Source organism: Amblyomma mixtum, chromosome 2 (assembly GCF_055824585.1).
Source record: "Amblyomma mixtum isolate Tamu chromosome 2, ASM5582458v1, whole genome shotgun sequence".
Lineage (NCBI taxonomy): Eukaryota > Metazoa > Arthropoda > Arachnida > Ixodida > Ixodidae > Amblyomma > Amblyomma mixtum.
The window spans coordinates 1,676,584-1,963,882 of NC_143013.1; the positions used below are offsets into that span (position 1 = coordinate 1,676,584).

A 287,299-nucleotide genomic window follows, 5' to 3' on the forward strand; every position below is an offset into this window, starting at 1 on the left:
TTTGACCAGGGGGGGGGGGGGGGGGGGGGGGGAGCAGCATGCAATCGGCATTGAGCCAAGAGCGCATTTTGTTGTGATTTGCGCGGACGGAGACAGGAAAGTCGTGACGTTATTCTGCAGCGAAACTATCGCCAAGCGCTCTGCCAACATGTGCTATGCAAACACGAGCTGACGAGCTCAGCGTTAGCGCATTTGGCGCAACGCTATACAACGAACGTCAGATAGTGTTTCCTTTCAATTACGCGGCGATTACGTGCTAGCCAGTGCGCATAATCGGCTTGTCTCAGAAAACATATATATACTGGCTTGGAACAATAGCTGTCGCACGTTTCACAGTTGAAAAACACAACAAAAAGTTTTCTCTTAAAACAATAAATTTCTTGCCGTATTTTCGGCCATGAACTTGTAGTAACAACACACATTTTTGTAGTAGCATGCGTAATTCTCTGTCCCGTGTAGCGACACAACTGCAAAAAATACTAGAGAAAAATACTACAGTACTATTTGTTGTGTCCCCTTATTGCTTTTGTGTGTGTGCGCCCCCTCCTAACGACCACTCGCATTCCCCTCCTAACGACAGTTCGCATCCTCCTCCTAACGACCACTCAATCCTCCTCCTAACGACCACTCGCATCCCCTCCTAACGACCGCTTGCCCCTCGTCGCACGCTGTCGCCGGATGCCCCCCCACGGTGCGCCCCCGCACCCTCCTCCTGTTCTGGGAAGCCACTCCCTCCCGTGGACGCTTCTCCACTCCCTCCTTTCTTCGGGCGGCCAGTTCGGCTCCTGCCTCGGTCGACGCTGGTCGCACCCTCATCGGCTTTAAATAAACGAAGTCTTAAAGTACCGTGTGCGTCTTTCGCTGCATTCAACACAGCGACCGGACACGACAGTGGCGACGAGAAAGTGGATTCGACCCGCGCTACGCAACGCTATTGACAAGCCATGGCTACGCGAGGGTTTCCCAATCAGATACCAGAATTCAACGGCTCATCGTGGTCATCGTGGGTTGGACGCCTTCAGTTCTACTTTGAAGCTAACAACATCACAGACCCAGCCTTGAAGAGGGCCAACCTGCTGACGCTGTGCGGGGAGCAGACCTACGATACTGTCTGCGCCCTTATTCAGCCAAGCACACCAGCGGCAGTGTCTTACGACGACATCGTAAAAGCGCTGCAAAAGCACTACGACCCAAGGCCATCCGAGGTCTACAGCCGGGCTCGCTTCCAACGACGAGATCAACTGGGAGGAGAAACTGTGAGCGCCTACGTAGCCGCGCTCAAGAAGCTCGCTGCCGACTGCAATTTTGGAACGCTGTCGACAACAGCTACCGGGCAGGAGGGAGACGCAGCTTCTTCTGCTAACACCACCATGCTTCCCTTGGACGTGATGTTACGCGACAGATTTGTGTGCGGACTGAGTGACGAGTCACTGCAGCAGCGCCTGTTCGCTGAGAAGGACCTCACATTCAGCAAAGCTTACGACATCGCCGTTCGAGCGGAGAGCGCCGGTCACCAGCAGAGAGGGATTCGCCGGAACACCGAGCCGGTACACCAGACAAGCAACCAGGTGCGCAAGCCTTCTGTTGTTGTAAAATCGGTCAAAAAGGCACAACGCTGCTGGCGGTGTGACGACCAACACAACCCCCAGGGATGTCGATTCCAGTCAGCCACGTGTAATTTTTGCCACAAGCGAGGGCATATCGAAAGAGCATGCATTACGAAACGGAGACTTGCCAAGATAAAGTCACCTTCCCAGCCTAATCACAGCGTCAACGCCTCAGAGAATACGCCGCCATCTGATCTCCATGGAACAACATCAGCAACACCATCTGTGTTGTACGACCTGAACACCATGAATCTCGGCACGCGACCGAAGATTTTTACAGAAGTAAGCGTACATCACCAGCTGATTAAGTTCGAGGTGGACTCCGGCGCAGCCTGTACTCTGATCAGTGAGGACACGTTCCGAACTTCATGGCCATCTGACGCACCCGCCCTGCAACAAGACGACACGCACCTGCGAACGTGGTCAGGACAGAATCTGCCACTATTGGGCTCTGCCAACGTGCAGGTTAACTACAACGGCCAGACCCATACGCTACCTCTGCTTGTTGTGAAGGGCACAGGATCAAGCCTTCTAGGGAGAAACTGGTTTTCTCCACTAGGCGTGATGATATGCGGCATACACCAGACGCCGAGCCAGAACATGGTTGGTAAACATCAAAACGCCGATGCGCTAAGCCGTCTGCCACTAGACGCAACTGTTGACGAACCATTTCCACCAGGAGACGTTCTGATGTTCGAAGCACTGCCAGAACCTCCGCTTACAGCAGGCACAGTTGCAGCATCTACGCAGAAGTGCGCAGCTCTACGGCTAGTTTACACAGCTGTTCAACAAGGCAACGTGCATAAACTCAAAGGGGACAACTTCGACGCTTACCGCAGGCGAGCTACAGAGTTGAGCACCCATCGCGGCAGCATCATATTTGGGTCCCGAGTTGTGATGCCGAGAGAACTACGCGCACAAGCTATGTCTCTCATCCACGCCGGACATCGGGGCATCGTTGCAATGAAAAAGTGTGCCAGAAGCTACATGTGGTGGCCTGGCATTGACAACGACATCGAAACAGTGGTGCGAGAATGCAAGCCTTGCCAGAGCAGCCGGAGCGCCCCGCCGAAAGCTCCTGTCCCAGAATGGGAAAAGCCAGACACACCATGGCACACACTGCACATTGATTTTGCAGGACCAATTGAGGGCTGCACTTTCCTTGTGGTCGTAGATGCCTACACAAAGTGGCTTGAGATAAGGCAAATGGGACAGACGACTTCGGCAGCAGTCATTGACAACCTCCGATCACTATTTGCAACGTTCGGCCTGCCGCGCAAGGTAGTGTCGGACAACGGAACACCGTTTGTGTCTGCGGAGATCCTCAAGTTTTATCGCGACAACGGGATCTCATCAGTTACATCGGCCCCCTACCACCCAGCGACAAACGGACAAGCCGAGCGCTACGTAGCCGAGCTAAAACGCGCCCTTGAAAGAGATCAGACAGGCTCGCTGCAGCGCCGCCTTGCGCGCTTTCTCTTCAAGCAGCACACGACGGTTCAGAGCACAACAGGCGAGACCCCCTCGAAAATGATGTTCGAGCGTGAAATGCGAACCCAGCTCACAGCCATCCTCCCCGAGCCAAAGGCAGAGACGTTCCGGGAAGAAAAAGCAATTCCGCGCTGCGGCACGCTTAATGAGGGGCAGCGCGTCCTCGCCCGACAGTTTCTGAAAAAGCCACGCTGGGAGGAAGCTACAATTGTCAGACGCATAGGCCTGCGCTCTTGGCTCGTCAACATACATGGCACAGTAGCACGCCGACATCTCAACCAGCTGCGTAGATTTACGACGCCGTCTGAGAGCTGTCCGCCAGCGGAGAGAACACGTGCACCATTTTCCCACATAGCCTGGCACCTCTTCCCGGAAGAAGAGACTTCGCCCAGGACAGACCTAGGAGACACAGCGAACAACAGCCAGCCTACAAGTGTTTCTCCCCCGAGCGCACAAAGCCAGCGCGCCTCCACGCGTGAGCGCCGACCCCCTGCACGATACCAGGCAACTTTCTAAGGGGGAAGGAAGTGTTGTGTCCCCTTATTGCTTTTGTGTGTGTGCGCCCCCTCCTAACGACCACTCGCATTCCCCTCCTAACGACAGTTCGCATCCTCCTCCTAACGACCACTCAATCCTCCTCCTAACGACCACTCGCATCCTCCTCCTAACGACCGCTTGCCCCTCGTCGCACGCTGTCGCCGGATGCCCCCCCACGGTGCGCCCCCGCACCCTCCTCCTGTTCTGGGAAGCCACTCCCTCCCGTGGACGCTTCTCCACTCCCTCCTTTCTTCGGGCGGCCAGTTCGGCTCCTGCCTCGGTCGACGCTGGTCGCACCCTCATCGGCTTTAAATAAACGAAGTCTTAAAGTACCGTGTGCGTCTTTCGCTGCATTCAACACAGCGACCGGACACGACACTATTGAAAAATACTAGAACACTATAGAAAATCTGGCGTTACGACAAAACATTTTGTCGTATTTTGGACACGATTTTATCGTTCTTTTCGACTGGGTTGGCTCAGCGTCACAGGACTTTGCGATGCGCACTTTCATGAAACAACAGAAAGATAAGCAAGAGCACTGCGAAGATTAGAGGGACAGAGGAAGAGGGAATGCGGGACGGAGTTAAAGCAAAACTGAAGACAACACCGAAGCGAATAACCATTAAATGCAATGTTGTTTGGGGGAATCTTCCAGGGTGGAATAAGGGGGAGTATGGCTGCGCCTGGGTGGTGCTAATGAGTAATTACTTCCTTATTACAACCAGTAAATAAATCGAGGGGTCCGCGGTAGTTCTGTCACATATCGCATCATGTTGCTCTATCAGTTTGCTGTGAAAGCTTTCATTTTATCAGCATCTTCTAATCCCACGAATAAGTAGGCTGTGGTTCAGCTCTATTATATTTTCTTTATACTCTTGCTATTATGTGATCATTCTCACTAGATAAGCAGTACCAATCATCTCAGGTAATGTTGAAACACTGTACATATGGCTTGGTGGTGCTGACAATTGGTGCACCTGGATCTCGACTACTTTTTAAGATTCTTCAACGTGGCGCCGCAGCCTATTTCTCCTGAAAGCATTCGAATAGAATCATAGCAACCTGAGATAAAAGAAAAAGACTCCAAAACAGCCTGCATGATTTCATCACCAATAAAAAAATCTGCAATAAGCAGCACTGAAACTGTCGGAAGCATCTGAGCGCAGGGGTGGAAGTCAGTCAAAAGTAAGCCCACTGACTTGTTTGCCTGTACGCTGCACGTCTATAATAACGACGCAGTAACCTGTGACAAAGTCGTGACTTCTAACCGAAAATCGTGATTTGCCGGCAGTCACCAAAATGTCGCTTCATCTCGCTTAAATATGCAATACCAGCAACATTTACCTTTCTTGCTATCTCTCTCCCTTCTTTTCCCTCTTCCTGTCCTTGTATTCCGGCTAGCCGCCGCTCAGGTGCTTCAGGTTTCGATGGCCGATGCCGCGGCTAGCAACATGTTTTTCTTTAATTGTTATTTTTATTAATTAATAGCCACTAACAACAACAACATTTCGAAGCTGGCTAATCAAAACATGCAGTAAGTTTCCTGTCGACTACGTAACACCGCATCGAAAAGCCTGGGACCAAGAGGAAGGAATCTTGGAGGACGTGCGTCTCTTTGTTTCTTCCCTCCACAGAACGAAAACAATAAAAGAAAATTCATTGAAAGAAAAGCAAGGAAGAGCAACTTGAAATGGAAGAAACCGAACATGAAAAAAAGAGAAAGAAACAAGGGACAAGTGAAAGGAAAAACACGCATAGCGAAAGAAAGATAAGGAAAAGCGAACGAGCAAGGGATAGAAAGAAGAACAAAGTAAGAAAGAAGGAGGGAAAGAAAGAAAGAAATGAAGAAAGAATGAAAGGAAGAAGGAAAGAAAGACAGAAGAATAGGAAGGAAGGAAGATGAGAAGAAAGAAGGAAGGAAGGAAGGAAGGAAAGAAGGAAGGACGGAAGGAAGGAAAGAAAGAAAGAAAGAGAGAAAGAAAGGAAGAAAGAAAAAAGAAAGAAGGAAGGAAAAAGAGAGAGAGAGAAAGAAAGAAAGAAAGAAAGAAAGAAAGAAAGAAAGAAAGAAAGAAAGAAAGAAAGAAGGAATGAAGCAAAGAAACAAAGAAGCAACGAAACAAAGATAGAAAGAAAGAAAGAAAGAAAGAAAGAAGGGAAGAAGGAAAGAAAGAAAGAAAGCAGAAAGAAAAAGAAAGAAAGAAAGAAAGAAAGAAAGAAAGAAAGAAAGAAAGAAAGAAAGAAAGAAAGAAAGAAAGAAAAAGAAAGAAAGAAAGAAAGAAAGAAAGAAAGAAAGAAAGGAAGAAAGGAAGGAAGGAAGGAAGGAAGAAAGAAAGAAAGAAAGAAAGAAAGAAGGAAAGAAAGAAAGAAAGAAAGAAAGAGAAAGAAAGAAAGAAAGAAAGAAAGAAAGAAAGAAGGAAAGAAAGAAAGAAAGAAAGAAAGAAAGAAAGAAGGAAAGAAAGAAAGAAAGAAAGGAAGAAAGAAAGAAAGGTCCCTCCGAAAATGGACAAGAAAGGGGACACCCGACCCGCGGTATACGAGCAGGGCAGCGCGCAATGTCACGATGGCGTGCCGGGCGGCCGTCACCGCGACGCAGAAACCAATACGCGAGTGGGCAGAGGAAGGGGGTGGGGGGAAGCAGGGAAGGGGAGGAACGGCGGACATTACTCGGCTGAGTGAAAATGAAGACGCTCTGGAAGAGAAGAACGGCATCCTCTGCGCCCCCCTCTTCCCTGCTCCACTTCTTGATTTATTCATTTATTCTCCGGCCAGCGGGCCGCTAACGGGCTCGCCTGTCGTCATCCTTCCTTCCTCTCCGCAGCCACCGGTAATTTTGCGCCCGACTGGCTCCATACAAGCAGGCAGCTTCGCGCAGCAAGAGGACCACGCCTCTCTCGCGAGGGCGGTGCACACGTGAAATATTCACTCTATAGTCGCTGGCCGCCGCTCGCTCGAGCACGCCACTCCAGTAGGGCTGCGGGAGAGCCTGCGAACGAGCTCAAGGCCTCGGCGGGGGCGCAGCGTAAGTGAAAAAAAAAATGAAACTGACAAGGTATTGGAGGATGTATTATGAAGTATTACTTTAGTTCGCGCATCTTCATGTAATTCTGGACCTTCCTATAGGACTGCAATAAGGGGTCGTTTTCTGCTTTGTTAAGCGTCATTATAGATGCATGCTGCATTGCTATCACCTGTACAATATCAGGGGGTGACATTTTAGAACCCCCCACCCATAAAAAAAACAAAAAGATAAACTCACCATAGGAACCCATTTACGGGCTCAGACAGCTGCGCAACATTTTTGACGCTGCAGGAGTAAAGCCAAGCATCGCGCGATTTCACGAACATCTAGCTGGAACGTAGTGATACATTGTAAGACATAAATAAAGTCATAAGAAGGGTGGAAGGGGGGGGGGGGGGGAATTTTTTTTCTTAAAACGTTAGCAGCTAATGCAATTCCTTTCCTATTCGTTACGGTTTGGCAAATTCTTGCTAGAACTGAACTGTTTTCATCTCCAAGTTGCCTGTATACAATTAAAAATATATGAGGCTAGGCTATCAAGGAGTCAAAGTGTCGATATGAAATGCAGAATTCAAAAACCAATGAACCAAGCAGCACGCGAATAAGACGAGTCCAGTGGCTTGGACTTCCCTGATGAAGAACTCGCACTTTTCATGGCCGTTAGACCGTCCGTCCCAACAAATCAGTCATGCCGGTTGGATACTTTTGATATAAAAAGAAAAACATCGACAAACATCTTGCCAGAGTCCTGTGACCAGCAACCATGGCAGCATCTAAAGCAGCACATCCATAAGAAGTGGATTGGTCTGGCGGCCGCGCTATTCGCAGCACCGGGCACCTTCCCCGTTAAGGCGATTAGGCTCGCTTGAACTACGTCAGCAAATGGGAAGTCGGCGGTGCCAATTACGCAATTGCTCCCCGTTCAGACAGCCCCTACCCCCGTCTCTTCTTCCCTCTCCCTCCTCCTGTTCTCTTGCCTCCCCTCAGCATTGAGCGGGAACAGCGAGGAGGAAATTGAGTGGGCATTTCATTTCTCTTCCTCGGTGACCCTATGCCTCGCAACAGGCTCTCGGGGACGCAAGCCGGCGTAGCCGCTGGCTTCTTTTGCTTCGCCGTTCCGATCGACCCCATTCATTCCGGAAACGGCTGCGAGGCGTGGGAGGAAATGCGTGCGCCAGGACCGGAAGCAGGCACCAAACTACGTGATTGGTAAGGAAGCAGTAACGTGCCGTGAATGTAGCTGCTGAATGTAAAGAACCCTGCGCACAAATGCAGACAACAAGAACGGCACGAGTGGAGCTGGATGCTACAAATGTTGCAGAACGACGCAAGGCAGATAGATGACGTGTTACTTAGCCTGCCGATTCAGATGACCCTGGTCCTTAAAGGGAAGCTGAAGTGGTGTTTTGAGAATTCGAAGTTATTCAAAAATTCGAATCAAGATAAAGCATGCAAAGTGTTTTTGCACTAGCATTTAAAATGGTGACATAATCGTCGATTAAAACCTCGACGATGTTCAGGCTTCTCCTCACTACTTGGAGGAGTGCGCGGAAACTCGGTAGTTATGTCATTGTTGCCGAAATTTCAGATGTCCGCTGCTTACGCCTGCATGCAGCTGTGCGTCGTCAGATGGTGCCAAACAATGCATCGAGAGCTTCACCTTCGATGGCATCGGTTTTCTTCCACGGAATAACCGTTTCTTTGCTGCAAACGTAGTGCCGTCATACGTGACGTCATTATCGGGGCCTCTGCCCGTCGCTGTGCGCTTCAGAGAAGCTGAACGCCGACGACGACTTTATTCGGCGATTACGCCCCCAATTCAAATGCTAGCGCAAAACGATTTCGCGGGCTTTACCTGCACATTTTGCACATTCGGCAACCTTAAACTCATCGAATTCTAAAACAGTTTCAGTTGCCCTTTAATGCGCAGCTGTAGCAATGGTTTTTGTTCATGGTACTGTTGTTCTGCTCTATGTCGACTTAATGCTATTCTGGTACTGTGCATGGGTAAAGGTTCAGTTTCACGAGGAATTAGGCATGAGCGCAGAAAGAAGAGATTGCGGCAAGACAAGGATATTAACAAGAAGTTCCAGTTGGCTGGCCTGCACGCGGTGAATGGAAAGTGGAAAGAGAGAAAATAAGAAAGGGAAGAGGATTTTTCACGTGATAACTTCACGGACTGCGAAAAGAGCTGCTGTGGACAACATCTAATTAAGCATGAACAACAGTTACTAAGCCTTTGTATGTGGATGCACACTAACAGGTCACGGGAAGAAACGAGAAATAAGTACTTCTAACCATTTTATAAGGGGAAAAGGAAAACGTACCGATTCTGTTCTAGATTTCATGAAGAACAAAGAGCGAGAAGTATTTAACCCCTCTTTTGACTCATAATAACCTTGGTTGCGAATGTCCCAATAACAGAGTGGAACCACCTTCCCGAAGATCTTGTGTCTATTACTGATGTTACATTGTTCAAAAATGCCTTAAAAGCTCATTTTGGTGTTCCTGATTAATCGTTACGCACTGCTTATTTATTTTTTACCCCCGTATTATTACTTGTATTGTGTTCTACAGTTATATTTTGGTGTTCCTTACTTGTAGTACTTGTATTGAATTCTTGGATGTTTATTGTTGCCTTCTGGTGTTCCTTACTATTTTTGCACTGTTTTTGACACCCCTATATATATGTGTATATATATGTATATATATATATATATATATATATATGTGCCTGTGCTTTTATCTTAATTATGTTGAGTATTCCACTCCCCTCTGTAACGCCCGACCCGGGCCCTGAGGGTATTCGAAATAAATAAATAAATAAATAAATAAATAAAACACATCAAACTAACACTAACAAGTAAGCCAGGATGCGATGACTCCACATCCTCAACTTGGATTATCGTAATTGCGCACTGCACCCACAGCATCGGAAGAAACGAGCAGCAGCTATAGGCTCAAACCAGGGAAAACCCTCTTATAAACGTCTACAGATTGTAGATGCACTTGAGGCAGATTAGATAGAACGGTTGAAATCCTTTTGCGAACCTCCCCCGCTGTGACTTCCGACAAAAGTTCGGGGTATGTGCTGATTGCCAATCTGAACAGGAGTAAGTGTCAGCGCCACGAACCATAAACACGTCAGCAAACTGCCATTCTCCCCTTGCGGACTATAGGGCGTCCCGTAAAGCCAGTCTTCCGGAGGAAGCCTTCCTTCTCGGAACGGCCGTCCTCTTGCAGCTGCCAGCGTGCTTGCAAGAGTCAGAGTGATGCGGCGAATGACACGGAAATGATCTAATAAAAAGAAAACTGCTCAAAAAAGAAGTAAACCAACCGGCACAGTTTCGGAAGCGCGTGGCGTCGGATGCGGCACCTCACTACGGGAGTAGCAGTGTGAATTAAAGGGGCACTTTGGCCGAAAACGGGCCGAAAAGGAGGCGGGAAGCCGTTGAGAAGATTGAAAAGCTCGCGAATATCGCGTCGCACGGCGCGACACGTCCCCTTCTCGCCGAAAATAGCCCCGGCTTGCCATAGCATCACCGCGCAGAAGGTCCAGGCCTATAGGGGCGTGGTGTTAAGGGGGGGACGGGTGGGGGACGGAATTGCCGCCAGGCGGCGCCACAGGACTTCGGAAGAGGATTTTCGGAAGAGGAATTTTCGGAGAAAATTCTGGAACCATATAAGCTGGTTGGGAAAAACAAATCAAAGAAAGCAGGAACAGATTATAGATGCTGAGGGAAAATGTTTGGAGGGAGACGATGCTGTGGACTACATTACGTCATTTATAGCTGCGTCTTTTAGCGACGCCAATGGGGTAATCTCCCCAAGTGAGGCGGCAACAGAGGACAGCACAAAAGAGAACAGCTTAGAACTGACTAGTCTTAACTGGGAAAAGGCGGAAGCGAATATTCCTAAAACCACATCCGCAGGGATAGACGAAATTCCAATTAAGCTGATTAATGAACTTGGCCCAAGAAGCAAGGACGCGCTGATAAAAGCATTGGAGGCAGTCATAACAAATCAGCAAATTCCGCACAGCTGGAGACAGAGTAAAATGAATTTGATTTATAAAGGGAAAGGAGATAAGATGAACATAAAATCCTTCCGTCCGATTACGATAACATCTGTTATGTACAGGCTGGCAATGCAGGCGGTGAAATTAAAAATGCAGTCATGGGTAGAAGGGAATAGGATACTCGGAGAACTTCAGAATGGGTTCAGAAGGGGTAGGCGGTTAGATGATAGCCTGTTCGTGCTTACCCAATGCATAGAAATAGCTAAGGCGGAAAATAGACCTCTGTTTATAGCCTTTCTAGACATAAGCGGTGCATACGATAACGTGAACAGGGAACTCCTGTGGAGCATATTGAAAGATTTAGGTATTGGTGATGAGGTAATTGATTTTCTACAGGAAATCTACCGAGATAATGAAGTTGAAATTACATGGGAAGGGAAAAAAAGTACCACAACTGTAGGGGTGCACAAAGGATTAAGGCAAGGTTGCCCTCTATCACCGCTGCTGTTCATGCTTTACGTGATAAATATGGAAAGAAGGCTAGAAGAAAGTAATCTGGGTTATAATCTATCGTACAGATTAGGCGGAAATGTAGTTGAGCAGCGACTCCCGGGTTTAATGTATGCGGACGATATTGTACTGTTAGCAGATAGCCAGGAAGATTTACAAACTTTGGTAAATTGCTGTGGAGACGAAGGAGACGCTCTAGGATTCAGTTTTAGCGCAACTAAATCAGGTGTGATGATTTTTAACGATACAACTGATCAGGCGCTTACAATACAAGGCCACGAAATACCCAAAGTGGCCGAATATAAATACCTCGGGATATGGCTAAACGAAGGGCAGATATACACGGAAAAGCATGAACAGGCTCTTAGGGCAAAAGGACGAAGAGACGCCGGGATGATGAAACATAGGGCATTATGGGGGTACAACAAATATGAAGTACTAAGAGGTATTTGGAAAGGAATAATGGTGCCGGGACTTACTTTCGGCAATGCGGTTCTGTGCTTAAGGGCAGAAGTTCAGTCGAGATTAGACGTAAATCAGAGAGCTGTTGGAAGATTAGCACTAGGTGCCCACGGCAAAACCACAAACGAGGCAGTACAAGGGGATATGGGCTGGGCATCGTTCGAGGCACGGGAAGCTAAGAGTAAAATACTATATGAAGAACGCCTGAGGAAATTGGACGATAACAGATGGGCAGCTAAGGTATTTAAATATTTATACAGAAAGAACGTTGACTCACAGTGGCGGAAAAGAACTAGAAAACTAACCAGTAAGTATGCCGGTCATGAGGACGGAGAAAGAAAAAGCATTAAACGACAGGTTAAAAACGCGGAAGTTAAAAATTGGATGAATTCAATGGAAAAGAAACATAGTGTAGAACTATATCGATTCTGGAAAAGGCAGATCAGGAAAGAATTTTTCTATGATAACTCAAGAGGCAGTGCCCTACTTTTTGAAGCTAGATCAGGGTGTCTTAGAACGCGCAGCTACAAAAAGAAATTTAACGAAGAAGATGACACATGTGCAGTGTGTGGTAGATCTGTGGAAACAATTGAACACCTCATAATCAAATGTGATGGTATCCATCCGGATGTCGATGCAGGCACAGTCACTCTTTCTGAGGCCCTAGGGTTTAAAGATAACAATGGTCATGTAAATAAGTCTGCAGTGGAAGTCAGCAAAAAGCGATTGGAGGATTGGTGGCTGAAAAGCAGAGATGTGGCATAAGGTTAGAATAGTAGGAAACCGTAGGCAAAGTTGATGGAGAATATTAATGAGAATTGCCAACACAGTAAACAAAAAAAAAATAATAAATAAAGAAAAGCTGAGCATGGTGGCAATTGCCACCACCCCGTTTCAAAGGGGGCGCTCCTATCCATCCATCCATCCATCCAGAGGCCGACAGGCCTCGCAAGTCTTGTGTTCGCCGCCGGCTGGGTTTGAAACCCCGCCGCAACACCGTCATGCGGGGCCGTCGACTCCCGCGAGGCTTAGCTTGGCTCGGCTCGATGTGGGAGGGGAGGAGGGGGCGGCAAACTTTTCGCCTTTCCTTTCCTCTTTTCCTTTTTTAGGCCTCTGCGGCGAGTTTTTCTTTCTGGTTCACTGATAACCTCGCCCGGGGATTCTCGGAAGTGGCGTCGAGATGACTGACGAGGCCGGAAGTCGTTGTTTAATCAGGCGTCACGAGGACCGGGCGGTTTTTTAATGACCTGACCACCCTGAATTTTTGGAGCACACGACTAGCTATACCTTCTGTCAGTAAGGGCGTGAGGCTTTGTGAAAGCCGCAGCTGGAGTCAGGTAATCAGGGACCTAATTAACAAAGTCTGTTTCTCTTCGTCATCGTCTTTGAATAAAAGATCGATGTATATTAAACAGTAGTTATTCTTTTTGTACTTTGAAAGCAGAACTGTTTTTACAAGATTCTTAACAATCTGTCACATGCAGTAAACTAGCACCAATAGTTAATTTGCGAATGAACTGACTTTTATTTTTTGCAAGGTGATGACACTCGCAAATGTTTTTTTTTTTGTTTTCTGGCACAATTTGGCGTATTATTTTGTACGGCGCACTACGTGATAGGTAAGCAAGTATTTTTTTGTGTTGTAGCGTATTGTTTTCATATGTAAGCTTAGTTCATCACTGACCGGCACACGTCTAGTAACGAATTAAGATAGCCGATAATTTAATGGCCAGTTATGAAACATTCGTAACATGTGAGCAGACTTGTGATATAATGCTTTGGTTTACCTCATGATTCTTCCAACTTTCTCTCAGCTGCGCGTTATCTAAGATATTGCCACTGCTTTAATTTGTAGATAACCAAAATCACATTATCATATGCTATATGAATGTCTGCCTTTTTCTTTGTCTTTGGCGATGATTAGTATGTAGGAAGTTACGATAGTCGAGGGCTGGGCTCACTCTTTAAGACCCAGTGTCGCGAATTCATGACGTACCGTTTGCACACCGTGTACGCATTATTGCAAGGAGCTTGCACACCCCGTTTAGTGTCAACATGTTATAAGTTGCCATCGCACTCCAATAAAAATGTTTGGCGCCACTGCGGAGAAGCTGTGTAAAGAAAAAATTGCTGCGAATGTGCAACTTGCAGTCTGCGTTTAGCAACTCCTCGTCTCTCATTTTCTAATAACTTTTCCAGGAAAATATGAAGAAATTTCTTGCTCATTTTTCTAATAACTACTGCAGAGAAATGTAAAGAAATTTCTTGGTTAAAAAATTGTATAATGTTACTAGGCCTTCGAGTTCGTTCGAGGATTTCGAGTTGGTATTTCACGCAACTCAGACTAGCTGCATAAAATGAACTGAATGCCCATTGTTTCGGATTCACGACTTGCCGGTTTCTCGAATTTTAGCAGCACTAGCATATTTTTTGCATTAGTTTTTGGAATTTGGGTTCATTAATTTGCATAATGCAGAGGTATTAATTTGTTTCTTTTGCAATTTGTGTACGAAGGGATTAACCCAATTTCTTGCGAAACTGCGGTTCGAAATTCGGCCAACTTTGGGTGCTCAGCAGACGGAGGCGCCACCTGCCGTGTTACGCATCAACTGTTGGTGGCATTAACTCATGCCTTGAGCGACTCGAGCAGTCCACTTGAGTGCCGCAGTGGCGTGACAATCAGCTGATGTCTAGATTTTACACGTCTCCTTCCAACCAACGAGATTATAGGGGGGGTATCGCAGTGATGGCCTCGCGGCTTATGCAGTTCGTCTTTGAACGCACAAGAGAACATGTCTAAGTGTAGCGAAAAAAAAAAACATCCGGGTATCAGTTCTCTTTAGGGATTTTTGCAGACTGTTAGTCAAACACGAAAGTAAGAGCTTACCACGCGAAACACGTTCATTACACGATGCGTTTCTCCAAGGGCGTCCGCAGAACTTTTTCCAGGGGGGGAAGGGCACCCGATGTCCGGGAAAGGGGGAGGCGGTAGGTTTGTAGTTGTTTTCTACTGGGGCATAAATAATATCCGTAATTCCAGGGGGGGGGGGGGGGGGGGCAACCGCCCCCCCCCCTTGCACCCCCTTCGGGACGCCCATGCGTCTCTCAACTAGTTTGTGGCGCCCTCCAGGGCTAACCATCGCTTCGGTTATAGTAAAAAGAGGAAAGAAAAACCGGAAACAATGGTGACATAAAAAAAAACGGTGCCGTCGGTGTTTTAGCACTTGAAATTCCATTAGCGTCAGGATATATTAACCGAAACATCCAGCAGTTTATATTGCCTTTTAGAACATCGTAGTCAAAACCCGCTTCGCTCATATGTCGTGTGCACCAAGTTTAGCGTACTCCAGGCACATGCCTATTGTATGCTTCATCATCTAAGTTTTCGTCTTATACTTTCCCCAAAAAGGTTTATAAAATGACTGCAGGTGTCGTTTTAGAGGGTGTAGTAATAACTTCTGCTCTTTGGTATTAAGCGCTCTTAAAACCTTCCGCCTGCGTTGAGTCGCGGGAACCTTTAGTTAAACAGGATGGGTTTTGTTGATCCCCATAGGAAACGACCGAACACGATATGCAAAACAAGGTGCCATTTCATACGCAACGTCAACAGTGGCAGAAAACGTCCTGAAAAATCAGAATTTACTCAGTCGGTTGTTCCAGGCGAATCTCATTACACGGAAACTTTTGCACGATCCGTCGCTGCTCAGACCGAGCCACACACAGTTGGGACTAAAACTACGAACTTCGGAACGGCGTAGCAGCGCGCTGCTTTATCTACCTTGCTTTAAACAGGCTATTAAGATGCGCAGCTTGGTCTGTACACTGACAACGCGAACAAACGTCTACGGCGGTGTTTTGTGTCATTTCATTCCAGCCTAAATTTGAACTGGACATTCGGACTTTGGGCTAGTAATAAGTTTCCTGGCTAGGACATTCATTCATTCATTCATTGATGGTCCTACAACAAGCTGAGCATCAAACCATGTCAAAATTTTCGGTTTTATTTAAAACAACACATCAGCTAGCGCACGTGTAAAGTTTAAGCTTTACTATGTACTATGTGATCTTGCATATCGAAGGTTACTTGACGTCCAAAAGCAAGTATAACGACCTTGGCTATTTTCAAACTCCACAGCCGTTCGGTGCCATGAGACTTGCAGCGCATCAAGCTGCGACTTTTAGTACGAGCGCTGCTCTCCAATTAATCAACATCGGCGAAAATGCGCTGTGATGGTGATAAAAGTTGATAACGCTGCCGGTAGGGGGGGGGGGGGGGGTAGCAGGGACGCAATAAAATGATTGCATGCACTTTCCTGCTCATTTTATGACACACGTTGACTGTTACCAGTATAATTAAAATGATTACAGCGATACGACAACGGTGGTGGGAGTGCTGCGGCTAAATCTCAAAATCAGCGTGACTGATGAGTGACGACAGTGACTAGTGTGGAGGCGGTAATGTTGTTGATGGCGACGATTATCCTTGCTGCGGTGACGATTGTGACGGCGATTCAGATTTAAAAGCGCTAGCTTATTCTGGAGAAAGAGCGGATGTCTTAAGTTAACCTTACTTCTACGAGCAATCACGAAGCCTCAGATTTGCAATATCTTGGTTTGGTTAATGGGATTTAACGTCCCAAAGCGACTCAGGCTATGAGAGACGCCGTATTGAAGGGCTCCGGAAATTTCGACCACCTGGGGTTTTTTAACGTGCACTGACATTGCACAGTACACGGGCCTCTAGAATTTCGCCTCCATCGAAATTCGAGCGCCGCGGCCCAGATCGAACCCGTGTCTTTCGGGTCAGCAGCCGAACACCATAACCACTGAGCCACCGCGGCAGACTCAGATTTGCAATGAGGCGCAACAACAAGGATATAGTCTACTATAATGTAGACTATATCTGTACAGCTATCTGTACAGCTATCAAATCTTCCAAGGCTCACAAAAGCCCGCTAGCTTTTGAACACAAAAATCGCAAATAAGAAGCAAACTGAATGCGAGTTATGATGCAAGCTCGAAGCGAAGCGGGGCGACGAAGGTTTTATTTACATGCAGGCTTCTGCGAGTGAGAATGACGGACGATTCCGGAGCTTTTCGGGTGACTCAGATGTCACCTCGGCGAAGCCTAGTACATCCGTTTCCAGCTGGCATGCGCCGCAACGCGACGTTCCAGGGGGCGACAAGTGTTCTACTGCAAGACGAAAGACAGCACATGTCGTACGGCACATTTGCAGACACCGCGTAGGGATGTTACTCCTACTACGTGCGAGTGCTTCGAGAAAGATTGATAGAAGTACGGTCGGATTTCTTTCCTCGTTATGTCTGGTCGCGAATGAATGAGTGACGTCACTCATAGAAACGGACAAGACGTCAGTTTTCTTTTCTTTCTTTCGTTTTTCGCCTCCGCCACACACTCGCTGGATGCCTGGCGAAGCTCTTTGGGCCTTGCTGCTCGCAGAACGAAGGCACGGAAGAGGAATGGCGGTTGCGAAAATTCTTGCTGAAGGTTGGCGAACTTCTGGCGTCCTTGAATGCATAAACAATACAAATCTAAGAATTTTTTTTTTTTTTTTTGCGTGGAATCACGCGTGTTTGATGAAGCAGGGATCGAAAATATGGCAAAAAGCATATGCGCGTTTAGCGTAAGATTATTTATTTATTTGCAGTAACTTCAGAAAAAAAAAAAGATGCAATAGAAAGGAGAAGGGCAAGAAGTAATACTGGGAGAAACAGGACAGAAATCACGATAGAAAATAACGGCGATTCCACGGTTTCCGGCCCGACACAACACGATGTGTGCCGGGGAGAAAAACCATTTATCATTGTGTGACACCTGAGCGATTGCTATCGACTTCACGAGCTTCCTAAAAAAAAAAAAAAAAAGAAACATCAGTAGTGACGCGAAATTGCCCTCAGTGCTTTTGTGATGAAACTATGAGTGATCATTCTATTGTTGATCTACGTGGGAGGCCTATTTTACTCTAATATCTCGCTACACACGTTTTGCTTCTTCTACTTATTTCCTTTTTGCATCAGCTCTGTTAGGCAATAGCTCTTAGGCATTTACAAAACACAGGCAGTGGCACTGCAACAGCTTTCGCTGAGTTTAGCGCGTTATGCAAATCAACCATAGCTGAAGTTACCCCTATCTTTTTCCTTTCCGTGGCTCGCTGCGCTGTCCCCGATCTCACCTCATCTCATCTTCGAGCTCATCTTCGCCTCTATCTCGATAAGTTTAATCACCCAACTGCGGTAGTCGCCCTGCAGGAATCTGGGGTGGCAGTGAAGCTGTCGGGATATAATACGTACCAGCGTGACCCCTCCACCTGTCTGCTTGTCCACAAAAGCTACACAGCGCAAGAGGTCGATCTCGAATTAAATCTGCCCTACTCGTATGTAATGGTCTCCGTCCTCCCCCTGAAAAGGACTGACCCCCTCGTACACATTCTTAATATTTACTGTCCCCCTAAACGTAAGAACATAATTTTTTCCGACATCTTCAGTAAGGCACTGAAGGTGGCAGGATGCGATCCCCTTCTGATTGTGGGTGATTTCAACGCCCCCAGTCGGATGTGGGGTTATCGCAAGGAGGAAACGCGTGGCAGAAAGCTGACGGAGCTTATTTCCACGCTGGGCATCACCCTCCAAACCGACCCTGCAGTCCCAACCAGAGTGGGTAACTCCGTCAATCGGGACACGTACCCTTATCTTACCCTCACTCGGAACATTCAACACGCAAAATGGATCAACACCGAGGACACCCTCGGCAGCGACCACTGCCTCATCAACATCATTCTCTACACCCGTCCCCTCAAGCGACCCCTAAACCAGGCACGACTCGCAGACTGGACGGCTTTCCGGCAGTCCGTGCCTCGTACAGTCTGGTACAAAACGGCTATTCCTCTTGGGCCCACACCCTTATACAAAATATTCGCAAACACGACAAGCAAGTTCAGCTTACAGATAGGGTGACGGATGTGGATAACCATCTCCTTCATCTCTGGGAGGCGCGTCGCAGTCTCACAAAGAGATGGCGTCGCCAGAAACACAATCGGAAGCTCCAACTTCGAATTCTCGATATCACCCAGCAGGCGGCGGACTACGCTGCCCAGCTTGCCGGCTCCAACTGGGTGGATCGCTGCAATTTGGCCGCTAGGCAAATGTCTAGTCGAAATACATGGAGACGTTTCCGTAGTCTGATCGATCCCACCCAAACACGCACCGAAACCCAAAATTACCTTCAAAGAGCTATTCACAACTTTAAGGGCAATAAGGACCAGCTGGCACATACATTGCGGGATCGATATCTGTGCCAGACACAAGACCCCCGGGGGTCGGAGCATCTCTATGCAGGCAGAGAAAATCCTGATCTCGATCGGCGATTTCAACTCCATGACCTACGGGCGGCTCTTGCCAAAATGAAACGAGGCACGGCTCCGGGTCGGGACAAGGTAACGGTCAAACTTTTTGGCCAACCTACCGGATCCAGCGTACGAAGCACTCTTAGAATACATAAATGCCGTCTGGGAAGGGTACCATCCTCTACCTATAGAGTGGAAAACTGCGCTAGTCAGTTCATCCCGAATGCCGGCAAACCAATCAATACAGACAACCTCCGACCCATTTCCTTAACATCTTGTGTGGGCAAACTCATGGAAACTATGGTTCGAGATCGACTCTCAGAATACTTAGAAAATCGCAACGCCTTCGCGGATACCATGTTCGGTTTTAGGCCGCATAGATCATCTCAAGACATACTCCTCCAACTAAAACATGAAGCGCTTACTCCTGTCTAGTGCCCCCATAACGACAAGATAGTCCTGGCCTTGGACCTGAAAGGAGCATTTGATAATGTTAAGCACTGCGTCATTCTCGCCCACCTCAGCGAGACTGACTGCGGCACTAACACCTTAAATTATATTAAACACTTTCTCACGGATCGGCAGGCCTTCGTCCGCATCCAGGACGAAGAGCACGCCCGTACAGTATGGGCAGCAGGGGTACACCACAAGGCGCTGTACTGTCATCTCTGCTCTTTAACTTAGCAATGCATGCTTCACCTACCCTCTAAATTGGCCGATGTCGAAGGCATGCAGCATGCGCTGTTTGGGCCACCCAAGGTAATGTGGGTCACATGGAGGAACTCCTGCAAGCAGCCGCTGACATAGTAGACAATTATGCGGCGCACTGCGGCCTCCAGTGCTCCCCACATAAATCAGAATTCGTGCATATTCGGCCATCGCCGAAGTGTGCAATCCCCATTTCCCTCTCCCTCGCCAGCGGCCCCATCCGTGAGGCATCGGAGATCAGAGTTCTCGGACTCTTTATTAGTAGAACACGTCGCGCAGACAAAACACTGGCCAAGCTGCGTAAGGTTGGAGACCAGGTGGGCCGCATGGTCCGTCGGGTCTCCAACAAACGCGGAGGTCTACGAAGCACACATGCGTTGCGACTCGCACATGCTTTCGTTACGAGTCGAATACTCTATTCGACCCTCTACCTTCACTTACGCAAACAGGACGAAGATGTCTTGGAGGTTACCCTCCGTAAGATCATCAAAAGGGCGCTCGACCTTCCGATCTCCACCTCCAACGCGAGGCTCCTCGCGCTGGGAGTGGTGAACACCTATCGGGAGCTGCAAGAAGCGCACCTCACCAACCAATACACGCGTCTTGCCTAGACCGTGTCCGGTCGTCGCCTTTTGGACCGACTACACATTCAACACAACCATCACACAGAGGAAAGGGTACGAGTGCCCGAAATGTGGAGATGAGCCATCCACGTTCGACCCCTTCCTACGAAAATGTCCAAAGAAGACCATAATGGCCGGCGGCAGGCGAGGGCGGATGCCCTCCACCGCCATTATGGCAACAAATACGGTGTATTTTATACGGACGTGGCCGGCCCGCACCGCTCTAGGGGGGGATGGTACACGGCCGCGGTCATACACCAACAAATACAGGTGGACGGACTCACTTTCAAAGCTCCCAGCGCAACTCACGCTGAGGAGGTAGCCATCGCCCTGGCGGCCTCTCACCCTCAGGCGCAATATATCCTCTCAGACTCGCAAGGAGCTCGTCGAAATTACGAGCTGGGTTGGGTCTCCCTCACAGCTTATAGAATACTTCGGAACGCGGCACGGGACCGAGATCCTACGCTCCGCTACTTAGTCTGGACTCCGGGCCACCAAGGCCTACCAGGTAACGACGCTGCAGACGCAGCCGCCCGCGCACTCACTTCCCGGGCACCTGGCGATGACCTTACCGATTCGGATCCGGACAACGAACCCCTTTTAAAATTTAAAGATATAGTCAATCACTATCAAGACTCTCACCGCAAGTACCCGACCCCCCTCAAGGGGCTGGGAAAAGCAGGTGAGCGTCTTCTGATAAGACTTTTTACAAATACATTGCTGTGCCCGGCAGTCATGAAACACTTCGACCACTCCTTTTCTGGCCTCTGCCCATACTGTACGGAGGTGGCTGACACCTACCATATGGTGTGGGCATGCCAGAAAAATCCTTCCCTCACCCCCCACCCCAACCCAACCCGAGAGGACTGGGAGGCGGCCCTGCTCGGCTGCCACGACCTTCCGGCCTAACAGGTCATGGTCCGGCGTGCTTGAGCGGCGGTAGAGTCAAATGAGGTCCCGGAATAGGGAACCCACCTAGTATTGTGAGGGGGGTGGCTCACTAGGGGCCACCTCCCAAACTACCTCTCTGTGTAACCTGAAATAAATGCTTTTCACCACCACCACCCCGATTCAATTTCGTGCCCACATGTTATATAACATCGAAAACACAAACTCTGAACAGATCTATGTAGACAGCAGTTGGCTGATGTTATTTTGTTTCTACCATGGCACATTATAAGTTTATCCGGCTGTAATACATACTGCTCAACTGCTTCAATTCGCAATGCCAGCTTAACGTTATTTTTCATGCACTGCAGTGCATTTTCGTGACGCTGCATTAGTTAGTTTGTTTTTTTTCGCTTATATAATCTGCTTCCCTATTTATTTTTATCCCGTGAACTCAAAGAGCACGCCGGAATACAGTTATTACCTTGTGCCCATCCTCAAAACTCATCTCAGCATGCCCCGTTATGTTCAATGTGTCCTTTGCGCAAACCGACCCGCTTCGTCCTTTCATGCGGGCTCGCTATGTAATCAGGCGAACAAAATATTCTCGGCATCCGCATTCTTTATCTAACGCATGCGAACTTGAGAAGACGCAGGAGATCCGCGCTCGGGTCAAATATAAATTCTCGTTCCTCTCCGTTATTCCCTCTTTTATCTTTCTCCATTCTTCTTTCTTCTATTTACCGTGGTCGCCGCGTGCTCTCAGATAATCTCGAGCTTCATTTTCTTCCTCCACCCCCGGACTCTGGGTCGCATCATCTTTTTTTTCTCTATCTCTTTCTTGAGCAGACGGCAGCCAGCCCTGCGACGGCCTTCTTCCTCCGGCTCTCTTCCTCTCCTTTTCTCCGCTCTTCGTTCTATCCCTCTCCCGCTCGGCGCCGCTAGCTGCTGCTTATCGGAGCGTGAGCGATAGTTTGGACAGTGAACTGAGACGTGAACTAATCAAATCGTTGCTGCTCGCTCCTCTTGCATCGCGGCTCCCCTTGCTCTGCGGCTTGCTTACTCGCTCGCTGTTTGCTCCCTCCGGCGGGCCTCTACAGCACCCACCTCCTCACCTTCTCACTTGCCGTTTCTCTGCTGTCTCCCCCAGTTGTTCTTCGTCTCCACTTTTTCTTTCCGACGTTGGTTGGCAGTGCTGTGGCTGAGCTCCCTTCTTGCTTACTCTTTCTCATCCTTACGAACTCCCTTCGTCTCTCTCCCTCTCCCCTTTCAGAGGACCCTCCTTGCCCTCGACAGCAGAGACGGCGCGTCGATCAATTCCAGGCTGTGGACCCTCCGTTGACGTTTTCACTCTAGCGCGAGGCGGCTCGCGTTGTTCGAACTAACCGACAGCGTCGCCGTTGAGTCTGTCTGTGGGAACGGCTGGCGCCTTCACGCAGTCAGAGGTCCATTTCGCGCCCGCCGACGGAGGGAAATAAAATATCGAGTGGCGAAGAAGTTGTGGAGCGGGAGTTTACTGCGAGCTCTTTTTCGCTGTGGGAAGCGAAAGGGAAAACGTTCGTCCTGCAAGTCGGGCGGTTTCTCCGTTCTGAAATTTTGGTAAACCTGATAACGCCACTTGATGTTGTCAGCAAAACGCAGAAGAAAGTGTGAATGTCCCCTTCCACCACTCACCTCACCCTGTCGCTTTTTTACGACCCCCTTTCCATTTCAGCAAGATTCGTGGTTTTGCTGAGTCGGAGCATTTTTTGTCAAAGCCAGTTCTATTCGGCTGAAAAGAAGTACAGAGGGAGACACGCATGTCACGTACCGACGTCCCCGTGTGGGCCTCTTTCTGTTTGCGTTCTTCTTAGGCTGCACGTGCATTGCACGATCCAAGATCGGGATCTATTATGCCTGCGTATGACATGTCGAGCATTTCAACCTCAGAGACAGGCACTTTCCTGTCTTAAAGTTAATTAAGAACCCAGGCGCGTTTCGCGACGTCAATCTTCATTCCTAACTCTTCTCGAGGTTGGCTTTTTCAGACATCTGCGCTAGCTAAGACAGCCCTTGAAAGATAAGCCTTCGTCTAGCTGCACTAATACTCACTTTTTCGTTCCAACCGATCTGACTTGCTGCACTATCTTCCTTGTAGTTGATGAAGTCATCGGCACCCTCGAAGTTGCAGTAGGGGCAAAAAGTAATAGTAATTATTTCGCTCTGAATAAACGTCAATCACTCTTCCCGAAATTAGATATCGACCTAGAAGTCGGCGATGCAACAGAGGAGATTTCAATGGCTGTAGTTTTCAAAGGGTCTTGGACAGGGAATTTTGTTCGTGAGCGTTTTTCTGTAACGTGTAATCTTGGACGAGTTCACAAGACACCTAGAAAAACCTTGCTGAATTTATCGCAGTATGAAGAGAAATTATAAATCCGGATGAGCTAAGTCTCAACAGCGTGAACGTTTACCACTGTTCGCAGAGCTCAGTGCGAAGGCATTCTCGATAACATCGACTGGAGAGAACTAAGAGACTGATTACGCACAGAAAAGAAGTAAAAGAAAAGAACAAAACAGTAATGATATAAAAACATACTCGCTTTGCTTCCTAATGCTAGAAGGGCGAATTCACTTAAGAGGTGAACATATACTATATCTCATACCTGACAATGATACTACTGAAAGCAGCACGCTTATATCATCGTTTGTGGGGATGTGTTTCTGAAATTCTACGCACGTCACGAGAGAAGGTTTATTACTAGAGCTAAGCGGTAGGCAGATTTGTTATCCTGCTTAATTAAGTTTAATCAGCGCTCACGCAACATGATAACCACCGGAGAGGCAGTGCGCTCCGTGTTTGACACGAATGTGCTGAGAGTGTATATGTCCCTTGCTAATTAATGAGACGTCCAAACGCAGTTTTCGTGGACGCCACTTTTAATATCGGGTTAACCGTGGTATATTATAAGATACTGTTATGAAAATATTGACGCGAAACGTGCAACTTTTCGACGCGTGGCGAAATCTTGCTTTTAAAGCTTTTCCTGCGCTCGCATCGAATAGTTAGTACTGCCATAGATAACCAATGTAGAGGGTTTTTGACAATAAATAGCGGAAAACTACCAGCGTCCGAAGGAGGGATCTGCGGGGATATTGATTGTGGTGATGCATTCTTAAGATATGGAAAAAATAATTGCATTCATGAACTTCCCTTTGAAGTTGTTAAAATAGTGACGTAATCGATGATTGAATGCTGCGCTTCTCCTCAAAGCACCAGAGGAGTGCGAGGAAGTTAAATGTGACGTCACGCAAGGTATGATTTCAAATTACGGCTTCCGTCAGCCGCACCCTGCCGTGCCTCATTGGATGCTGCCAAACAACGTTCGGCGGGCTTTGCCTTCGGTGGCGTTGATTTTTCTCCTTGAAAGCAGACGTTTGTGCATTGGAAATGTAGCGATACCCTCGATGACGTCATCATGCATCCTCCAATTGGCGTTGTGCGCCGCGGAGAAGCTTGACGGCCGTCGTGATTTTAATCGGCCGTTACGTCTCCATTCGAAATGCTAGCCCAACAGGACTTGGCACGTTTTGCCTTCAAGTTTCACACATTCAACCCTTTTAAGCTCATTGATTTCTAGAACCTATGCAGTTGAACACTTTAACCTCTACTCTCCTGAAAAGTGATTTCTACCTTAGTTTCCCTTTCTTTTATTTTTGTATACCGAAAAGGATTAATCATGAAGGTGACAGAAATGTCCCGAGGGTGTGACGAGAGCGTTACATTTAAATGCCCCGGCCTCAGTTCGAAAGGCATGCGCGATGCATCATAAGAGCGATGATGAGCTCTAGAAGAAGTGCTTTACACGCAAAAAGGAAAAAAAAACTTCAGGGAAAGCTTTAAAGAGAAAAACAAAGAAGAAAGACATATCATCACACCCGGAAGCCGAAAGAGGAGGTGCTGGTAAAAAAAAAAGGTCAAAAAAAAAAGAAAGGAACATGAAGTATAATCGCATAGGAGCGCGCGGCATCCGAGCAGGCGTTATCAGCTTGCAGGGCAGACCAACTTCCTTGCTTTCTGTCGTCTTTTGTTTGTTTCTTTTTTCTTTTCTCTGGGTCTAGCTCTGGGGCCGACATGCCGCGCGCCGAGCGGCACAGAAGCCGTTAATGACGCTGAACCCGCGGCACATCTGCAGCGATGGGGCGCAGTAAAAAGACCCGGGAGCCCATAACGTCGTCGCGAGCCGGCGAAGCTCCGTCTTGCCTCTCGCAGAGGAGGCCCGGGCGAGGCTCGCGAAAAACGAGTCGCTCGGGATCCGGGGGCGAGCTCGCGAGACCCGTTTGCTGCCAAGACTTACACTAGAGAGACGGCGAGCGCTGTGAGCCTTCTTCCTTTAACTGCACAATCGTAGAAAGACGTTACAGACAAAAAAAGTAATCGAATTATACTGTTTGTTGCAGTCGTTTTTGTCCGCTGCTAGAAGCGAGGCTTCGCAGTATGGCCGTAACTTCTGGAAGTAGTGACGTCAACAAGCGTGATGGCCAATGGGGGCTCATAAGCCGGCGTTAGTAGCATCACCTAAGTAGAATGCGTCCGTTTCTAGTGTAATGTGAGCGGTGCCTTTTGCTCAGGCCGCCTGAGAGTAATGCTCAAGAAAAAGATGATATTGTGGTTGTTGTCTTGCGCTGCGGTCGTATAACTTCTCAACAAAGTGACGTCAGCATACTAGATGGTGCCCATTGGCGACTCGCTATTTAACGTTAGCTGTGTCTCTTCATTCCTCTAAGTTTTATATAATCCTAAGGTTGAAAGGGATGTCTTGGTAACACCACCTGCTTGTGAATACGTAGATTGCATGCAAGCCGTTGTACGGTCCAGAACAAAAGTACTTTATACCACGCGAGCCTCGAGTAGGTTGTATCCTACCGCCACGCCACGGCCGCACTTGGAACCTTAATAGCCAAAGTGCAGTCCCTTTTTATCTACACGTATGTAAGTTTCCCTGCTTCAACCCCCGACGCTCCTGCTTACCAAAACGGCTCAAACTTGGAGCTGCGATGCAGTATAATTGAAGCTCGCCGTAGCTCCTGGAAGTTTATATGTGCTGCATTAAAAATTATATTAACTCTATGATTAAACCAAACAGTGTTGTTTTGTATTGGCTTGACTTCGCCTTGTGTTCGCCCTTCGTCTTAATTTGCTTGCGCACTGCGACATCGATTCCCGGATTAGCAATTAGCCCAAACCCTTATGCTCCCAAGTGTTGCGGAAGCTATAGAGCCGGCGTCCGCCAATTCAAAGGAGCAATGTGGAAAGTTGTTTCACAGGTACAAAAACGCTTCGAGATTGGCCGAAGTTTGCGTATTGGTCGATTAGGATAGCAAGAACTATGCGCACCGCACAGACCAAGCTGCCATTCAGTCAGTAACCGCTCTATGTGGGTACGGCCTAGCAAATTCCACCCCCCCCCCCCCCCCCCTCGCACCCTATTGGCTTACGTTGTGTGGCTTGTACGGGTTTTAAATGGTTTCAGCGAGATGAAATACAAATTAGGCTACAAATGTGCCTAAATTAGAGCAACAATTCAACTTTAGGATCATATAGAACTCAGTGGAACGCAAAGCGGGTAGCTCCTTTCTTCTTTTTTTTTGGCATGTCGATACCAAAAGGCAGAAATATTTGCTGACAGTGAACCGGTGCTGTTGCAAGCAGCCAATACGGTGACTAAAAAGAGCTTTCGTAGAAAAAAAAAGAACACTCACACAAAACAATCACTGAGGTACGCCGAGGGTCATTTGAAAACAGCACTCCCGGCGACAGCGCGACAAGCTATAGCTGAAAAAATCAAATGAAATATCCATCAGGCAAGACGGCGCCGCAGACAGAGTCATCAGGGTATCGAAACGACGGACCACCGGCCAATATTTCGAAAACGTCTGAGCAATCAAGGCTCTAGCGAGTTGAAAAATGTTAAAACTGTTTGAAAAAGACAACCTTTATTGTATAGTACCGGCTAGAAACTGACGTCCTGGAGTACTTTATGCAAGGCAGGCACTATGGAAACTTACTTCCAGACCAGTCCAGCCATACAGCTGCGAAAAGAAAGAAGCTAAACTTCTGTCTGAAATCTAGCCCATGAAACTCAGAGGTTGCATCGAATACAAGTTGATACCAGACCCCGGCTATAACCCGCTATAACCACGTCGCCCCAGCAGCAGCCGCTGCACCGCTCGAGCTAACCAGCTAACTAGGATGGCTAGCTGACTGCAGGCCGCGTGGCTGCGTTTCGCTTCGGAGGATTTCCCAAAGCAGGTTTAGTCGGTGCATTCCAACATAAACATGAGCCTCTTCTATCACCCGTTTCGTAAGTCAAGTTGCTTTTCTTGATCATCATCAGTCGCGATGAATCCATCGGGGGAACAAAGCCTTCTTTCATTTCAGCAAATTTCCCAAGGTTGTTACTCCACCTGGTTTTCGGCCGCCCGCGATTATAACTTCATACCCTGAAAATCTCCTCCGACAATCTGACAGACCACAGGCTTTCAGTTCAGTGCATTACGACTTACCATTGTCCATTTCTTCTTCTTGGTTTCAAATAACTTCAATTTGCGTCTGCTCTGTCATCCCGGTTTCTTTCTTCGTGTCTTTTCATCTTACACGTATCGTTTTCCATTCCATCGCTCACTGCACTCTTCTTGCGGTCTTATCTCTAGCCTCTTTAGTTGCGCCAGGGAAGTTTCGCCACGCTACACTTCTTTTATTAGATTTGCTCAGCTACATACACTAAACCCACACAATTCCAAACCGTTCAGTCTTCTCAAATGAGGGCTATGAAGAGGCCAGACGACGTATAAGACATGTACAGCTTTTGCTAAAAGTAAACGATCAACGGGTTTTGCTTCTTAGCCGTATAACGGGGCACCAATGGCAGCCCCTGAGCTCCGAATCTGCGTAAGCTAAAGAGAACAGTTTCTCTAACCTTTCGGTTCCTTTTAGTTCGTAGGAGTGCCGTTAGGGATCCACAATATGGCTGAGAAGCAAACCCCATTGCTTGGTTACGTTTGGCAAACGGGGTACGTATATTCTGCGTGACCGCCGCCCGCGAAGAGCCTTTCCTCCTTTTTTTTTTTTCTCCTGTTCTTGTCAAGCAGGGATAAGACCGTATTTTCCAACTTCCAAAAAAAAAATGCGAAGTGGGAATGTGGGCTCAGGTTTATATATATAATTTTTAATGACAGGACCCGCTTGTTACCGATCGCAAGGAAAAAATTTCAGCAGCTTTTCGCCTAACCAACCTGATCTCATGGATAAGTGCGTTTATAATTCGAAGAAGTAAAAAACAAGACAAAAAATATGCGTAGCATAACGAAATAGCTGACGAAGGCCAGATAAAACCGAAGCGGGTGCAGGATTGAAGTTTGTTGCGAAGCCACTGCTTTCAGCACCCCTCCCATCGTATAATTTAATGAGTCCATGAGAATAGAATCAAAACGGTAAAAAGAAGCCAGCATGCGCACGCCCTTTACTCCATGACAGAGCAGGAACTGAGTGTATTTTTTATAACGTAACCTTAGCTTCCACATGCCTGATTTTTGGTGATCACCATATGAAGCGCAATCTCTATGCACCTACGCAGTTCGCCTGCCTTTCACTAAACGCTTTTTATGCGCTAATGTACGTTTTTATTCTTTTATTATCATATATACCACATAAGGGTTTTCTAACACAGCTGGTTTGATTTCGCTCTGTCTCCGGATCAAGACCATATAATTAAAAGCTTTGAATGAACTAAATCATTTATCTTTCTTCCGCTATACTTTTTTTTTTGTATTCTTTCCGGGTGACAGCAGCTGAAAGGCGCTACACCATACTTGCCTAACTGCACCTAACTTGCCTGATCAGTTGCGCTTCCAGTTCCGCGCCGCATTATCCTAAGTTTTATTTCATTTATTTCATTTATTGTTCCCTTAAAGGCCCGAAGGCATTACATAAGGGGGGGGGGGGGCATATTGGTTTACAACGGCGATGATGGGAACATGCATAACAATAAAAAGAACAAACATACAAACAAACATAAAAGGGGTTGTGTCACATCAGGGTTCCCCAGCAGGTGATACATCATTCATTAAAGATATATCAAGCAATACTCGCTACAAAGAGCGCAGAAGTGATCAAGATATATGTGAGGTGGATTTTTATTTTTTCGCGGAATGTTTTGTGATCAGTGCATGCAGCGATGTCGTTAGGCAGTGAATTCCAGAGTGCTATTGCGTTGGGAAAAAATGAGTGGTTGTAAGCAGACGTGTGGCCACTGATGCGTGCTATCGGGTTACCGTGACTGAGCCGGGAGGACGTTCGTAGTGGGGTGGTTAATAGAGCGTGCCGTGATCTTGTGTTATGATAAAATGTATGGAGTAAGCATAGGCGGGAAACGACGCGGCGTGATTCTAGTGTTGAGAGACGGAGGGACTGCTTGAGGGCGGTGACACTGGCTTCTCTTGAGTAACATGAAGTGATGAACCGAGCTGTACGATTTTGGATCGATTCCAATTCGATGGTGAGATACGATTGTCATGGGTACCAGATGGATGATGCATACTCTAATTTTGGCCGCACAAATGTTTCATACAAATGTTTCTTCAGAAAATATTCAACCGATAAATTTCTTTTGTACCTTGATAACGTGGTTTCCCGCCTGTCGCCGCTGCCGGCACCAGGCGTGGGGGTTACTTTCAGTGAACACAACAAATGCCATGGCATATAGACGTATAAAACCGAACGAAAAGCCCTCGTCAAGGAACATACGTGAGCATCTGTTGTTCTTAATAAAAACATATAGATTTGCCTTCCTTTGACGCAATAGAGGCAGAAATGCTTGAGACGTTGTACTCTCAACTCCCGCCCTTGACTCTGCGTGTAAAGCAGCGACCGCTACGAAAGGATGTTACACCTACTTCATCGCCGCCCTGAACGAGGCAGGGGCAGGCAGCGACCACGCCAAAGCATATACCCAACACGCCCAGCGCTGTGTTTCCTTAGCAGAAAGAAGCCGACAAGGGTGGGTGCACGTCAGCTGTCAAGATCCCGACGCCGTACCTCACTGCTAACAATTCCGGTATCGCCCAGCTGCGCATTTACAAATCGTAGCTGGTTTGACTTGTGACTCTCTGTTTTCCATGTTCCGTGCATGGGAGCTGCCATAAGGGGTATTAATCAATCTGAAATGGCAGATAAGTGCGCATGCGTCCTTCTTTTTCTTTTGTTGCCGTCGTTACGCCACCGTCCTCTAGCAACATGCTCAAGACACTGTTATTATCAAGTTTCGGACCATAATTCTTTGAATTCAAAATATATAAAATATACGGCACCAGAAAGCGAAAAACATTTCAGTGCTGCAAGTTCGGAGCCTTTATCTGAAATCAAAATTCAGAAAGTTGTAAAAAAACTGCGCCTCCTCATCTGTGTATTTTTTATAACGTAATACATCTCCAGCGTCAGCAGTGAAAAAGATTTATTCGAAATCATTCGCCTCTTGCGGAGATTGTTGCAGTGTGTCGCGTCCCTATGCGTGCAGTTCTAAATCTCTCATCAATGCGTCAGCACCGTCCATGACCGCCAGAGCCAAAATCCTAGCGGCATAGCAGCTACCCGCGACTCGACGGCATTGCGGTCTCATTCGCAACGTACAGGCCTGCCGAGATGGCCTCTAACACCACCGCACAGCTATCGAGTTTTTATGCCCTGGACCAGCGGAAGCAAAGAGTGCTGTGAGAAATGGGGGGAAGGGCAGACACATCGAGAAGCCTGTGAGCGATCGCCGTTGGCTTTCCTCCGAGAAATCCCACCCGCGCGGCGCCTGACGGCGTAATGACTAGGCTCTAATGTGGCCTGCGCTCTTCCGTTTCGCCGGGCGACTCATGCTATACAGGGCGTGGTATCTGTTTCTGTTGGGGGAGTGCCTCTTTGCCGGCGCTGGCTGCTTCTCTCGTTTTGATGTGTCCGCACCTTTTTTTTTTTCGCCTTCGCCCCAAGGTCGAAGGGTCAGAGCGCACGCGTCACGCAACTCTGAAGTCGACCAGGCCACTCCCGTGGCCGGACGAGCCACGGAGATTCCGTCTGCCTCGACCGCCGTTGCTGCTGTAGCATGCACCCGACATATGTCTCGGAGACGTTTCGGCTCCTCGGGTCGTCGACTGTGACGCCGCGTGTCGCGTTTCCACCCGACGCTCCCTGCATACGCTCGGTGTGTTGAGGACGCCGGGGCGCCTCAAGGACCTTCCGTTGCTCGACGAGGTGTGGAAGCACCAAAAACAGAATGGCACAGCAGAGAAGTGGACGGGACGAGTGCTAGCTTTCACGGAACGAGTAGGGTTAACACAGACGAACACAGGAACAGGTGCCTGTCCGTGTCACTTTCTTGTGTTCGTCTGCGGTGGCGTTTTTATTCGTTCCGTATCATGCACCAACTAGCCCAGCAAAAGGTTCTGCTTGAAATTCCGTTCTTCAGCCAGATAAGCAGCCATCCGCAGAGAACATTCTTTTAACGCGGCAGCGTTAAGGGCCCCGTGTCGCAGAAAAGCCGGTGTCGTCGCCGTCGGCGTTGGCGGTGTTGTTGTAGTGGTAGTTGTATACACTGGCTTTCTTCGGGATAAAAAACACAGTCGTTCTGGAAAACTGCCTGCTTAAGTGGACCCTGTAGGATAGTGGGAACAATGTGGAGCTGGTAGAACATGTGTTTTTGAAAACCGGCCCTTTCATGGGGAGGGAGGTGGGGCATGACGCAGCTACTCTGACACTTCCTTATTCGGTTTCGCGTTCAAGTAGTAGTTCTCATATGTTATAGCGCACATATAATAGTGACCGCAGCAGTGGTCTAGTCGTTTGAGCATCTCCCTCGCACGCGGGAGGTGCGGGGTTCGAGCCCCAGTGCCGTCAGGTACCCACCGGTGGTACAATGGGTGCAAGCTTTCCCCTGCCTGGTGCTTGGTCTCTTTAAGGGTGAAATGCTTGGGAAATGGGTCTTCGACCCCACCTTGTGCAATGAAAACTACCTCGTGGCATGGTGCTCTTTGGCCACAGATGCCCTTGCGCCATAAAAATTCATCATCATCATCATCAGAACATACAATAGTTGCTAATCATTAACGAACTTCGTACTGGAATACTGTTCAATCCTGACCGCTAAGTAATGGGCTTGTATGACGGCAAGAGAAAAGCGATCTGCTTTTTCACCAGTCAACAAGAAGAAAACAAAAAAAAAGAACTCGATATCTTCGTCTCTGTGTAGTTCCTTTTCGTCAGGGCCAAGTGAGCCTTATTCATACAATATGATCAGATCACGGCGTGAAATCCCCGAAAAAGCATGCGATCATCACGAAATGTAATTATGGTATTAAAGAGACACTGGATACAGGAGTAGGGCCGTATCGATAGGGTACCGCATTCTTATTACAAGAAGACCACTCTCCCCAAAAACGGGGACTTTATAAGCTAGAAAAGACCTAACAATAAAATAGCGGTGTCGCCATACCCGGAAAATTTCGCAACTGAAACGTGTTCGTCCCCGCCAGTTATTTCGCGCGGATCCTTTTTTACTCTCGTGGGCATATTGGTGTCTAGAGCTTTGTAGGAATTTGTTTACGAAAGCCCGAGATATCTATTCAAGGTATACGGTTTAGGGTAGCTGCCAACTCATCTGGTCTCGAAGCAGTTCTAAACCTGCCCAATTCCTGATACGCCTGAGTGTTTTGCTGAAAAAAATTTACCGCGGACGTTGGAAACATCGCGGAATGGGCAGCAAAAAAATTAACCTACTTGGAGTTTGGGCAAAGACGAAAAAAAAAAATGAAATTTAGCAAGGCAGAAACAACGATCTGGTGGGAGTCGATTTCAAAATTGATCTTTACCAAAATTTTTCTAGTTACGTACGCGAGCATTCCGGTCAAGAGAATACTTTCGTCGAAATCATCACTCAAATGCGCTTTAGCACTTGGCAAACGAAAACTTAGGATTATTCCAGCTGAGTTCCCAACACCCAGAAAATGACCGCCTTTAGCGCCGGTGCTCAAGTTTAACCAATTTATCAAAGATAAAGCTAAGCCGACCTGCGTTCAGCTGGCGTCAGAGCTCAGGTTTGCTCAATTTATCAGATACAAGCAAAGCCGACCTTTACACAACGGCAATAACATTGAAATGTTTTAAGTTGTTTTTCTCAAAATTTAATATTCATCCTGGAATGACATATGTTGCAGGAGGAATTCAAAATAAATTATAACCGCTAGTCTATTGCGCAAGCGAAATTGGATGAAATTAATCATACTTCTGCACATCTCCCGCGTTGCCTATAGACCAGTTCGTTTCTTTCGCTCAGTGTACGTGAAAAGTTCGAACTCATAACGAACGCACAGCGGCTCATAGAAGTACTTCGAATAAAGTGCTTTTCTTGGGAGCACCTCGACTCCCTTCAGCATTTATCTCCAATTTTTTTCTTTTTCCAGTTCCTCACGACTTCAAAGGGGAGAAGGTGTGAGAAGTTTTCCGTGTTTTCACATTGCAAACGAAAATGCATGGATCATTCCTTCTTTTTCCGCACGCGGACTGATCTTTCAAATAAAACGAACAAACGAGACCTAATCCGTAATATCCGCTCCCAATGTAGTTTTTCATTTATCAGAAAGAAAGTCGTACGGAACTCTGCAGCGACTAACAAAAAGATATACTGTGAACCTTCCCAACCTTAAGAAGGAAGTGGTGTAATTAAATTAATTTTCGGGGCGGCACAAGGGAGTACTTTCAAATTCATTTACGGCCGGTTGCGGCGACTCAAGACTGTCGCTCAGTTACGCAACTGAACATTGCTAAGTATTTATTTTCATTAATATGACATATCATTCGTGGCTTTCGCAGTCGGGCCTAAGGAGCCTGTCATGTTTTACTTCAAAACAGCTTCCTTCAAAGGTATCGAGTCCTGCTTGGACGCACCAACAAGAGATTCTACTAGAGAACATTTTGGTGTAACTAAAAAGCTTAGCTTGTTCAGACACCAATTATATCTGGTGTGCCTGGCCTGCATACCACATAAAACTAAAGCTAAATAAATGAAGCTTTCGCCTCTCTACTGTTACAAGGCGCCATTTTCTGTTCACAGCGCACAGTGACGTTTACCGAGTCTTGAGCGACATGTTTTTTAGAGTGAATCAGGATAAGAAACTCAAAGTGACTACAATCGCTGCACTAGGGGCAGCAGTCAAGTTTCTTGTTTTTCACCTTACAAGAAAACGAAAGTTTCTTGACAGCTTTAAACGCGACTGCTGGGAGACTGAAAAAATAAATACTGGCGGTTTAGCACTGCTAACCGCGAAATATTGTGCCAAAGATGGTTTTTGCAGGTGTGACACTAACGCCACTTGTCTAACAGCGCGATTGAATGCGCGTTTCCTTTCCTTTCGTGACATGCGCGCAGATGGAAGTTGGTGACGACAACGACGCACAATGCACAGCGCGAGAGTGTGCTACAGTTTAACACGAGGCGTGACCGGCTGCGGCGATAGCATAGTGCTCTCGTGCAGTGGCCAACGAAGCTGATCTGTTGGCGCTATCGCGGGTTCGAAACCCAGTCGCGGTAATATTTACTTTATATCCTCCAGGTTGACCAAGGCCATCCTCATTCAGTCTCGTTTACTTCTCGAAATTTCCCACATCACGTGACTAACTTCAGCAGCTTCACCACACACTGGATTTTCCAGGTTTATAAGACCACTAGTGCTTTCGCAATAAAACAAGGCAACGTTGATCGGCACATTACTCTACATCTGCCCTAGAGATTTAACAAGCATTTCCTTCAAAGACAAATACACCAACTAGTTTCGTTCAAAACCAATGCGCTTCACTCCATCGGCTGACGCATCTGTTGAAGTCAAGAGCTCGCTGCAAACCACGCATCCGAAAGCCCGTCGTTCACTAACAGCAGGGCACAGCACAAACCAGGGGCCTGAAAGCTTACGCGCCGCCGTCTCGCCGCGCCCGTTTCCTTCTGTCTTCTTCATTTCTTTCTTTTTTTTTTCCTTCGCTCCCTCTTCCATCGGCCCGCTCTCCCTGGTCTCGAAACCAAGCTCGGGAAAGGAGAGAGGGAGAGAAAGAGAGAGGGCGAGAGGGGCGAAGGGTCGTCCTCCTCCGCTCGGCGCCCGGCTCCGCAGTCGGAGCGGCACCCAGAGGAGCAGCAGTCAACCGCGGGTAGGACGCCGTGGCGGATGCTCCGCGTTTACGCGCCTCGCGAGTACCCTCGCTACTCCGCCACGCTGCTTCTTAGCCTCCTCCGGTGCTTCGGGGTCGCCGGGGCGCGCTCCCCCGAGTCTGTGTGTCATGTCCTCCCGCGAAACGGGACCACAGTGCGAACTGCGGACATGGAATACGACGACCATGGCTCGCAGCGTGCGTTGTCCGGGTGACGGTGTTGTGGATGGATGCTGCTTGTTCCGGGACTAGCGACGCTGCGACCCGCTTTCCCTGAAGGACAAGACTGCTTGCGCACCGAGGTGGGAGTGTGTGTGTACTTGGTTCTCGCGAGTCCTGCCCAATGTATTGCCTTCGCCCCCGTTGATTCGAATGGCTAGACAAAAGCGATTGCGGAGGGGGGTAAAAGAAGACAGAGCCAGGAAAACAACATGGGATTGGCCCTTACACAGTCTATAGACTTTATAGACAATTCCTACAGTTTAGTCTAGACAATCTATAGATTTATGGCCGTACGCTTTTAGTATACTATTATCTGTGGAGAGTCTACAGACTATGAATAGACAAGAGGAAATATATAGGAAGGCAATAGAGTCTACAAGAAGGCTGCAGACCTTTTTGTAAAAGGGTGGGGGAGATTCTTGCGGGACAAACGAGAGAGAGAAGCTCGAAGCTTATAACTAGAGCTGCATTTTGCCGCTGTCCAGACCACCCCGGGTGAAAAGGCGAAGGTTGGAGGAGGTAGAAGACACAGCCCGACTCGTACAGTGGATAGCACAATACCAAGACGCCGTTTCGTGCACAGTTGATGAGTTTTGGCGTCATAGAGAAGGTGGCTTTTGGCTCATGACAGCAACGTCCTTGACGGTGTGTATCCAGGACACTCTAGTTGTGACGGAGGAAAGATAAACAAAGGAAGAATGTGAAAGTGAATAGGATATTGAACTGTCTACTCCAAATACACTGACTGGTGGTACTAGAGGCGTAATTGCCTTGAAAGAACAACGTGCTGGTCGAATCAAAATAATATTGCCAGTTTCTCTGCTCTGAAAGAGAACACGAGCGGGAAGAAAAAAAAAACAGAAGAGACAAAGGGTGATACTGAGAAAAAGTGGAGGTATCGGTACCTGAAAGCTTCGCTAAAACCGCATCTTTGTACTGATGGTTCCGTCTGCGACATTCCGCTATAGCAGTGGGATAGCAAAAGAACGGAGAAGCGCATTGGTGGGGCCGGAGCACCGTCGGTAGAAAAAACCGACGTTGTTTTTTTTTGTTTTGTTTTCTGAGTGAACGTGCCAGCATCCATTTATCACCGGCAGTCCATTCAAGGGTTCGCGGCGCTCACTTCTGTTTGAAAGGATTTCAGAACAGGCTCGATACCCTACCCCGCCCGCATTAAAAAAACGCGAAATCGTTTTCTGAAGTACCATTGTACAATTTTCTAATCAGATTTTGGCAAGAATGCAGATTAAATCAAGCAACCTACCACCGAGCTGTGCAATATCCGAAATGGCATGCTTTGAAGCCGCTATTCTATTTTACTCGTCTCTTCTGTATAAGTGTGAGACATCAATGGCTACGGGTAGTTTTATGCTTACCAGACCGAAAAAGGGTCTACCGAGGCTGCTGGGAGCTCAATGGTCTACACTGTCAGGAACATTTGGTTCGCTCTAAAGTCTTCTAAAGAATAGCAAGCATTCAGTTTCGTCTCTTTCAGACATAAAACTCATTCTATTGGTCTTGTGCGCTTTTAGCTCCATGTGATTATTAGCTTGCAAACTTCTCTCATGTCATGTTCGTCATGTCAAGCCTCATACGTTATGTTCCTGCAGCGCGTTTATGTTGCACCTCGACACTGCCAACACGTTGTATTGGGTGCATTTTCTCATTCTCGCCGCCGTGGCTCAATGGTTAGGCGCTCGGCTGTTGAGCCCGAGGACGTGCGTTCGATGCCGTCCGCGTTTCGATGGAGGCGAAACGCAAGATGCGACGTCAGGCCACATTAAAGATACCCAGGTTCTAGAAAATAGTCCGGAGCCCTCCACTGCGGTGGGCATCATAGTTTGTCTCTCTCTGGGACGTTAAACCTCCATATATAATATATACACATGAACATCGTTATAATGAAGTCAAAGGTACCCGGCGATTACTTCGTTATAGCCGTAGCTTCGTTGTAGCCCGTGTTTACCGAGCTTCCAAGGGGAACCATCGTTCATTCCTTATGTCCAATATTTCGTTCTAACGAGGTTCGACTGCATAAATATGTATGTATTCTCTCTATGCCCTTCTTCCTGGGCTCTTGGGAAATGTGACTTCGCGATATTGTGTCTGAAATCTATCGACGTCTAGAGCCCGAAAAAGTAACTCACTTTACCGGTGGTTTAGAAGGTCAAAATATATATAAGATATTTCAAAAAAGTTATGTTTCGAAGTCGTAGCAGCTATTCAGCAGATTAGGTGTAAAGGATGGCGTGTTTTTTTTTCGCTTGATGGTGAATTGCTGGGTTTTGTTGCTAGCGTTTGCTTAACTTTCGAAGATCTGACCAGCGGTTTTCACTCCAGCAAAGGTCGTGAACGACGACTATGCTGATAAGAACAATTTCAGCAATCGAGGGCCTCCGCAGCAAGGCTCGTCCTTATTCCGACACTTTCGGTTCTGTGATCATTCAATCCTAATTTCTTGTATCCAATTCGTTCTGGATCTTGGCAAAAGAAAATCATCTTCTACGCATGCTTGAAGAAAGAGATAAGAGTTCAGTAAATAATGCTCCACATTGGTTATTTTCAGAGTCATTTTTGCTCAACAACAAGTATCTTATATGGTATCGAATTCTTTAGATGCCCTGTGCCGTAGCATGTAATTTTTTTTTGCCCATCGCTGGTCCCAATGTACCAATATTCCACGATAACACCTGTGGGTGACATCTAGCGCGAATCAAGAGGTACACCCCCCCCCCCCCCCCCACCCCCCTTTTCTTCTTTCGCAGGACACTAACCTCTACCGATATCCACATACAGTTAAAACGACCGCAAAAAGATGGCATCGGGCAGAAATACAGCGCTTATAGGTAATTATAGGTAAAAATGAGCCGGCATCTTTCGGAGCAAAGCGGTATGGCTGTTAGCAGCTTCCCTGGCAACCCCGCCTTACTATGACGCCTGCAATGATAAGGCCCGCCAAAATTCTTTCTCTAGACTAGCCAACAACTTAACAAGCTTATTTTTCACCCGGTAATTCCAGCACACAGGCGCTAAGAGGCCCGTATGCCCCAATACAAAAGAAAAGTGTTAGCCGGGTAGCCATGCGATACAAATTACAGATGAATTTGCAAGGTGACACAGCGATTCTTCAGCGGTGCTGACTCGCAGGTTGTATAAGGGCATAAATTGAGAGCGTACTATGACTTTTTCACGCCGATTCTCTTAGTGGACTTTCAATACAAGTGAGTGTATGCTTCGTAGCTGTCCTCTTCGTCTACTGCCTTTCCTCCCATCCCTGTTCTTCCAAGCTCACCCAGGTATCATGGATTTATGTGGCCATGCATGCGGTGTACACTGTTCGTGTTCATGCATACAACGTAACTAATTATGGTTATACAGGTCTGCAATTTGCTGTTATGCAAGCCCATCCACGGACGGACAGAAATGTGCGGGCGTGTAAAAGTTCGAACGTAACCGCATAATGCATGAAAAAAGAAACGAATCAACATTTGGCGGGAAAAAAATTTTTCGCAAATGCAGTGTTTAAAAAAATTGATGATGAGGGTCACGCTTTAAAAGGCTATCAACGGTGGTTTGTAAGGCAGTGTCTGTGCTTTTCAGTCGACGCGCCCGCCTGGTTTCCCATTCTGGATGACAATGTTCGCGCTTATGCATGAAAGAATGAGAAGAATGTGCTGTTTTTTAATACGTCAGTCCGATATCGTTGACATGATATGTCAAAGGTTCAGAGTTAGTCACTTAAAACTCCACCTGCAGCTCAGAAACACCTTCAGTTACTGTGATACACTTTCGTAGAATTGCTCCAAAATTTCCCATTTCATGGCCTGTCAAAGCGACCTTTTGGCAAATTAAGAAAATTTCTTAGAATTTTTCAATAAGGACAGATGAAAGCATGCATGAATTTAGCCGACGCGCTGACTCTATTACCATGGAGTTCAGCTACTTACTGGGCACACGATCACAAGTTCCAACAAGTCCGGCACCTGCACTTCGATCTGGGGAAAATGCAGAAATCTCGCGAACTATGATTTCGATAGTAGTAATATGCCCTTCTCACTGTCAATTTTTGGATAAATGAACAAAACAAGAAAATAAATAAATGCAAAATTTCAGGTTCTGGAAGACAATCCTGTGTTCTCCACTACAGCTTCCCTTATAGCCCACGTTCCAACATCGGCTGGAAAAACTCGCCGTAAACGCAGCGCGCAAGAACTAACAAAAACAATAAATATAAAGAGAAAGGCAATGTAACCGCTTCAGGCCAGCGTATTGTGAACATATTGTCATTTAGTCTTTCTGCGCACCCAGATCGTGCGCCGGCCCGCCCGCTCAAAGCGGGAACAAGAAGTTGGGACCAACGAGACGAAGGCCGCGAGCTAGTTATTTTCCCTGGCACTAAGCACCGTGTTGAACGCGCCTCATGAATATTCATGAAGCGACACACAAAAAAAGGGGGGGTCCCACCCAGGTCCTTCTGTTCCGACTGGGAGGAGGAGGCGGAGAGAAAGAGGACTAACACCCCTCCCCCTTTGTTTTCTGTCGTCGGATCGCTTGTTGTTGGGCACACGGGCGCAACGCTAGAGTCGCGCACTCGAGAGCCTCGTCAACAGATCGATGCAAGAACAGAGCCGGCGGCACTCCATCAGGGGGGACCCTTTGCTCGCTATAGTGGGGCGTCGTCGCGACTTGCATCCGCTTCACGTGAGCCTCGAGCATGACCGCCTTCGATGCAATTCCGTCCCCGCTGAGGCAGGACACGGTCCGGTCGGCCGCCGCCGACGAGATCCGTTAAGTGGATCACGGGGGAGAGGAAATCTTCAGCACAAGGAAGGGCGGAGAGAGGTCGATTTGAAGAACATGCCTCTGGTCAGCGTGCTCTCCACTGTGGGGAGGGAAAGAAGTTTGGCAGGGAGAGGGAGTTGATAAGGATGAGAGGTATCCGTGCGTTATCACAGTCATGATTATAGGCGGGCATCATAAGTCATCATAGTAATGGTCATAGGAGTGCATCCTCATAACCATCATAATCATCATCGTAGTCATGATCAAAGTCATAAACATTAATCAATTTGAGTTCACTGCAGAACAAGGTCCCCCCCCCCCAGTGGACCTCCAATTACTTGTGTTTGACACCAACTGCGAAAGAAGCTGTACCACGATATGAAGCTAATCGCGTTCTTTTCGGCTGAAAAGAAGTAACTAAGTTTTCCTAGTGTGATGGTCACTTAATCTCCAATAAAAATGAAGGTAGGCGATAGAGAAATCAAACGATGACATAAACTCACGTATTTCATTCAGCCTTCTTGCAAAACTGCGTTAGAGTCCTTAAATCAGAGTAGGCTAAGCCTAAAGTTGTTATTTTAAAAGCGTGTCAGAAACGCACAGGAATAGACAAGCGTACGCTTGCCCAGAGGAGACAGCTCGAGTTTTTACCGACTAGTCGTTTTGATGAAAGTACGCTGCAGTGACAAGGAAAATACTACTATTGATACGGGGGAGCTGGCCCACACACCACATAATAGTGCGCTGTGTACGCAAGACAAGCATGAGTAAGGGGCGGCCTCCTTTTAGGCAGTCGCTCAACAGGCTCAGTTCAGAGAGCGAGCAGGGCCATCTGGATCTGCAAAGTAATATTTACAGCAGGGTTTGCTTTTTTTCACGTCCGCTTCAGCTGGCGCGCTGCCCACACACCGAGAATGACACTGCTAAGGGCCCCGAGTGCAAGCAGAGCCCTGTATATAGGGTGCCGGTTCTATGCCATGCTCTCACTTACTCGTTGCTAAGTAGCGACTGCCTATAGCCGGATACAACTCAGGAAAGAAGCTGCTTTTGCCCATCGAAGGACCCCCTTCCAGCCAACAGTGTCGGCCGATTCTCATGAACCTGCTAACGTGACAATGCAAGGAAGTCACTAACCCCTACCATGGAAGGAAGGACTATCGCCTAGCTTCATCGGCCACTCCCTGCATATTCACGCTAACAGGCTCATGGAAGTCAGCCAACGCCATTGGCTGGAGGGAGGGGGTCCTTTGTCGGAAAAAAGCCGCCTAGTTCTTGAGGTGTATCCGACCATAGCAAGCCGAAGCGAAGTCGAACGAAGCTGAAGGCGAGCTCGGTCTCCCTATAGACGTGTCGATCCATGTGTGTGGCTACACCATTCTGTGGATATCAGCGCAAATTTGAGACTTCCTACTCACAAATTACCCCGGAAAGAAACAGCGTGACATCTTGAACAGGTAGAGGGTGTAGTACAGCAACAACGTAGAAGCAGCGAGCTGTTCTTGCGTCATTGAGAGGATTTCATCTTGTATTACTCAGCGCATTTAGCGAGCCCATTGGACATGTGGGGAATTATGAATCATTCCAGACGAGGAACGCTTCCTCGTGCGAAGCGATCGTGGTAGTATTGAGCTTCAAACCAATCAGCTTCAAATTTTTTTCACGGTTACGAGCTCCATCAGTAATGCTGCCGGCGCATATAAAAAAGTTTCAACCTCCCACCATGGCTATGGCTCCAAACACTTGAGCATTTTTTCGGACGTTGTATGCATAAGAAAGAAAGAAAGAGAGAAAGAAAGAAAGGAAGGAAGAAAGAGCGAAAGAAAGAAAGGAAGGAAGAAAGAAGGAAAGAAAGAAAGAAAGAAAGAAAGAGAGAAAGAAAGAAAGAAAGAAAGAAAGAAAGAAAGAAAGAAAGAAAGAAAGAAAGAAAGAAAGAAAGAAAGAAAAGAAGGAAGGAAGGAAGGAAGGAAGGAAGGAAGGAAGGAAGGAAGGAAGGAAGGAAGGAAGGAAGGAAGGAAGGAAGGAAGGAAGGAAGGAAGGATAGTCGCCACCAGCTCTTCGCGGCAGACACAGCCCTTTAATTTTCTCCTTTTGAAGCTTTTTCATATGAGCGGTACGCCGCAGTAATGCATGGTCGCTATAGCTCTGGCCAGAAGCTACTCGACGCGTTGCACTTTATGTCAAGAATCATTCCTAAAGACGCGTTACAAAGGCGGCGCCGATTCGGAGCGATACTGCACTCACCATCCATTCACCCATCAATGGGTCCTATAGCCGTTACACCTATGCCCAGATAAAAAAAAAAGTAGATGCAGCGGCTGGTATGTGCGGTTTAACATCCCCCAAGCTGTAAACGGGCTATGAGAGGCACGGTAGTGGAGCGCTCGGAGCGCTCAGGATTAATTTTAACCAGTTGCGGCTCTTTAACGTGCACGACATCGCAGAGCACAAGGCCATTCTTCGGTTTCATTTCGCTCCCATCGAAATTCGACCGTATCACTTGTTATTCGATCCGACGTCCTATAGTTCAGCAGCCGAGCTCCAAAGCCAGTTAGCTGGATCAGCTAGTGTGAAAGAATGCACTAGTGCTTGAAAGTCACGTTGCTTATGCTCAAGGTTATCAAAATGTCGCTGCGCGCACTGTGGAACGCTGTCAAGTTTTTGAAGCAAGCTTTCACATACGCACACAATAAAAATTGAGGGGCGCCGGAAGACAGAACTTGGCAGTAAAATTCTGTTTACTGACTTAAAAGATCTTGGTCATCACGATGGGGCAGAAAATATGGAACACGCGTCATGTGCGTATGCGCGGAATACCCTTTCCTTTGAAGAACTTCTGAGTTTTTCTTTTTTTTTCTGAAATCGTAAGCCATAAAACATAACAAATGTGAAACGTGGAGGAGTAAAAAGGGGAGTAAAAGTGCACTCCCTTTTATAGAAGAGAGTGTACTAGAGTGCAGTTTAATCCCTATTTATTCCGATATAGGCGTATTCGTGTTTAAAGTGACATGCCTTACGCGCGCGTCAGTGGACATCGAAACGGCAAGGTACTCCTGAAACCTGTGAACCCGGCAGAATAAACACGCACCTTTAATTTTCAATTCTTTCTTACGCTGAAGATAGCAGAAAATTTCCCATCAAGGACCTGTCCGGCATTCGAGTAAACCCCAAATCGAGTGTACTTCGAGTACTGTATATCCCAAAGTAGTGTTGAGGCTTCAAGTGCGAGGTCCGACGGCCGACCCCTTTAGAAGACCATCAGAAGGGTTCTACCCCTCGCTCCCTGGCCTTGTCGCTTATTGATCGAAACCACTTTTCGCAACAGAGTCATTCATCTTCGAGCGATTGTCGCTTCCAGCCATAACCTTTCTTTACTTTTCTATCTTCGCGCGCCTCTTTCCTTTCTTTTCCTTTTTCGATGCGTGCCCTGCTTTCGTGTGTTTCATTCCCCCATTTCGGCCTTGCACGAGGAGAGTCGCGATCATTCTTCATCGCGATCAGTTAGCGCAGTCTGCGTTAATGGTGTTCCCTCTCTGGCAGCTTAAGCAGACTTCGCTTTGTATCAGACACCGGAAGCCCTGGAAATGCGCGCTTATGAGGAAAACGTTCGCCGCAACCTAGTCAGTAATCATTTGACTTCACGGCGAATATTTTTTTTTTTTTGTAATAGCGGTGCTCTCAATAGTGTCAGAGTTACCATGTGGTGCGCATGTGGTGTCCCCTCTCTTGTTGTGTTCTTCTTGTTGCGCCGCCGTTCATTTCATCATGCACCAACTTGCCCCTCAGGCCATTCTTCTGGAGTTACCATAAGTGCACTCATGGATGTTTTCGAAGCACGAGGTTCTTCAGATAAAAGACTTGGTATTTGAAAAGTCCAGTAGTCAGTCAGCCAGCCAGTCAGCGACTCGTTCAATCAATCAATCAATCAATCAATCAATCAATCAATCAATCAATCAATCAATCAATCAATCAATCAATCAATCAATCAATCAATCAATCAATCAATATCCTGAAATCGCATCTCGCTGTAAGCAGCGAGAGGCAATCATTAAACAGGGTCACGGCAGCAGGCAAACTAAGGTTGCTTGCCTGCTTAGGTAAGCGCTAGTTAGTGGTAGTTACTACTAACACAGAAGCGCGCGAGGCGACTGAAAAGCAAAGGCCAGAAAGGCGCAAAGCAAAATAAAAACGGAACAGGGTAGCGAGTTTTACGGGCCCAAACCGGGGTGCCCGAAGGGCAGGACATCAATATTCCACGACTCGCTTCTCTCTTGTCGGGACATGGGGGAAGTATAGAGGGCGAGGGGAAGTGTGGAGGAGGGGAGAACAACGGAGGGGAGGAGAGGAGGACGGGACGCAATGGGCTGTCGCCTCTGTAAGCCGCCGCCGCAGCAGCAGCGCTCATAACGCGACGCCCAAAAAGCGCGCGAATGGCAGGAAGGATGTTGCCAGCGTCGTTCCATTTGCATTCCCCCGACCGCGGCCCGCTCGTCTTTCTCTTCCGTCCGGCGGGAGGGGAAATGCGCGCAAGGAAAAAACGACGCTGACGAGGCGCTGTAGTTTTTAAAGCGCGTACGACGCCGGTCGTCTTGCCCTTTTGGCCGCGGCAGTAATAATCCGGGCCTCTGCTTCCGGTTGCGAGCGAGCACCAACGTGTCGCAGCCGGGCCACGCTTTTTGCTGCTCCGCGTATTGATCGGGACAAGAAATGTAAAAAGGAGAAGTTTCAGCCGAGTCAGCATCCGAAAGCTCGTGCTGTCGGGGTCCGCAACTTTTAATCGGGATCAGCGAAAACGCTGATCCCGCTGAACGCTGACTTCTCGAAAAGATAATAGCAATAACAGGAGGAGTAGGAGGAAAACTTTTGCGAAGAATTGGCGCAGGCTGGGGCAATCTTCGAAAGGTGCATGGGAGACAAAAAAAAAGAAAAAAAAAGTAATGACAGTTGTAAGGAAACAAGCATTAGCAGGATTTTTTGTTGCAATGTTTGTATTTCTCAAGGCACGGTCAAAAGGAAATAAGTCGTTGCAGTGAAGTCTTGCTTTACTCTTTTCTTTCCCGGCTTCGGTTTTACTTCCCTCCTTTCTCACATCGTCGTTACCTTTTGCGCACCTAGGCACTGTGAGTGCAAATCGGCGAACGTGCAAGTCATAGCAAAAAAGAAATCCCACAGTTTTAGCTTTTCCACCACCCCAAGGCGCCGACGCCGGATAGAGTTCTATCCGCAGTTATTGCTCTACAACAAAATCCTCTTTTAGCGAAGATTCTGTGTACTAATTTCGACCACCTGGGGTTCTTTAACGTGCGCTCACATCGCACAGCACAAGGGTCTATTATTATTATTGTTATTTTTTGCACTTTGCCTCCATCTAATTGCGGCCTCCATGGTTGAATTCGGAGAAGCTTTAGTGTGGGCGTTTTGAATGTGTAGCGCACTGGTTGTGGCCGAAGCGAAGGCAATATCCTGCTCGAAAGAAAAGGATTTTCTGTGCCAAAAGTGTTTGTTTAGTGAAGCTATATAACTATTATCACGAAGCAGATGTTCTCTGCCATGTTCAAAGAGCCATCAGTAGAGACAAAAAAAAAAAGAAAAAGGCCGTCGTAGTATTTATATTGTCTTTACGGTGACATACATATGTTCTTGCACTGCAACGGTAGCCTAGTGGTTTGAGCGCCCGCCTTGTATGCGGGAGGCTCCGGGTTCGACCCCAGTGTCACTACATACTTTACATTGAGTGCAGAAAATGACCAAATCAACGGTGAAGCTCAGCCACAGCTGCTGCCGCGAGGCGAGCAGTGTCCTCCTCGTGTTTACGGGTCTGTCAGCAGAAGGACAACCGCTCGTTTCAAGTGACGCTAGAAAATGCAGACATTCTTCCGTGAGCAAGTGCTCTGCCTGCTATAGTGCTGCTCGTAGTCGCGGCCATATTTCACTTGTACATGTGCCCGTGTTTCGCTTGTACTCATACTGATGCTTATGGTAGTGTTACATTGCTGCGCTTTTTTTACTTTGCTGATTGTCTCAAGAAGCCCGCGTAATATTGTGAGGGTCGCCATTAAGTCGAAGGCCGAATTCGCCAAGCTGCGCGGTTGCCCGAATGAACGTGTGACGACTGCCAGTCGCCTCGGTCACCATCGTTAACCTCCTCACTGTCGCCAGCTTAGACAAGGGCCACTAACATAAGCAAAGATCTCCGCGAACATCCAACCCTTGATTAGCTGATTCCAGTTGCTATAGCTCGCGTAGCCCTGAAAGAAGCTAGGCGGTGTTTTTTTTTTGTTTTTTTTAAGGTGCTCATTAAGCGGGAAATGAACCCAAGTCCCGTTTTTCCTGACAAAGCGCTGAATGGGTCCTGCTCGTGGTTTGACCCGAGAATAGCGAACACATGAAACGTTACAAGGTACGCCTGAGTATTATGGCTGTAGTGTGAGGATGGATTTTGTAGGGTGGTGCTGGTGGTGGTGGTGAAAACTTTTATTTCACGAAATAGAGTTTGGGAGCCACAGAGTGGCCCCGCTGCATGGTCGGCGTCCCTAGTCCGGGACACCGCATGACAATGCCCCGTGAGTGAGTGTACAGAGGCGCGGTTGAAGCATGTACAGTACCCCACGTATGAGCGAAAGAAAATGGCGATTATTTTCTGCGAATTTATCGAATTTAGCGTGAATGCCTAATAAATGCTCCACTCGTGTTATGGAAACAACGTAGAGACAGGCAAGAGACTGACTCTACACGCATTTCCTTCCTTCTGTCTCCGCTTTGTTTTTTGATCAGCACGACTTCGCAGCAACTAGGCTGCAAACTACACAGCACTTAGAATGCAAACAGTTGTCAAGACGGGGTCATGATAGCGGCCTGCTTATTACCAATGACACGAGGTCAGATACCTTAAAGAATGGCTGACGAAGAGAGAGATAATAAGGGAGTAATTACTCATTGGCATCCACCTGAGCGCAGCCATACGGCTACATTAAGCAGCCATACGGCTACAGTAATTACTCCCTTATTACAAATTTACTCCACCTTGGGGGATTCCTTTAAGCATTTGACCAGAAGAGAGAGATAGAGCGAGGGTGTGGCGAAGGGTGGAATCAGGAAAGGACTCGCGTTGGCTACCCTGGACTGGAGGATGGAAAAGAGGGGATGTAAAGGAGAAAGAAGAAAGATAATGATGAATTTAGGGTGGCGTACGCATAGAGACGGACGCGAAGAGATTTATCAAACATCAGGACGAGCTCGGAATACGACGTAACCAGCTCACCGTGTAAGTGAGAAAGGCAACGGCGATGACCAGGAAAATGATAAAAGCAGAAATCACCGGCGAACAAGTGAAACGGTAAAACTCAACGCTAGCCGTTCGGCAAAAAAATTGAGCGTACAAAATAGCATCACCCTCTGGCTAAGACGGCACATGACATTTCAGCGAAAGCTGGCCAAGTAGGGGGCTTTTGAGAAAGATTACGATGCAAAGCAGCGAGGACAAGGCGAACAAACCGAACATTGCGCTCGCCTTGCACTACTTTCATGCCTACGTCTTTCTTCATTGTATATGTAACGTCACATTACCAAGGCTTCAAAATGAATTCCATGCAATTAATTGTACACATGAATTCCATTTGTGAATTTAGCTAATTAATTTCTCGGATGAATTTCATACTAGGCGTGCAGCATAACAGCGATAGTACGCTATACAACCTTCGACCCGTTTCGGAAAGGAACGTCAACTATACCGTTTCTTTCCGAGCATTTCCCTTATTTGCTTTTCACCTTGGCTTTCCGCTGACTTGCACCCTCCCCCAGAAAATCTCCGCAGCCCCCACAAGAATTCGATAAAGTGAAACTCACACACGAATTCCACAGTGGTCGTATAGAAGAACAGCGTCACAGATACGCCACACGAGTTTCGACATGTTTCAGAAAAGAGCCCCCAAGTATTTCGTATATTCTTTCCCAGCTGGTCTCCTCCGCCCGCTCCTCACCTCTCCTCTGACTTACGCCTTCCTCCAGAGGGTCGAACCCAGGGAGGGGGCGCATTATAAATTCCATGCGCGCCGTGTTACCGGCGGGGCTCCTATGGCGCGGTCCCCCAGCTCCGGCCACAATCACGCGGAGCTACGCTCACACGCCAGGCAGCTCCGAGAGAGCGTGCCCCGAATGCAAGCCCGCCTCACTGGCATCGACCGCGATGCCGGCCGCCGCGGTGGCGGCTTCACGCTTTCAGGGCGTCGAGATGTGTCGCTCTCGCCCTACCAGCTAAGCGAGCCTGGCCCGCATTACACACAGTGGCGGAGCTGTGTGGGCGAGAGCTGGCAAGTGGGACTTTCGATTGGGCCTGATTGGATTTGCTTAACTCGCCTCGTTTGGCGCCGACAAGCTGCCACTTTTCTCCCCCTTTTTTGCGCGGCTATAGGAGGGAGAAGAGGTAGGATGTGTTGGCACCGTTTCCGTTCGAGCGTCGCGCTTTCCTTCTCGTATACCCGTCGACTAGCTCAGCTGCGCTTGACGACTCGAGAATGGCTGGTTGTGGAGTGGAGTGCGGGCAGTTTGATGACAGAGAGTTGTATATTTAACGAGACCTCTGTCTTGCCGCGTTCGCACACCCACAGCTTAATTCACTTCTGAATTAGCGCCACAACGAATGAAAGTGTGACATCGTTTAGTTTTGTTTGTTTCTTTGTTTCTTTTTCAACGCCGCAGTGTTCTGAATGATTTCAGAAGCGTGGAATATTGGATAAGTTCAAGTCGCGCTCAAAAAGGATGGTTAACGCGCATGTTTGGAAACACCAAGCGGGTGAACAGTAGTGAACAAAGCCACTGCATCTCGTCTTGTCTGCATGCTGCTATGCTTAGAATGGCATTAATACCGTGCTCTGAATAGACAACCACGTGCTGTAAATGCAGTACTACCACGGTCCCTGTTTCGGTAAAAAAAAAAAAACAATTTTCCAAGGCAAAGTAGACACTGTAGACGGATTCCCCTATATACATACGAGTACGCCGTTCATGCTTCGAGTTGATCATTTCATCCCCGCCCTTTCAACAGCTAGTCTGGTTTGATCTCCGGGTAAGAAAGAACTTAACTTCAACTGCGAAGTTTCCGAAAAGGCTGTATAGATTTCCTTTGTAGGGCTGTGAGAACGGCAATTTTTCCTAACAGAATCGGATACGAATAGTGAGAGGACCGAATGGAAAACAAATCGAATAATTTGGCGAATATTCGCTACTTGCGCGATTATTCAACGAGCAATCGCGCGAAACAGCGAAGAGCTAGCGGCGGCGCCGCGGTACAGCGCTATTACTCACGCAATTAAAACCGTAGCTGTTAAAAGACGCAACGCTGGTCTTCACTGGGCGTCGCAAAACGAAGTCGGTGCATTGACTACATTACCGTCAAGTTATACCCATAAGAAACGTACATCTTGCAGTTCATGACAGAAGACAATCAACAAGCGCCACATCTCAGTACATGGCACTGGCGAAAGTTATGTATAAGTCATGGCCTTTCCGCGCTGTCCTGAAGTCAATGAAGTTGCGAAGAATGACGAGCGATTGGTAGAAACGCAAAAGTAGACTGAAAAGAGCGTTCCGATGACCGCTTGCGTTAAGGGTGTAGTGGCCGCCTAAAAAAAAAATGTCCAGTACGGCCAACTGCATGAACTACGAGTTACAACCAAGAACAGAGTACACCGATTCATTCGAAGTTTATTTTTTCTCTTTGCGCGCCAACACAATATGGAAGTCTCAGACTGCACTCTAAAACAAAGAGGAGTAAAAAGGAAGTAAACTGTCCTCTAGCGCACTACCTTTTGTAAAATGGGTGTAATATTGACAGCTTATTCCCTTTTTACTCGCGTATAGGCGTATGCGTGTTTAGAGTGGAGCGCGACTGTCATGGCATGAGTAACAGATTAAAAAAAAAGAAAGAAGCAGACGATATAAAAAGAGGAACTGAGGAAGAATGATGAAAATTGCGAGCCGCGAACCGTTCCGACGCTCCAGACAGGGCCGAGCGCCGCCGCCAAACTTCACAAGAACATGTGTTTCGCAGATGTCGTGTTTAAAAAGTGACTGAAGATGTAACAGCTTGCGCGGAAGGCTTTCATGGTCAGCTGCCGCCGCCGCACTTGGCTCCGGCTTCGCTCTCTGCGTTCCCACAGCCTCGAAGCCGAGCAGGAAAGAACCAAGGCGTGCCTGCCGTCTTCAAGGCTTTTCATTCATTCCCTTTCTCTTACTACCTCTTTTTTGTTTCCCTTTAAAGATCTTTTAACTGTCGTTTCGTGAAAGAAAAGAGGCGCGAAGGAGGCGCACTTCAGTTTTACATTATCAGCAGCAAAAAAAAAAAAAAGGAACAAACTATAGGAGCTGTCACAACGCTGCCATTAATATAGAAAGGAAAGAGCGTGAAATATCCTTGACGCCATCTGCGACCGTTGCTGGTGGTGTTTATGAACGCCCTCTTGTTTAATAACCCAAATACTTGTCGCGTATATCGGAACGCTCCGCGTCGCTTAGATCAGTCGGAGATTTCGGTTTTTCGTAAAGTAGTAAGCCATGCCGGCTTTCAGCGGTGGTTGGACTTTTCGGTTTTTTGCGCCGTGGTTTAAACACAAAAAGAAACGATAAAAGTACGCCGAATTCAAATTTCGAAATTCGGTTTCAACCAAAAAATGGCAGTATTCTTGGCGTGGAAGGCATAGCTAGCTGGCTCTTGAGTACTAGTTACAATCAAAGTACTGGTTACACTCAGTAAAAGTTGAAAATTAATTAAGCAGGGAAGTCAGCGGCTTGACGCGACGGTGGCTTTGTTCGGGAAGCAGCGCAGTTGTGCGATTTGAGGTATTGCTTCGCTAGATTACACCTCTGCAGACCGAAAAGCACCAACTCCTCGCCGCCTGCTAGCTAAGCACTGTTTCTTCACTAACATGACGCGCTTAAAGTAGTTTGTGGCTTAAGTAGAATTATAAACCACATGTAGGACATTGACACGAAGCCATGCATGGGCGTCAGGAATAATTATCAAGTTTTGGCTACAGCGATGATTGAGAGGCAATTTCATCGCTGCCACCAACAAGCAGACCACGTGATACCCCGCCCTCTCGCTCAACCCAACTAAACTCAAAAAAAAAACATGTCAACCTAGACCTTAGAAGTAAACTTCTACTTGCGTTTTTGTCGGCCGGCATTCTCATTTAACTTGCGCCAGTTTATAAATGGCGATAGTAATTCCTTCTACAATAACAGTACTGCCATCTGCGCGTTAATTACTGGTAAATAAACTGTCCATGCTGAGACAAACGCCAAGAAAGGCTCTAAGTAACCTTTAGCCACTCAGGATTGTCACATTAAATCAACAAAAAAAGGCAGTAATTCATTCGTAAAATAATTTTCGCCCCCCAAAAAAACGAAAGTTCTCGAGCACGTGTCAAAATCTCAGCACGCGACCGTTTTTACATTTCTCGCCGATCTAAATGCGACCAATGCACCGTCCGTTAAAAAAAAAAAAATCACGGGGCACTTTGACTATCTAAAGTGGGTAGAGGCGGAAGCGTTTTCCGCACCACCTTCGCTGTTTCTGTGGCACTGGTGGCGTCACATGTAATTGAGTACTAATTACTAAGTGATGGCAAATCACTAATTAATTGTTAATTGCTGATTAATGCCTAAATACTAATTAACTGCTAATTAATGACGCTTAAGCTTCGCCTTTAGGAGTGGAACGCGACAGCGCGTTGTAGCGCTGCCAGGGAGTCCACGGAACGCCACCACCCGTTCGGTGCGATGCCTTGCCCTTTGAACGCAACGCTTTTTGAGGAAAGGAAATGGCGCAGTAATTCTCTGTCATCTCGGTGGACACCTGAACCGCACCGTAGAGGAAGGGAGGTGGGAGTGAAAGAAGATAGATAAAGAGGAGCCGTAATGAAGAAAATGAAAATTGTATTTGAGGAAAGGAAATTACGCAGTAACTGTCTCACATATCTCGGTGGACGCCCGTCAAAACTCAGGGGGGCACTTTTTTGACCTAAAGTGTGGTCACTGATGTGTGGTTAAGATGTGAAGCTTCGCCCCTAAGAGTGGAACGCGACAGCGTTTTGCAACGCTGCCAAGGAGTCCATAGAATGTTATCGCCCATTCGGTTCTACGCCTCGCTCGTCGGTAAATTGGTTTTTGAGGAAAGGAAATGTATCTGTCTCTCATTTGTCAGTGGACACCTAAACCTCGCCGGAAGGAAATGGAGGAGGATGAGAGTGAGTGAAGACACCGTATTCACTAGACGCGCCTTTGTTCATTCCAAACTATCGAGCTGGCATGGCGGAGTGGATAGCGTGCTCGTCTCTCACGCCGAAGACCGGGGTTCGATTCCTGAGCTCGACCAATTTCTTAATCGCTTTTATTTATTTATATGGCGTGACTAGTAAAGCTAATTAAGCTAATTGGGTAATTAAGCAATTAACTAAGCTCAGTCCCACTTACTTGGAGCATCACTATACGATCCCTTCAATTGGTTGTATGGTTACTAGCCAAAGTGCAATTGGCCCCATTTGAAATTCGCGCACTGTGACGTCACGACCGTTTCCACCAATTGAAAAGCGTGACATTTTCTGTCGACAATTGCAGCTTACAACGATGAGACATTAAAGGCTTCCGCCTTAAAAAAGAGGGTTTATAGACTTCTTAAACTACATTGCCTTCCTGGAAATGTGTCCTTTTTGTCTATTCATAGTCTACAGACAGTCTATACACAAAAATCTACTACAAGTATATGGTTATAAATCTACAGATTGTCTATACACTGCCGATGAAATTTGTAATGTCGATAGACAATCTATGAATTTCTTGACGAAAGTCTATGGTCGACTGTCCATAGACTGTCTAAAGAACAGGAATGAAGCTAAACTCGCGATCAGAACACCACGGGAGCTAACCCTGAAGAATTTCACAGAAGGGATCTTGAGATAAGATAGAGAGAGAAAAAGAAAGCGAAGATTTTGGCTTTTGATCTCATGTGCCGAAGGACGACGGTTCCTTCGCTTTAAACATCACGAATCGGGGAAGAACCACTGATCCCGATCGGCCCCCACATGCTCTCCTCTCCTCCCATAGGCTGCCGCGTGTCATTCTAATGGAAAAATCGATCTTCGGTGCTGCCAGCCAGCTCTGCTCTTAAAGCACGCCGGCGGCACCGATGACGCCGCCAGCGCGGCATTTTCTCCGCCTCCTCTTAATCTCGGCCGATGTCTTCCCTAATTAAAGTTCAGCGCTTCGCAACACCTCCTCCACTCGCCCCCTTTCCCGTTCAATCTCGGTTCTTTCCACATTCCCTTCGTCGCCTGTGGAGACAGCGAGTCGACTTCATTTCAGCGGGGACTAGGAGTATTCCACCAGAAGCCAGGGGACGCACAGTTCAAGCAGTGTTTTCGGCAATTAAACATTATTCGTGATGCAGGACTGAAGTCACTGCATTCGCCGCAAGAACAAACATTCACTATTATTCAGAACCTTCAGTTATGTAACAGCAGTCGTGAAGAGAGAGTATACTGGCAAAGAAAAGTGCACAGCTCGGCTTGAGCAACTACCCTCTGTTCTGTTCCTTCTCATTAGGCAGAGAGATACAAGAGAAGAAAGAGGGTTGTTGCGGTGGCCCCGGGTTCGAACCCCGGACAAGGACGAATTTTTCTTTAACTACGAAGTTTTTGAGAAAGCTGTATAGCTTTCCTTTGTAGCCGTATGGCTGCGCTTGGGTGGATGCCAATGAGTAATTACTCCCTTATAAGAAAGAGGGTTACGATGGCTGACAAGGCAGGCTGGGTTGGAGCTGAAAGTATACACAATTACACGACCGCGATGGTTGTGATCACAGCCGCTTGTTAGCTGGTTAAGAACTAAGCTGAGTTAAAATCTGGGCAGGGTGGCCAGGAAAGCGTTGCAAGCATGGGGGACAGGACACAGAATAAGGTCTTCCGTCAGTGGCGTTTTATGAGTGACGTAGCTTAGATTCGTACCTGTATAAGCAGCCATCATCTGCAACCTTTTATACCGATAGCTGTTTGGGGGGACATTGTTCAGGATAAAGGAAGTTGGCTTAGTATGTCGTAATCGGAAACTCACGCGTTTCACAAATGGTCGAAAAGCGTTATCCGCTTGGGCCATAAATGGCAGAACTTTTTGCTGGGCTAGTTGGTCCATTCTGACATTAGTGAAAACAGCGCGAAAGAAGAAGCCCGAAGGCGAAACGAGGAAGTGACAGGAAAGAGCACTGATTATTTTGATTGAAACACGCGTAGTCAAGAATAAAAATTTTAGCAATATTGTTCCAAAATGGCAAGTTCACTCCCGTACAAAGATTTAGACGCGTCACTGACACATTCCAAGCCCTTTCTTTTTATAAACAAAGCTTCCTTCAACTCCCGGGCTACGCTGTCTCTACTCCTATCAAGAACAACAGTTTCGCGTAAACGAGGCATTCATTTACACTCTTTGCAATGAAGCGCTAGATTAGAGCCAGTGCCTTTTTCAGCGCTCTTTCCTGTCACTTCCTCGTTTCGCCTTCGGGCTTCTTCTTTCGCGCTGTTTTCACTAATGTCCATAAATGGCATATGGGCTGATAAGAGAGCCATGCAGTTCAGGTAGTATTCCAGTTAGGCAGGCTTAAGTTGGGCCTTAGTCGGGCCTAGGTTGGGCCTTGTTGTGGCCTGTGTTGGGCCTAGGTTAGGTTACCTGATAGCGAAGGAGGGAGGCGGATGTTCGACATAACTATCGTTGCCACCTCCTTGCACCAGAGAGAACGTTACTTTCGGGTCTTTTGTGCATCGTTTGTAGCACGTCGCTACGCACTTGCGAACATTTCAAACGTTTCTTTGGGAAGTGAACAAGCAGAATTTCCCATTCAGTTGTAACCTCTCAATTTGTCTAGAGTAGCATTAGGGATTCTGTATTAGGTAAGTAAGAACCAGACGCGGCCACCAGCGAGCTTTTTTTGGCCATACTAAAGTTATTCGTATTTCTACCACTGCTGGCCGAATAACGTTCACGACCAAAGGTTCGCAGTCGGGAAAAACCATTTTAAAAAGAGGTAAAGTAAGTCACGCTAATTTAACTCAGACACAGAATACACGAAACGTCATTTTTAAGGCACAGAATAGATGCCACGCCATTGGCAGAGTCACGCAGGGCCGCGTTACATTACTTGGAAGACTAAAAAAATCCTGCCATTTCATTCGCAAGCCTGCTAATGCATAATACCTATGAGCGTCTGTGCGTGCAAGAGAACGCCAATTTCCAGTGAAAGTAATCAAGTATCGCAGTGAACTGAATCAGACTTTTTTTTCTCTCTCTCTTCCAGGTGCAGTCCGGGAAATGGAGGTCCCTGTGCTTTCTAAAGAGGGACACAAAGGTGAGGAATGATTTCGGTGTCGCCTTCACCGCGTTTACTGCTCTAAGGTCTACAAAGTTTATTTCTGTATTAGAGGATAACTACAGGCGAACCGTTACGCAGCGTATGACAAATGACATTTATGACTTAAAGCGAGCAAACTAGCGTGACAAGCACAGCTATATGCAGACAGGCCAACACAAAAGTTTAGTCCTCTGTTTAGCATTCTCTGGCACTTTGTTCAGTGTCCGTTGCACTACACCGCCGTGCCCAGGAACGAACCGACTGGAGTTCATTATCAATCACCTTGTGGAGAAGTATGGTCAATTGCCTTGTCGTAGGTCCGCGAACTTAAGAACCCGCGACCATATTCACGTCTCCCTCTTTCTGCCCCGCTCCTTATGGGAAATTACTTCAGAAGAGAAAGGCTTTGAATACTGGAACATTAAATAACCATGCAATTTCACATCAAATAAATAAATAGATCTATCAATCAGTTCATCAATCAATCGATCAAGCTATATCAATAAACAAATCAATCAGTCAATTATGCTGTTTGGCACTACAAATTTTAACTTAAGGCCTGAAGTAACAATTTTACGAAGACACTGCACGTACTGCAAAATGCATAACTGAAAAAAAAAATTGAAAAGAAGAGTTCAAGCAAAAAAGTATTTGAAATGCTCTTAAAGGGCTACTGAGGCGGTTTTCGAATCAGCCAATCTTTTAGGGTTTTGAAGTAATGTCATCGCTGATCCCGCCAGTGAAATTATTTTTTCGATTTTGGCTAAAACAGTGCCGCAATCACCAATTGAAAGCGCGATGTTTAAATCTCCCGCGCACCGCGGGAGATTTGGACGTGGAATATCCTACGCCACCTGTTAGACCCAACTCAATCGAAAACTCAAACGAACATTAAGCTAAAGAAAACTAGACATACCGGGGAAGACAAGGAATTCATGAAGGAAATAGAACAGACCTATATAGGAAATATAACTTGCTCTGACTTGCTGGCTTATAAAGGTGTAGTAAGAGAGGAGCTCGACGCACCCATAACGGAGGCGGAGGTTAGAGCGGAGTTAATCAGACTTAAAACAAAGTCCGCCCCAGGGCCGGATAGTATAACAAATAAGATACTTAGAAATTTAGATGATGAGTCCATCATTGCTCTCACAAAATACATGCAACAAGTATGGGAAAAAGGAAAGCTACCCAAACAATGGAAAGAGGCCAGCATAATTTTAATCCCCAAGCCGGGAAAGCCACCCAAGCTGGAGAACCTCAGACCAATATCCCTGACCTCATGCGTAGGAAAGCTGATGGAACATGTAGTTCAAACGAGATTAACTCGCTACATGGAGGATAACAGCTTATGGCCTGATGAGATGGTCGGATTCAGACCAAAGCTAAGCACTCAGGATGCAATGTTACGACTGAATCATGACATCATAGATTCCAATTCTAGGGATGCAAAAGTAATTCTTGGGCTGGACCTCAAAAAAGCTTTCGACAATGTAAAGCACGAGGCCATCCTAGAGGAACTCCAAGAAATAGGAGCAGGTCAAAAAACCTATGACTATATAAAGGACTTTCTGACAAATAGAACAGCGAAAATAAGATATCAAGACATAGAATCGGGGGTAATTACGCTAGGGAGTAGGGGCACCCCGCAAGGATCGGTCTTATCCCCGCTTCTATTTAACCTTGCTATGAGAGGTCTCCCGGAAAAGCTCAAAAAGATTGGCAACATACACTTTAGTACGTATGCTGATGACGTAAATATCTGGGTCAATCAGGGCAGCGATACCGAAATAGAGCATAAACTCCAGGAGGCAGCGGACGTAGCGGTAAACTACGCAGCGAATAGAGGGCTAGCGTGCTCACCAGAGAAATCCGAGCTTCTGGTGTATAACCCTAAGCACTTGAGACTCAAACCGAGTAACAACTTCAACATCACGGTCGGAGGAAACCCCGTGCCGATGGTGGATAGGATTAGAATATTAGGACTGCATATTCAGAGCGACGGATACAACGGAGAAACCCTGAAGAAGCTCGAGAGATATGCGGCGCAAGCCATAGGGATATTTAGAATAATAGCACTCAAAGGACGAGGGCTAAGAGAGAAAAGCTTGATAAAGTTGGTGCAAGCATACGTTATCAGCCGGATAAGCTATGCTACACCCTACTTGAAGATCCGCGCCTCAGAACGGGATAAACTAGACACGATCATAAGGGGATGCTACAAACGGGCTCTAGGCCTGCCCATAAGCACCTCCACTGAAAGACTCCTAGACATGGGTATTCACAATACATGGAGAGAGATTGCTGAAGCCACGAGAACGGCGCAGCGAGACAGATTAAGCCAATCAAACACAGGAAGGGCGATTCTAAGCATGGTAGGACTCCAGACGGAAAAGGGTATTCTAGTAAAGCGGGACATCCCGAGGGACATCAGAGAAAAGATCAGGGTAGACCCTTTACCCAGACACATGCACCCTACATTTCACAAAGAAAGGAGGGGAAAGAGAGCTGAGGCGCTCACCAAACGCTTCGGCGAAATGAATGAGAAAGCAGTGGCCTACACGGATGCGGCTAGCGGGAAACTGGGAGCAGCGCAGGCAACGGTCGTTAGTGGCCGGGGTACAGCTGTCTCTTCCGCAACCATACGCAGTCGAAATCCAGAGTCGGCTGAAGAAGTTGCAATAGCGCTCGCTTGCGTGGGAACGGAGGCACAATACATGATTAGCGATAGCAAGGCTGCTATCCAAAATTATGCCCGAGGCAGAATAACACAGGAAGCACTGCGAATCCTAGAGGGACGCAGAATAAATAGAAATATTAGTCTCGTTTGGACACCAGCTCACGAGGCAGTTCTAGGAAACGAGGCGGCAAACGCCCTGGCTCGAGACCTCTACTTCCGAGCCGCGACAGGACCGCCCGATAACAAGGAACTGGACGAGAGACTGATAAATTACACAGAAATAGTGGAAAATTACAAACTAAACAGGAGACTCTTTCCTCCCCCGGACAAAGAGCTCGCTAACACATAGGCTACGGCTTGGAGGAGACTACAGGCTAAAAATTTCATACACCCAGTGTGGGCATCGCATGTCTTAAAAGATGAGGATATTGATGATAAGTGTAGGAAGTGCGGGGAGAGGGGGACCCTCGACCATGTGATTTGGGAATGTGCGGATTCTCCAGGGTTCCGAGAGAAAATAGACAGTAGAGAGGCCTGGGAAACCCTTCTGCAAAGCACGGACCCCGTCGTGCAGAAGAAAGCGGTCCATCTGGCGATAGCTGCCGCGAGAAGCCAGAAGCTCCTTGCCTGTCTCTAGTCGCGGAGGTCCCGGCCCCTGCCCCTCTGCCTGCGTGCCGGAGGTAGGGAGTAGGGGGCCTCCATTCTGATGGAAAATAAAGGTTTATCAACAACAACAACAACGGGGATACTTCGGCGCACCCAAGCGAGCTTCAGCGCGCGTTGTTTCTCGTGCTGCATGCGTTATTCCTCGTACTCCGTGCATTGTGACGTACAAAGCGTGTCAGCCGACCTTGAAAATCAGATTCAACACGAGGTACTACTCTGCGTTCGTGTCCGCGAACAACTACGGCCGCGACTGTGTCGTCTTCCACTGTTTTCCGCCATACGCTCGCAGCGCAAGCGCTCGCTGCTGTGACGAAGAATTCAAGCCGACCAAAGCAAGCGTACTCTGCTCAGCCTTGTGCAGCAGCCTTGTGCGCAGCAGCATCCTTGTGCGCGTATTTGGCTTGGTTTCGAGCGCACAATGATTGCGTCACTATCCTGTGGTCGCATGCCTCGCACTGCTTGGCCACTGTGCTTCGCTCATTTTGACATCAACTTTGCGCTACTTCAGCGTTTCCTTGAAATACTTTCTTGCCCCCACCTACAACGCCGGGTACTGAGAACAGGATTTTTCGAGCTCTTTCGGGCGAGCCGGGAGGCGTCCGGGGGTGGTAATTGACTTGAGTATTGCTCGCACCCCTTCCTTTCCGAGAATACGAGCCGAGGTTGTACTGGAACCTTTTATCCATGGTCTGCATACGCGTCTTTCACGCTGGTGTATGTTTGTGCTAGGCGTAGAACTTTTTGCTTGTGTCTTTTTTGGTTTCAGGTGGTACGTGGAATGAACAAACTGTAGTATATTTTTCTTTGGAGGTCAGTAAAGAAATAGTCGCCATATTCGCTTTTACAACACCAGGGAAAGCTGCGATCTGCACTGAACGCAGCGCCGGATCCGCATCGGCAGCTTCTCCAGCCCTCAAAGCGTCGTCACGACCTCTCTTGACCAATCACGGGCGGCGGCGCGCCGCACGGTGTGCCCCGCGGCACAGGCCGCATATTTCTGCTAAAAAAGGCAATATGCGCTTGTTTTTGCCTTATTTGGATGCGATATTCTAGTATACAGCATGAAAAACTATAGGATGCCGCTGCCAGCCTGGTTTTCAAAAAAAGTGCTTCACTCTCCCTTCAAGTTTTTCGCGCGATCCAAATGCAGTAGGCTATTCTTTTATAAAGCAGGACATTCTCTCTGCGCTTCAGTTAACGGAGATCCCATAGAGGCCTCCGCGTTTTTTGAGGATCTCATCTACGGTCGCAAGTACCTGGATGCTCCTAAGTGGTCCAGGGGGATTAGATCTGTATTTGTCGGATGGGCTTCCACTGAGGCCCGTGTATTGCTGCCGCTCTAGCTGTGGAAAAAAACTTCGGTCCGTTTCATGACGTTCAGCTTTTTCACAGATGCACAAGTGCGCCTGCGCGCAAATGCACTGTTCATGAGTACACATGAGCACAATTGCCATTGGTCGCTATCGCGCCTGGTCACAGGGTATACGCACAGGTGCGAGCAATGATAGAATGACCTGTGCACATGTGCACCAGTACGGAAGAGTATAAAAACCGGCGGACATGGGAGATCGCACACTGTAAATCGAACTGTAACCGCCTAAAGCAGTTTCTGAACGACCGCAAACAATAAAACTGCGAGTACATACTAGGACATACAAAATACGAAGAATTCAAATCTTTCCATCATAGGCTGAAATAACATAACGTCCGTTGAAGTTTTAGATTGATCTGCAGGGTGCGTTAGCTGTTTCAATGAGAGCTCTTTTATGGCATGAATTTTGTATCTCCTACAGCTGACACTTCGACTTTGCTAGGCGAAATATTTGCAAACATTGATTTATCGAGACAACTTTAAAAGTTTTTTGCGTGCAAGAATAAAAGTTACGGACTTTAGTGTATGATCTGTATTATTAGTCTCACGCATCGGACCACAGCCTCACACGGTTAGGCCACGAATAAGTGAAACGTTTTCGTACGTGCCGTCACACAGTTCCAGATAAACCAGAAACCTCTCGCTTGAATTATGTTTAATTTGCTGACGACTGTTCATGACACGCTGAGCAAAGAAATAAAGGTGCACACTCCTGTCCACCAAATTTGCAGCTGCCTCTTCTCCTGTATTAATATCGCTGCTTCTCTCGTTCGCTATATTCTTTAAAGAAAACGTTACCACTAGAGGCAATATTTCTCGACCTTGCAACACAGCTGTTGGAATAGTGGCTTGCGAAACGCGACAGCTGTATCGACAGTTAGAGAGGCCAGGGTCGTCCTGCGTGACCCTTCACCGCATACAGCGTGAGGTCACAGCGTCCGAGAAGGCTAATTTCATTTAACCTGTTCCCACCGAATCGAACCGAACGTTGTTCTAGGTTACCAACCTTACGCAAGGTTTGCTAACTCGCAAGACCCCTGCCCCATCGAACGGGCATTCACTTTCGTTTTCCTACCTGCACCGGCTTAATTAACGGCGCCCTTGATTAGGTACCCATGTTATCTTTATAATTTCTTACAGTCAGTTTCAAAAGTTTACAGCCCAATGTTTTTTGTTTCTGGGACATGCTGTGTGGCTGGGCATCCATCGAAAGCGTTCCAAGTCTCTCAGAGGTAAAAGTAACTCCCTTTTTCTTCGTCTTTCCGAAAGGTAGAACTTTTACACAGAACTTCCACACAGAACTACGTACTACAGAACTACAGAACACAGAACTACGTAGAACTTCCGAAAAAGCCTCTATAATGCTTATAAGCAAACCCATTGCGCTCTTGATTAATTTATCATAGTACCTACATATCCTCCTGGTGGGTACTGCAGTAAGGGGGGGGGGGGGGAGGGGGGGGGGGAGAGCTAGGCGTGGTAAAATAAACACTTGCGACAACGGCTTCACTTATACAAACACTTGCGACGATGGCTTCACGTATACAGGTCACAACGCAACGAAGTCAGGATGACATCCAAAGTGAAGTCGAGACTTGAACGAACACTGCGAATACAGCGTCTCTGACTGCGCGAAACGTCAGTCACTCCAAAAAAAACTTGGACGACGCTTAACCTACGCTTAAGAGTACAGTGGATACCGCTACAGATCCCTCCTGCGTAAATTCTCCTTCTCTTTGATTGGTTAATAGATAGCGGGGACTCTTCATAACACTACTGTCGCAGTGGTTTAAGCGGTGCGCCATTGCCCCGCCTGGTGGCTGTTTCAAAAACATCCTCTGGTGGGACTTGTGAGACGTAGGTTGCTCTTCCCAATCTCTCGTAAGGCTCAATTTGGAGGGTGTCTATCTCTCGGCCAATGAGCTGATGCGCAGTGCCACGTTGGGTAGGTGGCGATTGCAATTAATTTATACGAATTAATTTCATTGCCATCTGCCCACCGTGACCTGCTTTTCCGTGATTCGGACGAACGGCCGGGCACCGGTTTTTCTCGAGAACGAGACCTCAAATGCCATCACATTAAAATAGAAGGAACTCACTGTATCGTAAGCGGCTCTACCGAATAAAATATTGCAAGCTCTCCATACACTTGCTCCTTCGTTCCATGCCGCGGGTTCAGCGTTGGACAGAGTGTCCGGGGTGGAACAAGTTAACGCTGCAACTCAGCAGACGCGTGGCGGGGAGAAAGGTAGGGTAGGGAAGGAAAAGGAGGCATTATATACCGTAGCAGCGTCAGCGGCGGCAGCGGTGGGCTTTCAAATATTCACGAACACGACGCGAGCCCAGCGTTCCTGACGTAGTGTTTCTCCTTCTTGCTCGCCTGACCGGCAGAGAAGAAGACCACGCTGCCTGGAGGGAAGGGAACCAGAGTGGCTGGCTGGCTGGCCGGCCGGCTGCCCGCGGAATCGATCGCGCTCCATCGGAAGCTCCCCCCTCGTTCTTCTGCCGGGCCGCTCATGAATAACTCCAGGGGCTCAGGGCTTGCGTCAGGCTGTGGCGAGAGCGCGCGCGCGCGCGAACACACAGACACAGAGGCGCGCGAGCGCGGCCGCACGCTCTGTGATTAAACCCTCTCTTCCTTGCGACCTCCTCTCCCCCTCCAAGCAGAGAAAGAGTGAAAGCGCGGGAAAGCACGCGTTGGCGCGCTTTTGTGTTCGCGCTCGCGCGAAAGGAAAACCTCGATCTCTTCTCGCTCCCGCCCTGCGGCGGGAGAAAAGGAACCGGTCCGCTTGGCCGGTTTAAATTATTTATGGATCATTCAACCGGTAGCCGGGTGTCGGAGCGCGTATACGGGCAGGCTTGCGTATGGTCTTTCGGGAGAGCGGAGGAGGAACAACCGAATGCGAATAAGAAGGAATCGGTGCAACTCTTCGGCGTCGGTGATGTGCGCAGAAGAGACGTGTCGTACGTAGACGGGCTCAGTTTATGCGAAGAGGCAAGGCGCCGTTGAAAGTGTTTCGGAACGGCAGCGGCTCTGGGATGTCTCTTTCAATTGTCTCTACTTCCCTTTCAGTTTTAAAAAAGGTTTCGTCCGTTTAATCCAGCCGATTAGGAATTATTTGTATGGAACTGCCTGGTTTAAGGCTGGAAAAAAAGCGACGCCGTGTTCGAAAACATTTGAACTTGCTGTTTGCCTTAAAACTGAATGAGACGTCACTCCTTTGCTCCAGATTTTTCTTTTGATGCGATAGCACTAGATGACCCATGGGTCAAAAATGTGTCGCCGCTCATAAAATTCGCCTTTTGGTTAGAGGGCAATGACGTCATCAGACCGGAGCATTCCCATTGGCTAAGGGGAAGTGACGTCACTTCCAGTAGAGGCATCAACCGCTGCTAATGCTGCCGCACTGCTAACACATAATAGAATTAGGTCTACCTGCGAATTCTTTTTTTTTTTTTTAGAGATGAAGCAGGCAGCGCACTAGAGCTTGGCGTTTCGTTGAAGGATGTCGTTCGACTGTACACTCTAAACAGAAGGCAGTAAAACGGGATCAAGCTGTCCTCTATAGCACTCCTTTTTATAAATGGATGTGCACTAGAGGCCAACTTCCTCCCTTTTTACCCCCATGTAGGCGGATTCGTGTTTATAGTGTACGAAAGTTTTTCCAGAGACCGGGTGCCTTTTGCGAGAATACAACAACACAGACCCTATAGTTTGCTGCGTATGCCCACTGCAAGTAAAAAGGAAAAATACGCATTATGAGGCCCTCTGGTTATAGTACAGCCAATGCCCTAACGTAACTCAACGTCACTGTTTCGACCTCCCCTTGCTTGCCTTCGCTTGTCAAATCGGGGAGTGTGCGGCTGCTTATAACAGGGTCTGGAATGCAAACTTTGTGCCGCTGTTGTTTTACTCCCACGACTAGTGGTCGACTTGTTATTTTGTTCAGGCCGTTGCAGCCTTGGGTGGAATTGTGATCCGATGCAGACATCCAAGTGCTCTCGATCGGAAAAAGCGGACTTCGCGAGAGAACAGGCAGCAGAAAAAGAACTATTTACGATAATATTGTTCTACGACCTAACCAGCACAAAACCTTACGACAGCGCATTTTTTTTTTGTTAACTTTGCATGGATCCCACGAAAGAGGCCGAGCCAGCCTAATCTTATTTAGTGGCCTTGCAACTACACAGGGAGTAGACAACTACGAATTTTGTTTTTGAGAGTGCGCAGGAGTTAACGGCGAATATGTGTACCCACGGCATTAGGATAATATCTTTCGAGACAACTGGCATTATACCGTGAAACAAGAATATATCTACAGGGTTGACGAAGGCTTGCGATGGTCTGTACTTCTCTTGCAGCTTAAGACAAGAACAGATGTATTTGCGAAAGCGTAACAAAACCACTCGCGCGCTTTTATATCTGCATCCGCTGGTGACAGTTTGTACCCCATATGAACAAAGGCACATATAGGATACCAACTTACCTTTCCGAAATGCAGACAAATTCTGTTGACGAGTTAGCGCTTGAGAAAATAGTTGGGACCGTGCTGACTTATCTGGTCAATAGCAATGTGAAGGTGGTCTAGAAAGAAAGATTATCAGTTATTTTTGTTTACATAAAACACAGCTTTCATAACGAATCCCAAATTCTTCCTTTACTTGCTCACTTTCACTTCGTCTGGTTTTGCCCGGCGGCCTTTTTCTGCTGGGCAGTGCAGTATACTAAAATATTAGCGTCTTAAATTGCCGTGTTCTCCTTGTATACATTGCCTACTTAGCGTTCGCTTTATGGGAGGCTACGGTAACGAACGTCGCTGTTTATCTCCTTTAATGATCGGCTCATCCTTTGGATTGTTTCACAATTTCTACCGCACTACACAATTTTGCCTCGTTAATACGACCCCCGGTATTTATTTATTTATTTATTTATTTATTTATTTATTTATTTATTTATTTATTTATTTATTTATTTATTTATTTATTTATTTATTTATTTATTTATTTATTTGCAAATACTGTTGGGCGTGGGGCCGTTACAGTGGTGGGGCGTGACACTTGAAAGTAACATGTTCGTTGATTATATAAAAATACAAAGTTCATCTTCATCTATACAATCATATTTCTTGCAGCGTAATGTTTCACTTTTTATACAGAAGCATTGTTAATAAATATTCACTTTAAAAACAGTTATTTCACACAGAAAAGGAAAAATAACAAAAACATTTCTACATTCCCGGCCTTCACCTTAGGCGAGTTGATTAGGCGTATGACACTGAAAAAAAAAACTTTTTAGTGCGAAATGTAGATAGCTTTTTCGAAAGTTGTTAACGTACTGGACTGTAAGAGAGATGCTGGTAAATTATTCCATTGTGCTATCGTCCTCGGAAAATAAGAATTAGCATGTACATTAATGCGTGGGTTCAGGGTTTGGTAACAGTATTCATTGCTTGCTCTGAGATGTGTAAGTTGTTTTCGGACCAAGCAATGGGAATTATTGATATTGAAGAAATTTCTTGAGAGCTGAAATAAAAATTTTAGTCTGGTCACTCGGCGACGTTCGGCTAAAGGTGGCAAATTGAGAAGACGCAGCATCTCTGTTACAGAATCAGTACGCGCATATCTGGACATTATGAATCGAGCTGTTCTTCTTTGCACACTTTCAAGTTTTTTTATTAAGCCACTTTCTACAGGATCCCATATAATGCAGGCATATTTTAATGTTGGTCGTACATAAGTTAAATAGGCAGCTAGCTTGGCAGACTGTGAGGCCAGTTTCAATCTTCGGCGCAAAAACCAGAGTTTCTTTTCAGCGGCAGAACAGATTTTTAGTTCATGATTTTTCCAGCTTAGATCTCTAGAAATGAGGACTCCGAAGTACTTAAGTGATTCTACTGTGGTAAGTGCGGTAGATCCTAGCATATAACATTACTATGGACATGTTTGGTCCTGTTCGTGACGCGCAAAACTACTGTTTTCTCTCCATTGATTTTCATTTTCCAGCATTGGCACCATTTTTCGACAGCTACGAGAGCATCATTAAGCGCTTTTTGATTATCTGTATTATTTATACCACAGTAGAGCAGGCAGTCGTCAGCGAAAAGTCTGACTGTAACATCTTTATCAATATGGGAAGCAATGCCGTTAATATAGATTAAAAATAAAGCGGGACCCAAGACGGACCCCTGAGGTACACCGGAAGACTCATGATGGAAGACTCGAATTATTTAGAATTTTTATGGAGACAAACTTTTTCGATATAGTTACGCATCGTTAAGGTGAAAATGCACAGAACACATCGGGACCCATGCATGTTTGCCGCGTTGATACCGCCGGCAATGAGAGCAAAAGCTCGAGTTCACAAACAGTACGTACGCTTCCTTCCCTGTATTTGGAGTGCAGGAGACCAGCTAAATGCAGTGAGGAAGTGCAAATGTCTGGTCGACGCGCCTTACCATTTGATGCATCGAATGAATGGCCGTGATAAATCCTCTCTGCGGCTTGTGGTACAGTCGTACACAGACCTGTCTAGAGCGCTGAACTCCATGCCGTCTGCGCTCCGCAGCGCGCACAGTGACGTCTAGCGGCGGCGCCTGGTTCGAGATAGCGCATGTCTGATGCTCAGACGACACTCAAAAATATTCAATCTCGAACCAAACGCTGCCGCTAGACGTCGCTGTGCGCGCTGCGGAGCGCAGACGGCATGGAGTTCAAGCGTTTCAAGGCTGTTTGACATGGTGCGATTGTTGCCGCAGCGCAGTGCGATTTCTGCCGGTGTGCGACAGAAATGCGCGTCGTTCTCGTCGCAGGGCCACTGCGACAGAGTTTCAACAATTCGGTCGCGCTGCCGCAGCGTCGGTGCGATCGCAGCGATGGTCACAGTAGTCAACCAATAGCAGCTCAGCGACATGACAGGAAATGACGGAAGGGAAACCGTCGAAATTTGGCGTCGGCATTGTTTTGACTACTTTGCGCTACTGACAGGTCCATAGCGAGAGAAACGGAGGCTAGAACGGTCCCTCTAGGGCGCCACGGTTGAATACTCGGTGTCAAAGATCACGCGCCGGAGGCCGACCCGCGCGCAACACTTTGCTGACTTTGCGGCGAGATGCGCAAGTTGCGTACCTGGTAGCAAAGGCAAAAAAAAAAATAGATCGAAAACGCTTTACTGAACATTATAATACATCACGGCTCAATATAATTACCCATGATTACGAAATCGACGCCTGCCATGACGTTTCACATTTATTGCTGCCAAAGAATTTTTGGCCACTGAAAGGCCGCACCGCCGGTAGGGTGCCGACGGCACCGACTGAAATCGTTGGCATGTGAAACGGAGGCTGCGATTACCGTCGCAACGACAGTGCGACCGGGCCGTATTTTTTCATTCGCGTCGCACCATGTGAAACAGCCTTCATACAGGTTTATGGGCGACTTTAAGCAGAAACGTGGAAAAAGCTGCATCATTAGCTGCCAGCCGACTGAGCACAGATATGTCAAAGCGGGCTGTGGGATGTGAACAGTCCAGTAGGAGTTAGGTCATCGAGCTTACGACATGACATCACGAGTCTCATAGGCTATTAAATGCTTCAAGCTGCACCACAGTAATTCATGCTTAATGGCGACCAGGATAATCAACTGAAAGCCCGAACATTAAGTCTACTTTCAGCTTCGCTGACCATTAATATGCACGGAAGCAGACCTTGATCATAGCGTGTTTTTTTTTCTCAGTATTTTTTTTTTCATCGCGATTCGTTATTGCAGACGACTCGCTTTATGGTCAGTTTTGCTTGGGAACCAACAGTGACGATATTAACGAGGCATGACCATGAACTGTTTCAGTCGGCAAATCAGTGTTATTCTGCGCTACCCTCATGACCTTTAAACACATAATCCATCACGCCGTGGAGCCATTGTCCGAGTACGTTGACCTAACATTTGCCAGTAACATTGCAAAGATATTTGATTCACATTCACGACATGGGTTTATTACGTATTGTTGCTAGAAGGCAAGCCTTGCGTACCATCTCGCCTTTACTTTTGCCTTTATGTCGCACCCTTGCCTTATGCATCTAGATACCTTAAAGCGACTATGCAACTAATTAAAAGTCGCTTGTTAATGTTTTCAATGCATAGAAATGATGCTAAGAAGCTTTCTCACCAAGTATGAGTCTTCGGAATTGAGCCGGCAATTTATTATTATTAATTTTTAAAAACCATGTTTCTTAAAATTCGCGGGCCGATTGGTGTCTTCGTAGTGACCAATTTTGAAACTAAAATCGTGAAAATAGACGTCACCAGTGCCGTGACGTCGGCAGGCCACCACACGCTGTCATTCGCTGGAGTCACGACAGCCACGACGTTACGGGCACACTTCCGGTAGCCATGAAAATCGTCTGCTTGTGCCGCCGCGCGAACCCCTCGGCCAATCGCGAGCCAAGGCACTGCCTTCATGCATATCGTTTCAATTTACCTCTGCCGCCTCTTTTTGTCGGGAGCCCCGGAGCCACTCGCAGTGTCTTTTTCGCAGTGACAAGCATAGAAATTTTATGCGCGCCGCAATCCAAGAAGGCGAAGGGAGACCGGAGAGACGCTGCCGACGCTGCTGCTGGGGTGCTGGGTGCGACAACCGGAAGTCGCAAACCGAACGTCAGCGAATGACGCATTCATGGGCGGAGCCCAGTCCCAGAGCTGTTTTCTTTATTTTTTTCTGGTGCCTCGCGTGTACGAGTTGAGGGGGGAGAGGAGGAGTGTAATTTTTAATCGTCTATATCTTCGTTGTTGTTGACGCTAGCTCAAACATTCTTGCACTAGGGTGACGAATGATGGAATGCCTATCTCTCGTCTATTTCCCGTAATCTCAGTTAATTTATCGCATAGTCCCTTTAAGCACTTTAAGCCTTACACTTACCCTGCCCTAAGCCTCAGGCATCTTAAGCGTTTAATTCACCAACCATAAAGACAAATCAAGCGTTGCGTTTACCACCAGCAGCTTGTTTGACGTTAACGGACAGCCATTTATAAAAATGGAAGAAAACTACCCGGTTATCCTCTTAAATAACAAACAAGCGTACTACAGTGTGCAGGCAGCATTGGAGAAAAATGCTAGGGTAAACAACAGGCTTTCATATCATCAGGTGTACGGGTTTAAATAACGTAATGTAACGGGAAACTAACTACTTCTTGGACCTTCAGTAAACCTTTTGTACACAGTCCAGACTTCAAAAGTGCGAAATGTGAATTCTTAATACTCCTAAAAAACACCGTTCTTTCCCGTTCCGTTATTCCGAAGTGCCTCATCGAAACACAGCTTACACTTTCTAATATCTTTCGGCCATGCTGCATGGAAGACTGCGACGCAAAATCCAGCACGAATATAAAACACACATAGAAAATGTCCTAGGGAGTACGACAAACACAGAGCGCACTACCACGCTGCATTCCGAGCTGTCTTCCGCGTGGTCTCACTTAAAAACTGTTCATTTCCATCTCTATCAGTCGAAAGACACGCTCTCGGAGTTATGTTATTCTTTTTTACCGACACGTCTCGTTCGAGAAAAACGAATGCTTTATGTACCACAACAAAAGTCCAACCGCCAGCATTTTACCACGTACTATATAAAGAACGCCCTTCCGGGCATGTATACTTCGCTGCTACGATCGCACAAGAAGAGAGCTTACGGGCGCCGACTTTGCCGAAACGCGGCTCTGGTACTCGCACGCGCGGGGCTCTTTCATATATTAATATTTCGCTATGTATGCTTATGCAGCCCCTTCGGCGCTGTTCGGCTATGCCGCCGCCAGCACATTTGCGCGCGGGATCAAAACAAAAAGAAAAAAAGAAAATACGGAGGCGGGCTAGATGGAAGGGTTTTGCGTTCAACGGAACCTGCTCTAAGCCCAATCCTCTTCTTCCGACGCCACGTTGCTCGGCTATTCCAGGGCCTCTAAAGTGCTCCCCCAGAAAAGTAGCCTCCTCCAGCGGGTTTGTTTCCAAACTGTCGCAGTGGGCGTCGCCTGAAGGGGGGAGGTACTATATATACGAAAGGAGCGGCTGCCGTCGGTAAATAAGGGTTTTTGTGTCTACTCTCTCTATCTCCGCGGGCAGGCGCGGCGGCGCGCTGTCCAAATATTTGCGCAAGTCTCAGCGGAGGGCGCGCACAAACTTGCCCCATCCGATCCCAGCTCCGACGTCCCTCTATCGGTGCCTCGCAGATTGCGCCTTCGAGCAACATCGCCGTCAGGCGGCGCGGCTTGATGGTCGCGAAGTGGACATCCAGGGGCGGCGCGGTCGTGTATGGGCCAGAATGTATGTGTATACGTGCCCGATGGAAAAAGAAACGAGCGCCCAACAGCCATATAGCCCCGCTGATATGTGGCCCGAGTACGCGATTGCCATTTGTTTATACCGGTGTCACTTTTGCGGAGGTGTTTATTTTATTTTGCCTTTTTTTTTCGGCGTCGCTTTAGCCCGGGCGAGAACGCGGAAACAGTTCGAGGGCGATGTGTAGTACTTAGGTGTTTTCGATGCTGTTCTGAATGTCCCCCCTGTTGCAGTGAATGTATGCGCTTTGCTGTCGACGCCATATATATACACGTCTTAGTCAGCCTGCCACATATAAATATACGGGCGATATATCAATATTTGGTATGTATGGCTCGCAGAGTACACGTTGTCGGATAGCGTTCAAATAGACAAACTTGGGATTTATTTACAACCCTCCTTCGCCATTTTTTTCCCAACAGGCCAGTTTATTGACGATTTAAAAAAAAAAGGCAGAATGCTCAAGGATTACATATATTGGTAAAAATAGACCGCATGCCTTGTTAAATTCCGTCATTTCCGGGTAAGTCTCAGCGTACGTAATAACAAAAAATAAAACTCCGATTGTAAGAGGAAATTCGAGGTGACCGAGCATCACATTTTTTTTTTTTTCATGAGTGAGTTTTCGATTAGTGCCCTCGCTGGGTGTAATATATGTTCCGCCATCATGATTATGGCGGTCAAGGATTATGAATCAACGTATCAGAAATAATCTGCTCAAACATTTTTTGTGCATTTGGCTTTGTTCCGTATTCGCTGCTCTGACTTGCTTTCTGTTTCCAGTTAAATATCCGTCTTCAGAATCCTGCTCTTGTAGTTACTGCCTTTTCCGTCCCCTCGAATGTAATCAAACAGCGACACGTACGCCTACACAGGAGCTATCGTGAACAAACGAATCGCGAGCGAGAAATTACACACGCGGACGAGAACACGGAGGAGTCATCGGTCACAGGGCATTTAAATCAACACCGCCTCATAGTTCCTGCCTATATGGATAGCGGTCGTCACAAGTAGTAATTCAAAAGTCGACCGCGGCAGTATTTGACCTTCATCAGCCAAAGCCTTCTTTCGTTTGCACTCTTGATTTTGAAATAAGTACTTGAATGCTTCCGTTGGCTCTTTTCTTTGCTCTTTTTGTTGCTATTTGTGGTTTTGTTCGCGGGGCTCTTCTCTTTGTTTGCTCTTTTTGTTGCTGACTGTTGGTTTTGTCCGTGAGTCATCTGTCGTATAGAGCGCGAACACGGTAGCCCAAAAGAATGCAGAAAAAGGGCGACGGCGCTAAGAATTAATTCTCGATTCTGACGTGTACCGGCATAAATACGGGGAACAACTCAGAAAGATCAAGAAGAGAAGAATAACGAAGCAAAGATGATTACAAAACACGCGTCGCCCGTTTCGAGAAGAGGGACATCGGAATAATCAGTGCTGTGTATAGTCGTTTTCCAGCCTTCTTGTCGACGCCTATGTGCGCCCTGTGAGTCCTGGAGAAGCTAACTTGAAATTACGCAGCGGCGACCAGAAACCGTCGGTGGTGCCCTGCAGCTAGGAGGACGAGAATCGGTAACGATATTAGCACCGGCATGAGGGGGCAGAGAGACGCGCCTGGATCGGGGTTTTCGATGCAGGCGAGGCGAGGAGTGCGCCTTAATTAAGCCTTAATTTGTTCCGCCTTCCACCTAGTTTCGCAAATGTCCCTTCGCAAGCTTTATCACAGCGGAGTCATTCCCCTCGAAATGAGATATATGTAGCACTCGCGTGCTGATGCTTATCTCGATTTTAATTGATGCACTTGTATGTAACGAAGCCGCCTACGAAGTAGCTTTTTCTTTAATTCGATAGCACTATAAGGCTGTGAGGTCACAATGCGTCATCGGTCATAAAATTCGCCCTCTGGCTGGAGACAGGATGACATCACCCGGCCGGAGCATTCCAATTGGTTAGGCGGAAGTGATGTCACCAGTCCGGAGCATTCCCATTGGCTGGAGGGAAGTGACGTAACTAGACCGTAAGTGGCATCACTTCTGGTAAAGGCATCGACAGCTGCGAATGTTGCCAACACATAATTAGGTGCCCTGTGATTTTTTTTTTGTTTATTGGGGTTTAACGTCCCAAAGCAACTCAGGCTATGAGAAACGCCGTAGTGAAGGGCTCCGGAAATTTCGACCACCTGGGGTTCTTTAACGTGCACTGACATAGCACAGTACACGGGCCTCTAGAATTTCGCCTTCATCGAAATTCGGCCGCCGCGGCCCGGATCGAACCCGCGTCTTTCGGGTCAGCAGCCGAACGCCGTAACTACTGAGCCAAGCCGGCGGGTTTAGGTGCCCTGTGAATTTTTTGTCGTCACTCCGTCATTTAGGTTAGGTTTCCTATGAAGGAACATGCCAGTTATGCTTATTTTTTCTATTTATGTATACGACTCCTAGCTTCCGTCACCAAAAGTCACGTGGTGCGCACACCTCCTTAGGCTGGCTTCCTCGTACGAGATAAGAGGAGGAGAGCGTGTTCGCGTGCAGCAGTGTAGACGTGCAGTTGACGCCCGAGCAGTGGATGTTGCATTCGACCTACCACTTTAAAAATCACCAACATTGGATCGAAAATGTGAAAAACGAATAGCTAGTACCATCGATGAAGAACGTCACTCTATGCAGTCTTTGAAAGAAAGCGTGAAAACGTTAACTTGTAGTTTCGAACGCTTAAGATTAGGTAAATTGGTAAAAATTGGTAAATTGGTTTTTGAGGAAACGAAATGGCGCAGTATCTGTCTCACATATCTCGGTGGACACCTTAACCGCCCCGTAAGGGAAGGGGTAAAGGAGGGACTTAAAGAACAAAGAAAGGAAGAGGTGTCGTAGTGGAGGGCTCCGGAATAATTTTGACCACCTGGGGATCTTTAATGTGCATTGACATCGCACAGCACACGGGCGCCTTTTGCGTTTCGCCTCCGTCGAAACGCTGCCGCCGCGGTCGGGTTCGAACCCGGGTACTCTGGATCAGTAGCCGAGCGCCCTAACCACTGAGCCACCGCGGCGGGTTAGAAATAACTGACTGCTAAGAAATTTTTGAAGGTGAAAAAAAAATTGCCGACGATTACGTTACTTCCTAATGCAAAATTTGAGGGCAGCTCATCAGCTGTTTCACCTCTTCGATAGATTGAGGCAAAGAATTCGAGCAAGACATGAATGTACAATTACAGACAACTTGCTATTTTTCACACATTTTCCTTCTTCAAGAAACACTCCACTAACAGTTCTTGATTATCATGGAGGAAGCTTTGCGGTCCGGTCGGAGAAATAGATGGATATATACTCGACTTGCTGCACCAATGCCTGGTTCTCAAAGACGAGGTCTGCGCATATTTCGCGAGGTTGTCACAGTTGTGGGAGCCGTTACGAGCGAGAGGAACGGGATGTTTTCCCGCATAAGTGGTAAGAAATTCTTGCTTATCTTTATATCCGCACTCATGTCCCCACCCAGCCTGCCACCCCGGCAGGCGGCAGTTAATGTTTGATCGCGAGAGTTCGCGCACCGTTGTCAGCGCTACGTGCAGCCCACATAGAGAGAGAGAGAGAAAACTTTATTTCAACAGGAATTCGGGGCACGCCCCAGGGTCCCCGCACGACCCCCCTGCACTCAAGTGTTTATGTTCCTGAGGTCCATAACACTGGCAGCACGGCCGGTGGCGATGGTCTGCACGGCCGGGTCCTCCGAGCGCAGCAGGGTCTCCCAGTTCTCCCAGGTTCTCTTGAGGTTCTCTAGGTCCCGCGGGGGAGGGTCCGCCGGGCAGAGGGAAAGGATGTGGAGGGAAGAAGCGAAGGGTTCTGGGCACAGGGCGCATGCGGAAGTGGGAAAGGATGGATGATAGTGGGCTTGGTTAAAGGGATACTGAGGCGGTTTTCGAATCAGCTAACCTTCTAGGGTTTTGAAGTAGTGTCATTGCTGATGACGTCTGTGCAATTAGTTTTTCGATTTTGGCTAAAACAGTGGCGCAATCACCAATTAAAAACGCGATGTTTAAATTTCCCGCGCCCCGCGCGAGCGCAGGAGAGGGGAACAGCGGAGAGGGAAACCTCGTCCATGTCGGCCAGCGTGACGTCATGTTGAGGAGCCGGGGATGCTTCGGCGCACCCGAGCGCGCTTTCAGCGCGCGTTGTTTCTCGTGCTGCATGCGTTGTTCCTCGTACTGCGTGCGTTGTGACGTACAAAGCGTGTCAGCCGACCTTGAGAATCAGATTCAACAGGTACTACTCTGCGTTCGTGTCCACGAACAACTACGGCCGCGACTGTGTCGTCTTCCACTGTTTTCCGCAAGATCACAAGCTCGCAGCGCAACCTCTCGCTGCTGTGACGAAGAATTCAAGCCGACTAAAGCAAGCTTACTCTGCTCGAAACACTTTCGTAACAGCGGCTACAGGCAGAGCTTGTCCTAGTGTGATCTCTGGAGATTTCTGTCGAAAAGGCGCGGCTGAACCATGACACAGTTTCATCGATTTCCTCGCGCATAAGAGGCGTGTCCCCATTCCGACCATTCCGAAGAAGCGCCTCTTTTAAAAGTAGAAACATGCTCACTTAGCCCCTGAAGAAACCTTATAGAGGCTTAAGCATGTATCGCTCTCCTCAGCTTAGGTGCGGCCAGACCACCTGAGACGTGCTCAGCAAGGCTCGGTTAGTGATTTTATACACATTTCGACGTGTCCAAGCAAGCAAGCAAGCAAGCAAGCAAGCAAGCAAGCAAGCAAGCAAGCAAGCAAGCAAGCAAGCAAGCAAGCAGGCAAGCAGAGCAAAGCACAATAAAGCAAAGCAAGCAAGCATCGAAGCTCTTCATATGCGGCATCTCGTTTAATCCTAGCTAAGCAATTAAAATGAAAGCGTTCGACGTTGATTTCATATGCAAATTTATGAGAGAAATGAATGCCAACCGAGTTTTTGCAAAAAAACACCGCAACCTTACTCGGTTTCTTCATCAAGTTGTGGCAGCAGGCGAGTTGCAGCTAGCTTGGCTTTTAAACACACATATAGTAGGCAACTACTTCTCTGAACCTAAACTGCAAATCTAGGAAGGGCGAACGTTTCCGAGGCAGCGATTAATATTTTCTGGCATCTGCTGAACGCGCCAGGAGTGAAGCGTATTTGTGCGCCTATTTGGCTTGGTTTCCAGCGCACCATGATTGCGTCACTATCTTGTGGTCACATGTCTCGCAGTGCTTGGCCAATGCACTGCGCTTCGCTAATTTTGACACCAACTTTGTGCTCCTTCATCGTTTCCTTGAAATACTTTCTTGCCCCAACCTGCAACGCCGGGTACTGAGAACAGGATTTTTTGTACACAGTGCTTTGGGCCTTTTCTTTAGGATGACGCTCCTCCGGGCGAGCCAAGAGGCGTCCGGTGGTGGTAATTGACTTGAGTATTGTTCGCACCCCTTCCTTTCCGAGAGTATGAGCCGAGGTTGTGCTGGCACCTTTTACGCATGGTCTGCATCGCGTCTTTGATGCTGGCGTATGCTTGTGCTAGGCATAGAATTTTTTCTTGTGTCTTTTTTGGTTTCAGGCGATACGTGGAATGAGCAAACTGTAGTATCCTTTTCTTCGGTGGTCAGTAAAAAAAAATAGTCGCCGTATTCGCTTTTACAACGACACGGAAAGCTGCGATCTGCCCTCAACGCAGCGCCGGATCCGCATCGGCAGCTTCTCCAGTCCTCAAAGTGACGTCACTACCTCTCTTGACCAATCACGGGCGGCGGCGCGCCGCGCGGCGTGGCCCGCGGCACAGGCCGGCGTGGCCCGCGGCACAGGCCGCATATTTCGGCAAAAAAAGGCAATTCGCGCTTGTTTTTGCCTTATTTGGATGCGATATTCCAGTATACAGCATGAAGAACTATAGGATGCCGCTGCCAGCCCGATTTTCAGAAAAAGTGCTTCAGTCTCCCTTTAAGGGGTGAGGGGAGAGAGTGTGTCTGTAGTCTGCGCCAGAGTGTTGCGTGTTTGTTATCTAGGGAGGGGTGGGGCGGGGGGTAGAGCTGGCGTGAGGCTCTGTATGCCTGGCAGGGCTGGGCAAGATACTTCAAAATAGTATCTTCGATACGATACTCGATACCTTTGAAAATTGTATCTCCGATACAGATACAGAACCGAAATCAATTTTCGATACAGATACTCGATACTGTATCTTCGATACTTCGATACATCACTAAAATATCAAATATAATACAGGTTATATTACGACTAACAAAGTTTACATAACTGAAATCACTGTCTAATAATTCCGGTAATATAATTGGAGAACTTAGGAAATGTACGCGTGGTTTCTGTAACCTTTAGTGTATTTCTATGGAGCACTTTTCCAGAAAGGACTTATAAATGAATCCGACGGCATGGATCTGTTGAAGCTCCGCTGTCTGCGCACTTAGCCTTGTTAGAACTTTAATTTGGACTAAAGCCATATACCAGGTGTCCCAGCTAGATGTAACCAAGCTTTTAAAAAACACGGGGTGTCCTAGCCGTCTGAAACCAAATGAGGGTTGTTTAGAGTCGCGTGACCTAGTCCGCAGTATTTTTTCATTCTTCAAGGTTGACTAATTAGTTAAGCTTAATTAGCTAACTTTTTATTTATTGACTTCAGGAACAAAATGTCAATGGAAAAGTTGTAGGAACAAAGTGTCAATGGAAAAGTTGTAGATCGCTTCGAGAAACAGCTTACTGAGACATTTGGAGCTAAGTAATATTTACGTAAAGTAGTTTTTTTACCGCCCTTTAACCAGTTAATATCATTAAATAGATTCGTCATGCTTTCCAGAGACCAGAGCAAAAAGAATTATTGAAATCGGAGCATGCAAACGAAAGTTATTCCACTCTGAAAATTCGAAATGAAAAGCTCAGACGAAAACGCACTTCACTCGCCCATTTCACTCACCCAGTACCGAGATTGGGCGCTACCAATCAGAACCGCACCTAGCGCAGACGCAGCGGAAGCGTGCATGCAGTTGTTGCTTTGTCGGGGCTGTAGACAGCCGCTCATTTTGACGGCGTCTTTCCCCCGTGTACGCGACGCCGTAGTCAGGGCAGGGGTGACTAACCACAAAGGAAGCTCCCCGAAGTTTCTTTTTTAGTCGGACTGGAAGGCTGTAGGCAGTAGCCCCCCCCCCCCCCCAAAATCGACTCCCGTCTCCTGTCCGGCCTTTCTCTTCCCAATTCTGGGCAAGGTGTGTCGACTGGCTTTTTTTTTCGCTCCCGTCTTGGTATGGTTATCTCGACGCGCGCGCTTTCTGTTTTGAGCCAACGTTTTTTGAACAGCGCTGGCCGTCACCAAGGTTTGAAGCGGAATGGAAAGTGTCGCCCCTAGCTGTATTCTTGTTAGTTTTCGTTCGCTTTCCCTGCTTCTTTCCAAATTTTGTGGCATGCGAAAAAACCTTCAGTTTTCACAGACATAATATTTTGGATTCATTTCGCAAGTATAAAGGAACAATATGCAAACTGGACGTCCAACTAATGAGAAAGGCAGCGCCCTATCTGGATGCCACCTCATTTCCGCTGCCGCAAATGGCCGCCGCGTTGCGACACCATCGGCTCGAAACAAACATTTCTAGCGAAGATTAAAATATCAAATATTATGATTTCGGTGATCTCATTGCGCGTTCCGGACTCACAATGTCCCTTACTCTGCATACAAAGAATAAAGACCCCATGCTTTATCTACGTCGCAGGGCACCTTGAAGTCCTCACCTCGATGAGACTTTGGGTGCACATTGGGGCAGAGAAGTGAGCGAGCAGCTGGTCACGTGACACTTTTCTTTCAAGGCCAATAAATGAAGCTACGTAAATCGTAACTTGACGGAAACAGCACTACTAGCGGTTTTTCGAGGTGATCTAAAACTTTTGCATTGACACTTTCTTCCTGAAGTTAATAATTAAAAATTAGCTAATTATACTTAACTAATTAATTAACTTTAAAGAGCGAAAAAATACTCACGATTAGGCCACGCGACTATGAACAACCCTGAGTTGATTTCACTGCATGACTAGGACACTTCGCCTTTTTTAAAAGTTTGGTTACATTTAGCTGGGACACCTGGTATATGTTGAAGTGATCGCTTCCGTAAGCAGCTTAGCGAAAAATCATTTAACCCAAAGTTCCTCATACGAACCAGTCTGTGAGCACTTGGCTATATGAATAAACCTGAAACGCTTTCTGTTTTCGGTTCGATACTATAGAGTACTTACCCGATGGCCTGTGCCTTGGATCAAACTAAATGATGCAAGCTCCGTGCGCTTGGGAACCGAACAGTTAGTTTGCCAGTACTGCGATAACAAACTTCTGAAGCTGAAACTATTCTTGAAAAGCTGGAATTAAAACAACAAGTAAAATGGCTGAACGTTTTTATTAGGCTAAATGTATTCGTTACGTTTACTTGAAGGTCTTAAGTAACAACATTTGCTCGAACCGCCGGTCCGAAAGAGCCCCGCGATGTGGGCGCGCTATAAGGGAGGCAAATGAAAAAAGCCTCTCTACAGGAGCAGACGAGCACGTCGCAGTATTATAGTTGACGAAGGCGCCTCTTATCAGTGGATAAGAATGAAGCATAGCCACATCAACTCGAGGATCTTGTAAATAATTGAGAAACTGAAGCTTCACTAACGCCTTCTGAGAGCTACGGCTGGTTATACCGCTTGTCTCTTCAAATGAAAAGAATGCGTCAGCTGACGCATTTGATGCTGCTGGCGCCGATGATCCCACTGCCTCGCGTGCGGAAGAATGCCCGGCTTGTGTTGTGCTGACATAGTCGACAACAGCTTCTGTAAGCTTCTGAGCATGACGGCGGAAGTCTTCCATTTCTGCTGGCAACCACCGCAACTTGAAAAAGGGGTGTAGAACAGCAGCAACGGTTGCCTCTTCTGCACTCGGATTCATCTTCAAAAGATGGTCAAACCTGCGGGTGAATCCATTCCTAACTCCGAGAAACGCTGATCCAGAAGTGGTAGCTTGGGAGTTGGCTAAAAAGCAGCGAAGGTGCTGCCGCCCGTCTTGTACTACCGCCTGAGCGAGCGCTTTTACAGGTTTTTTTTTTGTATCGAGTATCGTAAAATACACGATACACTAAAAATGTATTTTCGATACCGATACTCCGATACTCTAGATTTCAGCACGCGATACCTAATACCGATACACAAAATGTATCGAAAGATAGTATCGAAGATACATGTATCTTCCATACTGCCCATGACTGATGCCTGGGTCAGCTCACTGAATGTGTGCATGCGCTCCTTCGTGAATCCCCGATCCGAGGCCACCTGAGCCCGGTTTAAAGAACCTCGGGCTAAAAGGTTGGCAGCCTCGTTTCCGGGATTCCCGGAGTGCGCAGGCACCCATATCAGCTCCATATGGCGGGGCGGGGGTGCATAGGGCGAGTCCAGTATGCCAAAAGCAGGGACATGAACTCGGCCTCGAGCAAAATTTAAGATCGCAGTTTTAGAGTCACTTAATATATACCGGGCTTCCGTGCGAGTGATAGCAAGTGCAATGGCGGCTTCCTCTGCAGCCTCTGGGGACGTGTCTGGAGGGCGAGGTAGTGTGAGTTGGGTGGATGAAGAGTCCACCACAGCTGCTATCGCTTCAACACCCGTGCAAGCAGCGTCCACCCGTACGGCGTCCGGCTCGGGGCCGTACGCTCGATGGAGTGCCTTCGCACGGGCTCTGCGGCGCTGCTCATGGTGGGACGGGTGCATATTCCTCGGGAGCGGCCTAATGAGAAGTTCCCGGTGAAGGGGTCGTGTGATGGCGAGAAGGGTTGGGTCGTTGGTCGGTATTCTGATGCCGAGTGAGTCCAGGATATACCGACCTGTGGAAGTTTGTGTGAGCCTGATGTATTGGACCTGTCGGTGGGCCTCCACCAGTTCCACATCTCTCTCTCATCACCCCACGTACCTATAAGCGCAATTCAGGCGTCCACTGACCCAGGGAGCCAGTTATGCGCACTTCCTTTCCGTAAAAAGATCGGAGTGTAAGACGTTGTGACCGTCAACGCCAATAACACAATGAACGCCGACGGCCTATGGCTTCAGCGCCGCGTTTCTGCTACAGCGTTGTCAATGCCAACGCATGCAGCGCACATCTGTCACTACCGCCGCGTAGCTTGTCCACTGTCCCAGTGGGCCAGTTACGCACCTTTCCTTCCCTTTGCTTTTTCTGAAGGTCAAAAGAAACCTCCAGACACTGTGACCATGACTTTACCCAGCGTAGTGAAGCTTTCGCTTCAGAAATTGTTTCACTTGCCGGTATGATGCTCAAGAATGCGTGCCTAAGATGCAGAATCGATAAAATGTTTCTTAGTAATGGCCCAACGATTCTAGACAGCTGTACGAACTCGACATTAAAGCTGAAATCTCCGGTAGACCTCTACAATTAAAGGTCCATGACTTAGCGACTGTTGACGTGTTGTCATTAAAGTGAACCACATATAGCCTACACACAGCCTGGAAATTTTTTAAAACTTCCAAAGGGCTCAGCTGGATCCTGCACTGTTTTTTGGTACACAGTAAATTTTTCTTTGGATGTCAAGCTCCGCATCCGTATGCAAATAAGTGCACTCATTTCCGTTCGCATAACGGTGAACAATCGCTGATGCCCACTTAGTCAGAGCTTATGGATCGGCACTGGCCAGGGCTAATCGCAATAAACCCCTCAACACCACACCTTGTAAAGCTGGAATTTCAGCATTTCTGACAAGAGAAAGTAATTCGTCAGTGTTTTTTTCTTCTTTGCGTTTTATATAGTGTGCGCACAGTCTCCATATAGGAACCTCCGTCAGTACGCACGGAGTTAACGTAGACTGGACGACTCGGGTCCACTTTTATTTGTTTTTCTATCCTCACAAAGCGGCCGCCTTTCATCCGCGGCACCCAAGAAGTGCGCGCAAAGTGAACCACGTTTTGGAGGCACTTTCGCGCCCACAGAGAGGCGGTCTCGAAACAGCCGCACCATTTCCGAACTGTTTTTCCTCCTTTCATTCCCAGCGTCTCCGCGTCGCTTCCATCGCCGGTTAGAGCAGCCCTTTCGCACGCTGTGGCAAGCATGAACCACGTCGCGCACCCACGCCTCGCTTATTATTTTTACTAACTCCCCGTTTTATTTATTTACTTCCTCTCTTTCCCGGTCCATGACGGACCCGCATTCGAGGGACAAGGGAGCCGAATCCGAGCGTCGTCGCAGTACGAAGAAGCCATAAGGGCTATAAGGACTCATCACCTCCAGATGCCGCCACCCACGCACACTCACACTGCGCAAACGCACAAGCACCACACAAACACACACGAACCTTTCCCTTCCCGCCGGAGACCGGTAGCAGGGATAAAAAGAAAACAATAATGATGGAGAAACGAAATTACCGCCGGGCCACCAACAGCTGCGAAGCTTCGCCGCTCAGCAGGCTTCAGCGTAACGCCTGTGGGTGGGAAAGAGGTGGAAAGAGAGGGAAGGGGATAGAGTGAAGGGTAAAAGAAGAAGTCAAGTAAGGAGAAAGGGGTGGTGGTAGAGCGCCTATAAGGAACGGGACAAGTAAATGCTAGGAAAAGGACCGTGGCAACGTCTGCCATTCCGGGCAGGCGACAGCATCCCAGCTAGAGAGCTTCGGGGGAAACGAGAGGGACGGGGCAGCTAAATACAATGAGAAAAAGAAAAAAGGGACCGCGATACAAGTCGAACGCACCGGAGAAGAGGAGACCGAGAAGCCTCAGGACAGGATAATAACGACGTTAAGGATCCTTCTGTCGGCCACATCGGGAAGACAAGCAAAACGGAACGGACGAAACACAGCTGGGGCCCCACGGTGAAGGGGTAGTTGGATGCTTGTATCCGATGGCGGGGGAAAAAAGAAAGAAAGTAAAAGCCGAAATAGAAACGGGCATTGTGCAATGGCGGCTAAGAGCCTAGAACAGACATCAAGGTGCGAGCGGGTTGGCTGAGAGTAACGGAGGAACGGCATATGGCTAACCGCGTAGACATCGAATGCAAGGCTAGTTTTTTTTTTTTTTTTTTTACATGCTGCTTAGGAAATGTAGCTAAGTCCGCTATCTTTGTTCCGTATTTTATTTCTTATTCAGAGCAGAAGGACGGGGCTAAAGAGCCTGGAGGCAAAATAATGAGCAGAGAGTAATTTTCACTTGATGCATGTTTCTTTGTGTTTGTTTTTCTTATCTTGCGACGAAGAATGAAGACAAGAGCTAAGATAGCGATACTAGAGACACAAGTCTTTCTTTGGGCCCGTTGTTCTTGAACATTAATTGATCTGAGAGGAAGGAAATGCTCAGTCGTTAACGAATTAATGTAGCTGAAGCATGTTTCCAACAGAGCAAAGTACAAAGAACGATCGAAGACGGAAGATAACGCGGCGTTGACTTTCGGCTGTATTATTTATAAAGAAAAATCCGAATCTGTGAAAAGTAACTAAAAGAACAAAAAGGGCGAAAAAGAATCCCAGGAAAACACTTATATTATGCTGTTCAGTCTGTGCTGGCATCTCATTATTTATAGATACCGGGACAGCAAATGATATATGCTTGCGTTTCCTTTGGTCTTACTTGCTTGCGCAGAGAGGGGGGGGGGGGGGGGGGGGGGGGGGTACTTTTGGTTGATGTTTTTCTTTGTACTTTTGTTGCTTTTAATGCCTTCCCATATACGCGCAGTTAATGTATAAATTATTCACTTGGTAGCGTCGTGTTGTCTTCCCTCTTCAATCGTCCGTCGTATTCGATGTTGTTGCAATAGTGTTAAATTTCAGACAGTTCGGCCAACTTTCCGTCGTTCAAAATTGACGTAAAAGCGTAAATGTAGTATGCAATCATTTATTCTGAATACACGACCTCCAAAGTTAGAACACCTAAAACCGTGTGCGAGAAAATGAAGACAATTTCGCTCAAGAAATCAAGCGTACAGGAGTTGCCTGCCTGCGAAGTGAATATGCCTCTAACGCTTATCATACTCAGTTGTAAATAGAACGTAGAAGAGGGGAAAAAAAGAAGCTTAGCTGAATGCAACGAACCACCACCAAGTTGGCAAAAAGTGAAGGTAACATCCAGCGTTTCCAACGGTAACCGAAGCTAAAGCGTACAAGTGGCCTGACTGTTTTCTTTTTTATTTGATTATTTTCTTCGATGTCGCGAACATTTATCACACATTCGTGTTACAAAGTGGTATTTTGATAATGGGCTTGATGCGCAATGGAAATGCGCAGAGCAGTGCACTTTTCAAAGCGGAAATATATGACGATTGATTAATACAATGCGGTCTAAAAATACCATTGCCTTATTTTTTAATTTTTACTCGAAGGTTTGCCACATGATACGTGTTAGGACTACCAATAAATACGCTATAGATAGCCATGGTGGCTATTATCATGCAATAACGTTATCAAGTTCCGTCTTTAATGTTCTCTGTTATGCGACTGATCCCCTCCTTTAGTTTTTCCACGGCCCCCGTTCTCTTGAACACATGGAGGAATGGTGCCAAAAGAACTGGATGTTGGAAGAACAAAACACAAGCGCGCACTAACAACCGAATGTTCACGCATGCCGACACGGGCACCTTATGAAGGATGCGAGGTGACATCACGGAAAACAAAAACGATGAAAAGTAGAGGAAATGATTTCCTTCGTTGATTTCCTTTCCTTTTCCTTTCCTTTTCTTCCCACCACATTATAGTCAATCTCCTAGATTAAAGCTGCGATGAACATCTTCTACAGCCATTATACAAGCTGATGGCCAATCAACATAGTACAGTCAATCAGCAAATGAAAAATGCACAATCAAAAAGATACAACAAGGGTACATATTTCCTGCACAGAATGTTAGCATCCACACCAGAAGAATATGAGAGGAGAAAAAATAGGTGCACGACTTTTAAATACAAGCAGAAATCAATAAATATTAACCGTTTAATGTTTCATAACATTTAGATGTTTACACGAAGCGTAGTTTTTGATGAGGTACTGAAAAATCTTGCGCAACTGTGCTAGTGTGTCACCAGAATCGGTGGATATGGAGTGGATGCAAGAGAGACCTCTTGCTGTTCCTTTTAGAGCTGGCCTTTTTCTCTACGGCAAAGAGAGGTTGGTCAGATGGTTCTGACAATCACACAGTGAACAAGGGAGGGGAGGGAAAGCCTCAGGGTGTTTGCCGACGTTTCGACAAGATGACTCGTCTTCGTCCGGGCAAAGCGTTCATCAGTGGCGGGGAGGGCGGGGGGAGTTGAATACAGAAGAGGCGAATGACAAGACTTCCTTGCGCGAGAAGATTCCCTGCAGCGTTAAGCTGAGAACTGTTCCAGTGTGAAAAATGGCGTCACTGTGCTGCATTCAAGTGTAAACAAGCACAGTGAGAAGCTATTACGTATGCACACTACGCCAATAAGTTCGACGCATTGTGTACAATGTGCTTCGATTCGTTCAGGGGGGAACGAGCACATTGTGACCTCACATCACGTGGGGCGTCTCTCTCTCCCCGCAGTGCTGAGCAGCGAGTTCTGCTACGGGTACACGGACAAGTTCGGCAAGTGGAACAACGGTTTCCCGTGCCCGGCGCAGAGCAACGGCGAGCCCGTCTACTGCTGCGGCACGGCCACCGAGCCCTACTGCTGCCGGAAGAAGGAGGACGAACCGCCGGCGCAGACACACGAGTACGTACCCCTCCTCTTTCCCATAGAGTCCCCGATTGCATCAGTGTGGCTCGCTGCAGCAGTCTACGCAGCCGGTAGTATACGTACCAGCAATGAGGATAGATACGCCAGTAAAACGAGCGCTTGGGCAAGCTCGTCGCATTCTTGAGACATAACTGTAACGCAAGCAGAACATTGACAGTAGGAATGTATTTCTAATGCGGCTAAGTTATTGATGTAAGCGAATTTTAGTTTTAAGGAACGAGTGAGTGAAGATTGATTGAACATTGAGTCAGTGTTGGTAAGTCAGTAAGCCGATCGATCGATCGATCGATCAATCAATCAATCAATCAATCAATCAATCAATCAATCAATCAATCAATCAATCAATCAATCAAAAAAAGTAAAAAATCAAATAACTTGACTATTGTATCATGTAACTGTGAGAAAGTTAACTAATACAATTGCGCAAAAAATGGCTATAAAAATATTTGAACCAAAAGCCCTTGCGTTTTTGTGCAGTGTGCGGTATGACTGTTGATAACTAACGGTGCTCGGAATGCGGAGAAGATTAAGCGGTTAGCGCAAGAGATTGCATAAAACTTAGCACATCGTTGTCTCTAGTCCGCATAAGGCTCCGGAAGGATAATTCGATTTGAGTTCAGACTTCGATACCCAACGTAGGCGTATCCGTTTTATCCAGGCTGCGTGCGGTTTGATTTCTTCGCTCACTTACTGCGGTAATGACGGAGCCACTGGTTCACTCCGAAACACACCACGTGTGACGTTATTTATTTATTTATTTATTTATTAGCCAGGATGCTGGCTGCGCGGAATATCGGACGAGTTGCTCGACATGGCGGATGTACGGATCATGCGCATGTACGGTTTCAGCGGTTTTTGAGCCAGGGGTTTAAGCCGTGCTTTTAAAGTTGACTAATTTTATTCGCGTGTCTTCTTTAAAATAATGCTCTGACATTAGATTACATGGATCACCGCATTGTATACGACCGCTAAATAATGTATAATTGGATTTCTTCTTGATGATGTTTTGGTCTCGGTTCCATAAGCCGAACGATGGCTGTGACGCGTAGTTGGTGCTTAGGTCACGTGAGGCAGAAAAAAATGGTAGGCTTTTAACGTGGTTGAACCGCGTAGGTCTTGCGAGAGCACTTAGACAACACCGCCTCAAAGGCAACCGCATGCAAGAGCTTATCGCAGCCGTGCGCAGGGAGAGGGGTGCCGGTTCCGCGTGTTGACGGGGCAGCTGCGCAAGGCTTCCGCCGCTGGCGCTCCGTCTAAGGTTGACGCTTCACACATACCTCGGATTTTTCAGCTTCGCTACTGATGTAGCGCTTTCGCGCTAAAAACTGCGGTGTAATAGCTTATGAGTAATTTTAATTCACTACAACACTTAAGCCAGCCTTCTTCAAGAGCTGGAATGACAAACGATGTGTCAGCAGTTATACTGCCATTTCTATAACGACTTGAAGGCAAACCAGTTAAGAACAGCTTCTCAACCGTCGATATGACTTAGGCAGCAATATTTTCGCTACCTAAGCGTAAAGTGCATCGCGATTTCGGGTGGAAGCCACCCTTAATATACTGCATTGGAATTTGGAAATGGTTCTAATAATAGAAGCCAAATTTGGCTTCCATTACTAGAACTATTTTAAAATTCTTCGTGCCAAGATAACATATGGTATCTTTTGACTATCTTTTTAGACTCAAGATTTCAACTCTCTCATAGTTTGCCGTGCTATGTCGTCTACAGCAGTCTCTAAACACTGCTCAGCCCTGGAGTTAACGCTACAAAAGCCGCTATCCAATCAGAGGACGAGTATTTAAATAAAGCTGTTAGCTCGTTACGATTCTTTATTGCCCTGCACTTTCGATAAATCACGCGGGGCTATCACGATGGCCTCAGTTACGTGTGCCAGACTGTAACGCATCAGTTCTAATGCACGAACAGCTTGGAGAATCCAGTCCCTGTCTGATAGGCTACAACAATGTTGTTGTCGATATAGTACAAACAAAAAGTGAGAACAGAATATTGTTGCAGTTGTCCGGGTGACGAATGCAGTGTCTAGCACCGAGAGCTGGATCAATGCGCTTTGCCTCCCAGGTGTTAAACCGTCGCACCGAAAGAGGTGTTACCACTCAGCGTGAGCAGCCAGGTTTCTTAACGACGCAATTGGCACAGAACAGCGGCTTAAATGTCTCTGTTGTTCCCTCACAGCCAGACACTGCTTCTTGGAGTCGCCCTGGGCACACTGCTGGTCGTGGCGCTGCTTGCCCTGGGAGCCTGCCTGCTCTGCCGCCGCAGGATGGCGCACAAGAACAGGCACCAGACCATCAACGGAGGTACGAGCGACATGCACTACACTCCGTCCACTGCGCCACCTCATTGGTGGACACCTGAGCTCTTCAAGTGTAGCGATATTTCCACTCTTGCCACACCCTCCCTAAACTCCGCGATATTTTCTGTCACAATGCACAGGCGCTAGGAGAGAGTTGTGACTATAGTGCTCACGTCATCATGAGTTATTACAGCCACGGAAACGTAAAGGAAAATAAATTGGTGTATGTGGTGTATGGTTTATGGGGGTTTAACGTCCCAAAGCGACTCAGGCTGAGGGACGCCGTAGTGAAGGGCTCCGGAAATTTCGACCACCTGGGGTTCTTTCACGTGCACTGACATCGCACAGTACACGGGCCTCTAGAATTTCGCCTCCATCGAAATTCGACCGCAGCGGCCGGGATCGAACCCGCGTCTTTCGGGTCAGCTGCCGAGCGCCATAACCACTGAGCCACCGCGGCGGCTAAATTGGTGTATGTAGAACGGTAGAACGGCACGGAGTGAAAATGTGACTGCGAAGTTGTTTGTTGAGGAAATCGCTTCGCCATGATCGTAATTTTAAGTACAGTTAGACACGAGGGCTACATTCTTGTCACTGCTGAGTTGGCACAATTTGAGTTGGCTCAGACTGCTTAAAACCTTGTCGTTCAAAGTTTTTGCCAGACAAACCTTGAGAACTGGCACAACGCCGAAATTCAGTACTGCAATGCAGGACAAAAGTGGTGTTCAGCTTAAACATCGTCACTAAAGTTGGCTTTGAAGCAGCATTTGGCCGAATCGTAAGCTTTTTTTTTTTTCTTACCCAGCGCAGCTTCAGGCCACAACGTCGCACGGTTTATCACAGATCGAGCGCACTCTAGACGGTTCCACTGGTTGCTGAATAAAACAAGCGCCCACAAATTAACTCAGGTTGCGTGCACGTACTCAGCCTCTTGAGAGGCTCGTTGTAAGCATTTCGTGATGTAGAGCAGCTGCCTTTGAGGATAACTTCGAGCTAACAGCACTCATCCCAACCCACACTTTATTCAAGAGTCCCTTGTATATGTCTTTTTTTTTCTTTTTGAGTGATCGCGCACTTCAGGCAGCCAGGGGGGCGGGGGGTTCGGTGTAAGAACACGTTCCGAAATTTTTCCGGAATGTTCTGGTACATTTGCGTTCTCTGTTGTTTACCTTGTCGCTGCTTTATAATTGGAAGCGGAAGTTATTGCAGAAATGAATCACTCTTTTTCGCCATCGCACGACGCATGGCACTGCTGTTAATTGTAGACGCAGTTCACCCGTTTAAAACGTACCTCTTCACGTGAGCCTACTTTTTCATCCTTTGCATTGTTCTCAAATGATCACGAGATGTAGAGAAAATAAAAACTTTTTTTATTTATATAAGCGCCTCTGGCGGCCGGGAGCAGGTTACATGCATTGGGCAGAAGTTTTGACAAATGCCACTCGTTCGCAGTTGCTGACTTTGTTAGAGAGCATACGCTTTTGTGTTGTTGTATATTATGCGAAAACATTTTAAATAGCCGCGATTTTTCGTACGACTGTTTTTTTTTTTTTTGTGAGAAATTAAATGTTCTTTACGAATTAAGTTCTCGGAGTCCTGTGTGTACTCGTATTTTTATGCAGATATTACAGTGAGCGAAGCCAGCCCTTCGGCTTAAAGCAGAAAAATTCTAAGATACTGTTTAGGCGCAGGCTCTCTTTCTTTTTACCAGCGGCGTATAACATCCCCTGAACATTATTTCTGGCTACGCCAGTGATCGCTACTATCTTTATACCCTCCCTTCAAAGCAGTATTCTCCGCGCAGAGCACAGAGCACGTAGAGCTCTGAATAGGACTGTATAAATTTGTTTTCTCTGTTGAGGGCCTGATAGTCGTTGTTGTTGTTAGCCTTTGGAAAGATGGCACATACCCACATTGGGGGATCGGCCAAGAATCGGGAGGCAGAGGTTGCTATTCACCTGTACATACTAAAAGCAAAAGAAAAGCACACGAGCGTGCGTACTATGAACATTGCATGCAGAAGCTCTACCCAGTGCCCCTAACAATGGACAAAGTTTTAGGTCCCTTAGCCTGCCTTAGGCAACAGAGATTTGCAATGAACTTTCTATTTACATATTTAAAAGACATTGGACATCTCGATAAGCTTGAAATTCACTTGCACGTTACCTTCATGCATTCTTCATGCAGTTAACTTCGTCAGCCCGTTTTTCGGACTATGCACTCCATCATTCCATCAATACTCGCCATTGCATCCTTAGTACCCATTTCATGGCCGCATTTTATCTTCGTTTTTTTTTTTTTTTTACCTCTTGCACACTGTTCTCCTTCTGTCTTTACCTCCCAAATTCCCCTCCCTACGCAGAGTAGCATGCCAGCGATTTTTTAACGCCGGCTAAATTCTCTGTATTTCATTAAAGAGTATCTCTCTCTCTCTCTCTCTCTCTCACACACACACACACACACACACACACTTTTATCTTAGCGTTAGAACAGCATGTACTCTTTTTTTTTCTTCGCCTCGCGCAAGTGCCTAACAGCATAAATGACGTGTCACAAGAATTCCGCATACTGAGGTTGTTATTGGTTTCCGGCTTAACAGCTTTAGTGGTGGAGAGCTTTAACGGATTATTTTAAATATATATTTTTGTTCAACAACCTATAAACTCAATGTTGTGCAGACGCCAGTAACATTAGCAGTCAACATTTTCAATTACATTCGAGCATACCGGTTGTAACAGTTTTGTAAAACTGACCACTTTATGTTATGTGAGTTAATGCAGTGGGTTGACTGTTTGACTACAAATATATTTTTTTTAAATAGCACAAATGGTACCGGGATCGTTATTGCCTAACATCATTGTATACACTGCCTTTTGGTCAAAGATCACATACAGAAGCTTAGTCATCAGTCGGCTCTTCCGCACAGCCTGTGCTCATCTATAGTGTGGCGTCGAATTCTTCTCGAAGAGTGAGTCAAGCCCCTGTCCATGTACTAGCACGCGAAATCATGCACAGGAAAGGCCGTAGTACGCACACATATCCGCTGCGTGCGCGTAGAACACGCCAAGGACGCAGTTGTTTTTCGTGCTGTAATTAATTAGTTTCCACGGGGAAGCTACTCTACTTCGTATGGACCTCTAAAGCTTACTGACTCACTCAGTCTCGCTAATATCGCACAAAATTTTGCGAGCCACGGGTGGCGTCAGCAGTTCAGGGCCCGAGGTCATAGTCTTTCGCTCGCGAGGCCGTTTGGTTACCTGTCCCTCTCTTAGCCATTGTATGGCGCTGTCTATTCTGGCTACAAAGCGCAACTGCTTTTTTTTCTGATAAATTTTCTTTAACATACTCGAAATATCGCCATCTGAGGCGCGCGTTCCCAGCCGCGACCCTACGCCGTGAGTCAATGCGAACGGAACCGTCCAGCGCAGACCTCCCAGCCGCTCACTTGACTCCCACGCCATGACGTCACCGCAAGCATACCACGAAAAGAAGATGAGGAGAAATCGCAGATTCACAAATTGCAAAAGCATAAATGAGAAGCATTATCACCCAGGAATTTTTTCCACCTCCATACCATTTCTCTTTCCTTATTTCTTCTCTTCTGTTGATATCGCTGCAGTCGTGCCAGCCCTGTCTAACCTGAACCAATACACGTGCGCGCTTGCATGCTTTAACAGAATTAACGGTTACCACTTTTGTTACGTGCGACAGTCACGAGGTTTGATTTTAACCTTTAACTCTCGGTTTGGAGGGTCAAAAACAGTCAAGTAAACGTACTGGGAGTATATTACAAACTTCTCATTTCTTCCCTTACACACTCCGGTTGTTTCAGGTCCCATCTACAGGATGCACTGCGGCAGCTCCAGCGCCAACACCTACTCCTTCTCGGGGCATGACAGCGGCGCGACTACACCAGGCACGGTGCCCACGGGCGTCGTAGGCGGTGGCGCTGGTGTCGGCCAAGGCAGCTGCCACCAGTCACGATGCGCCCGAGCGAGGCGGCGCCCTCCCGGAGCCCTTCAGCGAACTGGACCCGCCCCCCGCCTCCTCCGCGGGACACTCTCGAGCTTCAGCGGACTCCTCACGCCCTGTCCCGGTATGTGCACAGGTTTCTCATTTCTTTTTTCTTTTGGTCCCTTCAACTCAGCCAGCTCACCCCGCCCCTCTCTTCAAGGGCACCATCTTGCCCCTGCTACACCAAAGCCAGCAACGATCACGCCATCACGCCCCCAGCAAAACAAAACTGGATTGTGCCCAAAGTCGTTCTTCTTATTACCGTTAAGCACGCGCAACACTGTATTCCAGACACACTCAACAGGAGAGCTGGAAGGCGTTTGTCACTCCTCCTTCGCCTCGCTATGAACTTTCACCTCACTACTTACAACGTCAAGAACGTGCTTTGGCGAGGAAACGTCGGTCAAGTGCTATAAACCCCCCCCCCCCCCCCCCCCCCCCCCCCCCTCAGTCGCCGAATTTACGAAAACGAGACCTGATTTGCATAGACTCATAGCGCCCTCCGATATGAGCGAGAAAAATTTACTTCGTTTCTGTACGCTCTCAACGCTTGACATGTAATTAACTGCAAAGGACCAGCGGTACTCCAGAAGCTCCTAAGTTACAAGAGGAAATGCCATGTTCTGCGCGCTCTAGAAAAAAGCCAGAGGGCTTTTGGACTTTTAAGAGCCCTCCCAGGGTGCCAAGAGCTATATTTTTTTTATAAATAAAGTTTATTCTCCCTCCTCCTCGACTCGCCGTTCAGGCCTACTGTTTTGTGCAGATGCATTCACGGGACGCATATGTTGGTTCTGTGGTGATATGTCGGACGAACCCGCATATTCCTCACAGTGCCAATGCTAATTGTACGTACATGGAATGCGCCTTTTCCGGATGTTAAATGACGCAGCCCTGAGAGAGCTTTTCACATGGTTTCCACGGTTTACTTTTGCCCTGACAATTGCTTATATTCGAATCCGAATGTGGTGGGATGCTGTGCGGGAACGGTATACTGCTGAATCATGTGACAACCGATAGTAGCCTGTAAAGAAAAGAGAACAAATAAATAAATAGGGAACAATAAAAAAGACAGAAAAGATCAGTTGGCTTTCAGCAGCCTGCTATAAAAGTTGCCAGTGGACTGAAAAGCTAATTAGAAAACGCCTGTTTTCCCTTACCCTTCCAGCCGGTGGGCTTCACTACAACGGTCCTATGCCGCACATGGAGCCACCACCGCCGTACCAAGTGGAAAGCCCGCATTCCACGCTGCTTGTGCGGACCATACCAAGCGACGCGTCTAAGTAAGCACGTTTCCTTGAATAGACGATGTCTCTTGTCCGGATACTCTTTATAAAATAATAAACAAGCATGCGCTCTTGTTTTTTGTTCTTCTTGATGTACATAAAAATAATGTCAAACTTTCCGCAACAGAAGCGCAGACGGAATTGTTGAACAAAGATACCAATCGATCACAGATCTATTGGAGGAGATGTATTAGAGGTTTGTGAGTTTTGAATTCCCAAGAGCAGCGCGGAGCATCATGATCATCTCGCCAATTTATGCAACTAGGGTAGCCTGCAAACCATGTGCGCCACGTGTGCTCTTAGCACGAAAGTCCGCGTGTGCAATCCAGTGGAGACGCCGACCTCTTTTTCAGAGGTGACGTTGGTGACGTCGGTATTGTCACGATGTCATAGTGAGAACGCGAGGCCACTAGCTGCAAAGAATACCGCAGGTAAGGTGTCAGTATAATAATGGCGGACAGGCACACGTCCAATATTCTTTGCGAGGCGTGAAAACTCTCGGAACAAGACCGAGATGGTCGCCTTCTTCTGAAATCGCGCGGGGACATTAATTGTCGCATTACTTTATCGCTGGAGGTGCAGGCGCTGCGGTGGGCGTGACGTAGAAAACAGCATCACGTGACTCTCAGAGGAAGACGGTGACTACCAAGAAGGCCGCGCAGCGATTAAAACTTCTGAGCTATAATGTCGCCATTCTTTTAGTAAACATCTCGCACGAGATTTTCTTGTAGAGCGTTGTATAAATATAACTTAATGGTAAATCTTTACACAAAACATGGTTCAAATGCCCGAGTACCCTTGCGCGATGAAGGTTGTCGTTATTGATATGGTAATTTATCGCTGGTTAAGAACGGTTGAACAGGTTATCAAGAGATGTTGTTAGCGTTCACAGCGATAAAGAGACTTGGTCACTACACAAAAAGGGTGACAGACAAAGTAATTAAGAGAAATAAAGGCATAAGATATCCTGCGGAAAGCGGGAAAAATAATAAAGCAATTAGATTAATTGGCGCCATATCATCTAGTATATAACTGAAAGCAATGAGTAGTGCTCCAAGGAGAAAAATATGTAAAAGAAACGAATGCGAACTAAAAATAGAGATTCCCGATTAGGGCAAACTCTCAGTAACGTAACGGGGGTCTCGCAATGCCCATTCGTCGAAACGATTCAGATCATCGACCCTTCCTCACATAACGGTTCTCGCACTTTTTTTTCTCCTATGGTTTTCTTGCGCAGTTGCAGCCAGCAGAGCTTCGGTACTTTACGCATCTCGCAGCAACGACCGTCGCAACGTTTCCAGCAGGCATCCCGGCTAACACAGCAACAGCAGCAGCAAGCCTTGGCCGGTCGCGATCCTATGTACTGGTGCACCAAGTTCTAACTCTACACGAACTAGAACTCAGTGCCAACCACGAAAACGAGAATTTTTAAGGAGGAAAAGACATCTCCGTTGCTGAACCGCTGGAGAGAAGTCAAGACGAAAGCGAAACGCGCGACGGCAGCGCCGACTGTCGAGTGAAACCTGAACTATATGTGCTGCTTCTGGTCATCTGGTGGCGCTAGCATCGACGAGCGGACGCAAGTGTGCCCCCTCCTTTTTTTTTTTTTTTTCGTGGTGCCGACCAACAGAACTGACAAATTTTATGTGCCATGTTTTTGCGCGGTGAACAAATCGGTGCGTTGTCCTAGAGGCGTGCGTAAAAAAAATATAAGTAAAGAGAACAGTGGACCTCAACGAGGCCTCGACGGACAGAACGGCTCGTGCGTCACTGCCACTCAACGCGGGAGACAGCAAGCATACAACTGTTTTGAAAAACGTTTCCGATTATTGTTTCGAAATATGGCTGCAATTATATTCAGCTGCCAACGAAAGCTTTGCGCGTTTTATTTCCGGCCTGCCAAAGTACAGTATTATGGACGCTTCCTTGGAAGCCAAGCCGACACAGTTACTGATGATTGTTATCGTCGCAAGGACATGCGTTTTACTCACAACTGCATATCAGTTAGAAAAAAAAAGAAAAACGCTGCATTTGCGGACGATAAACAATGTCGCATTCACGACTCAGCGGTCGCCATATTGGTGTACATGCATGGAGCACGGCTAAAACCGCACGTGTTTGTGACCGGCTCACCGTCGCTTCCTCCGCGGCCTGGAGCGTTGAAGTTGCACGCTATACACCAGGATGGCTACCGCCACTTCACGTACAAGCCTCGCATTGAAAAAAGCTTCCTTAGAAATCGAAGCCAAGAACGTAGTTTATGACTGATTGATTGATTGATAACTTTCATTTTCCACCGATGTAGGAGGCCCCCTACTCCCCGCCCCTGGCACGCAGATAGGGGACGGGGGCCGGGACCTCCGCGACTAAAGACTGGCGAAGATACATTGTCTCTTCGCGGCTTCAGCCGCCAGGCGGACAGCTCGTTTCTGGTCGGCGGCGACCTCGCTTCCCAGGCTGCTCTACCTTTAATATTGTCCTCAGCGCTCGGGGATCCGGGGCATTGCCAAATTATGTGATCGAGGGTCCCCCTCGCTCCGCAGGTCTTCATTTATCATCTTTTTTATCTTCTAACTGGGTTTGAAATAACCAGACGAATGTATTCACCGACGTCACAGCGACTCCCACGTTGCTGTCTGTGGAGCCCTGCGAAAGGTAGCTGGCGTGCCTAAAGGCATTATCGTCGTCTGGTACGGCCTGGACTGCTGAAGCTACGCGCAAGACAAACGTCACGTGAATACCCTTATGTAAAGAGCGTGATGATTGTGAACCCTGCTTAGCTTCCGCAGTTCAGGCCGGGGCAGACGGCGACAAGAAGCGCGCAGCTTATCGCCTTGCTCCTGCATGTTTCACCAACATGGCGGCTGCTGTGACGTCGGTGCAAGCTACCTTTACGCAAAGCATCCGACTTCCCTAAATGCACACCGAAAAAAATGTGCACCTACGGCAGTTTAAACAGTGCCTGCGGGCCTACAGGCCTTGTTAACAATCTCTAGCAGCCCGTATACATTCCGTGGAGACGGTCACAGATTTTCTTACCGCCGGAGAGTCGGTCGGAACCGTGAGGCATGCACGCGCGCAGCCATGCCTTCTCAGCAATCGCAGCGCCTCAAAGTTCGAAACTGCAGGAAAACTGATCGAGTTACCTGTCTGTAGCAACTCACTTACCATTCGTGAGACGCATCTCATATTTGAGCGAAAGATGCAAACCGACGCCAACAGATGCCTCCCGATGCAAACCTTTTCCACGAAGGAATCAATATCCAAAACTAACTTTAGGCCGAAATTTGTAAGGTTGTATAAAGTTTAGCAAAAGAAAAACAATAAAGTTAACAGGATCAGCGTTACGCCGTAAATCTATCTACCAATTCGCAAACATATTGTCACACGGCATATATTAAAGATTCACACCTATAGATGCAGAAAATGCGATATAGATATACTGTTTCTTGCGCACTAACGTTAGGTTTTCCCGCAGCACTTTCGGCTGGTTAATTTCGACAAACTCGCTCAAACTTGCTGGCAAGGACGTTGCTAAGCGTATTTGGTGAGGGCATAGAGCAAAGCCTCGCTTCGTAGGAGTCAATAAGGCGAAAACATTTTCTATACATTTTGACAACTTGCGCTGTAAGTACAGTGGCGGTACAGTAAAACCTTGAACGCCTTTCAATAAAGCGGCATTTCTAATCTCTCGATTTTGTTCTGAAGGAGCTCTACGCTGCTCTGAAATTCAAGGACTGGATATACCACGTGCCTACGGTACCCAAGTACGCAATACAAAGAAACCACTCCGCCACAAAATCTCTGAGACGCAGTAATCAATCCCTCGTAGTGAAACTTCGGCAGTACTAAGAAACAACATGATGTAATAGCAGATAAGCCGCCGCGGGTGCGATCCCGGCCCGGCCGCGGCGGTCGAATCTCGATGGAGGCGAAATTCTAGAGGCCCGTGTACTGTGCGATGCAGCCCTTCACTACGGCGTCTCTCATAGCCTGAGTCGCTTTGGGACGTTAAACCCCATAAACCGACCGACCAACCAACCAACATTAAATTGTAAATTGGTTGAGGAAAGGAAGTGCGCAGTATCTTTCTCACATATCTCGGTGGACACCTGAACCGCGCCGTAAGGGAAGGGAGGAAGGTGGGAGTGAAATAAGAAAGAGGTGCCGTAGTGGAGGTCTCCGGAACAATTTCGACCGCCTGGGGATCTGCACTGACATCGCACAGCACACGGGTGCCTTTTGCGTTCCGCCTCCAACGAAACGCGGCCGCCGCGGTCGGGTTTGAATCCGGGTACTCCGGTTCGGTAGACGAGTGCCTTAACCACTGAGCCACCGCGGCGGATAAGTACATTAAGTTAGAATTTTAAAATCGTAAATCTTTTTTTTTTTTTTTGGAAAGGAAATGGCTCTGTAAGCTATGCGACGTCAGTAGACGTTAACGATCTCCAGGTGGTACAAATCATTCGGGAGACCTCCACTATGGCACCTCTTCTCTCTTTTTTCTACCTCCCTCCCTTCCCTTACGGCGCGGTTCAGGTGTCCACCGAGATATGTGAGACGATACTGCGTCATTTCCTTTCCTCAAAAATCAATTTAAGAAACGCAAAAGGCGCCTGCGTGTTGGGTGATATCAGCGCACGTTAAAGATCCCCAGGTGGTTGGAGTCGCCCCCAACGTTACTATAGTTACCTGGTCTCCACTACGCCACCTCTGTCTTCTTTCATTCCTACCTTTCTCCCTTCCCCTACAGCGCGGTTGAGGTTTGGTTTGGTTTATCGGGTTTAACGTCCCAAAGCAACTCATGCTATGAGAGACGCCGTAGTGATGGGCTCCTCAAAATTCGACCACCTGGGGTTGTTTAACGTGCACTGACATCGCACAGTACACGGGCCTCTAGAATTTCGCCTCCATCGAAATTCAACTGCCGCGGCCGGGATCGAAACAGCGTCTTTCAAGTTAGCAGCCGAGCACCATAACCACTGAGCCACCGCGGCGGCCTCACTTGAGGTTGTACGAAAAAAGGTAAGTGCACAGGCCTGTCGACTGGCTAAAATTACGAGGAACTTTAGCGGCTAAAGTGGTGAAAGGCGAAAGCCTGAGTGCTGCATTCTGCTACGCGATTGTTCACTTCACATTCTGTTGGTGCATTAATTAACTGCCAATTAATGACGCTTAATCTTTGCCTTTAGGAGTGGAACGCGACAGCGTGTTGTAGCGCTGCCAGGGAGTCCACGGAACGCTATCACCCGTCTGGCGCGATGCGTTGCCCTTTGAACGCAACGATTTTTGAGGAAAGGAAATGGCGCTGTAATTCTGTCATCTCGGTGGACACCTGAACCGCACCGTACAGGAAGAGAGGAAGTGGAGTGAAAGAAGAAAGAGAAAGAGGGGCCGTAATGAAGAAATTGAAAATTGTATTTGAGGAAAGGAAATTACGCAGTAACTGTCTCACATACCTAGGTGGAGGAAAGGAAATTGCGCAGTAACTGTCTCACATATTTCCGTGGACACCCGTCAAAATTCGCGCGCAGTGATGTCACGACCATTTCGACCAATCTGAAGCGCGGACAAATTTGCTAACACGTCTTGGTCACGACAGTATGAGCCATTAAAGGCTTTCGCCTTAATAGTAAGGCACTGTCACTACCTCGATTGAATAGAAGTGAAATAATTGACCGAGAAGTGAAACATATCGTTTAAATGGATGCCGCGTCTGCCCAACCCGATCCTCATCCGATCTATACCTTCAAAGATATCTTTAAGAGAGGGCTCCGACCACCTAAGGATTTTCAGTGTGCATGGACACTGCACAGCACACAGGCGACTTTTGTGATTCGCCTCCATCGAAATGGAACTGAACTCACGTCCTCGGGCTCAGCAGCAGAGTGGCCTCACCACTGTGCCACCGCGGCGGCTGGCCAAAGCACGCCTCAGGAGGTGAGCAAGTCCCACATCTCAAGAACACCTGTGTGTGTGTTCTTCCCTAGAGGCTCCTCGAAGCCCTCCACTATGGAACCTTTTTTCGGTGTCCATCCGTGCGCTGGAATCGTGCCAACTGTGGCCTCTCCTCCGCACAGCGGCGCAACCTCCACCCCTCCTTAGATACTGGCGTGCCGGCAGGGGGCGCAGCTGTGCACAGCAACCGTGACGTCACACAGTAGCGGTAGAACGAGCGCGCGTGCGTCGGCAGCGGCAGCTGCACCGCCGCTCCTTCGCCAGACGTCTCGTTGCTTCGTTTATGGAGGGTTTAACTTCCCAAAGCGACTCAGGCTGAGAGGGACGCCGTAGTGAAGGGCTCCGGAAATTTCGACCACCTGGGGTTCTTTAACGTACACTGACATCGCACAGTACACGGGCCTCCAGAATTTCGCCTCCATCGAAATTCTGCCGACGCGGATGGGATCGAACCCGCATTTTTCGGGACAGCAGCGTCTCGTTGCAGTCGAGTGAGTGAGACGAATGGCTCCAAAGCGGCCCCGTGATTCCGCGCCAAGCGGTTCGGGGAAGCGGCAGCGGACGCCAGACTCCCCCAACACCAAACGCCAGAAGAACAAGGAGCCAATGCGCATGCGATGACTGAACATGTCACCAGATGTGAAAGGCAAGGGGGCCAGAATAGAGGAGGCTTTCGCCAAGCACAGTTTGGAATTTCCAAAGTGTCTTCGGTAATTTTTTTTTTTAAGTAGTACGAGAGCCAGAGTTCCTTGGAGGCGAAAGGCAAAGGTGCGCCCCTGTGTTGTGCGATGTCAGTGCATATTAAAGATACCCAGGCGGTCCAAATTATTCTGAAGCCCTCCACAACACCACCTCTTTCTCCTTTCGATCCCATTTCATCCCTTCCCTCATGGAGCAGGTGAGGTGTCAACCCAGGAGCTAGACCGTTACTGCACATTTCATTTCCTCAAAAATCAATTTTTCTTTGTGCAACAGCATTTACATGGCCGTTCTCCACATTACATTCACATATGCCACACGCATTCATACATCCCAGGGTAGTATGAATGTACAGGATGACCAATTCTGCATATATGGGCATTTTAACCCATTATCACTACCCGAGTACTGCTTTTTCCAAATGCCTGAGAAGTCTTCTTTGCAGATGGCATTTTCCTTGTGCAAATACACATTCAAAGCATTAAGGCTACCAAGACACTCCCCAGGAGGATGGCGAATGAATGCGGTGGCAGGGAAAAATACTTTATTAGTCGTGTGTCGCAGTTCGAGCTAACCCCACCTCGGATTTTGTTTTTCTAGCCAGTGAGGCCTCGCTACTTCTAAAATTTCATGTTAGCCCCTTTTTGATGCTGCAAGTGCCTTGCAGCACTGTTGACAAGGCAGCATATGCATTGGAAAGAGCAAAGGATGACCTTTCAAACGAAAGCTTGCACACCACGCTAGCTGCATTCCGCAGCTCGTATGCATGCACTGTGAAAACTGTGTTTGCGGCTCATTTTCCAGGACTTGAAGCAGCACACATTGGTCATGACCTCTAGATTAATCCTTATTTCTCGCTTTCCGGACCACAGGTAAAAACAGTGGCATGCACCTAAATGCTCCTGGTGCTGGCTCGCTCCCCCTCCCGAGCCTAGCCGACTGAAAGAATGTCAAGCCGTGAACAAAAGATGGGTGGGGAGCTGCAAGGATTCCAAGAAAACTTGAGGGAACCTGAAAGAGCTTCAAGCCGTGAAAAGAAGGGTCGCGGTCCTCCCATTGTTGTAAACCAGACCCCGCTGCTAGTGCACAGGCGCAGATATCTGACATGCACAGATATCTGCGCCCTGCTCGCGCGTTGCGCCTCATGCATGCGCAGACAGGCTCCAGCGTATGCCCGTGCGCGTAAGCGCTCCGCCCGTACGCCTCGGAAGTGTCCATCGAGGTGGGGCTTAAGAATCTAAAAATACAAAAATGAGAAACCCCCACTTCTTTGGTGAAAAGTGCCAGTTGTTCACGCACCTTTCCCTCTCTGCCCACGCATGCATATCGCAGTGTGTGCGGGTGAAGCACTCCATGTGACGATGCATCTAAATATTAGTAACTAACAACATTTTGTCATGGGCACTCTTTGCAAACCAAAGAACGACAGGGAATAATAGAAACCAGCTGATAACATGCTGACGTATGAAAACTACTGACATGTCGTTAGCAATCAATAAGCCACTTTCGCATACTGCAAATCCCATTCCAGTCATGGTGGTGGCTGAGAGGATACTTCATAGCACGTTGCACCTGGCTAATGATGCAGCAGCAGCAAGCAACATATATGCATGGTAATGTGAAGGAAGGAGCACCTGATCATTGCTAGATTTTTGCTCTGGGACACCTGCACTAAGTGTGCACATGTGAAACAAATCATTCCCCATTGTGCACTCTCACAGTGCCTCATATCACTGAACTGTAGCAGCTAAAACAAGTTATACATTCGGATACATCTTAACTCTGCAGGGAAGCTCCACCCACATTCAGGACCGGCGTACAGAATTACTCCACTACAGAAATGTAGTGTTTTTCTTGTTACCTAAACAGAAGCTAATCCCAAAACGAAACTACTGCTTGAAAATTTTGATGCCTCTGGGCTGTTTGATACAGTCGGACATTAAGACGCTGATTTCATAAACTGTTACGATTCGTCAGCATAGCAATACAGGACGTCGTGTTCTATTGCCAAACGTTACCAAATGCAGTTTTTATTAAGTTGTATACTACTACAGCATATTTAATCCAATGACTAAAGTCATGCTCAATGCACCAATGAGGTATCATCACAATTGCAGCTACAGAAAGGTGTTATCCCTCTGATACGATTTCATTACGAAGTGAATGCACTGCTTTTATAAAATAAGACTTAATATAATTTGTTGACTGAAGTGCAATTTATTGTCAAGATGGCTGCATCATCTTGCCACTGGCAAGACCACAAACCCTGCAAAGCCTACCAGATACACCTGCCACAGCCAACCTCAAGTTGACCAACACTTACACATAAGCATAGCCAGAGAATTTTCTAAAGAGTGCTAGGTGTAACGAGTCATGCACTGACGAGATTTCACAATGGAAGAACAATATATTACCTCGGTATGCAGCAATAACAAAGGTTTATCATGCAAGCAGTCAGCACAGAAGCAAGAAGGCATATATGTAAAATACAGAGAATAAGTATGAATACAAAATAAAATCAATGTATAATAAAAAGTCCGCTGTACAAGTAAAAAGGCTGGACATACACAACACACACTACTACTATTCACAGGGAAGCCGCCAATGCAGCATCTCCAATCATGTACAAGGTGGCTGAAGAAGGCACTTAAGAAAAAAAAAGCCATGCAACATGAGACAAAAAGCTTCTATATGCTCTTCCTGTAATTTATAGTAAATTAGCACAAAAAATAGTGCAGGTGCTAAGACAGTGAAAATATTTTGAACTCAAAGGCTCCATTAAGTATTATGCTTGCTAAGACTAACACTATAGTACCCGTCAGGGAGCTAGTACAATAACTCTAGCATATAAATATACATTTTTGGTGAGATTAAGGCAGTGGTACCCTTCATGCATAGCCATTCTACTTGAAATCTATGCTCACTACAAGCAATGTCAAGAAGGTTACATTATAGATAACATGATTCTTGAAGACATACAGCACAATACAGTGTACATGAAACAGGCCAACTGTTTGCATTTCTTTGGGCAGAACTTACCACTACTAGGAAGCTTGTAATTAGCTTCATAAAAGAGGCCCACACCATTATTACAGTTCGCGTGATCAATGTAAATTTAGCACCTCATTTGTAGACTTGGTTTGTACAATGCGACACAAAAATGAACGTACCTCAGTGCATATATTGGCACTAAGTTTTCAGTAACTCGCGGCCTGCAGCAAATGCCTTGCCAAAGTATAACTTCTGCCCTAAATTAAATACAAACCCTGATAGTGAGTCACAAGCCTCCGAAAGTTTGTTCAACAGCAGCACCAAGTTTGTCAGGAATGACCACTCGCAGCCACTCACTTGAGGTACATCAACAAAATTTTCATTTCTAAGAGCAAAACACACCACTCATCACAGTCTAGCTAAATATGCAAGATTGAAGTACAAAAAATCATGCAAATAATTTAAGACAAAATGCGCATTTTGATCCCACAGGGTATAAAGCTCTATTATCAGGCCTCATCTTGAGATAAAAAATCCAAATGGGCTAACATACTAGAGACCTCAAAGCATAAAACTTACACCAATCACTTCATTGTCTTATACAAGCAAATGCTAAAAGCAAAGATGGCGTCAAGGTGCTCGTCCTCTTATTATTTCATGGCAAACAATATCAGTTGACATATCACAGGCTTTCATGAGGGGCTGCAACACAGGTTACGTCTATAATAAAACATACCACAATGAATGTAGATATAATGACTCGACCACGATGATGAATGAATCTATTGGACCAGATCATGGCTTCACTTTCACCAGGTGACTCTCCATCTCTCGCTGCTTGATGAGCAGTCCCTGAGCGAGGGAGAGATGGTGAGAAAAAGCGACCAAGAAGATTAAAATCTTGGAAAGAGGTGAGGGGGGGGGGGGGGGGGGGGGGGAGTGGGGGGCTTAACATGTCAAATAACCATGCAAGCGGCAAAAGTGCAGCAAAAGCCATCGAAATTGGCGAACTGCCGCGCAACACACTGACCTGTCGAAGCGTAAACAACTGCTGCAAGATCTTGTCCTGGCGACGAGTGGGGCAGCTGGTAACCAGTTCAGGATGCACCAAGGGATCCTAAAAAAATGTTGCAATTCATACAGGCTGTGTTCCAAAAGCCTAAAACTACAATGAACAAGACAGTGGAAAAATGTTTGTAGGGTGTTACGTCCTGAAGCTGCTTGTGGGCTGTAAGGGCGCTGCAATGAAGGGCTCATTATTAATTTTAACCACCTCAAGTTATTTAAGATGCACACAGCACACATGTGTTTATATATTGCATCTACATCAAAATGCAGCTTCGTTGCTGAGAAAATGGCCAATGAAAGTCCTGAAACCCAATTACATTCAAACGGCCTGCGAAAAATGAGCACAGTTATATCATTTCAATGGCGTGTTTACGACGGAGCTCTCCAAACAATCAGAGGCGTCACTTTCAAAGACTGCAAACGCGGTTGGAAACCGAAACAAGCCCACTGGATGAGTCAGGCCAGTTTCATATGAATGCGATTTTCGCCAATGACGCTGCGAATTCTGTCTGTCTGCGACTGGGAAGGGCTGTTGGTTTCCATCTGGTTCAAATTCAATCGTAGCGTCGGTGTGTTCGCTCTGCAACTGACCAACGGGGAACGCCAAGATGGCGTGCTATGTGGGTCACGTGGGAGCTGTTGCCGCAGCGGAAGCATGATAGTTTATTACAATCAACCCATACGAAATATTTGCCTTGCATTCAAAGGTACACTGGTTATAACCCCATCAACACAGTCAGCCAGCGTTTCCATCACGTTTAATCATCAGTTGTCTATGCGAAACATCACTCAACCATGTGTGCCCCTATGACCAAATTTGGTGGGTACACGCTGCATGTGAAAGAATTGACCGAGAATCACACCGACTACGATTAATATTTTCGTTTTAGTCGCAGCATGTGAAACGGGTCTCACTCAGCCATCCCGGCAGCATGGTGCAAAGCGTACAAGTCGCCTTGCCAACAATTTTTTTTTCTTTCCCTTCCTGTAAAGGATGCACCACGGCGTTACGGGTTGTCAAGCGGTGAAGCTAATACAAAATTTCTGTACACGTGGATTCTTTTTTTCCATCCTGTACAGGGTGCACTACGATACTAACAGCGCTCAGTCATGAGGGCTTTGTTCCCTTCCTATATAAAGCGCACCATGGCACAAACACTTATCATGTGGCGAAGCTAACAACAAAAAAAAAACAATGTGCATGAGGGTTTTTCCTCTGTACTGTAAAGGGTACACCACGGTATACACATCTGTCATGCGGTGGAGCTAGCACAAGCTAATATGCACGCATGTGGGTGTTTGCCGCAAAGAAAGTGAAACCACTAAAAGAGATATTCTTTTGCCCCCTTATAAAACACCATGTGCGATGAATGCACGACAGTGCAAGTTTCAACAGCGCTCTGAAGTACTGACAAGAAGTCAAATGAATGCAAGCACCTGCTGTCATGTAGAGCCTTCCTTAAAAAAAAAAAGGCAACTCAAAGGGTCTGCTTCTAAGCAGTGTAGAGGGGATCCCTAGCAGCCCTGCAAGTCCCAAGCTAGAGGGCGGAGGTGAATGATATCCTTATAGTCAAGTGATCTTGAACCAAGACGATGTAAAACAAGCCACACTGCATGTCACAGAAGCAAGCCCAGTGTGCTGTATATTTTTCACAAATGCTGCACAAGAAGACAGAGATGTTCATATACAAAGAGAGGCATGAAAGGCCTTCTGTACCCTGGATACACCATACAAAATTTCACTAGAAGAGCACATTCTGAACACCACAAGCTACGGAAATTCAAACTGCGCGCCGCTTACCCAGCTCGCTCACACTGGCAATTGCTTTCCCTGACAACCGGTAGACTGCGTGAGAGCCATCTTCCGGTAACGTCTGGAGCGCGTCACGCCAGATTCCGAAACTACAAGATACTTGGCAGTTCCGTTGGCAGCTAATCAGCCTGGCCGCACATGAGTATGTAAGGCAGGATTAGGTGCTGTTTTATTGCCTTTTATCTCAATTTGCACCTGACTGCTGGCCTTGCAATAGCATCGTAACGCATGTGCTACTTTGAGCTACATGCGCGCTGGCGTTGCTAGGGGGATTAGGTGGTTGAAATTGTCCATCCTGCGGGAAATTACACAAAAAGCGGGGCGGATGAAAGGAGGAGGGTGGGGGAGTATGCGAAGATTTATATTTGGAATCAACTAGGTATTTTTTTTTTTGGCCAGCGAGGGCTGCGAGGGGGGGAGGGTCGACTTATATGCAGCAATATACCGTATTCTTAACTAATTATGAAGTGAACAATTTTCTTCAGGTGACAGCCAACAAAACTACTGTAATATAGTTCCTGCAAGCTCCAACAGAATATTTTTCTAGCCTTTGACCCCCATACCTGGAAAAATCTACATATATCAGCTCATTTCTTAAAGATATCACATTATTTCTTGTCCTGAGATGAAGAGACTGACAGCAGTATGACTGCTACAGTTCATACAAGAACCCGGCTGCCTAAGCACCCATGCCTTTCTTTGGAGCCTTCTTAACCGGGTCTTGAAACTATTCCAAGAGTTCACAAGCTAAGACGCCGTGAACACTGCTCAGGTGTGTTGGTAAGACACCATCTTGAAATAAGTCTCAGGTTTCAATAAAGGTTGCCAACTCTTAGAACAAATCAAATAGTTTTTGTTTTCTTTAACGTTTTTTTCACAACGATAATTTAAGGCAACTCACACCACTTTCATATGCAGGGGTGTCTATTCTGGCAGATGCTAGCACATGTATTGTCAACAGATTATTGGTTCATGGTAAATAACCTGTTTTGCATAAGTAATGGGCATAAGAGAATATCTTTCACAACAAAATGAGCAGAGCTGAATGCATTAGGACAGAAGTCCAATTGAGTTTTCTACCTGTGAGAAGACACAAATGGCACTTAAACTTCATGCCTTACGCTCCGAACGAATGACATTCTGCCTCCCTCTTTGCGGCACGCGAACAGCCACGGTGGCTCAGTGGTTATGGTGCTTGGCTGCTGACCTGAAAGACATGTGTTCGATCCTGGCCACGGCAGTCGCATTTTGATAGAGGTGAAATTCTAGAGGCCCGTGTACTGTGTGACGTCAGTGCACGTTAAAGAATCCCAGGAGGTTGAAATTTCCGGAGCCCTCCACTACGGAGTCCCTCTAGACTGAGTCACTCTGGGACGTTACCCGCGTACTGTGTGACGTCAGTGCACGTTAAAGGACCCCAGGTGGTCGGAATTTCCGGAGCCCTCCACTACGGAGTCCCTCACAGACTGAGTCACTTTGGGACGTTACCCGCATACTGTGTGATGTCAGTGCACGTTAAAGGACGCTAGGTGGTCGAAATTTCCGGAGCCCTCCACTACGGAGTCCCTCACAGACTGAGTCGCTTTGGGACGTTTAAACCCCATAAAACCAAACCAATCTTTGGAGCACTGGTATCAACCAGGATCTTGCCTGTAAAGGATGCATTGCCACACGCCGGCCAGCAATGTGGAGAAGCATCTCTGCCCTACAGGACACCTGCACCCTTCGCAACACTTCGCACAATGTGCAACCATGCTGTAGAACGATAAGTTATTCCTCTGAATCATGTACAAAGAATGAAGCAGCAGTGCTTTTTGTTTCCTTTTGCACCTGAAACAAATGTAAATCGAAATTTCAAACATATTAAACTAAGCATCAGCTGTCCCAAGCACAGAATGACTTGCTGCAAAATGAAAACGTTACGGAGGGCACTTAAGATTACTTATGTGCTTTGAAGGCAAAAGCAAAAATTTTTAAATTTATATGCTTCCTTCCTTTCTAATGACACACCTACTGAATAGTATACAATCGTAAGGTAACGCATACACCAGGATCACCTTTGCCAAGAAGCAATGCGGTTTTGTGGCCTATGGGTTGCGTGCTGGCCTCGCAATCGGAAGGTCCTGTTTCAATTCCCTGCACCTTTGGAATAAATTTTTTTCTTGACCACTTTTCCTGGATGCCGACGACGACGCCGGATTTAATTACTGATGGGCCACGTAAGGCTCTCGCCATAAAAAAAAAAAGAAAATCTCAACATTATGGTGGGTGTACTGTGACATGTGGCCGCAGGTGCAGCATGAGATAGCCCAATGTTATCATGCTATCCTTACATCATGATCAGAGGCAATGGTAGTTCTCTAATGAGGGACCCGAATGTACAGTCTTTGTCAAAAGTATACAGCCCAAGAGGTCTGCTTCTGAGTCCTACAGCGCAGCTCCTCTTGCATACTCAGGGACCGTAACCTCACGAAGGCGCCAGGAACTTGTCTTAAGGGGGGACGTCTTAAAACAGACCTTTTTATTTTTGGTTAGAATGTCATGAAATTTTGCACACACATGCATTTTTCTCTTCTGATTTCAAAAATATAGTCATAATTGAGCTGGTGGTCTTAGATCAAAAGTTATCGTAAATTCTAGAGTGTAATTAGGTAATTTCTTACGCAGCTGTAATGAACTTTCTCATTGCATTCTGTTGGTTTTAATTGCATGAATTGATAGCCAGCAAATTCCCATACCCGATGACATTCTTACTTTTTTTGTTTAGGCCACATATAAATAACAATTTACAATTAGCTTAACGAGCTGTAGTGTCAAATACTGCTACCTCTTACTCTCGACATAGTATGTCAGGATGACATGCCTTTAGAAAAAAACGAAGAATGTCATCAGGTATGGGAACTCTCTGGCTATCAATTCATGTAGATAAAGGCAACAAATTGCAGTGAGGAAGTTCATTAAAGCTGCGTAAGAAATTACCTAATTACATTCTAGACTTCGTCAGATTTAAGACCACCAGCTCAATTATGATTACATATTTGCAATCAGAAGAGAAAAATGCATCTGTGTGCAAAATTTGATCAGATTCTGGCCATAAATAAAGAAGTTAGTTTTAAGACCCTCGTTCCCCCTTAAACCCTCCCAAGCTTAGAACTGTCAAATGTGCTTAAGAGCCCCGCTACATGGCTTGGAAGCAAACCGCTCAGGCTGTACATTTCTGACAAACACTGTACCTGCATGTTTGAGCGTATGGCACACAGAAGACCTAATACTACCCGCCTATCAATAAAATCACCTGCGCTCCTCACAGACTGACAGATGCTCACCTGAGAAGAGGACCGCTGCGGCCGCCGGTCCGGGGACGGGGACTGGCTGCGCCGTGCACCACTGACACTCACAGACCTCTGCCGCTCCACAATTCCCAGAGGCTGACGGTCTCGAACTGGTGTGCTATCTACTTTCCCACGATTTGGAGGACTCTGCTTTGGTGATGCCGCTTCACCAATGGGATGCTGCGGCACATAGACCTCCTGTCGGCGCCAGCGCTTGCGCGAAGCTGGAGGTGTTTCGTGACATTTTCCTGGAGTGGTGGCGGCTTCTGAGGATGAGTTTGCTGCATTTGAAATGTTGTGGTCCGAGCGAGGCGATGGTAGTAGTAGTTTGTCACGCAGGGCTGGCACAGGGGGGCTCTGTATGGGGCGGTGCCCAGACGAGTCGTGGATCGTGCTGTCTTCCTCTTCACTTTGAGTCGTATTGTGAACAGCTTCCTCTTCGAAACGGATGGGTACCTGGCCTGCAGCCCTGACTGGAGCCCTGCCTCTGTTGAAGAATTCCAAGCAAGACAAAGGGAATATGTGTTACAACTACACATTTGCACATGGGATGAAATTACCAAAACAGAAATACAGACTGAGAAGGCCTTACTTCTATACAAAAATAAATAATTTGGAAACAGTAACAATAAATAGCAAAGATGATTAACTCTCCCTTCATTTCTAAACTAACGTTTCTTCTAGCATCATGAGAAGCTCTTTACAATGTACACTACATATATGTATTGTGATTCTGCAAGGATGGATGGTGTGTAACTTAATGAGCTTCTGAAGTGAGGTACTGGGCAAAAGAAATAGAAAACCTATGAAATGAAGAAATCTACGATAATTAAATCAAGCAATTTGCCAAACAAGCAATAACTCTGGGGGCATTTAATTACATTACAGGTGTGGGGAATCAGCTAATTTTATAGTAGGACAAAATGCTGGTTTTTTATGAGTGATGAGGCTTCTGTTTGCAGTGATGCAAGTGAAGAGTGAAGGGGGGGGGGGGGGGGGGGGGGGGGAAGGTGGCACATCACATGACCTGGTGATGTCATAACTGTCTCAACCAACCAACGAATTTTATGAAAGACCACCATGCCGAGTTTTCTTCATGATGAGGCTTCTGTTTGCAGCAATGCAAGTGGACAGAGGGGGCAGAAGAGGGGAGTGGTGGGCAGCATGTCACGTGACCTGATGATGTCAAAGCTGTCTTGACCAATCAGCAAGTTATAATGACAGACAACAATGCCGGCTTGATCAATCAGGAAATTTTATCAAGAACCACAATGCCGGCTTAATCAATCAACAAATTTTCTGATGGACCACAACGTTTTTTATTTTTCTGGGGAGGAAATGGGGGGGGGGGGGGGGGGGGGGGGTTGGCAGGTGGCATGTCACGTGACCTGATGATGTAATAACTGTCTCAACTGATCAGCGAGCTGAAAGACCACAACACTAGATTCTTTCTATGAGTCCTCTAATGCTATTGATTAAGAATTTTTTTCATTTATACATGAAAAGGTGAAAAAGTAGGAGGCTTGAATACTTTTTTTTGACATTTTTATGACTGAGTTAATGTAAGTTCACACTCTCGCTCAGTTCTCCATGCTTAGATTATAAGGCTGACATACATTCCGATTACTCAGCACACTATGAATGCCTATGATTGATCACTATCTACCACAGAACCTCTGTGTTCTGGCTACTGCTCTGCACAAACACATCTGTATTTGAGTTTGCCAAAAGGACCATTAGGCTCAAGCGGTTTCCAATGTTGCATTAAAAGCTTGGCTGGCCAGCCTAGGTTTCAGTTTGGTTGAAACAACTGAGAGTATTAACAATCCAAGTCTGAAGTTCGAGGACCCAAACATGACAAAATGATAGCAGAAGTTGCATGCTAACCGATTCCTCTCCGCAACACCACCCCGGCCAACTTGTGACGAGAACTGGGAGACCGCTCGTAGACGTCGCGCCCCAGACTCTCGTTCGCAGTGTTGTCGCCGCAACTCCTGCAGCCTTTGGGCACTGCTCCTGGCTATGGTGGCTGGAAGGGCATCAGTAACCCTTCCCTTGGCAGCGGCCGTGGGTGTTTGCCGAGTTGCACCCGCACCTCGAACGTTCTCACAAGGTGTGTAGCTGGAGGCATTGCGATGGATGCCCCGTAGTGGCAGACTGTGCTGAAGTCTTCGAACAGCACTTGTGTATGGGGGGAACTCCCTGAGTGAGCTTCTAGCCATGCAAAGGGTGAAAGAAAATGAAGACGCAATGACTCAGAATCACGTACACAACACCAACAAGTCGTTAAGGGGGGACACTGGTCTTGAAAAAAAACATTTTTATTAATGAAGTTACAGTTACGAAACCTTCAGGGAATATGTATTTTTGTGCGCCGATTCTAAATATGTCATTTAATTTCATGTAAAACAATTCCTTGAGCACTTATGCACTTTTTATGATAGTATTTTGTGGAGAGTTTTGAAGAAAATTTGCTGCAGGAAACTCGCTGAAATGTATGTCATTGGGTTCTCTTCACACCAAGGAATACAATAAGGGTGAAATTGTCTTCCTGCCTATCATAGAACTTGAGTTTTAGAGTTTTGAAGTTGTCGCTTCAGAAATGAGAATGAAAGTGTTTATTCCTGTTTCTGAAGTGGCAGCTTCAGTACCCTACTACTCAAGTTCTATGAGAGCCAGGATGATAATTTTACCCTTATTGTATTCCTTGGCGTCAAGAGAACTCAATGGCATACATTTCAGCGAGTTTCCTGCAGCAAATTTTCAAAACTCTTCGAAAAATACATACATAAAAAGTGCATAAGTGCTCAAGGAATTGTTTTACATGAAATTAAATGACATAATCTAGAATCAGTGCACAAAAATACATGTGCCCTAAATATTTCATACCTATGACTAAATTAATAAAATTTTCTTTTCAAGACCAGTGTCCCCCCTTAAATGCAAGACTGTGAAATTGCGGCTATATTATGCCTGATGGGTGGCTGGTTAGTCACGTAAAGCACCATATGATGACGAACAATACACGTGTGTTGTGCAGGAGCCAGAAAGATTGAGAAGTTTGCTGTCATATACTGTCCTGAAAGCTGTATGCTTCAATGGACAGCTGGACAGTACAGCCCTTTTCACGAAAACAGTGGTTGACAAACTGAGCTCTGATGTTTGCACAGTCCCTGAAATTGTTTGGTCTCAATGAGATTTTCTTCTCTTTTTAGCAGCTGACAAGACCAGGAGCAAGCATAAATGTTTGTCTAAACAAAATAGATAAAAATAAAATGTGTTATATTTCAGAACCTGTAATCTGCGGTTTGGCATGTCAATGCCTTACTTTACATAAACTGGATTATGCTTAATCGTAGGCTCCTAGTGTTAAAATGCACAAACAAAACAAGTTAAATGAACTTCTTCACTGTTACTTATACAAGCCCAATTTGTGGTCAGAACTAGGTGCATAGATAATATATTTACTGACATCATTATAGCCTCTTCAATCATCTTCATGGGTGCTCAAACCATGCTAAATATACATTCACAGCTAAGAAACCCTGTCTTAGCCCCTGGGGAGAAAGAATATTCAACTGAATGCAACCCCACAGCTAGTTAATCAAGAGAACCAACTGATATGAAATTACTTTATAAACAATACAACTAACATTTTTCACCTCCAACGAACAGTGAGTAACAAGCCTTACACCACTTTTGGTTCTCCATCCAGCCTCGAAGGTAAAGGGGCCTATCAAGAATTCAAAATGTCATAGTTGAGGACCCGCATCATGATGGGCTACAGACAAGAATGATTTTAAAGGGACAGTGAGGAGAGCACTATTAATATTTTTTTTATAGCAAAATCCGATAGTTCGGCATGCAATGGTTTTGTTGCCACTTGGCCGGCACCGAAAGATGCATTTATTTCTAAGAAATTTGGATTCGAAGTTGAAAAAGTTTTTCCCACCGCTCTGATTCAAACTTGGGATTCTCCTATGACGACACAGGACTAAGTGACGTGAACATGACGTAACGCAGACTCCGTGATTTCTGGCGGCCAGCAGTGTGGCCTAGCAGCAGCCGAAAAGAAAGCTACCGCCGGCCGCACGTTGAAGGCATCTATCGGCTATTGCGGCCGTCGCTACAGTCGCTTCGCTTACGTTTGCACTGGCGTTTTGCCAGCGTTACGATGGATTTCGTTCTCGAAGTCGTCAACGAAGTTCTCGCAAATAGACACCTTTGGCATACCGTGTACCTTGTTACCGCTAGCGGAATACCGGGAGCCCGCCTAACCCCGGTGAGCAGGCGCTGATTGGTCCCGATGCTTCAGGTGCGCGTAGCTGCCGGGCACGTGGCGCCATCTGGCGACGTCAAGGAGATTTGCGCATGCATTGGCTGCGCCTCAGTGATTTGAGGCTTCTCAGGTCCTAGAGTTGCTAGAATCATTGGTTCTAGCAACACTGCTTTGTCCTATGACATCATCACGATTGTACTTGCGAGTTTGGCCTGTGGCGGCGATACCTGTATTTTGGTTCTTGCTCTTTTCTACGCTACAAGAGCTTTGTTGTCAGTATGAGTGGCGTTTTTGTAATCAGGAGCTGGTATTCTGTCGATACAAGCCAACTTCAATTTCTCCTCAGTGTCCCTTTAAAAAAATCTAACACGTGTACTATTTTGTAGCTGTGCGGCTGGTGCTAGCACTAGACAGAGGGCACCAAACACACGCACCTGTTTTCAAACTCTTGAGTCAACTGCACCCTGTTATCGCAGAGAATGCTGTGGTTCCAGCCGCACGGCAACGATATGTCCGTCTGGATACCAAACTCACGGCAGTGATGCTGTCGAGACCGCAGCAGAGCGTGTTGCGCGATGCGCACTTTTGTGGGCGTCAAGACCCTGTTCTCTACGTACGGGTTCACTTCCACCATCCCGGCTGACGATAGCAGCGAACAGCGACTGGAGCAGACAGATGCAGAGAGGCTGCCATCTGTCTGGCAGCACACTTCACGTTGGGACCTGCTGCCGGCTGCCAAGTCGCCGTCGCCCCCTCGCAGGGATGGGCGCACTGTGGCTGCAGGCGTTGCAAGCGTGTAGGTGGGACGAGCTTGAGGCTGGGATGCTGGCAGGGCAAGTGCTTGAGAAGGCATTCCGGCAGCTGTGAGAAAAGTCAAACATTTTAACTGCGTTTCCTTGCTCCAGGGGGTTCTCAAACTTGATTCTCCAGAACCTGGGTTCCTTGGAGTGCTTTCTGGGTCCCTTGAGCACCTAACCCATTCATGCCTCAATCATCATTGCTCCCTTTACATGCTTTATTTCGGAACTAATCATATTGTAATTGCGTATAGTAGCAGACTGTTTCACCGTACAATAAATTACTATTAATTGAATTTGGGAATCTCTTGGGGGATGTGCATCTGCATGCTCATTTTTGCATGCATACCAGGATGAAAGAGATGGAAGCCAAAGCTCCTTTTGAAAGCTGCTGGGATTCCCCGAGGAAGAAAAAAACTTAATAAATCTGCCTTAGCCCAAGTGCCAGAGCCAATCGTACAACCAGAATGTCATCTTTTTCATTTTCTGCTGAAAAACACCTTCCTTCTACTATGAACTGGCTACAGTACAGAACCAACAGAGTTAGCACTACCACAAAGATTATTTGAAGCGCTTCGAAGAAAAGTGTTCCGAAAATGCTGCTATACTGTGTATTCAAATATGTGCAAGACTGATGGTCCATACTGCTGGAGGGAAATATGGAGCACTCATGATCCTGCATAATATTTTCTAGAGTGCACGAGTAAGCATTTTTGTTAGTTTTATAAATAGGCACACGAACTCAACATTCTGCATCCATTTGTCAAGAGCCCTGAATTGCTCAGGGTCGACTTGTCACACTCAATCTTTTTCTACCCTCTTGTAAGCTATCATACAAGCACATCCACACACACCGACCTCCCATCCATCGTTCCCCGGCTAACTCTGCTCATGCTCACATGACATGGTCCTTCCCACCCTAATGAACCTCACGCGGGGCAACACCCACTGTTTACCATTATACATGGACCTGTCCCTCTTCCGTCCATGTCCTCCTCTCAATGCCTACTCCCTCAACCTCTCCCTGGGGTTGGGCCACCAGTCCTTCCGAACAGGAGCAGCTGATCACAAGGACGTGGCAAGAAGGTGGGTGCTGCCAGAGAGGCCCTACACTAGGGACTCTTCCCAGGAACACAGCTAAACTCTCCAATACAGTTTACTCTCTTAGGTGCCACAAGCAACCCACTACGGATGCTCCTGCAACAATACCCTGAATGAAAATCGAAGCAACGTTTGTTTTTCAGGCCAAGTACGTAAATTGATCGACAGTACCACAATTTGGCAATCTGTGCAACAAGCGTGCGGAGCTCCTCATGGCTCACTAGCTGAGTGAAAAACTTGTGCTCCTAGTTGCTTTCTGATTTAATTCGAACACAACCATAAAACCGGCCTTGCCTACCAACTGCAAGTATATGGTTAGTGGCCACTGAATGGTGGTTAGTAAGGTGGATTGTCGTTAGACTGCACTTGCTTAATTTGAACAGCCACTGAATTCAAATTGACATGTTGGTTGCGCCAACATCTAGTGTATTAAAAGGCTCCCGCTGATTTGAACTCCACATAATTCAAACAAATTTCCAGTCCCTTCTGAGTCAGCCATGTTTAGGCTTACCTTGCTCAATTATTGAAATTTAGAAGTCATGTTCTAGCAGTACTCTAGGCACCTAGAACATCTGTTCCACAACTGTTTAACAGAGACAGCTCTATTGTCCACACTGATGAAACCATTATTTTAGTTTGCTTGACTGATCTTTCTTTTCGACCCTAACTCTGCATACGAAAAGGAACGTGCACTGGTCCCCACGTGTTACATACCACCTGGTGTACTAACCTTCACTGTTCAAATGTCCGAATACCTACTATGTAGTTAGGCCGCCAGCATTAGATGGCAATAACATGCAGTAAAGACCAAAGTCTATTCACTTACAGGAGATGTTTTGCTGTGTTGATAGGTCAGTCTGGTCTTCACTTCCAATATTTGACAGTCCAGCCATAGATGATGAAATCCGATCCAGGGATGTGGAAAAATCTGCATCAACTGAGCCAGTCGTCTCAAAGCTGGAGCTCTGCTGGCCGAGCTGAATTGGTGGCGACATCTGGTGCAGCTTCTGGCTTCGCTTGGCCTTTCGTAAGGCTTCAGCTTCAGCTGCGGCCTGCTGCATTTTCCCTATCAGCAAGAGACGGGTCTTCTCCTCGTGTTCCTGGAAAAAGAAAAGGTGGTAGAAGATGGTATCACTCATTGGCATGAATATTGAACACAAGAGGCAGGTAAAAAGAAATATTCCTTTGTATGAAAGCTGGTTTTGTGTCAAGTGCAGTTTCCTTTTGTATTCGCAGCTAAGCTCGCACAGTGAAAGGGTAGGAGCATGATTACTGGCTACATGAGTACAGCCACAAAACTTTCTCAGGCCGCCACACCTGAAAAATTTCTCCAGGTTCATAAATAAATTTCTGTCCAAGATCTGTGTGTCGATAGAAACCTGTATGGCTTACTTTGTAGCTACGTAGGGTGATGTCAGGTGGACACTATAAATATACTCCCTTGCTCAAATAGTATTCCTCCTTTGGTGCTCCCGTCCACACAATCAAGATGACGTATCGTTCCCTACAGTCAAGCAATAATTTCATTGCAGTTTCTCCCAATCTACACTAACATCAAATTAATCCAAGTGAATTCACTTGCACCTACGACAACTTTCATCAAAACTACCAGCCAAGTTCATTCCTGCGGGCACCGTGGTGGACTCTCAGCTATAAAAGAAACTATTTGTCTATCTCGATGGCAATGATAAACTGTAAATTATGGGGTTTAACGCCAGAAGCAACACATGGGCTTTGAGAAATGTGGAGGTTTCTGGATTAATTTAAACTGCTTGGGGTTCTTTTAATGCACGCCGATATCGCACAGTACATGAGCATTTTTGCATTTTGCCTCCATCGAAAAGCGGCTGCCGCGACCAGGATTCGCTCCTGCAACCATGGAATTGGTATTCGAATGGCAAGCCCACTGAGCCACTGACTACGCCAGACTGTTACCAAGAAAAACCACAAACATAAAATGCTTGCAGAAGAGAGTCACTGCGAAAAAGAAATCTGAATGCATAACATCAAGTGTCGTAGCAGTACTCCCGCAGTCACATTTCATGTCTGAAAGCATGTCGACATAATGACTCAATCGCCACTTACAAGAGGACATGTGACAATTAATACGTGAATATTTATTGGCGGTCACCAGAAACAACCAGGATCTAAGTAACTGCCACAGCTCAAGAGTCCTGGAGGAAGAATCATAAGCTCTCCTTCAGCATGCTACCCGTAATTTTGCAGCTGTGCAAATTTCTGCTGGTAAGCATTTCTCAAAGCGCCTTAGAGCTACCATTTAGGAACAGGATTTGAAAAGACACATGGTTTCAGTCTCGTGCGACCCACCTTCTTTTCACGAATCCTGCGCTGCTCCTCCTGGTACTCAAGCTCTAGTTTGCGTCTATCCTCCTCGAGGCGGCGTTCCTGCTCGCGCTCCTCCCGGATCCTGGCCTCTCGCTCGGCACGCAGCCTCTGCTGCTTCTCTTGCATCTGGGCCTAGAGCAAAGAGCCGCCATTCACACGAGAAAAAAACTTTTGTCCGCACTTGTTTCAAGGAACATCGAGGATGCACCAATTTTCTGTCCTAAGTAAAATTCCAACTGCCTAGCTTTTTTGCAGCTCTGCTGATGTTCGTTGGGCAGCAAAAGACAATTATTGCTGAGAAATTTGGGGTTTAAAAATGAACATTCTTCCACTACTAGTCGACGATGATGATCTTGAGGGAATCATGGTGTTAGTGACCTCTGGCTGGAAGTGGATGGCGGCATGGCCCAGTCTCAAAGTTTAGCATATGAAAAAGAACTCGACATCACTGCAGGTCATGTGTGAAAATAGCCTGTGGCAACAACACCTTTATTTAATATTTAGGCTGTTTCTAACTAACGAAAGCTCCATTTTCAGTGAAACTGGACTCTTCGTCATTAGAAAGCAATAATTAATAGGTATAGGTTAAGTTCAATTTGCTCGCAGTGTGCATTTAAAACTTCAGCTACATCTAGATTCTTCTTTAGTCCAATGAGCATAGGGGGAAAGCGTTCCTTTCCTATGTAGCCACATGGCTGCACTTTGATGAATGCTAATGAGTAATTACTCTCTGATAACACTTTTCTGTGCTCCATGAATAAGAATACAAAGGCTAAAATGAAGTCATAAAATAAAATTAAAAACTTTAAATGGTACTGAGTACAGCTCACAATCCTTTATGCGCTTCATAATTATGTTATATCCCTATGCGCAGCCCAACCGTAGCATTATTTCTCAAACAAATTCAGATGTATTTTCTGCTTTATTCGCATTTTGCTTACTTCGAAACAGAAACGTTCAATCACGTTCTCATTTCCAAACCAACTAAAACCAACTGTAAGCTGAAAGGCTACTTCACGGTGCAAGTAAGCAACAGTAAAGGCACCTGGATGGCCCGCTGATACTCTAGTGCCTTGATCCGCTTCTCATCGCTGGCAGACATCTTGGAACTCAGGCTGGGCTGGTATCCTTGGCCCCGTGATATGGACCACACACTGTTGAACATAACAGGGCAATTCAGAAAAATGAAACAAACGCTACCCTGCGTGTTGACACAGTGCTAGTCAATGGACGGCTGAAGCAAGGTATCAATTTGGACTAACCTGTCTGAGCAGTCCTCTCCCGGCCTGACTGCTTTATCAGATCCCAGAGACTCGCTGTCAGCCCAGCAAGAACCATTGCTCAGGGACGCATGCCTGTTCTCCAGGCGCCGCCGCTGGCTCTCTTCCCTTTGACATTCTGAGAAGAAACCAAAAGAGAAATGGCAGTCAGGATGGAGAATGCCACCACCCAAGCAAGCTTGACATGCTGTACATCACAGAATGTGACAGAGAAACAGATCTTTGAGTGAAATTCTTTTAAAACTAAAAAAAGAACTATGCTATGGCTCAGAAAATCTAATATGTCACCGACCAAGCTCTTGAAGCCAGCGCCTCTTTGCTTCTTCCTTTTCATCCTCTTGCATGTCGTACGACGGCTGGAAGAGTACAAAGAGAAACAAATTCTAATTACCATGCACTACAAATGCGCAGTATTGAATCGTTTTTTATTTTCAATAAAAAGGGCACAATTAATAAGGAGAACAAGGCACAGTCATGACAACAGGCATGTGTATTATCAACAAGCAGACTTCTGCTGTGTTGAAAAACAAGCTGATAAAATATGAACAAAGTAAAAAGAAGAAAGCAAGCTATGCACAATGGTCCCAGCTAAGTAAGTGCTAAGCAACACTCACTCTCACTAAACAATCAAGCAGTACACACCATAAATTTGTTGCCCACTCCTGAGCCCACGTTCAACAGCCACTAAAAGGGAATACCAAGTTCAGGTAGATTAAAAGATTAGTGTACCAAAACTATAGATGTGTCACTTTTGCCAAGAACACGGCTTGGGCAAGCCTAAAAATTATGCAAAAGTGAAAGACTGCAGCGACATCGTTTGAGAATTTTGGTACCTGTGCCTAATCAAGCGAATTTATTTTCCAACTGTGACTGGCTCCCCTATTTTAAATAGTTACAGAGGAAGTGCTGCAGCTGAAATAGGAAAGCAGCTCAGTGGGTGCTAAGCGATGCTCATGCCATCTAGCCAGCTAGCATAAAACCATTGTGCACAACAGCTTCAGGAGTACAAACCAAGCACAGGCTTTCAGGATCATTTATGCTCTATTCAAACAGTGAGGTTGCACTATCTAGAGAAGATGGCTTCACAGCATAAAGGGTGGTGACCTAAGCTTCATCATAAATATTAGGGCGGCGGGAGGTTACGAAGTAAGGATGCCTTGGGGCTGGCAAACGCCTTCGCAACCAGTAGAATTCTGTATTCGTTTGCTTATCTCTACCTACAGAAACAAGAGGAGGATGCACTTGAGGTCATCCTTCGCATAATTGTCAAACGTGCCCTGGAGCCAGCAATGGAGAGAGAGAGAGGTCTCTTTACTAGCCAAGGCATAGAGGTCGCCCTGACTGTCGAATCGCAGGCCTATTACTCCACACTGGGGAAAGGTGAGAGAGAAAAAAGAGGAGGCCCAGTAAAGCCTAGCTAGCGATCCCTTACAAAAATGACTTTTGAGCTTCAGTTGACGCCTTGTTGAGCTCCTGTTTCTGCACTGCAACTGTATGCAAGAGCAACACTTTTACGTGTTCCCGAGAGACTAGCATGACTCAACCCAAGTCTACTCACCCCAAATGGCAGCTGGCTCCGAAGGTAGGGAGGCACCCTGCGGACGAGCGTTGGGCTCATGCCCCTTCCGTTCAGTGGCAGTTGAGGTAAAGACGGTGGCGATGGTACTCGTGATGGGTAGGCCCCTGTAGACGACGCTGCAGTTGTTGCTTGCACCCTCAGCACCTACAAGTGGCATGGCATGGGAAAAAAAAAATTGTGACTGTTTCCTCCAACTGTTCCAACCATGGCCTGCATTCTGGAAGTGTTCACTAGCGGACATGTCCCTCCCCGGACGCCTGCGTGCGGACCCGGAGGGGCACGGGTCTTCTTCTGGCGGAAATAAAGTTTCTTCACTCACTCACATGTCCAAATGGAATGGCAAACCCCATGGCCACAGTCTTAGACTGTGTTAGTCCACTAGTTGTGCAGAATCTCTTACCCTCTCTAAGTCAAATTCAGCCCCTGTTTCTGCTTTATAGCACTTTAATACAGATTGCAAGTATCTATAGTACAGAGTTTCCTAATATTCACTTTAGCACTATGATTACTGACACAATGCTAAGTGCAGTTTCAGTTAAGATGCTGTGACAGGAAAGACAGGTCAGCTGTCGTCATGCAGACGTCACCTCCACATTTTGGCATTTCAACCAGCACGAACCAAAGTGGCCCAGAATAATGGCCCAGGGATAACAAGCTACATAAATTTTTCATATCCACAGTCATACATTTCTGTGTTCAACTAGATGCTTCCCACCGAGAAAAATGGAGCAAATACCTTGTAGAACTCTTCACAATTTGACCACAAGAAAATAGTGGCATAATGTCGGACAGAAAGGGATGTCAAGGAAGGCGCAGGTTGCATTTTTCTGGTTCATGCAGACTAAAACAAATGTATGCTGTCATGAGTGGGCAATGTTAGCAAAATAATGCAGCTCGTTGTCTAGGCGGAAAGCAATGCCATCTTTTGGCAAGAAACAGATGAAAAGCACTAAAGCAAACCAGAATGGAATATGACAACATCACAAAAGGGAAAAAATGCACGAATCATTCCTTCCTCAGACCATATCATTTCCTCTCAAAAGATGGCGTTGTTAGCCTGCTCTGTTGGTGAAATGATGCATTTTGAAATAGATTAATGCGAGTGACTTCTACGCCCTGCACTTATACTTAGCCAGTACTATGTTTATCGTGAAAAAGCAGCTGCACACAACATTGTATGTGAAAAGAGTGTACTAACAGACAAGTGCCACACAGAGTGAAGATGCAAGAGCATTCAAATGGTGCAATACGTGCCTCGTAGTTAAAAATTGGCAGAGCAGGCTGGCTGCAGCTGTTATATACAGTCGATCTCTGATATACCAAACCCGGATATATAGAATTATTAACACAGTAGCATTAGAATGGTATGTGCAAGCGGAAATGGTGGCCGCCATCTTGTGTCACACGGTTTGAACCTTGTGATGCCATCACAACCTGCCCACCGCAGCAGGTGGCAGTTAAATTAATGAGTGGTTGCAAGTGCAAGAGGTTGCTCGGGAAGGGTAACCTGGGTCTCACAAGTTCCGCTGGAACTTTTTTTCACTGCGAAAGTAGTACTAATAGTAGTGCGATGTTAGTAACGTGAAAAAGCTGGCATCTATCCGTTGCTTCAAAGAGTGAATCCTCCACCCTCCAGAAATGCCACCCACCATCCACTTCACATCCATCCGGCGGATGGCACGTCGCTGATGTGGGTGCAGTGTATTCTCGCTTCTAGGTTAGAGATAAGCTTATCTGTTGCCATGATTTATATATCAAATTAATTTAGTGCTAAAGCACCAATCCAGTGGTACCCAAGCAAAATCATCTAACATTTGTCTGTCTGTCCGAGACCAGCCTGGATCACACAAACTCCACCAGTGGCAGCACCTGCCATCTCAGGGAGTGGTGCACAACTTAGCCGCTCGCTTAGGACTCTCAGGGATCCATGAATAGCAAGTAGAAAAAGACCAATTCTACATATATGGATACGCCGTGCTCTAGAACTGTATAGACCAGATTCTTTTATCCTCACACGCAGGCTGCTGGCGCGCCCCTACTCTCGACACCAGTCGCCATCTATCGGAGCGCGCGGCCCGATGGACTGCGGGTCGCGCCGGCGCCGCGCGTAGAATGCATGTTTACGTGTTCGCTTCTGTCATTGTAGTGCTTCATCATAACGTATGAGGGTGTGTGCTGTGCGTCACTACTCACATTTTCCCTCTACCAGACAGTACTGCGGTTATCTTACGCGCAGTTAGTCGTTAACGTGACATCTCCGAGTTTTTTTTCGTTCATTTGGATGTGAGTAAGTGCGGCGAGGCAATGCGCGTCTGTCTCGTTTGTGCCCACCATTATGATATTGATATTGATGATTAGCGCTCGACTCCTGTCTTCAACTTTTCTGTGTCTCGTTTTTCGCGCTAGGCTTTTCAGTGATGATATTCTGCTGGCTCAGGATTCTAAACGCTGGCACCGCAGCGGCGACGCTGCTCCACCGAGCCGCTGGTGCGGCGGCGCTGCTCAGGGAAATTCTAGGATAGTATTGCAAACAGGAAGGATTTTTCCCGCGGAGTAGTCGGCCAGGTAGCGTACGGACTGGAAACCGGCACTTCTAAGTAGATTTCTGCGCTGGCGTGTCGTTTGTTGCCGTCTTTTACGTGCGCTATCATCTATGATAATTTTAGGCACAGGAATGTGGATTTATTGATTTGATTCAGTGGTGTAGTAACTGGATAGGCGAGCTGCAGACTGAAGGTTGTCCCGACGAAGAGCGTGCCTTCGATTACCTCCTTGCGCTGAGCTTGCTCTAGTTCCCATTAAACACATTTCATGCACAGGATTGTAAAGCACGACCGCTACCGATTTCAGTTGCTCTTTCCGTGCGCATGTCATAGGGATCAAGGGGGGGTAAAGTGTTTACCGTAGTGTCTTTCTGCTTTTGCTATCTACCTTAATCATAGGAAAATATGCGCGATTTTAATACATTCATTCACACTTAGCCAAACGCCTACACAACGCGGTCACACGCGGCGAGAGCTACCGAATAAAATGAACCCGCTTCGGACCCCAGAATTCATGAAAGCTGGATTCACTGCTAATATCTATTCAAGCTTTGATAATTTGAGCAAAAGCACGTTTTTATGCACCAGGTTGCATAAACCATGACAAATTTTGTTTTTTGTTGGCGCTGCGACTCAGTTAAGCTCACAGCGGTAATTTGTTGATGCACCATGCATGCGACAAGAAAGCCCTGTTTGTGGGTGGTACTTTATGGCCGAAGGATTAAGAATGCATGGGAATTGGAACTGCATGCTAGCCGCACACCTAATACTTGATATTGAACAAAAAGTTTTTTTGTTTTTTTCCAGTGGAGCACCAAGACGGTAGCGATATAAGCACGAGCGCGTTCTAAGCGTCAGCACAATTCACGTGAATGTCAAACTAAATGTCATTAAAACGCATCAATGTGCTCCCTTTGATAACGTGAATACTTCCTGCAACACAGCCACGCTGCGGAAGTATGCTCGGCAATGTTTTTTTAGCGCCCGAAGCGCGGCTCTATGCAGGCGCGGCCGCGGAGCTGCCGCAGCCCCGCAGTCCCCAAAGAAACGCCCGCACCGCGGCGCACCAGTCGGCGGAAAATGGCCGCGCCCAGGAGCGGCTCTGGATTCTGGTCTATATGAATGTTGTAAACATTCTCATTTTTTGCGATCCGCTTCGAATCAGATACATCCGGGATCGACTGTAAGGTCACGAACTCCAAAGTCATCACAGAGTGGAGTCAAGGTGATGTTGTTCTATAATCCGTTTCATACATAGCAGGCAACGCTGCCAAAGCTAGCGCGCCTGTTCGCGCAGGCTAAGTCCGCACGCAAAAAGTAAAAAGTAGTTCGCCATACAACCAAAGCGAACACAAGCATACTTCGTAGTGACAAATCTTAAGTGCCGTGACTGGCACCTCCTGGACTTCGTTTTACCTCTTGCCACATTTTCGTACTGCGACTCGTCGAGATTTCGAGAAGCAAAAAGTACACGTGGAGGTATGATACGCGGTTGGTAGGGCGAATCGCTTCTACTAAATCCGCACCCAAAAAGTAGTTCACACTCCATGAAAATTATGGCCAGAGAGCCCGAACATTGAGCACCTCACAGCATCGACCGTGATTTTCAATGCAACTACATCGTTTTATACCACTCTTTGTATTCGTCCAAACAATGACCGGAGTTTCGAGAAGAACGAATGATACGTGGCGGAGTAATATAGTTTCACGGACGCACTACTTCAGCAACCTCCGCAGCGTTGCCTGCCATGTATAAAACGAAGTATAAGCAGCCAAAATCGAAAGAGTTGACAAAACATACCAGAATGAGATATGGAAGCAACTGGGCCTGTGGCTATAAAAAAAATCCGTTTAAGTAACCAGCCAAATGTTTTGAAGGGTCCAAAGATGTACCCGTACTAAGTGCAAAAAAACTAAACTGGCACACAATCCAGCTAGCATCATTACTTACTTGGGCATCAGTGCGCGGTGGTACAGCTGCCACTGGCTGACAGCGAGGAGCTCCACCACCTGGGCGTCCCCAAGGATTCCAATCCTGCATTTCAGCTGAGCAGGAAGCAAAAAAGAAGCAACTGGCACTTCAAACCCAATTTCCTTTTCCCTGTGGAAGCCAACAGAACCTACTCTCTCTCTCTCTCTCTCACTCACGCACACACACACATGTATATGTATATAGAAGGTTTAGTGAAGTAGGTGCATTCAAAGCTTTGAATCCGAGGCTCTGAATACATGTCTGGAAAAAATTTTATGCTGCCCCATAAAGCATAGTCAAGAATGATATCAATGCAAAGCAAGGGAGATGCGACATGACTGATCTGAGAAGCATCAAAAATTCTCTTTACCATTACTATATAATTCACAAATGAAGAGCGGTCAACTTGCTTTGGTAGTGATAACCAACTGCACAGGCATTCAACCTCCCTGGATTTAAAAACTGATTATTCTGCCGCTGGCATTTGAGTCGCCCCATACGTGTGTAATTTATTTTTGAATGTACTCGCAGGTCATGAGGTGTCAGTACTGATCTCATACCTTGATGAATAGATTAAGTAAATTCAGCAGCCAAAGTCTACATTTCAGTACATGCAAGTGAGAGATCATCAGGTCTACAGTTGTCACTGAGCAACAACAAAAACAATCAGTTATCCACATTTGCAGTAATATCTCGTTATCATTGTCCAGATCGGGGTGCTCCATCAGAACATCTTGAAACAAGAATGATCAAATTTCAGTGATAATAATACCATCTAACAGCATTAGGACAAACAGGTAAAGAAATTGTAAAAAATTTCAATATAGCAGAAAGTCGTAACATAAAATTTCATCAGAAAAACAAGTAACAGCGGCGCAATTTAGTCTGATGGGATGGCAACTTGGGCAACCCTTATTAGAGAAAAAGGGAGATCTTTTCCTAATTTTTATAGCTGTTTCAAAAACACTCACAGTGATTTCAGAGTGTAAAAAAAGAAACAGGCACCAACTAGCATGGCTTCCCTGCATTACAGTCATATCGAGTGCAAAATGGTACATCAAAACGAAAGCTATCGCCGTCCTCATCCCCACTGTGAGAGCCAACATGAGCGCAGGACAGTTAAGGTAAGGCTACAGCTGTCTGCAATGCTGCCTTGCTGTCAACAGGTGCGAGAGGAATGAACGTGTGCTGACCGCCTGGCTAGTAACTTTCCACACCTACGTACTTCTATAGCTATGTTGACGTGTGCGAGACAAGAACACTAGTGCGAGCTAAAAGCATGGACCTTGGCGTGGACGTTTGCCGCAGCACCACCAGTCACTTTTGTAGTGCATCAAGCCTACTGCCTGCCATCTGAGCGAGTACAGCAGCTCTGGGGCGTTAGACATACCCGCTTTATGGCCAACCACGTTTGGTGTCAAAAAGGAAACGTTGCATGTGCTTGTAAGAAGCATTTAGGAAGAGTTCGATATATACAGTAATTCGCAATGTCCGTGTTCATTATATCGAGGTTCGGCTTATCCGTTATATTAAATAGTACCCACAAAATTTGAGTGCGAAACCTCATATGCTTTACATAAGCTACTCCTTATGAGGAAGATTCGGGCTTTTATTTACGCCATAAGGAGAGATGCCAGCCTTGGCAAGCAACCTCAACCGTCACAAGCTTCACAGTGGAGCTGGTCAAGAGCAACTCTGCAACAATTTGTTCAAGGACAGGGTGGCTGCTTTTTCCAGTTTGTCTGCCCTGAGAATGCCAAGCACCTGGCCACGAAACACTCGCACCCCACTAGAAAAAAAACAGTGAACCCTTGGTGACATATGGGTACAGTACACACAGTGGTACTGTGTTGCAAGAAGGAAATATTCAGTTCTACAAAGCCATAGCTGTAGTTCACATATTGTATATATTGACATATTGGTTGATATGTAATATAGGCTGACTGCCAAACTTTGGGAACTGAAAAAAAAAAAAAGTTGGAATGTCACAGAGGTCAACTGACGGAAGCTGTGAAATAACGGCCAAATAATTCTGTCAAATAGTAAGTGCCATTCTTTAAATTAAGAGAATGTCAAGTATCACCTGACACCGAGTTGCGACAGCCACCTTTGATAATAGTTCATGTACATTTTTAAGTATGCTAGGATAACCCTTTTTAGGACAGCGGGATATATGTGGTCACCCTTGCTTCAAGTACCAACAAAATGACAAGGGTGCACCTATGCAGCTTACTTTTGCGTGCTCAATACTTTCGAGCTATCAAACAAATCAGTGTGAGGGCTTTATCTTTTGCTAATAGACCTCCTTAGTGTTCCGTGTGTTTCTACAAGTGCGGCTGTACAGTTCAATGGGGCCCAGTTTAGCGGGAAACCTAAATTAAAAAGAATTGTTCATTTTTTAACCTTTTCCTTAAGTGAAATGCCTTGTAATACTTGTTGAAGCAATTGTCAATTCTATTGAGAGTTTTCTTATGCCTCGAAAGGACTGAGGTACGGATACGTACGATATTTCAGAATTTTTTGAGAAGCCACTTGTACAAATGTGTGCCCCATTTATGAAAACATTGTCGAAACAGCTTGAAAATCATGTCATTCAATTTCTAAAGTCACTCTGAGTGCAACTTTACGAATAGTATGCATGAGAGACATGCATACAGCTTGTGCCTTATAAAGGGTTAAGAAATAAAACCTAAATATCTGACATCGCCCATAGAATATTGCAGATTCTTTGTTCTAAATTAGTGGAATTTCAAATTTTACATTACAGAAAGCTAGGTGTCTTTCTAGCTTCTTTCTAGCTCTCTAGCAAAAGGAAGGACGCGTGAAACCTATGCACAGTAACGATGGCAGCAACTACCATAGTTTGTGAAGTTGCTCAGAGGCAGCCAGAATGCAGGAGTTTCCACAGTAGTGTGGGTGGCGTTGTTCCCTTTTTGGCACCTGGGTTTGTGCCTGGTCCTGGCTGTGATTTACATATCGGTCGACCACTCTACTTCGGAAAGCGCAATTTATAAAAAACAGATCAACCTTAGATGAGTATATACAGTAGCCTGCAGGCAGAAGTTTGCCACGGACTCACTAAATACCATGAAGCTGGACAGTTGTGCACTCTTAACTCCAATTAACTCTGCTAAGCTCTGCGTCGCTGCTGCTGAGGGCCACAGCACAAGAAGGAACTCAGACTTTTCACTAATCAGTACGTTTTGAGTCTCCCTCTTTCTCCCATTTTTTTTAAAAAAGTCCTTACCACAGCATCAACACAAGTACTGAATGACATTGTTTTTAGACACTGACAATGGTCTTTCATGCAGGTCTAAAATAGAGGACCAACAAGCACAACAAGTACAAGTTACATACACTAAATCATTCATGAAGACTCGGGTAGAGTCGCACACACAATTTACTGACCTCTCTCCCTCTCCCACTGACGCTGCTTCTGAGCCAGCTTGGAGAAAGGGCGGCTGTGTGCTGTCCCAAGGTCCGGATGAGAGTTTGATAGTCGCTGAGGGAGGCCAGTGAGGGTCGGCTCGGTGGACTGCTCCCCACCACAAGCAACTGTGCTGTTGCGCCTCACCCAGTTTGGCAAGCTGCACATGCAGGGAACGCCACGCAGAGTCATCAGAACACCTCTTTTGGACCATGCCTAGCTTGCCACTCTAAGGACAGACCATAATGATGCCACATGAGGCATGAAAGTAAATGTCTCATCTGGCAGAAATGCGGAAAATTGAGCAGGCAGGGCTAGGGAAATGAGGGGATTGGTATGTCACAACGAGCTGCTTATTTACCTAACCTTGTCTGCTCAACAGCTTAACGAGGGCCTTGGATCTGGCTGTCATGATGCCATAGGAAGCATAAAAAGGTTCTCAGACAGCTTCCGCCCTCACTGTTAGATTATGCTTCGGGGGTTTGGTTTAGTTTGGTTTATGGGGTTTAACGTCCCAAAGCGACTAAGGCTATGAGAGACGCCGTAGTGGAGGGCTCCGGAAATTTCGACCACCTGGGGTTCTTTAACGTGCACTGACATCGCACAGTACACGGGCCTCTAGAATTTCTCCTCCAAAGAAATTCAACCGCTACGCTTCATGTGACAGTCGCGATAATAGAGGACGTACACTATGTCTGTTGCTATGGACAAGAATGGTGCTGTTGAACACACTCAAGGTTAGGTTACATGGAGCATAAATGCCCCAGAAAGTAGGAGACTGGACAAACATCACCATAGCTCAGTTGGTAGAGCATTGTATGCACATTTCAGAGGCCGTGGATTTCTTAGGACTTTGTTTTGGCGTCTTCAGTAGTACTCCTTGACAGCTCAATCTCTTAATGTGTTATATTTACACTCCCCAGGCTGCTTTAGCACAGCCTTAACAGCTCTGGGAATGATTAGTTTTTAGACTGCAGTGGAGGCCATTTCTCTCCAGTTACATTTGCTTTTCAAAGCATGCGACACATCCCTTCCCGGAATTTCATGTTTGAACTTAGAAGCAAGAGCCTACCAGTCATCCCCCGAAATTGGCAGTTTGTTCAGGGCACTGGTGATGGTTGGCACTGCGGCAGTTGAGATGGTGTCGGAAGAATCTGAAAAAGGCATAGATTCATGAAATGTGCATGCTGAATGTCAGCATTAGAGTTTCTGCTAACTTCGAATTTTTGAAATTTACAAATATGGCCACCAACACGATGGCAACCCCAACAGGCCATTCGCAGCAACAGATGGGTAATGAAAGGTAGCCACAGAGGACGAGGAACATTGCAGGCAACCCTCTTGCACTAGTTTTCACCTGATTCCATTACCCAATTTTGTGGTTATTTTACTACAAAAGCAGTGCTACAGCCGCTTTCCTTTATTTGCTGTTTTCCATTTTGAAACACCTTATCAAAAGTTGCATCGCATTCAGAGACACTCGGAATCAAAAGTTGCATCGCATTCAGAGACACTCGGAATGCATACTTCCTGAAATCAGTGTATTGAAAACTGTAATAAACTGCTAGGATTGCATGAGTGGCCCCATTTGATGTGCTCCAACCATAACCAGCGTCTTGCACTTCCCAGTGCGCATAATTTTTGGCGGCGCAATTATTACAAACTACTACCTCTACTACCCTAGTATACCTACACTGGTGTCTGCACAGATAATCATGTCAAAATTTCTGCGTGCCATCAATGCTCGCTGGCTGCACGGAACTGTATAGACAAATTATTTTAACATAGATATTTTTTTTCTGTTTTTTGTTCACGGCTCATACAAGTTTTGAAAATGAACGCAAACTCAGGTTTCACTCTCACGTTTCAGTGGAATTATACATGGTGAGAAGGAAACGCAAAGAATAAGCGGAGCGTATATATGTGAACAAAGGTTGCAAAAAAGAAAACAAACGCCATGAAGCTCACCCACAACGGGATTAGAATATCCCGGGAAGCAAGAAAGGTTGGCGTAAAACGCACGAACAAGTAAGAGCAGTCAAAAAGAAGATACACCCTCTTACCTTGAGCTTCCAAAGCTCTCAGAAGCTTCTGCAGCTGAGATTTCGTGAGCGTAATCACATCTTCAGAGCCTGCAGAGGTTTTGGGGCCCCAGTGCGCTGGCTCCGATGATGGGAACTCGTTTCGGGACTCATTTCCTGGAATCATGCTCACCGCCGATGAAAACAAACTCACAAGATGCTCGCAAGACCACGAAAACTCGTCAGGCTCCTGCACAAGAAGAATATACCATGAGGTACTTGATTAAAGGATATGCTAATTACGAGAAAACGAGAACTAATCCGCAACCGCACCGCGAGGGCGACATGGGAGCCAGCTGTCAAAATAAGCTTGAACAGGGTCAACACCATGACAACGGTTCCACTGGCCGACTAAACAATCCCGAAATGACCCTCCGCTTTGGACCAGGCCTGTAAGGCGCAAAAACGCACAGAATTCGGGCACTAGACAACGAACCACGTACCGGAAAGTCATTCGTTTGCCTCGGAATCCACATGTATCACCGAGCATCCCGCACATCTTCAAGCCAACGGAGGTCGATACGCAGCATTGAGCAAACGTCAGTAAACTACTTGCGCTCTCGCGCCGCGAAACTTGAAATGACGCCACACACCCCGTAATACTCACAACACGGCGCCAGCTTCGTTTGAGCTAAGAGAAAGCGAGCAAGCTAAGAACTATTCGAGAGCGCAACTCAAGCACTTTAAACCAACAAAGTTAAAAGGTAAAAATCTGCTTGAAGAGCACACGCTGCGGCACTGCAACAGAATCGAAACTCTCAAGGGGATAACCGAACAAGAAAAACCAAATAAACAATGCCATCCAAATTACTCACAGTAGCACTTTGATTGTAATAAAGCCATTATTTGTGAAGTTGTTGAGACACATTTATATTTTGTACAAAAAAAATTAACTTCTGTCGAAAACGTTGCGAAGAAGTTTTGACCAAGGTTTTGACACACTACCGGCAGATGGCAATAGGTGACCACCAATAAACGTTTGCCGACTTGTGACGTCAGTATACTATGTTTTTGTGTTTTTCTAATGCAAATAAAAAAGAGTAAAAAATACCAGATCGTCTCAAAATGGCGGCCCATAACAGTGTGTCGGCAAGCGAAGGGCAGTCTTGGAATTCTTGGGCCGAAACTATCGGCTTCAGGAGCCCAGAAAGTGAGTAGAACTGATGGTTCTTACTCTTGCTTTCTTTCTTTATGCGTGTGACAAGGAATGACGTGCCTCCTTTCACTGCGGACAGCAGCAGAATAGCTCCGTGACACAAGCTAAGACTAAACGAATAATAACAAGCACCGCTGACACAGTTACATACGTACTTCTTATTTTAGCGTGTTCCATCCTTTCTTTCACAATCGGTTTCTAACGTCACGCTTTAAAACGAACATTTACGGGATGCCGTGCTTTTCAGCAGACGAAGACGCAGATTCAGAGGCAGAGACATCCAAAAGAGAGAGCGATGCCATGAAATTGCGAAAAGAGGGTAAGAAAATCTCGTCCACGTATTCTTGCTCCTTTCCAAGTTCTTCTCCGGCATTATTTTGGCATGTATGGTCGAAGAGTGCAACTGTCGACGCGTTCACAGCATTTTAGAACACTGTACGCGCGCGGCCCTGCAGTGCTCGACGGCCGAACGTTCGTGTTTTGGTGCGCCGTTCGTATGGAGGGCTCGTGGTTCGCGATGAAAACAAGCCCTCCCCCGTAACTCCTTTCCTTTCGGATCATGCTGTCTGCCGCTGACGATTCGAACCGATTGCACGTTTCGAAAACGCCGTTCCCCTGCGCCACATTCTGCACGATTTGGTCTGGCCCTCCGACAAACTGTGACCTTCAAGAAGCGAGCAAGCTGCTTGCAGCGGCGGCTGCTGCTGCGTGTTGAGCTTCGTGTCTCGCTTCGGCTCCGTTCAGGAAGCAAAAAAATTGGGGAGGGTGGCGGATAACGGAGACGGTCGCCTCCGTTGCTCCCGGCTCGTTCGTGGATTCCTTGTTTATGTCCGTGGCCCGGCGACAGTTGCTTGGATGATGCGATCCCGAAACGTGTGTGCGTGCCGCGCGTGGTGTAGTTACGTTCGCGGACAGCTTCCGTCGCACCCCCCTCGGTCGCGCCGCCGCCGCGGTCGTGTGCGTTCGGCGCTTTACCGCTTTCCGTTACTGCACGCATTCAGAAACCACTGAGCGGCTAACGTGCTTTCTCGGTGGGCCCGCTTACGCTGGCGCGGACAGTTGATTTCGCAGGTGTCGCAACGGTAACGAGCAAAAATGGGCGTCTGCCGCGCCTTCTGTTTCAGATATGACGCTTTTTGGATTTTGTCCGGCCTGGGATGATTTTTATTTAGTGGTGTGCGAGATATGTAACCAAGTGACAAAACCACAGGCGCTACGAAATCACCTAGGTATGTTTTCTTTCTTTTTCGTGTGTGTGCATGCGTGCATGTGTGTTTGTATGTGTGTGCTAACAGCGTTCATGTGTGAGTTAACAGTGCTTAAAATGGATGTCACTTTTTAAGATTAAATTGTGTATATCTTTCAGAAAGACAGCATCTTGTTTATAAAGTGTCCCTTTACATGTAATATGTGGTTATTAGTGTGCACGGAGTGCTGGAAATTTTCTGTGCATAAGGAAAGTTTTTTGTGCTTGCACATTTTTATTCCCAGTTATAGTGAAAGTTATAAGAATAGCCTGTGATTTGTTGTTTGACTTGTTTGAAAATTTTTTTTTGTTCATTTAGCCCAGCTTTGTGAAAGAAAATGCCATTTGACTGGCCGTGTGCAGTTCTCCATGTTTTGAACATTCACTTCTCAATTTTATTTAGCCTTGTAGTTAGTTACCTTGGAAGTCAGATGATGAAGAAAAAAAAGTGGGGACCTTCATATTTCAGAGTTTGCTCTTTACTCAAAGAAATCAAATACTTTTTGCACAGAGGAGGTCAAAGTCAGACTTCAGGAAACTTGCTAACGCTGAACAAGTTAGCAAATGTAATGTAGTAATAAGCAAATTCACGGATACAAAGTCTGATTAACAAAGCATCAGTTGAGTTGAAGTGTTGTTGCCTTCAATAAGTCTCATTAATTGCTAGTATATTTCAAAACGTTGTGTTGCACAAGTTTGCTGCAAGCTTGCTACAGTGAGTTTTTGGCTGCTGTAGCAAGTTATTGTACCTAGGAAAGCGAATTGACTGAAAACGAGGTGTTTGCATGCATTTATAGAAAAAAAATAAAAATTTCTGGTTAAGAAACTTGTATTCTAAGATAACCAGTGAATAAATGTTATTAGGTGTGCTGGATGAAGGGTTATTATACACACTGCTTAGTTTTGCTTGTGTCACAAAGGAAGCAATGCATGTATCCAAAGGATGAAGTGTATTAGTTAACATGACTGCACAGTAAGTAGAGGGCAGCGTGTGCAAATTAGAAGGGATGAACTTTTATCAGAGCCCCAATACCTTATGCCAATTAACCATTTTTGTATGACGTGCCTGTCAAATTTTACATACCGTATTTTCCGGTGTATAAAGCGCACCCTTGTATAAGACGCACCCGCCATATATGCAGGCTGTCATTGAAAAAGTTGGTATATAAGACTCACCCTTATATAAGACGCACCCCAGTTTACCCAGTTAGGCTAGTGAGGAACAATTAAACACGCTTGCGCGACCATCACGAAATTCACCGTACCTGTGAGAAATTCTTAAGCAACGCTGAGTGGTCGAAAAAGGCAACACGCGCAGCATTCCTGCCCACGTTTTAGAAAAAAAAAGAAAGAAAAAACGAAAAACTCTCCCATATGTCCATAAGAAAATTTTATTTCTACTAACACCTTGGAAGTCTTCACCTTCGGATGCGCTATCAAAAAGTTCGCCCATTTCTTATGGCAACGCGACTGAAACATTCTCTTCGCACTACGTACATGGAGCAAACAAAGTTGCAAAGGGTGGCTAAAATAAGAACGCCGGCTTGTCCTGGCTTGTCTTGAGAATGGCGAGAAGCGTGATTGTCGTCATCTTTTGGCATTTCACATTACTTTTGCTTGGGGCCTCCGAAACGGTCGCGTGTTTGTGATCCCGGAAGTCGTCATCCCCGCCGTTTCACGATAAAGTTCACCTAAAAAAAGTTATGCATGGCGGTCCCCGTATTGAAGTATTAACCGTGTTACAACCGCATCATTGCTAGTGATATTTTTTCAGTAAAAAAAAGCTTGAAAATAAACCTGAGTAATTTCTGAACTCGCAAAAAAAAACGAAAAATTCGCATATAAGACGCACCCTTGTATAGGACGCACCAGCAAGATTTTTGAAAAAAAGCCGCGTCTTATACACCGGAAAATACGGTATCTGTCAAATGCAGTGACCACAATGGTTAACAAATGAGTACCACTACTACCTAGATGGTTCCACTTCTGAAAAGTGAAAAAAGTAGGCTTGTTGGCATTAATGTTGAGCCATGCCTCTTCAGCACCAGTTTACAACATAATTGGCGTGTTCATTGCGTTTATTTTGTAATGAATTCAAGAATTCATCTGACATTCAGATCGTAATATTGTAGTGTGCAGTAGTAATATACAAATGTACTAATAGCATGCCAGAACAAGCAGAAGGATAGAAAAATAAAATATCCTTACCCATGCCACCAGGTATAACAGGCTTAATAGTAGTGTGCTGTAAGAATGGGATTTGACACAGTGGGAGGTCAGTAATACAAATGGGAAATTAAAGGTGTTAATGAATTTAGCCATGGAGAATGCCGTTGTCGGTTATTGTTGCATTGCGTATAGACACATTGTCTCTATCACCTTATTAAAGTTATGGCTGAACTAGTCGTATCAAAGGCATGTAGCTGTTCAAATAATGTTACAGTTAATGGATTCAAAGGCTGCAGAGAGATCAATAAGAACTGAATCAGCAAACATACTTGCACCAGTGGAAATCATGTGTTACGATATTAGTGCAACACTTTTTGTGTTGTCCCTGTTGTAGGAGAATTTTGTATACCTTGCCAGGCATTTTGAAAAGGTCTTTTCCAAGACTTTGCAGGAGGTAAAGACAGATTAGCAGTCGGGCGATAATTTGATGTGTCATATTTATCTCTTTTCATAAAGTGGAGTAGCATTTAACCCTGGAAAGGTGCCTGACTTAAAGGTCAGATGAACGAGAAATGTGAACGTGTCACACATAAGGCAAGCTTCAGTTTTGATGATTGTGGAGATTGAGACTAAGCCTTGCACTTCTATGCTGTTAGTGGTGCATAGTTCATAGGATATTCATTACCATAATGTCAAGTGTTATGCTGCAGCTGCCGTGCCCTTGCGCAACAGCACAAATACCACCTGCGTGCAAGATAGCTAGGGCGTGTGTTTTTGTGCTGCAGCCGTAGAGTGCTAGCGGTGAGTGCAGTATGAAATGGCAGGAATTGAACCGCTAAAAGTGGTTGAGCAATTCCAGTTCGCTTTTTTAATGTGTGCCTTATTATTGTGCGCTGGCTAGTGACTGGCAGCGTTCATTATTCCTCATGTTTTGTTGCAGTTCCTAAAAAGCTGGTGAGAAATTGTTTGCATTTTGTTCAGTTCGCCCTTTTTTTGTGAACTTCAGCACAGCTTTTGGTGTCTTTTTATGGCTGTTATTGTTTCTGTTTAGCAGCATCGGCTCATTGCCACGTGAAGGCTTTCTTTAACCGAATTTTATAGGGCACACTTTCTTCAAAACAAAACACTGAGGCATCATTTTAACAGTAAAGGTGGCTTTCAAGCGATCTTTTCATTTTAATTTTGTCATCACCAATTTACTCTTTTACTGATTGGCCTGCTAACCTGTTCAGAATATTTTTGTGCCTAAACTACCGTGTGTGCATGTAATATCTGTACGTAGTCTCCTTACAGCAGTGCAGCTACATTGGAATAAACTGCTTGTAGAGTTATAGAAATGGAGTTTGCAAGTGCGGTGTAATGGCATAAATTTTTGTGCTTGCTAAACAAACCTGGTGGAAAGGTTGCGAAAATGGTGCATTTAGAGAAAGTTCTTTTTTGTTTTCAATAGAGCACCTAGTTTTTGTTTGTCCTTGGGGCACCTTAATGATTAACCACTTGCAACTAGTAGCCTTGTGGCCAAAGTGTTTGTAAACGGTATGGCTCATCAAAAGTGCTTTTTGATATGCTATAATTGATGCGAAAACATTGTCTGAAAAGTTGAATAAGCAGGGAGAATATGGTAAACCATTTAGAGCATCAGCCAAAAGTCTGCAGGCCACGTTGTTTAGTTTTCCACACTGTGGTGGAGCCCTGGCAATACCCCTAAAGGTCAAAAGGTCTTGAAAGGGCTCTCCTCACCCTGCACAGATTTATAGACTTTCAAGGGTACCATAGCTTTCCACTACACTGCTGAAAAGGAAGCTTTGTGGCATGGATACGTTCGACAAAGGATCATCAGGCGGATGATGATGATGAACATGATGTGTGCAAAGTTGCAGCCAGTGTCTGCGTAGTGCATGCTATAGGAAATGAAGCACAAGACAATGCCTCGTGGACAAAAACATACCTTGCAGTATCTGAGCGTCTGGGAAGTCATCGCAGCACTTTTCCTGTGTTCTGAGGGCACTGTTCCCATTTCAGTATCTGAGCGTCTGGGAAGTCATCGCAGCACTTTTCCTGTGTTCTGAGGGCACTGTTCCCATTGATAGTCTGCTTATGCGAAACCTTTCAGCACACATTTTCAATTCAGCTGCATTTGTTTTGCTCAGCCTGGTTTGCTGTCTCAGACCACTCCGTATTGTTTCTCTGAAATCACAGCAGAACGTGCAGTGGATGGCACATGGTCATTATTTTTGCTTCCTTGCCACACGCCGCAGATTTTTAAAACTTTTTTTCTTTCTTTGCCAAGCTTAGAGATGTCTGTGTGACGCTGCTTTATGCCCCTGTGACCGTTCAGAGCAAAGGCATGGCTGCGTCGGCTCCTTTGTCCGCGGAGATCGTACGGCCGACCCCTCCCTCCTCCATCCTGCGGGCGGGGGCAAGTCTTCAGGGCACAGCTCCTCTTCATCGTCCTCCTCTTCTTCGTCTTCTTCCTCGTCTTCGTCCTCCAACACATCGTCCTCTTCCGCACCGCGGCACTCGGGTGGGGCCGCTGGGCGCCCGTTGTCGACGGCAAAGGCCCCGGCTGGGTCCTCACTGTCAGGTGAGTGTATGTTGAGGGGTACATTGATCAAGCTTGAAACACTTACTGCAGCTTCGTGAGTGGCACAGTCCACAATCGGAAAGAACACAGTGGAATAACAAAGGTGACTGAAATTCATGAGAAGTTGCTGGAATACAGTTGCGAGATCACTTGCCTGAGGTCGCAAAAAGTCTCAAGAAAGTTTTTTCAAAAACTAGTTTTTCGTACTAAATACACTTCAGACCATATATCCTCGAAATATCCATGTACAAAACAATTCCAAAGTACAGGAAAAAAAATGAAAATTTTGAGAGTTGTGCAACTGAAAAACGAAGCGCGAGCTTCGAAATGACGTGTTTTCACAAATGCAGTCTCTGCCTTGCGGACTTTCTCTCCAGTTTGCCTTGGGCAATTTTAATGAGTTTGGTATCAACTTATTCGGGAGGAGTAGAGCTGTGTGGTAAGGCTGTTATTGCTGGCTTTTATTTACTTTATGCATTAAATTTAATTCGTTTCTTTTCTAAATTACCAACCAAAGCACTTTGTACATTCTATTCATATATTTTTTTACCAATGTAATTTCATTAAACCAAGGTATATAGCAGCATCACTGCACAAAATGCATCTTAGTGATGAAGTTCTGTAAATATTTATACTAATTTATAAACATTTTTTGGCTAACGGCCTTTAATGAAGAGCCGAATTAAAACTACAGAACTGTAACTCATGTTCTTGTTCAGCTATTCAAAATCTAATTTCATATTCGGATTTTACATGCGAAATCACACTTTTAATTGTAATTATGGTGAGGATTGTGCCAAAAATCTAAAAAATAGTCTTAAGATATGTACACGTATTCCTTCATAAGTTGTAAAAAATCTCTTGCTAGTAGCTTCAGATCAGTCTTTTAGGTGTGAGCACTCTTGAGATGTGTGCCATATTTACAAGCATTAAGGCTAGCTAGAATTAGCATCATATACACTAAACCAAATCCTACTGCTTACTTCAAAGTACTTAAAATCTTTTGTGAAGATAAATTTTACATGCACTTCCATGTCACTTGGAGGTTATGTCTCGTTGCTGTTTTCCTTACAAACAACCACCAACTCATTGGAATAGTTAGCCATAAAAGGAACATGATTGCAAGCCTGGCTTTTTTGCTACTAAGAAGTACTTGAAGCTGGGCTTGTTGGTGCGTATTCATGAAAGACATGAGAGTGCAAAACGGCAACACGGACGAGTAAGGGAACAGGACGAGCGCTGCTACTATTGACATTCTTATCTTCTGACTTATTTCTTTTTGGTTGCAAGTGTTCATTCATGTTCTTCATGCATGAGATTAGAAAAGAGTTGCAGAAATAGTACTACTGCGTCGTCTGATAAAACCTGGCCAACTTTTTTTTTGCTTAGAGGAGAGAAAGGTTACAGTGCCAGGCAGTGGAAAGCATTTTTATTTTTTTTTTGTACAGTGTGAACTGCTCGCTGCAGAGTTTTCATGCGCAGCTGTTCTCTCGGTGATAACATTCCTTATATCAGTGTGCGTGCGTGTGCACGAATTGTTGCGTGGCCACGGCTTTAGCATTTTTTTACTTTAGTTTACTTACTCTCTCTCTCTTTTAAAAGTGTGCTACGGTATCCTCTGTCAGGTGAGTGCCGGGGTGTGTGTGCAGCCTCTTAACAAGGCACATGTGTGCATCCTCTCGTAGGGCGACACAGCAGTGCTGCAATGGACCGACTGAAACGCAACAACCACACCCTGGCTCCCGTCGTCCGAGTTGAGCGGATGCCCCTCCCACGACAACCCGAAGCTGCGGCAGCACGGAACGGCTCGCCTGGGCACGAGAAGGAACTGCCCTCGCCTCAGCAGCCGCCGCCTCTGACACCTGGAGGGCTGGGGCTCCTCTCGGGACCAGGGCCAGGACAGACGGCCAACCATGTCACTGCTGCGAACACAGGCGGCGCTGTCGGTGCGCCGGTGACAGGGATGTCCACTACCCCGACTGTGATGCCCACTCCCATCAGGAAGGCGGCTTCTTCTGCCAGCAGTGGTCCCACGGCCGCGGTTGGTTCCGCTCTTGGAAAGAAGATGCAGCGAGAGAGGAAGTTGCTGCCATGCAAAGGTACGGGTCTGTGTGTTCTTTGGAAATGCAGATGGACAGTGGGCTGTTAGGCCGGTTGCTGATAACGCAAATTCAGTATGAAAGCAGTGAAAAAGTGTATACCAATGAGGAAGTGTGGTCAAGGAAGGCATATTCGTGTGTTTTGCTCATGTTTTCTGAAAGAGACCTCTGGCTTTCAGTAGATCTAAAGTGGCAGTTCATTATCTTTGTCATTGTGTTAAATCAAGGAGAAACTAAAATTATATCTCTAAGGCTAGCTTTGCTAATGTCTACTCACATTACACTTCTAGTGCAGCTGGGGCTGTAGTCCGAGAGATTGGATACGTTGCACAGTTCTGCCCTGTCAATGTATGTAGTGTTTACCTCGTGAACAAACCTGCTGTTGTTGTGCTGCCGTTACCTTGTGATCAAACGAGTCCATTCCATCAGCATGCACAAGTCTCACCTCGTCGGTATTTCCAAGCAATTTGGTGCCCATCACTTTCCTTTATTGTCAGCATCGATTGTAGAGATCTGTTTTGAGCACTGCAATTCATCAAGCCGTTCCAGATGCAGTGCGATTGAGAAATCATGTGGACGGAAGTTGAAATGAAATCTTGTGGAGGCCTTCTGCTACCCATCACACCAATATTTTGAAGGCATTTTTTTTTTTAGCGGCTGACCAGTGTTTGTATTCACGGGCAGCATACTTCTTGTGCAGTGCTGTAGCCTACTGGCATATTTTGTGGCGTTTGCGTAGAACCTCCAGGTTAGACTTTTCACTCCTTCCTAACATATACTAGGCAAGGTAGGGGCAGTACTATTAATGTGAAACTAAATGCGAACTGAAACATGAACACAAAAACACAAAAATGATAGCTACTGGAAGGGGAATAGTCAGGGTCAGTTTAGCATTTTCAAAACAGTGGCCTTTCACGGGAACCTTCAAAGTGCAAATCAACTGTGCTGGTATCAAATCACTGCCAGCCAAGATCTCGTTTTGCCGTTCCTATTTCGTTCACCTTGTTCACCTTTCATCTGATGCTGATACAGTAGAACCTTGCCATTATGTTCCTGTGTGCTGCATTTTCCTGGATGCTATGTTTTTATTAGTTAGTCCCACAATAGCTCCCATAGAAACACATGCAATGCAAAGTCTGCTATCAAAATTGATAACATAGATAGCGAACAGTGTGGAAGCGCATGTGTGCCGGAACTTCGCCCACTCCGCACATGATGCTCCCTTCTCACTGTGCAGCCTCCCCTCCACCGACATCTGCTCAGGCAGACAGACTGAGAGCCATCGCAGGGCATTTAGTGCATTCTCTGCATGCAGAACAATTGCTGCAGCCTCAGGAGCCTTGCAAATTCCAGAAAAGCATGTTGCACTTGCACGAAAAAAAAAAAAAATATTGCAGACAGCGGTTTGCGATTTTTTTCGTTTGCTGTGTTTGGGTTCCAAGTTTCCCATCTAGTGCATTTTTTTACACAATCTGGTCAGAAAAGTAACTGCAATCTGACTGCAGTATGTACGAAGCGTGGTAATCGCCGCTGTCTCTGTGTGTTTGCTTTCTTATTTGTTTCCTTTCTGCAGAACTGTAAGGCTTTGCAGTACGTTCCAAGCTTCGTTCTTTGCTTATCATTTTTGCAACCATGTCAATTTGGCAATTCGATGGGTGTTCTTACAGTCTCTCAGGCAGAATCGCCTTTTATGCCTGCATAATCATAACTTCATTGCCGTGTACATGATGTTTATTCCTCGATGTGGTTGTCAAAAGTCTGTCATGTGCTTGCAAGGCTGCTGAATTGCTTTCACAGTGATATGAGTATGGGGACTTGCTTTCAAAAGCACAGTCGCTGTCATGCTGTTCACCCACGAAATCCTCCCAGGTGTAATAGATCTACACCAATGAACTGCAACCATATCATATGGCTGTGTATGGCACAAACTTTATTAGCCATGTGGATGCATTCACGTGCATGCTAAGCAGCAGTTACTCTCCGATTGAAAGCTGCTCAACCTTGGAGGATTTCCCCAAGATGCGTTGCTTTAATATGTGATCAATTCAGCCTTGCCTTGCCTTCTGCCAGTCATCCTAGTTAGGTTATTTTGTGCAGCGACTGCCACAAACTGGTAGTAGTTTCAGGTTTGGTTACCAGACAAGGACACTTTACTTCAGGTGCAACAAGAAAGCTGTGTAGCTTTCCTCTGTAGCCATATGGCTGTCTTCAGATAGACGCCAGAGTAATTGAGGACTCTCGGGATTTGGGGCTGTTTTAGAATATGCTATGTGTAGTCATAGAAAGCTTAGGAGCATACGCAATGCAGCTGTCACGGTCACTTCACCCTGAGATGGCGGGGAGTAACCTTTTTCATCTTTCCTTTGCAGACCGTGAATATGATCCAAACAAGCACTGCGGTGTACTGATTGGAGACAGTGGGAGGCCGTGCACACGTTCCCTCACCTGCAAGGTGGGTGCTCTCTTGAGACCTTTTCCAAAATATACGAAGTGCCTGTATCTATGCCACGCGGGGAAGCGACAAGCTTAAAGGGACACTGAGGAGAAATTGAAGTTGGCTTGTATCGACAGAATACCAGCTCCTGATTACAAAAACGCCACTCATACTGACAACAAAGCTCCTGTAACGTAGAAAAGAGCAAGAACCAAAATACAGGTATCGCCGCCACAGGCCAAACTCGCAAGTACAAGCGTCATGACGTCATATAACAAAACAGTGTTGCTAGAACCAATGGTTCTAGCAACGCTAGGACACGAGAAGCACAAATCACTGAGGCGCAGCCAATGCATGCGCAAATCTCCTTGACGTCGCCAGATGGCGCCACGTGCCGGGCAGCTACGCGCTCGCCTGAAGCATCGGGACCAATCAGCGCCTGCTCGCCGGCGTTAGGCGGGCTCCCGGTATTCCGCTAGCGGTATCGAGGTGCACGGTATGCTAAAGGTGTCTATTTGCGAGAACTTCCGTTGACGACTTCGAGAACGAGATCCATCGTAACGCTCGCAAAACGCCGGTGCAAACGTAAGCGAAGCGACTGTAGCGACGGCCGCAATAGCCGATAGATGCCTTCAACGTGCGGCCGGCGGTAGCTTTCTTTTCGGCTGCTGCTAGGCCGCACTGCTGGCCGCCAGAAATCACGGAGTCTGCATCACGTCATCTCACGTCATGTTTCACGTCACTTAGTCCTCTGTCGTCATAGCCGAATCCCAAGTTTGAATCACAGCGGCGGGAAAAACCTTTTCAACTTCGAATCCAAATTTCTTAGAAATAAATGCATTTTTCGCTGCCGGCCAAGTGGCAACAAAGCCATGACATGCCGAACTATCGGATTTTGCTATAAAAATATATTAATAGTGCTCTCCTCAGTGTCCCTTTAAGGGGGAGATCGGGTTACGTTTGAAAAAAAGGTAACGAAACTGTGCAGTCCTATTTAGCTTCTTAGCTGATTTGAAATATGTAATCACTTTTTCATTATTTCAGTTATTCGTAAATATACTGTACATTTACTGTTTTGTTTGTAAAGACGATAGGAAAAAAGCCACTCATCAGAAAACTGTTATCAGCGTCTGGCTAGATAGCATAAAGAACAAGGAATGCCTTGTAAGAAGTACTTTTTAGATTAAGCCAATTTTAGTCATTTTACATTGCATTCAAGTTCTGTGTTAATAGGACCGGTTAACGAGCAGTCTAAATTGGAGTGCACAAAAGATTTGTAAGCATAAACTGCAATATCTGCTCCTAACATTGCATGCTTTATTTGTTTAGCAGCATGTTGCAACAAAAATTATTGCTCTAGCTTGCAGACTTGCAAACTTGCAAACACTCAAAAATTTGTGTTTGATAAAATAAGGAAAAATAAACAGAGATGAGATGAGTTATAAATTGGCATTATATCAAGTGCTTCTTTCAATAAATGAAAAAACTTCATTGGTAGGTAGAATATGGGCTGCAGATTTTGAAAATGCCATTTACGAAAAATTTTTGAAACTTTTTGGCCCCAAAAGCCCCTTCCCCTCCTCCTTCATGACAGATTTTATAGCTATATGACCCTGTTGCCCTTGTTTCCAGAGCTGGTGCTATGTGGCCAAGTCTGGAGTTGTTAAACCCTCAATGGTTGTGATTGCTCTTACAACTAAAGCAACGAGAAATATGCGAGTCGCATGTTATCAAAACCCCGAAAGTGTCCAAAATATATTGCTGCTGATTTATCACTGTGGTGGGTGTAACGGAAAATGGGAATGAAGAGGCATTTCTCACTCACTTGGTTGTCTACGCCCTCTCCATTTAAGCAGACCTGTGTTGCAGCAGATATCAGGTATAATTAGCATTCAGTAATGAAGGACATATTATCTTTGAATTTGGTCTACAATCTTGCGTATAACGGACATATTACTTTAAATTGCGAATGTTCTTCCCACCAACTTCGTGGATGTGGTGCCATCGCTCACAAACTGTGCTCGCATCTGTGCTGGAGGGAGACGGCAAGACATGATCAGTCATGTAGATTAAAACTGCAACTAATACAGGGTGGGCTGGCTAACTGCAAAACATTGGTGAGCTGGGTCTCCTCAAATGCAAGTGCTGTGCAAAGAACTTCCAACCTACTACGCACACCAAGAATGGCATGGGCACGTGACAGAAGCACGTGGCCTGGGGAGCTAACATGTTGTGTCACACATGGCGGGCTTTCCTGCTCACCCTGTTCCTACAACCAGATAGCTCAGAGCTCGCAAAAAGGGTGGTATACATGGCCTGCATGTTGTCAACCAACAAGCGTCTGCTATAGTCAGGTACAACTCAAGAACAAAGCGGCAGAAGCCACTCAAAGGAGACCCACCATCCAATGGTGTCGACTAGTTGTCATGACGTCACTGTTACTCCATCCCCTCATAATTCCTTTGCACCTGAAAGCCCTCTCCGTGGCATTCTAGCAGGTGCAAGGAAAAGCATGATGTCATGACAGTCTGTCGAAGACATTGGCTTGAGGGTCTTCTTTGAGGGGCAGTTGCCGCTTCGCTCCTGGATTGTATCTGACTGTAGTGCTCCAGAATGCGTGAGCCTTGCCGACGTGTGGCACCGATAGCTTGGCAAATTTACGGTTTGGGACACAAGGCTAGTCGAATCCCCAAGGCAAGGGAGGCAAGCCTTGGGAGGGGAAATGCGGGAAGGGCGGGGTAGCCGAAGTCCATCCCTCCTTTTGTGGTAGTGGTGGCCATGGGCACATTACCAGTGTGATAACACACCTAATGCAGACGTGCTGTTTGTCGGTTGCTGTGTTTCATGTGCTGCCATGCAACTACACGGGGTTCTCTTTTATTATAATTGCCCGGTTTGCGAAACAGAGTCTGCTGTGCGAAATAATGCGGGAGGGAAGGCTTAAATTTTTACAGTTCTCAATTAATGTGCTGAAGTATCCGGTACTTTACTTGTCTCGAGACACCATTTACCAAAAAATTTCTCTGGTTTTGCAACCTCTAGTTACTAACGGCTAACTGTACTTTTCTGTAGCAAATTGATGCTGGAAAGCTTGGCAGCATATGTGCAGCTGCGGTGCTGTGGGATTCGTGAGCTGTTTTCATGGACACCATGCATTAGGAAGACAAAATTGAACTGCTGCTAAGAAACTGGTGCAGCATGCTTGTAGCCTTCTGTTGTGAAAGTCTGTCACTGGGCAGCAACATCAAAACAGGAGTGCATCTGTAAATAATAGGGGTGTGCGAATATTGGTTTCTTGGTTTGAAGCAAATTTTAAGCCAATTGTAATTTTCTTCGAATAATTTCAAAGCGAGTATTTTGTATACGTCTGGCACACAAAAAGGTTGATTGGCACAATAAGCAGTCTCAAATCTTATTTTCTAGTGCACAAGGCCATTGCATAAAAAAAAAATGAAAGAGATTGCATTGAAGCTTTGTCTCACTCATTGAAGCTGTGTCGAATTTCTGCAAAAATGTCCATCGGCAATCGCCGGAGTCGGTCTGCATGTGGTGCCAACGTGCCAATGTACTGTATGTACTTGCATGATAAACCCGCCCCCCCACTTTTGTCGTTGAGAATTCACTTTTTTTTTTAACTTTTAGCTTTTCTTGGTGAGCTCCTTCTTGCTCTGCACTCACGGCTGGCCACTGGGCTGCACCACTGTACGCTTAGAAAACCAGGGAGCGCTGCTGGAGCATCGAGAGGAGTGTAGTGAACTGAAACACTGTAAAACTTCTACAGGAAATGCTCTGAAAGAAGCAGGACCTTCAGAACCCAATTGGGCAAGCTCAAGATTCGGAGTGAAAGTGTGTTAACTCCTCTCCACAGCTAAGGCTTAAACATTCGCATTGCACACTCTTAATTTTGTTAACCCTGTCCTTTGTCAGTTGCCGCCACTGTATCCCCGCAAACTTCTTAATCTCACCCGCCCACCTAACTTTCTGCCGTCCCCTGCTACGTTTGCTTTCTCTTGGAATCCACTCCGTTACCCTTAAGGACCAGCGGTTGTCTTGCCTTCGCATTACATGCCCTGCCCAAGCCCATTTCTTCCTCTTGATTTCAACTAAGATGTCATTAAACCCGCGTTTGTTCCCTCACCCACTCCGCCCTCTTCCAATCTCTTAACGTTACACCTATCATTTTCCTTTCCATAGCTCGCTGCGTGGAAAGGAAATTTTGTTAACCTCGCATAAAAAATACGCACCCTACTTTCAGGGCCAGTGTTTCGAATGTTCGTTTTATCTCACCATAATGGGCCGGCGCCTCCGGCTATCACACAATCGTCGGATCGTGCCTTGATACAGCAAATACCTTTTGAAGTGAACGATGCTAAACACTGGTGACATGAACACGTCTAACCAAATGCTTTGTTGATGATGGACAGCGGGACGTTCGATATGGAATTTCAACTCCCTCCAAAAAACTTTGTTAGCACTTTTTCCCGCGTAATGAACCCTGCCCCCCCAGTTGGGGTCATTTCTTCTGGAAAAAAAGTGGGTTCATACGTAAGTATATACGGTATTTGTGGGATTTGAGACCCGTTTGTGGACCCTCTGATTTCTGCTTTTGATGGTGATCGCACCACTGCACAGCTGTAAAGCGGCAGTTCCAAGCTGTAATGGTTTCTTTTTGCAGACCCACTCCCTGACAATGCGCCGGGCAGTGGTGGGGAGGCGCAAGACCTTTGACGAACTCCTGACTGAGCATCGTGCCACCAAGGAGGCTGCGCTCAATGCCAGCAAATCTGCGCACCCGCCTTCGTCTTCGGCCAGCACTGGGACCGAGACAGCCACAGCGTCATCGGCACCATCACCGTTATCATCACACCATGCTGGAGGCCTGTCGTCGTCTTCCTCAGCGGCCGTGTCATCTGCCAACAAGCATGGGTGTCCCAGTGAAAGTGAGTGTTTCCCAGGATTCTTATCCCCTTCAGTCAGGAATCCAGTCTGTGCAGGGTGGGTGAGGTTTTCAGTTCTTTGCTAGGAGCGTGCCATGATTGCATAGAAAATGTGCCCACCCTCCCAGACAATTAATTTTGCTTTTTCTGTTGGGTCCTCATATTTGCCCATCATGACTCAATACTGCTTTGAGGGCTCCCGTAATACTTTTGATTCATTGTATTCATAAGAAGTCATTATGCAAACAGATTGGCACCTCTTAGGAACATTCAGGACAAATTGAAGTTTGCTGCATTCAGCAGGCAAACCCCACTACAACGAGCACCGTGCATTTTCGATTCCGGTCAGCAAACCATAAAAGGCAATACAGTTAATTCCCCCCCCCCCCCCCCCCCCTCAACAAACAATTTTTGGAGCGAGATTCCGCATCGATTAATTTTTTCCGAGTAAGCAGACAAATGTTTTTTTTCTGCACATCCACAAATGCCCTTATCTCGTTAGGTTTCACCAAAGACGGCTGCCGAAGTCAGTTTGCACTTTCAGTAGCACAGCTGGCACTGCCTGTGGAATCGGAGAATGTGCAGTCTTGTGCACATAAAGATGCAATGCGGTGCACATATAAAAATTCAGAAATTAGAATATTTTCTGTTTCTCAAACTTATGCCCAAACATTGCGACACTTCCAAGTAACAGCATCTTGTGCTGCTCACATCATTTACTGTATTTGCTAGCATAATTTGCACACCCCTTAATTTATGACCCAGGTTTGTAAACAAGAACTTTTACTCGCACATTTCGAGCTCCCTGCTTTTCCAAGCACACCAGCATGCACACAGATGTGTGCAGGGCGGACGTGGAAAGATTGGTGCGGCTGCGAAGGGTGAGTGGGTGGTGTCAAAAAAAGTCTAATTCGTTTGTAAATTGGTTCTGTTAAAGAAAAGTCAGTTATGCTCCATTTACCTGGCTTGCTCACGCCGGTGGTTGCTCTTCTGTTCGAACAGCTGTGAGAGGAAACTTCCAGCAACTTCCGGAGTGTGCGTCGCGGCAGAACCTGAAACTCCCAAACCATTGGCTATTCTATTTGCCACCACTCAGCCAGGCCACATGCGAGGTCGCCGTTTTATTGCCTTGTATATCTTTATTTGCCTCTAGACTGCTGGCTTTGTTATTGTTTTGTTCCGCATTTATTGCTGTGAGTTGCATATGCCCCACCGTGCCATCGTGTGGGGAACTACATAACATCGGTCTGGGGCAGGCACACTGGGATGGAAGTTGGGGGGATCGGAGTATATTTGGAGTCGACTTGTTTTTGGCTAGTGAGAATGCATGTGGCTGTGAGTGTGCCAGTGACCGAGATGATTGAACGCCAGCAATCCTCGCGCTATCGATCCCTGTGACGAGATATGGTACATACGGGATTGGGGCTTGCTTGTGGAGGAGAGTGGAACAGGTGAAGCTGCTCCTGTTTCGCACCGACCTCTTTTATCCTCCACAGTTTTCGTCTCTTAGAATCTAGAAACTGCATCACAGTGGACAAAAAAAAAAAAAAAGACTACATCAGAAACAAGTCTTAAAGTCAGCCTGCACAACCGCACTGTGTACTGTTTGGGGCGGCACTCCACAGCCAGCGCTTTGCATTCAGGCCTTGCGAGGGAAGCATGGGAGCGATGGTTCCTCCAGTATTATGGCTAAAATTGCCATCCTTGTGTCAGCTTCACAAGCCATCTTGTGTCTCGTGAATGCTGCATTTGGGGCGGCACTCCACAGCCAGCGCTTTGCATTCAGGCCTTGCGAGGAAAGCATGGGAGCGATGGTTCCTCCAGTATTATGGCTAAAATTACCATCCTTGTGTCAGCTTCACAAGCCATCTTGTGTTTTGCAAGCAGCATCGTATGCCTTGCCCTTCTGATGATCAAACACTGTCGCCACTCTTCCAGTAAGGAGGGATATGGCTGCCTTACAACACTTGTGACAGCATTCAGTAAGCCCTTTGTCATGCAAGAATGCAAGAAGGCAGCCCGTAATTTGAAGAAAAAGTGGGCCAAATTGATTGCTTCATGTGTGCATCATTTTTTAAGCATGAAATGCTTTTAGCTCCCGTTGTCGGCAGTGTGGTGACGTCACGCCGAGACCGAGAGCCATCATCCGGGCACTGAAATCCACTCATCCGGGCACTGAAATCCACTCATCCGGGCACTGAAATCCACTCATCCGGGCACTGAATTCCAGTCATCCGGGCACTGAATTCCAGTCATCCGGGCACTGAAATCCACTCATCCGGGCACTGAATTCCAGTCATCCGGGCACTGAAATCCACTCATCCGGGCACTGAATTCCAGTCATCCGGGCTCTAAAACGAGAACATCCGGGCATCGTACGAGACTCTCTAAGCCCTCCTACGCGACCGGCATGCAAGCGCCGGTTGGTCTCCAAACGAGACAAAAAATAACTGCTGCCAGTGCCTTCTCAATGTTTATCAAGATATCAGTTGAGCTGTGGGTTTGATAATGCACGGAATTATAATTTCCGATTTCTAATAACGCGTGCAAAAAGCACATAAATGCCATGTTACACTTCGTTGTCATACGTGATCCGGGGGAGAAGTGCTGCGTTCAAAGGGCAAGGCATTCCTCCCTTCCTGTAGGGTGCGGTTCGGGTGTCCACCGAGATGACATTAGGCCCATAAACATTTCATGCTTACTCTACTCTCGTTTACGGGAGAGGCAGAGATTTTTGCCCGTGCTGCTAGACAGCAGCTGCCTGAGACACTCAGTACAACCGTGCACGCATTGTATCGTGCGCCGGACTCCACCTGGGACCGCGAACATGTGATGCCTCAGTGCTGCTAACTCGTCTTGTGAGCTTGGCGCTAGCACCAGGAAAGACAAAACGTTATGCTGCGCAAAAAATTAGACTAGGATGCACCCACACTAGCGGCGCGTTTTCTTGCGACGCGCTGCCCACCAGGCTCGGGCAGTACACACCATAGTAGCAGCTGTTCCCCCAGTGTTACTAGGCCTAGCATGCATCTCATCGAAGCTGCAGCGAAAATGCTTTGAATCGAGTCATGATTTACTATAAAAGGTCTAACCTTGTTAGTACCAGTTTACTATCGCACAATGATTTCACATTAAAATGAATGTATAATTGATTTCTGCGAGGCCTTGGACAGTGAAGCGCGCGGAGAAGTAGGCCACGCAAACCTCACACTGATGGCTGAGGATCGCATGCATGGTGTACCTCTCCGAATTGTCTCCAAGGCATCGTTAGGGTCATTCGAGTGCCAGATCTTCAGAGGATCTTGATCTTGACTTAGAATCACGTGACCTTTGCCAGTAAACTGATATAGTAGAACCTGTTTTACTCTATGCGGTTAGTTCGTATCAGTCTTCGGGCATGAGTCCTATCATCCTTACATTCAGTGCATCACGTATTCAAAGGACTCACAGGGTCTGCGACTAATTCGTCATAAAAATGCGTCGCAGCATAAAAATGGGAGGCGTTGTCGCTGTAGTCTTCAGACTGCAGTTTTACGGAAAAAGTACCAGTCCTGTGTAAGGGCCACACCTCATCAAAACCATGGAAAGAAGTGTGGCTCTTACACAAGTATATATGGTGTGTTAACCGAAGAATTTTAGAAAGGTATTAGTCTACGAAATAAAGGTCATTAATTTTACTACTGAGTGGTTCACCCCTCCTGCATTTAGTATTGCCTGATTGGTCTTACCGGTGTAGGTAGTAAATTGTGATGATGATGGGTGAAAACAGTATTTTTTTGCAATATGTTTCTTTTTTTTCTCTTTCACAGCTGTGTTTTTCGGTAAGCATTCACTTTTAGTTGAAATTCGCTACATTGATGTTCGACACTGTTAAAAAATATTCGATCCAGTCTCAACCAATATTTAGTTCTTCTGTTCGCTTTACAATAAAAAATAAGACAGTTGCACGCCTCTAACTGTTAGCCAAGTGTTGATGAGCTGTTGGTTCTGTAGCATAAAAGGGGTCTATTGCTCGTTTGCAGGTTTGCCAGGCAACCGAACGTCGGGTGGATCGGGGCATTCGCTGGTACGAGCCCCCATCAGCGGTGCTAAGCAGGCAACATTGTCGAGGGGGTCTGCCGGTTCCTCTTCAGCGGGAACCAGCAGCAGGCCAGACCAGCATCCAAAAAGGTTAGTGTGCTCAGCACTGTCTGTTTAAAAGCTTGTTAACTTTTCCTTCTCGGGACCGGAAGTAACGTCTGTACTGTCCTAATGCTCATGTTCCCGAGGGATTGGATTGGATTGGAAAACATTTATTTCGTCAAGAAGAGCTTGGCGAACGGAGGGCCGTGTTAAGTGGCCGCGAGTCCATGACTCGTGGTGGCCTGGTTGGCCCACTCGACGGCCTGGACTTATGTCTTCGGGTCTGAGCTGGCCAGTACAGCCTCCCACCGTTCGAGAGAAGGGATTCGTACTAGTTCCGCCGTAGCGGGCTCTTCCCTACAATCCCATAAGATGTGGCCGTAAGTGGCGCGTTCGGCACAGCGGAAACATTGGGGTTCGTATTGAGACGGGTACATGAGTGACAGTTGCGCGGAGTTCATCTGAAGCGGTCTCCACGCGGTTTCTTGTGCTTTGGACAACGTTTTAGCCGGAGGGGGATAAACTCGCCTGCCCAAGGTGCAAGGGAAAAAAATTAAATGCAGTGCCCGTTATCCATCACGTGGTTTGTACATGTATTCATGCTGATAGAAATTGTGGAAGTTGGCATGATGCTGCTGTGTAGAGCGAGGAGATGTTCAGCATTGTCCATTACTTGTCTTTGTTTGTAGTGAAGCTTTCATAGTGCTGAAAATTTAGCGAAAAGGAAATTTACTTTGCACGCTTTTCTAATTTAGTTCAAAATGCTGTTTTTTAGCACCCCAATGGACACAACACCCGCGGCAACCCAAGCAAGTGGCCTTTCCAGTGGTGCCAGCTCCACGAGCTCAGGGAGCGCGGCACGCAAGAGGCCCGATCACAGCAATGACCCGTACACCTCGCACCATCCACGGCCAGCAGCTGTGAGTATCAGTCATTCAAGTTTGCAGCTGTGTGTAATCTCTTGCGCATACACAGTTGATCGTATATGTACATGGAGTTATGAATGAGAAAAAGTGCTAGACTGCATACACAAACAGGCACGAAAAAGTGGCCGCACACTGCATAGTATTGCCAACAGTGCGATAATATATACATTCATAATGGTAACGACCAGAGAGCACCTGGAAGACAAAAAAGAAAACATTTCATTGCTGCACTGTTGATGAATCTTGAGCAAGGAGGTTATGCACCTGTAGCTCTTTGTTTTGTTTGAGTATTTGCATGGAAAGCTTGTAGTTAAAATACCTAATCCCTAAGATATTTGTTGAACTTGAAATATTTTTCTGTCATTATTCTTATTTCCATTTTGATGGCTCTCTTTTTCACACATTATGTTGTAGTTTCGGGTTCTTAGAGCACTCGGTGAAAGTCTGCAAAGCCCTCCTTGAGCTTCAGTTGAATATGAATTGGCCAGAGGAAATAGTATCGCATTTAATACAATAAGCGTGCACATAATAAAGGTTTCCACCTGAATTGAGTGCAAGTGATCATAGAATAATTGTGAACTACATCAAACTTCAGATTGAATTGGAACATAGAAAATTGAACATGGAGTGCTCAAAAACAAAGGACCAAAATTAACTTGGGGAATTCGCACTTCAAGGAGGTCAATTTCCGCAGTCAAGTATATCGTGAAATGCACTACACTGGGGCTCCCGTGATGTTCTGTTTTCCCTGCAAACTGCTCTGCCGACTTTCACGTGTGCACCTGTTCTGCGCAGATGTGCACCTTTGGCCTGAGGCAAACGGGAAATGGTCTTTTTCTGCTGGACCGACGGTGGGACGCAACGCGGGCTGCCCTCGCCTCGGCCCTGGGCAGCACAGACAGCGCACAACCCCCACCCCTGAAGTACGGGCTGCGTGATGCTGTACCTACTGTTTCGAGCATGAATTACTTGGGGGCAACAGCATTGGTTGCATACGTCCTGTGCACAACTTCGTACTGCTGTGCACAGCTTCATACTGGCAACAGCATTGATTGCATGCGTCCTGTGCACAGCTTCATACTGCTGTAAACAGGACAAATGTGTTTGTGAAGCATTCAGAGACTGGGTCACAGCAAGCTGCATTTTATATGCAGTAGAATCTCAATGATATGAACTTGGTCGATGCTAATTTCGGGATCCCAGATTCATGAAATTTCCTGGGTGAAACACACTGTGTAAAGTGAGAAGCATTTCGGATGTTCCAAACACTCTCTCGCACCACTATGGGTGATACAAATGCACAAGCCACAGTCACACCTTTGAGCACTAAGCACTGCCCGTATATTGCCAACATCGTGATTGCTAGTTATGCTGTACACTCTGTGAGCTATGAGCAGCAGTGCATTGCCCACACATTGCTGATGTCGCTAATGAGCGTGAGCATGAGGTCAGCCATTGTCTATGTCGCATTGAGTAGTAAACTGTGGCTGCGTGACCATAACTAGATTCCATCGGTCATAAACAGATCTGTATGAATGTATTTTCCATGCTTCTGCATACAAATTATTTTGCGACCCCATGAGGTACGTATCGTCGAGATCCTGCTGTGCATCAGGCGTTCTCAATCTCCTCTATGCCAGGGAACCCTAACGCAGTTCGAAAGATGATAAGGAGCCTTGCGTTTCATAGGGTTCCATACACAGCCCCTCAGAAGAATGGCCAAATTCGATGATATTTAATGTCTGTAGTGTGGAACTTTGATATGAGCGAAAACATTGATTACAGCCGCCGACCGATTTTTCGGACTCTGCAGGACCTGGAATATGGTCAGCATAATTGAACAGTCATAATCTTTCTTTGGAAAACTGACTTTAAGAATCGCGAACTACAGAGCTCCCCACATTCTGCTTGCAAGCGATATTACTTTGAGCCAGAGTCATGCTTTCGTCATATCCACAACACCTCACGTCGTGACAGTCACTCCAAGTCATGATACCAGGCAGTGCGACATGGCCGCAGGTCATGTCCGCACCACTCAAAGCAAGAACAGCCTGTTTCTATGGGCAACGACGCTCGCTGAGATCGAGAGAGGTGATCCACAGGAAGACACTAGCGAAAACTAGCATCTTTGAATGCACGCCCCTTCGCAGCACCGCAGTTTTATCCGTCCAAGCCGTGGCGGACGCTGCAGCTGCCCAGTTTTCAACGCGATCGCATGCTTTGTAGGTCATCTTGATGGCAACAATGAGCATGCCGTGATCTCAAATGGCAGTATTGAACCAGAAATAGCCAAGCCTATCCAAGCCAGCATGTCCAGTTTACTCTGAATCCCACGAGGGCATCAAGAGGGCAAGAGGGCGTCTTTCACAGCTATGGAGAACCAGTTGGTTGCTACAATGATCCCTGCTCGTGTCTATATTAAAAAAAAAGAAAAAAAAAGTGAATTTTCGGTTGAAAAGCTATCTCCACGGTATTGCTGGCAAATATTTTAGTCTGAAAAATCCAACGTTTTGACTCCACAGAACCCGAAATATTAGTCGTGAAAGTGTGCACGTTTCTCTGAGGTTTGTGATGGTTCCTCAGCGAGGTCTGAATTATCATGCCAGTTCAAATTATAGGAGTGTCGAAAATCTGTCGGCTACTGTAGTCCCAGAATTAAATGGGAAAAGGAAAAAGGGGTGGGTTAAGGCATACCTAGATTTACCTGTTCAGAGAACCTAAAACACTCTGCAGGGAACACAATGCTTCTGCTGAACCCTTTTTGAGAACTCCCTGATATACACATACGAAACTTGACGAAAAAAGTATCCCACTCTGTTTTAGGGCAAACACGATCCTTTCCACCCAATGTTGCTCTTGGTAGAAAGTGCAGTGTAGATTTGGCATGTGTGTGTGTTACTAAAGGAAATGTTTTAACAGACCTTTTAAACAGGAACCAAGCACAACGTACAGACATTTTAAGCTAGTGTTTAGCTGCTTATGTGCCATAACATATGAACGCAAACATTTTAGAGGTTGGGTTAATGGACCAAACTGTTTTCCTGGCAAATCTCAGTTTAGCAGTGCCTTGGTGCCTTACCTCTATCTCTTGATGGATTTTTTTTTAAAGTGAAAGGTGATGTTTTGATCGAAGAAAGTAGCTTTGAGGGACACTCACCTAATCTCACAAGTACGTCAGCATCAGCTGTATGTCCAAGGGGAATGATGCATGTGCAAGGGTCTGACTACCCCCCCCCCCCCCCCCCCCCACCCCTTTCCCCCCCGTTCTTTGTCAAATGGGAAGGAAGTGGCTAATGTCCACCCATGTCACAGCAGTCATGTGCATTGCCTTGCCTGCTGCATCTCGTAGGAGGCTGTGTGTCGTCGGTTCCCGGCTTCCCAACACTGCCTCGTCCAGCTACGTCAACTCTAATGATGACGAGCAGCGGTCCAGTGATCCGTACAGCTTCAGTGGCTCCTTGGGGGTGGAGGCATCTGCCACAGGTGCCACATCACAGCCTACCGCATCACACTCGTCCACTGCTGCCGTGCGAAGCAGTTTGCATCCTGCCAGCAGCAGTCAGGCATCACCCGCGTCCCTGGTTGCCCATCCTGCTTCAAAAACGGTGCACATGCCAAAGCAGACAGCTGCCGCTGTCTCTAGGAGTGCGACAAGCAACGGTGGTGGTGGTGTTGGTGGCAGTGCTGGTGGTGGTGGTAATGTGCTTCTGTCCAGTGCTCGGAAAAAGAGGCCCAACTCTTCCGTTGTGACTGCTGTAGTGACGTCGTCCGCAGCTTCCTCGCTGGCATCGTCACTGTCGTCCTCCGCCGTTGTGTCGAATGCGGGGGCAGCAACGTCAGTGGCCTCTGCAGTGCCCCTGTCGGGCACACCGGTGACGTTTCCGTTTCGGACCCACTTGGGGTCGCTGTCGAGACTTCAGGTGTCGGGGCAGGGTGTGACAGCTTCCAAGGATGGTGGGACGGCTATGTTGGTGACCACGGCGGATGTGCTGAACGGTCAGGTGAACAGCGGTGGCCTTCTTCACTCGGTGACCATCAGCAAGCCTGCTGTGGGCACCACGCTGTTGCAGTGTCGACCCCTAGACGAAAGGACCCCGAAGCAGCCAGTGGGGCCTACCCTGCTAAGGACACGCAAACAGGCGCCTCCTACCACTGGACGCAGTACCGCATCTGCAGTGCCAGTGATGAAGAATCACCACCAGCCAACAGCCCTCTCCCAAGGCCTGGCCCTGCCTGTAAGTACTGCCACATTTCTAACCTTTGAATGCATTGAAGTACATATCATATCTAATATCATATCACGAATATCATATCTTTCTCTTCAAAGGCATACTCTAACTGTAACAACACTTTCAGGTATTATTCTTGCCCCGCACAGTAGCTGACTGGAATCAACTGAAAAACAACGCCGTCTCTGTTCCAACATTAACTGTGCTTTTATCAAGGTTAGAATAATGCTATTTCTGTATTATTTGCTAGTTTGCTTCTTTGCTGTGACCTTGTGAGGGATAATTTAACTTTTTATTTATTTGTTGTTGTTGAGCCTAGCTGTGCCTTGTGTGTTTATTGGGCTTTCTATTGTATTACCAGTGCTGAGTGCATTTTCTTTCTGTACATGCCATTGTTTTAAATCATGCTTCTACCATCCTGCTAAGATCATGTGGTGATTACAGTACCTACAAATAAATAAATAAGTTGCAATATCTGTCGAATAAGTGAAATTTCCAATAAATTTGTGGTCCTGTCATATGGGGCCTGTATTTCTGATGACAGCATTCTCTTGAGCAGCTAAAATGTAATGTCTTCATTAAGCTGGCAGGATTATTTCCCTTGAAATTTTTCATTCCTCTTAAGAAGAGGTGCAGAAGGGAAGTACTAAGTCAAGCTAAATTGGGAGGTAGATGTTCCAACATAGCCAATGTCTCACTTCTACTGAGAGCAGAGTTTGGATGGCTATGAATTATGTAAAATGGAATTAAATGTAGCTACTGTGCACCTGGATTCTGATAAGTGTGCAGAGTCATGGGCATTCTATGCCAGCCACGATTGGTTTATCACTTCCTCATGCGTGGGCAAGTACCATTTAAGTAGGACAGAAGCAATGCTACAAGTGCTGCGAAACTAGGAGCATGCAAAGCATAGCTTGCTTTGTTTCGCCCACTTGGCCTGCGTGTAACTCGAAGCGCAGCTTCATAAATGTGAACCAAAACACAAGCTTTCGGGGAGCTTTTGTGTTCTGCAGTGCTCATCTGGGTCTTGATGAAGAAGTTTTTGTTTTTACTTGGCCCAGCAAATTGGCCACTTTCACCTCTCTGTGCATGCCCTGAGAGTGGGAAGTGGCCTTGTTTTCCCCTACCCTGCTGAACGGCACGCATGTACCACTCTCTGCTTGTGGGGTACCACTGCAGCTCTGCATTGATGCCTTCTTTGTTGTGTGGCAACAGACCCACAATGCTGTGCTGTGCCAAACTCGAGGCTTCTCTTTGCATCCGACTGACAGAGGGGAACTTTCACACGCAGGAATGCGAGCAGTGCAAGCTTTTGCACTCTGCTAGGCTCCCGATCACCAGTGTGTAACTTTGCTTTCCTGGCAAGAAATTAATAGTCAGAAGCACCAGCAGGGTCCAGTTTAATGAGAGTGTTTGTCAAAAGCACATCGCAGTTGTCAGTGCCTGTCCTTGTTCCAGTTGTCGGGGCCAGGGCTTCATTGCTTTCGTTTTTTACTGAGTTGTCACCTGGTACCCAGTACTCAGGGCTGTGCTTGGCTATCGGCTGAGTGTCACTGAGCACTGGAATTGGTTATTGGGCTAATGTAAATGGTGGATTGAGTACGTTGAGGCTGGTGGCAGGTTGGGTTAGGTTTTCTTCATCTCAGATCAGTGGGGGGGGGGGGGGGGGGGGGGGGGGGGGGGGCGAAAAACATTGTTAAAGCCCCTAGTCCGGTGCTTAAAGCAGTGAATTCACTCAAAAGAAACAAAAAAAATTCTACCGAGTGGAGTTTATGCTATGGGCTTACAATTCTAGTTCCACTTATGTAGCATATATGTGCCTTTCCGTACTGCTGAGTTCAGTGCTCTATTACTAGCCAATTCTGAGGGAAATGTGTAATAAAGAATATATAAAATACTGCTTCTATTCACTCCACGTCAAGTTAGCCTGCTTCAAGAGCCAGGAGGACAACAAACAACGCATCAGGGATTATGCTAGAGTGCAGCTCTTAAGCGCCCGTTCATGGGTTGAGCTGCGTCGCCACCATCGGTGTAACCAAGCCAAACTGTAAATAAATAAACAAAAACAAACTTTTCCTCGACTCTGATTCGAACCTGCGGTGCCATGAACAGATCAGCTTCGCTGGCCACTGCACTAGAGCACTTGATTATCGTCGCGGCCGATCACGCCTCGTGTTAAACACCAGCACTCGCTCGCACTGTATATTGTACATTTTTGTTGTTTAAAGGGACACTGAGGAGAAATTGAAGTTGACTTGCATCGACAGAATACCAGCTCCTGATTACAAAAACGCCATTCATACTGACAACAAAGCTCTTGTAACGTAGAAAAGAGCAAGAACCAAAATACAGGTATCGCCGCCATAGGACAAAACAGTGTTGCTAGAACCAATAGTTCTAGTAACAGTAGGACATGAGAAGCCACGAATAACTGAGGCGCAGCAAATGCATGCGCAAATCTCCTTGACGTCGCCAGATGGCGCCACGTACCCGACAGCTACGTGCGCTCCTGCAGCGCCGGGACCAATCAGCGCCTGCTCACAACGATATGCGGGCTCCCTAAATTCCGCTAACGGTAAACAAGGTACACGGTATGCTAAAGGTGTCTATTTGCGAGAACCTCGTTGACGACTTCGAGAATGGGATCCATTGTAACGCTGGCAAAACGCTGGTGAAAACGTAAATGAAGCGACGGCCGCAATAGCCGATAGATGCCTTCAACGTGCGGCCGGCGGTAGCTTTCTTTTTGGCTGCTGCTGGGCCGCACTGCTGGCCGCCAGAAATCACGGAGTCTGCGTTACGTCACGTGCACGTCATGTTTCACGTCACTTAGTCCTGTGTCGTCATAGGAGAATCCCAAGTTTGAATCAGACCGGCGGGAAAAACTTTTTCAACTTCGAATCCAAATTTCTTAGAAATAAATGCATCTTTCGCTGCCAGCCAAGTGGCAACAAAGCCATGACATGCCGAACTATCGGATTTTGCTATAAAAAAAGTATTAATAGAGCTCTCCTCAGTGTCCCTTTAACTAACATTGCCATTTGACTAATATTGTGGCCACTACCCAGCAGCGCCGATCACACCTCATGTTAAACTGCAGTACACTTTCCCACTGCGAATTGCACATCATCTTCCACTAACACTGCTATTGAACTAATATACACATTGTCGCGCACTGTGAATTAATTGCACATGGTTGTCTTCATCTACTTTTACTGCTATCAGACTAATAAGGTCAGATGTGCTGACAACCCAGCAAAGCAAAACAGTGAGCCTACAGAGCCCAAGACACCTGCAGAGCTGTGCTCAAATTTCGCATTACAGAGCACCATAACCGTCCTTAGAGTTTTTTGCAGTTTTTTTGCGTGCCTTACATGGCCAAAACTGACATTTGACATCAGAGCCATCATTTAGCCGTAAATGAAACTGAAGCAACGTGAGAGAAGAAAATCGCTTATAGATTACTTAGTGGTCATAGACAAACACCACTCGGTGATACTAGTATAACTATTGTCTTATGCGTCACTGTAGAGAAGATAACGTGCAATTTAAATGCCTTTAAGATGTTTTAAGATGTTTGGTACAGATTTTTGTGAAATAGTGTCCTCAAAAACTGTTCAAGGAAACTGGCATGAAGGAAATCTCCGATTGCGATGATGACGATGACTGCAGTTATCAGAATAAAGACACGGCATAGCATGCTAATTTTCTGTACACTTTTTTGTTCATACATTTTAATCAAATTTTTGGCATGAATCAGTCTTGTTTCTCTCATTACTTTTTTTTTTTTTCAGCTCCTTGCTGACAAATGCAACTTTTGCGTTAGTCATGGTTGCACTACATTCAGGCAAATACAGGATGATTAATTAGGCATTCTGTACTTACCACTGTATCAAGGAGTAGTTGTTTCCCCATCTTCTAGCAAATGTTTTTTTATTTTATTTATTTACAAATACTGCAGGCCCTTGTCGGGCCCATGCGGGAGTGGATACAAAGGAGACAATACAGGGGAACAAGTTAGATACATATATAATACGAAAATACGAAATAAGAATTCATCATCATAGCGGCATCGTGGTGGTAATGATGCCAATTCAGGGAAACGAAAATACCGGGTTCAGTACGGAAACAAATATAGTTACAAAAAATACGAAATGAAAGTCAGCATCATAGCTTTATCACGGTGGCATTACTGATGAATCAATGCTATTGACATGCTCTATGAATGATTCAACTAAGTTGCAGTTTACAGCTGTCGAGGGTAGTTTGTTCCAGCTAGATATAGCCGCTGGAAACAAAGAATATTTATGAGCATTAATATGGCTTATTGGTTGATGAAGTGCTTTCTCATGGGTAGTTCTCGAAGAGTGACGAAATGGTTCCTGGAGGTATGTTTCTCTTGATATGTTCAAATCACCATGATAAAGTAAGAACAGAAATTTTAGTCTTGATGTTGTTCTACGCTGTGCCAAGCTGTGAAGATCTGCTTTGTGAAGTAGGTTAGATTCGCTGGAATGTCTGGAAAAGCTTGAGTATACAAATGAGTATACAATGTACACTTGCAGTTAAGTGCCATTCTTGACGACTTCTCTTGTGTCATGGCAGCTATTGTCACGTCAAAAGGCCACCACTGGCCAGTTAACTTGTACCAGAGGAAATGCAAGCATGTTTTTGGGAGCCCATGTACTAAAAGAAAAATTGCAAATCAGCCTGGTGATGCATGGTTTGTCAACCATTGGGAGCTTTGAGCCCTGTCCTGTACGTCCTAGCACGCTAGCTGTTCCGAAAAAGAAAGGAAGGCTTCAGGGAGGGAGGGAAGGATATGGAGTGTTTGAGGGCCTTGTTCAAATTGATACTGAGCTTTTTCTAGGCAGTAAAAATCAATTGTTTTGTTTGGCTCACTGTATTGAGGTCGTTCAGCAGTACAAAACACATTTCTGTAAAAATTGGGTTTTAAAATGGAACAATTTTTTTTTTGCCTTCCACCACTAGATTCTTGACTCGTGACTTCAATGATGAAAATGACTCTTATCAGCTGGAAGTGAGTGGCACTGTGGCCTGTTCTCAAAGATCTGTTACCCAAAAGCAGTGTTGACAGCACTGTAGTTCTCTTGTGAAAGAAGCGGGTGGTGGAGATCATCATCATCATCAGCCTGACTACGCCCACTGCAGGGCAAAGGCCTCTCCCATGTCTCTCCAATTAACCCTGTCCTGCGCCAGCCGCGGCCACCATATTCCCGCAAACTTCTTGATCTCATCCGCCCACCTAACTTTCTGCCGCCCCCTGCTACGCTTGCCTTCTCTTGGAATCCACTCCGTTACCAGTAAGGACCAGCGGTTATCTTGCCTTCGCATTGCATGCCCTGCCCAAGCCCACTTCTTCCTCTTGATTTCAACTATGGGTGTTTAAATTTTTCTGACTTCTCCGGAGGTTCTATTTGCAGCACACTTTTAATTGTTTGAAGTATTCGTCTGATCTGAACATTCAGAAATCCCAAAATTTTCCAAATGGCACTCACTAGTCGGAGCACCTCACGCTTAATTGCCACATCAGTTAACCTCCTCATTCCTTGCAGAATCAAGTGCCGGAATGCTACAAAGCCGCATGTGCAGTATTGCTAAGCCTTACCTAAGAGTCAATGTGTTGGTGACCATCGGCTGTCCCAGCTACTGTACGCTCGCAGGTTTGGATCATGAGGTGCGGCACCACATGCGGCATGCTATTGTGTCGGGCCACGACACAGTTTACGAGTGTCGATGAACACACTGACAAAGACAAACAAGCAACGGTGCTGCTGTCACTTCCGATCACTACGCTAAGACATGTGGCACAGGAGGGTAGCTGAACGAACAAAGCTCCAGGACATGGGCGTTCCTGTGGTTGCTTCATGGAAACCAATCCTAGCCTGCACAATTGCACGAAGAAAGCAGTCAGTCCATGCCACGGTGTCTTGTGCAGCGCAATCCGCGAGATGCATCTTGCAGCATGGTTTTCATTTTCGCACCTTTGTTTTAAACATTTAGGCCCCTCTTGCGACTTGCCACGCTGTAAAACTGGCGCATAAGGGCTGAGCAGTTTACGCCCCATTAATATCACCGTCCTAGAGGCAGCTTTATACAGTCAGCACTTCACAGACCGCTCTGTTTTTTTTTTTTAGTGGCGTCTTGTTGCGTTCTGCCTGCAGTGCTGTACAGCGAGGGGTGTGCATTGCGACGCGCGAGCGTAGAAATTGGTTTGTGGCATGGTGCAGTCTTTGTCAAAAGTAACCAGGCTCCATGCTTTGCTTCTCATTCGTATAACAGAGCCCTCACGGCTTCCTTAAAGATCACAAAGTTCTTTGAAGGTGAGAACAGGGGTTCTTCTTACCATACAGAGATTTAGAGCTTGAGGGCTGGCATAATAGCTTTAAAGGTACCCTGCGACGTACATAATGCATGTGGGTTCTTTATTCTTTGTATGCAGAGTAAGGGACATTGTAAGTCTTGAACGCGCAATGAGATCACCGAAATCATAATATTTGATATTTTAATCTTCGCTAGAAATGCTTGTTTCGAGCTGATGGTGTCGCAACGCGGCGGCCATATGCGGCAGCGGAAATGAGGCGGCATCCAGATAGGGCGCTGCCTTTCTCATTGGTTGGGCGTCCAGTTTGCATATTGTTCCTTTATACTTGCGAAATGAATCCAAAATATTATGTCTCTGAGTACTGAAAGCTTTTCGCATGCCACAAAAACTGGAAAGAAGCAGGGAAAGCGAACGAAAACTAACAAGAATACAGCTAGGGGCGACACTTTCCATTCCGCTTCAAACCTTCGTGGCGGCCAGCGCTGTTCAAAAAATGTTGGCTCAGACCAGAAGGCGCGCGCGTCGAGACCGGAGGGGAAAAAAAGCCAGTCGACACACCTTGCCCAAAATTGTGAAGAGAAAGGCCGGACAGGAGACGGGAGTCGAGTTTGAGGGGGAGGGGGGCTACCGCTGACAGCCTTCCAGTCCGACTAAAAAAGAAACTTCGGGGAGCTTCCTTTGTCGTTAGTCACCCCTGCCCTGGCTACGGCGTCGCGTACACGGGGGGAAGACTCCGTCAAAATGTGCGGCTGTCTACAGCCCCGACAAAGCAACAACTGCATGCACGCTTCCGCTGCGTGTGCGCTAGACGCGGTTCTGATTGGTAGCGCCCAATCTCGGTACTGGGTGAGTGAAATGGGTGAGTGAAATGCGTTTTCGTCTGAGCTTTTCATTTCGAATTTTCAGAATGGAATAACTGTTGTTTGCATGCTCCGATTTCAATAATTCTTTTTGCTCTGGTCTCTGGAAAGCATGATGAATCTATTTAATGATATTAACTGGTACTGAGGAAATCATCGCGGTGCCCCTTTAATATACGACCGAGAAGAAAAACGTACAGCCTGGTTACTTTTGACAAAGACTGTACATGGACTGGTCTGCAGACCACGATTGCTGGCTGATGGCACATTTTTTTTAAATTTTAAGTGACATTTCCTTCCTTATATCCAAATTTCGTCATGAAAGCCATTCGAGATAAGCAGTTAGAAACACAGTGCCTATTGAAGTTTATTGTGTGGATAAAAGTTGCTACCTCACTGATAATTCAAAACATGCGAGTTGGTATTAATCAAGATTTACGTATATATTTGTGCTCCACAGCTGCTTCAGAACACACCTGTTCTGCTGAATAGCTGCTCCAGGATGCATATTTTTCTGCTCCAAGTGCTTCTCCGAAACCTACTTTGGCAGTCTTACCCTTGCTCCAGCTTATGAGAGCTCCATTTCAGTAGCAGCCTTGTTGTCGTTAGAATGCGGTAATCAGTCGACTTAGACTAGACAAGTGCAAATTTTTCCTCTGTGCCCCTATAAAATCACTTCTATCATTGCTTATGAGAGGATTATGGCATTTACGTTTGGTCAGCTTCCCGATTCTCTCTCTTTTATGCATGCATTTGCTCATACACATACACATACATACATCACCGTGGGAGTTTTACTGTATCCTGCATTTTTTAAAGCCCTGTTGTGAAGCAAGCGTGCATTTGCAACTCTTTTCCCCCAGTGCTTTTGTGGCTTACTTTTTTCTTCTGCTTTTCTAATCAATTTGCTTTAAGCGATAACATATTCAGTAATATTATAAATTGATCAACACCACAAAATAAATAAAATAATTAAAAATCCCCTGTGCCCCTTGGTTTATGTGGCTGTTGGCTTTTCTCATATTTATAACGAGCCCCTCATTCCCCTTCCCTTGTTTGCTTAATTGCTTAGCGAGGGCCTCGGTTCTGGCAGCTTGACGCCATAGGAGGCATAAGAGGGTTCTCACACAGCTTCCACCCTCGCCGTTCGATGACGTTCTACGTCACATCAGCGGTCACTCAGGACGTGCCACGTCCGCCGCTTGAGAACGTGGGTGGCGCTGGTGAACACTCCCAAGGTTAGGTTATTTGTAAACATAAATACCCCCGAAAGCAGAAGGTTTGACAGCCGTCGCCGTAGCTCAGAGGTAGAGCACCGGATGCGTAATTCGGAGGTCGTGGGTTCGGATCCCACCGGCGGCATGTGGTTGTTTTTTCTTCTGCTTTTCTAATCAATTTGCTTTAAGCGATAACATATTCAGTAATATTATAAATTGATCAACACCACAAAATAAATAAAATAATTAAAAATCTCCTGTGCCCCTTGGTTTATGTGGCTGTTGGCTTTTCTCATAGCCACTTGTGTGAAGATAGTGTGTTGACTTTTTTTTCGCAGGAACTGTTGGCCGCACCACAAGTGCCTGTGCCCTCGGCCAGCCAGCTCCCCAATGGCATGCCACACACGGTGCTTGGCCAGAGCAAGCTCTTTCCCATGTCCAATCACTCGGTCCAAGGAGTGCTGGATGGCACAACTTATCACCAAGCCCAGTTGGTTGCAAAAGGTGAGGTGACAGCCCTGTGGCAGCATATAGTTGTCTGGCCAGCTTTTGCCGAACCTCGATATTCAAATTTTTGTTTTTGTCTGTATTGTACAATGTGAATATCGCCGCGGTGGCTCAGTGGTTATGGCGCTTGGCAGCTGGCCCGAAAGACGCGGGTTCGATCCCGGCCGCGGTGGTCGAATTTCGATGGAGGTGAAATTCTAGAGGCCCATTTACTGTGCGATGTTGGTGCATGTTAAAGAACCCCATGTGGTGGAAATTACCAGAGCCCTTCACTACGGCGTCTCTCATAACCCGAGTCGCATTGGGACGTTAAACCCTATAAACCAACCAGAATGTTGTATACTTAAATTGAATTAAATTGGCTGGCTCTAATCTGTTTAGGTCCACTGTCCTAATGCATAACAAATGGGCTTCAGAATTCTCCCTTCTGTTTCTGCTGCCATGTGCTTTGTTGTCCGTGACTCATGGGAATGCTAGCTGAGGACATCACTTTAATCAGAACAAATGCATTGCAGAATATCAGCAAGCCTCGGTATTGCGACCATCAGCAGCAGTTTGGTGGGCAAATGTACTTAAAGTGCTTCAAGAATGATCTTTCCGAAGTACTCCATACAATGGATTCCCTTCAGGCAATTAGACTTGAGCTAGGATTCAGTTTCCTAGCAGCCAGCCGCTACAGGGCTCAGTGTTTATGGTGCTGGGCTGGTGACCCGAAAGACACAGGTTTGATCCCAGCCGTGGCGGTCGAATTTCGACGGAGGCACGAAATTCTAGATGCTCGTGTACTGTGCAGTGTTATTGCACGTTAAAGAACCCCAATAAAACTTCTTTTTGGGCTAGTTGATGCATTTTGAATCGAAGAAAAGGAGCAGCACCAAAGCATGCAAACACAGACAAAGCGCTTGTGTCTTCTCCTTTCTTTGTCTGTGTTTGCATGCTTTGGCGCTGCTCCTTTTCTTCGATAAAGAACTCCAGGGGGGCGAAGTTTCCGGAGCCCTTCACTACGGCTTTCCTGATAGCCCGAGTCGCTTTGGAACGTTAAACCCCCCATAAACCAAACCAAGCAGTTCACGTTGCCTCCACGAATGGCACCTCGCTGTTACTGCGGGTAATTGGCTGCCACGTTCGCTACTTCTTTCTCTGATATTTGCCTCCACAAGTTCACAAGTAAAACTGTCCTCATGGCAGTGCAAAATGCTAGCTTTAGCAAAAGTCATGCGGCATCCCTTTCTGTCGCATTCCTGAGAGGAATGTTAATGCGACGCTCTGTCGACCGAAGTAAAGTTTAGGAGCTCATTTATAAGCATGCAAATGGATACTTACCGCGTCTTATGGTTAACATGGCAAAGAAAGGGACTATAGCTCAGTGAAAAGTAGCATCGTTACATGTTGAAGACTTCATTTGGGCTCGAACAGCTGACCCAAAAGGCACAGTTTTGGCAAAAGAGCACCGACAAGTCCACCGAATGCCATGGGCCCTGTCGTTATCACCGCAGTGCAGCAACAAAAGTTCTTGAAGGAACCCTGCAACATGCGGCACGATGCGTTTGTGGTGTTAAAGAGCTCAAGAACAGCACTTTATCTGACCTTCACGTAGCATAACTGTTATGTAAATGTCTTATGCCAAGGGGCTCATTTGCACAATTAAAGAAAAAACCTGCACATGGTGACACTTGGAGGGGCACTGGCATCTTCTCAGCAGCACCTTCTCTATCCTTCTCTGTTCATATTGTAACGCGGCGGCCAGCCGAAGAATGAGGCGTGGTGAACGATGGCTATGAGATGATTTAATGGCCGCTGGCCTAGCACGGGCGCTCCGTCCCGCGCCACTGCCAGCTTCGTCTTCGTCACAATATCACGCCACAAGCAGAAGTTAGTCATCAGCATGCTTTTGCCTGTGGTCCTCGTTCCAGTGCCCACCTGAAAGCCTCCCTCCAATTGCAAAATACCAATGTGGCGGATGTCATTTCTCTCTTGTCTGCATGGCCCGTATTTGTCTTGTAGTTTGGCAGACAGTCGGCCTACTAATCCCATCGACAGCCTGAAAGCCTCTTAAAATCATCATCATGCTTGTCAAAGGAATCCTCGTGTGCATTTGGCTGCCGATAACGATCGCTCAACAGCGTGCATATCACAGTGGAAAACTGAGAAACTACCGTGTTTTTATTGTGAATTGAACACTAGCTTCTTGGATCTGCAGACGGTTAGCTCACTGGTTCGCTTTCACATGATTGACAACTCTGATGATGTGTACAAAAGTCATGGTCTCGCCTTCGTGAGATGTCATCACGCCAGTGGTGACGACACTGAGCTAGCCGTGTGTACTGGCTGTCAGGGAAGCGACCCGGGTCCAAAGCAGAGTTTGTGGATTCAGGCCCAGCTCTCGTCCGAAATGCAGATACAGCTGCTCCAAAGCACTCTACAGTAACTTTAAGCTAATCCAGTGTGCTTCAAAAATTGCTCTAATTCAGGATTTGGCAGTTGCACCACTGATCTTGTGTGTACTCGCATATGCGGCTGAAAACGAAAGGCTAATGGAGAAAAGGTGCTTCCCAGCAAACTGCAGCGAAGGCAATGATAGGGGTAACAAGAGACAGTAAGGGAGCAGTGTGGATTTGAGAACTTACATATTAGACATCCTAGCCGAAGTCTAGAAGTGGATATTGGTAGGACATGTTATTTCGAGAAGAGCAGAGTGGGCGGGTGGTTTAAAGACAAGGAAAACGTAGCAGTGGTCTACAGAAGGCAGGGTGTCTACCAACCGGGAAAACCGGGAATTGTCAGGGATTTTTAAGACGCCGGGAAAAGTCAGTGAATTGTCAGGGATATTACTAAAAAGATTGCAGAGTCAGGGAAAATAACCTATGCTGGCGCGCCCGTACCAGTAGCAGCAGGTGCGGTCAGGCGCAGGTGTGCGCTCAGTGAAGGGCGGCAGCGCTTTCGCATTGGCCTCCGAGATTCTTGCCCGCTTACAGGTACATATCACTGATACTAGGTGGCGCGCGCTACCACGCAGAGTCGTACAGCCGTTCATCTTTCCTTCAGAGGCACATGTATAGCGCATATAGCACTCCATTAGTTCCTTACTGGACACATGCAACTGGACACGTGCACGCTGCGATCTACCTGTCTCTGCCGCGTGTATTTCGGTCTTCGGGTTGAAATTTCCTTTGTGTTGTTCTCCTGAACTGAAGATATTTGTGGAAGTGCCTATGTCTGCATCGAAGAAACGCTCCTTCAACCTTGACTGGACAAACCCGGAAATCTCTCCACATGCAAGCTGGATTAGAGCCGTGCCAAATGACCCACATAGTGCTCGCTGCACCATGTGCTGCAAGAAGTTCTCCCTCAGCAACATGGGTAAGAGGGCGATTACTAGTCATGTTGAGAGCAAGAAACATCAAGCTGCTATGAAATCTCTGCAAAGCGTTTCCCAGACCCGAGTCGTCTCATTTTTCGAGTCTGCGACAAATGCGGGCTCACCTTCCATGGCAGCAGCGGGCGTTTCGTTCGTAGGTAGCTCTAGTGGTCATAGTGCTGTAGCGATGCTTCCAACTACCGCCACAGAAGCACTTAGCCCTTCTCTGAAGACGTCATTGGGTAGCTTTCAATTGAAGAACGAAGTTACAAAGGCCGTGATCATGTGGTGCTTGAACACAATAATGACCCATGGATCTTTTCGATCAGCGGCAGCCTCTGCCTTGCTCTTTCCTTTGATGTTCCCCACTTGTGAGATCACCGCCAAAATGCAGCTTGGAAAAGACAAAGTGGGATACACCATTTGTCATGGTATTTATGGGTCCATACTTTCAACAAAAGTTGCTGTCAAGCCTGTCTAGCGTGCCTTATCTGGTGGTTACGTTTGATGAGTCGCTCAACAAAGTCGCTCAGAAAGAACAGATGGATGTACTGATCAGGTACTGGGACCAAACTGATGCCACTGTGAAAACGCGCTACCTAACTTCGTGTTTCTTGGGGCACACCTGCGCAGAAGATTTGGTTGTTGCTTTTAGGAAAGCCGCAGAAGGCATTAAGCAAACGAAGATACTTCAAGTGTCAATGGACGGGCCAAACGTCAACTTGGAAGTTTTTGAGGTCCCTCAAAGAAGAACTTAGAGCATCGGACATCACTCAGCAGATCCTGGACATTGGAAGCTGTAGACTCCACGTTGTCAATGGCGCATTCAAAACAGGCCACTCTGCGACGCACTGGTATCTGGCAGCATTTCTTCATGGGTGCTATAATCTGTTCAAGTGTGCTCCAGCACGTCGTGCAGACTACATTCACTACATAGGGAGTGTTGTGTTCCCATTGAAGTTCTGTGCAGTAAGGTGGCTCGAGAATAGCAAGGTGATCTCGAGAGTGCTTGGTGTTATTCCACACTTGGTGCAATATGTGGAATGCTCAAAGGAAGCAAAAAAGACGCTAGCTTCAGCACTGTTGAAAAGGCAGTCGGTGACAGGATGCTGCCTGTGAAATTGGCTTTTATGCTGTCAATTGCTGAGGAACTCGAGCCATTTCTGGCTGAATTTCAGACGGACAAGCCCATGCTGCCCTTCATTGCTCCTGCTCTGGATTGCCTGTTACGGTCACTGCTTGCTAGAATTGTCCAGAAAGAGATCCTACAAGCTGCCAACACATCCTCCAAGCTGCTTAGGATTAACTTAGAGAACCCAGATAACATGGTTGCTGCAGCTGCATTCGACATTGGGTTTGCCGCGAAAAATGAGCCTCGCAAGATCCCAAAACCGTCGCAACTGACTGTGCTCAGCTTCAAAAAAGACTATTTCCTTTGTGAAGAGCTGTTCACAAAAGGTGATGGAAAGGTCACCTTTGCAGTGCAAGTTGACCAGAGGTGCAAGCTGCTTGGACCCTACTAGTGCGTTGTCCCCGGAGGTTGGTGGTAAAAAACTGTGCATTGCACTGGAGGTGCTAACGGAGCACCAGTGGCTGAACTGGCTTGGAAGCTGAGCGCACCCACCGTTCCTATGTTGAGGTATGCTCATTGAGCTCTGTACAGGTGGCATTGAGGAGCCTTGACAGAAAAGAACAGAGGCTAGATGCGCTCTGGTTTGAGTTGTGTTCACGGGACCACAAAGAGCTGTTTTCGTTTGTCAAGCTTATTCTTTGCATGTCTCATGGCAATGCAGCTGTGGAACGAGGATTTTCTGTAAACAAAGACTGCCTTGTGGAAAACCTCAAAGAAGAGTCGCTGATTGCACAAAGAGAGGTGTATGACGCAGTTTCAGCTGTTGGAGGGGTTGCCAAAGTTGCTGTTACAAACAGAATGATGGAAATGGTCCGCGGTGCCAACGCCCGATGGAAGGAGGAGCTGCAAAGAAAGAGGCAAGAGAGATTGGATGCATCAGATGCTGACAAGAAGAAGAATAGAGTGGCTGCTCTTGTCAAGGAGCTTCAACAAAAGAAGCAAAAGGTCCTCAGCGATGCAGAGTTGCAGACTTCTCGTCTTGAGGAAGAAATAACTCCCTGAAACAAGCTGCCTGAAACAACTAGTCAATGCTTTTACTTTCTTTAATAGTGCATAAGCGGTTTTATGTACCTGAATAAAATATTTTGCTTTGAGCGCAATGCCTACCTGTGCAATATATTGCGTTTTTATAGCGGTGGTCTGAATTATTTTCCAGGACGGGGGTGAGGGATCAGAGAAACCCTGGAAAAGTCAGGGAATTTGAAATTAACTGTAGCAAAGCAGACATTTGGGCTAGTTGGTGTGAATTCATGGTGGAAAAAACAGCGCAAACTAAGACGGAAAACACAGAAAAGAGGGGAGACACTACAAGCGCTGACTCGCAACTAAGGTTTATTAGAAAGAACAGAACACAATATATACAAAAACCACCCACGACTGCGTATGTCATAACAGATTACGTGCAAAGCGTGCAAGATGATCTAAACAGGAGCATCGCGCGTGTGCACCCGGTTATTTAAGTACCTAAATTCCAGTTCTGACAAGGCCACTGAAGAATCACTCACGCACCGTTTGCCGTTTTTTCGGATAAAGAACGCTTCCATCAGTCGTGAGTGGTTTTTGTATATATTGTGTTCTGTTCTTTCTAATCTAATAAACCTTAGTTGCGAGTCAGCGCTTGTAGTGTCTCCCCTCTTTTCTGTGTTTTCCGTCTTAGTTTGCGTTGTTTTTTCCACCATGAATTTGAAAATAACAATTTGGTAGACACTATGACAGAAGGTCGGGTGAGGGAGGAGAAATGTTCAGTCTCTGAATGCAAGGATGCAAGATTGCAGCTATGGAGGTGTTAATGTTGTTTACTTACCATGTGCTGGACATGGTCGGATGATCAGGATGTCGAGCTGGGCTCAGGAAAAGTCCCTTGAAAATGCAGCCAACTGCCGTTTATCACAGTGGCTACATTATTAGCTTTGGCTCCCCATACAAAGGGAGATGCAAAAAACTATTGCTGCTGCGTTTTTCAATTGTAGGGCATACTTACATTCATTTGTCTAAATGGATGAGTGCCTTGGAACTACTGTTTCTGGTGCACAGAAAATTACCAGGTGTCCCAGAAATTGCCAGTGCATGGCAAGGTGTTTGGTGTGTCTGGATTGGAAGACATGTGGGTCATTGTTGTTAGCATGCGTTGTTTAAGGGGGGATCAGGGTCTTGAAAACTTGTTTTTTATTTTTCGACATAACTTGTTGGAACTTAGCACGCAGGTGTATCATAGAATGCTGATCTCAAATATGCATTTAGATTTCAAATATCTCACCTGAAAGAAAATTTATTGCAAAATAACATTCAAATTAGGCAATTCCTTACGGGCCTTTATAGTAATTTATCAGCTAAAGAATGATTTTTTAAGAATAAGTAAACATTTGCAAAGGCCCAAAGCACATGCTAAAGCTTTCTTTTTTCCTTTAAACATGATATATGAGCAGTTAGGCGAAGTGTGGGCTAATTACTGCCACGTCATTTTTTCTTTCCAACTTTGTTGTTTATTTATGATCAACAAAATTAGTTTGTAGACATTCTGTTAGCTTTAGGATGTGCTTTGGGCTTTTGCAAATGTCTGCTTATTCTTTAAAAATGTTTATTTAACAGATAAATTACTAAAATGCCCGTAAGAAATGACCTAATTAGGATATTTTATTTTGCCATATATTTCCTTCCAGCTGAGATATTTGAAATCTAAATGCATATTCGAAATCAGCATTCAATGATACACCCAGGTGCTAAGTTTCAGAAAGCTATGTTAACAAATAAAAAAAAAGTTTTCAAGACCCTCATCCCCTCTTAAGCCATTTTGACTGGTGTAAATAGTTCTGAGTCATTCCTTGTCCTTTCGTTTGAAGAAATTTACAAGGGCTATTTCTTGCTCGGTGCCCCTACAGTCCACGCGGGCAAATGGCTTGGACAGTTTTGAGTAGCATTTGCAGGCAGAGTAGTAGTTTAAATTAGATGTTTGTTGTGCCAGATACTCAGACCTATCTCCGTCAGTTTTTTTGCACCTTGGGTACTCCAGCGGTCCCTCTATATTTGATAAACATTGCCATAACAGTGCAGATTTGTATAACAAATGTGCCTGCACTGAATGACAGCTGCAGTAACTGGTGCACTGAGACAAGTGAGCACAAACTGTTACTGCTTCTGCTGAGTTCGGTTGTTCCACCTTAGCATGTCACTGCATCTAGGTTCAACGAAGTAGGGTGGTGGCTTGAAGCTTTTCTTTGCTGTTGCAGGTGCGCGGAATGGTTCGAGGTCGCACCCTGGTCGTGCCGTGCTGCCTGACACAACGTCCAGTGTTGTTGCCAGTTCCCCAGCCACGTCACTGCCAGCCTCGGTGGCCAAACAGCAGCTGTACCAGCAGGTACTAGCAGGCCAGGTACAAGCGCAGCTGGTTCCGGCTGCCCTCAAGCTTCCCCTGCTGCTCCCAAATGACGAGCGGCGCCACAGGCCGCAGCAGCCCCAGCTCAAGGTGCCTGGTGGATCACTGCCAACTTGAGGGTGCAGTCAACTCTCAAATGTGTGCCTGTGTAAATACTAAGTGGACGTGACTGTGACGTGCTCAAGGGCACAGGATTGTGTGCAATCGGAGGCGACTGGTGGAAAGCTCGCGATGCCCTCTGTGTCTTCTTCTGCGGCTCTTTCAAAGTGCCGAAAAGTGCCGAAAACTGAGGATACAGCATGTTGTACGACGCCTCAGATGTGAGGAAGCAGCATGCAACGCATGACATCTCATATGTGGGAGGGGATGCCCCATATGTTGTGCGATGTATCGTATGTGGGGATGTCATGTCCACTCCACACGGCACCGCACAAGGCAGGAATTGCCCTTTTCAGCTCTGGTAGCATGTTCTGGCTCTTCCAAGCGGCATTTCCAAGATTGCTGGAACAGGAAAAAAAAAATAACGTTGTACTGTGCAAAATACTGTGCGCCGGACTCTGTGACACCCGACTGTGCAGTGGCGACGGCACATTGCAGTGTTCACATAGTTGCTTGCCTTTCTGCCATGACCAAATTGTGAGAATGTCAAATACTGTGGTCATTTAGGGTCAGTTCTGGGTGCGGCTTTCGAAAAGTGCTTAAGACCTGGCATCAAAAGCTGGATAATCTAACCTCGGCAGTAAGGAATTTCTCCTTTCCTGACCAGCACGGGAAAAAATTAGCACAGATTCCAGGGCCGCTCGAGCCCCTTTCTTTAGTGCACTTTCGTTTCCTTTTTTTTTTTGCATGGTTCAGTTTGATTTCAACATTTAATTTCACCAGCTGGGACAAAATTGTGCAGCATATGGCAGAAGTCTCAGCCACTGTCATAAGTGTGATCCAGGTTGCTGCTTTTCTGTAGTGTCTGTTTTCTTGAATTACAGGCTACAATTGGCTCTACCAGGGGCTTCTTACTTTGTTTATTTTGCACAGAGCAGTGTGTTGGCAAAAGGGACTTCTGCTTCATATTGAATGTGTTCAGAGCTTCACTTTTTGTCTTTATTGTTCCTTGCCACTTCTACAACTTGTCTTGATCAAATTGGGACGCTTTTTTTTTTTCTTCTGAGCACACTCGAATAGAGAAGTCAATCTAAATTTCTGACATCTGTCAGTGTAAAATTTAAGCCTTGCACTCGTGCCCTGAATGTCCTTGATTGCCACTTAAAAAGACCGTGTTACACTTCCATAAAAATATGGTTTTCCATTGTACTTCCTAGTGTGGATAGGCAGCATTCACTCATTTCTGTGGTACCTGACTTGGAACAAGCAAGTATTGATAATGAAGCTAGCATGAAGGCTATTGAGCATTTTGTGCTTAAGGCTGTACTTTTTAATCAGATTTTTATAGTGTAGTGACTGCCTGCTCCACAAGTCACTGGGAATGTATCGTTAATCGAAACGATATGTCTTTGAAGCAGCTTGAATTGACCCTTCTACTGAAATGCTAGTTTGCATGTAGATAGCATTTGCTTCGTTCAAGTGCACTTCTAAAGCGGAAACATCAAGAATTTTTGGGGGAGGTGAATGTTTGTGATTGGCCCCTTCTTTTGTTTTTGTGGCACACAGATGAGTGCCAATACTTGTTTCTTATCAGGGGCTGGGTAGTGATAGCGTTTTCTTTATTTATGTGATTCACCTTGAATTGGTTGTCACCTTTATTTAATGCATTGCTCAAAGAGCAGTGCTGTACATTTTTCATTTCCATAACTGTTTGACAAACAAAAAGTCTGAGGACATGGAGATTCCCTTACTGTCAGTTACGGCATGTTACCATGCTGGTTACTCATAATACTGGTTCACATCTACAGCTGATGATCAAAGCCTGTGGGCTACTGTCCGTGGCCACAGGCAGTGAGTGTACGCTGTCTTCAACCACGTTTTGTATACATTATTAGCAAAGGTGGAAACCCATCATAACTGCATCGTGAGACCACTTGTTGAGTGTAAATATGTACATAAAGACTTAGCTCAATTGCCCAAGACGTATAATTGGCTAGTCTGTTTTTGTGCAGGAAATCAGCAGCACTGTAAAAAAGTGCTGCCAGCAGCCGTTTGCTCATTTTGTTGACTTTTACTTTGTGTTGTCTGTGCTCTCGACGTCCGATTTCTTCTCCGCTAGGGGCGCGCACTGGTTGCAGAATACCCACATTTGGGGGTCTTCTACACTTTGTTTCAGTTCATGACATGGTAGGTTTTGCAGCATGACAAAGAATCATTGAATCATTGGCTTCAGACACATTGTGTGTTTCTTCTACCTCTTGTAAAGATTGCCATAGGTTTTTTCAAAGTGTACAGATGTTATACATAGACTCGCATATTATAAATTCTGCCTTAAGGACTATTGTGCAGTGTGCTTGCATGTCCAAAAGAGGGCAGGTCACTACAGCTTTTCCCTAGAATTCTGAACCATTGCCACCAGAACTGCATGTGCACAGTGAGGTCTTTAAATCCCCCCCCACCCCCTCTTGAGGTTGTTGGCGAGGGTTTGTTGTTGTTTCTGAGACTGTGTCATTTATGAAAAGCTCACGTCCAAGATTTTGTTACCTTGCTCACATCGGAGGGAGGTGTAAATGACGTGCCTAAAAGAAAATCTTCGTTGCATTCTCCAAAATATTATTTGAAGCTTTAGGATGCTCTCATTACTTCTAAGGTCTTGTTGGAAGGTGGAAAATGGAAAGAAAAGGCTGCAGATAGGGGAATGATCAATTCGTGTTATTTATTGGCCTCATTGCTGTAATTCTTTCAACGTGGCTGTTTGCTGTGGCCGTGTGATACGTAGCTCTCAGTTCATAAATTAGCATGATCATTTACACAGTGCTTTTGTACAGGCACAGAATGCGAGAGCAGTGACTTGGTGTGAGCAGTTTGGTTTTGCTCTTGTGCACATCGTTCATGTTGTGTGTGCCTGTGCTGTTTTCATTATTTTTTTTCTTAAAGGCTGCGTGCAACAGAAACTAAAGTCGTTGTGCGCGTGCTTAATTAAAGGAAGCTTCACTAATAAGCTGGTGTACGCTTGGCGGAAGCAACCATTTATGCGGTCCCAGTTCAGTCAGGATGCCTTTCCTCAGATGTCTTTGCATTGAGGCAAGATTGAAATCACATCGGCAGTCTAGAAAAGTGATCTTCATTGCGAAGTTAGTTAAATAAGGTCTTTGAAGCAGCAATAATTGACTGCAGGATAGTTAAATGAGGTCTTTGAAGTAGCAATAATTGGCTGCAGGATTGATCACCGTCAGTAAATTGTGAAAAATATTTCCTGCAAAAAGCAGAGGGAGAGGGGGGGAGGAGGGCTAACATAGATGCTGCACTGTGAGGTGCATAAAAGGATGCCGCCACTTCAGTACCAGCTGAAGCGTATATGCATGTCTTACCCTTAAACTTGGGCAAGAATGTCTTGTTTGCGATGTTAACATTCCAGTTTCCCAGGGTGCAAGGGGAGAACAAGCGCCATTGTTATAGTACGCCAAATGTGTTAACCGCGTTGGGAACCACAAGGCCAGGTAGAGAACAGCTAAGGGAACTTTATGCTGAGCTAGTAGTTCATTATTTGTGACGCACCATGTGGAAGACTGCATTGAACACACACACGTGCAAGTCTTGCCCGTATATGTTCCTCGTCCTTGTCTGTGCGACATTTTGCAAGTTAGGACAGCTCCTTTGTTTTGTTTGTTCTTCATGAACAAGGCTTTTGCAACACCAAATTGAAAGCTTTTTGTGGAACTTGAGGATACAGTTGGGGTGGTGAGGAAACTGAGTTCACCTTTCTCGGTGCATGTGTTGATCTATGATGGGCAACTGACGGGCACGCCCATGTGCGCATTTCTGTGGCCATGCTGTGATTGTGCTCGTGTGTCTGAAGAGAAGTCTTGTTTTTCGTTGTTTTTTACTGTGATAAACGTGCAGAACAAGGAAAAATAGTAGTGGAGGCATGTCTGGTTGAAAGGGAATGGCAAGAACCTTGCCGATATATTTCCGATTGATGCATAATTTTGTACCACAGAAGACAACGGCTGTGCTTTTGATACAAAGCTTGTGAAATGCACTGTATTTATTAGGGCTGCTCGACGTTTTTATGCAAGTTTTTTAAAGGGTTGTTGCTGTGTTCGTCTCTGCACCGCCTTCTGCACCCTTGATGAAAGCAGGTGATGAATTGCCTTTTTTTTTTCTCCCACGCCATCTATAATGATGCAGCATTTTCTAGTCATTATATTGAAAAACGATAGACTCTGGAAGTTTGTGTCTGTAATTATGCAGAGTGTTTCTTCTTGAGAACTAAAAGATTGTTTTTTGCTGCAAGTAGTTTCCACTTCCAGAGGAGGCAATGTCATAGTATGCCAGAGCAAGCTCATGAATGAATGTGTGTGTGTGTGTGTTGTACATGTGTAAAAAAGCTGGTCCTGTTGCATTTAGAGCAAGAAACATTTTGCAGCTGTGTGCCTCCTCCCCTGCCCTCACAATTGTTTTGAAGAAAAAAAAATCCATCAGTTATTAGTCTAGTGTACTTTGTCATTTATTTCAAACAACGAACATCGATCAACTGTTTCGTATTGTTTAAAAGAGGTTCTGGGTATTTCATTTGCTGTTCCTGCCATCAGCATTGTTTAAAGTTCGGTGTGTAACATAGAATACTTTGGTAACAATGAAACACAAGGCCTTTTGTATATGCTGTACATATGAATAAAAAGCTATTTATCTATATATGCCTTACAAATAAGTCTCCTGGCAATGAAGCTTGTTCCTGAATTCATAGTGTTGTGTTGGACACCACTGTACCCCCCCCAACAACTTTTCTGGCAGTGGAGCGTAATCTACTTAACTGAAACATGCTACGCAGTGGAATATGGTCCCCGCTCCAAGTTGTTATATTGCCAGTGTTCGTTTTTAAGGCACAATTCTAACACATTTGCCAACTTTCAACATTAGACTAAAGTCTAGGAAAAATGTTTTCTTGATTAAAACAAATTCGCTAGGCATGCCTTGTTACAACAAGCTTCACAGATGGCAGTAGCTATACCAACGATGGAGCGAAAGTTTCAGGCAGCTAGGCGCACATCGTGCCGCCAAAATATTTAGTGGAGCGACACAGTTTCAGATGCTTCACCGCTGCAGTACAAGTAGTCTTAGCGTAGTGATGACCTTTGACATCATGTGCTTGATCTATTTTGTGCGTATTTTTTCATCTATGTGTGTCGTGGCAAATGACTACAGTTGCAATTTAAAGTTTTAACCACATGCCAAGAAGTGGAGTATGTTTGCAAATGAAACTTTCAAAAACTAACTTTAGCCAAGACCTGTCTAGCAGCTTTCCTAGGTGGTCATATTGTGAAATTCATCTGTAGGCTAATCTAAGCTTTCTCAGCACTGAACACAGAAGTCTTGGTAAAATCAAGAAGGGGAATACATTTTCATCACACAGGCCTTTGCTTTGGGCGTGCAGTACTGAAGGGTATGCAGAGTGTACAAGGGCTCATCTTGCAAGTAGGTAATATGTCAGTGCTGATTGGTACATGTAAGTGATGCTTCCAAAGTGAGCACCAGTGTCTCATATCTCTGGAACGAAGAGACCTGGTTCTGATAAATGTGGCCAGTGAAAACTGATGGTGTGTTCTTATTGAAAAACAAGGCCTGCATTAAAGCGGTACAAGGACAAATCAACATGGTAAGTTTGCTTAGTGCAGCATGTTTAATGCGAACCTTCAATGTGCATTTGTAGTGGATTAATGAATGAGTGCACTCTAAACCATTTCTTTTAGGAAAAAAAAGAATTTAAAACAAGAATGTTGACAGGTTTGACGTGGGCACAACAGACCTTTAAAACGAATGTCAACAGGTTTGACATGTGCACAATATTTAAGACGCGTTTATACTACGACATAGTGCACGCGTGGCATAGTGACGTCAGTTGACCACAGCGTAACCCTCCACACTCCAGTGGCCCTCAACCACCAGCACGTCCTGCGGCTGCCGGTGTACTTCGAAGACGCCCAGTGCGGAATGGAACAAGCAACCGTCTGTTTCACGTATAGTGTGTCGGCTACGCCGGCCCAACCATGGGCCGACCAAACCGGTTCCTCCTCTCGTGCGGGCTGCACTGCTTCAAGAATCTAAGACAGATGGCGTAGCGGATGTTCTGCACATGCGCATCTCCAGGCACTGCGCCATGTGGGAGCGGTTGTAGGTTGGACTGTACAGGACTGCAGGCGTTCCCGGCGCGGTGTCACCAACTTGATCCGACCGACCACCACTGGCGCTCACCCGCACACCGAGAATGGATGAATATAAACGTGCAGGGAGAGAAATGACTTTCTTTCGCACCCTCAAAAATGACGGGGGGAGAAGGATTTAGCCTAAACCGCCATTCATTCCCCTAACGATCGGCTGGAATCCTTTAGGACTCTGCAGAATTGATGCCGCGGTTAAGGCATAACGCAAAATTCAGTGATAGTTGGAGGCATCGAAAGCATCACACTTATGCAGCAGTAGGGTATTATCGCTGGTTTTTCCCACTGCATCCGAGAGGGTATGCTATATGGCTAGTTTATTGTGGAGTACTGATGCCCTTTTCCGTCTTAAGATGTGGCTGGCCACCAATACCTAAACACCAACTCGGCTGGCTTCTGCATTCGTCGCTTCTTTCTCCATATGTGGCACACTCTTCACATCTTGCACTTACTCAGTACCACGTAGAGCAGAAAGTGATAATCATGGCAATGTTGAATACGAAGTATAGAGATGGACAGCATGCAATGTTGAATACGAAGTATAGAGATGGACAGCATGTGCTGGCGTAGCACACCATCCTGGTGTGTGCTTCCCTTTGCAGCTTCATGTGATGCGGACATAGCCACAACCAAGACAAGACCTTGTGGTTCGAAAACAACTAGAAACTTTTGTAATACCCTCCCCACCCCCTCCATTTCCCCACTCAAACAAGTGTAATGACACTTTGTAACTATTTCACCATGAAAAAGTGTGGGACAGCAATAAATGGTTCAAAGAAGCCAGTAGAATTCGGTGACAGATTTATTACAGCCACTGAAACAAGGACAGTGGGTGGGTGGGAACTAAAAAGAAAAGAAAAGACTGCAAAACCACAGTGTTGAAAAAGAGCACAGAGCACCTCTTATTTGCAGATATGCATGGCTGACACAGTGTCAACTAGCAGCAGACAGAAATGGTGGCAACAGAGAAGAATGGACTTATACTGTGCGTAAATCCTATTGTTCACCAGCTGCTCGGTCAGTGGAGTAAAGGAGCAACGGATTTTGACAGGCTGTTTTTCTGGCTATACAAAGGATTGTTAGTCCGTGCCTGGCTAATGCGTTGGCGACTGTGCTGATGAAATGGGGCCATAGTAAAGAGGTGCATCTGCCATCCCTGCACGCTTCCCGGTGCCCCGTACAAGACAGGCTTTTTATTTAAAGAGAGAAAGGGTGGGAGGTACTATGTACACTGGCAGCAGAGCAGTGCTTGGCCCCCTGCAGACTGCCTCCTTCCGGCTGTTCCCTTGCTGCGGGCTGATCTTTCTGCTGTGGAGAATGGCAGGAGGGTGCAGCAGCACGCCTGAGCTTCGGCGCTTCCACGGCCTTGGTGGATGAGGGATAGCAACCCAAGATGTCTCTCTTCTGCACCACTGGCTCAACGCTTCCTGCAAGGCAACGCGAGGGGCATGAGGGGCTCTGGTTTCGTGCAGAAAATAATCACAACTTTGCCCCCCCCCCCCTCCCCTCTTACCCACATTTCCACCAAGGCACAAAAGACTAGGGCCGATATAACAATTTCAGTTCTTCCACTTCATCACTGGTCAAGCAACAACCCCCCGCTATTGCTAGGTTGAGCCAATAATTAATATTGAGCACAAAGTTCAACGCCGCTTCAGCCAAAAATTTATGCTTACGTTTATTGCATATTCGTGAAATTCAGAGCTAGCATAAACATTTTGTAAAATCTTTACCCCTTCACGGTACTGTCCAGGGGTTCAACCACTCTACAGCCACAGTGTCTTTTCTTGTAACTGCTTATAATCCCTAAGCACGCACCCAACTCTTTGGCAGAGCAAAAACGCTCGTGCCTTGAGCTGTGCTATGAATCCAGGTGTAATGTGCCACCAGAGCAAACAGGTGACACTGGTACCTCTGGGTTCCCTTTCTGCAGTGGTGGATGTAGCAGCAACAGCCATCGCTGTAGGTGTCTGGTGTGCATCTGGGCCTTCGGCACAATGAATAACGCAACTGACTATGGATCAGAAGATTCCAGGCTGAAATCTTGGCAGGCTCATTTTTCTTTCACGGCTGTGTGGTGGGGGGCAGTCACATGATCGCGGACCGACCGAAGCCATGCTGTAGCAGGGGACATGCCAGTAACAGCTCTTACTGTAGTAATGAATGACGGGAAATACAAGAATGGAATGGAATCGGTTTCATGACCGTTTAGTGGCTGTAATATCAGAAACCTAGGGCTTTCTGCTCAGGCGTGAAAATCTGCACAATGAGCTTGTAACATGCGATGTTGTTGTGCCTCCAACATAACCAGCGTGTTCAGAACACACCTTGTTATCAATTTTTTTTTGCTTTGTGAATGGCTTATTCAATATCCCGCATTATGTCTTTTGTCACTGGTTGAGGCATGGACCACTTGAGCTAATCGGAAAGGTAAAAAAAGAAAAATTGAATAGATTAAAAATGGAATCAATATATTGGCCCTGCTCTAGCAATAATCAAAACTAAAACCACATCACAGCAAAATCTTGTCAATGAATAAAAAAAATAAATTTATGTATGAAAAAGAGACAAAGACCTATGAGGCAAAAAAGGGCATCACAGACAACAGAGAAACAAGTTTTGGTCTGGCCTCAAACAAGAAGCAGTATCTTTGAAAAAAAAAAATAATAATAATAAAAACCACAAATCAAGTTAAAGACTTCACACTAAGATTAACAGTTAGAAATGATTTAATATCCACTCTATGAAGCTAAAAAAAAAAATGAATTATTATGCTTCTCTAAAAGCTGTTCACAAGGCATTTAGATTGGTAAAGGCCACATGTTTTGCAAATGGCTGGAAACTGGCTTTCTTTTAGTGTCAGCACAAGCGGCATTCTGAAGATGAGAATTCATACTTGTTTCCAAAGATGAGGTCTGCGTCGGGAGCTCCCTTTGGATGTTGGTACTTGTGCCTCCGGTCCCGGTTGAGGTTCAGCACCACAGGTCTCTGCTGTGCCGCTAGCATTTCTTCCAAGGCGAACACATGCAACACAAAATGTTCAAATCAGTTACGCCAGCCACGCAACATTTTCACAAGCAAATCAAAATGTCAAAGACTTGCACGAAGGGGCTCGCACTCTGGAAGTGCCCTATAAATGGACATGTCCAAATTGGCTTGGCTTAACCCATGTACGCCTGGCGTCGTACATGTAGGACACGGCTTTTTTGCGCAGCAACTAAAAGTGTATTGTACAAAACCTTGCGCCCACTAGCACAGGTGCAAGAGGGTTGCACATTCGGTTTTGTGCATTGTGTACCTTCAGAAAGATCCGCAAGTCCTCTCTGGATGCCATCTTTAAAATTCAACTGCATCAACTACATTGTAATTCTGCGAAAGCAAATAATTTTTGAATGCTGTCAGAAGGAAACCACCAAGCATGGTAAGAAATATGATTCTAAAGTCAATGTCAAAATGCCTGAAGCTTCTCCACATGTAACAAGGTAGCGGATTTGCCCCGTATCCCACACTGTAGGGCTATCAGTGAGGAGAAAAATAATACCACCAATGAAAGGATAGTTCTGAATCGTGACATGAAATGCAAGTTTTAAATAGAAAAATATTTAAATTTTTTTTCAGGTTTCTGAAGTTTCGGCATACATGGATGACACTGGGCACATTCTCATGCACCAAAAAACTGCAAATGCTACTGCTGTCTTGGATTGCATTAGTCACACAGAAGGCCCCACTGCCTTTAAATCAAAAACAGCCCCCTGTCTCTACTTTATACAGGTCTTGCAATTATTCAGTTTTGCACTAGCTGTCGCCACACTCCAAACAATGGGCACAGACCGAGGTAAATGACCCAGTTGGACATGTCCCTTGATGACCCAGTTGGACATGTCCCTTTAATGAAAAATTCCAGAATATGAGCCCGTATAAGTAATTTTTTTAGCAGTGCATCAATTTCTAGTCGCACAGAGAAACTTTATGAAGGGTCTGCCCGTTGGTCGAATTAAGTTATCGAGTTAACAGACAGCTCATGTAGCATGAACATACCTTAGAAAGTGCATGAGAGGCTTTTTGAAGCTACTGCGGGTAGCTGGAATGCTCACAGGAAACAATGCAACGACTTCATTTGTACCCCTGCTCTACTCAACTACAGCTGAAGCAGAAAATAGGTGCAAGAGCCCAAGCATTCAGCAGTGCCCTTAGCAGCTCAAAATACCGCACTGCTAACCACATTTAAAAAAAAAAAAAAGGCTTAAGGAGACAGGAAGGACAAACTGCACTTGTGCTGTCCTTTTCTGTTTCAGTTATTAGTTAAGCTTCAATTTATTATTATTTAACATTTAATTACATAACACACTACATTCTAATGACTAAAAGGCTACTTTCGAAAAACAAACGGAGCCCAAAAAATGAAATGCAAGTATACTGCCCTCAGAGGTTGTGTCGACAAGAAAACTGCTATGATGCCAAGGCCTTTTAGTTTGTTTGCAGATCTCTGAGCCTAGACCACACCGCCATCTACTTGCAACCACCAATCAGAGAGTCACAGAGTCCCTAATGACCTTGATGCCATCATCAAAGTGGCAAGTTGGAATCGAGTAGAAGAAAAAGGATTCCACTGTGAACTTCAATTTCTCAGTGATAAATACATCCTTTGCTACAACAGACACCCACAGAGCCACTAAAGGCACGACAATGAAAATTTACTGCAAACAAAATTGGTGTTGCCCCAAGTGTCCCTGTTCAGGGAAATTCTCGAGGGTGCAACCCATTCCTAATCACTGCAATTAACCTCTACACGACTTTGGCTGTATGGCTGCAAAAATAAGCCATGCACCTTTCGTAAGTCGGCTGTGGGCATCAAACCCAGGACAACTCCCCGACTAAGATTTTCATTACACCAACGTATAAATACAGCCATTCACTAGCATTCAAACAGAAAAGCGTGGAATCGAGCCTCGGACCACGAAAAACAAGCCCCTATACTATAACACAATTCAATTACCTTGGTAGTCTTCTTCCTCTTGCCTTTCGTTGATGTTCAGTGTCAGCATCTTCACATGTTCCTTTTCCGCTCTCTCAGCCTGTGGAAGATGAACCAAAACACTGCCTCAGATTACGCCTATCATCGAGACAAAAAAATGTAACACGTTAGGCCCGTGGACAGCTGTGAAGGCAACAAATGACACCTTAGAGAACACCGTGGACATTAGTGCTCTTGGAGAGCCAGCAAAACAAATATCAGTGCAGAATTGGAAGCACAAATGATAAACTAATTCCAAACAGGTGAAATTTGTAGCATGAGTTAGCAAACACAAAGGAAGACATGACATGCTTTGTTGTGCTAATTCTTTTTCATGCTAAATGTACACAATAGCAGCGATGCTTACCTCTTCCCTGTCCTTCAGGTTTTGTGCCAGCTCAGAGGAAACTGGAACCTCAAGGCTCTTGAACTGCATGTACATAAAATGTACAGCACACAGTTATAAGGCATTCAAAACTTCGAGAGCAGTACACGAGCAATGAAAGCCGGTACCACAATGTGAACTAAAACCAGTTTCAGGGGGCTTCCACATAACAAAAAACAAAAATCTTAAAAAATTGACCGACGATTAAGCTCCTTGGTAATGTGATTTTTGAGTGCAGCAGCAAGCGGTATTTTCACAGTAGGCGACCATATATGTAATATGCAGTGCCTAACGGAGGTGGCTCTACTCTCCTCAGACGAATGGACGACGGCGTGCGCTCTCTGGCGCCATCTCTAAGTGTTGCTGCCGCAGAGCCAGTCTTCTGGCTGCCGCCGTGCCCTTTTCTTCCGCTTTCCTCACCGCACCCTCTTTGCTATCACTGTACTTTTATCCTCCGCTGCACTCCGCATTCAGTCTCTTTCATCCCCCACTGTGCTGCTCGTTTGTTCTGCCGATAATGCCGAGGCCGATGGCGAGGCATGCCGCAAAACCCATGAACGGGGGCTTAAGAGCTGCACTCTAAAACAAATTGACTAACTACTAAATCATGTCTTAGGACTCAGCTTACAAAGTCATACTACAGTAAATTAAATATAACCACAGATCTCACCCAAGCCCTCCCATAAAAGCAGGGTGCTATGCGATGCGTCACGAACAAGGTCAACGGGCTCAATGAGTTCAGGAAAAATTGAATATCAATAAATTACGTTTTTATATCCTGTCTGCAATACCACAATATCCATATCAAAATCATTTCAAATGAAAGAAGGCAAGCTAGAGATATACTTCAGCAGAGCCACCAAAACTGCTCTCAACAGCTCTTGCCAGTGTCCGCAATAAGGCCCTGCTAACCGCACACCCATGCAGCTCAGCTCACTAGGTAAGCTGACTAGAATACACAGGGGACGCCAGTGCAAAAGACAGTAGGAAATCACAAGAAAGGTGAGTTCTGGCTTCCAGAGGCTGCAATACGCCTGACCTTCTGGAGAGTTCCACAGCCACTGATCCATGTCTAAACGAGCCAACCAGAGGGCAACACTCTGGATACAGCTTCCCTGACCACAACCATAGACTTATAATGCTATGTACTATGCGGAGAGAAGGAAGCAATGAGCCGCCCACTTTGAAGAAGTGCCAAGTGAGGTTTGACCCAAATAATGCCTGTGCTATGCTGATGCCAGTTCAGCAGAACAATAGGGCAGCAAAGCTGTGTATGACAGATATCCACCTACACACTGTGTACACAAAAGCAAACGAATTAGATTAAGAATGTGACAAAGCACACCTAGGGCTCCCAGCCACGGCCTGTGCAGTTCAACACTAGCAAAGACAAACTTCGCAAGAGGCCATACTCCTAACCTTTTTTTCAATAACTCACAAGAGGCCTATCCATAGGCAGGCCACCGACAATGACCTCAGACAAGATATACCGCCTATATCTTAAATGCACAGACTCAACAAAATTAAAATCTTCTGGATCCCAAGGCAGGTTGAAATATTCACTAATGGGCAAGCAAGCCCATCAGACAGCAAAACTGTCTTTATATGCCAAACATATCTCGAGCAAAGGGGTATAGTACACGTTCGAAAATTAAGCAGACACTTGCAAGTCAATGGGTGCAGATTCTCTGGCTCAAGTACACCATGAACCGAACTGCAATATATGTGCTACTCAGGCAATATATCCTGAAATGTTTGCCCCGATCCAAAAGTAAATAACAAAGAGCTGACACACGAAAAACCAAAATGCCGAGACAAATGGCTTCCCACTCTTGAACTGCTTTACTGATGCAAGATTTCAGTAGCTTGACTGCATTTACAGGCAGCATTTACATCTTTACCCCTGAAAAGTAGCATATTAAATGGGATGTAGAATTATTACACGGACAAGAGAGCTGACTAACCCAAAGTGAGGTTTTGCTCGCCTTGTAGCCTGTTTTGTTTATTTATGTTAAAAAGCACTAGGAAATATGACAGCTCTCAAAACATGAAGAAGGCATATTTAGCCACAAACACAACAGCTGAGATGTGCAATCTAGCTGTTAAACCCACGAAAACACAGGAGTGCAAAGACCCCATTACATGAAGATGATGGAAGATGGCATGAAGATGGCATGCGCACTAGGGAAGCACGCAAATGCCCTAAGAACATGGATTCAATGGTCACGAAGCAATGCTGCATCTCACAGTCTTGAATACATACCTGCAATGCTCTAGCCCAGCGTTATTACAAACATGACTGCAAGTTAGTTTTTTTTTTAGAGCGCAGCTCTTTGGCGTCCGTTCCTGGGTTTCGCGTCGTCGTCGTCGTCGGCGTTGTCGTCGGCCTCGTAACCAGCTCCGCCCCCCTTTCATCCCCCCAGCGCTATCGGCGTCAGCGGCATCAGTCAGTCGCTGCTATCTCTTCCCTCCTCCCTTTATCGTGTTGTCCGCTTGCTGCGCGCGCTTCTGCCCCCATCGTTTGCCGCTGGGTGTACACGCTGCCCCCCTCCCCCCTCTTCCTGCGAGTCTCCGGTTGTGAAAGCGCCGGCTCGAACTTAATTCCTTTTTTCGCTCCTCCTCCAATGCAACCCCTGTGCGGTAGCAATCAGAGAGCCAGATCGGTGGCGGCGGATTTGTATATGTGCACCGCCCGAGCCGAAATTGCGAATACGTGTGAAAAATAAAAAAATCTCTGCCTCTCCCGTAAACGAGAGTAGAGTAAGCATGAAATGTTTAGGGGCCTAATGTCATCTCGGTGGACACCCGAACCGCACCATAAAGGAAGGGAGGAAGATGCCTTGCCCTTTGAACGCAGCGCTTCTCCCCCGGATCACGTATGACAACGAAGTGTAACGTGGCATTTATGTGCTTTTTGCACGCGTTATTAGAAATCGGAAATTATAATTCCGTGCATTATCAACCCCACAGCTCCACTGATATCTTGATAAACATTGAGAAGGCACTGGCAGCAGTTATTTTTTGTCTCGTTTGGAGACCAACCGGCGCTTGCATGCCGGTCGCGTAGGAGGGCTTAGAGAGTCTCGTTAAATCTCGTTAAGTCTCGTACGGTGCCGGGATGTGGTGCCGGGATGTTCTCGTTTCAGAGCCCGGATGACTGGAATTCAGTGCCCGGATGAGTGGATTTCAGTGCCCGGATGACTGGAATTCAGTGCCCGGATGAGTGGATTTCAGTGCCCGGATGATGGCTCTCGGTCTCGGCGTGACGTCACCACACTGCCGACAACGGGAGCTAAAAGCATTTCATGCTTAAAAAAAAATTCTGTGATAGCGCATACATGTGTTGCTCGATTTCTTTGCCTCAATCTATCGAAAAGGTGAAACAGCTTATTTGCTGCGCTCAAATTTCGCATTAGGAAGTAACGTAATCGTCGGTAATTTTTTTTTTTTTTTCTGGGACTACCAGCGGGTTGTCCTGTCTACTACCACCCTGGCAAAGCACACTTCCAAACAGAAGATAAAGGTTGGAGCTCGAGCTAAGCAGCTCTCTCTAAATTGATGGGCGAACCTGGGGTTTGTTTCCTTTGCGGGTCATCAGGATGAAGTTCATAGTGTTCTTGTCTTCCTCGCCTTTCTTCTCCAAAAGGTTGCTGTCTGTAAAGGCAGATCATGAAACAAGCCCTCAGAGCTCAGTAACGTCCAGCCACTCAGGCTTCAGATGTTGAAAAGAAATCGCATCAAGACAGCAAAATGGACTCACAAGTCTTCTTTTGCTGGCTGCTGCTTTTCAGACTCATGGGGATCACAATGTCAGCTTGAGGCTTCACCGAGTCTTGACTGCGATGCTGCAATATGGGCACCTTTCATTCACAGTCCTTGTAATGGGTGATCAGAATTAAGTGAAATGTCAACAGGTCTAACAACATGAATGAATGTGAATGGAGACAAAGCTGACACACCACATGCACTACTATGACAAAAAAACAAACCAAATGCTTCCACTAGACACACACTGCATAATAGTGAGTTCTACATACTATCCCACCATCCTATCCCACTACAGTGAGAGCAGACTCTTGAAAAAATGAACAAAGTCAATAGGAGAGTATGAAATTTTTATACAAGCGACAACCCAAATGGAGTTATTTCATTACAGTGAGGGTTCATCGCAACTGAATTCTCTGCGCAGAAAGGCGCTGAGGCAGTCAAGCACACAACAAGTTGTTAGCTGTAGGTTAACAGCCTTTTTCACTGTCTAGTGTTCTGTGCATCCAATTTTTCCAACACTGTTAGCCTTCAATCCTTGCGAAGCCATTCGGGAAGGAAGCAAGACACACATCAGGAGGTAACAACTGCCCGTGAATCACTTCTTTATGCCAAAAATGATGCACCTGCAGACTCCACATAGAGCTATAATAAAATTGTGTGGTCAGCTGCTCTGCTGGCACCTGTTTTTGTTGTCTTCTTTTTATACACAGCAATCAGTACAGTACGATTTTCCAGCTATTACTTTCAGGCTCCCGCCCTGCTATCCAAAAACAGCGGGGGCCCTGTTCCCTGCCAGCAGGTTCCTCACTGACACATCTTTTACAGGTTTTGTGTCACAGAAAAGCGACAATACACTGCCCTGCATTACGCCCCTGCTCGGCACATCATTGTATGGCATTCTTACTTGCTGTGCCAAACAGCATGTAGCACATGTCAATGCAACGACAGCAACACAACAGACCTTGCCAACCAGATAACTACTGACAGTCCTGACCATGAACAAATTAGTTAAAAGCGTACGTACAGCCTCAACAAGCACAAACTGAGAGCTTGAGCAGTGGGGGACTCACAAGGATGCTTTCCGAGAGCATTTTGTCGAAGGCTGCCATAAAGTCGTCATCCTCGGGACATGGAGCACGCCGCGGTCTCTGCCCAACCAATGTCACGTCTTGCGGTGAACTGCCCGTATCTTCCTCCAGGTTGCCAGTTTCATCGTCAGTGCTTGACCCTACCTCATCCTGCACGGTGAAAAAAAAGAAAAGAAAAAAGTCAACAAACACCGTTCACCCAAAGCTTTGAGCCCAAAATTTAAAATCTTTGGTGAAAAGCGGGACTTGTTACACAAAAGTAGAGTAATGCACACAGCAGAATAATGACCAACTACGACTAAGCAAACCACTCCATTCGGGAGTTCTGTGTTTTTTTGTATTTATGCTAGCAAGACCACCATATTCAATGCCACGACTTTTGTGTCTCTGAGAACCGCCACACAGAAAATGGAACAGCAAAGGCTCCGTGGAGAAGTTTTGTGCTCCCCATTGGTTTTTCCTTTTGCAAACAGCAGTCTTCACATTTACTGTCTACTGTTCCCATTATGTTCAAAGACTCGTTGAGACAGCATCTAAAGCATACACTATCTCACAGCCCACATCGCAATTTCTCTGTAAATGAAACTTCTAAAGTGCAAAAGGAATTTTCATGGCCTCTTCAGCTTCTATATGAAAGGAATCCACTGTAGCAGTAAAGCAACAGATGGGACTCGACACAAAAAATGGAATGCTGAACCGCTGCTTTAGTCTGCAGATTGAAAACAAATGTCAGATCAATAAAATTGCAATCCCATTTGAAAATTCAGGTAATCAACCACCTCTGGGCCTCTACTGTGCGAACGGCAACCTAAAGCCAGTGAGCAAGCATTTGTGAATGCGAGGCCATTTTAAGCAAAACATACCTCCAGAGGTTGGCTCTGGCTTCCGCTGTATACATCTGTGTCACCATCACCCTCTACGTCCCCATCTTGGTCACTGCATTCACCACTGTGGTTCTCTTCATCGGGCTCCTCTGGAGAGTTGAAGACATCATTGAAGACAAATTATTTGGATCTAAGTTCACAGCTACTCACAAAAAAAGGAACACAGGTTTCACAAATCAGCTTCTGTTGCGTGACACTAACATCTGGCAATAAATTGTAAAATTTGCTTTACATATTGCATTAAGTCAGGCTACTAACCTGTATCAGTAAAGGGGGGACGACGGTCTTAAACCTAACTTTTTATTTATGGCTAGAATCTGATGAAATTTTGTGCACAGGTTCGTTTTTCTCTTCCGATTCCAAATATGTAATCATAACTGAGCTGGTGCTCTTAAATCTTACCAAGTCTAGAATGTAATTAGGTAATTTCTTACGCAGATTTAATGAACTTTCTTATTGCATTTTGTTGCTTTTAATTATGTGAATTGATAGCCAGAGGGTTCCCATAACTGATAACATTCTTCGTTTTCTCTAAAGGCATGTCATCCTGATATCTATGTTGAGAGTAAAAGGTCGCAGTATTTGACACTGCAACTCGTTAAGCTAATTGCACATATCTATTTATATGTGGCGTAAACAAAAAAAAGTAAGAATGTCATCGGGTATGAGAATTCGCTGGCCATCAATTCATGTAATTAAAATCAATAAAATGTAATGAGAAAGTTCATTAAAGCTACATAAGAAATTACCTAATTACATTCTAAAATTTAAGATAACTTATGATCTAAGACCACCACCTCAATTATGACTACATTTCTGGAACCAGAAGAGAGAAACACACCTGTGCACAAAATTTCATGAGATTCTATCCACAAATAAAAAGGTCAGTTTTAAGACCCTCGTCCCCCCTTAAGTACTTCTACTGAACCAGATTCTGAACATTCAGGTGAATGTTCATAAAAAAAAAAAATATGTCTCAGACCAGCAAGCTCCCATTGCCATCCTTGCACTAATGACCAGTTGTTCTTTATTCTTCTCAGCTATGAATACTGCAGTACAAAATCATTCCCAACTTACATACTAACATTACACATACTTCTGTCACACCTAAAGAGGTGATCCATACGGTGAGCTCAAAGGTTTTCCAAACAAATTATTAATGCAAGCAATGCTGCTGCTGCAAAAAAAGTGTTCCTTACATGACTTAAAGGTGCACTGAAGAGGATTCTGAACATGTCTTTTTGCCACGGGAACTCGATCCACATGTTCCTAGCATTCTTAGAAACAGTGACTTAATGCCCTGTGTGGCCGATTTCCCCAATTAAAACGAATTAACGTCCGGCTCCCGCTTTTTTTTTTAATTCTGCCTCGTACGGTGGGCGGAGTCGACCAACGCGTGGAGCGCCTTTCACCCAGTCCCGTGGAGGCTTTGCTTTCGCTTTATTTTGTTTTTTAGGTTTCCATGAATAAATAGTTTCATTCGCAGATAATATAGCCGCAAAATAAGCCCGAAGAAATAAAAATACGCGCAAACTATTTGCTACTACGCACTACTACGTATTACTCCGCCGATGGTAGAGCGGCAAGCCGCCACGGGACTGGGTGAAAGGCGCTCCACGCGTTGGTTGACTCCGCCCACCGTACGAGGCAGAATTAAAAAAAAAAAGGCGGGAGCCGGACGTTAATTCGTTTTAATTGGGGAAATCGGCCACACAGGGCATTAAGTCACTGTTTCTAAGAATGCTAGGAACATGTGGATCGAGTTCCCGTGGCAAAAAGACAAGTTCAGATTCCTCTTCAGTGCACCTTTAAACCACGACACTGGACATAAATACCGTTGCCAGAAGCTTAAATCATAACACATCACAAAATGATGCTGTGGATTTCACGACAAAACCAGTCAGAAAGCTTCTTTTCCTCACAGTAAATTATCAATATTTACTGACACTTCTGCAGTGGAGTAGTATATATGGTAAATGCACTTTCTGTGCTAGCCGACCAGTCCGCCCTGTGACAGTCGCTACTACTACATGGATTACAAACCTTCAACCTCTTGAATCGGGCTAAGATTTTCCAGTTCTTTTGCCTTGTTGCTGTCAGCATCTTCACTATCAGCTGCAGGGGCAGAAAGGTATTCAGCTGCAAAGACAAAAAAAAAGCTGTTTCAGCTGCCACTGCCATTGGATAGTTAAACTTGAATACTCAAGCACCATGACCAGGGGCCATATCCTCCAAAATTTAACATAAGATCAGCCTTAGCAATCAAAGCATCCACTGCCTGCCTTATTAGGAGGTCTAACATGTTTGCACCACTTTACATGAAAAGCAGAGTGGATGGACCACAGGATGAAAGAAAATAAAAATACTTAACACTTTTAGCAACATCATTTTTTTTCCCCCTCAAGTTGAAGCATAATGTGCATCTTGAATACAGAAATTGATTCCACTATTCTTTGGGCGTTTGCTTAATGACAGACTGTGAAATTTTGCACATCTCTGTCAAAAATAAACCAGCAGTATGCCATACTGGAAAGCAAACAATCTTTCTTGAGGCCCGAACATACTTATTTAGGTGAAAAAATATTTGTTTTCGATGAGAAAAAAAAACAGCATGTGAAAGAGTTAGTAAGACACTGCTGTGACCATGAAAGGAGTCCAACTAATGAATGACATTAAGGAGCCAATGGAAACAACTCATTTTATCTTGGTTCTTAGCAAAATTAGATAGTCTGACCTTTCGCACATCTGTTGACATTCAATCGGTAGACTAGTAGCGACAGGCATATTTACTGCAGCTGAGAAATGCCGAGTTAAAACTGGGATCTCTTCTTCTCGTCACTCGAATCAAACTCGCCATGTTATGACGACACCAAAGGAATCGCGCATTGTGATCACTGATTGGAAGTGGATGGCGTTAAGGTCCGCTCACAGAGATCCTCAAACGAAAAAGCCCACTTGACGTCACTGTGGTTCGCTTGTAAAAACAGGCCGTGGAAGCAGTACCTACATTTCCCTTTTCTAGCTAGGAAAGGCAATTTGGCATTACCTAGCTAAAAAAAGTTCTGTTTTCACAGTAGCCTCTTGGTAATTAGAATGCCCTAAATCAACGAATACAGGCAAACTTCAATTTCTCCTCAGTGTTCCTTTAAGGGGGGATATGGGGATCAGATCGCAAAAGTTGCGAAAAAAGTCGATTTTTGAAAAGTACACTTTTTGGCATCTCCAACACTGTTTCTATGTTGTACTGAAATATTTCGCCCAAAAATAAACTTTAAGCACTCCAAATAAACATATTTCTCTGCATCTTACACATAGACAGCGTGTGCTAGCTTAGAACTTTCAGGCTTGTTTTCTCAAAGTTTGTTTTGATCTTAATACCTTGCTCGTGGAAAGCGCAGCACACCAATGGGTGCATGGATTTTTACTCCGTTTGTTTCGTTGGGATCACTGAAATGTGGTCTGCGCCAAGACGGTTTCAGATTTATCATTCGGGTTCACATGTTTTTATTACATGGTAATTAGAGCATGATACATTCTAAACATAAGGAGAAGGTGCACATCATGTCCTTTAAAAAAAAAAGAGCAGAGAAATTTAAAAAAAAATAATTAAGAGAGTCTTTATTTACACCACACTTCTTAGTAAATATTAAAAGCATTTACAGACCTATAGCCTGTTTTTTTGTCATGCTAGGCTTTCCACAAGCAAGCAACACGGGGACAATGATAAAAGGGAACCTACTAGAGCTGTCATTGTGAAACTTCATATCTGACTGTTTGATGCTGTTTTAAGCCAGTCTGCCAAATTTCATCACTCGTAAGTCAAAAAATAGAAAAATCACCTTCGATCCCCTCATCCCCTTTCAAACAATTTACCACCAGACCATGGCACCACCATGGCACCACCATGCATAATGAACCAAAAGCACATACAGGGAGAAAGAAGTCTCCACCACTGCCCTCCTCAGCTTCTTTCTAAAAGCATGTCACTCACATAGCTTGGGCTTCAGCTCAGACATGAGATCTTCAACAGCAGCCATGGCCTCTTCGAGGCTTTCGCACAGCTTCATCTTCGGCCGCAACGGAAGCAGCGTGTCCTTGACAAGGAAGTCGACAGTAACTGGGAACGGGTTCTCTTCATTGTAGATGTCCACCGACTTCTTCTGCCAGTAGTATTGCTGCACATCCGACATCCAACATACAATATTGCTCAGCTCTATAAGGCTTGCAAAACTGTTGCACCTTAAACTCTGCGTAACACTCCCCCATAAAATCTCCAATGTGCCCTTCAGTGGAAAGTAGTTGTCAAAGACAAACTCAAGTCGCCCGAGATCAAGTTAAACTAATCATAAAGAGGTTGAGAATTGAAACTGCTCCATTATAACCACTGTTTTAATGCATGTGTGATGAGTTAACTACATTATTTCAGAGGAAACTGCATTCCTTTCAGAGAGGCTGTGTTTTTTTTATGCTCTCCGATTCCTTCCGGGACTCCACCTCCTATCTGCATGTAGCAGTAACAACTAACCACATGCGTCGATGCCAGTTGGTAGGCCCATGCACATCCCTCTCAACCTTCCTGTAGCCGCTTCCTGCTATTACAACCACATTTACTTCACTGTATCTACCACAACCCCATTTACTTCACTGTATTTTCACACATCTTTTTATAATTACAAGGTTTTACTGGATAACTGTTCCATGCTGATGAACTGGGAAAACAAACCTTTAGCAGGCAAAAAGGTTCTACAATGCTAACAGACAGGTTCACATAACTGCTAGCGTGAACAGGTAACAAGGTCTCCCTACCTGGAAGAAAACCAGGAAGCAGTCGAGCTTCTTCTTGGAAGACCCAGTGTTGAAGTACTGTCCGCAGGTTTCAAGCAGGATGCAAACCAGTCGTATGCGGAACAGGTTGTCAGGTGGGTCCAAGACACTTGGAGACCCTGAAACAAATTTCTTCTCAAAGACTGCAGAGGGGAGCCCAAACGAATAAATGCTCACACAGGCAAATTGGCCAAACTAGGACTGTTCCTGGTCACCACAGAGTCATTTCGACTAGCACAACACTAATGCCTAACAGTCTTGTTCAGCAGGACTAAGGGTCTTTTCTGCTTACCCACTACTCAAACAAGAAATGATGCAGCTTCATCAAAAACCAAAAGCTCACAAACAAGCAGAACATAAATGAGCCTGCTCACTCCAAGCTATCTACTCCAGAAAAGCACCATGATTCAAATGACAAATAAAAGGGCAATTAATGCAAGCTGTTAGCATGTTCAGCACCCATCCTCTCCTTACAGAAGGGGTAGGGGCACCATTGTCAAAGCATGTTTTCTACCTTCAAATTAAGTTGTGAGTAAGACAGTAATAAGGATGAATCATCATGTGGTAGTACTTGCCTATTTTCAGGAAATAATTTGCAATTAAAATTCTCCTCCAACAGAGATTTGGTATTGGTTTCAGCACCTTTACAATGGCTAGGATGTCACAAGTAGGACCCGAGATAAAGTGATGCATGCAAAAACATATATATTAATAGCTGTTTTATCATTCTCTTTCATTCCAGCTTCTGGGGCAGGCTGGCTGGGTTAAAAAAAGTGAAGCAGCGCTTATATCCCAGTTTCTGGACACCTCACATGACCTCAAACCTAGCAGTATACTTTCGATGACTCAGCCACCTTTCAGTTGTTGAAACCAAAACTTAAACTGCATTGGCAAATTTAATTGTAAATTATTTATTGGTCACAGACGAATTCTACTTAGTAATCAACGTTTATTAGTCTTAAGCACAATTCCTACCCTTTAAACGTGCCCTTCCGTGTTTTTTTTTTTCTAAGAACTGAATGTGACCAAATTCTTCACATTTATTTTCAGAGTGAATGCAAAAACCAAAAAAACCGAAATCATGCCCTACACAGATGAGAACTAACAATGCTCCAACAGCCAGGTGACACAGTGCCTTTTCAGCAAACTCCTTCGAGGCACGTTGCAAGAACACGCTGAGGTTCTCAAGCTCACCATTGAAGTTGACACCGAAGGTGATGAAGGAGTAGAGAACTTTGAAGATGACCGATGACTCCACCATGCGGTAATTGTACAGTTCCCCCAGGTAGTGCACCACACTTACTCGCTGCTGGTTATACTTCGGGTGGTTCACCTGGGACGGCCACGAAGAAGCGAGGGCAGATGATTATCGAAATTTTGGTATGGGCTAGTCGATGGCCCATTTTAAGGAAATTATATGCAGTGCAAAAAGACAGGAACAGCATATACTTTCCTTAAAGGTGCACTGAAGAGGAATCTGAACTCGTCTTTTTGCCGCGGGAACTCAATCTACACGTTACGAGCATTCTAAGAAACTTCTGATTTATTGCCCTGTGTGGCCGATTTCCCTAATTAAATCGAATTAACGCCCGGCTCCCGCCTGTTTTTTTTTAATTCTCCTCATACGGTGGGCAGAGTCGACCAACACGCGGAGTGCCTTTCACCCAGTCCCGTGGCGGCTTGCCGCTCTGCCATCGGCGGAGTAATACGTAGTAGTCCGTAGAAGCAAATAGTGCGCGCGTATTTTTATTTCTGCGGGCTTATTTTGCGGTTATATTATCTGCAAATGAAACTATTTATTCGCGGAAACCTAAAAAACAAAATGAAGCGAAAGCAAAGCCTCCACAGAGCTCGCTGAAAGGCACTCCCCGCGTTGGTCGACTCCACCCACCGTACGAGGGAGAATTAAAAAAGAAAAGGCAGGAGCCGGGCGTTAATTTGATTTAAATCGGTCACAGAGGGCAATAAGTCGCAGTTTCTAAGAATGCTAGGAACGTGTAGATCGAGTTCCCGCGGCAAAACGACGAGTTCAGATTCCTCTTTAGAGCACCTTTAAGCCTATAATTAGTCTGGCCAGGTGCGAGCAGTTCTAAATATCACTAAGGCTAAATAGGTTAGAGTGTAGTGTAGTAAGATTCGTGGTACTAGGAACGTTGTTTGCAAGCTGCTTCTATGAATCTTTTTTTTGCACATCGTTTTAGTTTAATTTTAATAGCATCAAAAGCTATAAGGACCGAGAACTGCAGTGAACTTTCGATAATTCAAACTCAATGGGGGGGCCAAAAATTTGTTTTGTTATTGTGGAATTTCAACATTCTCTCATGCCAATCAATGTTCCGTGAAAGCTGTATATGTAGATGAATTTGACAGGTGAGGAGGCAACTTTCAATGTGAAGTTAATTTGGATTTTCCAACTGCAACTAGTGACCGAAAGCACTAACATTTACCGTGAAACAACGGCAGCAGTGCTTCTGTTAACCATTAAGAAACTCTATAATACTACAACTATTACAAAGTAAGCACTGATCTAGAGATTATTAAACTGATAAACACACTTGCAAATGTTTCAAAGATATCAACAAAGCACTGCAATACAATGAGAGAGGACAAAATATTACAACAGAGAGGCTCCACATTCAGCAGTAAGCTCTGTGAAATAGCCCCGTTGGTTCTGTGAGATGCTGAGCATCTTATGTCACACACAGTTTTACAGCTTATGTCTCACCTCCATTCCCAGTCTGATTTCTTCTAAGACACCATCCACAACTTGAGGGCCAACTGTTTCCTGTTAAAAGGAACATCACATGTACTCTACTATATTCAAATCAAAGGAAAAAAACAAAGCTAATCAATCCCTGCCACATAAAAAGTAATATTTAAAAGATGGCCCTTTCAACAGGAGCTGCTTCTCCTGGACATGTAACACAACACGCAGTTATGTGACAAAGTCTATTCATAATTTATGAGCCTCCCAAATTTTTGTAAGAGCACAGCATAAAGCCTAAATTTTTGCATAAAGCCTAAATGTAATGTTTACATTACATTTACATTACATTGTAATACACTGTTGTTCTCTCCACTGTTTTCAAAATAATTTGCAACATTATGCTACTTATGCTGTATTATAATACACTTTGTAAACTCCAAGAGATCAATCACTGACATTCTACTGGCAAACATTTTATTCACAAATCATGTCGTATAAAATGCATGTGTTGCTTATAATACGTTGGTACACACTATGCTATGCTCTCAAGCAGGCTATCCGGGTCGAATGCAGTGGAAGAGTATCGGAACAAGATCCGATCATGAACTACAAAGAGTGCTAACAGGCCGTTTAATGACAAAGCAATCTTTTGCATTTACAATGATGACAGCGTGGATTCTTCACTCAGGAAATGCTGACAGTGCAGCAAAATCTTGAAGTGCAACAACAACCAGAGCAGAAAAGAAAAAAAAGGAAGCAGGCCTTACGTGATAGGCGACAAGTCCAGCCAGTAAGTTGGCCATGCATCGAATGTTGTAGTACTTGACGTTCCAGATGGCCACCAGGCGTTTGGTGGCGTAGGCACACACTTCAGGGTCTTCCCAGTCGAGCTTTCGCATCTGACGGAGGATCTGCACACAGACGCCAGTAATGCAGGATGGTAGTAAAACAACAGCAAAGCTCCACAAAGCCCTGGAAGCCTGAAGAATGGCCCTTCCTGTTCATGCAAAGCCAGCACTCTTTAACTGCCATGACTGCATAAGCTAAAATAAATGTGTTCCAGCTCATATTCCATGCAAAGCAGAAGAAATAACTATCAACAAACGTAAAAATTAATGAGGTTGCAGAAATTTTCGGACCCCAGCAACCGAGCTACTGATGAGACGCTAGTATGCACCATGAAATAAGGGAATCGAACAACGCTGGAAATTCCATTTCCTGATATTATGAAAAACTGCATGAGTTCAAAACGCAGTAACATTTTGCAGCATGTATTAATAGCATGATCGACACACTGTGGTCAGGTTTAAACATGTGGGTAAGCACATATCTTATTGGCTAGCCTTGCTCATTACTAATATACCAGTTGTTTCAGCAAAGGTGAACCAGAAATTTTAAAATAGGCTTTTTGAGCTATATAATAGATAGCTTCAGCGGCACTGTAATACCAGTGTAACACCAGCGAGGAGAAGTTCCTTGTTATTAGCTCCTCTCAGAATCTGCTCGTCTATCAACATAGACAGGTTGAGATAGCCTTGGGACTTTGATTGCCTCCCACCTGTACTGCATCAGAGCCGCAATGACTGTGTAGTGTCACCCAAATTTATTGATAAACTTTCTACCAAAAAATGCCAAATGCACTTCCGCCGAGGAGCAATATCTGTTGGTTCAAGAAACCACACAGTACAATGGTGGGACATGTTACCCCAGGAATAAGAAGACAAAACTCAGTGCTCTCCTCCACACTTTTAACCGCCTAGTTTGGCCAAACCTGTCACAGGAGGGCACCTAAGCTGCAGGTTCTATTTTTCAATGCTGATCCACCGATAGCCCATTGGCAGCATTGAGTGAGAGTAATACCTTTTCTGTGTTGCTCTTGGTGAGGTCCTTGTAGAGCAGCTTGCGAATGTATTCATGTAATGGGGGCCGCACAACACGGACAGACTGCGAAACAAAGAAGGAAGGCCATTTTTGGTCTCGTAAGGTTTAAAAATGCTCCAGAACTGGGAAAACAATTAGTGTCATCACAATCAGCATAAACCGCACTAACGGCAGCTCAAAATGATGGTTTCGTTTGGTCCACGGGGGTTTAACGTCCCAAAGCAACTCAGACTATGAGGGATGCCATAGTGAAGGGCTCCGGAAATTTCGACCACCTGGGGTTCTTTAACGTGCACGGACATCACACAGTACACGGGACTCTAGAATTTCTCCTCCAAAGAAATTCCAGCCGCCGCGGCCGGGATCGAACCCGCGTCTTTCGGGTCAGCAGCCGAGCACCATAACCACTGAGCCACCGCGGCGGCCGACCAAAATGAGTATGTGTCACTCACACTACACTGCAGTAATGTATGGCACCATTTTAAAGCACATTTTAATGTATGGCATGCATTTGAAGTCTGGGCAGATACTAGGTTTATTTAAATTGGTCAGCTGGAGTGCCTGCAAACTGGAAATAGTATGTTTCGCTTCTATTTTTAAAATTTTACTACTTGTACAGGTCACAGTTAGTCAACTGAAAAGGTCACAACTAAGTAATCAGTAACTCCTGCCTACCATGGGTGCTTCAGGAGGGTTGCAGTAGTAGAAAGCGTTCTCAATCATGGTTATGTATCGGCTGTCCAATGCCTGAACAGCTTTCTTTCGCATCATTTGCTCCTGAAATATGGAGAAAGAAGAAGAGACGAAACCAAACATTTAGAAGATGGATTCAACTGCCAGCAAAACTGCAGAATTCGCACAAAATAACAATCAATCTGTACTTTCTTTACAAAATATGCGACACTTCACGGGTTTGTCAATAAGAAAAGAGCTGTTTAATTAATCAATGGTTCATTTATCTATACCTATACAACAGTGGCTGCAAATAACAGTGCCCAAACTAGTAATCAGTGCCATGGTTCTGCAATACAAGCTAAGCTCTACACAAGTTGCAAACATTGCACTGTAGATAGACCCATGTGTGCAGCCCCCATGGAAAAAATAAATAAAAATAAACATCAGATACACAAAAATGCTACCAGACAGTTTAAAAATAAATCCTGAAAACTTGAAAGCTCCCAGCTTGGCATACTGAGTGCCAGCAGCAATAGCAGTCCTATGGTATAACTAACTAAGCAAGCACAAAGTACACTGACATTCTGGGGACTTTCCCACATGTTTATCTCGACTGCTTGCAATAGTACTGCCATGCTGCAACAGCAATCTATGCTTAAGCTATGCTTTACTTCCCAAATGTGGCAAAATCATGCCCATATTATGAAGTGAGCCAGCCAAAAAGATGAAACCAATGCAGTCACATCCGTACAGGGAGACCACATGATACGATTATAAGCTGCGTCATGAGACTCACCAGATAAACTTTTGTCCTCTGATGTGAATCGGGCGATCGAAATAGGAAACGACCGCAGGTCTCCAGTAGGTTGCACGCCATCTCAATGTAATGATGGCTGAAGTCCAACAGAAGATTCTGCATTAAAAAATCATGAAACATAATTATCCTAAGCCAAACATGATGAAGAATACCTTTTCATCAGAAAATAAATGGTCTCAGATTTTTCAAATTGGAAGCTACCAACTTTAGACTACACACTTCCTGTGATAAAACTTTTGTGGCACTATGCCAAGTAAAGCGTGCTCTAATTCTACATCACTACAAATTTTTTTCTGGTAAAAAGTATGTTGTTAAACTCGCCTTCAGACACTGCAGTGCATCTGACTTGGGAAAAATGTTGAACTTCACAAGCTCTCCTAAAGAAAAAAAGAAAATAGCATTAGTATAAACACGCATGAAAGAAAAAAAATCTGCGTCAGCGTAACTTTTCACAGACACCATTTCTTACCTATGAATCTCATTGTCTTCACTTTGGACTCGATGTTGATCTGGTCTTTCTTCTTGAGCTAATGAATAAGCATACAAAAAAAGTGCGCTTGATTACTTGCAAAAAAAAAGACAGGCAAATAAAAACAATGCCCCCTCCCCCCCTCCCCTCCCCTTACGAAGGTACATAAAAATGAGTGAACAGCAACCACATTAGGAAGTAATCTAACCAAGGAAATCAGATTACTAAAAAAAAAAAAAGACCACAACCTCACATGTCTCAAAGGGCACCATATTAACCCTTCTTTGTCCTCATAAGCTAAGGCACATCCACCGCATGACAAAGGCCAGCCTCGTCATCATCATCATCATCAGCCTGACTACTCCCATTGCAGGAAAAGGCCTCTCCCATGTGTAGCATCAACTACAGACATTCTGTGTAAGCAAATTGCTTAAGCCCTTAAGAGCACCTGGTAAACCAGTGTCATCTTCATAAAGTAGCTAGGCCACATATGGAAACTGATATTGTTGCTGCTTTTCAAATGAAAGCTTCTGTGCGGCTTCAACTGCCCAAAGCAGTGAACTAAAGCAGCCAGGTTTTAATAAACATCACAGGTTTCAACATGATTACTTGGAACATATTCTAATGGGCTTGGGCAGGGCATGTAATGTGAAGGCAAGATAACCGCTGGTCATTAAGGGTAACGGAGTGGATTCCAAGAGAAGGCAAACGTAGCAGGGGGCGGCAGAAAGTTAGGTGGGCGGATGAGATTAAGAAGTTTGTGGGGATACAGTGGTTGCAACTGGCAAAGGACAGGGTTAATTGGAGAGACATGGGAGAGGCCTTTGCCCTGCAGTAGGTGTAGTCAGGCTGATAATGATGATGATTTTATTACCACGTCTGATGACCCCTGAAATGAATGGACTACGAGTTTCACGGTAGCAGTTGCTCCAGCTCAGTGAAGTTCTTGCTTTCAGAACTTCCGGGCACCAGCCCCACAATTTTCCAATCCCAATCCTCAGCAGTACTCACGTGAAACTTGAAGTCCTGCTTGAGCATGCTGACCAGGTCTGTGGCCACATCTGGCATGCACGGTGCGAGCGTAGCCACAAATCGAGCATAGAAAGGCAGCAAGTCCAGCCTGGATTGCAAGCAAGAGACACAAAAGATGAGGGCTGGTTCCCCCTGTTCTTCCTCCTTTCTCTACCCTCACAGCTACAACAAAAGCTCACTTTTCATCAGAAAGAAGTGACTGGATTTCAGAGAAAGCTTCCACCAAGCTTTCAGCAAAAAGCTGTAAAGCATGCTTTGAGCACAACTGTTGCCCCCGACTGGTACAAACGCACACATGAAAAAGCATAAAAAAAAATGCTACATGGATTGATGCCCAACCTACTCACGCAAACCACTGTATTAATCACCCCTGATACAGACAACTCTCAAGAAATGTGTGCGCAGAAAAGCCCTAACTAACAGACACATGTCAGTCAGGGATAGTGACTAATGAATGCACTGAACCAGGCTGACAACAAAGTGACAAAAGTTGTGAGGCAACTATCAAAGATGCAGCAGACTTCATTGCTAGCTGTATACTGGGGCTAGTGGTTGTGGGGGGGTTAAAAGGGATCTGTGTCCAAGAATAGTAATTCTTGCACAGTCACATAAATACACATACGAGGGGGTACCCAAAAGAAACCGGACTTATTTTTGTTTGAACTTATTTGTTCACATTTTAAGCACAGACCTTCAATATACTTCAAAGTATTCCCCACTTGCAATGATACGCTTGTCGAATCTTTCATTCCATTTTTCAAAACATTTTTTAAATTCATCTTTTGTGATGCTTGACAGTGCCTCCGTCGTTTTTTTCTTCACCTCAGCAACATCAGCGAAACGCTTCCCATTCACCAATTTTTTCATTCTAGGAAACAAAGAAAGTAGCACGGAGCAAGGTCGGGAGAGTATGAGGGTTGAGGAATAGGGGTCATGCCATTTTTGGTCCAAAATTGTCGTAGAGACAGGGCTGTGTGAGCAGGGGCATTGCCATGATGGAAAAACCAGTTACCCGACCGCCACAAATCTGGCCGCTTCCACCGCACACTGTTGCCCAATCTTTTCAAAACATCCAAGTAGAAAGCCTGGCTAACTGTCTGACCCTGCGGAACAAATTCTCAATGGACGACTCCTCTCACGTCGAAAAAACAAATCAGCATTGTTTTGAGGTTTGGTTTCACCTGACGAGCTTTCTTGAGGCGAGGTGAATTTGAAGTTTTCCATTGGCATGATTGTTGCTTTGATTCAGGATTCGATTCGGGAACACTTTAGTTGTCCCCATAGCATTGTCCTTGTACGTCTTTCTTAATATTTCAAGAGTTTCCATTCAACTTTTTCCGAGCGAAAATCAGAATTTCACCGGCGCACTCTGTTCTCGAAAATCAGCCATTGCAAAAACGACATTCACACAAAACAGTCGTCACTCTAAAGCTCTGCCTAAACTAGTCTGACCTCCTTCGACGACGGCACTCGGCTTACTGACTCTGGAATGTTCGTTCTCTGCGCTCCTAGTGGCAAAACGCGGTACCACAGAAGCTTTGCCGACCAAAAAATTTAGTCCGGTTTCTTTTGGGTACCCCCTCGTACGGTGGTATTTTTTTCTGCTTGACAACGTCCACATTGAAATCATTCAGCAGACCAATCAGACTTGACTGATCTGAGTGGCACATTCACAGGCCAAGTGGCAAGACATAGCAAGCCAAGAGGTATTGTAGAGCGTGTTGTCATGGCACTAAATCAGGGAATAGCACCTGTGCAGGAGGAGCACCTGTGCTTACTGCACAGCAGAGCATGCAGCAGCAGCACAACAGTTGTGCACCTGTGCTCTGTATCTGTGCAGATTCCCAACAATGCAAAAACATGTCCAACACTGTCATGCAACTAGCACTGTAAAAATGAAATAATACAAGAAGAAGCATACTGTGCTTACTGCACAGCAGAACATGCAGCAGCAGCACAACAGTTGTGCACCTGTGCTCTGTATCTATGCAGATTCCCAACAATGCAAAAACATGTCCAACACTGTCATGCAACTAGCACTGTAAAAATGAAATAATACAAGAAGAAGCATACTGTGCGTACTGCACAGCAGAACATGCAGCAGCAGCACAACAGTTGTGCACCTGTGCTCTGTATCTATGCAGATTCCCAACAATGCAAAAACATGTCCAACACTGTCATGCAACTAGCACTGTAAAAATGAAATAATACAAGAAGAAGCATACTGTGCTTACTGCACAGCAGAACATGCAGCAGCAGCACAACAGTTGTGCACCTGTGCTCTGTATCTATGCAGATTCCCAACAATGCAAAAACATGTCCAACACTGTCATGCAACTAGCACTGTAAAAATGAAATAATACAAGAAGAAGCATACTGTGCTTACTGCACAGCAGAACATGCAGCAGCAGCACAACAGTTGTGCACCTGTGCTCTGTATCTATGCAGATTCCCAACAATATGCAAAAACATGTCCAACACTGTCATGCAACTAGCACTGTAAAAATGAAATAATACAAGAAGAAGCATACTGTGCTTACTGCACAGTAGAACATGCAGCAGCAGCACAACAGTTCAGTTATGCACCTGTGCTCTGTATCTGTGCAGATTCCCAACAATGCAAAAACATGCCCAACACTGTCATGCAACTAGCACTGTAAAAATGAAATAATACAAGAAGAAGCATACCTTGTTCTAGGCACAAGGAAAAGAGCTTTGATAAGCTTATTGCGATTGGGCTTGGTGTTGAGGTTCATGCAAAACTGCTCTGCCGCCTGAAAAAAAAAGAGTAGAAAACAAAAAATACAGACAGCTTGACAAAGCACCTTTCAATCTAGAATCCAAACAAAGATTCCTGATCTGTTCAGGCAACAAGGGCCACATAACACTGCCCAGCCATTTATGCAAGCACATGTAATTTTGTGCAAGAACCACTTGTAGAAGCTTGCAAAATGTCCAAATGTGAAATCAACATGATCCACCAAACATTAAAAACTCAAGTTCCCCTGCAAATAGATGTATGTTTCTTGCATTTAACATGTGATGCAAACACAAAAACACTTCTGGTGTGCCTTATCACTGAGCATTTATGCAAATAGGAAATTTTTATGATTTATAACTTAGTGGTACTTGACTAGGAGAAAAAACTTAGCAGCATTATGTTTGACATCATTGGCAGTAGCACACAGTGCTGTAGCAGTGCCGCTCTTCGGAGTTAATAGTGCAGCAATAGCTGAAGCGACAATGCGCTAAACACAAAGTGGTATGAGGTGGATGTGACTGTTAATTGTTATGGGTTTAAACCGCAACACTTAATAATCATAACTCTCTAGTCTAACTGGCACACTCGTTATAACTTCTACACCTAGGCCCATCTGTGATTGAAATCTGTAATGTGCTAAATAAGCAGTTCGACTTTGTCACATGAAGTGTTTCAAGCTTACTCAAGTGAAGCTCCTCAAGATGACCCTCTTCAGGATGCTCACTTACTAAAAGACCTTCCCTGAAAACTTGTCTTTCTAGAAAATACCACTAAAGCAAGGCTGCAGTGCTGTCAATTCATTTTTGTCGTTGTTGTTGCTGCTGTTAATAAGAATCTCTAGGATAGGCCGCATCGCCATTCACTTTCAAGTGACAATCACGGAGACGTTCTCAGCATCATCGACAACCCAAATTTGAAGACAGTAGTGAGAAAAAATATGTTCCCTTTTTGAACACAATTTTCTCAGCAATAAGTGCATTTTTTGCTGCCGAACAGACCTCAACATAGTCAGAAAGAGCCAATCAATTTCTACTCAGAATGAAAATTGGATAGGGCTGGATAGAGCTAGAGAGACAAGATCTTGAATGCCTCTGCATATATACTACAGCTAGAGAGACAATGTCTTGAATGCCTCTATATATACTACAGCTAGAGAGACAAGATATTGAATGACTCTATATATACTACCAGAGAGACAAGATATTGAATGCCTCTATATATACTACAGCTAGAGAGACAAGATCTTGAACGACTCTATATATACTACAACAGCTAGAGAGACAAAATCTTGAATGACTCTATATATACTACAACAGCTAGAGAGACAAAATCTTGAATGACTCTAATGTACTACAGCTAGAGAGACAAGATCTTGAATGACTCCATGTACAGGCAGTTAACAGACACGGCCACAACTGAGATCCCCAGAAAAAAAAGGCAAAGAACCCAGAGAAGCTTACCTGGTCAACCATCTCCCGGCTGACGCAGTGAAGTAAGGAGTTTAGAAAGCCATCCAAGAGAAGCTTGTTGGCAGTGCCAGGGCCAGTCCCGGCTGCAGGCTCTTCATCAGGAGCTGCAGTTTGCAGTCAATGGCACATGAGTGACAGTGCACTCAGGAGCTTGCAGTGAATCAGAACAGACACACAAGCAAGGCAACTAGTAAAAACTGTGACAAGGGAACGTGGTAAGCTGTCTATTCATTACCTCGCCTTCCAAACCCAGTGACCAAAGTTTTTCAACAGTCAGCAACCAGCCATAATCTACTTTTCGGAACAGCATCCTTTGATGGCATCATTTCAGGACGAACAATACGATAACCAAAAGTTCTCGGCTAACCTTCAATTTCTTGCAGCAGGGTCTCGGTTAAGTCCTTTTCCTCCAATTTGGAACCGTCGTCCAACCGAGCACTCTCTCTCTCTTCTTCGATCTCGAGGGCACCTTCCATTTCCAATTTCTGTAAATCTGTGCACAACAGAAAAAATAAAATTGAACTAGAAACATACCAAAACACTGTAATACAGCATTTAAATGAATGTTCTAACAAAAAAAAAAGACAACCAAGAACTCTGAAAGCAGTACAATGAATAAATGACCTTGTTCTGTGAGCCCAGCATGTCTTGCTTTACCTCTGAAAAAATTCTATATCCTTCAAACAACACAGTATATGTAGCCTCAATAAAAATATTCGGTCTATGACTCCGTCCAAGCAGCAAGTATAGAAATGGTGTTGGGCCTAATCTTATGCACAGTAGTAGGTATTGGAAGGAGTACCAATCCTGTTTTGGAGATACACAGGACATCAGAAGCAGTTTGCTACTGATATTGTGATATTGTACACTACTGCCAAAGGCTCTTTAAAGGTCATGCACTTGCATAAACCACAAGAGCGCATACAAGAATTACTTTCTCCTTCACGTGCTTCTGTGTTAGTTTACTTCATTCAAAACTTAATGGCAAGAAATTTTTGTGGTTTTTTTTTTTAATAATGCACAAGACATCATGTAGAATTTTCCTATGGCAAGTAAATAATTTATAACTCAATTTTCTCCTATGTAGTCGCATGTTTTGGTTTCAGCAGCCAATCATTCAGTGCGACACTGCAAGTACATTTGAGGCTGCACAAGGCATACAAAGATTGGAACACAATCATTGCTCGGTTACCTTAATTTGCTCTGCCTCTAACACTGGCCCGCCCTGGAAGACGGAATGACAGTGATTGAACACACAGCTATGTATATTTATACTGCAGTTTTCTTAGCCTTAAGTAATCTCAAATCTACTTGTGGTATGGTATGGTCAGTGGGGCTTAACGTCCCAAAGCTCTATGTTGGCTATGAGAGGCGGCGTAGTGGAGAGCTACAGACTTATTTAAACCAGCTAAGGTTTTTTATAACGTGCACAGACATTGCACAACACTCAGGCATACTTGCCTTTCACCTCTGTCAAAATGTGGCCTATGTGGCCAAACCTTGGTCTCCTGAGTCAAGTGCCCTAGCCATTTAGCCAATGTGGCCTGTCAAATCTAGTGACTTCACAACAACCACCTAGCTGCTAAAGCCAAAACCAAAATTACACTTGGACAAAAAAAATTGAGTCATAAATCATTATTCAACAGGCACACGCAAATTGCACACGGTGATCCACATTTATGAATGTCTTGCGCGTTACTGAAAAGAAAAAAGCATGCAACAAAAAATTAGGCATCCCCACCTCTTCAAGTATAAATCTGTACAACTTCAACTCCGCTCCAACATTTTCATGAAAATGGTGCACACAATTTGCGATGCATAAAAATACTGCACTTCTGCACGAGGCTCACCTTCTTCCAAAGACAGATCAACAGGATCCTCCATGGATGGCACTGTGTTGGTGGCCTGCACACTGTCCTTGAACAAGATCTGCCATGCAAACAAGAAAACCAGAAGCAGATTGATCACAATGTATGAATTGGTTTCGTTAGTTTTCCCAGCACAGGTTAAAGGGACACTGAGGAGAAATTGAAGTTGGCTTGTATCGACAGAATACCAGCTCCTGATTACAAAAATGCCACTCATACTGACAACAAAGCTCCCGTAACGTAGAAAAGAGCAAGAACCAAAATACAGGTATCGCCGCCACAGGCCGAACTCGCAAGTACAAGCGTGATGACGTCATAGGAGAAAGCAGTGTTGCTAGGACCAATGGTTCTAGCAACTCTAGGACCCGAGAAGTCACAAATCCCTGAGGCGCAGCCAATGCATGCACAAATCTCCTTGACGTCGCCAGATGGCGCCACGTGCCCGGCAGCTAGGCACGCGCCTGAAGCATCGGGACCAATCAGCGCCTGTTTTCCGGCGGTAGGCGGGCTCCCGGTATTCCGCTAGTGGTAACAAGGTACACGGTAAGCTAAAGGTGTCTATTTGCGAGAACTTCGTTGACGACTTCGAGAACGAGATCCATCGTAACGCTGGCAAAACGCCAGTGCAAACGTAATCGAAGCGACTGTAGCGACGGCCGCAATAGCCGATAGATGCCTTGAACGTGTGGCCGGCGGTAGCCTTCTTTTCGGCTGCTGCTGGCCGCACTGCTGGCGGCCAGAAATCACGGAGTCTGCGGTACGTCATGCGCACGTCATGTTTCACGTCACTTAGTCCTGTGTCGTCATAGGTGAATCCCAAGTTTGAATCAGAGCGGTGGCAAAAACTTTTTCAACTTCAAATCCAAATTTCTTAGAAATAAATGCATCTTTCGCTGCCGGCCAAGTGGCAACAAAGCCATGACATGCCGAACTATCGGATTTTACTATAAAAAAAATATTAATAGTGCTCTCCTCAGTGTCCCTTTAATGCACTGAAAACTACACACCGAGAGGTCATAATAAGGTTACGGCAAATGTCAGGCAAGGCTTAAAAGCGCTACTGACCCAGAAAAACTACAACACAGGGCAACAGAGAACATAGCACATTTCTAAATACTAATAATTACAGCGCGCAAGCTTTTATCCCACCTGCTTGCAATGCTGTGGCATAGCTGCTTACCCCAGGTATAAATGCCTTGAGGTCGGGAAGATTCTCGTAAAAGCTCCGCGTCTCCTCATCCTCCCACAATGAAGTGCTTCCATCGAGCTGAAACAAAAAGGACGTCCATGTCTTAGTGACTGAAGAGTGAGGCTTGCCAACTGGTAGCTTCAAGCATACTGAGCATTTCAAAGCACAGCTCAGGGCTGCAACAATCAGGAAAGGTTCTATACTGAAGGTGACCAGCTGATTTGAACATTTTGAACATTTATAAAAACCTTTTTAATGGTACTGCTCCTCTGCACAAATATCCATGCCACCATAATCGAAGTAATTGACTCTCGTGAATCTGAACTCGTTTAATTTGAACGTCTGTTTATCTGAACTGACACAGTGGCCCCGGTAACAGCAGGTCTATTAAAATGGCACCCTTCAATTTGAAATATGCACAGTTTTCACAAATCGGCGGTTAACTTCAAGCTCAAATTATCGGAAATTAGCTCTTAATTCCAAAGAAAAGAAAAGATGGTCACATATCACCATGAAAAACAAACAGCCTGCAGTCTTCCGTGTTGCCGGTTGGTTACTGCTTCAAAGGACAAGGACTGAGCATGGTGTTATTTTAAATAAAGGCCTTGGTCCATGCTCATGGTGTAATGGCAGCCAAGAAACAAGAAGCCCTGGTTTAAGCAGGTGCTTACCTCCCCTCCCTTGAACCGATTATGGATGTCAAGTGTGGCAGCATCATTGTCCAGAGTGGTGATTTCTAGAAAAAACATCAAGTTAGAAGTTGTTACTTTCCCATGACCTGAAAAAATAATTAAGCAACAGAGCACAAAGAAACTGCGCCTACCTTCGAGTGGCAAGTCAGGAACATCTTCGTCTAACACATCCTGAAGAAAAGAATCTTTCAGTGCATAAAATAAGTACACCTAGGAAACGCATGAAACAGCTAATGGTGCAAAATGAGGACGTGCAAGTGTCCAGCAACTCTATCACTGCTAGCAACAAGAAAGAGGAGAATCTGTATGCAATGCACAACTTTCTAACGCAAAAGAAAAAGTGAGACCACTACAGATGCACTGCTACACGGTATGCTCATTTACACTTTTTTCTAAAACAAAAAGCGCTAGCTCATTATAAAATCTTCATCAATTTGATGCCTAACTTGCTTGCTTTATCAGCTGCACAACAGAATTTTGTTATAGCAAGGCTTCTGCACACATATCAGGAGACCTCTGCAGACGTTATCAGAAGGAGACCTCTAATTAGCTACAAATTTGGAATACACTCCTAGCAGTGTACTGATGCCACCTACAATGCTGCCATCAATGTCCTGCACAGCATCACAGCATCTTTAAGAGTAAGCAAGAATGCTGTCTTACAAGTTTCTGCAAGTCACAGCATGCTTAACAGTAAGGGAGGACACTGTCTTATGAGTGAAGAAACATGGGACGTTCAACAGCAGGGAGAAACTCTCGCTGTCCGGCAAGTTTCTGTGGAGAATTACAGCATGCCTAACAGCAAAGAGGAATATTGTCTCATCAGTTTCTGTAGAGGCCATTAAGGGGGGACACTGGCCCTAGACCTATTTTCCTTATCTTTAGTCCAATCCTAATGAAACTGCACCACCTTGCTCAGTTTTTTATACTGATTTTAACAATAAAATTACCTTTCTCATAAATTAGTCGGTTCTCAAGATAATTAATTTTAATTTCTCGTTCATTAGTACCCCGGTGCAAAAAAAAGCGCTCAGTATAAAATCATTTTTAATCCATGGCTACATAGTATGGTGAGTAAAGAGTGCAATAATCAAAATTATTTTTTTATTTTGTCCTCATTAGTAATTTTACAGCACTTGGAATATCAGTATTCAAGGTGTGAATGTAATGCATCGATAAACTTTGCGAAATTATAAATCTTTGAAGTGCGACTGAACAAACCTGCTTCAATTATTGCACACACTGTGCCTTCAGCTTTTCTTAGCAAAGAATATGACATCTTTATCTCACCTAGATATTGAGATATTGACACACTAAGAGAGCCAGATGTCCAAAATTTTAATGCCATTAAATTGTCTGCTCCTGCATAAATTCAGCCCACATGTTGATCTGAATTTAATATTATGATCAAAATGGTGATTTCTTGAAGGAAAATGTTGGTACAGTTGGAAAATAATAGCTGTAGATTCCAGAAATGTCATTTTTTGAAAATCGATTTTTTGGTCATTTTTTGGTGTCAAAGACCAGTGTCCCCCCTTAAATGCTAAACAGCAAGCAAGAGCAGCGTTGATCTTCTGCTCAGAATCACAGCAAGCACAACAACACCAAAGGCAGGAACCCTGCCACACCCACCGCAAACTGTTGGGTCCCAGCGAGCAGTTTCTGGAAGGCCAAGTGAGCAGCCTCGCACTTCTCCTTCTGCTCCCCGCTGAGCTCGCCCTTGGTCTGAAGCACACGGCGATTGTGCGCTTCCAGGCCCCGCAGGTTCTGGTGGTCACGCAGCAGGTGCCGGCAGAGCGAGCGGTAATACTCTCGCAGGATGCTCAGCAGACTCTTCTGCTTGTCCGGAGTCAAAAACTGCACAGATCAAAAGGGACTGAGCGATTTGCATCAAGTTCTACGTTTTGCAATTTTGCAAGAGTGGCTGATGAGCAATGCTTTGTGGAGTGCTGGCACAGCTAATAACTACACGCAAGGAATCAGTTCGTCACAATGGAGCAACATTGCCTTTTTCACAGAGTACCCTCTGCGCCAAAGAAGTAGGTTTATGAATGGTCAGGAAGGCGACAGAGGTAACACAAATGCAACACAAAGATTACAATATGCAAACGTCAAGCTTACCCTTGCATGTCAGCCAAAACACATGAGGCAATGTGCGTCAGAGAAAGTGAGATGTATGACTCTAATGCAAACGCCAGTGCCCCAGAGAGGGGCTCACTTTGCAATGTCTAGGACCAAACATTTCGTATTTCATGCCACAAGCCACAAATCATGCAAGCATCCGCAGGGGTAAAAGCTACAAGTTAACAATGACCCCTACAAGGAATAACCCTTCAGCTGAAATGCTGACCTATAATCTTGAGCACTTCTAAGCCGTCCTTCCCCTCTGAGCTTAACTTGTTCCACCAACGTATACACAAATTAAATATATGTGAAAATACGGTGAAATGGTCATTTTTCCACCTCACTGTCATTCCTACTGATGTCCATAACAATTATAGCATCAAAAGAGAGAGAAACTGTGACTGCTAACCCACATTTCCACAAAAAAAAAATGCAAAAATTCGTGATTCTTTAGGGAATCTAGGGAAACTATGGGCCTCACTCATGACACATCCGGTCATCTTCAGAACTCTTGTAGCATGGGCTCCGTCACCTCGTTTCGGTCAAATGTCACATGCAGAAAAGCCCACTTGCCAAATTTCGCATGGGGCTCAAAAATGAATGCGAAGTCAAGGTGCCACCGTCAGTGTAAGCGATCGTACCTGCCTATTGCATGGTGCATCACTGTCCGTTCGCCTATGGCATGCGCGTAACGGAAGGTGCGACAACGGTTAGAGGGCCTCTATCACTAGACTAACAAATGGCCTGGCCACGTAGCTTCGGTTTCTAAGTTCGCCACTGTCTCGCGGCATTCGCCAGCCACCCCAATCATGCAGCACGCCGCAAGACACAACTGTTGCACGCTCCCTGCTTTAGGAATACTGGTAAGCTGCTAATCATGGCCTGAGAATGCAGGCTCTTTTGTATTTGACAGAGCTTGTATCATCTCCATTTACTGAAATGTTTAAGCCCGAGAATGGAAAAAGTATGTGCCTGACAATTACACCTGCAGACAGAAAAACCGGCCCCTACACTTCCACACACAAAAAAAAAAAACAGCCTGTCAGACATGATTCCAAAGATCTCCTCCAAATTCCCCAAAACGCACATGAACTCCAAGAAGAATGGCTTGTTGGCTTAAGTGAGGATGGATTCACTTTTCTAGAGACTCTGAAAATGGTTTGGTTTGGTTTATGGGGTTTAACGTCCCAAAGCGACTAAGGCTATGAGAGACGCCGTAGTGGAGGGCTCCGGAAATTTCGACCACCTGGGGTTCTTTAACGTGCAATGACATCGCACAGTACACGGGCCTCTAGAATTTCTCCTCCAAAGAAATTCTAGCCGCCGCGGCCGGGATCGAACCCGCGTCTTTTGGGTCAGCAGCCGAGCACCATAACCGCTGAGCCACCGCGGTCGACCCTCATTCAAATTCATTAACAGGTGTCCAATTACCACTCCTCTTTCAGGACACTAAGTAACACCAGCATAAATGCTTTCTTTATGCCACAGAAGACTATGCAGGTAATTAACAATCCTGCAATCAATGCTTATTTAACCAGCGCCATCTCACAATACATAGCCTGTTTCCCACCCCCCCATATAGCTTCACACTTTTGTCATAAAAAACGATGCCCACTCACATCACTCATTGGTACGTCACGGATGTACTTCTGGGCGAGGATGCGGATCTTGCGAGGGACCAAACCCGCAAAGTCCTCGCCACAGTGCTTGCAGAAGCTGATCAAGATGTTCAAATTGTTGTGCTCCTCGCGGTCGCTCGTTGTCAGGAATGTCAGCAGGTTTCTTAACACTGGCAGACCCTCCTTTTGGGTGAACACTCCGCACACTAGCAACTGTGAAAGGACGCGGCAAAAGATTGCGTCAATCTTTAGATACAGCTCAAGGTAAATACAAAGGCAGCAAGATATGAACATAATACAAGTAAGGAGTGCAGACTTGTGTCACTCAAAGCCCCTCCTGGAGTGACTCTCGCAGCTGAACCACTGAATTGTTCGCGCTCAAATTTTGTACAGAAATGACATTTTGCAACGAGTTTTATTTCATAGCACATTCGGGTCAGGTAACTGTTTGTTTCAATCAGAGCTCATCAAAATGCACATCACATGCAACAATGCTGAATAAAAAAAAAACACAGCAGTTGATTCCACAGCGCCATCTCTCATCAGCTCACTGCATTCCTTTTCTTCATTCATGTTTTTGAAGCTTCCTCCCAATTTTAGTTTGTGGCTATCAAACCCATGCCTCTGTTCTATTAAAAAAAATTAAGGGTAAAGAAATTCTCATCATATGGGGCTACAAAAACTTCCCTGAGAGTAGAAGATCGAAACTGACCTCAGCAAAGAATCTTAAGTCCACCCTGATCTTGCTGAGGTTGGTAGCCTGAAAGAAGCAATAAATAAGCAGTTATTTAGCCAGGCACACAGTCTTACATAAAGACGAAAGGCAGAGAAAAAGCACTGATGCCACCAAACTTGCTGAAACATGAAATCTGCACTGCATACTCCTCGAAACTCTGCGTTGCACATAGCCACCTAAACAAACGAATGATTGGTTGGTTCGTTTATGGGGTTTAACGTCCCAAAGCGACTCAGGCTATGAGGGACACTGTAGTTAAGGGCTCTGGAAATTTCGACCACCTGGGGTTCTTTAACGTGCACTGACATCGCACAGTACACGGGCCTCGAATTTCTCCTCCACAGAAATTCAGCCGCCGCGGCCGGGATCGAACCCGCGTCTTTCGAGCCAGAAACAAACGAATGACTAGTGTTCTTTTTGCAAGCACTAATCAATTACTATGTAAAAGAAAGCCAGGCTTGTTATCAACATTTCTTAACAAAAATTAAGAAATCAGTAATCAAAAATGCCTCCAGCATATGGACTGGTTCACACTGAGAAGGTGCATTATGAAAATTAATTATTGACACCGAGCGCAAATATATATAAATGAAGAGCTCAGCAAATTAAGGTGCTATCCCACAAGTTTCTGATACCACCCTGATGTCACATTAGTATAGTTACAGGTGTTCATTCATTCACATATGTCTGTATAATTTAGTGACAGACCCCACCCACTGCAGTCAAGAACTTTTTTTCCTCGCGTAAAATAAGGAAACAAACTTGACAACATCAGTGCTCCATATCCAACTGTGTTTTCATCAAAGAACGCAATACCAGTTCACATCAGGAAGCACACACTGTACATGTAATTAATTGAAATTGTGAAAACTGGAGTAACACAACCCATCATGAACAAATAATAACAGCCTATTTACAGCATAGCATCAGCATGTTGAATGTAGCACTTGCTAACACAGATCTGAAAGAATGGTGCTTCTGCACAAATAAAGTGCACTCTCATTAAAGCGACCTGCTGGTTTATTCAAACCGACGTTTTGCTCCCATCGACATAGGAGGTACTGGAAAAGCCTCTTGTCAATTTAAGCTACACATAATTCAAACAAATTTAAGGACCCCTTCATTTCAAATCATTGAGATTTTAACGTTATGGGCATGAAACGATGACTTTTTAGGAACTTAAGAAAGGGTGATTTACAATGTGGTGCTGAATTGAAAGGACACTACAGACTTCATTTATCATCCATTTGACCATAAGCAAAGGAGGCAATGGCCTGTAGATTCCAATCCCTATGTTTAATGCATGCTTAGGTGCATTTTTTTTTTCATAACAAAAACGTTCAATCAGACCATTTGGATTTTTCACATATCCAAAGCAGCCAGTGGTGTTACCTGTGACATTACAGTAGAAAAAAACTGAGACATCCAACATTAAAAAAGGAATGGACGTTTTTGTGGAGTTTTTTTATGGCACCAACATGATGAGTTGCTGCAACATGCCGCAACTTGTAGTGACGTGCAGTGAGAACAAATCCTGATACCGGCACACCATTATCAGAAAACATTCTGTTCCTTTATTTTGAGTGGTCTGCTATCTCTCCCCATGGAGAGGGGGGGGGGGGGAAGTAACGAGCCTAATGCTGTGCTCATTTCAAGAACTATTTTTTAGAAATATATTTCAGCGCACACGGTAAACATGTCCATAAGCATAGACAGCAAGTAAGAAAAAGATGGAAGATCACTGTGCACTTGTATTGCCACTCATTAGATTTATTTCCCAGAGCCATTCTGGGTTTCCATGCACAAAGCTTTTATGACAGCTTAGCGGGGCCCCGGAAACCATCAACAAGGTAGCAGATTATAACTTGTAAAAAAAAGAAAAGAAAAAAAATAAAAGCTGCACATAACTCAAGGTGCACCAGAAAAACACTGCTAGTAACAGCTTACATAGTAACAAAACCCAAACCCATTTTTTTCCGTCATCCTCTCCCTCCTGGGTCTGCCAGATAAAGCCAAGTAAAGCTCCACCAGATAACTTACTGCTATCCAGTAGGGACTGTTTACAAAGGGCTTGGCACACTGGTCAGCCAGCTTTAAGTGCACAGAGAGGGTGTGCAGTTTGCAGGAACTAACCTTGTCGTCCTTTTTCAATGGGAGTGCCTTGAGCCAGTTCTCAAGGAGCTGAGTTGAAAACTCTGCATAGCGCTGGTGCAAGGATGAGCACACAACCACGGCAGTCTGGATGTCAGACATCTGGAAGGAATAAAAAGGCAAACCGCCATGAACCATTAAAAGCAGTGCCCTAGATCAAGGGTTTTCAAAATGGATTCCCCAAGCATCTCAATCCATGCATGCCCCAATCACAACCTTTCCTTTACCCACAGCCAGTCATTAATTGAATACTATCGGTGTTTTCTGAAAGCCTGTGCATCTGCATATTCTTTTTTTTATGCATGTTAGGCAGGAACGGACGAAACCCAAGACACATGGGGTTCTTCAGCATCTTTTGAAAGCCGCTGGGGTTCCACCCGTGGCTAAGAAAATTGAGAACTGTAACCTAGATGCTCCCAAGCAAGGATACGAGATGCTGGGAATAAAAGCTTGGCCAAATAAATCCTGACAACACTACATCCACTCACACAGCCAAAGAAAAGGATAATAGTTTTAAAGCTGTCGTGATGCTACATTTAGAACTTGCACACAGTAGGTAACAGTACAAACCAGCTTTGCTGTTAGGCTTTCACCTCGTTAACAATTACCCACTAGCAAATTGTGGACCTCCTTGATTTGCACAGAGCTCTTCACAGTATTTAAATCAATGCACTCCAAATTCTCAAACATTTATTGGCTTAAATATTATCAAAAAAAAAAAAAAAAGTGACTGCCCGCTCAGTAAAGCACATATGTAGAATAAGTTTAGCCTTCAGGAAGTTCATGAACAGCACAATTCTATCAGCCACATAATTTTTACTTTTCTGGCTTTCACAGAATGACTAATGAGAGGTTAACCCCCTCTACCAGGCTAACATCTCCTGTGATCATTAAAGAGTGCATCATCCTCCTCCTCAGAGGTACTCACTTACCTTGAGTTTGGCTTCCACTATGGCTGCCGCCTGTGAGCAAAATAAAATGGGTGAGCTTGTTACAGGCACACTAGTTTCACTTATCTAAGAAACAGACCAAATTAACATACCACTTCACTTATGTACTTGGTAAGGTTTAGGCCAGCCATGTCCTTCAGAAGAGAGTCCCGCTGAGCTTCTGAGATTGTTTTCTGGACACAAGCAAGACATTTCATGAGCATCTGCTTGAAGCAAAGCAAAAGAACGCGCTCACCAATTTCTTCACAAATGCAGTGTTTTTCCGCAGATTTGAGTCAAGCTTGCTGAAGAATGCTTCTTCTGGACGGTTGCCTAAAATTTACAACGTAAGGACCACGTGAGGGCATGATTAGTACAGGATCATTCTTTTTTTTTTTCAGAAGTTTTGTGTTCAACAGGGTTTGCTGTATGTGCCATTGGCCATTCTAATATAACATGATGTACTAGCTATTAGAAGAGCTAATGCCTGGTGCCGGCTGAAACAGCTGTGAGTGGAAAAAGATGTCTGTCAGTGTCTACCACCTGTCTGGCAAGGTAAATAAAAGCTTTCTGTGCTGCTTAAAATGACAAACCATGAACGTTTGCTCTGTACCAATGTGATGCCACTTCAGAGCATTCACATAAACCATCTGCATGTACTCCTTTGCAAAACGGTCACCTGACGTCAATCTAGATAAAGACTGTAGAAAAGCTGCTTTACGGTCACTAAGTGGATTCTAAGAGAAGGTAGACGGAGCAGAGGGGCAACAGGGGGGTGACAGGGAGTAAAGCAGGCAAATGAGATTAGGAAATTTGCAGGGATACGGCGGGTGCAGCTGACGCATGATAGGGTTCGTTGGAGAGTGTTGGGAGAGACATTCAACATGCAGTGAACACAGCTGACCTGATGATAATGGTAGTGATGACACACTCCATGTGTGGGCACATTGCACCCACTCCGTAAAAGCTCCATTCTCAAAACACCTCAAGCATTTTTACACCCATCATTTCGCATGCAAGCAATGCACCTCACTTAGAAATCTACAGATAGCTTGCATGTGAAGTCATGTGCACCATCTTTCGGTACAGTGGTTAGCTTCCACACTGAACGCAAGAAACATCTGGCAAAAAATAGATTAGCAAGCGCCCAGAATTTCGCTATGCTTTCTGGTCCCAAAAGTGGCAGCCGCTTCGACGTCAGTGAACACTATGTAGACTAGAATAAGCAAACCGCTACAGGAATCGAATTGCTACGCATTATTACGTGCACAGTGGAAGGCATTACAGTAATGGATAAAACCCGCTGCGGTGGCTTAGTGGTTACGGCACTCGGCTGCTGGGCCGAAAGACACGGGTTCGATCCCGGCTGCGGCGGCTGAATTTCGATGGAGCCAAAATTCTAGAGGCCCGTGTACTGTGCGATGTCAGTGCACGTTAAAGAACCCCAGGTTGTCAAAATTTCTGGAGCCCTTCACTATGGCGTTCCTCATAGCCCGAGTCGCTTTGGGACGCTAAACACCAATAAATCACACAGTAATAGATAAGGACCAGGGCAACAGAACCCAATGTGTTCATGCAATGGGAAGGAATTACAGCCTTACCAGACGCCGCTAAATTCTTGTTCCGAAGTTCCAATTTCAAACTTAGTCTTTCCTGAAGTTCTGTCACGTACGCATCAAACATAGCCTGGAGGACGAGTTAAAAAAATTGATTAGCAAAAGAAAGCCATACATTATCAAAACTCAATTGACTTACCTTTTCTGTTTCTTCGGCAGCAGCAGCATTCTCCTAAGACAAATATGAAAGTACATAAAGTAAGAAAACCGCACTAACTGCCAGCGAACTGACCAGCATTTGCACTTTTCTGAGCAAAGTGGGACGAAGTGACTGGCATATGTGCACTGTATGACCCTACACCAATGCATGCGTATGTCATTCGCTGTAATGAGGTCATCCCTTGAATGCCTTGCATGGCAAGGAAAACTGCAGCAAAACAGATATCAGCCTCCTGAAGTTACATGGCATATCTGTCGCCACAATGTAAAACAGACAGGCTATATGATATTAGTTTACAGAAAGAGATACAAGAAAACACTAGGTTGCAAAAAAATGTCCAAGAAAGGCCAGCAAACAGCACAGCCCTTCACATTCACAAACAAGATCCTTACTGCCACCGAGCTGATAGCCACTTCTTCCGATGTATCTTCAGGGGGTAGACTGTCTGCACGTTTTGGCGATACCTTGTCACCTGAACTGTCACCAGGTGCGAAGTCACCAGCTAGAAAACAAACACATAATAAAAGAATCAAGACGGGTGGCGCAGCCCACGAGACCAAGCTGGCAGACGCGCGCGAGAAGGGCTTACGCTACCATGTTTAACATCGCCTCCGGCGCCGTGCGGAACATTATTGCCGGACGACAGAGGCGCACATTGCTGATCGGCTTTATCAGCTTGCAAGGCCCGGGCTTGCTGCCGCCGACCTCTCTCCTCCCGTTCTCTGCGCCAGCTCTTGCCTTTGACTTCCGTTTTCTTCTCGAAATCCTGTGCACCGACGTAAGAAGAAAAGATGTGGAGCGTGGCGGCCGGTCCAAACGCGTTCTCTTTATCGTCGTCGTCGCCGCCAGCGTGGGCGGTCACCAGCTCTTTTCCGCCGCGAGAGCACAAAAACGGTACGAATCTGCAGATAAGCGTTTACTCACCATTGGGAGGCGTTGATCTATCCGTTACGGAGATCGAAGGTGCACAACAATCAGTAACACTCAGACACGAGGTCTGTCCGATCGCACTGTTTACAGCAGATGCCGTGATCAGCCACACGATGCTAGCGCGATCCTGTACGATTTGGTGTCCACACAAGTAACTCCACAACTGTGCGGGGCCGCCGGTTTGCTCCGGTAGACCATGCCGAAGACGAAAATGTCGTAATAGAAAGCTGTTGCCACTTGCTGAGCAAACTCTTACGTGGAGTTTTCACGGGCAGGCAGGAAATTAAAAAATGCGCGCGTGCTAGCTTTTGCGAACCATGCGGCAAACCTACACGACGCGCCCGCAGCGAGATCACATCACGAAGTTTTTCTCTGTTGCTGCTACGCGCGAGTCAAATTGCGTTTGGCCACAGTTTACGTGGAAAAACTTTATCGCGTTCTGAAACGCTCATGCTCACACATCAACACACAACCATGTTTTCGAAACCAAGCCACCTGGTGAGTGTTGCGGACGTAATGAATGTAATGATCGTTGCGCAACAATTTTAGTGAGTAACCAGATCTGTATCGTATAAAATATTTTGCTGCCAAAAGCAAAGTGGCGACAGCAGTGAAACAAGTTGCAGGCTTCACTGTTGCGGAAGGTTGGCGGAAACGGCCAATATTTGTTTATGTTTTCCACGCCCCTACCTCCTATCAAAAAGCGCGCGTAAAAACGGAGGGCTGTGTGTAGCGTGCGGTGTGGTAAAAGAACGTGGGTAGGTTTGACGAGAAATAGTTACTGCTAGGATTGTTTCTTGGTGCAAATTTTGACGACGTTGCTGCAGCATGGACGGTAAGTAAGTTTTGTAATATTTCCGTTAGCCGGCGTTCTACCACCATGTTTTCTGCACTGAATGCCCTCTCTCAACAGAGGAGCTGGACATCGATGCACTCGATCAACTGCTTGGGCAAGAGCTTACCGGGTGGGAGGATGATCAGAATCCCCCAAATACTGAGAGCAACCAGACTTCCCCTGATAAGAAGAACGAAGATGGGCCGAGTTGCGCGGCTTCAACTGCGGACATCGAAAAGCAACTGCGTGAAATGCAAGAAAAGATGGCTCTACTTCAACGCCAACTCGAAAGCCAGAGATCGGCTCGTCAAGAGGACCCATCTCAGAGACCTACAGCAGTGACAAGGAACGTTTCTTCGAGCAAACTAAACTGCAGTGAAAGCAGTTCTAAGAACCCTGTCCCCACCCGAGCGCCCATAAAGCTCTTAGATGCAGATATATTTTCGGCTAAAGTTGAAACCAAGCTGGAGGCAAAGGCTTCATTGGAGAAGAGTGTCGTACATTCTGGTGACACAGATTCCTCCGACGACGAGAAGCGGTATCCAACCGAGGCAAGTTTGAGTAAATTCGGCAAAAGCGTTAAGAAAAACCTGGAAGATCGCCGGAAGTCGTCCGAGTTCTCATCGAGGCGACCCGCTGACTCATGTAAGATGGCGCTCCTTCGGTCTACCGCCCGCGTATATCATTCTTCTCACCTTTCATTTAATCCTCAGGGAATAAGCCCAAAGGCACCCTTCCACTCGGCGAGCTTGATGGCAGTGGCGTGAGGGACCCCTATTCTGGTATACGTATAATGTAAGTTTTCAGTACCTTTAACAACTTACTTATGGCATTTTTCAACCTACTGTTCACTTTTTTAGACATTTCCACAGTAGCATATGCATAGTTAGAATGTGCTGGCAAGTTTGTGATCTGCTGTGCAGTGCAAGCTTGTGCTTCTTGTTGTTTGGAAGTCATAACTGCACGTTTGTTTCAGAATATTTCCTGCTGCTGTGCCGTGAGTTGAGCATGAATCCGATCGTTGTAGTGTGCAGTGAGGGATCGCTGGAAGCAACAAGTTTTCAGTACCTTGTTCGTTCATTTCCAACACCTAAGGTAGTGTTTATTATGCTCAAATAACTAAAGCTCGAAAACTGAGTGGTTCTAAAATACTCCGTGCTGTCTTTATTTAAATCAGGTACCATTGTATCATAAAGCTACTCAATTTAGCAAGCAATCCGAGACTGCATTTTGGCTGTTTGCATACCCAGTTGATTTTTACTTTTCCAGACGACCCGTTGTATCATCAACAGTTATGGAAGCTCGTATGACTGGAAGAAAAATGGTCAAGATGTCCATGGTTCCCAGTTTTGTTAAGCAGAAGAATACAGACATTGACTGGGTTACTGTAGGTGTTTTGGTGAACAAGTCACCACCAAAGACATCTAAAAACGTATGTGTGACCCCTAAGTCTGATTTTGTCGGCGAAACCTCCAAATTTCAGCACCTAAAAGTCCTTGCTGTCATTTTAGACTCTACATGAGCACTCCATGCCCTTTCTTGGCCATTTGTACAGCTTTTTTATAATTTCATCTGTGCTAACGTATGATTGACTTAGCATCATCAGAACCAATTGTAAATATATTTAGCACAGCTTAACTGCTGACTTTCATATCAAATAGGTCGAACTTAACATAGCAGTTTGAATTAATAGACACATAATTTTAGTTGCATGTGTTCTCTCTCATATCATGCGGTAGACATTAGAATACATGGATCACTGCTTGGTATTCGCCTATGGCTACTAAATAATTTATAATTGAATTTCTTCTCTCATGCTGTTTTGGTTCAACTTTAGGTCACATGAGGCACGGAAAAACTGAAATATAAATGCTGATAGTGGTCTTAACTTGCTACAGCAGTTAAACCAGCCTGCTTTATGATCTAGAATTACAACAAACAGCGTGTCAGCAGTTGTATTGCCGTTTTTGATGCCTCACATGATCTAAAGTTCAATTACTCATCATAGCCATTGTTCGGTTGATGAAACCAAAACCGAAACAGCGTCGAGATGAAATTTAATTGTAAATTATTTAGCGGCTGTATGCGCTTACCACGGGATGGTCCATGTATACCAATGTCTAACGCATTGTTTGAAAGAAAACGCACAAGCAAAAATTTGGTGCCTATAGTCCTTTAGAGGATGCATTTGAAATTTGCGCCAACATAAACTTTTATTTACTCGAATTATCTTGTAACTGTGGTTTACACTTGTGCTCAGGAGCGGGCATTGTATGAGTAATCTTACTATTACTAGTGCATTTACCACAACCAGTAGTGCTAGCAGCATGTTCTGTGATTCTCCTAACTTGAATTATGTGATAGTGGACATTTAAAATTTGAATTAGATGGCAATTGCTTTATGAAAAAGGCACATGCACTTGCTGGCCCTTGAGTGTATATAATTTGAATAACTGGGACACTCTGTGGCTGCAGGGAAAGCCATTCTCAATATGGAAGCTGACAGACCTGCAGGACTGTGAAAATTTTGTCTGCATCTTCCTCTTTGGCGACGTACATGAGAAGCACTGGAAAACGTCTGTTGGCTCTGTGGTTGGCTTTCTGAATCCGTCAATCATTCCAAACAAGGACAGTTATGTAAGTTTACATGGCTAAAAGCCATTTTGCCTTTAATACCTACATTCCTTCATTTGATTGCTTCAGTATGACAAATTTCATTTCAGTGTACATTATTCTTCTCCGTCACAGGTGAAGCACTATGAATGGATAATGCATCAGGATGTATGCAAAGCACAATATTAATTTTTTCCTTATTTCGGTTTGATTTTTTTCTGAACAAAATTTTTTTCAGCATTTCTCATGAAGCTCTGATATTTGAAATGGTTTTAATTTACAGTTCTGATTGTTTGATTCAAGAAACGTGCCTGTGTACATTCTCTTTTTACCTTTGCCAAGAACTTCACTTACCATGTCGTTTTCTAGAGCAATCGGACAGAAGTTTGCCTCAGTATTGATCACCCCGGAAAGGTGATGCTGATGGGAACCTCAAAGGATTTTGGTACCTGCAGAGGCAAAACAAGAGATGGCCAGGCGTGTACGAATGTAGTCAACATGTAAGTACCTCCCTGTAAGTTTAATCTCTGTAAGGCAGGACAGGAGTTCTGACATTGGGTTCCCCAAACACCCTAAACTTAAACCCATGTTTTTGAGAAGCCATGTAACTGGATGCTCTCTTTTTGCATGCATCTAAGAGAGGAAGAGATGGAAGCCAAGAAATGCGATGTTTCTCAGCACCTTTTGAAAGCAGTTGGGGTTCCCCAAAACTAAGAAGACTGAGAATACCTGCAGGGACTGTAGGCATTCTTTCCTGAGAAAATATTGTTACGGGGAAATACTATTTACATTTATTTACAAGCCGTAGGTGAATAAGTCCTAGCCGGGAGCACCAGCGCGAACAGGAAGCACCATCAACCTCTTCTTCTTCGTTCGTCCCTTTCACGCGGGAGTCCACTTCGTCTTCCACTTCCACTGCGTCGTAACAATATGTTTACTGAAACGCAGTTTAGACGGACCTTTCATTCTCACGTTTGTGCCTAGTACACGCACGTGAGCGTGTGGTGCTTCATGTACGTGATTACTGGGCAAGCATTATTCATTTCGTAAATTAGACAAAGCATAACTTGGTCTAAAGTACTTATGTCTATGTTGTGTTCGTAATGGAAGACTTGTAAGTAGTGAATGATTTTGACTGAAAATCAATGCATCATGGAGGTGCAGCTTCGCAGCCCCTGTATGAATTTTTAATATTCTCTAAAACCCTCTTTCTCTCAGGTCAACTTGCCCATATTGTGTATATCATGTCAAAGCTGAGTATCGCAAGATGAGTTCTAAGCGGACGGACCTTCAGGCATCGTGAGTCTTTCTGCACATTCTTCAATTTCTGCTTTTCATTTGTGTGTGCATTCTCATAATACATTAAAAGAATAATGCTTATGGAGCATCTTTAAGGTTGAGCAAGTCACCATGAAGAAGTATTTGCCATTTACACAGTTTTGTTTGTTCATCATGCAGCAACTTGTGACATGAGAACCAAAACAATTTTATGAAAGTACATCTTCGGGTTCCGCTTGAAAAATTAGTTTTTTCGCTCATGGTTTAAACTCAGAAAAGCCTTTCAGTTTTTAATGTGGTTAAAATACAGTCTCAGCCAGATGGGAGCTTTTCAATCGCCAAAAAGACGTGATCGCCAAAAGCTGCATTGTCAATGTCAAACAGGTATTCCGGAGTGGCACCAAGTGGACTGAAACAGAAGATTCTCAAGAATAATCAAGTAATATATGGTGGCCAACTGTTTCTGAATCCCACGTAAGTTGCCAGAAGCTTCACGCTTTTGCTTAGCAAGTTTGGTATGTAGTAGATATTAACACGTTTTTGACGAGATGAAAACATCTGAAATATATGCACAATCTTCAAGAATACTAGAGCCATTTGGCCATATGAAATTCTTTGTTCAGAAATCTCTGAACCTGTTACACTGATATTATGGGAAGCACTGGTGTCGTGTGATATGTTTCGGTCCATCCATTCAATTCAGCTGGCACACCACTCAGTTTTCCAGCTGATATTATGGCGCTCGTATTAGTGCAAAGAAAAACAGTTCAAATGCATGCGTGGCACCTCAGTGGGGAAGTTAGCGTCAATACTGGAGAGAGAGAGAGAGAGATAACTTTTATTTTTCAGCTCAAGTCCGAGCCTTCTCATCAATACTGGAACAGTGGCACATTCATCGTCGCTGTAGTGCAAACAAAATACAGCGATCCACTTTTGACATGACAATCGTCTGAACACCTTTAAAGTGTGCTTATTAACCTTTCATGTAGGGCCTCTGACATTTTATAGACAACTTCACTGGACTAGTAGATACACTGGCTAATGTCAGAAACATGTCTCCTGCGAGCAGGAAAAGACATTGCATGGCATTGCGTTGAAAGAGTGGCATACAGCTCTCTTGCCTTTTTAGGTACCTCATTTCTGTGAACGGAACCTAGGGTTGGCGCAGTTAGGAAGGAAAAGCTGTCTGGTACAATACCACATTACAGGATACCTTTGAGAAACCCCAGTCTTCATTTATAGACAGTGGAACTGGCCATGGCTTCATTAATTACCATACATACTCGTGTAAGGGCCGGACTTTTTTTTCCATGGTTCTCACGGGGTGGGGCCCTTACATGGAACCGGCGTTTATTACGTGTCCGTTTTTTAGGCGGCGATACCCATTTTTATGATGAATTAGCTCAGGCACGACGAATCCTTCGAATACACAATGCATTAAAAGTGTGGATTGTGCCCGCGTGATCTGCGCGATTACCACCCGCAGTAAGACGGGTTGCTTGATCACTGGATTACTCTACTGGCAAATCTCATGTGATCCTAAGTTAAGATCCACCTAAGGTGCGGCGCTCGTGACGGCTTGGATCGGCGCATCACGGCCCAAAAACGTGCCACTCGTGTTTTCTTGCATGGTGAGGCACACCCAACATGCCTGCACCCCATCCTGGCTATTGCACAGCGTAACGTTTTGTCAGTCCTTTCTGGTGCGAACGCCGTACGAGCTAGTGTCGATGATAGACCGTGTGTGCGGGGTTCCAGGCCAAGCACGGTGCACTGGACGACATGTTCGTGATCGTAGCGATTTTTACGTGGCCAAAATTATGCGCGCATGAAACAGTTTTTGGCTCACTTTTTTTTTTCCGAATTACCGGCGCCCAAGTTGGGGGTGCGGCCCTTACATGGGGGCGGCCCTTACACGAGTATATACTGTATGTGCATGTTGAACTATATCCAATGCTTTACTCTTTGTTTTTCCCAGTCTATATGTTAACATTCCCACTTGCATTATGCACTCTGGAATGTTATGGCATTCTTTATTGCTGACATTTCACTGTCCTGCACAAAACTGTGTAGTACTGTGCACTGCACTCACTCTATACATGTACACATATTATTACTGCTACCTATTCGTCACATGTCTTTGTGAAATGTGGGCACTACTGTAACATACAGTGGTCAGTCCTTGAATAATTTTATTATATAAGTAGTAAACACAAACAAGTTGGGCTTAAATCTTTTTATTTAAAAATTTTTTGCAACTGCCAATATGTGCAGCCACCTTTGGTGGCCTTGTCTAATAGTTGTTGGCTGGGACCAAAGCCATGGCTGTCAAAAGTGTCTGTTTTAAAGAGTAACCCGGTTCTCTACCACCACAACAAGCAGAGAGATGCCTTAAGATGTGGGTGTGCGTGCAATTATGTGAAATGTATATTAGGTCCCGAGCCCCAGCCCTTGTTTGTCTACCTGCCAGGCATTGGACTTAAAAACTATAAACTTTAAATCTCTCCGTATCCCCACTTGAAAGGTCTATGCTCAACTTCTACAACTGCTATTATTTCTATACATTGCATTTTTTTAGTGTTTTCTGCAATCATCCACAATTGCCTTCCCCTCTCTGAACCTTGTCCCCTGTACAGAATAACTAGCATGTGAGTGGTATTTACATACTGGCTAAAATTTAAGCCTTTTCATTGAAAAATGTTCCCTCATGCTCTCTTTCTTATTTCAAGTCAGTTAAACAAACCCCGTGCAAGAGTAATAGTGCATTTGCCATACTGTAGAATCTCAATTATACGAATTTCATGAGGTCACAAAAAAAATTTGTATCATTTGAAATTTCTTATCCTAAACGAACAAAATCCGTATACGGTAGCATGGGAAATGCATTCACGCAGGTCTGGTTGCGGCTGACGGGATTAATTTATGACAGCACGGCCACAGCTCTCTACTCGCGGTGCATACAGCGTGACTGGCGTTTATTACGTTGGCAATATGGGGGCAGCGCTTAGTGCTCGAGGGCATGGTCGTGGCTTGCAACATTTGTATGATATGTAGCGGTGTGGGAGAGTATTCATAATATCCGAAACTTTGCGCATTGTATGCAGCGCACCCCGGCCGGGGAAGCTTAGATTTATGTTTTGGAATTTGCATCAACTATGTTTATATCATTGAGATTATACTTAGGTTCTTAACTCCCCCACTGTTATCGACTGGTCACTATTTAGCCAAGCAATCTCATCTCATTGTTGCCTCTTCTGGAAGCTATGACAGACATATTGGTGTGCATTTATTCCGTTGTGAATAGGAATGTTCTGGTCCTCACCTTGGCAGGGGATCACTTTGGACTGCTTAGTGGCCTGAAAGAGGTGTTAAAATTTTAAACATGAAATTCACATGACTTACTGTTGGTTTGCTGTTTACATGTTGTATGTGATGTCATTTGTGCAAAGTAATATATTGCGAGTCATCACCAGTGTTATACCTTGTAGGCGGGAGGCTACAAGAACCCTTCGCACAAAAGACAAACTGATGTTAAGCAACCTTAAGGTCGCCAGGCAGGCAGAAGAAATAGAAAGATCAGCACGGCATGCCTCAGCACAAGCTGTTCAATTGAAGCATCTCTCCTCATCTGAAAATGAGGCTATCAATGCTGTTGCAGCCAAGTCCGACTTTTTGTAAGTTTATATTTCCCAGTTCTTCAGTATGCCTGTTTGTTGTGAACTTGTTACCGTTTGTTCTGTGTTATTAAAGGGTTACAAGAGATACTGGACGCATGAAAGCCACTGAACATGTGAGAACAGGTGAAAAGAAGCTGCAGTAGAAACAGGAATGAACTGAACGTACACATTCTGGTACATTTAAGTACTACAGGCAACTTTTGGTAATTCAACATAGTCAGGATGTGGCAGTCTGATCTGAATTATTGAAAGTTGAAATTATAGTTTACACTTGAATATTAAACTTGTGTTTACATAAAATATCCCATGCTGGCCTGCATTCATGCTCGGAGGTGGTGATCATGCAGGCAGTCTTGCAATAACAATGTGCCCTAGCAGGCATTGCCTTCTTACATGTAGAACTCCTTTGAAGTCCCTTTTCCACTTGGCACAGTTTACCTCTTAGCACATTAAAGGCTATTAATATTTTTTTTTATAGTAAAATCCGATAGTTCGGCATGTTATGGCTTTGTTGCCACTTGGCCGGCAGCGAAAGATGCATTTATTGCCAAGAAATTTTGATTCGAAGTTGAAAAAGTTTTTCCCGCCGCTCTGATTCAAACTTGGGATTCTCCTATGACGACACAGGACTAAGTGACGTGAAACATGACGTGCGCATGACGTACCGCAGACTCCGTGATTTCTGGCGGCCAGCAGTGCGGCCTAGCAGCAGCTGAAAAGAAAGCTACCGCCGGCCGCACGTTGAAGGCATCTATCGGCTATTGCGGCCATCGCTACAGTCGCTTCGATTACGTTTGCACTGGCGTTTTGCCAGCGTTACGATGGATCTCGTTCTCGAAGTCGTCAACGAAGTTCTCGCAAATAGACACCTTTAGCATACCGTGTACCTTGTTACCGCTAGCGGAATACCGGGAGCCCGCCTACCGCCGGAAAACAGGCGCTGATTGGTCCCGATGCTTCAGGAGCGCACGTAGCTGCCGGGCACGTGGCGCCATCTGGCGACGTCAAGGACATTTGCGCATGCATTGGCTGCGCCTCAGGGATTTGTGGGTTCTCGGGTCCTAGAGTTCCTAGAACCATTGGTTCTAGCAACACTGCTTTGTCCTATGACGTCATCACGCTTGTACTTGCGAGTTTGGCCTGTAGCGGCGATACCTGTATTTTGGTTCTTGCTCTTTTCTATGTTACAAGAGCTTTGTTGTTAGTATGAGTGGTGTTTTTGTAATCAGGAGCTGGTATTCTGTTGATAGAAGCCAACTTCAATTTCTCCTCAGTGTCCCTTTAAAGCAGTTATAAACAGTGGTGCAAGTCTATTTATGAGGTTATATACTGTTAATGCTTTTTTTGTAATTTATTTTTCTTGACAGTGTTACATTTCCTTTTCATAAAAAAAAATTTGCTTTGGATAGGGATGGAGAAATACAAGTAGAAAGGACGAGCACTGAACATCAACTGAATTCTTGCTTCAACAAAGGCACATAAATGCAGTTACGTAGGTAGAGCATGCATGCAGCTCTGGATTAAAAGAAAAAAAAATCGCTATTCCTCATGTGGCAGACTGTTTCTTAGATACATTAGTTCTTTCCATGATAAGGCAAGAGAAGGTGTGCCGACGCAATTATCACCTTCCCTGTTAATGTGGAAGGCATCACTGATCTCGCGGTGTAACTGCATGCCTCCACTGCCAGGCACATACAAGCATCATATGCTGGGTCTCACACCCACAACGCGTCCAATATTCGCTAGAAATCTGCCTCCCGCTTGTCCTGTCTACTTCTATTCTTCATACGTGTTCTAAACGGTAATCTGTTTTATGAAATAGTGAACCAACTAGCCCAGCTTTCTACCTTGTTTACATTTCCTGATAGTGTATTAAATTGACCCCTGCTTTTGTGTGTCCGTGTGTTTATTTTGTAACATACTGTGTGAGGCAAAGCTGATGAGTAGTATTGATCCCTGTTGTTTCAGGGGAAAGGCACTGTGTAACCCAGGTGCTGGCTCTCGTAACTTCATTCGTCACGTGGTGGAAGAGACAGACTCCGTGTCCGGTAATTTGTTTCATTGCTGCATAGATTTGAGTTTCAGTTACACTTGGATACACATTTTTAGTCTGCTTTATGCACTGTAGCGCAAATAAGTCTGATTTCCAACCATTGGTGGTTTCATCGCAGAATTTAAAGGCACTTCATTATACAAACAGTGAAAAGAAATTTATCTTGGGGCTTCAGGAGTACATTGAAATTCAAAGTTTGCTTTCGCTTTCTTTACAAATACCATAAAATTTTCAGTAGCTGGTGTACTCCCTTGGAAACAAGGCCAATATAACAAAAACTTTATTACCTCTTGAAACGTTCAGTTTGAATGTGGCCACTTTGTTTTTTGTGAAATGGACAGCTGAAGGATGGAACAGCAAGAGGCGGACGAGAGATTGCTGTTCAACTGCTGTGTGAAAACATACCTTCATACGTAAAAATGAAATGTGGCAAACGGACAGAACACTTAAAAACGGATATTATAGTAGAATCTCAATGGTACAAATCTCACGGGGTTGTGAAAAATTTGTATCATCCGAAAATTTGTATCATTCAAAGAACAAAAATCATATGCAAAACCATGGGAATTGCATTCACAGAGATCTGTTTATGGTTGACAGGATTTATTTATGGCTGCACAGTCACAGCTCACTACTTGCAGTCCGTACTGTGCGACTGGCGATCGTGACATCGGCGATGAGCGAGCAGTACCTGGTGCTTGAGGGTACGGTTGCGGCTTGCATGTTCGTGTCAGCCTAGTGGTGCAGGAGAGTTCTCGGAAGATCCAAAATTCTGCACATTGTACACAGTGCACAGTGGCCGGCGAATTTTAAGAATTCGTACCATCCCGAAATTCTTATCAACTGCGTTTGTATCATCGAGATTCTACTGTATTGACACGATATTGTTCATGGAAATAATTAGATGTTGTCCGATGTGCGATGTTATTGACACAAGGTTCGCACTGTACCTTTGAGCTTTATGTTTCGTGGCCTAACGCAAACCATTACCATTATTTATATGTGCTGCATTTGTCAAAAATATTCCGCTGCCTTCTGTCTGTTTGCTTTTAGTGTTGTTTTAGGAGGCGTACACAAGCTTCATGACGGAGATGGCTTAGAGGTCCGAGCATCCGCCTTATGTGTGGGAGGTATAGGGTTCAGTACCCAGTGTTGCCAGGCACCGACTGGTTTTTCACTGGGTGCAGGCTTTCCCATGGCCGGGCGCTTGCTCAGATTTTTTAGGACGATATGCTTTGGAAAATGCCTTTGATCCCATTTCATGCTGACCGAACACATTAGACATAGTAGCACTGTCTGCTCAAGCTGCCCTTGCACCTCTGAAAAAATAAAATCAGCATCACAAACAATGTTTTCTTTCTTTTTTTTTTAATTGGCAGGGGTATCTGCCAAGAGAGAAATGGTCTCTGTCACTGCAAAGGACCTCCTCAAGATGCAGAGTGCCAGTATGAAGTCTCTAGCTGCAAATTCGCCACTGAATTCCAAGAAGACGCCCGCTCCAGGGACACCGGCACAAGGGCTAGCTGCTAACAGGCCTCGCAGCCTAAGCTCAGCACCGTTGAGAGCGTTAACACCTTCCCAAATAGCAAAGGTGGGCAAGTAATGCTAGAACTTGACCGGTTAACAAAACTGACAGCATTAACTTCTTATGAAATAGCAAGGATGGGGCAAGTAATGTTTGAACTTGGCCTCTTTTGCCTGTTGAACGTAGTAACAGTTGCTAAAGCTACTATACGAGGGTGAGCCCATGGTTGTAGGATTGAATCTCGGCCTCAGCGGCAGCACTTCGATGCAAGCGAAATGCAAAATCACCTGTGTGCTGTGTGATGTCATTTGGTTGGATCCAGGGCCCTATGCCGCAGTAGTGGCCCAGGGGCTTGAGCATCCCCCACGCACGTGAGAGGTGCGAGGTTCGATCCCCAGTGCTGCTAAGCACCCACCGGTGATACGATGGGTGCAAGTGTTCCTCTGGCCTGTTGCTCGGCTCCTTTGGAGCGAAATGCTTGCAAAAATGGGTCTTTGACCCTACTTTGTGTGGACCAAACATCTTTGTGCCATGGCACCCTTCGGCCAAAGCTGCCCTCGCAATGAAGGTTCACCGTCATCATCATAATCCAGGGCCCTCCAGTATGGCTTGTCTCATATCCCATGCTCAGCTTTGGGATGGTAAATCCCACTTAACAGGTCGTACCATATTGTATGGATGTCTCTTTTTATTTTGCTGAAGGATTCATTAAGACACAGTATTGTAGCCGCCGCGGTGGCTCAGTGGTTATGGTGCTCGGCTGCTGACCCGAAAGACGCGGGTTCGATCCCGGCCGCGGTGGTGGAATTTCTTTGGAGGAGAAATTCCAGAGGCCCGTGTACTGTGCGATGTCAGTGCACATTAAAGAACCCCAGGTGGTCAAAATTTCCGGAGCCCTCCACTAATGCTTCTCTCATAGCCTTAGTCGCTTTGGGACGTTAAACCCCATAAACCAACCAAACCAACCAACAGTATTGTAACTTTATGGCAGTTAAACTAAACTTTTTATGAGACCTGATGAAGTTGTAAATTTAGAGCGTTATAGAATGTTTCAGAAAACTTGTAGTTGGTTATTACACCGGCTACATTATTAATGAAGTTATCATTATGAATTACTTCAAATAGTAATTATAATAAATGTTTCAGCAGGATTTTTACATTCTTCAGGATTTCCTAGTGTTTACTTATACTCCGCTGTTGCTGGAACTGGGAGCGTTTGAGTGCGCACATTAAATCCGTTATCAAATCCTTGCTAGTGTTTACTTCCTTTTTTTCTTTCTCTCTCTCTCTCTCTCTCTCTCAACAGCTTAGAGCAGCACAGAAACTGAGAGCAAAGGCTCCCCTGGTGCGCCAAGACCCGAACGCAGTGAAGAAAGACACCACCTCAGCAGAAGTGCAGGAGAAGATACAAAGGAAGCTTGAGGAACCCTCAGCATCATGTAAGCATTGGCTTCTTCTGGCACGGATTTATGTGTAACCGACGAAATGACTGCAAACAGTGGGAACAGTTCCTGCATGCCTAGGAGAAAAGCAACACCTTCCAATTAGTAGAGGGAGTTGTGGAATTATTTCTTACTTCATATCAGACCACAGTGCCCGTTGACATGCATAACTAAGCAGGGAAGCAAAGATACAAGGTCTGTCTGGAAAGTATTTGACCTTTCCTTTTTAAGAGCCACTGAGGACAAATTGAAGTTCGATTGTATTGATGGAGGTACCGGGTTTGGAAAACAAAAGGACCACGCTCAGCAAAAATGGAGCATTTATAATTTAGAAAAGACAAGGAAAAAAAAAAACGTAATACAGGTGTCGTCATCACTGGCCGATTTTGCAAGGAAACTGTATGCATCGACACCGGTTTTTGGGTGCAGATCCCAGGGGCTAGTTTACACCTCCGTTCACTTCAAAGTGGCGGCAGTTTGGTCCTTATCGGTGCAGAAGTCATGAGTCTGAATCGAGTCGCAGGAAAATGCCGTCATGAATGCATCTTTTGCTGTCAAGCAAACGTGAACATAGCCAGAAAGAGCTAGAGAATCAATTTTTGCCGAGAACAATAACTGAACAGAGTTGTCCTCAGTGTCCGTTTAGTTCCACAAAAAGTTTGTCACGTTGGTCAAAGAGATCTCAGTCCACCTTGACACACTTCGCCTAGCATTCCCTTTACTACTCGAAGCAGCTGCTATGTTGCGCTGTCTGTAATTTTTCAGTGATCTGATATCTATTGCCACCTTATACAGTAGTGTCGCAGTGCAGCACGGGAAGCAAACAAAAGTGAGAGCGATAACTCCAGCATGTGCTGTGAAAACCCCTCTAGCAGTCAGGTGAGGTCCAAACCAAGCCACCGGCCTTTGAGGGTATTAATTCTGGCCGAATACCTTCCAGACTGATCTCTTGCATCAACCTCCTTGTCATTAGAATGTTACTAGTGCCATGTGGCTAATTAACAGTTCTTCCAATTGGCCACAGAATGGGACCACTGTTCAGAGGAAGGCGGCTGTGCTTGCAAACTTCTCTAGTTTTTTTTTGCCTGCCACTGCTGTTGTCTTTTACTGTACTGGCATGTGGTTTTTTTTTTTTTTTTAGAGTCTTGTTAATTGCATACAAGTTATGCATCATGCAAACTTGCTTCGTAGCCACCAGAATCAGTTTATATTGGGTTAGTACAGGGAGGGGGCGCTACAAAAAGATTAGGCGAAGGAAGCCCTATACTAATCGGTTAACAGTGTTTGGACCTTCTGTCATGTAAAGCAGCAGGAGACAAAAAGCAGCAAAATGCAATAGAAAGTCCATGACTCGCTGGACAACTATACCAGTCGGCAAAGTTCACAGAAGGTGCTCAAGTGTATTAACTTGCTCACCTCATGCATGCAATTTAGAATGAAAAAGCTATAACAAGCAGAGACAATCCACATGTGCGCTTTAGAGAATTCTGCAGTTTTGCTGTACATGATAAACTGTAAAGCTTCTAAAAGGTTTCAGTGCTATAACAAACAAATTCAGCAGCATGCTTTGAAGGTAAAAAAAGATCAGTATTTTGCAGTGTCATGTAAAGCATGCTGTACGATCAGGTTTATTGAAAAGAGTTGCAGTACAATAGTCAGCTGGCATTGTTCAAGCTCATATGGTTTGCATCTTGGTCATGGTTGGCCTACTGTGTCACTTTTAAGACCACTTAGTCCAGGCAGTGTTTCGTTTAAATTTCTTACATGATTAGTAAACGGAACGAGCAAACAATGCAGCCTCAGTGACCAGAGGCACCTGAACAAAAAGGTTGGTAGAGCATTGAACAATCAGAAATTTGAACAGTCTGAGTTTCAAGGATAAAAAAAAAAATTTTAACTATATATTACCCAGAAAGTCACAGCTCTGTCTGTATTGGCCATTTTCAAGAAATCGGTGCCATGCTGTGACACGAACTAGTAGTTCAAGGTGGATTGGCATGCATGAAACTATGTCATTTGCTCTGCTGCCTGAGTGTCACCACCACATTCGAATTTTTTCATGGTTTTGATGTAAACAGTGTACCATATTTACCTGCATAACGACCCACTCAAATAACAAACCCATCCTCCACTTCGTTGCTGCTTTTGTCGATGACGGACAGACAGACAGATCAGCAGGCGGGCGAGCCAATGGGCGTATAGTATGCATGAAATTTCGACACTTACAAAAAAAAAAGAACCTGTGAAAACTTTTTTTTTCTCTTTGCATAATGAATCCTCCCCCCAAATTGATGTCAACTTTTCAGGAAAAAAAAGTGGGTTCAAGAAATGAGTAAATACGGTATCCTGCTAGATGGATGCTTGCAGGACCATGAGAGCGCAGTTCTTATCAGGCATCCAGCCTATTACAGTCAAGTCCACTTATAACAATACTGATTATAACAATATATCGGATATAACAATGGTCGGTCATGGCACCATCAGCTTTGCCATGTGTTCTATGGTAAAATAAACTGCTTATAGCAATGCTGTCAAGGCACATTATTGGTTATAACAATTAAGTCTGGTAATTGAGTGTCAACGATTACAGAAAAAAAAAAAATGCTACAACCACACCAGCAAAACCATGCTTACAACACAAAAGCGTGCATGTGTGGGGCTGACCAATGGACTAAGCTGGCGCAGCAATGCCACAAAAGCAAAAGAGGCAGGCGTGATCGCTTCAGGAGAGCTGCTGCATTGCTGCATTGGCTACGCACGCCATGCATACCCCTAATCAGTCAGTGCAGCGCGCGTGCATGCAGCCAGCACGGTTTTTCTCTTGTCAGCTGTCACCGCACCCTTGGTTCTGCATGCTTCTTGAATTTCCCATAAGAATAGCTTCCAAAAAGCCGGCTTGATTCCTGTGACGTGGAGGTGCGCAGAGCTCCCGGTGGCACAGTGATGGCGGTGCTTTGGTCATCGGTGAACATTGTTCCTGTTCCCTGAAGTTCGATTTAACGAGCTTTTACAGGCATTAGAACAATCAAACCCCTCTGGGTATTTACTGACAATAAATGCTCTGAAGTTTGTCATCCTTTCTTTTTTTTTTTCGGCACAACCCTGTTATAACAATTATTGGTTATAACAATGGTATTTCCATGGCACTTGAATATTGTTATAAGTGGGCTTGACTGTATTTCTAAATAGTGTTGCTTGGACTAGAAATACCCATGTAAATACAAGCCGGTACATTTGTTTAGAAACACAGCAGAGTGCACGTGATGTGACAGGCAGATTTCAAGGGCAAAGTGTTTCGTGTGTGACTGTCTCTGTAACCGCCAGCATTATTCAGGCACGCTTGTTTGGCGATACGGTGCTTTGTTATCGGAGAATAGAAGGGATGAGGGGGGGGGGGGGGGGAATATTTTAAAGATTTCATTCAAATTCCGTTTTATTCTAAATCTTTTTTAACTTCAATAGCCCCGTGCCCTCGATGTCACTAGAATCGAAGAGGCAGGCGAAGGACAACAACCGAATCAAATCGAACAAAATTTGTTTTGTCATAGCAACCTTACATTCATCAGCCACATACACTGCTGTCCTCTCTTAGCCAGCGTTCACTGTCTATAATTCTGTCGGCGTCATCATCAACATCACAAGTTCGAATCTTTCTATCTGCTGCCAAACGAACGAAAGAGGCACTACAAGTCAGACAAGGCAATTTTGCAAAGACCCGCCGCATTGGCTCAGTGGTTAGGGTGGTCGGCTGCTGAGCCGGAGTTCGACCACGGCAGCCATGTTTCAGTGGAGGTGGAACGCAAAGGCGCCCATGTGCTATGTGATGTCAGTGCAGGTTAAAGATCCCCAGGTGGTCGAAATTGTTCCAGAGTCCTCCACTACGGCACCTCTTTCTCTGCTTCATCTTTCACTCCCACCTTCCATCCTTCTCATACAACGCAGTTCGCGTGTTCACCGAGATGTGAGAAAATTACTGCGCCATTTCTTTACCTCAAAAATTTTACAAAGTGCAAAAATTGGATGGATCTTGTCTACAGTGTCACTTTGAGGGGAATGCATAAAATGCTTTTCATAACAAGGAACTGGCCATTAAGTGCAGTGCCAGACTGTGCTTGAAGAAGAGCACAGCGGCATTAAGTAGTGTGGTGTCATCCGAAGTGCGCTCTTAATGACTGTAAGAGCTGAGAACCAAGCCTCTTGATCTCATGTGGGAGGCAGGGTTCGATCCCCAGTACCGCCGGGTACCCACCGGTGATACAGTGGGTACAAGCTTCCCTTGGCCTGGTGCTCGGCTTCTTTAGCGGTGAAATGCTTGGGAAATGGGTCTTGGACCCCACCTTGAGCAAACACGAAAATACTTTGTGCCATGGCGCTCTTTGGCCGCAGATGCTTTTGTGCCATAAAAATTCACTATCATCACCAAGCCTCTTCATAGGCCTCATGGATTCGTGGCCCTGAAATACTACCTGATTTGAAGAAAATAGCGCCAGAGCATGCAAACCACGAAAAGACAAGGACGAGACACAAAGCGCTAACTCACAACTAATTTTATTGAAACCAGGCAGCGCCTTTATATGGCAAAGTTTCACTGAAAAAAAAAAAAAGGGAGGAGGGCAGGAAAGGTAAAGATATCAAAGCGACCATCACAACGAGCACACATGAGCAAGCAGTAACCAAAACAAAAACAAAAAGTTAACAAAGATTATTTAAGGGCGGCATCTAAGAATTCGAACTCGGATGAAAAAAGTGAAACAGATGGGGTGCTGACACACCTATTGCCAAGTTTTCTTATGTGAAAAGCCTCCAGACATTCACGTGCCTTCTTATCTGCGCTTTTGCCAAGAATCTTAGTCTGACTGAATCGTGCCTCGCATCCGTCGCAACCCATAATATGCGCTACCAAATGTGCATATTTATCCTTTAAATCTGATAAATTTCGGGCATGTTCCCCCAAGCGCTCGTTGATGCAACGCCCAGTCTGGCCGACATAGGTCTTCCCACACGTTAAGGGGATAGCATAGACCACTCCTGCGGAACACATGATGAATGGAGAGTCGTGCCTTATCTGGCAACCCCGCTTTCTTGAGCTGCAAATACAGGGGCACAGCTTCTTCAGCTTGTTGGGGGCGGAAAAAACGACACTCACCCCATGCCTGTTGGCCACTTTCTTCAAGTTGTGAGCAGTTTTGTGCAAGTAAGGCACCACCAACGGCTTCTGTGACCTGCAACGATCCTCTCCAGAGTTTCTTCGTGTTCCTTGCTTAAGTTTCTTTAGAAGGGTCTCGCAGACAGCAGTCAACACTGAGCAGGGGAACCCAGCCGCCGAAAGCTGGCTCACCTGATTCTGGAAGCTAGCCTGCAACCGATGCGGGCACGACTTTTTCAAAGAAGACTCCAAGCAATGCGACGCTATTGGTCTTTTCACCGTCTTTGAGTGCATAGCATCATAAGGCAAAAGATCTTTCTTCGCGCGCGGGTAATAGCCCCAGCAAACATGTCTCTCAAGAAAGGTTAGTTTTAGATCTAAAAATTGTAAGACGTTAGTGTCAGGAAGTTCATGGGTGAACGTGAGCCACAGTCCATGTTTGTTAAAAGCATTTAAAACTTCACCTACTGTAGAGGGGTAGGTGAAGGAAGTCTGCTTTTTTAAAAGCACTAAAAAATCGTCCACGTACCTAAAAACCTTTAAAACCACCCCCCCATTAAAAACGTATGTCCAAAGACTGGTCAACTTTTTCCGCCCCCAACAAGCTGAAAAAGCTGTGCCCCCGTATTTGCAGCTCAAGAAAGCGGGGTTGCCAGATAAGGCACGACTCTCCATTCATCATGTGTTCCGCAGGAGTGGTCTATGCTATCCCCTTAACGTGTGGGAAGACCTATGTCGGCCAGACTGGGCGTTGCATCAACGAGCGCTCGGGGGAACATGCCCGAAATTTATCAGATTTAAAGGATAAATATGCACATTTGGTAGCGCATGTTATGAGTTGCGATGGATGTGAGGCACGATTCAGTCAGACTAAGATTCTTGGCAAAAGCGCAGATAAGAAGGCACGTGAATGTCTGGAGGCTTTTCACATAAGAAAACTTGGCAATAGGTGTGTCAGCACCCCATCTGTTTCACTTTTTTTCATCCGAGTTCGAATTCTTAGATGCCGCCCTTAAATAATCTTTGTTAACTTTTTGTTTTTGTTTTGGTTACCGCTTGCTCATGTGTGCTCGCTGTGATGGTCGCTTTGATATCTTTACCTTTCCTGCCCTCCTCCCTTTTTTTTTTTTCAGTGAAACTTCGCCATATAAAGGCGCTGCCTGGTTTCAATAAAATTAGTTGTGAGTTAGCGCTTTGTGTCGCGTCCTTGTCTTTTCGTGGTTGGCATGCTCTGGCGCTATTTTCTTCAAATCAAGTATGCACCAACTCGCCCAAGAAGAAGTGTTAATGAAATACTACCTGTGTCTGCCAAGTGGTACTGCATGATAAATGATGAGTTTGTTCTGCCAGGGATTGAATCTCAAACTTCTCATAACTGCAACAGACAGCACTGGTAGCCATGAGAATGTTTAGCTGTACACAAGCTGACCATAACCGCTTCTCATCTGTCTTTTGCTACCATTTCAGGCAAGGAAATTCAAGATGATGATGAGCCGGTGAAAATGCCAGCAGCTAAGAAATGCCGTCTCGGGCCAGCATTAAGCAATGATGAAGTGGAGAAGCTGCTTCGACAAAAGTCATCTCATGCTCACCAAGTGGACGATGTATGACCATTTCGCGTTGATGCTGCATGTTGTAGTGTGCTTAGTGTGGACTTTAACACCTGTGAGACATTCAGTGAAAGCTTAATTGCTCTCTCCTGAACGAATTTGCTGAATGCAATACTGACGAAGCTAGCTTTCACAACAGTTATTATCTACATATCTGCTAGACAAAGTAAAGGTCCATCAACATTCATGATCAATGCTATCCTAAGTAACTCTGTCGCTAAAGACAGGCAGCAGCGCATTGAAAAATTAGACCAAAATATTAGGAATAATTTCAAAATATGTCTAGAAATCTTGAATGCTCCATCATTCTTTGCAAATTAACATCATGATAGTGCACTAAATTGCAGGTTTCAGGTATAAAATGCTTCCCCAATTTAAGCTAGTAGCTAAATGGCACTCTGTCGGTGGGATGAGAGAACAGCCATCACCTTCCATGTTTCTCCTTTTAAGGGGGGACATGGGTCTTTGAGCATTTTTTTTTATTTACAGACCAAATGCAATGAAACTGCACAGACTTATTCAGTTTTTTCTTCTGATTTCAAATATGCAATTTGTTTACTTCTAGGCCAGCTAGTTCCTGAGATATTAATTTATATCATGCCATTGTCTGCTGAAACAATAGAAAAAAAATGGACCTCCAGAAATTTAATTTTAATACATGGGTAGATACTACAATGTGTGAGGAATGCAAAGCTGGAAGCAGTTTTCTGTTTTTTGTCCGTGTGTACAAATGGGCTTATAGTTAGTTTCATGTGTGTCATGTGTTTTCTAGCACTGTATGTCTGGTTAACTCATATGAAACTAACAAGCCCATTTGTACACACGGACAAAAAACTGAAAACTGCTTCCAGCTTTGCATTCCTCACACATTGTAGTATCTACCCATGTATTAAAATTAAATTTCTGGAGGTCCATTTTTTTTCTATTGTTTCAGCAGACAATGGCATGATATAAATTAATATCTCAGGAACTAATTGGCCTAGAAGTAAACAAATTGCATATTTGAAATCAGCAGAAAAAACTGAATAAGTCTGTGTAGTTTCATTGCATTTGGTCTGTAAATAAAAAAAAATGCTCTAAAACCCATGTCTCCCCTTAACAGGATTTTAATTGCCAGCTCCATGCTCATATATTAGAGGAATAGTGTGTCAGCAATAAACCTAACTACATGATAGTTACATTATTTTATTTGTATATAAAGTCAGGTAACTATAGCCAAACTTTCTATAGGTAAAAAATATTGTGTGCCACTTTTGTGTGAAATTTCAGTTCCAACTAACTGGCTGTATAGCCAGAGAAGCATTTATGGCTGTTCTCAACAGGTGGAAAACAGTCACTTGGGATCAGGTTCTTGCTATGTGCCACTTGGAATGCTGCTTTTCGTTGTGGGTGGCTGTGGAATGCAATTAGGTTTAATTCTGGTTATGTCGTTTTTATTAGTTGGAGCAAGAGCAAGAGGAGCAATACTTCAGCGTTTTGGAGAAGAAAGAGCAGCTGGAAGAGAAGATGCTCTCTGTCACTGAAATACAATGTGATGTCGTTTCCTGCAAGAAGGTGCGTCATTTCACTCTTATTTTATAAAAATTGCTGGCGGTTGCCTTTGGCATGTGGTAACCTGCCCGCTGGGATGGGCAACCTGCAAACAGGCTTTATAAAGGCCAACTATGCAAAACACTTTACGGCATAACACTCTAAGGCCACAAATGGGTTTTGAACCTGCGGTGGTGAGCACAGATCAGCTTCGCTGGCCACTGCATTAGACCACGACTAAAACGCCCAATCTCAAATTTCCCCGATGTTTGTTTTTCTGAAGCCGTGACCTTCAGGTTGCCCTTCAGGTTGCTCCGGGAAGAGCAACCTGAAGGTTGCTCTTCCCGCCCCACTGGTGGCAGCACCTGCCATTGCGTGGCAGTGACAAATCAGGAGTGGTGTGAGGATTCCCAGTGATCTATGAATGTAAGGCAAACAGTGAACAATTCCGCATATATGGGCAGTAAACCACAAGCACTATCGCGCCACACCCTTGAGACGGAGCTCAAGTCTGATTTTTTTCCAATCTTTGTCCGAAGCCTGCTTGACCTTGAACCAAAACCGAAGTGAAAACCAAAGTGTTGGCGCACCTACCTTGCTTTTGACCTAACCACGCTAAATCGTTTATCATTTCTTTTTTATGTCTCACTACACGGGTATGAAAAAGGAATGTGACATGCAAAACGGCAGCTCACTACCACATGTTCATGTTCATAATCATTTACTTTGCGCAAGTCCCTGCCATAGCCTGAGAGCATGTAAGGAAATGCCCTAGGTTGTGTGCTATGAATTTTATTATTCTGTGCTAACCACAAGCTACATCTCATTTTTTTTCTTCCAGTGCAATTATACAGCCCACCAGGCATCTGACTTGTGTAAAAAGGAGAACCATGCGCTGCGGCACCACAAGGCCATGAAGCGCTTCTTCCGTTGCAAAGACTGTAGTCAGCGCACAGCTACTTTCTGCAAGGTTCCGGCTTACAGCTGCAGGTGAGAATGAAGTGATCATGCAAACCTCCTCCATGTCAGGCTTGCTTATTCAGCGTAAAACACTCCTTTTATGCCCCTTTGGGTAAAATAGTGAATGTATATATAGCGATGGTTGATGCATCAATTCATCAAAGTTTGCTTAACTGTTTTCTTTGAAACTTGAAAAGCCCAACGTAAGAAATATTCAAAGCATCAGCTGATAGCACAGTCAAGTCAGTGGCAATTTAGCAATAGCAGCAGTAGCTTGTGCAAGTACTCACAAGTCATCCTTTAGGTGGCAAGAACCTCTTGTGGGCTTTGTGTGTACATTCTGACATAAAATGGATTTTAGGGGCACAGGGTCTCACCTGACTGAGATTGCAGACAGCAGTGCCCTGTTGTCTTACTCTGTGGCATCCTGTGGTGCTAAACCCCTTTTATGTCAAAGTGGTAGCTGCAGATGCAATCTCTTACGCTTCACTCTTTTGCTAAATGCCATGCACTTGGTAAGATGTAGTCACACTTTCTGTGAAGCCACAGAAATTTTATTATAAGCAAATGCATCCACCATGCATGTTTGCTTTGTTCTCTGTTATCCTGTTTCTTGTCTGTGGCATACTACTTGAAGTACAAAAATCGTATTTTACCCTGTTGACCTACATGCAAGGCAGTAATAATAATCAGCCATTTTGTGCCCTCATTTTCATAGTTACAGTGGGGGAGAGGGGGGCGCTATATTGGTAGACAAAGTTTCCTGGCATCAGGCTAGGACACAGGAGTCCGTAAGGCCCCCATGTTAGAAACACGAAATTCTCAAATGCAATCCAAGCCTCAGTTTTCCAGTCAGTAGTGTTCTCTAAGCAGTGCTTGTTTGCTGCCAGTCAGCAAGAGGTATCAATGTTTTAATGGACACCTCACTGAATGAATATTCAGCATATTGACTTGGTACCAGTCAAAAGCACAGAGTTAAAATGCTTATGGATGAAACAAACTGCTCACTGCAACTAGGCATTCCTCTGCATCAGACTTTTAAAATAAAATTTATTGTGGTGTTACTGCCATTAAGATTCCAATTACACTGCGAATAGCAGTCTGGTATTAGACCAGTCTAAGTGGCTGAACTTGAATACTTCACTAGTTTTGCCCAGAGCTGTGAATGCATGCCTCTGAAAACTATGCCTTTCTCTTTTCAGAAAGTGCAATGGCTCTAACTTTGAAAGGACATCGATGGGAAAGGTACAGGAGCATGTTCACCTATCGTTCGTTCCTGCATGAATGTATGGAATAACAGATCAGACATGACGGGAGGTGCATTTGCACCTTTAGCGAGTTCCCCAGACTTCTCTAGCTCAGCACTTTTTCACCTGCAGGTTGACAAAAATGATGAAGCACAATATTACATTGCTGACACATTTGAAGTTGGTTCTTTGCTGTCAGGAAAATGCCACTCTGCTCTATGCATTGCTTTTTTCTAGATGTTTATTCTTTCTATGCTCGAAGTGCACTTGAGACTCATTGTAATATTCAAGCTTCTTGGAGCAGTAAGTTCTTGTTTGATTGATCCAAAGCAATAGATGTAATAAGTCAATCACATAAGTATTTTTTCTACTGAGTACTGTACGAGACCTCCCAATCATGTTTTCAGCCCTCCCAATAGTTTATGCCTTACTTCAATACCTGTGTACTATCACGCAGACTTCATTCAGCTTCTAGAAAACCAGATCCGAGTCAGGTCGACATGCTTTCCTTTCCTTCGCAGTGTCGCTCGCTTGCCAATTCAAATGAACATAACACTCCTTTTCTTTGAAAGCAGAGAAAAGCGCACTTTGTTCGTCACCCTTTGTTGCATGTCACAAATGAGGGAGGGCATTGAACCAGTTTTGATGTGTAGCAGGTGTAGCATGTAGCACTGCCATGCAATTTTGTCAGCAGGTTGTCGCAGTTAGGCATTTAGGGTGGCCTCTTTTCAAACATTTTGGACTGCTCTTAAGGGGGGACATGGGTCTTAGAGCATTTTTTTTTTATTTACAGACCAAATGCAATGAAACTGCACAGACTTATTCACTTTTTTCTGCTGATTTCAAATATGCAATTTGTTTATTTCTAGGCCAATTAGTTCCTGAGATATTAATATATATCATGCCATTGTCTGCTGAAACAATAGAAAATAAATGGGCCACCAGAAATTTAATTTTAATATGTGGTAGGTACTGCAATGTGTGAGGAATGCAAGGCTGGAAGCAGTTTTTAGTTTTTTGTCCATGTGGACAAATGGGCTTAATTGTTAGTTTCATGTGTGTCATGTGTTTTCTGGCATGTATGTCTGGTTAACTCACTTGAAAACTAACTATTAAGCCCATTTTTCCATATGGACAAAAAACTGAAAACTGCTTCCAGTGTTGCATTCCTCACACATTGTAGTATCTACCCACATATTAAAATTAAATTTCTGGTGGCCCATTTTTTTTCTATTGTTTCAGCAGACAATGGCATGATATATATTAATATCTCAGGAACTAATTAGCCTAGAAATAAACGAATTGCATATTTGAAATCAGCAGAAAAAACTGAATAAGTGTGTGCAGTTTCGTTGCATTTGGTCTGTAAATAAAAAAAATGCTCTAAGACCCATGTCCCCCCTTAACACTAAATGTCGAACTTAGCGATATCCTGAGCAGCACCCATCCTGTGACTGTTGATACTGCAGATGTCCGATTCCCACTTTTCTTCTTTATTCATGACAGTAAAAAGCTTGAATGAATTATCTTAAATTTAAATAGTTTAAAAATGTTTTCAGTGCATAGCAGACTAGCTAAACCTTGCTTGAGTTAAGCGAACGTACGAGTGTTTGCAAGACTTCCGATTTTGTTGTGAAACTTTTTTTTTGTCACTTCACAGCCATTTTTGATCAATTTCTCTGTTTTCTTCTTCAGCCAAAGCCGGGCCCTGTACTCGACAGTGAGAAATTGCTGATTCGTGGTGAAGAGCTCAAGTTCATCAATAAGTGACAATGTTTTACTAGTATATTAGTGACATAATGTGCAAGTCATATCATCAAAACTCAGACTTTCGCTCCACTGAGCAGCAACTCTTTATGGTGCTCATTGTGACATTCATCACGCACATGCCTTACAGCACATGCGCTTGACGTACTACTGGTGAGATCTCATTTTATATGTTGCAGTGTTCGACCCATAAGCTGGCAGGGACAATTACGTTGCAGCATAATTTTAGAATTTATATAATTGGTACTTTCCAGACCACTTTACTAGATCTGGTGTACTACCTTCCTGCCAAGCCCTACAAGTAGTCACTTCTTTTTCATGCCGTTTATCTGATCATGCCAGCTGTTTAGCTTGCACTGATTTGTCACTGGGGAAAAGGAAGACAAGTAAAGGATGTACATATCAGAAATAGTTTGTCTCTCACTCTGTCTTTCGAGTTCTTAGATATGCTTGCCGTATCTAAGCAGCAGTCATGCACACAGCTACCGGGTGCCTGGTGCCGTCAAGACGAGTTTGTGCATGCACACGAACTGTGTGCAGGTTCCTGGTACACCGGAACTGGTAAACACGGTACACGGTATGCTAAAGGTGTCCTTTGAGCAGACTGTGGCGCAGTTGAGACATGATACTGTCGGGTTATGAGTTACCATGAAAATCGCCAAGTCCTATACTTCGTTACATACACAGCAGGCAACGCCGCCAAAGCTGCAGCCCGTTCGTGCAGGCTAAGTCCACAGCCAAAAAGTAGTTCGCCATACAGCCACAGTGACCAGAGACATGTTTTGTGTGTGAAATCTCAAGTACCGTGAATGACAACTTCTTGCACTTCGTTTTACCTCTTGCCACATTTTTATCCTGCGGCTCATCGAAACTTCGAGAAGTAAAAATGATGTGGTGATAGGATATGCGGCTCGTAGGGCTCGTAGGATATGGTGATAGGATATGCGGCTCGCTCTTGCTCTGTCCGTGCCTAAAAAGTAGTCCGCACTCAATGAAATTTATAGCCGGAGGTCCCGAACACCGAGTGTCCCACAGTTTTGACTGTGATTTTCAGTGCTAACACTTCATTTTATACTGCTCTTTGCTTTCATTCAAACGCACACCGAAACTTCGAGAAGAACAAATGATAAGTGGTTGAGTATTATGGTTTCGTGGACGCACTACCTCTGCAGCCTCTGTGACGTTGCCTGCTATGTATGAAACAGTATAGTCTTTGCACATACAGGTGCCTACAGAAGTACTTCTAGCACCGTGGTCTGTGTAACACAGAAGGCTCTAAAGAAGAATTTCTAGCAGTCTAAGCAGCCTATCCACATGGAAGAAATTTCCACCGAAATGGTGACAAACTTCGTCCAAAAGCACTCGCCAAACAACAGGTGTCTACCTGGACCGGCTAAATATTGACTGTCATCAGCCACAAAACCGGAATTGCACAGACGTGAGCCATTAGGAACGTGAAGAACTGGGACACTGTGTCGTGTGAACTTCGTCATAAAAGAGTTCCGTGTGGGTCCTTGCTATTAATAGCTACGAACCCAAGGGTGTGCTCTGCACTTCCCTGTGCGACCTGCAGACTGCACCACTCAACGCCAGGCCGCACCCCCCCTGCCAAAGAGTAAATACAGCCTTTTCATAGGTCTCTTAAGCATTCCAAAAACATGTGGGACCATCGACGAGCTTCCCGCATGTCTTCTTGTTCCCTGCCACATTCTTAGTGAGGCAAAAACAGTGAACTCTGAGCCTGTGCCGGGAACTGTAGTGGCGAGGTAGGACTGTGATTGTCACAGTGCACACCGTCATACCTTGGCTTTGCAAAAACATGTGCAACGGAAGTGTCGCCAGCACGTTGCACATGCGCACTCGGAACTCCCGTCAACCTCATGGCTGCGATGGGCTTTACTGCACAAGGCGGATTTCGGCACCTTGAGGATCGATTGTCCATCGAGGGGGGTGATGTCGGCCAAAGGCCCTTTTCTAAGCATTTGACCCCAGAAAAGAAGAGTTGAGCATCAGGCTGGGCAAAACCTTGTACCCATTACAAAACCAGTGGTTGCACGAAGGCGCTGGAGGTCGAACCTAGCACCTCCTGAATGCGAGGCGGATGCTGTACCTCAAGGCCACCTCTTCGGTGAACAGATGGATGAATTTATTCATTTATTAAACCTGCTTCCCTGTTTGTAATTAATTAACCTTTTTAGTATAACTTCCAGTTACTTTGTGGATATATGCAAATTCTGATTCCTGAAAACACTGTCCTATAGGTTGCTTCCCTGCATTTAAACCACGAATTTTCCAACATTTTGAAAGCATCCAATGCTTTTAGCTCTCGTCGACGCGCCGCTGAAGACCTTGACGCCAGAACGGAGAACACGGAACCAAACCTAACCGAACTTGGGCGAAACTTTCGCCTGTCCCCTGATGCCTACGCGCTGTGCTGTTGCCATTCCAGCGCATGCGTCCGCAACAGCGTCGTCCTAGTCCCGTGGTCGGCGAATCCGCAGCCCTTGGTATGTCTGAGCGAAGCGAGAGCACCGCACGTGTTGCGTATTCCGCGCGCCAGCGGGCAACTAACTGGCTTCGTGCGAAGCCATGGCACCATCCTTCAGCGCGGCGGCGAATCCGTTGTAAACAGTAAGGGCGACAGAAAGATGTGGCTCTGGACGCTGCACTCTGCCGCCCGGGCTACGTTGACGGATGGTTGTGTTAAGCAGAGGCCAGATCTTGCAACGGCGTTTAGTCTCAAGGATGTGCTTCTGCAGTATACTGCAAACCATTTCATGCTTACGTCTTCCCCCGACCACGACAATGTTTTTTTTTTTTTTTTACTACCGCTAGCGTTGACACGCTTTACATTCTCTAAGCCTCAACTTTAGTGGCTCAGAGAGGCTGACCTCGCAGGCATCGACATCGGGACTGATGCTGAGAAGTTCCAACAGAATATGTTGAGTTTTCTTTGGAGACTTACCACACACTCTACAGGAATCATCCTCTAGGTATATTTTTTGCAGGGCTGCGCATTTTAAGGCGACCTGGACTCGCTTCTAAGAACAGTGTTGTCAGAGGAGGAAAAGGCCAACCGGTAGGATCTTCTTCATGTGAATGAGGACCCCGATTTTTTGCCCAGCACAAGGCGGCAACGCTGCCTCAGCCCCCCTACAGTCTCGACTTGGCCCCGCCAGACTTTTTTCTATTCCCGAGAATAAAATCGACGCTCAAAATGAAACAATACGAATCAGTAGAGGTGGTTCAACAGGCCGTGACGAGGGAGCTAAACAGCATTCCGGTCCAGGCGTTCCTGAAGGCGTACGAAAACTGTAAAACTCATTGGCAGCAGGGTGTAGGTACGGAAGGGTGCTACATTGAAAAATTGTAATCGTTTGTACTATTCTCTTGAATAAATCTTGTTTAAAAAAATGAGTCCTACTACTTTCAGAACAGACCATGTATATCTGCATTCTACTGTCGAATCAACAGCGTCAGCCTTGAGACCTTTAAGAATGAATTTAACGTAAATGGCCGCCACCTGTCAAACGTGGCAGGTGGCAAAGAGAGAAATCCCCCTCTCCACGCTTGGGGTACAGGAGTAAGAGGATGGGATTAACCTAAATCTCTAAGCCAAAGCTAACAGCTTTCGCTGATTAATGCGCCGAGGCGGTTAGCTTAGCTCTGCAAATCATTTTTTTTCCCCTAGCTGGCCTATTACTAGCCTCGGCCACGGTGCGGCACAGCTGCGTCTGTCATCTCCTTGGTGAGGGCGATAGATATGAGACATGTGAGTGTCGTGCCTAGGGGAAGTTGAGCGAGAGAGACAACTTTAATGACGGCAAAGGTGGAGACGTCGGCCGGAGGTAACGCAACCCTGCCTTCCACTCTGCACCAGCGGACATCGGAAAGGAAGAGTATGGTACGTATATAGGTGGAAGGCGATGATGCCATAACACTGCTACTTTAGTGTTTGGTAGCAGAAAACGCCGTCGTCATTGAACCACTGCTGCGTGTGTCGAAAGCGATGAGGCCTGTGGCTTAGCTTGGACGAAGCTTCTGACGACCTGTATGCCATTTGTACTAACCTGCACAAGGACTCTGTAAAGATTGGCAGAAAGGAAATGCAAAGGCGCCCGTGTGCTGTGCAATGTCAGTGCGCGTTAAATATTCCAATATGGTCGAAATTATTCCGGAGCCCTCCAATACGGCACCTCTTTCTTCTTTCACTCCCATCTTCCTCATTTCCCTTAAGGTGTGTGTAAGGTGTCCATGGAGATGTGAGACAATTACTGCGCCATTTCCTTTCACAAGAACGAAGTTCAGTTTCATTCCACTGTTTACTCTCCCCCTCTTCTATCTGCACACGGCAGTGATTGTGGCATTGAGCCCAATTCGTTGGTTGGTTTATGGGGTTTAACGTCCCAAAGCGACCAAGGCTATGAGAGACGCCGTAGTGGAGGGCTCCGGAAATTTCGGCCACCTGGGGTTCTTTAACGTGCACTGACATCGCACTGTACACGAGCCTCTAGAATTTCTCCTCCAAAGAAATTCCAGCCGCCGCGGCCGGGATCGAACCCGCGTCTTTTGGGTCAGCAGCCGAGCACCATAGCCACTGAGCCACCGCGGCGGCCATGAGCCCAATTCGTGTCGGACGACAAGTCGCGCACTCTCCTCCTCATTCTTCTTACAGCCACTTAACACTGCTCCGTTGCCGCACGGTGCGTGAGGTCTGTGATGGCGCGATTGGATGACTCTCACCAAGCTCAACAGTTATAGCCGGATATGGCAAGTGTGTTTAGACCCTCCTTGGGTCCCTGGACCAACGCATGGTCCCACTCTACGTCGGAACGTTCATGTGGTGTTTGTTCATGACGTCGGCACACCGAAGCACCGCAGCAAGCTGCGATGGCGGATCCAGAGACGAGAGCACGACCTCCCAGTCCTCCCAACTTGATAACGCGGGCTGTCCCTGCGGGGGAGGATCAGCAGGGCAGCCGTGAGGGTCGCCGCACAGGGAACATGCAGGGGAGGTGCCACAGTAGTGAGATAGCAGCTGAGGGGATGAGAGAGAGCGGTTCTAGAGGCGTCTCCAGAGGATCTGTTGGGAATGGGTAAGGGAGGGGTGCGGTGGAGGGTAAGTCCGACGGTCCAAGCGGGGCATTTGCGTGAGCTCTGCAAAGGTGTGCGCCGGTTCTCTCGAGAAGCCTGGACCGAGGCCGTCCTGAGCCCGGAAAATCAAACCTCGGGCCAATTTATCGGCAGCCTCGTTTCCTGGATTCCCAGAGTGAGCCGGCACCCACTGAAGCTCTACCCTGCGTGGTAAGTTTTTGGTGGGGGTGTTCAACAACTCCCAAGCAGGGGCGTGAATCCTGCCTCTCGCGAAGTTGAACAGAGCCGTTTTGGAGTCGCTAAAGATGTAGTTTGCATTTGAATGTACAAGGGCTAGGGCGATGGCGGTTTCCTCTGCCTCCTCAGGCGTAGAGCCCGAGGGAAGGCGGTGTGTGAGGGGCTGTGCTAGGGCTGGATTGTAACCAACTGCTACAGCTTCATGCGCTGTGCACGCGGCGTCTACCCAAATAGCGCCCTGGGCTTGTCCGTAATACTTGTGAAGGGCCTTAGCGCGAGCAATGCGGCGAGGAATGTGGTATAGGGGACGAGCGTTCCGGGGAAGGGGTTTCACAACGAGGGGGGTATGAATGTGTCGAGGAATGGCTATAAGATATGTCTGATTAGCGGGAATGTTGATGCGAAGGGAAGCATGCCTGCCAGTTGCGCTCGCGGCAAGTCTTAGATACTGTGTCTGAAGATGCGCGTCTACTAGTTCCTGAAAGGTGTTATGCATGCCTAGTTCAAGGAACTTGGCTGTGCTAGTGCTGCGAGGTAGGTTTAAGGCTGCCTTGGTTGCTAGACGAATCATGGCGTTCACTCGCTCTGTTTCCGTGCGGTTCAGCTTAAGGGGTGGCGTATAAAATGCGGCTAAGTGTAAAAGCGTGCACTACTTTCATGCTGCCCGCTTCGTCTAAACCTTTGTGCAGGGAGGATACGCGGCGCAGAAGTTGCAACACGGATTGCGTGGAGGCCTTGAGTGTTTTAAGGGTATGATCGTTGCGTCCGGAATCATGCAAGTAAAGGCCAAGGATACGGAGGGTAGGGGTGACGGGGATAGGGGTTCCTTGTAAAGCGATTTGAATGGGCGAGTTAGCTGCAGATTTCGGTCTTATGAGGAGAAGCGCGGATTTAGAGGGGAAGCATTCGAGCCCAATAGATGACGCATGAGCGGAGATGGTGTCAGCTGCTAAGTTTCCTCAATTTCCCCATCAGATCCATGAGTGGTCCATGCGGTAATATCATCAGCGTAGAAGGTATGCCTTAGGTTTGGGATGAGAGCGAGTTTATGAGCGAGGGGGATGAGAGCAATATTAAAGGGAAGGTGGGAGAGGACCGCGCCTTGGGGGGTTCCAAGCTCGCCGAGTGTATAAGGTGGTGTGCTCAGCTCAGCTATGTGCAGGGAGGCAGTGTGGCCCGAGAGAAAGGCGCGAACGTAGTTGTAGGTATTTGAGCCTACCTGTAGTGCCTGCAGTTCTCGCAAAATGACGTCGTGTCGAATCCTGTCAAATGCCTTTGTGAGGTCAACCGCCAGAATAGCTTTAGTGAGGTCGGGGATCGTGTCATCAAGCTCGTCATGTGTAATTTGTAGTAGGGCATCCTGTGCAGATAGATGCGCACGAAAGCCCACCATGTTGTGCGGGAAAAGGTGGTTGTCTTCCATGTACGTGGTTAGTCGGGCAAGAATTATGTGTTCGAAGGCCTTGCCGAGACAAGATGTCAGAGAAATTGGTCGGATATTATCTACGTTGATGGGTTTGTGGGGTTTAGGAATAAATATGATTTTTCCATGCTTCCAGGTGGCAGGGAGGGTACCTGACTTCCAGCACTCGTTAAAGTGGGTGACTAGACGAGATATGGAGGCATCGTCAAGGTTTCGGATGGCAGCATTGGTAATTTGATCTTCCCCGGATGCAGTATTGCGTAATTTCAAAAGGGCTGTCCGAAATTCCGCCTCTGTAATAGGGGCGTCAAGCTGGGGTTGAGGTGGACCCATGTATTCGGGGTGCTTGCAATGGTCACCTGGGGTGGTGTATGTTGATTTCACCTGCGCGAGAAAGGCGTCCGTGTCCTGCCTGTGGTTATGAGTAAGGCGGCGAATGCTAAGGCGTGTCTGGGTTTTAGATTGCGTGGGGTCTAGCAAGTGGCGTAAGAGGTGCCAGGCACGGGTTGTGGAGAGATTGCCGCGGAGGCTGTCACAAATCTGATTCCAGTTAGCTTTGCAGAGAGTGGCACTGTGGTGTTCTATTTGGGTCTGAAGCTGTGCGAGTTTGAGTTTTAGTTTCCTATTGCGTTTTTGAGTTTCCCACCTGTGTGTTATGCGTTCTTGAGCTTGAAGGAGGTGCGCGAGCTTACTGTCAATTACTGGTGTGTCTGGGGTAGTGTCTAGCGTTTGGGTATGTTGGCGAATGTCCTCCTATAACTGGGTAGTCCAGGTGTCGAGGTCGAAGGGTACCTGTGTTGACTGTACATGTTCCTGGCGAAATTTTCGTACCTGGTCCCAATTAGTTTGTCTAACGGTAAATTTGCGCTGAGGGCGGCGATATTGAGTGTTATGCGAATTAGGTGGTGGTCGCTGCCTAGTGTGGTTTGCGTTCTTTCCCACTGCAGGTGGGCCACATTTCTTCCAAGCGTGAGATCTGGGCTGGTATCGGTAGTAACACTGTTACCAACCCGCGTGGCCAGGCTAAAATCATTAAATATGGACAAGTGGAGCACCATCATTTCATTGCAGAGAACTGTGCCTATGTGGTTTGTGCGCCGATAGCCCCAGTCCACGTGTGCGCAGTTGAAGTCACCGGCAATGAGTAGGGGATTTGATCCACCCAATTGCGTCACGGATTTGAGGAGTGGAAGGAGTAGATTAACTGGCTGTCGTGGTAGAAGATAGCAGTTAATAACGAACAAGGGAGATTGTGCAGGGGTTGGAGGTAAAATTTCGATGAAGGTGTGAGCGATAGATTTTGTAATTGTGTATTCCATGTAATGCGAAGAGTTACTGACGTATGTGACCACCCGAGGAAGATCAGTAGAGTCCGAGGGGATAAGAGCGTATCCGGGAAGTTGTTTGCAAATGTTTGCGTCCTGAATTGCGATGATGTCTGGTGGGGATGAGGAAGTAGCGATAATTTGCAGCAGAGGATCGCGCTTACGCCGAAAGCCCCTGCAGTTACATTGAATAATCTGTAAAGAATTATGGCTGCAGAGGGGTGCAGAATTGATAATCGCTGATTGACAAGGAACAGAGTGGATATGAAGGGGGAAACAATTGGCTGTGGTGTGTTAAAGGGCCACTGCCCAGGGTCCGGACATTTTTGAAAAACAAGCCCACTGCATAGATGAGGCATCGAAGATAACCTCTGCAAAATACTAGAGCCATGCGCGCCCCGAAAAGCTGCGAAAATTCAAATCAAAGCCCGTTCGTTCTTTCCTTCCTTCAAAAACGGCCCCGGCCCACTACTCTGCACCCCGCTGACGTCAAGGGGGGCTACTTTCGCTAAAGGCACTCCATTGGTGCATCGTTCTGACTGACGGGAGAAGGTTGGGCGTAGCCTTGGCGTCGCGTCGTCTGCACAAGGCTTTCCGCAGCGCCTTCTGTTCTGGCTCATGCCTACAAACCCGCATGAAGGAACAAAAAAAAAAAAACTGCGGAGGGAGCGTGCGGCGACAGCCTTGAACCCTAGCCATAAAAAGCAAAAAAATAGTAAAACTGAGGGAGTTGGTTCGCCCCCCCCCCCCCCCCCCCCCCCGCCGTGATCACATCACGAGACGCTCTGCGTGCGCGCTCCCTTCTCAGTTTCTTTTCTTCTATGCGAGCCCCCCAAAACAAGGTTTTAATTTGTAGTGCAGCAGAGCCTTTCCCTCGCTCGCCCACTTCACCGCTCCGCACACACACCGCTTATCTTTCGTGCATCTTGCGTACGCCTTGACTCCAATGAATGACATATGCTTTGGAGCGGAGAAAAGACACAAACACACAGAACACAAACACGCATGGAGAAAAGCAAACGGGCGGTTGCCGGGTCCGCGCTTCGCCGTGTGTTTCGAACACAACCGACTTCCGCCCCTCCGCTCGTGAAACGGTGGGGAGGCCTAAAAGAAAATGAAAAGGTGGCTCGTTAACTGGGAATGACAAACAGATGTATGAAAGGATGCGCTCGCTAACAAGTCTAGGTGGTCGAGCCGATCGCGCCTCTCAATCGTTCAGTGTGCGTGGAAAATGCAAAAACCAAGAAAAGAATTCTATTGAAGGCGGGGCCATGACGTCGCCCTGTGACGCACTCCACAGACACCACGCCTCCGGCTTACACCGGAGAAGGAAGGGGTGATTTTGCCTTGCCGAGCCTACTCGACGAGGAGCGGGAGAGAAAAATTTCGAGGAGGGAATGGAAGGAGAGGAGGCTCGCTCAAAGAGAGGTAGAGAGTGTCTGCTGCGCTGGGGTGGGCACGGGCCCTTTAAGCTCTGTTTAAGCCTGTTGGATAGCGAAAGCGACATCTGCTCGTTGCGTGAGCTACATTTCCCACAGTTTCGCCATTTCGCGTGCTCTTGCAAGACCATACTGCGCATGCGCGAGGAGCAAGTGACGTCAGTGCGCACAGCTGGCGTGCCTCGCCGCGCGCGCTCGCCTTCCTTTCCTTAAAATGATCGGAGTGTAAAACGCCGATTGCCTATGGCTTCAGCGCCGCGTTTCTGGCACTACCTTGTCAATGCCTGCAGCTCACATCTCTAATCACCCCAGTACCTATAAGCACGATTCAGGCGTCCACTGACCCAGTGAGCCATTATGCGTGCTTCCTTTCATTAAAATGATCGAAGTGTAAAACGTGGTCAACGCCAACGCCAATGAACATAACGAACGCCGACGGCCTATGGCTTCAGCGCCGCGTTTCTGGCACAACGTTGTCAATGCCAACGCATGCAGCGCACACCTGTCACTACTGCCACTTAGCTTAAAGCATTGTTGAGGTGTCCACTGTTCCAAGAGGGCAGTTATGCGCCTTCCCTCTCGGTCAGGTGTCCATCGAGATGTGGACACCTCGCCCTCACCTCACGCTACGTATATTATGGCATAGCAGAGCTAAGCCACTGCCAATTTTATATACACCACAAACCACGCAGATGGCGATGCGCAATCGCTATTGCACATCAGAGAGGGAGAGAGAGAGGGAGACTGTCGGCGAGGCGATGGCGAGCGCGCGGCGGCGGCTCCGGCGGCGGCCCCGGCGCGCCAGCTGTGCGCCATGGTGGTGGTGGTGAAAACTTTTAATTAGTGAAATAGAGTTTGGGAGCCACAGAGTGGCCACGCTACATGGTCGGCGTCCCTAGTCCGGGACACCGCATGACAATGCCCCGTCTCTAGCCCGTTTCACCAGAGCCCTTTGGGACTCAAGCGAGGAGCAGTTGAGAAGGGCAGTCTCCCATGCCTCTCTGGAAGGGGTAGGGGAAGGGGGGAGGTGGGGATTTTGAGTACATGCCCACACCATGTGGAAGATATCACAGGTCTCCCCACAGTGTGGGCATCGCCCATCCGTGTTAGGATCGTAATGCTTTAAGATTGCAGGACAGAGTAGAGTACCTGTCTGCAGGCGCCTTAAAGTTCGCTCCTCCGTCTTACTCAGCCCCTTTGCAGGGGCCGGGAAAAGGCGGTGGATGTCGCTATAATGCGTTATAATTTCCTTGAATCGCAGCAGCGGCTGGTTAGTCTCCGAGCCAGAAGAGCTGGGATGAGGAGCCCGGTGAGTAAGCGCTCGGGCAGCCGCGTCAGCGGCCTCATTACCTCGTAAGCCCTGGTGGCCAGGAGCCCAAATGATTCTTTTGGGTGTTGGATCAGTGGCAGTCCGTCTTAGAATGCAAGCAGCTAAGGGGGAGATTTCCCCTGCCAAGTAATGATCACATGCTTTTCGGGAGTCCGTAATGATGATTCTCGAATTGGCGTGGGCGGCAGCAAGCGCTATCGCTACTTCCTCGGCTCGCATTGAATTCGGGGCTCGAAAAGAGAGTCCATCAACGTGCATTTCCTGGTGAACGACAGCGGCCGTGTAAAATCCCGTGGGCGATGGGCCTGCTACGTCTACATAATATACACCGGGTCGGGAGCCGTGTTGTCTCTCAAGAGCCCGAGCCCGCGCTTGTCGCCTGTTTACGTGCATGTCGGTGTCCATGTTACGGGGGAGCGGGGAGACCCAGAGCATATGGCGCCACAGTACTGGGATACGCTCCGCCTCCTCTGGAGTGCAGTCGTGTTGGATGTGTAAGCGGTTTAGCAGGCGGCGCCCAGGGGCCGTCTGCATGAGCCGCGTGTATTGGTTCACGAGGTGGGCCTCCCGCAGCTCCTGGTAGGAGTTTAGCACCCCCAATGCCTTGAGTTTGGCATTAGAGGTAGCCACCGGGAGATCCAGGGCTCGCTTAGTTGCCTTGCGGATGACGGCGTCTATTCGCGCCTCGTCTTGCTTAGTAGTGCGGAGATATGGCACGGCGTAGAGGATCCGGCTAGTCACGAAGGCATAGACGAGCCGAAGCGCGTCCCTGCCCCGCAGACCGCCCCGCTTGTTGGAAACGCGGCGGATCATGCCATGAGACGTCACCCGCTCCTCGCGCATGCGCAGCTTGGCCTTTCCAGAGCTCCGCGAAATGGCTCGGCGACTAGCGTAGTGTTGCTTTCGCAATAAAAAAATAGGTGGGGTGGCACGTTTGAGTCAGATGGAGTCGCGATATATTATGGACATGGCTAGCGCAAGATGAAGAGCGCCCATATAGAGCCTTCTAGGAGACGTCATCGTTCTGCTGTGTGTTTGAGAGACGTGCAAGTAGCGTCAAAATTAGGCAAAACGGAACGTGGCTCCATGCTTACGTATTACCGTGCTGGCGTCCGGAAGAGGAGGAGGAATAAGAGGAAAGGCAGGGAGGTTAACCGAAAGAATAATCGGTTTGCTACCCTACACGGGAGGAAGGGGTGAGGGGATAAAAAAGAATGATAGAGAAAGGAGAGTAACAGAAAATTGAGGTCACATGAATGTTGGCATTCGTGGTCACAGCCTGTGATGCAGGCCAAGACCGCAAGAAGCGGAGCACTGCCTTTGAGGCCTTCACCGCCGACGATCGCCGCGGCCAGTGGCCGAGAATCTTCATTTCCGTCAGTGGGCGTGGATCTAAACGCTCCAGCGCACGACTGAGAGACTGCCTTTCGACGCTGTAGGCAGTGCAGTCACCAAGAATATGGGATATAGTCTCGTCATACCCGCAGGTGGCACATGCAGAGCTATCAGCCATACCGATCAAGAAAGAGTAATGGCTGGTGAAAGCTACACCAAGCCACAGGCGACACAGTAAAGTTTCTTCACGTCGTGGTAGGCTGGATGGAAGCCGGAGCTTCAGATCTGGGTCCAAGGATTTTAAACGTGAATTCGAAAATTGGCAGGAGTATTGGAAATTCAGGGCATGTGTGAATTCGGTTTGGTTTATTGGTATTTAACGTCCCAAAGCGACTCAGGCTATACGGGACGCCGTAGTGAAGGACTCCGGAAATTTCGGCCACCTGGGGTTCTTTGACGTGCACTGACATCGCACATTCCACGGGCCTCTATAATCTCGCCTTCATCGAAATTCAACCGCCGCAGCCGGGATCGAACCCGCGTCTTTCGGGCTAGCAGCCGAGCGCCATAACCATTGAGCCACCGCGGCGGGGTATGTGTGAATTCGCTGAATTGATGACTGACACATTGTCACGCAATGCCTCATCTTGCTGAACGCCGCGAGGGAAGTTTGAGATGAGAAGCACATCTCATTTACTGTGACCGAAGCTACTTGCGTCATTCACTGGATAATAAACAAGAAAGCATAGGGCTACATTCGGGAAGCATTTCTCATACATTTTCACACGTACGGTCAGTTCGTGATTTGTCGATAAACCCTGGCTGATCGGTAACTTGCCTTGTGCCCGATGAGCTCTGTGAATCCAGCCGCTACACAACACGTTAGTATACGACCGGGAACCGAAGTTCAATCAATAAATCAGTTCTTTTTTTTTTCACCAAGGAAGAAAAGATACACGGTGAAAAAGAGGGGCAGAAGAAAAAGCTGCACAGTAGGAGCTTGACAAGACTCCGAACCACCCAGGTAACATTGACAGGATTGCAATGGTGCAAATTAGTTACACTCTAAAGCTGGGCAACGGGAACCAGCATGTGAAAGAAATAATTAAGGCAAAGTTCCAGGACCACCGCGTCCCTCCCAGTAAACCAAACTTTTTCGCGCTCTGGGTGCATGGGTTTAAACTCACTATAGTAAGATACAGCATAAAGAAAAAAAACAGCAGTTGGTAACAGTGGGTCACGGTCCGCGGCGTCCTGTATTACTCCGCTGGCCAATCACAACAGTAAACAAAATCAGACTTTTAGCGTTTGGCTATATCAACCAAGTCAGGTACCAAACATCTAGAACTTATGTATTTTTTCTTGTGATTAGCTTCTTGTTTAGGTAACAAGTTTCAACAACGGACTACGTTTTTCGTCGTGGCGGAATTCCGTGCAGCGGTCATCCTGAAAGTGGGCGGAGCTTCATCCGAATATTCACGGTTGGCGGTGTTATCAACAAGCCGAACTTCGGAGTGTGCACATTTTATTCTCCAGCTTGTGTTTTTGCGGCACCTGTGCACTGGAAACTTTTTTTTAAATCTGGGTGCACAGTGAAGTGATCCAAAATGTAAAGGAGATTAATCGTGATGGAAAATATAGTAACCTCGTCTCACACCCCCCTTAAAGCCCTTGCACGTCCCTTTACGAGAGCAAGGTCCCGTTTTCTAAAGTCGTTAATCGATCGCCGCATGCATCGCGGAATGAACTGTCGGGGCAGCCCCTACACGTGCCTCGCTTCCACGGAGAGCACACGTGTACGCAGCGGATGCACGACCGGTCTCTACAAATAAATCGCCAGCCTCGGAGGAATTCAAAGGATATTGCCCTTCGGGTCACACTTCAGAGTGTGAATACCTGGCTGCCGTTTACTCGTGAGGTGGCAGCGACGAAATGGGGCGGAGGTCAGATGGCGTGACAGGAGACGACATTTCCTTCCGCTCATTGCGGCTCAGCCTCACACAAACCCGACTCTCTCCGCTGGGACGAGGAAATGAACTGTGCGCTGTACATAAAGCAAGGCTCACGTGTCGCGAGAGCACGGTGTGAACACCCTGAAGCACGCTACAGTATCGTCTGCCGCTTCGTGATACTCTGAATGCATCCTTCTTCCTGTTGTACGCGTCAAGCTTCCCCTGAGGAATCATGCGAAGGAGTGAATTTCGAGTTGTGCTTCACTCTTCACGCTGTGTGCGCCACCTTCGCATACCCAAGATGACCGTCATATATATCCTGCTGGATTCTAGAAGGCATCGTCGTGCAGACTTCTTTATGACATCAGATTGAGAAGTGGTACCTTCGCCGTGTGTGCCGCACTCAAAGCTTTGCACTCAAAGCGCGAAATATTTTGGTAGCACGGAGGCTATGCGTCGTTTGACCGTTGCTCATGTATCCCTGAGGCGACCTGTGGCACGTTCCGTGCGGACTCCAGAAGGTATCATTGTGGCCTCAACTTGGCAGAGCAATAGAGCATTGTGGCACGTGGCAGAGCAATATCTCCGTTGTGGGTATATCCGACTACTCCAAGCCAGGCTGTAACAAACACAGGAACAAGCTACCGTCTCGAAACCGCAAGAAAACTCAGGCTCCTCACTCCCGCTGCCATCGGACGGAGATACGCGCAGAACACACTCGACCAGTTTTTCGTTGTTGTTTGTGTGTGTGTGTGTGTGTGTGTGTGTGTGTGTGTGTGTGTGTGTGTGTGTGTGTGTGTGTGTGTGTGTGTGTGTGTGTGTGTGTGTGTGTATGTGTGCGATTACGGGGACCGTTTCCCCCACAAGCGCAAGCGCGTACACGTACACGGCGAGATTCGCGCTGCGCCGCCCTTGAATGTGGGCCACTATATTTCGCCTCGCCCAGTGCGGCGTCCGAGGAGCGACAGCCAACTATAAAGCGAGCAGCTAGAGCTATCTGCCCGCCGTTGACAGAACAGATGCTCCGGTTGTAAAGTTCACAAACACTGCTGCAGTCCAGATAGCGGTGGGGTCGCCCCCTTCCTGTTTTCATCGCTGGTCCCGCGGTTAATCTGTGCGGTTAATCTGTGCGCGTCCACCCAGGGTCGGCCGAAAACGCAAATTATGTGGTCGGCTGCGTGCGTCTTTTCGTGGTGCGTGAGTGTCGTGCTTTTCGCGATGGCAGCCGGAGACTCGTTGACGTTGGAAGACATCCTGCTCAAAGGTGGCGTGGAGCTTTTTCTTACTGTGCGCCCCTAAGGCGTTTATACTTTCCGCGCGAAGTGATTTTCAGAGAACGTAGCGACTGTGTGGTACGTTTGGAAGGATATTGTAAACATAACAAAAAAATAGAGAGAAACGCTAGCCCAGCAATGCCCCTTTAGAGCACGAGAATCAAATTCGTGTATCCTTATCAGTTAGTACTCTATAACTTGAACGCGTTTTTCCTAGTTGTAGACTATATATAGCTGGAGCTGCAGTACATTTGGGCAGAAAAGTGTCTCGGCGAGACTGTTTATTCACTTCAGAAGAGCGTGTTGTCGGGCTAGTGAACTGTTGTATGTGTTTCTTTCTGTGTCCTGTCTAAGTTGTTGCGCAATTCACTTATATACTATTTTTATTCACGTCGCGTAAAATATATAGTGACGTGTATAATATATATCGCGATAACATTGTTCGTAGCGCTAAGTCAACAGAATCGAAATCGAAGTCTCTTATCATTGTGTTTAGGCCGCGGCTAATGTGTCGCGAGATTCAACGCCTACCAACAAGACAGCCAATATTGAACTTTTTTCTCGATGTCTTTCTATGCCAACTTTGTTGTTTTTAATTTTTTTTAGGGGGGGGGGGCTGTTTCCTAAATTATGGACGCTTTCTTTGTGTCAGTGCTGCGCCCAATGAAACTGCGGCCACTGGCTTGCTGCTTGGCTGCTTTAAGCTCTCCGCCAAGAAAGTTGAAAACTTACAGCTAATCGCTGGCAGCTGTCATGCAGTATCAAGACTGAGATATCAAAACGCGTTCGAACAAAAGGAGAAGGAATGGTGACCTTACGTCTTAAATACTTCTTTAAAATTAATCTACGAGATTTCCTTGACCGCAAAATCTAGCGGCTTTGAATCTTATCGCCGACGAAGGCTCAGGGGCCGAATTTCGTTGTCAACTCTGTATCATCCGCAAGAATTTTGAAGAAGCAACTAGATAAGAGATGACCGCCTACAGCCACAAATAAAGAAGCAAGAGGGCAGGTGCTTTGGTCTGCTTCGAGGGACAGATACTCGGCTAAGGACACGGAGGAGAAGTTCACCAAAAAAGAGAAAAAACTACGCTGCTGCCGACGGACTGCAAAATTCAGTGACGTTCCGTACGCAGCGAAGCGTATACTTCGCTAGAAAGAAATAAACGAATCCACTAAGAAGAACTATCGCAATGACTGCAAAACAAAGCCAAGTTTAAAACTGTAAGAAATATTTTTTTTGCTTCCAAAATAAATCAATAAATGGAGCCTGATCTAAAACAACGTCAAAGCAGACACACGCGCGAGATTTGAGCGCGAAGGATTCTTCAGTTTAAGCAGACATCTCATGTCATTTATACCGCAGTGAGCTCTAGCTCGAAAATACGGCGATTAATTGTTCTGATTTTTTTATCTTCAAATCACAAAGAGAGAGAGAGACTCTTTAATGAAGAGCAGCGAATTTAGTTCAAATCACAAACGTTGTTAGCTATCTAATACTACGATGGCACTAATAAAAAATATTAAAGTGTCCCGGCCCGTGCCGGACTTAATCCAATTCGAATTGGAAAAACTGTTGTGTCCCCTTATCGCTTTTGTGTGTGTGCGCCCCCTCCTAACGACCACTCGCATTCCCCTCCTAACGACAGTTCGCATCCTCCTCCTAACGACCACTCAATCCTCCTCCTAACGACACTTGCCCCTCGTCGCACGCTGTCACCAGATGCCCCCCCACGGTGCGCCCCCGCACCCTCCTCCTGTTCTGGGAAGCCACTCCCTCCCGTGGACGCTTCTCCACTCCCTCCTTTCTTCGGGCGGCCAGTTCGGCTCCTGCCTCGGTCGACGCTGGTCGCACCCTCATCGGCTTTAAATAAACGAAGTCTAAAAGTACCGTGTGCGTCTTTCGCTGCATTCAACACAGCGACCGGACACGACAGTGGCGACGAGAAAGTGGATTCGACCCGCGCTACGCAACGCTATTGACAAGCCATGGCTACGCGAGGGTTTCCCAATCAGATACCAGAGTTCAACAGCTCATCGTGGTCATCGTGGGTTGGACGCCTTCAGTTCTACTTTGAAGCTAACAACATCACAGACCCAGCCTTGAAGAGGGCCAACCTGCTGACGCTGTGCGGGGAGCAGACCTACGATACTGTCTGCGCCCTTATTCAGCCAAGCACACCAGCGGCAGTGTCTTACGACGACATCGTAAAAGCGCTGCAAAAGCACTACGACCCAAGGCCATCCGAGGTCTACAGCCGGGCTCGCTTCCAACGACGAGATCAACTGGGAGGAGAAACTGTGAGCGCCTACGTAGCCGCGCTCAAGAAGCTCGCTGCCGACTGCAATTTTGGAACGCTGTCGACAACAGCTACCGGGCAGGAGGGAGACGCAGCTTCTTCTGCTAACACCACCATGCTTCCCTTGGACGTGATGTTACGCGACAGATTTGTGTGCGGACTGAGTGACGAGTCACTGCAGCAGCGCCTGTTCGCTGAGAAGGACCTCACATTCAGCAAAGCTTACGACATCGCCGTTCGAGCGGAGAGCGCCGGTCACCAGCAGAGAGGGATTCGCCGGAACACCGAGCCGGTACACCAGACAAGCAACCAGGTGCGCAAGCCTTCTGTTGTTGTAAAATCGGTCAAAAAGGCACAACGCTGCTGGCGGTGTGACGACCAACACAACCCCCAGGGATGTCGATTCCAGTCAGCCACGTGTAATTTTTGCCACAAGCGAGGGCATATCGAAAGAGCATGCATTACGAAACGGAGACTTGCCAAGATAAAGTCACCTTCCCAGCCTAATCACAGCGTCAACGCCTCAGAGAATACGCCGCTATCTGATCTCCATGGAACAACATCAGCAACACCATCTGTGTTGTACGACCTGAACACCATGAATCTCGGCACGCGACCGAAGATTTTTACAGAAGTAAGCGTACATCACCAGCTGATTAAGTTCGAGGTGGACTCCGGCGCAGCCTGTACTCTGATCAGTGAGGACACGTTCCGAACTTCATGGCCATCTGACGCACCCGCCCTGCAACAAGACGACACGCACCTGCGAACGTGGTCAGGACAGAATCTGCCACTATTGGGCTCTGCCAACGTGCAGGTTAACTACAACGGCCAGACCCATACGCTACCTCTGCTTGTTGTGAAGGGCACAGGATCAAGCCTTCTAGGGAGAAACTGGTTTTCTCCACTAGGCGTGATGATATGCGGCATACACCAGACGCCGAGCCAGAGCATGGTTGAGCAACTGCAAGAGAAATACGAAAGAGTATTCTCGGAAGAGATTCCAGGAAACGAAGGGCCCCCGGTCACACTGGAGTTGTTGGACAACGCGCAACCCAAATTTCTGAAGGCCAGGCCGGTGCCGTTTGCTCTCCGAGATTCAGTTGAAAAAGAGTTGGACAAACTGGAGCAGCAAGGTGTCATCGAGCCGACGCAGCATTCAGAATGGGCCACACCACTTGTCGTAGTTCGCAAGAAGAACGGAACCATACGCCTCTGCGGAGACTACCGGAGCACCGTCAATCTTGCGACTAAAGCGTCCTCTTACCCGCTACCGACACCTGAAGAAGTATTCAGTGTACTGCGTGGCGCAAGAGTCTTCAGCACATTGGACCTCACCCAGGCGTATCAGCAGCTGAAGGTGAGCGAGTCAACTGCTGAATTATTGGCAATTAACACACTGAAAGGCTTGTACAAAGTCAAGCGACTGCCTTTTGGCGTAGCTGCAGCCCCGGCCATATTTCAAAAATTCATGGAGACAGTGCTTCAGGGCATCCCAGGAGTTTGTGTCTACCTTGACGATGTCATCATCAGTGGCACTTCCACTGAAGAGCATGCAGTGCGCCTAGAGCTCGTTCTCGAAAGGCTAGCAAACGCTAATTTGTGCATAAGCAAATCGAAGTGCTGTTTTGCGGTGCCAGAGGTGCAATTTCTGGGACACCGAATTGATGCGGAAGGCATTCACCCTACCGAGGACAAAGTGCGAGCGATCACAGAAGCACGAGCTCCAACAAACAAGCAGGAGCTACAGGCTTTTCTCGGACTCTTGACGTTCTACGACCGGTTCTTGGAACAAAGAGCTACCGTGGCCAACGACTTATACCAACTCCTTCGGAAAGATGTGACATGGACATGGTCGCCACGCCATCAGCAGTCATTCGATGCCCTGAAAGACCTGATTCGAAGATGTACAGTCCTCCGCCACTACGACGAAAGGAAGCCTCTGCTTTTGGCTTGCGACGCATCACCGTACGGAGTCGGCGCGGTCCTATCGCAAACTGACGAGCAAGGAAGGGAAGCTCCCATCGCCTTCGCCTCACGTACGTTGTCGCAAGCAGAACGCAACTACGCGCAACTTGACAAAGAAGGGCTAGCCATCGTCTACGCGGCGACACATTTTCACCAGTACATTGCCGGCCGGAAGGTGACCTTTATAACCGATCACCGACCGCTATTGGGCATTCTGGGACCACAAAGGCCTATGCCACCAACTTTGTCTCCGCGAATGACACGTTGGTGCATCAAACTCTCAGCGTACGACTACGCTCTGGTCTACCGCAATGGGAGTAAACATCAAAACGCCGATGCGCTAAGCCGTCTGCCACTAGACGCAACTGTTGACGAGCCATTTCCACCAGGAGACGTTCTGATGTTCGAAGCACTGCCAGAACCTCCGCTTACAGCAGGCACAGTTGCAGCATCTACGCAGAAGTGCGCAGCTCTCCGGCTAGTTTACACAGCTGTTCAACAAGGCAACGTGCATAAACTCAAAGGGGACAACTTCGACGCTTACCGCAGGCGAGCTACAGAGTTGAGCACCCATCGCGGCTGCATCATATTTGGGTCCCGAGTTGTGATGCCGAGAGAACTACGCGCACAAGCTATGTCTCTCATCCACGCCGGACATCGGGGCATCGTTGCAATGAAAAAGTGTGCCAGAAGCTACATGTGGTGGCCTGGCATTGACAACGACATCGAAACAGTGGTGCGAGAATGCAAGCCTTGCCAGAGCAGCCGGAGCGCCCCGCCGAAAGCTCCTGTCCCAGAATGGGAAAAGCCAGACACACCATGGCACACACTGCACATTGATTTTGCAGGACCAATTGAGGGCTGCACTTTCCTTGTGGTCGTAGATGCCTACACAAAGTGGCTTGAGATAAGGCAAATGGGACAGACGACTTCGGCAGCAGTCATTGACAACCTCCGATCACTATTTGCAACGTTCGGCCTGCCGCGCAAGGTAGTGTCGGACAACGGAACACCGTTTGTGTCTGCGGAGATCCTCAAGTTTTATCGCGACAACGGGATCTCATCAGTTACATCGGCTCCCTACCACCCAGCGACAAACGGACAAGCCGAGCGCTACGTAGCCGAGCTAAAACGCGCCCTTGAAAGAGATCAGACAGGCTCGCTGCAGCGCCGCCTTGCGCGCTTTCTCTTCAAGCAGCACACGACGGTTCAGAGCACAACAGGCGAGACCCCCTCGAAAATGATGTTCGAGCGTGAAATGCGAACCCAGCTCACAGCCATCCTCCCCGAGCCAAAGGCAGAGACGTTCCGGGAAGAAAAAGCAATTCCGCGCTGCGGCACGCTTAATGAGGGGCAGCGCGTCCTCGCCCGACAGTTTCTGAAAAAGCCACGCTGGGAGGAAGCTACAATTGTCAGACGCATAGGCCTGCGCTCTTGGCTCGTCAACATACATGGCACAGTAGCACGCCGACATCTCAACCAGCTGCGTAGATTTACGACGCCGTCTGAGAGCTGTCCGCCAGCGGAGAGAACACGTGCACCATTTTCCCACATAGCCTGGCACCTCTTCCCGGAAGAAGAGACTTCGCCCAGGACAGACCCAGGAGACACAGCGAACAACAGCCAGCCTACAAGTGTTTCTCCCCCGAGCGCACAAAGCCAGCGCGCCTCCACGCGTGAGCGCCGACCCCCTGCACGATACCAGGCAACTTTCTAAGGGGGAAGGAAGTGTTGTGTCCCCTTATCGCTTTTGTGTGTGTGCGCCCCCTCCTAACGACCACTCGCATTCCCCTCCTAACGACAGTTCGCATCCTCCTCCTAACGACCACTCAATCCTCCTCCTAACGACACTTGCCCCTCGTCGCACGCTGTCACCAGATGCCCCCCCACGGTGCGCCCCCGCACCCTCCTCCTGTTCTGGGAAGCCACTCCCTCCCGTGGACGACGCTTCTCCACTCCCTCCTTTCTTCGGGCGGCCAGTTCGGCTCCTGCCTCGGTCGACGCTGGTCGCACCCTCATCGGCTTTAAATAAACGAAGTCTAAAAGTACCGTGTGCGTCTTTCGCTGCATTCAACACAGCGACCGGACACGACAAAAACTAACAAGGATAACAAATATTTTGTATTGCAGAAAAAAAAAAAACTCGCAAGAAGCACAACGAGAAGCATTTCCGCGTGTTTTGCTTGCGCGTAGTGCGTCGCAGTGCTTCTTTTATTTGCGTTTTGTTTCCGCCACCTTGCCCCTAATTTCATAGGCCCTAAAGTGGATGCGGTCCTTTGATTTATTTACTTTTGTTTTGAATCGATTCGTCCCTGTGCGCCAGTCTTTCCTGCATGCAGACCAATCGCAGTAGAGCCAAATCGGGGTGAAATATTTCTTATGCTTTTTCTTCCGACCCCGCTTGTACCCATCTAGGCTACTCCGAACTCGGCCAGTGGTGCCAGACCGACTCGAACTGCTCGATCGAGAACTCAGGCTGCATAGCAGAGACATGCGTCTGCAGGCTCGGCTACATTCTTCACGAAAACAGGTGCATTCCAGGTGAGTGCGCGCTGAAGACAAGCTGCGAAACTGTTTAGTGTTCCTGCGCCTTTTCATTGATGGCGATGAAGTCGAGACAAAAAGGCGGGGAAAAAAAACGTGAACGGCTGTTGGCTTGGAGAGGATTCCGCAGCAGACTACTGGGGCATAAGTAAGGCTACGGCAGAGGTACGCAAATGTGCGATATAATATTCGGTTTAGGGGCAGCACTCTTGCACTCTTTCCTAGTTAAATTTGCCGCGATAAAAGCCGCCTCTATATGGCTCTATTCGTGTTTTCATGAACGGTACAATAACGGCAATTTTACGAAAGCGCGTCGTTACGCTTTTTCACTATAAAACTAAATGATATGCCTTTGTACAAGAACTCCGTTTCGCAGCATGAGGTAGAAAAATTGCGGAGCGAAGCTTACCGGCTTAGCGCGTTAATCAGCGAAAGCTGTCATAGTTTCGGTTTAGCTATTTAACACTGCGTTTGGCCTTCGTCAGCCGTAAAAGAAAGTTTAGCAATGCTGAGATGAACCAGCGAAATCTGATCTGGCCACCCGTCGTCTCCCGTCCTCTCTCACTTTCCCTTTCTCCACTTTGCCACCAGCCAACCGTTGCAGGTGGCGGCCATTGAATTTAAATAGAATAAATTAATTTGAATTAAATTAATTCACTAATAAACTAAGACCTCACGATTGACAGCGTAGATTCTACTGTAGAATGCAGGGATCTATAGCTGAAAAATTAATCCAAGCATATACATAAGACTTTTCTTTATGACAACCATGAGTTTTGCTAACAAGCCGCCGACAGTGTGCTCAGGGCAGCGGATATTCCTACGATGCGTTTATTTGATGGGGCCCTGAAACACCTTTTGAAGAGAGTACTTGAACTCACTCAATCAAAACATTAATTGTCATTAACACCTCAGCCAAATAATGCACTTTACACGCAGCAGAGAACCCATAATTGTGCGCGAAAGTTGGCAGGCCCGTTCCGACGACTTTCTGAAGCTCTCGCTCTGCTCCGTGTCGCACGTATGCGTATGTCGGTTAAAAAAAAAGGGATATTGGGTAGAGTCTTTCAGACGTCCGGCAGGCACCGTGGCCGAGGCCAGTCACGGTTGTTCAGGAAGCAACCCCCCCCCCCCGCCCTTACTATGCTTACTATGCTACCATGCCGAGAAATATCGAATATCTACAAAAGACGGCTTCGGTAAGGAAGCACGATTGAGTTGTAACATAAGGCTTGAGGTTCGGAAAAAGATGATAGCAGCCGGGAGGTGAATAAGGCGAGCAAGGTGGATTTCGGATTATATGAAATTGACATTGGACGGCTTCTGAACAGTTACGGAGGCTTTGTTTCCTGCAACAATGCCATACAAAAACAACACTCCCTTCGACAACTTTGCTCGGAGATTTTTTTTTTTTTGACCAGCTCCTGCCTGACTTTTTTCAACAGTGAAGCATAGCAGGCCGCTGTGACCACGGTGCCAACTTCTCGACAGCCCACAAACACTGGTGCATCCCTGTCCCAAAGTACGGATACAGTCAGCTTACGGGCGACCTTTGCGTTCGCGATCTCTTTGGTCGGGGTAAACTCGGGTCTGTCCAATTCTTCGACTGCTCTTTGCTCTCGATACCAAACTTTACCTTGTCTCAACAGCTGTGAGAAACCTACATAAAAACTCGCTTCTGTGCCTCGAAGTTCTGAGGAATCGCCTGAGAAGTCACCTCGCATTCATGCTTCTGGTGAGCGTTGAAGCATTTTGAGATCCGTTTCGTTGAAGTATCCGTTACGTCTAGCATATAACTTAGTACATGTAACTCATGCGCTGTCGTGAAATGGGTATGGTAGCTGCTACGAAGTTAGCCGGTATCCTTCTATCTTCCAAACCGTATTTCGTGAGCGTCGTCCCCATTTTCCCAAGTGGTCACATTCACAAGCCTACCAGGGCGCTTTTCATCTTCAGTGCTGAAATGACCTGTCTGAGATCGAGCCGCCCATTGTTTTACTGATGACATAGTTGCTGACAGCTGCTGACAGAGTATCGAAAATGTCGTTTGCAGACTCTTGGCACTCAGAAAAAATCATTCCAGCGGGGCACTCCTTCAGTGTGAAGTCCGTAGCGACCGCCGACGCTACAGTTCAACACACACACACACACAAAAAAAAGAGAAAAAAGTAGGTTGGGATGATGGAATTCCGTCCAGGTTTTCCAGGTTTGCTGAGTTGGGAGGAAGGAAAGAGACTTTAATGGATAATGGAGAGGTCTGCCTGGTTATAGGCCTGGCATGCTACTCCAGGTGAGGATGAAAGAAGAGAAGAGGGTGAAAAAAAAAAAAAAGTTACATCAAACATACTCAACACTCACGCACTCTCACACACACAATGATTATCAAAGTATGTCCACTAAAACCATGTCCCTTAGATGACTATCAAAGTATGTCCACTAAACCCGTGTCCCTTAGAAAAACTAAGAAAGCTTTTGTCCCTCGCTCAGCCGAAGTTACATCAGTCCAGGGTCCAAGTACATGCTCCAGGCGCACGAGGTCGTCCTGACGAAGTCCTAAAGCACCTAACAGTGCCTTGCGATGAGTATTAAAGATTTGGCAGTGGCAAATCAAGTGTTCAATATCTTCGCGCACACCACATGTCGGGCACAGAGGGCTACTTGATACACCAATTTTATGAAGATAAAATTTAGAAAAGGCAACGTCCAGACGAATTCGGTGCAGGCAATTACGGTCACGTCTATTTAAATTCCGGGGCATGCGGAATTCACAAACGGGGTCAATGCGAAAGAGGGGTCTGTATTGACGCCGCGGATCACACCACAAAGAGCGTTGCGTCTGCCAGGCTTTAGTAGCGAGAAGTCTCGCGCCATCACTACGAGAAAAGGGTATCGGTAGAACCAAGGAGCTGTCGCCATGCGCCGATCTTGCTGCACCGTCAGCACGATCATTGCCTGCGAGGCCACAGTGAGCGGGTAACCACTGAAGCACAACACGATGACGTAACTCACAGGCCTCGGTGTGTAACCTATTCAAGTCGTCGACGATCTGTTCTTGAAGGCTTCCGGGTGAATTTATCGCCTGTAGTGCAGCGCGAGAGTCACTGAAGACCACCCACGCTGTTGGCGGTTGTTGTAGGATGTAAGTAAATGCAACACGCAGAGCAGCCAGCTCAGTAGCAGTAGTCGAGGTGCGGTGACTGAGTATCGCTGAAATTGTGGTGCATGTTGACGGAATCCAGACGCCAATCGCAGATGCAGATACATTAATCATCTTGAGATAGAAGCGCGAACCACGACGACCACAAAACAACGCCGACGACACGACGCTTGTTGTTATAGTTGAACGCTTGTGGCGCCGTCTTTCTGTTGTGGTCGTCCTGATTCGCGCTTCCTTCTCAAAACCAGATAAAGTTGTTGTTCAAATCTTATATCGGGTTGAATCTCAAGGCTCATCAGCAACCCCTCGTATCTGCCCTTGCGGTTCATGCCTACCACGCTTAGGCATGCTAAATTATTAATCGACATATAAACTCCGTTCATTACTGCTGCGGACGCAATTTCTGCGACCGCGAATATCGAGGTTTCACTGGGTGTACGTGCGGGCAGAAATATTTACCTAAGACGTATCGAGTTTTCCTTGTTTTTTTATTTGTTTGTTCATGATTTGTACAGTTCCTTGTCCCCCAAGAGCAAGCTTTCGCAAAACGCAGCAAATTATCCGCCTTTGAAAAAAAATAAGCTAAGTAAATTGCTGAGAGATGAGTTTTTGCGGTGTCAGATTTGTCGAGCTGTAAGACTCGATAATGTTCAGTGAGCAAAATAAAAAAAAAAGATGGAGCGAAAGAAACTGATCTGGATTGCCCTGCCATGCAACCAGCAGAACTCCGCAGCAACCGGGGCTTCTCCAAGGTGTACCTCATGAGCGTCGGCTGCCTCCTCTCCATTGTCATCTTCTCCATGTCACTCTGCTTCCTCTACTGGAAACGGTACGTACCCGTGGGAGCAGCACGATATATGCTCTCTGTGTTAAAACGGATTGATGTACAGTCTTTGTCAAAAGTAACCAGGCTCCATGGTTTCCTTCTCATTCGTATAGCAGAGCCCTCACGGCTTCCCTAAAGATCAAAAAGTTCTTTGAAGATGAGAACAGGGGCTCTCCGTACTTTACAGAGATTTAGAGCTTGTGGGCTGACATAATAACTTTAATATACGACTATGAAGAAAAACGTGCAGCCTGGTTACTTTTGACAAAGACTGTACAATAGTAAGTGCCTTTCTCCGAGGTACATGGCGCCACAGTAACCGTTGGTGCAGTTTGTCATAATTGAAAACTTCGCGTTCGCCTGCCGACTGATAAGAATGTTGACCCAAGTCGACCAGAGAGTGATGGTGGTGGCGTTGTTGATGATGATCTTTTTATGTTTCTATATTCATTTTCACACTCGCAAATGTGTTTTCTGCTGCCGGACAAATGCCGACATACCCAGAACGAGCCATGCAGAGAATCAGTTTTTGAATACCCACCGCGGTGGCTCAGTGGTAAGGCACTCGTCTACCGAGCCGGAGTACCCGGGTTCGAACCCGACCGCGGCGGCCGCGTTTCGATGGAGGCGAAACGCAAGAGGCGCCCGTGTGCTGTGCGATGTCAGTGCACGTTAAAGATCCCCAGGTGGTCGAAATTATTCCGGAGACCTCCACTACGGCATCTCTTTCTCTCTTTCTTCTTTCATTCCTACCTTCCTCCCTTCCCTTACGGCGCGGTTCAGGTGTCCGCCGAGGTATGTGAGACAGATACTGCGCCATTTCCTTTCCTCAAAAACCAATTCACCAATTCAAAAAAATTCAGGGGGGCACTTTGTTGACCTAAAGTGCGGTGAGGCGAAAGCCTTAAGCGCGGTGTTGCTGCTTGTGTCACTGATGTGTTGTTAAGATGTAAGACTGAAACGCGACAGCGTCTTGCAACGCTGCCAGGGAGCCCATAGAACGCCATCGCCCGTTCGGTTCTACGCCTTGCTCGTCGGTAAATTGGTTTTTGAAGGAAGGAAATGTTTATGCGTCGCATAACTCGGTGGACACCTGAACCTCGCCGTAACGGGAAGGGAGGAAGATGGGAGTGAACGAAGACACCGTATTCACTAGACGCGCCTTCGTTTATTCCAAACCATCGAGCTCGCATGGCGGAGTGGTTAGCATGCTCTTCTAGCACTCCTGAGACCGGGGTTCGATTCCCGAACTCGACCAATTTCCTACTCTGATTTATTTATTTATCTGGCCTGACTAGAAAGGTTAATTAGGTTAATTGGGTAATTAATCAATGAACTAAACTCATTCCCACTTGGAGCATCACCATACGATCCTTTTAATTGGTTTCATGGTTACTAGCCAAAGTACAATTGGCCCCGTTTGAAATTCGCGCACTGTGACGTCACGACCGTTTCGACCAGTTGAAAAGCGTGTACATTTCTGTCAACAACTCCTGCTTACAACGATCACGGCGCGCGTCGAGACCGGCCGTGCAACGATGAGGCTTCCGCCTTAATAGAACAATAATTCTGAGGGAAACGCACACGTTCACAACTACAAGGACTGGTTGCTGCCGTTTTGAAGTGAATTGCGATGTAGCATAGTCTCTGGGACATTTATTTTTCGTGAATCCCGGAGGCTTGGTTGCTGCGCCATTCAATTTAAAACGGTTATCACGGAGTCCATTTTGCTCGAGACGTCAGGAGTTTGAATCCAGTGGCGGAAAAATTTTAAATGCAATTTTCTCACTAATAAATGCGTTTTTTTGCTTCCAGACAAACTAGAACACTCCGAGAAAGAGATAAAGAATCAATGTTTTGCGATGGAAAAAACAAATCGGACGGAGTTGTTTTTAAGCCGCCTGTCCGTTATAAATCTCCGCGTGTACAAGAATCAGGGCAGCTGTTGACGAGACCAACGGCTTAGTGCGGTGGGTGGGTGACCTCTTCGTCGGACGAGAAGCGCGTCTGGTGTTACTGCATCTTGGGAATCAGCCAGAAGTCAGATGGCGCGAGGTTCGGGTTATAAAGTGCGTGAAAGAAAACAGTCGTCCTTATACTTTTAAGGCGATGTGCAGTGAAGTGTACTACCGTTATAAGCGCATTGGAGCTGGCAGGGTCCATATCAAAAAGCGATGTGCTCCCTGGGAGAAAGGAGAATGTAAACTTTTGTTTGAATGTGACGTTTTTGAATTCCGCCATTAGTAAAATCTTACTGCCCAGCAGGGAAAGCTTACTGAGCACCCGTCCTATTAAATTATTGCCGTATGCGCTTCGAGAAGAGGCTTCCGCCACCGGCTTACTCTTTTATGGCCGAACTGTGGCTGATTACCTTATATATAGATCGACAGTACCGCCCACAGCGCGCCAGTTGCCAGCGCACAAAAGACGTGCTCTTTCGGAACAACGCATGAGATTCGTCGTCTGACGCAGGAAGCTGGACGACCGGCGAAACATGGAGGCGGAGGAGCGTCCCACTGCAGCCGTTGCCGCACCGTCGTTCTGCTCGGGATCGTCTACGGTTGACAAGCCGCCACCCTACGAAGACGCCGTCAGGCCATGCTTCCGCTTCAACCTCGAGACTGCGGCGCCAAACTCCTGGCATGCGCTGCCCTTGCCCAACGACCAGGCACGTATATCCGGAGCTTCGGGTGTCGCAGGACTCTGTGCAGGACGGTGGCTAATGATAGTGGCTTTGGCCCTTTCTCAGTGCGGTAGTCAAACCGTTTGCGCTGGTGCATATAGTTCTGAGCCTCCGGTTCCCTACTCCACGATCACTGTGCCTAAAGGAAGGGGCGTGGAAAGGACTGTACCTCTGTTCCATTGTGCCTGGTATGACCAACCCCTTCCTCTCTGTCTTGCTAGCATTCTGCCTAATGGACGATTATGGCGGATGTAGTTTAGACTAAGTTTGACTGCAGCAGTCGTTAAGGTCACTCCAATAACTATAGAGCTGCCCCTACCCCAACGGTTTGTTTCGGTCTTTCTGTTGTGCGACTGCAGCTACGTCCAAGCTGAAAGCTGTGCCCTTTTCAAAAGCGCACCATTTGAAAATTGCATGTAGAGAGCTTCAGAGCATGACAGCCAACGGTACCGAAATGGTAAGTGGAAAGGCAAGCGGGGAGAAAAGCCAAGTAATCGGGTGGTGAGAATTTCGAGAACCGCTGCTGCTGCGTTCAATCCGAGACCAGGCGTGGCGGATCAACGGTTAAGGCGCTCGTCTACTGAGCCTCAGTACCCGGGTTAGAATCCGAACGCAGCGGCCGCGTTTCGAGGCCAAGCGCAAAAGGCGCCCGTGTGCTGTGCGATGTCAGTGAGTGTTAACGATCTCCAGGTGGTCGAAATTATTCCCTACCTCTCCACTACAGCACCTCTTTCTTCCTTTCTTCGTTCACTCCCTCCTTTATCCCTTCCCTTACGGCAGGGTTCGGGTGTCCACCGAGATACGTGAGACAGTTACTGCGTCATTTCCTTTCTAAAAGCAATTCAATCAATCCGAGGTCGTTTACGGGGTGTAACTCTTCAGATGATTTTGCAATCGTATGCCTATCTGCGTTTGCTGTGTTTGCTGCGTTTATAATTATAAAGGCGCAAAGCGTTTACAGTTGATTGCCCTTAAATCAGGTCTCTTCTTCTTCTTCTTCTTCTTCACCATATTAAAATGGCACATAGCCACGCGGGGGGATTGGCCAAGGTACGGTGGTGAATTCCAAGGAGGTATGATTGCGGGAAAAAAAGCTAATTAAAATAGTAGAATGTTTGAATTCAGAAAATATGTATGAATTGTTAGAAATGTTTAATAATAAGCAAATTAGATACATCAGGAAACAAAATAAAATACGCTTTTGGACATTCAGTGGAATTTTATATGGATTTAACAGGGTAAGCGCCCAGTTGCAATGATGTAATCATGAAGGTCTCATTTTTTAAACTTTTTTCTTCTTTTCTCCTTCTTCCATATTCCTTAGCGGCCGCCAGTAGTACGCAATCACGTCGCGATGTTGTTGTAGTGCACTTCTTTTTTCTCCTGTGCAGCAGATAACTGACTAGTGAAAAGAAAATTAAAGCAATCAACTAAGCAGAACTCACGGAGCAGCATTTCGTATGAAGAAAGTAATCCAAAGAGTAGCATGTTTAGTATTCGCTTACAAAAGGAAAGCCGCAATTCGCATTATGCCTAGAGTGCATTGCCTTCTGCGGACTTTGTGCTCACGCTAAAAGGCGTGCCCTTTTAATTTGCACTCAAACTTACGTATGCACAGAGCCTGTAACGAACCTGCTGTCGGACTATCTGCTGCCGGCTTTAATAAGCTTCGCCATTAACTTTCATGCGCAGGTCGTCATCAACTTACCGCCGCCATATAGAGAAGTTATGCAGCACCAAAAGCGCCATTACCGAGCCTCCATTTGAATACAACGATCTGCTACGGACGCAAGATCTCTGCTCTGCGGCTCATTCGAGCGACACAGCGCCGGTGATTCTAAAAAGACACTGACCAAAGTGTAGGAAAGAAAAAAAAAGTTTTTTTTATTTGGGACCCCAAGTGGACCGGACTCAGCCGCGCCTGAACAGCAGGAAAGTGGCCAGGGAAGTTGCCGCGGCGGCAACGGCAGGTGTCGAGAAGGTGCCCGCCGAGCTTCGGACTGGCATGCCCAGCGGAGGAGCCAGTGTAGATTCCTTCTTGTCTCCGTTCTCGTTGATCATGGCCGCGGCCACAGTGAACCGGGTGTCGTTCTGGACTGTCTTGATGCCATCGTCTCCGGCCAGGAAGTTTGGCCCTCGAACGCCGACCTGCGTCTTGAGCTGCTCCTCGGTCAGGCAGAGGCCGCCGCGCTCGAAAGTGTTGTTAGTGCAGGCGCAAACGCTGTTGAGGCAAGACGCTCCTGCGGCGTGGCAGTCTGTGTTGGCCTTGCAGGCCTGTCCGATGAGGTTCACGTTGCCGGGGACGGGGCTGTCGCAGGACTTGTTGGTCGGACCCCGGACGAAGCCGGACGCACATTCGCAGATCTGGCGGTCGTTGCAGACTGCGTTGGGTGTGGCGAACACGCACTGCTCGGTGTAATCGCAGGGCCAGCCGAGACCGGCCGCGGCACGGCAGGTCAGGTGCTTGGACTTGAGACTCACGGGCTGGGAAGGCTTGCAGAGACAGCGTCCCTCGCTGCAGGTGGCTCCGCGGGGCTCGCACTGGGCGTTGGCCGTGCAGGTGTCCTCGATGATGGAGCCCAGGGCGATGGTGGCCTTCGTGACCTGCGCGTCGACAAGAGCCGTGCACTCGAAGACAAACTTGCCGTTATCGGAGGGCAGCCTCTCCAGTTGGGTGATGGTGATCTTGGAGACCTTGACCGGCAGGTCGTTCTTGACGGTGGTCATGGTGGAGCGGTCGATGAAGTTCTCCAGGGGGCGGCCATTAACAGTCCAGGTGATGCTGGCGTACTCCTTGTAGCCGACGGTGCAGAGCAGCTCCATGGGACCGGAGTCAGCCTCGGGTTCCTCGGCGGCAATGTAAGCGCGAGCCAGTTCGACCTTAAGTCCGGACAGGGCCTCGAGCCTTCCCGCGGCGGCGGCCTGCTCGGGCCTCTGCTGAGCGTACGCCTCCTGAGCTATTCCTGCGGGACCAGTCTCTTCGTCGACGAGCTTTCGAACCTTACGCATGCCCTTCATGCCCTTGTGACGGCGCATGCGGAACTTGCGGCGCTGAAGCTTACCCAGGTCCTGCTCCACCAGCTGCTTCGACGCCTCGTCGGAGTCGGGTTGCTGTTCCAGGCCAAAGACCGGGTTCACGGGGCTGCGTTCGAAGAAGGACTTGTGAACAGAAGCAGGAACGGCAGGTCCGCTGCCGTTGGTTGCAGCAGGAACTCCCGCGGGGACCGGAGCGTTGGGACCTCCGACAGGGGCCTGCGGGGCCGGGACCTTTCCGACTTCGAGCTGGGACTGGTTGCTAGCAGCATCGGCGAGGCTTAGCTGGGCCACGGGCGCCCGGTGGAACGGGCCCTCGAGCAGAGCCCGCTGGCGGTCGGCGTCGAAAGGCGCCACTTGCCGTAGGCCCGCGGTATCCCTGAGCCGGAAATGGTCATCCTGAAAGTCAGCCCGGACAACCAGGGCGAGGCTCAGGCCGGCAAGAACTGCGCGCAGGGCCATCCTCGGCAGTGGTAGAAGGCGACGTGTCGACACTCTGTGCGGCAAGGGCGATCTGAGCTGGCCGGCTCCGAACCCGCCCTGGCGCGTGTCACGAGTGGCTCGAGCTCCTGCACGTTCCCGGCTCGGTGGCGGCCGCCTACTGGTTCCAGCCCCCGGAACGTGCGGCGCGGCTCGGAGGCGGTGCGCGCGCCAGCTCGAGTAGGGGAAAGGGCGAACTCTGCGCACGAGTTCCGTGCGCGTGAAGGAGGACTAGGACGACGAAGTGGCGCAGAATTTCTTTCCTCTCCTCTTCGCGAATGGCTCCAATAGCTTGAATAAACCGATAAGTTCTCGAACTAAGCAACCGTAACGACATGTTATTTGTCTCAACAGTTCTCGAACAAGAACGAGACCATCTTAGACGCTTGTTAAACTACGAATAAGTGAGTTATTTTGCGTTCCTAAGGGCTATTTGCTCATCCGGGCGCATTTCCTATGCGAACCGTTGCGATCTAGTGTAGAAAGTAGAAAAGGACGAAGGTATTGCTATTTCAGCATGTATGTGCCTTTCAACGATTTTACAAAAACGAGAACAGTATGATAGCTCCAAAACACGATTAATATCATGACTAAAGATACGCTGAAGGATACTCGCTAGGAGAAAAGAAAAGCAGGCCTTGGATAATCCGCTGACCAAGAATACGAGCGACCCATTTGCAATAAACGCTAAAACAGAAAACGACACAAGAAAGGCAAGATAAAGACACGCCGGAGTCACTATACTTGAAACTACATTCACCAGCAGTAATTAAGTTCAATGGCCAAAGGGGCCATCTTTGTTCACGTAATTTTCGCGTGAAAATATGTTTGCCTCCGACGCACAACCTCCGGCTCTGCCGGCGCGCCGTATCTTACGCACACGCGGCAAAAGATATAAAGACGGTCATTAGATGCAGCATGTTCACCGCCTGAGAGGTTCACGAAAACATAAGCTTCTCTCCGCCGAAAACCTCTATTGGTTTCTAGTAATTGACCCACAGGTCTAACAAGGTTAAACGTATGCTCGATGTGTGTAAATACAGATTTTCTCACACTATGAGCCGCGTTTTTTTTTTTGTCGAAGGCTGGTTACAGGCGCCTTAGTGTTACACGTACGACTCCCAAAGCCTCTGTAACGCTCAGAAAAACGTAAGATGTCGGCAGTGGTAGTGTGCCCAGGAGGACTTGCTAAATTTGCCGACATGCAGCCACCAGAAGACTTCGGAAACTGCCACCATCGGACTCCAGTCGGCCACTGCCACCATATTAACCAATGAATTGGTGTGAGGCACTACCGAATGGCGAGGAGCCAGTTCTGTTAGGAGGCGGCTGTTTTATTAGCACCAAAATCGGACGAATAACATGTAGTATTGAAAACTAGGTACTACAAGGCACAGCAAAGAGCGGTGTAATATGGAGATATCTTGGGTTTCAAAACTGACGCTGTCAGAGAATTAGTAAGGATATTATCATGGCACAGATTACTCGGAATTAGACGAGTGGGCCCGTTCACTCCGAGGCAAACGGGCATTAAATCTGAATTGCAAACAGAAACGCATCCATTCTAACAGCTCGTCAAAATCTCTACCCCAAGGTGTTTATTGTAGTGAAAACCTTTCCTCTGTGTGGCGTCTAGAAAAAGACTTCTCTGGTTTCTTCAAAAAAACCCTAGAACAGAGAGGCAAAACTTCAACCTCCTCATCGTCGACCGCCCCTTTTCAGTCCTCCTACTTGCGGTGGAAACCACTGGTGTTGCTCTCCCGCGTGCTTTTCTTTTGCCTTTACTGTGTACAGGTGAACAACAACCTCTGCCTCCCGATTCTTGGCCGATCCCCCAGTGTGGGTATGTGCCATCTTTTGAAAGGCTAACAACAGCAACAACCACCACCCACATTACGCACTCAGCCGAGAACGCACCACAGAGCGCACAAACTCAACCCTAGCCAACATACAGCTACCGAAGCCATGCACATCAGAGGAAATCCGGTCGCCCCATTTCTACATACGCAGGCACTATTCGGGCAGCATGCGCACGGGACATGTGGTCTGTCTTCCGCGTTCCACCTGCTGTTATTCGCGCTGCATTTCACATTCCTTCAACACAAATAACCCTCTGACCCTAGCCACAGTCATTCTTACAAATGCGCACATTATGGGAACATTCGCTGCTTCCCAAATTTGAACACAAGGTGACCTCACGAGATACCACTAAGCCCGAGGAGCTGTAGGAACGGAACTCCGGTGCAAGGGCGTCGAAAGCTTCCTGTGGCCTCTACATGTGGAGTGTGTGTTACGCCGGAAGGACCTGCAATTCGTTCGGTTGTCAGAACTTGGTAACTTGTAAATAAAGGTGTTTTGTTTTATCGGATCTATCGTTACGCCCTTAATGACAAGCGCTTTGCCTGTCTGTGCCGTGTCATCGAAGAAGGATGCCTCTCATCTTAGGCACCAGCTTTAAAGCCGACGAGCCTGATGTCTGGTTACTAGGCGAAAAAGTGGTAACCGACTCTCTATCATCCAATCCCCATTATCCGATCCTCATCATCGCTGCGTACGAATGGAAAAGGAAGATTTCAGACAACAAGGAATTAAGTTTGCATACTGATTATATTGCGCCCTTATGTTATTGCTTTTACTTTAATTAACCTCTGAAATTCCCACTAGAGCTTTTGTAATCTGACACTCTGGCTCGTTTAGCACTAAATTTGCGACTGTCGTCGAGCAGTCATTTTTTTTCTCGCCTATACCGAAGCAGAAAACGATGAAGATTTCTTTATGAGGCCAAGGGCCCAAATCGCCGCTTTGATTTCAGAAATTAGAGCGAACTTTAATTCAGCACAGATTTAACGAACCTCACTTCGGCGGTAAAATTAATGTCGTTTTGATACAGGGAATTATAGAAGTACTAAGTTGAACAAATATGGCGAAAATTTGTGTTACTTGATGCGGGATGATAGCACAGCGTTTGACAACTCGTGGCTTGGAAATAATGTAACACATCGCATAATGTCGTGCCATGATCGAATACGTCTATTAAAGCTGCGAGGGAAATTCTGGATGTGCAATCAACGCGCGATTAGAAAAGAAGCGACAAGAGGAAGCCGCGACGCTATTTCAGATATCTCGAAATGTGCAGGAGCCGACAGCAACCCCCGGGCTACAGCATGCTTCTGTTTACTGCGCGAGGTACACCTCACACTTATAGGCACTACGCGAAGAGTACGATTTGCAAAAAGGTGGGCGTCCTTGCTACATCAGTCTTGCTAGCAGCGTATAGGCCTCTCGCTGTCCCTTAGCGAGACTGGAAGGTCGAAGATACCGGTTGCGCCGCTATTTGCGACGAAATTCGGTTCAGAAACAGGTAACTATACAGACAGCGATCACGACAATAGCAACAATAACAAGGGTGCATGGGAATAGCCAATCGTGCATAACACCGAGAAATCACTGTGTCCGTATGGTTTACCTGAAGCACATATACTATGCAAACGAGCGGGAAGCCACTTTATGTTCGTGTAGAGTGAAGCGACCGGGTGATCATCGCATGCGAAGGCGCTGCACACTTGAATGTCCGGCTGTAAGTACGAACAGCATGGAAAATCTTCTTCCCGGAAGATGACTTCGAAAGCGACAAACCTTTGCTCATGGGGTGAGTCATCGGGATGATTATGAAGAACAGTGGCGTTGTTTAACGACGTGCAACAAACACGTGATATCAGCTGTGCTCTAAGTCTGGCTCCACTGAAGGGGGGTCCCTCAGGCTCGGACACCCGGGGTGAAACACTGGTCACGTACCATGACGTAACTATTATAAGAACAGAAGACGGATTTATCCGCCTCCGCATGCGGACCTTAGCAAAGCACTGGCCACGATGCTAAGAAGGATCCAGACTCGATCCATTCCGAGCCCCCACAGGTTATCGTTTATTACGAACGGGGAGAATAACCCCGTATGTCTAAATTGCCAGGAATCAGCAACCCCAGATCACATATTATGGCGATTCGAGGTCAAGCCTCCACCTCGTATGCTCCTGCCAGCTCCCGCCCGGAGAGAGCTGGAATAACTGCTGCTGAAGCAGGAGAAGACAACACAGGAAGCTCTAGTTAACGGGGCCTGGAAGGAGACCCCTGTATAGCAGTCACACTGAGATACAGTCGCCCACGATCTACAAATCACTGGCAATAAAGTTGTTTCTCGCTCTCTCTCTCTCTTTCTAGTGATACGAGCACAGGTGGAGAGAGAAATAAAGAGGGAGAGAGATAAAGTAGCTATCGGCTTGTTTTACGTATCGTTTCATACGAAGGTGAGAAACCATTTTTAAAGGTCGTCGTTTGCTCAGTTTATGCCACAGACCTGAAACAAACCATCCCCACGCTCTGTCAGTGCACTCGCTGTGTAACCTTGGAGCTGAGCGGCCGGCTCTGAACTGACTGATGATACGAGGGCATGGTTTTCCCTTTTCCTTCCGCCTTTTGCGTACTACTTCCAACTTTGTATTTTTTTCCGTCTCGGGCTTTAGAAAATATGCTAACGATTCTTATTAAAAATCACTGCAAACTTTTCGAAACCATAGTGAAGAAATCTTGCGACCACCACTTGCGACCAAGAGCATTTGGAGGAACTGACTTGCCTGTCGGGTATTGCGGCAGGCCGGCCGCACTCTACTCTGTCAGCTAGGCATCGTCCCGATCACCCATCCTGTCGAGGAGCCCCCCCCCCCCTCTCCCACCTTACCTCCAGACCTACGCTCCAATCTCATCATCCTTCCCATCCCTGAGAACGTGCACCCCGAGCAAGACGGAGAACGCAGGGCAGCCCGCGCCTAAGCCCTGCACAAGCTGTACGGCGACACCGAGGTATCCTACGTGGACGTGGCAGCGTACTCGTCGGGCTCCCGCGTGGTCCTCGCCGTCGCTAACAATCAGGCCCGATTACTCGCATCAGGCTCCATCACCACAGACTCATCAGAAATTGCAGAGGAAGCAGCCATTGCGCTCGCTCTCATCTCCACCTCTGCCACCAAAACTTCTTTCCGACTCAAAATTCGCCCTATCCAATTTCGCTAAAGGCCTGATATGCCGCACCGCGGCTCGGCTTCTAAGCTTCTGGCACCCCATCCGCCCCGTAACCCTTATCTGGACCCCCGCACACGCACGCCTCCCGGGTAACGAGGAGGTCCACTCCCTCGCCCGAGGCCTCACTTTCCGGCCTGGAGTTGGACCACCTCCGCCATCCCAGGAGCGTCTGCTTACCTTCAGAGCTATCACTACCGAGATACCCGGCGCGTTTACGCACCACCGGCTCCTTTCCTAACCCTAAACCAGGCGTCCAACTGGCGCCGACTCCAGACCGCTCCCTACCCTATTCTTCTTCATGCCCGCTACCTCGATCAGTTGCTCTCCTCCTGTAAGCTCTCCGGGAAACCGGGAGTCTTCATTCATATCCTCCATCCCCAACCACGGCGGAGTCATACTGGGAGACTCTTTTAGCCAGCTCCGCTGCTGCTGACCAGCGCCGGGTAATTACCGACGACTTGAAGCGGATAGCCCTCCAAGGGCTGCTGTCCTTTGCCCTTTAAGGGCAGCCCCCTAAGGGTTACCTCGTGCCACGTAAGGGGGGGGGGGGAGTCAGGGTTTGCCCCCTCTGCATTGCTTGGCAGTAAATGTTTCCACCGCCACCGCTTTGAAATGCCTCTCAAGTAGAAATGAAGTGGGAGCCGTGAGTCGCAACGACTTATGTAACCTTTCACGTTGCACGTGGTTAAACAACTCCACTGATCGGCATAATCAGCCCGATTGACACCCCATGAGCAAAGGTTTGTCGCTTTCGAAGTCAGCTAAAAAAAATGACGGAAAGAATATTTTTCATGTAGACTTACAGCCGGATATTCAGGCGCGATTGCAGCTCGGACCCGTCCTTTTACCAATCAGTTCCGCTGTACGGCAGCAAGAGTTCCGGCCAATCACGTAGCGTTTCAATGCCTGACGAGCTTTGCGAATCGGGCCAGTGTTATGGACCTTAGGAACAAACACTTGAGTGCAGTGGGGTCGTGCGCGGACCCAGGGGCGTGCCCCGAATTCCTGATAAAGTTTCTCTCTCTCTCTCCCCTGATAATTTAGTGCCAACGGCAACTTCCTCTATACAGTGCGAACAAAGTTTAACTCAAACATTACGCTTGAATACAGTGCATAAACTAAAATTTCTTAGGGGTGTGAAGGTCCATAATAGGGCGACAGAAAGACCTTTTGAAGTTCAGTGATATTCAAAAGATATGAAAAGTCACGTGGTACTCAAAAACGCAAGCAGCTCGTGCTGTCCATTTCCTCTAGCGTATCCAGGCATAATCCAATTGCATCGACGCGTATTCCATTGAAGGAGTCGGTGCAGAAATGCGGCGCTCACAAGCACAAACACGCACACAAAAGCGATGGCAGCGACGCAGCCACCGCCGCGACGTCAAGAAAAGAGCACTATCACAGAGAACTTGGCTCACTAAGTTGCAGGTCTCACAGAAAGCAAATGCAGCCATTGAAAAGTACAGTTCATCCATTTCTGGGCTAATGGCGTATCGCAAATCGGATGAATAAAAAAAAGTAAAAACGAAAGAACGGGATCAAAGAAACGAAAGCAGCCTCCAAGTGATGCAATGAGGTGCCGGCTAGGCGCACTCGTTGTCTATGTGTTGGCTCGCCGGCTCCTCGGAAGACGCAACGGCTACCCGCTTTCGCAGCACGCACGAACAACTTCAGAGGTTCGAAATTTTCGCCGCCACATCCTCTTCCTACCACAACGAAGGCACGTCTGTGATATGTTTGTTGCGTGCCCTAATGATCATGGCAAGACGCTGAACGAGACGCGCCTTGGTCAACGCTAAGACGCACGCGTCCCACGAAACGCTCTGTCCGGTTCAGTCAGCGCTACTCGGTGGCGTTGGTTCAGTCCTGCCGTGCTATGTGCTGGACGCTATTAAAAAAAAAAATTGGCGGGGGATTAGCTGGTAGGTTGCGAAAGCAAAAGCGCAGCGCCTCCAACTGAAGGAACGCAGTGCGCCGCGTCTACAGGTCACACGCGGCTACCGGCCGCCGCTGCGCGACGACTCAAAGCGTCTTCGGTAATTTTTTTTACATTTTGTTTTTGATGTTGTTGCAACTGAGAGAAACCGAAGCCCGTTGTTTCCTGGCTTCGTCAAGCCGACGTAGCCTCTCTGTTTATCAGGCGGCATAACGACTGAGCCGGCAGTCGTTGTTGTTGCGACTGAGAGGATGAAAAGGAAAGTGCACGGGCCTGCCGACTGGCTCAAGCCGGGCCACCACCGCTGCCACGTGCGGATAGAAGAGTTGAAAGTTCAGAGGAAAGAGAAAAAGCGAGGAAAGACGCGTGTCGCAACAACCGCGACCGCTGAAGCGGATGCTGACTGAAAAAATTGGCGGGGGCTTAGCTTTGGTTATGCCTGGTAGGTTGCGAAAGCAAAAGCGCAGCGCCTCCAACAGAAAGAACGCAGTGCGCCGCGTCTACAGGTCACGCGTGGCTACCGGCCGCCGCTGCTCGACGACTGACAGCATCTTGGAACGCAGTGCGCCGCGTCTGCAGGTCACGTGTGGCTACCGGCCGCCGCAGCGGGACTGAAAGCGTCTTGGCACGCAGTGCGCCGCGTCTACAGGTCACGCGTGGCTACCGGCCGCCGCTGCGCGACGACTCAAAGCGTCTTTGGTAATTCAGGCGTGATTGCAGCTCGCACCCGTTCTTTCACCAATCAGTTCCACTGTACGGCAGCAAGAGTTCCGGCCAATCACGTAGCGTTCCAATGCCTGACGAGCTTTGCGAATCGGGCCAGTGTTATGGACCTTAGGAACATAAACATTTGAGTGCAGTGGGGTCGTGCGCGGACCCAGGGGCGTGCCCCGAATTCCTGATAAAGTTTCTCTCTCTCTCTCCTGATAATTTAGTGCCAACGGCAACTTCCTCTATAGA

General features: G+C 46.3%; 7 protein-coding genes and 3 pseudogenes across 20 annotated transcripts in view; 7 read left to right on the top strand and 3 right to left on the bottom strand.

Moving 5' to 3' along the window:
- Positions 1-35,434: 35,434 nt before the first annotated feature.
- Positions 35,435-95,152, top strand: LOC149358210 (uncharacterized; annotated as a pseudogene). Its single transcript, XR_016288229.1, has 7 exons — positions 35,435-35,744; positions 55,784-55,834; positions 85,371-85,539; positions 87,758-87,882; positions 91,711-91,974; positions 93,058-93,172; positions 94,413-95,152. The product of XR_016288229.1 is annotated as an uncharacterized LOC149358210 (transcript).
- On the top strand, positions 58,043-59,151 carry LOC149358211 (uncharacterized; annotated as a pseudogene).
- A 6,679-nt stretch (positions 95,153-101,831) lies between the features above and the next one.
- LOC149358212 (uncharacterized) lies at positions 101,832-131,352 on the bottom strand. Of its 3 annotated transcripts, none has more exons than XM_089570262.1 (16): positions 131,257-131,352; positions 130,424-130,631; positions 129,433-129,514; positions 128,342-128,520; positions 124,913-125,007; positions 120,398-120,562; positions 119,132-119,195; positions 118,822-118,957; positions 118,605-118,713; positions 117,542-117,691; positions 116,040-116,313; positions 113,750-114,176; positions 110,924-111,250; positions 109,031-109,523; positions 103,854-103,940; positions 101,832-103,675 (listed from the first exon to the last, which is right to left on the bottom strand). In XM_089570262.1, exons 2-16 carry the CDS (start codon positions 130,566-130,568, stop codon positions 103,619-103,621), a joined length of 2,790 nt encoding a protein of 929 aa, XP_089426388.1. In that variant the 5' UTR covers positions 130,569-130,631; positions 131,257-131,352; the 3' UTR covers positions 101,832-103,618. The 3 variants fall into 3 exon arrangements, with proteins under 3 accessions (XP_089426388.1, XP_089426387.1, XP_089426386.1); XM_089570261.1 differs by lacking the exon at positions 131,257-131,352 and adding an exon at positions 130,885-131,188; XM_089570260.1 differs by lacking the exon at positions 131,257-131,352 and adding an exon at positions 130,715-130,833.
- A 151-nt stretch (positions 131,353-131,503) lies between these two features.
- LOC149358213 (uncharacterized) lies at positions 131,504-177,933 on the top strand. 2 transcript variants are annotated; one of them, XM_089570272.1, is made up of 13 exons: positions 131,504-131,591; positions 131,848-131,916; positions 132,722-132,826; positions 137,351-137,596; positions 139,282-139,695; positions 142,065-142,147; positions 146,805-147,069; positions 151,089-151,236; positions 151,964-152,108; positions 152,910-153,037; positions 155,464-156,349; positions 165,105-165,270; positions 172,991-177,933. In XM_089570272.1, exons 1-13 carry the CDS (start codon positions 131,507-131,509, stop codon positions 173,251-173,253), a joined length of 3,003 nt encoding a protein of 1,000 aa, XP_089426398.1. In that variant the 5' UTR covers positions 131,504-131,506; the 3' UTR covers positions 173,254-177,933. The 2 variants fall into 2 exon arrangements, with proteins under 2 accessions (XP_089426398.1, XP_089426397.1); XM_089570271.1 differs by having other exon boundaries at positions 131,507-131,591; positions 131,845-131,916.
- Positions 168,953-170,921, top strand: LOC149358214 (uncharacterized; annotated as a pseudogene).
- A 2,307-nt stretch (positions 177,934-180,240) lies between the features above and the next one.
- The window catches only part of LOC149358215 (regulator of nonsense transcripts 2-like), a 107,790-nt gene continuing 731 nt past the window's right edge, over positions 180,241-287,299 (bottom strand). The window contains exons 2-41 of one of the 5 annotated variants that reach the window (XM_089570268.1): positions 229,293-229,326; positions 225,047-225,141; positions 220,909-221,080; positions 220,707-220,816; positions 220,294-220,326; positions 220,140-220,224; positions 218,795-218,871; positions 218,652-218,732; positions 218,542-218,571; positions 217,592-217,711; positions 215,435-215,482; positions 214,723-214,935; positions 212,612-212,836; positions 211,111-211,150; positions 210,959-211,023; positions 210,279-210,365; positions 209,081-209,159; positions 207,598-207,723; positions 207,222-207,334; positions 205,689-205,774; positions 202,980-203,088; positions 201,969-202,026; positions 201,821-201,876; positions 201,479-201,595; positions 200,683-200,784; positions 199,987-200,070; positions 198,894-199,037; positions 198,145-198,204; positions 196,614-196,752; positions 195,402-195,538; positions 194,587-194,770; positions 192,639-192,734; positions 190,575-190,684; positions 189,694-189,861; positions 188,616-188,700; positions 188,424-188,509; positions 184,838-184,900; positions 184,453-184,531; positions 182,353-182,464; positions 180,241-180,883 (exon numbers count right to left, since the gene is read on the bottom strand). In XM_089570268.1, coding sequence (XP_089426394.1) covers positions 180,874-180,883; positions 182,353-182,464; positions 184,453-184,531; positions 184,838-184,900; positions 188,424-188,509; positions 188,616-188,700; positions 189,694-189,861; positions 190,575-190,684; positions 192,639-192,734; positions 194,587-194,770; positions 195,402-195,538; positions 196,614-196,752; positions 198,145-198,204; positions 198,894-199,037; positions 199,987-200,070; positions 200,683-200,784; positions 201,479-201,595; positions 201,821-201,876; positions 201,969-202,026; positions 202,980-203,088; positions 205,689-205,774; positions 207,222-207,334; positions 207,598-207,723; positions 209,081-209,159; positions 210,279-210,365; positions 210,959-211,023; positions 211,111-211,150; positions 212,612-212,836; positions 214,723-214,935; positions 215,435-215,482; positions 217,592-217,711; positions 218,542-218,571; positions 218,652-218,732; positions 218,795-218,871; positions 220,140-220,224; positions 220,294-220,326; positions 220,707-220,816; positions 220,909-221,080; positions 225,047-225,049 — 3,792 coding nt within the window. In that variant the 5' untranslated portion in view covers positions 225,050-225,141; positions 229,293-229,326 and the 3' untranslated portion in view covers positions 180,241-180,873. Of the gene's footprint in view, positions 180,884-182,352; positions 182,465-184,452; positions 184,532-184,837; positions 184,901-188,423; positions 188,510-188,615; positions 188,701-189,693; positions 189,862-190,574; positions 190,685-192,638; positions 192,735-194,586; positions 194,771-195,401; positions 195,539-196,613; positions 196,753-198,144; positions 198,205-198,893; positions 199,038-199,986; positions 200,071-200,682; positions 200,785-201,478; positions 201,596-201,820; positions 201,877-201,968; positions 202,027-202,979; positions 203,089-205,688; positions 205,775-207,221; positions 207,335-207,597; positions 207,724-209,080; positions 209,160-210,278; positions 210,366-210,958; positions 211,024-211,110; positions 211,151-212,611; positions 212,837-214,722; positions 214,936-215,434; positions 215,483-217,591; positions 217,712-218,541; positions 218,572-218,651; positions 218,733-218,794; positions 218,872-220,139; positions 220,225-220,293; positions 220,327-220,706; positions 220,817-220,908; positions 221,081-221,238; positions 222,147-225,046; positions 225,142-229,292; positions 229,327-285,622; positions 286,163-287,299 lie in introns of those variants that run through there. The other 4 variants (XM_089570269.1, XM_089570267.1, XM_089570270.1 and 1 more) reach the window with 4 other exon arrangements.
- Positions 220,927-224,981, top strand: LOC149358216 (protein MCM10 homolog). The gene is made up of 6 exons (XM_089570249.1): positions 220,927-222,079; positions 222,158-222,724; positions 222,793-222,874; positions 223,349-223,511; positions 224,555-224,716; positions 224,976-224,981. Exons 1-6 carry the CDS (start codon positions 222,073-222,075, stop codon positions 224,979-224,981), a joined length of 987 nt encoding a protein of 328 aa, XP_089426375.1. The 5' UTR covers positions 220,927-222,072.
- On the top strand, positions 224,990-247,330 carry LOC149358217 (protein MCM10 homolog). The gene is made up of 12 exons (XM_089570276.1): positions 224,990-225,192; positions 225,911-225,991; positions 226,355-226,444; positions 229,459-229,644; positions 231,616-231,695; positions 233,080-233,291; positions 234,532-234,664; positions 241,281-241,417; positions 242,864-242,977; positions 243,795-243,943; positions 245,116-245,158; positions 246,856-247,330. Exons 1-12 carry the CDS (start codon positions 225,110-225,112, stop codon positions 246,928-246,930), a joined length of 1,383 nt encoding a protein of 460 aa, XP_089426402.1. The 5' UTR covers positions 224,990-225,109; the 3' UTR covers positions 246,931-247,330.
- LOC149358218 (uncharacterized) lies at positions 261,942-284,037 on the top strand. Of its 5 annotated transcripts, none has more exons than XM_089570280.1 (5): positions 261,944-262,326; positions 269,020-269,145; positions 273,026-273,134; positions 275,604-275,799; positions 277,507-284,037. In XM_089570280.1, the coding sequence occupies exons 1-5, from the start codon at positions 262,227-262,229 to the stop codon at positions 277,579-277,581; spliced, it is 606 nt and encodes a 201-aa protein (XP_089426406.1). In that variant the 5' UTR covers positions 261,944-262,226; the 3' UTR covers positions 277,582-284,037. The 5 variants fall into 5 exon arrangements, with proteins under 5 accessions (XP_089426403.1, XP_089426404.1, XP_089426405.1 ...); XM_089570281.1 differs by having other exon boundaries at positions 261,949-262,326; positions 273,029-273,134; XM_089570277.1 differs by having other exon boundaries at positions 261,942-262,326; positions 275,604-284,037.
- LOC149358219 (uncharacterized) lies at positions 270,286-285,608 on the bottom strand. 2 transcript variants are annotated; one of them, XM_089570275.1, is made up of 2 exons: positions 278,877-285,608; positions 270,286-278,777 (listed from the first exon to the last, which is right to left on the bottom strand). In XM_089570275.1, the coding sequence occupies exons 1-2, from the start codon at positions 279,307-279,309 to the stop codon at positions 277,726-277,728; spliced, it is 1,485 nt and encodes a 494-aa protein (XP_089426401.1). In that variant the 5' UTR covers positions 279,310-285,608; the 3' UTR covers positions 270,286-277,725. The 2 variants fall into 2 exon arrangements, with proteins under 2 accessions (XP_089426401.1, XP_089426400.1); XM_089570274.1 differs by having other exon boundaries at positions 270,286-285,608.

Excerpts from the sequence above, each read along its gene's own strand:
- LOC149358217 (XM_089570276.1), top strand. The coding sequence starts at position 225,110 with ATGCTGATGGGAACCTCAAAGGATTTTGGTACCTGCAGAGGCAAAACA. Across the intron at positions 225,992-226,354 it reads CGGACGGACCTTCAGGCATC|GTATTCCGGAGTGGCACCAA; the intron begins GTGAGTCTTTCT and ends AATGTCAAACAG. Across the intron at positions 231,696-233,079 it reads AGAGACAGACTCCGTGTCCG|GGGTATCTGCCAAGAGAGAA; the intron begins GTAATTTGTTTC and ends TTTAATTGGCAG.
- LOC149358219 (XM_089570274.1), bottom strand. The coding sequence starts at position 279,309 with ATGGCCCTGCGCGCAGTTCTTGCCGGCCTGAGCCTCGCCCTGGTTGTC.
- LOC149358213 (XM_089570271.1), top strand. The coding sequence starts at position 131,507 with ATGGCGGCCCATAACAGTGTGTCGGCAAGCGAAGGGCAGTCTTGGAAT. Across the intron at positions 132,827-137,350 it reads GGCGCTACGAAATCACCTAG|AGCAAAGGCATGGCTGCGTC; the intron begins GTATGTTTTCTT and ends GTGACCGTTCAG. Across the intron at positions 156,350-165,104 it reads CCCAAGGCCTGGCCCTGCCT|GAACTGTTGGCCGCACCACA; the intron begins GTAAGTACTGCC and ends TTTTTTTCGCAG.
- LOC149358216 (XM_089570249.1), top strand. Across the intron at positions 222,875-223,348 it reads TATTCTGGTATACGTATAAT|ACGACCCGTTGTATCATCAA; the intron begins GTAAGTTTTCAG and ends TTACTTTTCCAG. Across the intron at positions 223,512-224,554 it reads CACCAAAGACATCTAAAAAC|GGAAAGCCATTCTCAATATG; the intron begins GTATGTGTGACC and ends CTGTGGCTGCAG.
- LOC149358218 (XM_089570277.1), top strand. The coding sequence starts at position 262,227 with ATGTGGTCGGCTGCGTGCGTCTTTTCGTGGTGCGTGAGTGTCGTGCTT. Across the intron at positions 262,327-269,019 it reads GGAAGACATCCTGCTCAAAG|GCTACTCCGAACTCGGCCAG; the intron begins GTGGCGTGGAGC and ends GTACCCATCTAG. Across the intron at positions 273,135-275,603 it reads TGCTTCCTCTACTGGAAACG|GAAGCTGGACGACCGGCGAA; the intron begins GTACGTACCCGT and ends CGTCTGACGCAG.
- LOC149358212 (XM_089570260.1), bottom strand. The coding sequence starts at position 130,771 with ATGGTGTTGACCCTGTTCAAGCTTATTTTGACAGCTGGCTCCCATGTC. Across the intron at positions 109,524-110,923 it reads GGTGTTGCGGAGAGGAATCG|AGGCAGGGCTCCAGTCAGGG; the intron begins GTTAGCATGCAA and ends ATTCTTCAACAG. Across the intron at positions 103,941-109,030 it reads CGCAGCGGTCCTCTTCTCAG|GATCCCTTGGTGCATCCTGA; the intron begins GTGAGCATCTGT and ends ACATTTTTTTAG.